Here is a 288358-nt window from a genome sequence, read left to right as displayed (position 1 = left end):
TGAGGCAAACGGGGGGGCTTTCTGACTCCAAGCCGAGGAGCAGGCCCCCGAGTCGTTCCGGCTGCCAGACCTTTGCTGAGCTCCAGGGATGGAGGACAGACCCCCTTCCTACCTCAAGCTGTGGCTGAGCAGTGCAGGGGCCTTGGGAGCAGAGGGGAGGCGGGGAAGGGGGTGTGAAGAATGGGGAAGGTGTGCGTTTCAGGCTGGGTCTTAAAGGGTAAGCAGGGGCAGGCAGGTGAGAGCTGGAAGGGAGGCTCTCTGGGCGGAAGGAGAGGCCAGCAAAGGTGCAGGAGTCAGGCAGAGGCGACTCCACTCGGGCTCAGACTGGGCGTCCTTTCCTTCCTCATTGCATGAGAGGCATCTGGCTTCTGACATGACAGGTGGCAGCTGAAAACACATCCTTGTTTTGCTTAGAGCCCATGGCCGGGCGGCAGGAGGGAGTTCCACACCAAGGAACAGGCCGCTCCTCACACACACCCAGTGAGCCGGCACTCTACAGCAGCGCGGGGACATTGCTACCAACAAGGTTGCTCAGGAGGGAAGGGAGCACGGAAGATCCAACCGTGCGTGGTTCAGAGTGAACGGAGATCTTTCCTAGTTCCATCTGAGTAATGTAAAAAGTGACTAACAAGACATTAAATAGTGTGCATGTTTTAAAGCACATATGCGACAGGGGCCCTCGGAACCACAGCAGCCTGTGGTTTCTGAAACCTGGGTGGGTGGCTTCCTGCAGCTGCAAGGCATGCTGGGAGGTGAGATAGCGCCGTCCCCGCGGGGGCTCCGGGCTGCGGCAGCTGGCGTGCCGGAACTGCCTTGTCAGGAAAGCAAATAATGGACAGATCAAATGCATCGGCGGGGCCAGAAAAGCGAAAGCGAGGCAGGAATCTATCCCAGGCCAGCCCCTGTGGGAGAAACGGAAGAGATTCATTCTATTTTGCGCGTGGACAGTGATTTTAATGTTATGTAAATGCAGCCAGCGACTCCTGATGGCTCCTGAAATGCACGTGTCAGGGCTCCCTGCAACACAGGTTGCCAAGGATAGAAACAAGCTGCGTTTTTTTACAGGGAAGGCCTGTGATTACCAGCTTTTGATTTTTTCTTTTTATGATAAATTTTAAATAGGATAACCCGAGGCAGTGAACACGAGGGCGCGACCGCATTTCCTGACCAGCGTGTCCGGGAAGCATCGGCTCTGGGAGCGCCCTCGGCCTGGAGGAGGGGACGCAGGCCCGAGGGAGAGGACTTGGGAGCCAGCAAACACTCCTGATTCCAGCGTGTAAGGTGAAGTCACCCAGTCTGAAGCACTCACCCAAACCAACATGCGAGGAAATCAGGGCAAGAGGCAAAGTCTCTGAGATGCTACAGCCTGATCTTTCTCAGCAAAGAGACTGAACTCTCAAGAGGGAGGGAACGTTGCAGGATGGCAAAGGATGACAAGGAAGTCACAAGTCTGGGTCGGTGCAGATCACCACTGGGGCAGCAAGAAGAGCCAGCTGGGCCAGAAGAGAGGAGGAGTGGAATGAGCCCAGGAAGGCAGTGCCCTGCCCCTGCAGAGCTGGGTGCCCCAGGACAAGTCCAGCTCTGTGACGGTCTCAACCAAACGTCCCAACGAACGGCAGCACGTGCCTCTCCTTGGGGCAGCAGGTAGAGCACCTGTCTGCTTGGCCAGACCCACCGCCTTTGGAGATGTGGTTGGCTCCGGAAACCAGAGGCTGCAGTGACTGGCTTGTCTTCAACATTATCCAATCTTTACCCCTGGATTAAGCCAGACTGCCAGAAACATACATGCCTGGGCCCCATTCTGTGTCCCACAGGGACCCCATAAAACCTTTAAGGCTCAGATTTAGCCGGATGATTTATGTCTTCACCAACCTTTATTGAAACAAACAGCCACACAGAGTAATGTCTTTTTGGCCATTTTTTATAAATCAGGGATGTTATTAATAACTTTGCTCCTTATACAAATATACCTTTTTAAAGCACAGGCCCAAGGCAGGTCATTTTACCTGAGAAGCAGTGAGATCCACTATGACCAGACAATGCGGACTGTGCATCCCGGAGTTTTCCGTCTTTGTCCTGACTTGCACAAGACAAGGGAGCTTGGGGCTGGAGGCCTTAGTCAGCTTCTAGGTTCTGTGCATGTTATCTTTCATCCAACAGTTCCAAGCAGAGTTTTCCCTTCACGCCCTCCACTGTCTTCATTGCTTGATAGTTCATGCTCACTGATTTCATTCTAAATGTACCTGTTTCTTCTATGAAATTGCAAACCAATTTTAAAACAATTTTGAAATTAGGAGAGCTATTCAAAACCAAATTTAAAAACCAGCGAAGTGTCTTTTCATACGAAAATGCTGGGAGTCCTGCCCCTTTGGCATTTACACATTGTAGGTAGAGGTGGGTGTGACTACATTTTCCAAGACACACAGAGATTCTCAGCCAGGCAAATGTGTTCTGTGGTGTAGTCAGCAATTCCAACTTTGGAAATTCCACAATGGTATGAAAGAAAATAGCTTTGCTCTCAAAAGAACGATGTTTCAAGCCACAAATGAGTCATGGGCTACCTCTATCTCCTACTAATTTTCTTCATAAAAACTAAAACTTCCTTTTGCCCCCAGACTGAAGCACTCACCTCTCCTTTTTGTCACCTCTCAGTCCCAGAGACTCACAAACCTGAAATCACCCTGAACCTCTTCCTATCCCCCATATTCAGAGACACACAGAACCTACAACAGAACCTACCTTTAGTGGATCTCTCTAATTCACGTTTTTCTTCCCCTCATTCAATCTGAATCCTGCATGATCTGACCTCTGTCCTCTTCCCAGACTCTCTGGTCTGGGGTGTTGGCCCTGCTGTGCCTGGAGTCCTGCTCTGCCTCTACCGACAGGCCCTCCCCAAGGCCTTCCCTGTCCACCCAGCCCACGCCTGTCATCAGCTCCTCCGCCTGACCCTCTCTTCCCAGCGTCCTGATGATTCTTCATGATGCTTGGCTCTCTCTGACATTATTTCTTTCTTTCCAGTTAGTTGTCTGTGTCCCCCACTAGAATGTAGGTGCCATTACAGGACCATCACGTCTCTCTTGTTCCTTTGCTGTACTTTTTAAGAGATACATAAGAATACTTAAGTAATTGAATGAATGAATGAATGAATGAATGACTTACTGCAGCAGAGGCTGTCAGCGTCGTTCCTCTGGGCCCTCGCAACATCTCTCACTCTCTGCTTCTGGATTCTCCCCCAATAATTTATCTTTTATAAGAGCCTGGCTAATTTTCCTAGAATACTAATTCCCTTAACATTTTTTAAAAATTCACCATTCTAAGCCCAGAACAAAGTTCAAGCTGCAAAGCCTGCTTTGGAAGGCTGCCTTCATCATGCTTTTACCTGTTTCCAGCATTCCTTCCCTGGAAACAAACTTCATTCCATGTTAACACTTTCACTGCTATTTCAACCAGCCATGCACCCTAACTCTAGGCTTTCTCATGCCATCTCCTGTCATTTCATTTCTTCTTCCTATTTTTGGGTGGGAGGCATTCCCATGTAGAATAAAAATATTCTTTGGGGAGTTAGATAAGATTTGGATTCAAATCCTCTTTCCACTCTTTACTATAGATAGCCTCTTATTTTTTATCCTCTTTGATGATATGTTACTGAAGAATATGAAATAAGAAAACAAGCATCAAACATATGGCAACAAGTTAATTTACTTACCTACATCTTCCATTTCTACACCCCTTCTTGTGAGGACTATTTTCAGTCTTTGCACTCCAAAAAGTCTTCCCTACCTGATGTGATAATTTCTTTAGTGAATTTTCTTCCATATTCCATGTCTGCATACATTATATGCAACTTAAACTTACCTGACACTGATACCTAACTCTCTGTACATATATCATCCCTTTTCAATGACATTTCATCCTTAGAAAGGACAGGAAACTTGCCTTCTATCTCTTGTCTTTTCTGCTTGCCCTCCAGAAGGTCCTCAACAAATGTCTGATACTTTCATCAATTCACTCATTCATTGGGTATTTATTGAACACCTGCTATGTGGAAGGCAAGATGCTAAGCCCTGTGTGTGGGGGTGGTGGTGCATACACAACAAAAGGTAGAGGTTTGTTCTTCGGGTACTTACCGTCCTTGGGGCTTTAATCCACAGTAACACACTAAACAAAAAAACACATTATATAATGATTTTGTTTCTCTGCTATGCCAGTACCAACGATGCAATGCTGAATGAAGATATGCATGACCCATGGCTTATATCCTTACAGGCTAGGTTGTAGGAGGGAAACTGTACCAAGTGAGAGACATATTCAAATTTTAAAGGCGTTTAGGATAAGGAGAGGTGAAAAGAATGAAGATGATATAGAATGTTAGAATAAGAAATCATTTCTTATTCTATTTTCAGATTGAAGAAACATCAGGTTTGCTATTCTGAAATATCCTGGCTTGGCAATTACCTGCTGAACTTTCACAGTTTAACATACAATTCATGGGACGGGAGAGCACACTGCCATTTCATATTGGCCTCTGTAGACCTTCCTTTTCTCTCAGTTTGTTTCCTGTTTGTCCAACTTTGGGTGGGTTTGAAGCTATTGAATAAGAATTGAATCCAGTGATGACTCATTGGCTCACTCAATCTAGGAAAGGCAAGAGACAGGAAGGACCTCTTCTCCCCATCCTTCCACTCTGTTTTTGAATCAGTGCATTGTGGCCAGGGATAATCACAATTATTCTTGGAAATGTCCAGAAGAAAAATTTAGTTAATTTTCTGAAAAGCGAAGTTGATGAAGCAGGCTGTAGTGCCCTCTTTGGAGCCTGAAGACCTATTCCACAGAGAAGTGACGTGGTGTGGTGCACTCTGTCTTCTCCTGCACGCCCACCCCTCAACCCTCAACACCATTCTCGGTGCAGGCTCTGAACCATGGCCCAGAGCAGAAATTCACAGATGGTCCATTCAGTTCTTCACCATGTGGTGCACTAATGCACATGGTAGGTTACATAACCAATCTTCTTTTTGGCAATCCCATCACCAGAACAAGTCTCCCAGTGGAAAGTGGAAGAGAGAGGGGAAGGAGAAGCCATTTTCAGGGCTCAGGGTGTGCCAGGAACTGTGCACTGCCTGATTAACTTCCATGAGAGCCTTGTGAAAGGGCTGTGTCTGTTCCCATTTTCAGATGAGGAATTTGAGACTCAGAGTGGAAGGTCTGGGCTGCCTGCCTTACTGTCCAGCCTCCAAAGACAAAACTGCCAGGTACAATGGAAAGCAGAGCTCCCCCAGCTGCATGTCATGGAACATGGAACAACTGCTGCTTGTTCAGAATCTAGAAGTGTGGGGTTATCTGTGAGCAGCCTCTGGCAGTGTGTGGGAAGACTAGGTGGTTCTTGAAGACTTCTGTCTGGTTCTCTCTCCTTGTCCTCAGAAGCAGCTGGACTCCACAGTGGCTTTTCTTTTTCCTTTTTTCAAAGAATTTCTGGCCCCTTCAAGATCAGGAAGTTCTGGAAATCAGGCAACAAAACTTAATCATGATAATTTCCTACCCAAATAGGCACTGAAAGTTCAAAGTTTCCAGATAAGCATGCAACTTCTTGATACTTATCTGACCTGAAAGTTTAAGCTTTCTGAGGTTCATTAGATTCCAAATGACAGATAGTCAAATAGCTCTTTTTAAAGGATTTGTTTTATTTTGTTTTGCTTTTTACCGCCTATGCTGCTATGATTTAGGAGAGTGGTGAGTTCTACAACTTTATACTTAGTCGTTCCAGGAACAAATATTGCCCATCTGCAGTGAACTACTTAGGGAAAAAAAAGTTAAAAAAAAAAAAAAAAAAAAAAAAAAGTCAAAATCCCATCAGTAAAAGACTAACTTCTAAATAGAACACAGTGTCCTAGTTATCCGCATACCCACAGATACAGATCTCTCCCCACTGGGGCCTGCCCATAAACAGGGCCTCATCCAGGCACGCATTGCGTGTAGAAAAAGGTTACGCATGCACAGTGATTGATTCACACAGGTGTGTCCATTCTGGAAAAGAAAAATAAGGCCCAAGACCGTTAAGAATGAACAAAAAACTCTACCATCAATTTGTGTAATGTTTGGACTTTTCAAAACACTCTCACTCATATTATCCTACTTGATTTTCCTAATCACCCAGGAAAATGGGTAGAGGCATTATCATTGCCATTACATGGCCAGCGAATTTTGAGGCTCTAACACATTGAGTGACAGCTACAATGACCTGCAGGAAGTGACCCAGAGCCGTTGCTAGAATCCAGGCTCATGCTTCCCTAACAGGAGGTTGTGCTGTCTGTGTGCTAATTCTGAAAGAGCAGTTCTAAGAACAACAGAGTGAAAACAGAAGAGGATGGGCTCAGGACCATCAAGATAGTCAGCAGCCTGACTCCTTGATAAAAAGTTGAGCTTTGAGCTACAAACCTCTTCCATTCTTGTTTTGGCCACTTAATACTGATGGGATCTTTGGGCAGGGTACTTAATTTCTCCGAAGCACAGCTTTGGTATTGGCAAATTGGATGGTTGTGTGAGTATAAAATAAAATAAAATATATTAGGTACTTACTCTGAATGAAATCTTACTATGTTAGATTCCATCTTTAGTTCTTTTCCTCTAGAATTTACTGAAACTAAGTAATGCCATTTCTTATAAACTCTTACTACTAGTAAGCCAGCGGCTTCTCCTCTTCCACCTGAGAGGTTCTATGGGATATCCACAATTCTACTGAACTCTGTTATCTCATGTATTAATTAGTTAAGGATACAGAACTAGAAAGATATAGTCCCTTCCTCAATGAGGCTCGATGCTTACAGTTTATTTCTTTTTATGACTCTATCAACCATAAAGGGATGTGCAAACCATGGCCCATAGACCAGATTTGGCCCACTGCCTGTTAATATTCAATCTGTGAACTTAAGAATGGTTTTTACATTTTTAAATGGCTGGAAAAAACTCAAAAAAAAGAATAATATTTTGTGACACATAGAAGTTATAGGAAATTCAAATATCAGTATCCATAAATAAAATGTCTTGGGCACACATTCACACCCATTTATTTATTACTGTCTACATGTTTTTTCGTGCTACAACTGCAGAGTTGAGTAGTTGCTACAAAGATTCTATGGTACAAGGAGCCTGAACTATTTACTATCTGATCCTTTGAAGGAAATATTTTTGTTTCCTGATCTATATTCCATTCTAGATTGTAGTATGAGAGTGCTCTATGCCCTGTACAGTGTTGGCATGCAACATGTGCTCTTCATTCTGCTTGCTTTAGGTTTAGTGCGCTTTTCTTGTTCTAGTTTCTTAAGCTGGAAGCCTGGGTTATTGATCTGAGACATTCTTCTTTTCTGATACAGACGTTATAGATGTAAATTTTCCTGTAAGCACTGTTTGAACTGCATTCCACAAATTTTGATATGTTGTGTTTTCATTTTCATTCAATTTAAAATATTTTTAAATTTCTCATGTGATTTTTTCCTTTGACCCACCGGTTATTTAGATGTGTATTGTTTAATTTCCAAAGATTTGGGATTTTCTCAGATTTCTTTCTGTTGTAGATCTCTCATTCAATTCCATTGTGATCAGAGAATATATTTTATATGATTTCAATCTTTTAAATTTATTGAGAATATTTTGGGGCACAGCACATGGTTTATTTTATGAAGACTGTTCTATGTGTAATTGAAAGGAATATGTCAGTGGGTGGAGTGTTCTACAAATGTCAGTTAGGTTGAGTCGGGAGAGGTTGTTGTTCAGGCTTCCATATTTTTGCTAATTCCTGACTAGTTGTTCTATCAATTATTGAGGGGGATTAAAATTTCCAACTAGTATTGATGAATTATATATTTTTCCTTTCAATTCTGTTGGTTTTTTCTTCATGTGTTTTTTGACTGTGCTTTCAAGTGACACACATTTAAATTATATATCTTCCTAATGTGTTGACCCTTTTATCATTATGAAGTGTCTTTCCTTGTCTAATAATATAATTTCTGCCTTAAAGTCTATTTCATTTGTTATTAGTATAGCTATTCCAGTTTTATCATGGTTATTGTTTGCATGGTATATCATTTTTGTCCTTTGTTTTCAACTATTTTGTCTTTAAGTTGTATTTCCTATAGATAGCACATAGAGTCACCCCTTGGTATCTGTGGGGAACAGGTTCTAGGACCTCCCATGAATACCAAAATCTGCAGATGCGTAAGTCCCTGATATAAAATAGCATAGTATTTTCACATAACCTGTGAACATCTTACTGTACACTTTAAAATCATCTCTAGATTACTTTTAATATCTAATACCAAGTAAATGCTATGTAAATAGTTATTATACTGTATTGTTTAGAGAATAATAGGAAAAAAGTCCACATGTTCAATACAGGCACAATTTTATTTTAAATATTTTCTATCTAAAGTTGGTTTAAATCCATAATTAACAAGGACTGACTGTGGTTGGATCTTGCCTTTTTATCCAGTCTGACAATCAATACCTTTTGAATAGGGCATTTAGTTTATATTTAATGTAATTATTGATATGGATGAAGTTATGATTGCCAGTTTTCAAAACCTGTTTTCTATGTGCCTCATCTCTTTTTTCCCTTCTGTTCCTCCTTTACTGTTTTCTTTTGTGTTAGGTAAATATTTTTATTGCACTGTTTTAATTCATCTGAGTTTTTTGCTATATTTAAAATTTTTTAATAGTTATGCAGAGAACTTAATATACATCTTAACTTATTACCATCTACTTCAGAGAGAAACTTTGCTCCAATACATCTCCTTTTCTTCACCCCTCCTTTGAGCTATAATTATCATAGAATTATCTCTACATATAATGGGTTATTAATCTAAGACTATGGCATTAGAATTATTGCATTACACAATCCTTTTTTAAAAAATTAAGAAAAGAAATGAGAAAAATTTGTTTTTAAAATGTTTTATATTTGCCTACATATTTACCATTTCCAATGCTCATTATTTAATCCTGTGGATTTCAGTTACCTTCTAGAGCTACCTCCTTTTAGCCTGAAGTATTTCTTGTAAGGCAGATATGTTACCAATATATTCTCTCAGTCTTTGTTCACCTAGCAATGTTTTTATTTCTCCTTCATTTATGAAGGACAGCTTTGCTGGATGTAAAATTTTTGTTTGACAATTTTTCATGTAGCCCTATGAATATATCATTCCATAGCTTTCTGGCCTCTATTGTTTCTGATGAGAAGATGACATTAATTGTATTGTTTGTACATGATGGGTCCTTTTCTCTTGATGCTTTCAAGATTTTCTCTTTGTTTTTTAAAAATTTAACTAAGATTTCTCTTAGTGTTTGTCCAGCTTGGGGTCATTACTCTTCTTGGATCACATAGATTATTATTTTTTCATCAAATTTGGAAAGTTTTCAGCCTCTATTTCTTCAAATAATTTTTTGCCTACTTTTCTATCCCTTATTCTTTCGGATCTCCCATTACTCGTGTATTAATACACTTGATATTGTAACACAGGTCTCTTTGAGGCTTTGTTCATTTTTATTCAAGCTTTTCTCTTTGTTCTTCACATTAAATAATTTCTATTTATGTATTTTTAATGTTACTGAATCTTTCTTCGGCCATCTTAAATATGTAGGTGAGCCCTTTGGGGAATTTTTCATTTCAGTTATTATTCTTTTCAACTCCAGAATTTCTATTTGGTTCCTTTAAAAAATAATTTAAATCTTTTATTGAAATTCTCTGTTTGTAAATCAATTGGTCAATTTGCACTTATATTTCTAATAATAGCTTGACGGCAGGGTTTAGGCCTAATTATATTTTGTGCTTAATTAAATTCCCATGTTCTAAAAATGATTATATCGGTAAAGAACAGGTGTTATGCAGTTGAAAATTACATCAATAATGTAGAGTGAAAACCAGGAGAAACTGGAGTATTTTTCTAAGGACAGGGACAAAGAGATTAAAAAAATGAAAGAGAAGATGCTAATTACGGAGGGCAAAGACAAAAGATTAACCAAGCATTATAGGTGTTCTAAAGGAGAAAACAAATAAATTAAAATGCAAGCAATAAAGTCAAAATTGATTAAAACATTCTTGAGCTAACAATGGAATGTACTGAAATACACATAGAATTAATAAAAAAGAATGCATCATAGATATGTTGGCAACATTTTTTAAAATACAAAGATAATTGTAACAATGAAAATTCTTAAAAGCATCAAGAAAAAAACAAAAAAGGTAAAGAAATTGGTTACCCACAAACGTATAATAAGTGTCATTGCCACACAGCTTTCTTGTGATACCACTTATGAGAAGAAAAGATTGAAGCAGCATCTACAGAAATGTTAGTGCAAAAGATATGACTTCAGTATGTGATATACCACCAAATTTTGATTCTAATATGAGGGCTATAAAAAGACATTTTCAAATATTCAAAGAAAATACACCACTTATATAACCTTTATTTAATAATAGCATACAAACTTGTTTCAGGAAACCTAGAAATAAATCAAAACTTAATCAATCAAGAGTAGGAAAAAAACAAGAGGTGAAAATTAAATTTAATTATTTCAAGAATTGGATAAAAAGTGAATGCAAATGTTAATTTTATTTCTGAAACAGGAAATAAAATAATAATTTAACAACAGTCACTCATTAATAAATGAGTATTATCACAGAGAGAGCATAATTCTTATTTTGTATGTGAATTCTTACCCATTTCTATAGCTGCCTAGAAAACAGTATTGTGAAGGATTCTACATCTGACCCAAAGGGAAGGGCCCTGCGACTGATGAGTGGTGTAGTGTGAGCCACCTGTGATGCCCGCCTCAGGTGGACAGTGCGCTTGAGGCTCATATGCCACTTTCATGCCACCCTTCTGCTCCCACAGCCTAGAAACAATTAAAGTCAACATAATTCATAATCTAGACTAAATCTAATATTAAAAGTTTATGAAAAGATAAAATATGAGATAACATAATGAATATGCAAAAATATATCTAATAAAATATATATGACATCAGAACAATGGGTTTTCAGGATGAGGATTTTATTTGCTCCTGGTTAAAACCAGGACTATACATGCTCTTAAAGAAAAAGTACATTGGGCATTTTCTAAATGGTGTCTATAGAATTTAAGTTCCATGAGATATCAATTGGTGTGTTAAAAATAAATGTTTACCAGAACAAATAACCTTATGAAATGCTACATATTAAGTCAACATCAAGGATATTGATAGTACATATCAGAATATTAATGTCTCCAAGAAATTCCACGCTGAAAACAAGCAAGAACAGGTAACTATAACCCCTAACCAAAGTTACTGAATATAAAACTGATAATAGGCTTGGATGCCAGTAGACTGTGATAAGTCACTTGTGCATATTGTAATCCCCAGAGCCACCACTAAGAAAACCATATGAAGAAATATACTCTAAAATGCTACAAATAAATCAGGATGACAAAATTTAAAATGGAGGACAGATTAGTGTGGCCGGGGTTAGGAATGGGGGTGTTGGGCAGCAGTTCAGGGTGGAAGCTGTTATAAAAATCCTTGTGATAAAGGGACTCTCCTGTAGATTCACTACTGTAGTGGATACGTGAACCTACACATGTGATAAAATTGATAGAACTAAATACACATGCACACACACAACTATAAGTAAAACTGGGGAAACTGGAAAAAGATCAGTGGGTTACATCAATGTGAATACCATGGTTGCGATACTGTACCACTGTTTTGCCAGAGGGGAAACTAGGTACCAGGTGCATGGGATCACCATATTCCTTGCAACTGCAAGTGAAGCTATAATTATCTCAAAATTTAAAAGTTTAGTTAAAAAACCACCTCCTCCCTAAACATCAAATCAATAGGCCAAAAGCCATGATGGGAACTCTAACATGTTCAGGAAGTGACTTATTAATAAGTTCAGAAAGCATGTTGAACATATAGAATAATTGCTAAAAGAACAATAAGAAACTATATAACTATCAAGTGAATAAAAGGAGAAATAGAATAATTTAAATTTTTTAATTAGGCCAAAATAAAAAAAGAAAGGAGAAAAATGAAGCCAGAACAGATGTAACAAATAGAAAATAAGTTGCAAGATGGTAGATTTAAATCTAAATATAAAAGTAGTTATGATGAAAACTGACAATATTCCAAATAAAAAGATTTAGATTGTCAGACTGAATTTAAAAATGGTTTTATAAAAAGGATTTATACCTTAGATATAAGGACACAGAGAGCCTGGAAGTTATTTCTTTGAAAAAGCCAATCAAATTGATAATTCCTTGGCCAGGCAGATAAAAGAAAAGTGAGAAAGGACACACGTTACCAACAGTGGGGATAAAAAAGGGGGCATTACTATAGAAACTATGGACATTGCAAAGCTAATATTAGGATAATATTAAAAGCTTTATGCCAGTAAATTTGACAATTCAGATAAAATGGTAAAATCCCTAGAAAAATACAACTTTCCAAAACTGACACAATAAGAAATAGAATATTTGAATAATCCTCTAATGAAGAAATTGAATCTGTCATAAAATCCTTCCAGTAGAAAGAACTCTTACCTAATTGGCTTCATCTGTGAATTCTTCCAAACACTTTCAGACAATAGAAAAATAAGAACCTTTCAGCTCATCTTTACAACACGAGTATAACCTGGATATATAATAAAACATCCAAAGAGCATCACAATAAAAGAAAATTAGCAGTCAAATCTTTCTCCTGAAATACAGATGCAAAACTCCTAATCAAAATATTAACTAACTAAATCCAGTAATATAAGAAAGAACCTACCTCACAACTAAATTGGGTTTACTCCAGGAAGTCAAGTTTTATTTCACATTTGAACATTAATCAATGTAATTTGCCACGTTTACAGATTAAGGAGGAACATCTTATGATTATCTCTTTGAATGAGGAAAAAGCATGTGATAAAACTGAATATCCATTCATGATAAAAATGCTTAGGAAATGAGGAATCTTTTCCTAATCTTATAAAGGGTATCCACAAATATAAAACAGAACAAAACAAAACAAACAAAAACCTCTAGCAGCTTCCACTATGGCTGAGTTAGCTCCTACTGAACCACATCTCCCAGAGATCAACTAAAAACTCTGGACATAACACAAAAATGTGACCTGAAGGCCCTGCAGAGTGACTGAACGTAGGGAGATCCTGCAGTGGGGGTGATGTTTGGAGAAGACAACACGATATGAGCAAGCTTTCTTTTCCAGTTGTCTTTTAGCTTGCTGTAGCATCCCGTTTGTGCCATGTAGCCCGCTGTGGGGTGTCCGAGCCACTGGGTTTTGAAACGACATTCTCCACCAAAGAAAACCAGGGCTCCTTAGAGTAACAGTTGATTCTAGGGTTAGAACAGAGAAAAATATGACATGAGCCTGTAATATTTTGTGTCAGAACGTTGTTAAAGTTTGAAGGGGAACATATTAAAAGGACACAGAAGAAAATTTGAAGAGGTTCTCCTGTCCAAATAAGGAAGAATTTAAACCATAAAATAAATAAGGATTGTAATGGATTATAATCCATTGAATTAAGAAATTGTGAGTTCATACTGATATAAATAATAAATTAATTAATAAATTGTAACCTCAATGAGACATAGAATATTTGCATAGTTTCAAAGTAGCTACCCATAAAATTTTTGTTAATTACAAAGGGAAAAAGAATAATTTTACAGTAAAGAAACCTGGCACCCACTCCCTTTCATCAAGCAATCAAAGGCAGCATCGCCAGTAACGAAACAAATCAAAATTGTGTTCTACTTGCTAGGACCTGCTAAGGACATAGCAAGACAAATCATGAGAAGACACCAGGCAATCCGAATTGGGGAGAAATTCCTAAAATCACTGACCTGTACTCTTCTAATCTATCAAGAACATAAAAATCAAGGAAATACTGAATACCTTTTTCAGTTTGAAAAAGACTAAAGAGAAATTATAACTAAAAGCAATGTGTGATTCTAAACCTGATTGCTTTGCTATAAAGAATATTTTTGGGGTCAACTGGCAATACTTGAATAGGGGTTGGGGAGTGAAAGGTAGTATTATAATAGAGCAATGTTAATTTTTCATTTTGATTGGCCTATGGAATATTTTAGGGTGATTTCTTTGTAGAAGAGATGCTCTAATTTGAGATTGGTGGGGCATCATGTCCACAGCCTCCTATCCATTGACCCTGGGGGAAAAAACCTTCTTAGTGGTGTTTTTGAAACTTATCTCTAGATTTTAGATTGTGTCCAAGAAGCATTATTGTAAAAAAGAAAGAACATGGCCAATTTGGAAAACTGCATATGAATCAATATGTTCGAAATACAAGGTACAAGAAGAAAGAAATATAAGGTACATACGAAGTATTTGAAGAAATAGTGGTAAGTGAAGCTGCAGTCGTGTTACAAAGAGCCAAACGGTTCATATACCTGATGTTTTAGAACATTACAGAAAGGTGAGACTTGATCCTTTCCATAAAGGACAGCATTTTAGAAAACAGCATTCCTGCAGCTCAAGAGAAGCTATAAGGAAGAGGGTGTAGAGATTTTAAAGAGAAACAGTAACTGCTTATAACGCAAGTTAGAGGTTGTCAAACCAGAGCCCAGGGGGAGAGGCTCCGGGTCACGTGTGCACTAACTAGTGCAACCGCAGCTCGGCAGGGACGCAGGGACAGCTGGAGGCGAGGGTTGACTGGAAACCAGACTGTAACTGAATGAGGGGCAACCCTGAGATGAAAAGCGGCCGCTGTGGCTGTCGGGGGTCATGGCAGACATCTCGGGCTGTTCACACTTCAATATACCCAGGTCATTTCCAAATCATTCAGATACAAAGCTGTCCTGTTGTCTCAGCCAGCCTGTGGCCTGTTGCCGGTGGAGCTAGCAGCCTGGGTGGGGACGTTCTGGCAGCAGATAATTGGGGAAAGAATGTTTTTGATGTCTGGCTGTGCTGATGACATTTGCAGGAGATCTTGGGACCACACTAGCAAGGGCTCAGGATGACAGGTGTCTTCTAATGGCATTCCATGGAGGCAGACTCCTGAGGGCAGAGGTGTGCATGGGAGTCCAGGGAGCAGAGCTGAGGTTGGATGACAATAGCCAGCCAGCTGGCAGGAGAAAGAAGGGAGAGCCGGTGAGGGCCAGTTGCAGAGTGGCCGGCGGTGGGACAATGTGCCAGCTGGTCCAATGGACACTCCTCCAGCCTGTTAAGTGGGTGCCTCTCTTGTCCTCCGTGTCCTGTCCTGAGCTTATGGGACAGGAACACACGAAGGGCTTCTCTGTTCCAAGAATGGCTTGGGCACTCCAGAGATGTATGGTGCTTAATCCTTGCAACTTGCCTACCAGGTAGACATTATTAATATTTAGATTTGGTTTATAGACAGTAAACCTGAGGCCAAGAGAAGCACCGTACTTGCTTCAGTGGGACATCCGGTGCGTCTGACTCCAAAGCCCTAGAACTTGTTTCTGTACTCTTAGCACTCAGCTCAAATCTATAATACTTGAAGGCAAGAAAATTTGTAGCGTGATGCCAGAAGAAAAGTGGCAGAATATGTTCCTTCCACAATGCAGTCAGAATTATAAAATTCAAGGTGACTGAGAAACCTTGTATTCTTACCACTAATCAATGGTGTATCCTAGAATTTTAGAATTTCGGGACAGGCCGAACTTAGTTGCCAATTTATCTCTTTTGTCTTTAACAGGTTCAGAAATTGTAACCCACCCAACTGAGGGAAATTTGCAACAAGGATATTGGATATTAAAGCTCATGAAGGGCCCCTAGAATTTTGTTGAACAAAATAACAAAGCTTTAGTTACTTCTATCAGTGCTGTTCTCTCTCCTTCATGAACCCATTGCTTCACAGAAAATGTTTTAAAAGGCTCAAAACAAAACAAAACAACAACAACAAAAAAAACCCGACAAAAATGCTTGGTCTCTGTTTGAAAATAGTCTTCCTAATAATGATATGTTACTAATTCCTGTGACTTGCAGATCATAATAAAGCATTTAATAAGTACGGGCTGTGCTTGTAGTCGTTGGTTTAATGATTTAAAAATCATTTTAGTGACAATATTTATTTTACATTCATCTAAAATATAATCACTTACTATGGCTGCAAAATTAAATGGTAGCTAGTTTGTGTGTTACTGTGATTTTGTGATATTATTATTTGAATTAATTTGGTCATCATGAGTTCAGACAACAAATGAATTTCAGGTTGACTGAATAAATAAATTGAAAATACAGTAAGTGTGACTGGTTTTGCTTTAACTTGAGGGACTTTGACTTGAGCTGAGAGCCACCTGCTTCTGCACTCCATTGCTGTGCGAGCTCCCACGGCCCAGACATGCCCTCCGTGACACTGGCTAGTTACACAGCTGCCCCTCCGTGTTTTAGGCACAGAAAGCACTCCCTACCCTCATCCCACAGTCCCCTGACACCTGATGTTGTCGGCCTTCACCATTGTTGCCACTCCTGTGGTGAAACTGTAGTACTCTTGTGGTTTTGATTGGAATTCCCCTGATTACTGAGATTGAGCATATTTTCATATTTTATTTTCTCTTGTAGAAAATGCCCATTGAAATAATTTGCCCAATTTTCTAATGGAATGTCATTTTTTTATTTATATATTGGGAGTATTTTACATGTCTTAGGAAAAATATTTGCTCAGTAATATGGGTTGCAAATATCTTATTCCGATGTGTATTGTCTTTTCACATCTTCATTGTACCTTAAATTTAAGACCGATTGATCAATCATTTCCTGGATGAAGTGTATTTTTTGAATCTTTAGGAATATCTTCTCCACCCTATGTAACAGACTACTACATTGTCTTCCAAAAATTTTATAGTTTTACTTTTAATATTTATGTCATAAAGTTACCTTGAAGTGATCCCCCACGTAAGATAGGGATCCTAGTTCATTTTCTCCTCTGTATAAAAGCAACTGTTTCTGTACTATTTCCCCATGATCTCTAAGGCCAGCCTCATCACAACTGGGTTCCTACCTTTGTGTAAGTCTTTCTCTCGTTCCTCTCTTCTGTTCTTTAAGACCATTTATTTGTCTCTACACCAATGAAATGTGTCCCAATGATCATATTTTTGTAATATGTTTTGATACATCATAAGGCACATCCTTCCAACTGACCCTTCCCTTCAACAATGCTTTTTTTGACTTTTACTACTATGTGTAAATTTTAGAGCCAGCTTGGGCCAGAAAATTACCTGTTGGGGTTTTGTTTGGATTTGCATTGAATAGAAAGATCAGTATGAGGATAATTAACATGTTAATGTATTAAGTCTTCCTATAGAGGTATAGAGGTATCTCATTTTCTTTGTTTAGGTTTTCTAAATTTGTTCATCTTCTATTATATTTATTCCTAGGTGTTTACAGTTTTTGCTTCTATTATGTGTCATATTATTTAACATTATATTTCTACATAAAAGTACACAAATTCTTTTGGCTGAGGTATACAAATGCAATTGACTTTCCTCAATTTATTTTAAAATTCTGTTATTAATCCCAGTAATACTTTGGTGGATTCCTTTGCATTTTTTACAGAAAATTATATTATCTGCAAATAATCAAGGTTTTATTCTATCCATTCAAAGTCTCTTGTTTCCTTTTTTGTCTTTTTTGGCTAACTACAGCCTCAGATATAATGTTGAAAGGAAGTATAATATTAGGAATCATTGTCTTGTTACTCATTTTTAAGGAAAGGCTTTAACAATCCACATCAAATATGATGTTTTCTGTGAGTTTTTAATATCCACCATCACTTTAAGTTTTCTTAATTTCCTACTATTCAAAGCAATATTTTTATGAATAGTGAATTCCATTAAATCCTTTTTTCTCATTTTCCACATTTATTTATAAATGCTTTTACCCATCAATGGGTTTTCAGATGCTAAGCCATATATTTATAAGATTAAACCCTATTTAGCCATAACATGACAACATTTTATACACTGTTAGATTTGATGTGTGCCCTCTCTCTTTTTCCATATTGATGAACGAGATTGGCCTATACTTTTGCTCTTTCATTCTTATCTCATCTTGGTATTTGGGAAAAGTTAGCTTCATAGACTGACTTGAGTAGTATTCTTTTTTCTATACTCTAAAAGAGTTTGTGTAAGATTAGAATTATTTTTTTCTTGGAAGAAATTGCATAAGAATTCACTTGTATAATTAATTATTAGGCATATTTTCTTTTTGAAAAGATTTTAAGCTACTGATCCAATTGATTTAATAGATGTTGGACTGTTTATGTTTTAAAAACTCTTCTTGAGTCATTTTGCTAAGTTATACTTCTCTAGCTATTTGTCCGCTGTATTTTGGGTTACATACTGAACTTTCATCAAGTTGTACTCTACATCCTCTTCTTATTGCTTGAAGTATCTATGGTTTGAATTTCTTTTCCTTTTCAAAAGTTGCTTCTGTGCATTCTCTCTTTTTAATCTAAAAAATTTCACTAGAGATTTCTTAATTTCATGAGACTTAGAATATACCTGTTGCTTATTGTTCTTACCTATCATGTTTTAGTTTTCTATTTAATTAACTTCTGTTTTTATCTTCATCATTATGTTCTCTCTACTGTCTTTGGGTTTATTCTCTGCAACAAAAATAGGATGATTCTTTATCCCCTGATCCCAGGTTTTAAGTCTATAAATTTCCTATTAAGTACTATTTTAGATACATCCTATGTGTTCTTTTCCCTCAATTTTTTATTACAGTAAAATATACACAACATGAAATTTACCATCTTAACCTTTTTTAAGTGTACAGTAGTTCAGTGCCATTAATTACATTAACATCGTTGTGCAGCCGTCACCACCAGCCATCTCCAGAACTCTTTTCAACTTGTAAAACTGAAACTCTGTACCTGTTAAACAGTAATTCTCTATTCTCCCCTACCCCCAGCCATTGGAACCCACCATTGTATTTTCTGTCTCTATGATTTTGACTACTCCATGTACCTTATTTAAGTGGAGTCATATAGCATATGATTTTTTGTGACTGGCCTATTTCACTTAGCATAATGTCCTTAAGGTTCATCCATGTTGTAGTGTATGTCAGAATTTCCTTCCTTTTTAGGGCTAAATAATATTCCATTGAATGTAAGGACCATATGTTGTTTTCCCTTCACCTAGCGATGGACATTTGGGTTACTTCCATGCTTTAGCTTTGTGAATGATGCTGCTGTGAATATGGGTATGCAGAGATCTCTTTGTGATCCTGCTTTCAGTGCTTTTGAGTATATGCCCAGCAGGAGGAATTGCTGGATCATATGGTAATTCTATTTTTAGTTTTTTGAGGAACTGCCATGCCATTTTCCACAGTGGCTGTATCATTTTACATTCCCACCACAACTACACAAGGGTACCAAGTTCTTCACCACCTCATCAATATTTTTATTTATTTTCTTTAGTAGCCATTTTAATGGGTGAAATGTACCTATGTGTTTTGATATGTAGTATTTGAAATGTTTAGTTAAAAATTTTAATAATGTTACAAAAAGTATTTATTCTTCCATAAGAGGAATTATTTGGAATTGTGATTTAAATGTCACAGGCTATATATATTTTAGTTGTCTTTTTGTTATAAATTGCACTGACATCAGCACTTAAGATTTTCTTTATGCCCTTAATATTTAAGCACTTAAAAAATTTTTTTTTCTTTTTTTTCTTTTTTTTTCCTCCTCCTCTTCTCCCTCTTTTTAGGACTTTTTGTAATGTTTTACTGTGCAGATGAATAGAATATGTATTCTTTAATTATTGGGCACAATACTTCACATGTTTAGATCAAGTTATTAATTATGTTATTCAAATCTTCTAAATTTTTATGAATATTTGATCCATCAAAAAATAGAGTTGTTTTTAAAATCTCCCACTATAAAAAACATAACACCATGAAAAATCTCACGTTATTATGGTGATTGATTTTTTATTTTCTCTTTTTATGTCAGGTTTAACTTTGTATACTTGGAGTATATAACATTAGATTCATACAGATTCAGAGCTGTTATATCTTCCTAGTGAACTGATCTGTTATCATTTTGTATTGAGTCTCCTCGTTCTCGTTAATCTTTTTAAAACTTAATCTCTATTTTATCTATTATTACTGTAGCTATACAAATTTTCTTTTTTTCCCCTTTCCTTTTAATATAGTTTGAACCATTGTAGTATTGTCCCACATTTCCTCTCCAATTCTTTTATTTTTGATGTCCTTATGTTTTAGATAAGTCTCTTATAAATAACATAGATCTGGATTTTTTTAATATATCCTGATAATTTTTCACATTTTGATCAAATACATAGTTGTGGCAGATGCCTGGTGCACAGGAAATATTTCTTCTTTGGCATGGAAGCCCTTCTTCCCAAAGCTACTTGGTATGTTGGTCACTTCCCCCATTCATTTCTGTTCTTGTTCAAGATTTGCTCCCAGTGGCTGAGAAACACCTCACACATTCCTCAGGTAACCCGCATCCAATGCCTGATCAATACAGGGCTATAAAAGTCCATTATCCTTGCCCTAATAGTGAAACCTAGCTCCGGAGGTTACTGTGGGTTTTGCTGAGGCCTTTGCCGTTACTGTCTTGCCACTTAATATTTCCTTCTGCCCAATTCTGCTTTTTTCATTCCCCCACAGGAGTTGATTAAGAGATCACTTCTTAGCAAACTGTCTGCATGCAAATCTCCATCTTGGATCTACTAATACTTTCTTGGGAACCTGTAACATTAGTCTATTTACATTTCTTGTTATTTTGATGTAGTTGGACATATTTCTACTATCTTATTTTGTGCTTTTAATATCCCTTTCTTCTTTGCCGTCCTTTCTTGTTTTTGTTAAGATTGAATTTTTAAATTTCTAATTCCTTTTTTTCCTCCCCAAATTATGTTGGAAATTATATACTCTATTTCTAATTTTTAGTGATTATCTTGGATATATTTAAAAGAATAATGAGCATATGTAAAATTCACCAATATACCTATCCTGTTCTTAATCAATGCAAAGATCTAAGTTTAATGTACATTTTTGTTTTGGTTCAGTACTTTAGATTAATTCTCCTTTTTTTAACACCTAAAATTAAATGTTATTATTATTATTACTCTCATTTTGTCATATGGTCAATGATCATTTAGACTTATTTATCAGATTTACCAATATATTTTGGGGGGGCTCATATTCCTTGCTTTTAAAAACTAATCTTTAGAATTTTCTTTAGTGTGTATTTATAGATCCAGTTTTGTTTACCTAAGAAAAATCTCTCTTTTGCTTTTGTTCTTTAGCTTTCCACTAGCTGTACAACTCTAGACTGACAGTTCTTTTCCCCAACACCTCTGTGACATTATTCCACTGTCTTCTGGTTTCCATTGTTGCTTCACAAAGTCAGCTGTTAGTAAGATTGCCATTTATATTCAGGCTTTTGTCTTTTCTCTGACTAATTTTCAGATTTTTACTTTGCTTTTGGTGTTCTGAAACATCAACATTTTATAAAAGTATCTAGGTATGATTTTTATTTTATTTATTTTGTTTGAGATTCTTTGGGCTATCTGAATAGCAGGAGAGTTGTCTTATAATCAGTTCTTAAATATGTTCAACCATTGCTATATAAGATATTACTCTGCTTCTCTCCTAGACTGAACAAATGTTAGATCATCATAATCTATCCTTCATGTCTCTTAACCTATCTTTATATTCAGCATCTCATTTTGTTTCTGTGTACAGTCTCAATAATTTCTTCAGATTTAATTATCAGATAATTCTTCAGCTGTATCTAATCTTTTGTCTATTGCATTTCAACTTTTGATACTTTCTTTTTTTTCTTTCTTTTTTTTAATTTCAGGATATTATTAGGATACAAATGTTTTGATTACATTTTATGTATTTTAAACAACTTTTCAGAAGTTTGATATACTTTTTCCCAATATGCCTGGTCATACTTTTTTGTCACTAGTTTTAACTCATGATACCCTACTTCTTTTTGTTTTATGATGCTTCTTTAACATTTATCTGTGGAAATTCTTTGAGAAGTGAGTTGAAATTGGGTTTCCTGAAAAGGATTTATGTTTCCTTCTAGGAAATTATGAATATTACTAACTTGGGACCACTTGAATTTCTGGCTTGAGATTTTTCAAACAGTAGAGATAGCTGGGATTTGAGTTTGAAAATGCATGTGAAAGCCATCTAGGGACAATTAAATCTCAATGGAGAAATGTTCTACTTTTACGTAGTGTCAATGCCAAGGCAGGCAAGTTGTATCTTTAAGTCCTTATATGAGGTAATTTTGTTTCTAAATTACCCTATCCTTCTGTCATTCGACTTTAAGTAGGGATCCCTTTGTTGTCCTAACTTGAGAGAGTACCAGGTTTATCCTTTGTTCCTTGTGCTCCATGTGTAGACATTAAGCCAGAAAGTCAATTTCAATAGGATTCAGGTGATGCTTCTGGGAAAAAGAGAGCTTAAGTATTTGTTTACCTCTTTGGATTCCTTTTCCACTTTATCATTTGCTTCTGAGCAATACATTAAATACATTTTTAAAGATATTTTATACTGTATTTTATTTATTATCTGTGGGAGTGTATCTCAGGACATCCTGCCATACTGCCAGAAATGAAATTTAGTTTATTAATAAATAATTTTATCAGACCTCAAAAATGGAGGATTTAATTAGTCATGCTTTCAAGTTTATAACACATTATAACCATTAGTCCACGTCATTGTCATTGTTCTCTCCCTATAGACAATCAACTTGATATGTGAAATTCTGACTCGGGGAGATGGGCGGGACATGGGAAATTTATATAACCTGAACTTTTGTGCCCCCATAATAAGCTGAAATAAAAAAAATGCATACTGCTATCTGTGTGCATGTATTTCTAATTTATACACATACTATTATAATATAATCTTATTCAGTTTGTTATTTTTTTTCTACTAAGCACTATTTTTAAAGACTTTTTTATGTATTATTGTGTACATCCAATTTTTTTCTTCTGTTAAATAATCCTCCATAGGAGACATCCACCATATTTTACCAAGCTACACTTCTAGAATAAATTCTTTTGTGACTTTCAACTGTGGATTTTCTTGTGCCACCACAGTGAATGCTATTGGGAGTATCTTCAATACTTGTACCATTGAAAATTTCTGGGTTATAACTGAGGTATGGCTATACTTAAACTAATAGTGCTACATTGCTCTCTACAATGGCTAAACTCAATGTATACTTCTACCCAACAGTGCAGAGGAGAATGTATATCCCACATTCTATGACTTCTTCACTCTATCTTGCTTTCTAATTTTGTTATCTATAAATGCTATCCGTAGTTCCTGTATTGATCAGAAATGCTTAGTTTTGATATGATCTAATTACATTTCTTACTTAAGTTTTATGCTTTTGTTACTCTTCTAGATCACTCAGTTATTCCCCTACATTTTTATGAATCAACTTTTATTTTCTCTTTCACATTTAAATCTTTAATTCAGTTACAGCTGTGCTATTCACTGAGCTGTATGAAGCTATAGAACACTTTAAAGGTAACTAGTGCATCTGAGGAACTGAATTTTAATTTTACTTGATTTTAATTAATATAAATTAAAAACTGAATCAGTATAAAATTATACATAACTTATTATTTTGATAGGTATACATTTCACTTTAACTTTTGCATCATGTAAGACATTTATTGTGGTATGTGTGTTGAGTAAATGCATCGTTTCTACTGTACACATAGACATTGCCAACCTAATTGACTTCAATCGATTTAATTCAAATAATTTTTTCTATGCACTTATATCACATTTTAGTGTATTTATTTGAATATATCATGAAAATATCAATAGCTAGAGTGATGCTTGGATAAATTTTAGCTAGTAATTAAATAGAAAATTTTATCAATATTTAATTGATATATTAACTTATTTTGCTAGTGTAAAATAAAAGCAAGTATTACCAAAATTTTACATTTAAAATAAAACTATACTATTCCTGCAGAATAAAATGCAGATATAGAAGTGTGTAATATGATTGGAACCACTGGAAAAAAGATGGAGATTGGAAAAAAGTATGGCACCAAGTTCGTGATAAATGACAATTACAAATTGCTCTAGCAGAGCCAAAAAAGTAAATTTTAAAGATAATAAAGTGGAAAATATTAAGAGATATTCTCAGCAAATGCATAATGAATTTATAAGATGTTTCCCTCAGTAGTAAAAAAAAGTACTGACAAAAATTAATCAACTTAAATCAGAATTAAATGGCCAATACAAAAATTTTCAAAGATTTTTAACAGAAACTGGGCTTCTAAGTTTGGCCAGCTATAAAATTACTTAAATTCTTACACTGAATACAAAAGCATTTTTAGTTAGAAAGATGGCAAAAGAAATTATTAAATTATGGAAATTTTATTGGAAAGTTATAATGAAAAGACTAAAAATGACACTTTACAATAAGTGAAAGAACAGCAATTAAGCCACCAAATATTTGTCCATAATGTACAATACCTTTCTAACAGTATCAAAGATCAATTGAATGTTAAAAAAATTGCCAGTATTTTACATTAGCTTTAGATAAGTCATGTGATATGATATGCTATTCAACTAATACTTTGGGTATGTTTTGTCTCAAAGAACTTCCAAATTTATGTAGAAAGACTATCAATTTACAATCTAAAAACTTAAAGTAGCATAAATATTTTTGAACCTCTTATATTTTTAAAAGAAGAATTACAGATAGACATGAAAAAGTTAGTTCATATCACAACAGACAGTACTCCAGTTATTTTAGGTTAAAAATATAGATTAGAATTTTGAAACGAGATACTGCTATTTCCCTTATTACTTCTTTCCACAATATGACAAATATTGAAAGTATTTTTATTCAGTTTTCTGAAGCTTTTATGCTTTTACTAAAGGTATCATGAATATATTTGTCAATATTCTTCAAACAATATGAATCATCAATATTAGGGAAATATTGAAAGAAATAGAACAAAATGAATTTAATAATCTTCTGTTATTTGCCAGTGCTAGTTAGGTGAGTGGTAGAAATGCTTTACAAAGATTTTTTTTACTGTTAACTTCAGTTTAAGAAATAAAATTCAATTCAATTCTTGAAATGAAAAGTAATGTTTGCCAAATACTCAATAATCAAAGAGAAACATTTGCAAAGTAATATATATTTTCTCACAGATATCACAGTACATAAGATTAAGCTAAATGTGAAGCTCTGAGTAAAAGAAAGGCTTGTGACTTAGTTAGACAGGAATGGAATTTATGTTACAATCAAAACTTTCCATAATATATACTAATAGCTATAATTTTATGTATTTTACAAGATGAATCTATATATAATATTTTAATTGCAAATTGACTGCAAAAACTATAAGAAGTTTGATACGCTTTATTGGTATTTATAATCATGGAGTTGTTTTTACAATTATGCAATAGCTCCTTTGATTTTATTTTAATGATGCTGAATTGGTACGAGTTAGTGAACTTAACTTGAACATACATAGTATTGGTACCAATATACTTTTTCTTCAAAGTAAAATCAATTTTTCTAAAATAGGTGGACCAATTTTACCAATGTGGATTCAAATATTAAATAAAAGTGATTTTTTATGCATAATTTAGTTACTGAAAAATTAGTATGTTTAGATTAGAACAACTTGGATATATGAATTTACTTTTCAACTGTAAATTTTCTAAAACTTAAGTATAGATAAATTATTTTCAATGAAATTTAGAGACTGAATTGAAGTAGGTTCTAAGTATAAAATATACACATCATATTTTAGAGACTCAGACTAGGGTGGTGCGAAGGAATTTGTGTAACCAAAGTGTTTGTACCCTTGTAATATTCTAAATTAAAAAATAAAAAAATAAAAAATAAAGTATATATAATTCAAAAAAATAAAGACAGGAAAAAAGAGATAAAATGTCAATAATTTTTAAAATATTGATTACATGTTGAAATTATAATATTTTGCACATAAAATATAAATAAAATATATTTAAGGTAATTATACATGTTCCTTTTTACTTTTTTAATATGGTAATTAAAAAGTTTAAAATTGCATCTATACTTTATAATTTTACATCTATACTTTACATTTTTATGGGGTGCACTGATCTAAAGCTCACATTTTAGAGAGCAAGTTTATTTTTCTCCATGTCATGAATTAGTTTTTCCAAAACTATTTTTTAAAAATTCCCCATTTATTTTGTGTGCCACCTTTATTCACTACACACCTGGGTCTCTGAGCTCTATTCTGTTCCATTGGTCTAATCTTCTATTATTTTGCTCCCCAACCACACACATACACACAGCTTTGTAGTATGAGTCGTGCATAGAATATTTCTGTATTTACTTAGATCATTTTTCTATGTCTTTTGTTAGAGTTTTAGTGTTTTTCTGTAGATATCTTATTTTCTACACACTTTAATGTTTTTGTTACTATCCTAAGTAGTAATTACTTTTTCTTTTACACACACACACACACACACACACACACACACACACGCACACAGTCACTCTTTATTGTTCATGGATTTCCTACTTGTTAATTTGCCTACTTGCTAAAATTTATTTGTAACTCCAAAACCAGTACTCACAGCACTCTTGCAGTCACTTGCAGATATGTGCAGAGTGGCAAAAAATGTGAGTCACCCATGCACATCTTTCAACTCAGGTCAAACAAGGTGAAACTACCTTTTTGTTTCAGCTCTCATATTTTAAACAAGTGTTCTTTGTGCAATCTATTTAGTGTCATTTAAAAAAAATCTTTGTTGGTAATTTTTCTGTTTAGAATGCCCCCAAAGCAGCATGCTGAAGTGCTATCCAGGATTCCTGAGCAAAAGAAAGTTGTGATGTGCCCATGGAGAAAATATTGTTAAATAAGCTCTGTTCAGGTATAAGTTATTGAATTATAGTGCTGTTGGCCATGAGTTTGGTGTTAATGAGTCAATAATATACATTATAAACAATATATCTTAAACAAAAACCACACATAAAACAAGGTTATATGTTAATGAGTTGATATAAAAGTTGTAACCAGAGGCTAGGAAGAACCCAGTCCCATATTTCTGCTAGGAGCAATGCTTCGGTATTTGCTAATTCACTAGGTATGGTGACTTTATAGAACATACAACTGATGGTATAGGTAACTGGTTTTTCCAAGTGCAGAAATGTTATTGAATTTTGCAGATTAAGCTTGTATACACCAAAGTTGATGAGCACTATTTTTAGTTTTAATAGTTTATTTGATGATTCTGTTGCCTTTTTTTTCAAGTCTGGAACTACGATTTCTTCAAAGTTTAGTAAATCTGATTTAAAGCCAACTTTATAAGCTACTCATATGAAATTATAGTATGAGACTGTGTAGGTAGAAGCAGTTTCTGAAATTTTACTAATGTCAATATTGCCGATATTTGTTTAGTTTCTAAGCATTCTAAAATGGTCATCTTACACCACAATGACTTGGTTTCCTACAGAACATTTTAAAATATGATCTTACTGGTTTGTTAAAAATAAAATTGCATAAAACATTTTTTAAATGTGTATTTTGTGGTTAATACATCTGAAACTATTGATGCCTTTAATTTTCTCTATAAAACTTATTTTTAATTGACAAAATCTCTCCTGTGTTGCTGAGATATCTGCAAGCTCAGAGAAAATTCTGCTAAATGAATATTATTCTAACATTTTGGGGTTAAAATGGGTACAAAACTTATCTCAAATATTTTATAGGCATTATCTTTTGCCTTTATTTATTGTACTATTCTTTGACATACAAGACAAAAATCATAAATCCCTTTATGATTCTTTTGAATGTTTTGAGATGGTACCAAATTATAGTAATTCTCACTTTCATTCCATTTTGGTATAGAATATAAATTTATCCAAATTTAAAAAAAGATCTCTATAAACATTTTCTGCATATCTAGATAATCCAAAACACAAGTATAAATGTTTAAAATTAAATCTAGTCTATTGATTGAACTGTTAAGTTGTTCAGTTCTTTTCTTGCTTTCAACTTGGAACTGGATGCAGTAACCAGAAAGTCTTTTAGGTTGTTTCAATTTTATTTTCAATAATTTTATTTGTTAAAATCTAGAAACGGAAAACCAGCAGCATTCCACTTGTTGAATATTTTGATTACATATTTACAGCTTATTTTGAGCAAAATATACCCCAAATTTACAGAACTTGCTTACAAACTATTTTACTCTATTGTAGAACTCATAGGTAGATTTACAAAATGATTCTTAAACTTTCAAACATTTCCAAAATCTGGATAAAAGTGGGCAAAAAAAAGAAAAAGCTCTGTCCTGTGAAAATTTTTTTCACTTTTGTATTTAATATCAGATTTATCACAAAATTTTGTAATTCAGTAACAGTAACAATGAATATATTAAATACATATTTCACAACCACCACAGTTTCTCTTTTGGTTGGCAAAATATAACTTGTTAGGGTTATATTTATTATTTATGCTCCAAAACAAATTCCAAAGACACTTCTGCTTCATAAACTTCATAATTTGAATAGAACCTTGTTTTCCTTAGCATTTCACTTCATTGAAATTTCTATTCCCAATATTGCTGCAAAAACAGTTTTTTCTTCAATATCGAATATTTAAACACGATTTATGTAAAATTCACAATAATAACAGGTATTTCACTTTTGATGGAATGAGCTTCAGAAACCTTTATTTTGATTCTACAGACTGGTTGAAAACTTGAATCATATTTGAATCTAATTTTTTCTATTCAAATTATATGATGACCTTGATATAAGACTCCTATTAGTTAATGATTTGCAAAGTTCTTCTACTGGTGAAGACAACTAATACTTTACTTTTGATATACACACAAGAAATTTGTAATTCAAATGGGTAGAATAAATTTCGAATGAATCACTTAATCTAAATGAAAAGTTATGTTTCACTGAGTGATGTGTAACTGCATTTACACATCTTAACTTTTCTTCTTCTTTGAATAATTCCTACCTTTTGAAGTTGGTGCTGGTGCTTCATTAGATTTCCGTCTTCTAGTTTTCTGATGGTCTCTTGTAACACAGCGGCTCACATGGTGGTTAGCAAATGTTAACAGATATTGTGCAACATACGGTCATCATTAAGTTTATTGAGAAACAAAAATTACTTAATTTTTCATTAAGTGTTTATATTTCTTAAAAAATAATTTCCATCAAAATGATTTATTGCAAAATAAAATATCATTTCAAAAATGCATTACATTCATGAAATAACTACAGAAATGTAGAACAGAGATGAAGAACAGATTAGTGGTTGTCAGAGGTAAAGAACAAGGGAGGGTGAGGTGAGGCTACGAAGGGGTAGCCCAGGAAATCCCTGTGGTGATGATACAGCTCTGTATCTTGATTATGGTGGTGGTTACATGAAGCTACACATGTGATAAAATTGCATAGATTTATATGCACATATACACACATAAAGCTCAAGGAAAAAAATTTTCTTTCAAATTTAAACTCACTGTAATCATTGTCTTACACACTCAGACAAGATATGGTGGAAGGTGAAATAAAATATAGGCCTACTAATTCCTTCCAGGATTATTGTGATGCACCTATTAATAATGGTAGTCCTTCATTATAAAATGAAAAATCTAAATTGATTTACAAAACAGAAGGCAAGGACACAGTCACTAACTGGGACCTTTTTTGGGGGCCAACTGGAGCCTCCAGTCATCATATTTTAGTTTTGCAGGCATGAAGAAACTAAGGGGAAAAATCGCACATTGCCCACGGATCCTGACTTGGAGTTAGATGTAGTAACTGGATAGGTCTTCAGGTTGCTTCACTTAGGCGGCACGTGAGAGTGCTGTGTGGAGGGGGGAAGAAGTGAGTTGCTGGGTTTTAGATGGTCATGATCATGGCAGAACTTGTCAGGAATTTACTGAGACTTCAAGTATGGCTTAAAGCATGGTCTGTTTTTAAAATGTTCTACATGTGCTTGAAAAAAATGTGTTTTATATGCTTCTTTGGTGTAAAATTCTCTATAATGGTAGTTGGAGAATATTAATTATATTGTTTAGGATTTTGATAGCTCTGCTTATTTTTTCACTGCTTAATCTATCAGCTTTGGAGAGTAAAATTATCCAGTTTGTTAAATTGAGAAGATTCAAATAAAGAGCAAAAACAGAAAACATTTTAAAATAAAAGCAATATAAAGCAGTATATTGATAAGTTCAATAACCTATTTTTTTGAAAAATGAAAAAATGAACATTTTAGGCAGGTTAGATAAATGAAAAAACAAACACAAAATAAAAATATAAATGAGGAACTAGACATAAAATATATAGAGAGAAAATTAGAAATTACAAGAATACTGTTTTATACATGCCTTTTCTAATACATTCAGAAATGTAGTAGTGAGGATAACATTCCAAGAAAGTATGTCTGTAAGTTTGCCTGAACAAGTAGTGAAAATCCCCAATTAGTCAGTAGTCAAGGTAGAAACGGAAAATTTTGTCAAATATTTTCCACCAAAAACCTGGCTATAAATTTATAAGACATTATAGATAATTTTAAAAAAATGTTTAAGGAATTTTTCATTGTAATATCACATGATCTGTTTTAGAGCAAAGAAGAAGCTGTGAACTGTAGTCATATCATAAAACCAGGGCAAGGATAATGAAATATGAAAAAGCACAAAGAACCACATATCACTTTGAATATAAGTGCAAAAACTTCAATTAGTTCAATCAGCTACTATTAAACTGCTTACTATAATAAATACCAAATGAGTGGGACCCCCACAGAAATATAAGAATGGCTTAACATCCAGGAATCCTCTAAAATAATGTAATATATCAACAGGTCAAATAAGAATTTAATAAGTGATGCTGGAATATATGGTAAAAAAATTCATATACAATATAGCTTTAATATCTAATTTTTAAAAATCTAGGTATATTATGAGTAGAAGGATTTTTAACATGAAAAATTATACATGTAGTTTATATAATTATATATAATATAAAATATAACATATATCACATATATTATATGCACAATATATAAATATAATATTTAATTATATATAAAATATAAAGGGTAATGTGCAGTTTTCTCCTTTTGGTTCTTCGTATATAAATGTAAATACAGCAGCCAATATCACAGTTAAAATGATCCATTAGAAATGGCTTCATTAACAAAGTAAGAAGATGAATGTACCCATTATATAACATCATTCCAGACCTCATAGCTAATAAAGCAAGGAATAAATCAGAAACAAAGAACTCAAATATTGGAAAGTAGACAAAATTCTTATTATTTGCAGATGATACACTGTATATATATAAAATACGAAAAACTTAAGTGCATAAACTACTAGAACCAATAAGAGAGTTTGGTAAATTGGGTGGACACAAAGAACTTTCTTTAATACTAGCAATAAATAGCTGGGAAAATATTTTTAGAAGATTCAATGGACAGGGACAACATAAGCCAAAAAATGAAAACTGTTTTAATAAATATATGTGAACAAAACAAGAACATTTCAGACCTTTCCTACCAGACAGAAGGGAAATGCTTAAGTAATTGGACACATCTGATTGGGGCAGTGCAACTCAAGCAGCAGAGGGAGTATGGTGGGGAAAAGTAATGGGGTGTCTGTTCCCCAGAAATTGATTTGTCTCTAAGGAGAGGTTGAATGTCTCAGCCTTGACCCTCCACCTCCTTTTCTGCTGGAAAATACAGTCTGGACTTTGGAAGCTTAGACCTCAAAGGCCTGAACTCCAACCCCTAAGAGGTTTCTCAACTGCCTAAGTCTTCCTGAGTTCATGGAAGAGGGAAGAGGAAGCCCAGTTTAGGACTCGTGTTCTAAGCCTCATTCTCTAATCTAGTTGTTATTTCTGCAGTGTAGTAATCTTGCCTTTCTGTTCAATAAAGTGAGCATTTATTTTTCATGCAGGAAAGATGCAGTAATCAATCCGTAGGTTCCAAAACCTATAACCACCTTCCCAAGATTTTTCTTTGAGCTCATTTCTCCTTACGAGGTATAATGAAAGTAAAAGACCTATAGGAAAATATCCCAGGTCTGATGCCAAAGAGGGCAAAAAGAGCTTGTTGTTTATTTTTTACCCTTGAGCAGATTTCTCTCTCTCTCTCTTTAACTCTGTGGATTTTATCTACAATGCTTTCAGTTATTAATTTTAAAGTAATGTTTGTATTGACCTAATAGTGCTAAGTACTATGTTAAGTGTGAGAGTAAAATGATGAATACATATATGTGTATGTATATATGTATGTATGTGTGCATACATACATACCAATTGGACACACATGTATATCCTAACTAAGAAAATACATACATAAAGAAAAAAGACTATAGGGAAATATTTAATATGACAATTTTCTGAGAGGTGGTATTACAGGTGGTTTTAAGATATTTTATTTTTTTCCAAATATAAAGAGCATGGATTAGTATTTTTACCTTGAAAAATATCCTGAAGAACTTTTCAAAAATATAAAAATTTGAATTACTGAATTGCGATCTCTATTGTTTGTTTTATGCATGAACTCCATAGTAAATGTGATCTAGATTTCTGCTTAAGTTTCACTACCAAACAATGATTTAACACTACTGCCCGCTGGTGGTGGGTTACCATAATTGCAGGTTTAGTCTTTTATGAGATGACTTCTAGGTAAATTTTGTTCTCGAATTTTTCCTGTTGGTGATATGTCGTGGTCAGAGGCACATATCGCCCTAATGAATATCTTATTTCTTTAATGGAGAAGAACTGTGTTTGACCTCTGGTGAGCAGTGTGGCCTCTAAAATCATCCATTTGCAATAGGATCTCCCTAAAAAGATCATTAAGGAGGGTTTAGAGAAAAGAAGTATGTTAGAAAATTATTAGAATTGCCCAGGCAAGAAATAACAAGTCCTTGCAAGAATAGAATCTTGCTCAGAGTAACCCAATGATCTTATTTTCAGTTGACTCTGGAGAAGCCTCCAAAGCAAGGTAACTTGTTTCTCTCTGTTCTGGGTCCTTTATTGCTAGGGTCCAAACAGTGACCTCTTGGTTTTCAGGACAAATTACCCTCTTTGCCACCAGGTGATCTCTGGATGATTAAACTTTTCCCAGAGTCACTTTATTAACCATTTCCATCTCAAGAGATTTACTTCCCTTAAGAATCTCCTTAAATAGGTTGATCTTTCCTACATCCCTACTCACTGCCATGCTCTCCCCAGTTTCCAGCTCATGGATGCCTCATCCATAGTTCAGAATTTTAATTTATCTTTGAAAATTTCACCAGTGGGAGAGGATATGGTGTTCACAATTTAATTAATAACATAGACTGGAGATGGGGATGGGGGAACACTGGATAAACAAGTGAGGAGATGGTAAACAGATTCAAAGCTAGATGCATGTTTTCTCATGTGCTCACACACCTAGTACTAGAATGTATTGCATGGTCTGTATGTGATTAATATGTATGTTTTGATGATATAATGCATTGCAATATCAGAAAGATTAACATGTAGGAAATTAGTCTATAATATTTCTCCACCCCGAATGTTTACAAATGTTATTAAGTCTATGGTAGTTTTACAATCAGTGGCATCCTGGACCTTTCTCTCATGATAAACCTGGTCTTGATTATAAACATGAATGACTGAACGTTTAATCAAGTAATTTGAGCACTTGAGTAATGCAGAATGACCACTCTGTTTTGATTGTTTACAAAATTCAGCCACAAAGCAAAGCCATGTCTGGAGCCAATGGGAGATCTATATTTACATTTCAGGACAAGACTTGCTTCCTTTACGCCCTAAAATACTGCTGAGGATCTAGAGAAAAGAGGAACACTTCTAACTGGAAGGGGTTGTTTTGCTTTTCTCATTTAATAAGAACAATGCTTTCAGTGGAGATTTAAAATAAACTATTTAACAAGATAAACAAAAATAAAGTTTCCTATAACTACAAACACAAATAAAATCCTGGGTCCTACCTGGAGATGAGATTGGGTGAGCAAGAGTTGGGATTTTAAGGAGGCTTTTGTGTGTGATTGACCACGATGTTCTTTTCTGGAATAAAGACATTGAAGAAGTTGTCAACGATTAGCTATTGCCAAAGAGAACGGCTGCGTTGGCTCTTGGGCGGGCTGGCATGCTTCTCAAGCACCAAAGTGCGTACATGATGGAGGACTCTATGCCCTCCATAAAAGTTGAAGGTGTTTGGAAAGTTACTCCTAAACACCAGGAGCCTTTGCAACAGTCACATTCATTAGCAGAACAAGGACATAATTTGCTGTGCTCCAAGACAGACAATCTTCTGGATTTGAATTGTAATAGGATCATTTCAGACAAGCAGCAAGACAGGAAATACATGTTGATTTTGATGCTAACCGTGGCAACTAAACCACATTTATCCCTGCACTATAGTGTTCTGTGTCACATACATACTTAAATACATGGATTTTTTTGTGTTTTTAGATACATGAATTCCCTTTCCATTTTTAAAATGAGCAAATCAGGAAATGTTACAATCTATGATGGAAAGAACAAATTGGGGAAGGTGACTTTTAACTGAAAATAGGAAATTAATTCTAAGAACTGCCAGCTTGAAACTCAAATCCTGGTTCCCTCCACTAGGTAATGACGCAAGGAGTTCCTCTGTATTAATAGAAGCTCAGATAAGTTAGCAGTTTTATAAGAATCCCCAGGAGCTGGAAACCTTAGTTCTAAACAGAAAATATTTGGTACTTACCACCCACTTAAGCAAGGCCTGGGAATCCCGGCACCTCCCATCAGTTTCCAAGTAACCCAGAGCTGCTTCTACCGAGCACATGAGGGATGTGGAGTCCAGTGGCCAAGTGCTTGCTTTGCTTTAGACATGAAGACTCATTTCTGGGAATTTTCACTGTAAACGTAGAAGGCAGTATGGTGCAGTGGAAAGAGGTCCGATTTTGGAATCATAAGCCTTTGCTGGGAGTTTTGTCTCTACACTGACGTACCGTCCTGAGACTAATCAATCCTTCGCTTTCCGGGAATCTGGTGAGGAGACTGTTATAGCATACAGCTCAGAAGATTGTTAAAAGAATCAAAATAAGACAATGGTAGAAAAATTGCTATGGGCATTATGATATGCAGGGCATTGTTACTAGGAAAGTTGAGTGATTTAGGGTACTCCAATTTTTAAAATATTAATATTCTATTTGTATAAAATAATGACATTTCTGGTATTTTCCAATTTCTAACTTCCTGTCAAGTCTTCCAATGTTGCTGAATGAGAGAGAGCATATATTTTGAGCTAACTGGGATTAATCTATAATTTCTTTCTAATATCGCTATTATTAACATATATGCAAATTAGCAATTAAGTTAAACCATATTAAATTCCCAATTTTGGAGGTAAAAATAGCCCAGTGCTGCCTATTATATAAGTTTCAGCCTAATACTATCATTCTCATTATTTATTAATAGGTGAACAAAATAAGACCTAGAGAGATATAAAAATCAGCTGAAAGCAAAACAGAGTGGCAGAACAGGAATTTGATCTTGGGGTCCCCCTGATTCTAAAGCCTTCACATCATTATTGACAGAGATTGAATTGGCTTCTTTGTAAGTTTTCTCTGTCACCTGGGATGTAATTTTATTGGGCTTGAAATGATTCAGCACATCCTGGCTCTCATCTTCCCACTCACTCTGGGCTTCATTTTCCTTTTATCAGGTATTCCCCACGCTTTCCGCCACCAGCACGGGGCCGCTCTGATCCGCACATTTCTTCTCTGAACTCGGCTTGAGGAGGTGTCCTGGTTGTATTCAGTTTCCACAAGCCTCATCTTACTCTCACAGTCAAGCATCAGTGCATATTTTTGTCCATGATTATATGTCCTTTTCATCCTTTACACGTTTTTTGAGAATTCAAACCCCAGCTAGATTTTTGAGCATCACCCAAGTCTCTTGGAGCACACTTGCTTTTGAGACTCTTGCACCTTGGAATGCAACCTCTTCTTTTATTTGTTTGTTTTGACACTGATGAGACTGTGTCAAGAAGTCTGTGTTTTAGAGATAAATTCTTTGTTGTAAATTGGTGCATTTGAGGCCCCAAAACATTGTTTCTGTAACTGTTTTCAACTAGTTTGTAGATGCAACTTAATGACTAACATACACCAGCGCCAGCAGGGATTTTTATGATAGCTTACATTTTCAAGTGATTACTCTCTGCAAGCACTGTGCTAAGTGCTTTACATGTGCTCTGTATTTTAATTCTCATACTAACATTCTGGGATAGGTATTGTTATTAACTCACTTGACAGATATAGAAAATGAAGCACATGGAGGTGAAGTGTCTTGCTCAAGATTATGCAGTTAGGAAGTGCGGGTGCTGGGATTCCTGTCCAGGCTGCTGGACTTCAGACCCTGAGCTCTGGCCACAATACTCTATTGCCTCCTTAGTGTTGGATCCTGAATTATTTCTTTACTTATCTAAATATTTAATGCCAAGTCTTTGTATGTAAATATGCACATCTGTGATTCAATATCCAGATTAAACAAATTTTCAAATCCAAGTAGTCATAAATATATTCATATTTTGTGTCAAGTAAACAGATATTTTGACAATTAGATAACATCTTTTTACTTTTAAGCGGATGTCTGGGTCCTTGAGGAAGTAGTCTCTAGCTAACATGAAACATATGATGCATGAGCCAAAGTGACAAGCAAATGAGCCCTTATTAGAGCTTTTTCTGCTGTATTATGTGGAATTACAGGAAGACAGAAAAGACTACTTGTGCCCTGGAGCACTAACACTGAGCCTAGGATGTCACAGAACCCTGACAATAACAGGCAGGGGATGTAGGATTGTGCACATGGTTAGGTTTTAAGGAAATTCTCTACTTGTTAGTTTATCAAAACTCCATTTAGAAAAACCTTGCCTTTCAGCCTTGGGAAAACCCTGGCCTTTTTTCTAGATTTTCTTTTGTCTTACTTTATGTTGCCTAAACTAATGGGGAATGATGAATGTGCGTCACTTATTTTTCTAAATTATTAACAATTCCTTGAAGTACAGAAAGAATAATGCAGGAATATATTTCTGGCAGACAGCATGATATAGTAGAACGGATGTGAGAGGCAGAAACTGAAGATACTAGCTTAATTTCCACCAGGTATGTAGATGTGGGAAAATCAGTTAAGATTTCAGAATCTCAGTTCATTCATTCATCTTTTAATTTGTTATCAAGTTTCAGGTGCATACCTAGGTCCTGCCTAAGATGCTGCACTTGTATCTTTTTTCCTTCTATAAAATGACAAGACACTACTTTGAGTTCCAAAATGTTTGTTATAAAACACAGTTTTCAGGCATGTGCAAATATCTTATGAAGTTTAATTAAAGCATGATACAAATGTTGGTTATTACACTTTTTAAATAATTGTGGTAAAATGCACATAGCATAAAACTTACCATTTCAAGTAAAGTATACAGTTCAGTGGCATTAAGTACATTCACAATATTTTGCATCCACCAACCCTATCTGGTTTCAGAACTTTTTTATCACCCCATGTGGAAACCTGTGCCCACTAGGCAGTCACTGCCCATTAATCCCATCCCCAACCCTGGCAACCACAAATCTGCTTTCTGTTTCTATGGCTTTGCCTATTCTTGCTATTTAATACAAATGAAACCATACAATATGTGACCTTTTGTGTCTGGCTTCATATACTTAGCAAAATGATTTTGTATTATGTTGTAATTATGTATCATATATTTTATAGCTGGATAATATTCCATGGAATGGTTATACTACATTTTGTTTATCTGTTGATGGGCATTTGGGCTGTTGCCACTGAGAATATTCATATATTCATAATTTTCATTGCCCATCTATTTTGAATTCTTATGGGTCTATACCTAGGGGTGGAATTACTTGGTCATATGGTAATTCTATGTTTAAATTGTTGAAGAACAGCCATACCATTTTCCATGGCAGCTACACCATTTGATATTCTCACCAATAGCAATGAGGTTTCCAATTCCTCCACATCTTTGCCAATGCTTGTTGCTTTCTTCTTATTTTCCCTGTTCTAGTGGATATGAAATGGTATCTCAATGTAGTTTTGATTTTAATTTACTTAATGACTAATGATGTTGAGCATGTTCTAATGTTCTTGTTGGCCATTTGTATATTTTCTTTGGAAAAACTGTCCATTCAAGTCCTTTGCACATTTTTAATTGCATTGTTTGTCTTCATGTTGTTATGTTGTAAGAGTTCTTTATATATCCTGGGTACTAGATCCTAATCAGGTATATGATTTGTAAATATTGTCTTCCATTCTCTGAGTTTTTTCTCACTCTCTTGATTATATCCTTTGATGAACAAAAGTTTTTAATTTTGATGAAGTCCAATGTATCTATTTGTTTCATGTCATTTGTACTTTTGGTGTCCTAAAAAACCTTTGCCAAATCCAAGACCCTGAAGATTCACTCATGTGTTTTTTTCTAAGAGTTTTATTGTTTCAGCTCTTATATTTAGGTTATTTATCCAATTTTAGTTACTACTGTATATTTTTTGAAGTAATGGTCAAATTTCATCCTTTTGTGTGTGAATATCCAGTGGTCCCAGCACAATTTGTTGAAGAGACTGTTTCTTTACCAAATGAATGGTCTTAGAATTGCATCAAAAAATCAATTGACCATAGACGTATGGGTTTATTTCTGGGATCTCAGTTCTATTTCATTGATCTATCTGTCTATCCTTATGCCAGTATCACAATGTAGCTTTGTGGTAAAGTTTGAAAATGGGAAGTGTGACTATTTCACCTTTGTTCTTACTCTTCAGATTGTTTTGGCTACTCGAGGTCCCTTGCAATTCCATATGGGTTTTAGGATTGACTTTTTATTTTCTGCAAAAATGGCTCTTGAAATTTTGCTAGCTATTGCATTGAATTTACACATTGCCTTGGGAAGTATTGCTATTTTAATAACATTAAATCTTCCAATACATGAACACAGTATGTTTTTCCACTTATTTATGTCTCTGTAATTTCTTTCAGCAATGTTTTGTAGTTTTCAGTGTACAAATCTGGGATCTCCTTGGTTTGATGAATTTCTAAGCATTTTATTCTTTTGGATGCTACTGTAAATGGAATTGTTTTCCAATTTTATTTTGAGACTGTTCATTGCTAGTGTATGGACTTACAACTTATTTTTGCATATATAAGCCAAAAATGATGATGTATCCTGCAACATTGCTGAACACATTTTTTAATTCTAATTTTTAAGTGTATTCTTTAGAGTATTCTATATACAAGATCATATCATTTGCAAATAAAGATAGTTTTATTCTTCCTGTCCAATCTAAAGGCCTTTTATTTCCTCTTGACTAATTGCTCTGGCAAATAGAGGTGGTGAGAGTGGAAATCTTTGTCTTGCTCCTGATCTTAGGGGAAAAGCATTTGACCTTTTCCTATTAAATTAGTGGTGGGCTGTTTTTCATAGATGTCTTCTGTCAGGCTCAGGAAGTTCCCATTTATTAACAATTTTTTTTAGTATTTATCATGAAGGGGGTTGGAATTTTGTCAAATGTTTTTCTGCACCAATTTAGATGATCACATTTGTTATCCTCTTCATATGGTGTACTATATTCACTGATTTTCAGGTGTTAAGCCAACCTTGAATTCCTGAGATAAGTCCCACTTGGCATGCATACACATGGTGTGTAGTTTGTGTTATCTATTGCTGGACTTGGCTTGTAGTATTTTGTTGGAGACTTTCAGATTTATGTGCATCAGAGATATCAATCTGTTTTCTTGTGATGTCTTTATCTGGTGTTAATAGGGACATTAGGATTTTTAAGAGACAAGAAGCAGGTGCAGGTTGGAAGTATTCAAGACTACTGATCAACTAGGGACATGTCTTCAAATTACAAGACAGTGAAGAAAGAGCAGGTGAGGGAATGTTATGTTTTATGGTTATTTTTGACACATTTAAGGCTTCCTTGATCCATTTTATCCCATTTGTAAGCTTAATTATTAAATTGGCTAAAGAGACAAGAACTAAGCTTCATAGCTGTGCAAGACATGCTGTAATCCTGGTATCAAGGGTGGAATGTGCCTTTGAATGGACTTGACTTTTTCCTATCTCTTTGTTCCTCTATATTTAAAGGATGATCTATAAAAAGCCTATCAAAAATAACATGAGCCTGTCTCATTAGGTTTGGCTAAAGTCAGATTCCAGTAAATGTTAGGATTCCTTTTTTAAACACTACATTAACTGGAATTAATAACTGAAGCAAAATGCTAATACTCGCAACATTTTTTGAGGTTATGACCACTTGGCATTTAATTTTTCTCCAGAAAATTGTGTATATTCATATATATGCACACACATGTATAGATATGTGTGTATATGCATCTGTGTGTGTATATGATTAAACGTAACTTTTAAACATTTAGTGAGAATTCTGAGATGATTCATAGAGATGATCTGGAATAGTTTAAAAATCTGCAGTCAAAATTGTTGTACTGGGTTAAAAAAGTGCAATAGCACATGCAAATCAATGTCTCATATTAGGTTGCCTATTTCTAATCTTCACAGTAGCTGTGACATAGGTCTGAGGACTGACATCTCAACCTTGGCTATTTAATTTCCTTCAGACAAGCTACACATGACTGTCCATTGCTAAGACTCCAGGGCAGAACTAGAGGAAGGGGGTCCCCACTGCTTTCTCCCACTGAGGGAGAGGCTGGGAGCACCAGACAGCTGCACCCCTCCCAACTTGCCACTGGGGTGCATCCACACATGCAAACCTCCTTTCCCTTCCCTGCTGAGCTTGGGGATTGCCCAGACCCTACAACATCACCTCACTTCCTCTATTTGGAGGTCCCCCTCTACCTCTTTCCCAACTCATCTTCATGACGTGTGTCAAGCTTTTCTGCCTGCAGTTGTCACTCACTCACTGCACTCACTCTATCTTGAGACAGGGCAGATGCCATTTACAGAAAGAATTGCATCTCCAGTTATGTAAGGAGGTAAAGAGGCAGGACTAGGTGGTGCTTAGTCTGCCACCAGGGTAAAAAGCCAGGGGTTGGAGGAGCCCACAGGGCTGAGGATGCTGTAGGAGATGGGGCGGCTGGACAAGAGTGTCCAAGAACATAGCAGTGTCAGTCAAGGTTCAGGAAAAGCTGTCAGCTCTGGGCATGGGTGTGGAATAGGCAGGAGGTGACAGGATTCCAGTGGTAAATGATTCATAGACCATGAGCATATCAGGTAAATGATGCCAGGTGGGATAGAACCTCCTTGAAAATTGGTTGAAACTGGGTCCAAGTCTCCTGGTGAGGTGTTCAGAAGCTGGACTTCAAAATCCAGAGACATGAGTTCTGACCTGAGTTAGCTGTTTGGAGGACTGGATGGATACTAAGAGGAACACTCAAAGTTGTTGTCCACAGACTGGGGCAAGCACAGGACAGGGATAGTCAGTGATTGGGGACCAGAACAGGATCTCCTCATTTAACCTAGGGAGGAGAGTGATGATATTAAATTCTACCTGCTAAATGGGGACAAGGAGATGGTTGCAGAACTTTAAGTACCTGCAACCTCAATTAAAATTGATTCAGGAACTAAGTGTGGGATAGGCAGTGAGCATTTGAGTACAGGTTATCATTTACTTGAATTGTAAGAAAGTACTGGGAAAAATACAGGCGGGGATGAGGTGGGGATTGGGTTACAGCCTCATGTCAGGAGAGGAGATCAGCTCATTGCCACATTGGACCACACAGGATTTTGGTGAAGATTCTGGGTCAAGGGCTTCAGATTTTTCAGGTTGGAGAGGACCAATTTTATTTGTGCATCTTGAAGTGACCACATTCTCAGAAACAAACTCAACGATATTCAAACTCACAAGATGCTACATTATAATCTCAAAATAATCCTTTTGTTAATTTACAGTAAGAACTATTTCTTTCTAGTAATATTCATGCATATTACCCAGGATATGCTTCCAAATCAGTAACCATTAGGATCTGATTAGAGCACAGGATGGTGAATGATATTTGAGGACCCTGTGAAAACGGCCAGAACAACTCCTGGTATTATTCGGGTCTCTGGAATACTAATGTTGGCCCAATTAAGCATCCCACTTTTAGGGCACTGTCGACAAACACATCTTCCTTCTACCGGTATCCTCTCTTCAGCTGTGTTTCCACCATTGGTTGGACCACTGTCCCTTCATGTGATTTCTGCATGGTCTTGCTTTCTCTTTCTTTGACTTATGAGATGCTGCCTCTCTTAAAGACCACTGCTGAGTGGTCATCTTCTCCACTACTTTAGAATTCTGGTAACTTAACCTTAGAAGCTCATCTGAGGTCTAAGAACATGCTGTTTTAACTTCTCTGTAGCGGCCAAGCAGGCAAAATGAGACAATAGTCTGATAACCTGTGTCCTTCCAAGACTTTAGCTCTTTAAGAATTCTGATGAATGATTGAATGAAAAGCTCGTAAACACTCAACTATTAGAGACACAACATCCACTAGTCTGTCTTTCATGAAATCTCACCTTATTATTTTTTTTTCTGTTTTATCATCACAGCAGAGCAGTAATTCCTCTGGGCAACATAGCCTATCATGCCTTCCAGGGCTTCCACTCCAGAGATTCCCAGCTCTTCCTGACCTGGGAACATGCCACCACCTGACTCACACAGAGCCTTGACCCCAAAGTGCTCAAGAAGCATCCACAGGAAGGCAGAATGAATGCTTATCACCTTGGAATCTTGATAAAATGCAGATTCTGATTCTGTAGGTCTGAGGTGGAGTCCAAGGATCTGCATTTCTAACAAGCTCCCAGGAGGTAGAGGTGCCGCTTGTCTGTGGACCTTGAGTGACGAGGCTGCAGTGGTAGGATCACAGGTTAGATTAGAGCCTAATTCTCCGGAGCTGGAATTTCAGTTTCCTCCACTATCAGCTTCATGACCTTGGGCAAATCCCTAAACTGCTCTGAGCCTCAGTTTTGCGTGTGTAGGGTGGGGGCACTACTTACTTCCCAGGTTCTTGTGAGGATGGAGGTCAGGTATGTTCTGTGCCCTGGACAGCTTGTGCTGCACATGCCTCTCACCGGCCCTTCCCTTCAAGCCAGATCTCGGTCCTCTTCCAGCCAATATCTGGCTTCTCTACCTCGAGGATCCTGCAAGGAAGACATGGTACAGCTGTCCTGGGACCATTCTAAAAGCATTCAGTCTGCTCTTGTGCCAAGTGGCCCCGTGGTTTTGTTGCAGCTCCTATCCCCAGCAGGAGCCATCCTTTCTCGGCTCTCTGGATCACAGCTCCCACCTGTGGGTTTTTCCTGAGCCTTGGCATTCTGAGCACACCTGGCATGGACCCTTACCACCTGCTGGCACTGTGGAAAGGTGCCTCATCTTTGTGACATCATCCAGGGACAGTCAGTAGTCAATACCTCCCCCCACCTCAGCAAGGCTACTATCTGGAGAGAATGAACCAAGTCCTGCCTCTAAATAGGATGGAGTTTTCATTTATATGGGGAGCACATTTCTTTCTTGTGATGATCTATCCTCAGAAATTGGTTACTGGCCTGCATTTTCCCAAAGGCCTGGTAGCCTGATGGCAACCTGAGAAGTGGTTCCTCCCTGGCATTTAAAGGCCACTTCAGTTTCCGTTGCCACGTGAGATGTGCAATCCCAGATTGTTGAGCAGGGCTTTGGCCACAGGCTTCCTGCCTGCAAAGGAGAAGAGAGTCTGGCATTTTTACTTAAAAAAGAGCAGGAGGCTTTTGTGTAGAGAACAAGGGGAAATCATTAAGTTGTCCATGATTACCAAAGGATCTGTAAGAAATATGTTCTCTAAAGTGGAAATTGCTACCCTTGGGTAACAGGAAAAGGCTGGCCATTACATTGTAAGTAGGAAATGGGAGATAATGAAATCGATGCCAAGCGCGCAATGCAACCTCGATAAGGGAGTTTGCATCACAGCGCTCCCAATTCATTTCCACAGACGGGTCTTCTCTCCGGCATTTAAACTTTGTCTCTAATGTTAATAGGTGAAATGAGAAAAGAGATTTGCCCGGTTGTGGTTATTGTTATTGGAGACTAGAACCAATAAAGTGGTAGTAAAATATCCCCATGATATCTTCTAAGATTGGAAAGAAGCTTCAGGGATCAGAGCTGAATCCTCCCTGCCCACATCTGAAATGCTGCAGGTTCTAGCGGCTTGTGGAAGTCAGGGGGAGTCGTTTCATTTAAGCCGTAATGGACTTGGGCTTCAAACAGTGGGTGTACACAGCCTCAGCGTGTAAGGGGAGCTCGCTGTCAAAGTTGGTAGAAAACTTGGCCCACTGAACGATTTACCCAATATATCAGGCCACTTTAGTACAAGGCTCATTAGAATGCACACTGTCATCACACAAGGTCTTGATTCTCAGTAATCGTCGTTATGGAATCATGGTGCCAGCTAGTGTCACAGAGACCACTGCCTCATCTCACAGCTGCAGAGCACATGGCTCAGCAACGGGAAAGCCGGCAAGCTGGGGACCAGCTGGGACAAGGATCCTGACTGCCAGCCCAGGGGAGAGCCACATGGGCCCAGACAGCCAACCCCTAACCAAGCCATCCTCTGCTCTCCTGGATGTTATAGCGCGAGGCCACCAGGGTGCCCAATTCTGGGGGCATCATTCATGGTGTGGCCTGTGGGACTGACAGCTTCTGGAATCTTGCACATGGGGCCCGACACGCTGTCTGTGCTTGGAAACAGCTTTGACCTGCCCCGATACACACACACAGGCATGATAAAAGAAGTAGGTGTCATGAAGCCCCCAGTCAGCAACAAAACCCAAAGGGGCAGAGCTCAGGCTTGGGCTCTGCAGAGGAGACAGCCTGAGTGCTAGACTGGGCAGAGGGGTCACCGATCCTGCTCTCCTGTCGGAGAAGGGGAAGTGTGGGCCTAGTGGGAAATGGCTTGTGCAGTGTCACTGAGAGCATTGCTGGCTGAGCCTGGGAGAGGACCAGGGTTTCCGGGTGCATGGCCCCCACCCTCTCCCTGTGACACACTGAGTGGTAAAGAGCACCCTGCCTGGGCCAGGGACGGGCTCCACCGGGGCTGCTGAGCTATGTTAGAGCACTGCGATGCCGGGGTCAGAAATCACCTGCAGCAAGCTAGCAAACCCGGGAATTTCACCATGGGGACATGCAGGGTCTCTCTCTGAACCCGTGGGAAGCTTTCAGCTTGTTTGCACACACTTTCTCCTTCTCGCACCCTCTCCCTCTCTCTCTCACACACACTCACTTCTGTTGTTCTCCAACTCTTCTTTCTCTATAGACAGTATTCTTTGCTCCTCACTGCTTATGGCGAATATTTCATAAATCCAGCCAGCTGAAGACTCTCTTGGTCCCAGCTGCAAAGCAATGCCCAATTTGGATGTGCCGATCATGGCTTCTCACCTGTGCTTGCAGGTGGGGGCTGGCAGAGACATCTTGTAGAAAATGGGACAATGGCGGGTTGCTCCAGAGGCTCCAGGAGCCTGAGCAGAGAGTTACAAATGAACTGTGCACATGTGTCCACTGGAGTAGCTACGTCTGGGGACCTGTGCTCTTGTCTCACACCCAACGCAGCCTCACGGAATCCGAGCACTTACCCACCCTGGGTTTCTGTCCTTTTACTCAAATGACAGGCACCAGGGCTGCAGGAGGAGCATGGAGACATGGCCAATTACTCATGTAGTGCTGACCTTCTAGGCTCATTCCTCTCTCCGGGCTCAGGTGCGGCCCCATCAGGAGAGGTCAGGACTGTCCCTCTTGCCAGTCCCCATCATGCACTCACAGCCACTGCTCCGTCTTTACAGCTGGGAAGCTCAGCAGGGCAGTGTGGACATGTGGCTACTGGGGAGGAGGATGCAAGTCTTCTTTCCTTACATACTATGTTCTTCAAAATAAGCTCAAACTCCCTCCAGAACATGGCTTTGAAGTTCATGAAATCCCCCGACGCCAAAAGGAGTAACACCCCTATAACCTGGCAGCTCATCTCTTTTGTATATGGGAGACCAATTCCCAAGCGCTCCTGCCCACCCCGCCGTGCTGCACCGCCTCTCTCCTCTGCATTTTTGAACTGCCCCTGCCTGCTCTCCTGGTCTACTCCTGCTCTACCCAGTCTCTGCCCCAGCCGCAGTGAGCTTCCTAAAGTACAAATCAGACTTCGTCCTCTCGCGCTGCAACCCTGCCGTGGCTCCCCAGAACCAAAGGGATCAAGTCAACGTCCTGAAGTGGATCTGCAGAGCCCTGCAAGGCCTGAGGCTTCCCCGCCAGCCCTCTGCAGTGCTGCCAGGAGAGCTCCAGCCCGCGCAGAGCAAACAGCACAAGCAGGGTGCTCAGCCCACCCTAGAGACAGACGAGTTCCTGGAAGGGCCACCATGCCTTTGCCTCAGTAGTCCCAGCATCTGGACCAAGACGGGTATATTATGAGCCCTCAATCCTGTCTTGATAACTGAGTCCATCAATTAATGCCATGACCCTGAGCAGTGAGGGGACATTGGTCCATCAGTCTTGTCCTGCAGTGCTAATTCCAATGGGTGAAGTTTTGAGTTTTGGTCACATAGAACTTGTTTGTAGTTTTAGAAATTAAACAGTGTATACCTGTATCTCTTCATCATAGCTGTTGGTACTCAGGCCCAGGTCTGAGGACCGTAAGGTCATGGAGGGACCAAGGGGCTCATAGAACTGGCATTGACTGAATGGCTGTCGGTGCCAGGGTCTTGCTAGGGCACCCACAGATCAGCTCAGAGGGCAGAAGGGAAACCTGGGGAACCACAGGGAAAGAGCAGGGGAATTTCACGAGTCCTCATATCCAGAAAGGACAGGCCTCAAGCGAAAAAGACATAGGGGTAGGAGGCCCATTCAGAGGACCCAGCAGAACTCTGCGGATGCTTCTCTTGTCAACGCCGCAGTCTTTGCTCACGAGTCTTATGTGGAAACCACCCAGCCACAGCCAGTGCGATCACCGTGTCAGAATTTGTCACAAGTGGAGTTCCTGTGCTCTCTGGGAGGCACAGCCATGTGACTCTGGGGACCCCTGTATCTTCCAGCCTCTCACCCAGGAGTGAAGTCACTGATATCTCCAAGTCATGCGACGGAACAGTTCCCCAGAGTAATTCTCAGCCACACACCCCCCACTGCCATCTCCCAAGCTCCCTTTGTGCTAAGAAGGTCTTGGGGGACCCCAGAGGACACAGCTGCTGCTGCTACTCAGCCCCCTCGGGGCAGGCGGTCGACCAGAGCTTCCTTCCAGGGCGAGGAGGCACCTGAGCCTGGAGGGTCCCAGGAAAAGCACTCAGCAAGCGCCTCCACCACTCACCAAACACTTTCTAGAAATAAGTTTATCCTTTTCCACTTGTTTTCAGTAGCTGAGCACCTGCCAGTCTGTGCCTTGCATTTGTCCTTCTCTCCTTCCCTCCATCCCCAATGTGATCTCTTTCCCGGGTGTCCATCGGGCCCTACTGAACTGAAAGTGAAGGCCTGGTCTGGCCTCAGTTTCCGCAGAGGCCAGGAGCTGAGCACTTTTCATGCTGCCCGGCTGGCGAGGCCGGACCGCGCTAACTAAAGTAACGGAACTTTATTCAGCAGCAGCTATGAGCCGGGCAGTGTGACAATTCCATAATTTCTTCTGCTAAACCGGTGCTGCCCCCTGCTCTGCAGATGGGGAAACTGAGGCCACATATGGGAAGAGGTCTGCTGGGATTCTGTCCCAGGCTGCTCAGATTCCAGATTGTACTCTAAACCTAAACTCTTTAAATGTCCTTTCTGGGCTCGATGCTGGCAAACCAAAGTCCAAACCTTGTGTGAGAAGATGCACAGAGGGCATCGCTGGAGGGAGCTGGAGGGCACAGTAAAGTGACCCGAGACAGAAGTGTCCCCCGAGAGCCCACACAAGGAGGCCAGCCCCTCCTGCCCCCCCTGGGGTCAGTGCAAGGCCTGGCTTGTTCCAGGTGCACACTGTAGACACAAGGCCTGGGAGGGTGCAGTGCTGCCGAGTCTGTGGCGGTGGGTTACTGCTAAATTTGTCCCGACTCTGCAGCACAGAGGAGTGGGGAGTGAGCAGGGACACAGCGCGCACACGTGGAAAAGCCAGAAGAGCGAGGGGCCTGTGCTGCCAGCCAGGGCGGAGGAACCAGATCCCACTGCGTTAAGCGGAGGCTGTTGGGAGGAAGCGGAGGCAGCTGGTGAGGACCAGGCACTCTCCAGCTCTGGGCAGTTCCTCTCGTGTAGAAGCCAAGGTACGGATGTGGTTTCCAACTCTCTGGAGGCCCCAAAAGATACATATCCTGGTCTCATGCATGCTTGATTTAGAGATAAGTGCTGGCCTGGAGCAGATCCCCACGGCTCCCCACTGCCCAGACCACTGCCCCGAGGGTCCCCAGCCTCGCACTCCTCCCCTGCCCTCCCCTCCACCCCACGCCCCACATCCGCTGCTGCCTCAGCCCAGCTGGGACCCCTCTCACAGGCTAAGCGCGGGTGGCCTGTGTCTGTCCAACGACCACAGACAGCGTCCCTGTCGCTCACTCCTGCCTTGAGCACACTTGCTCTCTGTGTATAGAGAACAGTCAGCCCCCATGTTAGCAGCGGAAGCGTTTGGCAGGATGCACGTGCTGGTGTGCACCTCCTTGCCTCCTCCCCTGGCCTGCCCTCACCCTATTTCTCCCGCATCCTTGTGTTACTTGCCCTTGGTTCTCATTCCTGTGCCTTGGGTTGGGCCATCTGCTCCCCAGTGCAGGGTACAGGGCTGCCACCTGCCTTGCCCCCTCTCCCAGCTGGGCTCCACCTTAAGCCTCAACCCCAGCCTGGTCTCATGGGCCTCCCAGGTCCAGCCTCACTCTGTCCCTCTGGGCACTCTATCACACACTTCCTCATTTATTGGTACCATCTCTTTATGCATCTGTTGTTCCTCACCCAATATGTTGTAACCTCAAATGCAGAAGCCATCTCCCCTTCATCTTCTCGTCTCCAGCACATCTCACAAGAGCACTTGTAAAACAGAAATAATAACATGCCCCTGCCCAGCCTCTGGGGCCGGGCATACAGCACGCTCAGGGGCTAGCAGCCCTGCCTCCTCCCAGGATCTGGGAAGTGAGCGTGAGCTGGTGAGTGCATCTCTGGGTGGTCTCTGGATTGTCTACCACCATCTGTGATGCATCCTAACCAGGACCAAGGACCTGTGAATACGCTCTGTGAACTCTCACATGAATTGCAGCCCGGAGGGGATGCTATCAATGCAGGAGCACTGGCTGGATGGCACGCAGGCAGACCGAGGACAGGGGACAGGGAAGGAAATTAGGAAGGTGTGGGGCAGGCTCTTTCTGGGTGGCTAGGGCACAAGAATCTCCCCTGCTGTCAAAAAGTTGCTTCGCTGGCCCTGGTCGCAGCTTCCTGCAGGCTAGGAAGCAACCCCTGTCCACCGAGGGTGCTAGAAACAGACAGGCCCAGAGCCCAGAGCACCGGTGCCGGAGGGGCCCCGCCCGATGCTGCTGTCTTTCACGCCATGCTGCAGGCGGCCCCTGTTTGCACCTCGTTCCCTCTGTGGAAGGGCCTCTCTGGCAGGTGAACATCTCAAACAAACCTTGCTGATTTCAGGTTCTTCCTTAAATTTGGCTGAATTCAGTGGACTGTGCCCTGGAATGAAGTCCTCCTGCCAACCAGAGGACTGGAAAGGGATGTGGCACGTACAACCCAGCCTCTAGAAGGCTTCTCTCGCCACTTGTGGATGCGTTGGCATTTGTCCTCCTCTATCCCGGAAGCTGTCACGTGCATTAAAATTGTTTTTATGATCGTGTACAGACCCCTCCTCTCCATACCAGACATGCTTTGATTTTTTAAAACTCTTTGGCATCAAGTACAGTATTATTGGCCACATGGTGGGAACTCAGTGACGTCCATTATGTGAATGAATGAAAGAACGAATGGTATCTTGGGCCGACTCTCGCACTCGCGCTGACTGCATCAGCTAGGAGCACATACCGATCAACGAAGGGCACAAGCACTTTCAGGTTGTCCCTCACCGCGGAGAGTCAGCTCTTCTTTCTTTGAAATACCTGGTTGGCCTTTCAGAGGTGCAATTTATTGTCACACACAGAAACTTCATAATAAACCACTATTAATTTCATTCATTCTAATTATCCTTCATCAGATATCATTATTTATTTTGTGATCTTCTTTTATAAATATTAACACAAGTCACCCTTTTAACATTGTGAAATAGAGATTTTAGTATTAAAAATACTAAACTATCTCAATGCTAAAAGTCACTAAAAGTACATAATAAATATCAGATAGGTAAATTTTTGAAAATTACCTTTTCTGATTAAACACAATTCATAATATTTGTCTCATACTGTACAATGTGATGTTTTCAAATCCACAAGCTGACTTAATCTTCACAGCAGCCGTGTGACGGGGCCACTGTCCTTCCCACTCTGTGAAAGGGACACTGCAGGTAACAAGTCTGGCCCGAAGTTATAAGTAGACCTTTCTTATACTGTATAAAAACTCTTCCTAATGACGCAAAATATGAGATTGCAAGTGGCCTCAAGGAAAAATAAATAAATACATGGTCCACAGACTAAACTTAGAAGAAGTAGAGACAGTACACGACAATGGTTACCGCTGAACAGCAAGGATCTAATACCAACTCCAGGACTATGATGTCCCAAGATTTTATAGTTGTGACCAAGGAAGGAGATAAACAGAAACAATGATATTATTACAAATAAAATTCTATCACTTTTCCTTTATTGAGTGACTTCAGTTCATTTGATAGTAGCTTATGAAGAGGGACAGTCTGGTATTTATTATGACATTTTAAAGAGGGCTAAAACGACTTGCTCACAGCTAGGGTGTGGAAGACAGAAAAGTTAGAACTTCTGTCTCTAGTTCATGTGCTTTTCCTGCCCTGGCGAGTTGAGACTACATGGTCCCACCCTGGCCATGCTGTCTTCCAGTATTCAAGAACAGCAAGGTTGAGAGTGATGTTGGGTAAGAGATTTCTGGATATGGCAGGCCATTGCACAAGGCTGCTCGGTCAAGCCATTGAATGTTCTCTCTGGCTTATGCTGGGGACACAGTTATTGCAAAGGTGACGCCCGCGCAGATAAGGAGAGCTTTGCGTAGTTCCTCGGTCAGTTTGCACACATTCCCGTTTGACCCGACTTGCAGACCATGAAACCACTCACTGATGGGAGAATTCAGTGAAAAGCAGCTGTTCTCCCACCACCTTTGAATTCCATGACTGCCAGTCACTGAGTGGTTGAGTACCACTCCTAGCAGGCAGAGAATGTTCCCCTTTGATCAGCAGAATGGACCACAGTTGGGAATACGTGTTCTGGAGGCACAGAGCCCCAAACCCTAGTTCCATCATATTCTGTGTGACTTTAGGTAGATAATTTCACTTCTCCTGAGTGCTGGTTTCCACATCTGGAAAATTCTGATCCTGATAGTACTTATTCCAAAGGCTGCTGTGAAAACGAACTAAAGTCACATGCACCAAATGCGAGAGCCCTTGGAGTGCCAGCCATTTAAGCGCGAGCAGTGGATGTTCTTCCTGTCACAGCTGCTGTAACGCAGGGTGCTGTGTGGGAACACATTTCATGAGACAAGGTCTCCAGACCAACCCTCTCTTCCATTCTCTTAAGAATCATTTTATTTGCTACTTCAAAGTAAAGTGTGACCATGGTAATTATTTGTGGATGGTTGCTAATAAGAGGATGGCAGGAACAAATCCAGGCAGCACCTCTCTTACTTCCCTGGCCTCAAGTCTTCGTCTGAAGAAGGGCGGGGTTGGGCTGGTTGTGTTCTCAGTCCCTTCCACCTCTGACCTTTCAAAAGTGTCAGCCAGCAGTCAGCGTGTGTGGGAGAAGAAAGAGTGGAAAGCTGTGTGCTTTGCTCAGAGAACCACAGCAGGAAAATGTCTAGCCAGCAGGCCCCAGTGGGGAGAGCAGAGTCGATGGAAGTGACAAGACTCCGTGGCGTCGCCAGGAGGGGAGGTTCCGTCGAGCTGTGAACACCTGCACCAGGCTGGAGCACTCCACACGTGATGGTGACTCCCCTGGCAAAGCACATGAAAGTCAGGGTGAGCCATCCATTCTGTGTGAGTCATCAGGTTACCCTGCCCACGTGTCCGGCCATTTCCATGAAACATATGCTAAATTACAGCAGTCAGCTCTTCGTAATAAATATTTTCAAGATCAAAGTCCCCTGAGGGGGAAAAACCACCAAAGGTCTTTCTGGCAGGCATTTATGATTATGAATATTCTCCTTTGAGCCTGCCACGAAGATTCAGGGATTCCACGCTGGCTGGTAAACACACCAGATTAGCAACGATCCTGGCTTTAGCCCCAAATCTACCATTCGAAAGCCTTGTATTCTTGGACAAATGTCTTCATTTGTACAATATCTGCCAATTATTTTATAATGATAGAATTAGGGCCAATATCTATCTATGAAGATTTTTAAAAAGATGTTAATGTGACCAAAATAAAGATTTGGCTTTATGTATTTGAAATCACCTTAAATTTTTGTCTTAGGCCTAAGATTCTTTTCAAATGTTTGAAAATATCTTGTTCCTGAAATAGATGCTGGCACCTTTAGAGGACAGTTTTTTGAGAAATGCAAAATCAATCAAGTTATGAAAGTCACTCGTGGGTGAGGGACACCTTAGCTCGGGTTATACCGCTACGATTCAAGTTTAGAACCTCTGAACAGAATAAGAGCTGCTGACGTTCATGCTGTGTTTTTCTCCTGGAAGAGAGAAAAGAAAACTACTTCTGATCAAACACGGTGGTCCTACCGTCTCAGTTCTGGCCTCATTCCCTGCGCTGTTGTCAGGACTCGAGACACCGCGATGCCCGTCTCAGTGAATAAGCAGGGGCCTCCCTTCCATTAGCGCTAAGACAGAGAGGAAAAGGCCCGTGGGCCAAGACGAAGGGCTGATGACGGCTTGGAAAGGGGAAGCGCTTCTCTGGCAGAATGACTGGGACCAAGAGACCCAGAGCAATGAAAGTGCTCAACTGTGATGAGACTGAGGGTGAGTTAGGGCACACCCAGGCCGTGAGGGCTGACTGCCTGAACCTCAAGGGAGGGACCATTTTGTCCCACAGTGGACATGGATTGTTCCGCTGAAACCTGGCTTTGGCCAAAACCTCAGACTGAGCTGCCAGAGGTCCCCGATGGCTTCGCCATTCCCATCGCCAGTTGATCTTCCGATCCCCGTTCTACGCTCCAACACAGCTAACCCATCCCTTAGTTCTGATGGCTTTACCTTCCCTTCAAATGACACCCAGACCTGCCTGCGCCTCCCTCGCCCACCAGCTGTCCCTTCCACCCGTCCTTTGTTGCGTTTCTGCCCCACCTTCTCTTTTCCACGGCGTCAGCCTTCAGTGCTCTCCGTGAAGTCGGCCCCCCGTGAAGCCTCCTGACACCCCCACTCTTAATCCGAGCAAGTCCCTGGTGGTCCCGGAGACCCCGGTACGGCCGCAGCGTCCACATCCCGCACCTTCCCCGCCCGCTCTCTGCTCCCTGCGACTCCGGGTCCTGGAAGGGCCGCTCCTGCGGGTCCCCCCAGACACCGCTTCCTCCAGGGGCGTCCGGACCGCACCCACCGCCCCGCGCTCCGCTCCAGTCTCTCGCCACGTCCCGCGTCGGAGGGGAGGAAAACGTCTGCGTTCGCGTCTTTCCGTCTGGACTGTTCCTTCCGTTCCCGGTCCGCCTCCTCTCAGGGACTCAAGTGCCCCCAGGGCGGGTCTCCTCTCCCAGCTTTACCCCTGGACAGTGTGGGGCCGGCAGGGCCCCAGCCTTGGATAGGTGCGTCGCCCTCTCTCCCTCCTTGAGCCCCTGAGGATCCCCGACCCTCGCTCCGACGCCCGCGTCTACTCCCGCAGCCCTTCCCACCCGGCGCCCCGTGTCCCGCGTCCGCTCCCGCACAGGCTGGCTGCTGCGGCCCCCACATGTGGGAAACTGAGGCAGATCTTTATGATACCAAGAAACAAAGGCAGCCTCTGGGAGTTCATCTCTCAATCCAGGGTTCAGACAGGCTAGCCAGGGACACAAGTGTGAGGAGAGAGGTGGCGCGGGGAGCCAGTGCCGGGCCCTGCGGGGTGCCCGGGGGTGGCGTCCAGGGGGTTCCACCCCAGCCACATCCAGGTCAGCTCGAGGGAGGGACGGCCCAGGCTTCCTTCTGATTCACCACCCCGAATGCCGCCAGCCCGAGAGGGTCCCTGCGCGACGCGGGGGTGGGCTAGTGCCGTCGCGGGTCCTCCAGTCTACGCAGCCGGCTCCGCGCCCTGCGCCACGCGTCCTGTCACCCCCGCCCCCGCCCTTGGCTCGCAGCCGGGACGCTGCACCGCGTCTAGTTGGCCAGGCTGCCCCGCTGCCTGGAATAACCTCACCTTCCTCCCTGGCAGGCAAGTGTGAGTCACACAGGGCTTCAAAACACGACTCAAATGTCACCCCCTCTTTGAACTTACCTGCCCCTCTTCCTGACTCACCCTGCCCCCATAGCCGAGGCAGCCTGCCTTTGAACTCGCGTCAACCGGCTAAGGCCTGGGTGTTGGCAGCGCTGGTACATTGTAATAAACAAGTGCTCCGTGAGTCCCTGGAGGGCAGGGCCGACTTCGTTCCCTGCGGAACCCCAGGCGGCTCGGGGGCCCGCGCACAGGCCCAGGGGAAGAACGGAACGTACTTCCATCACTCTGGGAGCAGGAACTCCTTTACGATAGCAGTGTGATAGCCCTGCCCGCTCTAGAAAGGAGGGAGACGCTGAAGAGTCAGCCGAGCTATCTGTAAAACATCTGGCGAGTCATTTAACAGTGTCTGGCCTCAGTTTCCTCCTCGAGCGTGGCGGTGCCGGGTTCTGCCCGTGAGCTCCTTGTTGGTTGGTGCAAGGACCTAGTCACTACTGCCACCTGGTGGCCGTGTACCCCATTTGCAGGTCGGGCTCTTAGATAAAAACTCTGGCACAGTCATTCTTGCAATTGTTTATTTATTTAGGTGAAATGTCCAATTTTTCCCTGCTCACTGGGGAATAAGAAGTGATTTTCTCTCCCAGGCTCCCACCTCGACTCAGACTTGCACCGTCCACATGATAGCTCATGGCTGAGGAATAGCCTGGTTTTGGGGGCATCCACAGCACCCACCTGTTTGTCTGCACTTGGGGATCTCAGAGGAGAGCAGAGGAACACCTTGTCAGACCCCCTACCACTACCCAAGCCCCAACTGCAAGGTCAGAAGCCTCTCGGGTGGGGAATGGGCCAGAGTGACCCAGCCTGTGCTCAGCTCTAGCCTCTGACATAGCACTTGATTTCACTGAGACCCAAATGGAGACACATCGAAATTGCATATTAAAAATGTGAGTCCAACAAACTGGTGATGTTCCTATTGTTTCATCTCTCCTTGTAACTCGATAATAGCTAATGAAAAGATAAAACGAGGGCCACCAATTTTTCCTTTCTGGGACTTCTGGTCAGCATCTCTTCATTATGGTCATTATTCCAGAAAATAACGACTATGTCTTCTTGTTCTTTGGTCCTTGCCACAACGATCTAGACCCTTAAATGCAGAGATTAAGTTTGCCTCAAAAGCTGGGGCTCTGTGGGCAGCCTGGCCAGACTGTCTGGAAGAGTGGCCAACAGGAAGTCTATCTTGTCTGCTGCTTCTGGGCTCGGACATGTCTTTATCAGAAAGCCGTCCTGCCTCCGACAGCAGCTCCTCACTCCTGATTCTCCCTCTTGTTCTTCTCTGCAACCACAACCAAGTGGCATTTGAAGATGTCCAATAATCCCAACATAGAATGGCTGCACTATGCAAAGCACTCTATGTTTCCTCTGTCCCGAAGGCATGGGTGGGGACTGAATCTTGGATTTGGGGAAGCTGAGACAACCAGCAGAGTCTGTTCACATGAGTATTTCTTAGTCTTCCTGAGAGAAACAGCAGGAGGATTCTTGGAACAGGGGGCAAAGTCCCCAGGGCTCTAGGCTGAGGACTTGAAGGAAGAAGGGAGAAGAAGATGGGTCTGAGCTTCCAGGAAGGGACCTTACTCCACGGTGAGGTCTTGTCTTGGGACCCTACTTTCCCATCAGCAGGCTCAGGGGATATCTCTGTGGACCACACAGGGAGATCCATTCATTCATTCATTCATTCATTCACTTATGCAGGAGATAATCATTAAGAGTCTACTGTCAAGGATGATGCTGGATGCTGGAATAGGATATCACAAGGAAACCACCATGGTTCTTGTTCTGAAAGAGTATAGAGCTTCATGGAAGGAGACAGAGATTAATCAAAATACCACATACATGATTTTATAATTATAAAACAACCAAGAATGAAGGAGAATAACATATCACACAAGAGCATATAGCAGAAGAGCTTTACCTGGCCCAGGGGTGAGCTGACTTCCCTGGGAAGGAAATGTATGGAGTACTGATGAGTGGTGGAAAGAGGGGAGAACAGAAGGAACAGAGGCACAAAAAGAGAAAGAAAGGGATCTGAAGGAGGCCGTGTGCAGAATGGAGCACAGCAGATGCTAGGCCATGTGTCCTGGGCCCTTGGGGAGAACACATAGGTAGCACTGGGTGGTCGCCCTCCTGGGGGAGCCGGGCAGACAGCAGCATGCACTTCGAGGCAGGCCATGCAAAGCTCAGAGAATTGTAGGAGGAGAGTGGAGGCACCCCCAACACTCAGGAATGCTGTTCTAGAGCAGCGCCCGGCCAGGATGTAGCAGGTGCTCAATAACTAGTTGTTGAATGAGGGGATGGAAGAGTCCTTGGCTTCTGCCTGGGGAAGTGGCTTCTAGCCAAGGGAAACCCCAAGATTCCCCTGAGCTTTCCTTCCCCTTCCTGTAGCCCCAAGGGAGAGGAACACTTTTGTCCTGGTCAAGTCCAGGCCTGTTGATTGGGTCGTGTAGTTCTGGTGAGCTCTAGAAAGAGGGACACACAGCAGGCATTGGGGTGGATGCTCCCTGTGCCTCTGCTCTGGTTTCCTGTGTTTGTACTTGCTTCTCCTTGCTGGATGTTTCCCCCTGACCAGCAAGGGCATAGGAATAATAATTTAGGGCTAGGCTGGGGAAAACAAAGTGCTTTATTCCTCCTGCCCCCTTCAGTCTAGGCAAGTGGTGTCACCGGAGTGAATCTGCATGGCTTCGAGGCCACAGTGACACACAGCATCTTTCTCCTGAGGCTTAGCTTCCTTGGGGAAGCTTGTAGGGGTAAGTTGCCCACTCAAGCCTTTTCAAAGTTCAGGAATCTTAGGTATCAGTCACCGGTCTCTATCTCTTCTGTTTTCATTCTTGAGGACTGTGTGACCTTAGACAGCATCAGAGGTGAGAACACAAGAGCTGAAGAAAGTGGCCCTCTACCATGTGGAGGCATGTAAAAAATTGCCAGATAAAGTAAAACTTAGAGAGGCTAAATAACTCTCCTAAGATCACATGGATGATGGTATTTCCAAGCTGGGACTGAAACTCAATCTTGCGGACTCCAGCTTATGGTGGATTGCAAAATACAGACACAGACTCCTGCTAAAGTGCTTTGTGCATCCCCTTGCAATGTGACTTTGTGGCTCTTTCATCAAGAAGTAGAATCTATTTCCTTAACCCTGGAATCTGGAATCTGGAACAGTCTGTCACTTGCCTGATAATAATTGACAATAAAATGGATGGATGTGGCATAGAGTTGTGCAAGTTCCAGAAGCTAAGTCTTGGGGGGTCTTGCAATTTTTGCTTTTGACCTCTGGAAACTCTGCCCTGCGACCACCAAGGAGGAACGCCTGTCCAGTCATGTGGAGGAGAACTGAGGCCAACACCAACTGTCAGACATGTGACCGCCCAGCTCTGCTGACCCTGCAGCTGCACAGAGCTGCCTGGATGAGCTGAGGCCACACAGCCCAGGGAATAAGACACATAACACTGAGGGACAGTAACTCCTTGCTGTTCTAAGCCACTAGGTTTTAGGGTGGCCTCTTTCTCATCACATACTCTAACTGCATCATCTTTTTCAAAGCTCGCAATAACCCTGCAAGGCTCTTGCTAATTTCTCACTTTACAGATAAGGAAACTGGGCCTCACAGAGGCGGATGAAGCCCCACTGAGTGTCAGGGGCATCTGCACTCATGTCTACGTGGTTCCACAGGCCACTGTTCCTCCATTTCCCTGGCTTGTCAAAAACCACAGGGAAAGCGTAACAAGAGCATGTCACGGTCCTGGCAGCAGAGTTGGGGTCCCAAACTGCAGCGTGTTCTTAATTCTTCTAGTCGCAGAGCAAAAGACATCAGAGGAGCTCAAGAGAAGACTCAGGGGCCTCCAGGATGGCCAAGGGAAAGGATGGGCTTTACTAAGTGGGAGCACAGGAGTCAAAGCTGTTGTGATTGGGACCCGCACCCTGGCTGCTCTTGTTGATCTTTGGTCAGAGCATTGCAGAAAGCACAGTCACTCAAATAATGTCAAGAACAGCAGGAAAAAGAAGGGGGAAAGAAGACCAGCATAAAAGAAAATAGGGGAGGAAAGCTGGCATCACGTTCTGCCAGACTGTGCGCTCACAGCAAGGCACAGCAAGGCACTGGGCTCACTTGGAGGAGGGGCTGGGGGTCATGCCTGGGTATCACTCACAGAGAAGCCAGAAAACTCCTTGCACTCACATTTCCAGAGGCAGGAACGACCCTCTGGGCCCGGGACCCCTGCAGCTGGACACCTGCCACAGAGCTGCGCTGCCCTAAAGCCAAGGCCAGAGTCTTCTACACACCACAACCTGCCGGACCAGCCAGGTGACATGTCCTGTGAACACCTAGTATGATTATTCGCTTTTCCTGGAATCAAAGATTGAATTATAATAGAATTTCTGATCTAGAAGAACTATAACGGTGAAACACTGTTTTTGAAAACAAGGAGCTTCTTCATTTTTTAAAAAATACTTAGTTATGGGGAAATACACATAAAATATACCATTTTAGCCAATTTTTAAGTGTACAGTTCTGTGGCATTCAGTACATTCTCATTGTTGTGCAACCATCACCACCAGCCATCTCCAGAAATTTTTCATCTTCCTAAACTGAAACCCCACAGTCATGAAACACTCACTCCCATCCCACCTCCCAGAGCCCAGTAAGCACCATTCTACTCTCCCACTCTATGAATGTGACTACCGTAGGTACCTTACGTAAGTGGAATCATACAGTATTTGTCCTTTGCTGACTGGCTTATTTCACTTGGTCTAATGTCCTCAGGTAATTCATGTTAGCAGGTGTCAGAAGTTCCTTCCTTTTTAAGGCTGAATAATATTTCCACACTGTGTATGTATTTGCCACGTTTTGTTTATCCATCCATCTACTGATGGACACTTGGGAGCTTTCTACCATTTGGCTAACGTGACTAATGCTGCTATAAATATGGGTGTACAATATCTCTTCAAGACCCTGCTTTCCATTCCTTTGGGTATATATCCAGCAGGGGAGTTGCCAGATCATATGTTAATTGTATATTTAATTTTTTTGAGGAAACCCCATACCGTTTTCCTCAGTGGCTGTAGCAGTTTACATTCCCATCAGCGATGCAAGAGGGTTCCAATTTCTCTACCTTCTCTCCAACATTTCTTATTTTCTGGGGTTTTTGGTAGTAGCCATTCTAATGGGTGTGGAACTTCTTCATTTTATAGACTGGGAAACCAAGACTTAGCAAATTTCAGAAGTTTCTCAAGCTCACACAGCTAATGAGTGGCAGAGCTGAGAATTATATCCAGGTGGTCTGAATCCAAGGAGCAGGAGTTTTAAAATTTTCTTTGCAGGTGAGTGGTGGACAAGCTCGGGATTACGATGAATCTGCCCATCACAGGGAGGCATGCTCAGATGTTATGGGGTGAGGAGCAAGACATAAAATGTCTTCAGCAGCTAGCAGTGAGTCTGCAATTGGTTCAGTCAAAAACAAGTCGCTAACCTGGAGCAGATGAAATCAGAGTAACTCCTGACCTTTGGTACAAACGCCAAGGGACCTGCACGTGGATAATTTTGGAAGCCAACTGAAGACTTGAGTTATGACTGGTCTCAATGCTTCCTGCTTTCAGTTGGGACTGGAAATGGAAGTGCCAAGCGCTGCCAGGAAGTTTTCTCTCGTGGTTTTACTGGTCAGGGCTAATTTAGGAAGTACTGGAAATCTCGTAGAAACCCCTTGGGAAATTTTTACCTTGTTTTCCTACATAAAAAGTTCTACTCAGTTACAAAACCTCAGAAACGACATTTGGCCTCTTGCCTGGCTTATCAGGGCTAAACCTGGCGCCTTTTCCCGGCGTGATTCAGTATCAGGCAGCACGATCCAGGAGACGTGGGCCAGTCCCGGATGGAAGAGACAGAGTTTGCCAGCCGTTCACGGGCTGGCACTGCGTGCACACACTGCCCTGCAGGGGTGGGTGGTGAGATTTCCATCTCACCTCGGAAGACCTTAAAGCTCAGAGAAGATGGATTAATGTATCCAGCAACCACCCAGCTAATAAATGAGCAAGTCAGCACATAAATCCAAACATATCTAGTTCTCCAAACTACGCTTTTCTCACTACCCCTGTTTCAGACGTATCAGAAATAATCCCTTTCTTGAAGGAGATCTGAGCTCTTACTATAAGATGTGAAAGCTTAAATTCCTCCACCAAACAGAAAACACACATGTGGCAGGAAGTCCACACTCAGGCCGCCATGTGTGCCGGCAGCCTCCCGAGATTCCCGCCCCGTTTCACAGCACCCCTGCAGCCCACATGCCCCTCCTGCTGCAGGACACACCTGCACTGCCCCCACTCCCCACCTGTCCTCGTGCGCTGTCCCTCCATTTGGAGTGCTCTTGCTGTTCCCCTCACATGGCCAGGTCCTATCGACCATTCCAGGCCCCGTCCAAAGGACCCCCAAGGACAGCATTCTCCCTCCCTCTGCTCAGGGCTCGTAGCATGTGACCTGTTTCCTAGGCCTGACTGCCTTCCTGCCAGTTCCCTACATATCTTACTTCACCCCTAAGAAGTCACGTATGTGAAATGCCTACAAGATGAGGACACGCTTGGGAGTTGAGTAGAGGATGACATGAGCGAAGGTCCAAACAATGAATGGAAAAGTTCTATGCACATCGAAGGAAAGAGAAATGTGACCTTGCATCAGAAAATCAGTAAGATTTCGAAAGTCAGATTTGGAAGGTGAGATCTGAGGCGATGGCAATGGGGTAGGGAAACATGATGGAACAGAGAAAATGTGGGCAGTTGGGAGGCGAGGAGCAGGTCCCTGCGAGGACTCACGCAGAGGAAAGCGGAGCAGGTACCGCGGACCAGACGAGAGACCCTTTCTGTCCTCAAGACATAAAGTTTTAAGTTTATAAAACAGAGAAAAAATAAGAAAGTATATGTCATTATGTATGCCAGTTGAAAATCAACCATTATTCATTCATTTATTTAATAAATATTATGGTGGTGTTTACCAAGTTTAGTAAGACAGACCATCTTCCTGCCCTCATAGAGCACATGGTTGCACAAGAAGATCAGTCCACTGTCTTTTCACTTAATATCTATTTTGAAAAGAAGCCTAGCAATTAACATACTTGAGAAAATGCATTATCACTGCATCCTGGAAAACTGAATTTACCTGGTGGCAAAATTTTAATAACATTTGCTCAAGGGTACCCTTTCAGGGTAGAAGATGAAGAGATAAAACTCTGGTTCATTTTTCCCTTCATAAAATCGATTTTAATAACTAAAACCTGGGTGTCCCATGAAAGATCAATCCAATTCTATTCCTTTAAAACTTTAAGGAAAAATCCTTTAGTTACTCGTGTGGTTTTCTTTATCATAAAGAGATAGGAAAAACCTAGCATCCTGTTTTCTTATTCTGTGATTCAGATATGTTCTCAACAATTTGGAAATTATATGTAAAGGTTTTCAAAGTCAATTTACATATCCAGCAGTATTTTGACCTGAGAAAAGAAGTTAGAATCAAAACATCACTTTTCTCTGGAAAACTAAGTACCGGGGCTGGAGGCAAGTCCTAGCATTAGTCACGCGATCGCTTTGAAGGCCATTTTCATACTCCCACCCAGAAGAGCTGACAGCGCCAGGTGCCGGCGCAGGGCAGGCGGCTGAGTCAGAGCGGGGGCCTGATCCGGTCACCCACCTGTGCTCGGCTTGGCGACGTGACTCATGCCCAGGGCCTGGCCCCTGTGAGCCTCTGGGATCCTCCGCTGCCAGGGTGAGCTTCCCGTCACCCTGTGCCCAGGCTGGAAGCACAACGTTCAGGACTCTTCATCTCACTGGCTCAGGAACAAATGAGATATTTTTAAATGGGGATCAGTTTCTGGAGGTCGAAGCCTTTGGGGGCACGTTCTTCCTCTTTTCTTTGGAACAAAACGATGTGATGAGTTTTTAGTCAGGTAGCAGCTTCAGACTAAGATAACCCACAGCTGGTGTTAGAGGGAGGACTCCACTTTCCTTGAGGCAGCGTGCGTGTGTGCCAAGGTGACGGTGATGGTGTCCCCCCACCTGCGGCTGTGGATGGCAGGTGGAGGTGAGGAGGGGGGTGGGCGCGTCCTAAGGAGGTGGGCTTGGCCCTGGCACGCCGCGCCTGTGCGGGGAAGCAGCGGGTGGGGTGACGCTGAGCCACCTCCGGAGCGGGGGGAGCTCACACCAGCTTCCAGCCTCCCCTCGGCATCGTCATCCTCTTACACCAGAGGACAGTCTGTTAGAAGTGACAGTCGTGAGTTCAGCCGCACTTTGGGACTAAAAGGGAGGAGCTTTGACAGTGATCTCATTAAAAGCAGCCTGAAGACTTCCAGAAACCTGGAGGGGTGACAGAGCTGACGGTCCTCTGTCGGGGTGGGGGGAGGGGATCTGAGAGAAGTAAACCTCCTCAGGGGGCTGCTGGGTCAGGACGGCGCTGACCCCGGAGGACGTGGAAGACGCGGGATGTTGGAGACAGTCGGGTCACCCTCACATTCTCATCACCCTGGTGCATTTCTAGAGGAAACGTATTGTAGACCAGATGTCCACATGTCCTGAGACTCAGGTCTGTGTGTGTACAACACTAGCTTACGGTGTGTCCAGGAGAGTGGAGACTCCCGGGACCTGGGAGCAGAGAGGCAGGGCTGGTGTGGCCCCGGGAAAGCGAGAAGGGCCAGCCCAGAAAGCAAGAGACAGTCAGGGTGGGAATTTGCCATGTATTTAAACATTACCAGGACAGCCCCAGCAAACTGACATTCCCACCTAAATTAATCATGCAGGCCTGCTGCAGAAAGAATCACATGGCCACAGCTCTCCTCAGTGTGATGGTTAATTTAATGTGTCAACTTGGCTACCCTGCAGTGGCCGGATTTTAATCTAACATCAGTCTAGATGTTGCTGTGAAGTTATTTTTTAGTTGAGGTCAGCATTTAAAACTGCAGACTTTGAAGAAAGCATAACGACCTCCATAATGTGGGTGGGCTGCATCCAATCAGTTGAAGGTCTGAATAGGAAGGGCTGAGACCCCAAGGAGGAGGGAATTCTGCTTCCAGGCTGCCCTCGAGCTCCAGCTGCACTGATGCCTCTTCCCTGGGCCTCCAGCCTGCTGGCCTTCCCCGGAGATTTCAAACCTGCCAGATCCCACATTCTCATGAGCCAATTCCTTACAACAAGCCCTTCTGTATACACACATCATCCCATCAGCTCTGCTCCCTGGGGAGCCTGACAATGCACCCAGCATTGTTACTTTCCTCTGGTCTGTTCCGCATGACTTGATTGCATTGTCCTTAATTTTTATCTTGTGCTCCTCCGGTACTTCTCCCATATAGCCCTCCAGTGTCCCCTTCTCGCCTTTGTGTGTCTACCTTGTTAGGACACAAAGCCCAGGTCAAGAGTTGGGGCCTTGGGGCTCTAAAATTGAATCTGCTGTGGATCGGCATGCGGCTCCAGCAGTGCCAGCACTCTGAGACTCACTTTACCTGTACAATGGGAACACTGGACTCCGTCAGAGGTGGTCAACCTGGAATCATGAGTCTTGGAAACCGTGCAGAAAATTTTGCATTGTGTCCAGACTTTCCTAGAGACGATATCCAGTGTTTTCGTCACATTAATGTCATTGGAATAATTAATCTGAAGAAGTAGGAACAATAATTTCTCACAATTATAGGATCCATGATACTCATCAACCCCCAGGGAAATTAAATTTTCAGCTAATGTGTGTGTGTGTGAGTGTATGTGTGTGTGTGTATACGAGTAGAGTTGATTTAGCTATTCTGAAAATTTCATGTTGAAAATGATGAAAGAATAAGAATTTAAACTGATTCCAATAGTAGCATTAGGAGCTGCTAGTATTAATATAAAAGCCATGAGTGTAATTCTGTCATTCTAAGGAATGTGTAAGAACACACATACACTCTTCCCTTTCATGGATAGAACAGCTCCCCAAAGATGTTTGTTTATACCCTAATTCCTTGGGACCTATGACTATGATTTGTGATATGGACAAACAGAATTTTGAAGCTGTAATCATGGTTACTAATCAGTGACTTCAAATAGAGAGATTAGCCTGGAATATCTAGGTGGGCTGATCTAATCAAGCAAACCCTTAGAAACAGAGGAGTTCCTCTGGCTGGAGGCAGGAGACCTGAGGCAGAGGGACATGGAGGGAAGTGAAGTATGGGTGGGGGTTGGGCCCTATTGCTGGAAGGGCCGGGAGGATAGGGACTGGGGGCATCTGGGAGCCAAGGTGGCCCTGGCTGGCAGCAGGCAAGGAAAGGGGGACCTGAGTCCTACAACCACAGGAACTAGATTCTGCCAACAACCTGAAGGAGTTGAAAGCCAATTCCCCCCAGACTTTTCATTTGTCTCTAAACATGGCCCCTTCCTAGGGGTGCAGAGTCCTGGAGAGAAGGCACAGGAAGATCCAGGTGAGGACTCCAAGGCATGCAGGTGGGAGGGAGGAGTACCTCAAGCCTCTCCAACTGGGGTTTTAGCTCTGGTGTCAGCAAAGGAGCCAACTGAGCAGGAGGCTGAGGACCTGAGACCTGGCAACAAAAGCCAGCTGCTGGCCAGCTGTCCCATGACTGGAGCTGAAGGCAGGCCACCCTGGGAGTGCCACGAGAGCCCTGACCATAGGGTCCAGGTGTGAGCACCACTGTGGCCCAGGTAGGTGCCTGGACCAGCGCAGAGTGGATGGACATCCCTTAGACCGGGCAGAATCCACGTCCAGCAGCACCACCGCCCAGCAGCAGGTGAGCGGAAGGAATGGTGGACCCACCAGGTATCCCATTCCCTGCTCTCCACCTGCCGTGTGGAGGCCAGCCTCACCACTGGAACCAGGGGAGCCTTAGCAGGGAAATGCAGACCTTGCTAATGAAGAAAGTTGGGGGGTCATGCAATTAATGAAGAAAACACTGTGCTTTTACTTGTACTCCAAGCTGATACAACAGGTCACATACAGATATCAAAAAAAATTGTTTTCTACTCCAATATGTAAAAATAGCTTTGTTTCTTCAAACACAGCTAACAGACCCTTGTCACAATCTGTAGAAGGGCTGATGGAAAGCCAGTAGTATTCTTTAGTTTTCCACGTGTGGAGGAATTACCTGTGCGTGTTCTGAAGGTGTTGAGCGAGTGTTAAGTAACGTGCCCACTCTCCGCCTGCGTCTCTCTCCTGCAGGAGGCTCCCCTCCCCCACTCAGTGTGGTCCCCTGGGAATGAGAAATCAAGTTTCTGCTCCTCTTTGAGCCTCCTGGTCCACGATAACCCTGCACAAAGCTGTATGCATTACGGCGGGTTCCAGGGCTCCTTGTCCTGTGCCCACACCGTTCTTCTCCTAGTGGCTGCGACCTTTCTGTCTATCAGCAAAGGGAAAGGGCAAATCTGAAAATGGGTCCCCAGGTTGACGATGGCAGTTTTTCCTGTCTGAGATCTAGCAACGTAACACAGCCGTTTCACTCCCCACACGCTCGCCGAGGAGGCGCGGGAGGCTGGGTGAGGAGAGCACAGGCTCGCCCGCCCCACGTTCCTGACTGCTTGGAAATAGTTTGTCAAATTGTATTCACAGTGAGACAGGTCCCACAGCAGCGTCAGGGTTACCCGCCTGGAACTGTACTGGAAATGGGAAATGACGGGAGCAGGAGGATGAATAAGGGTCAATTAAGGCTTGGGGGAAGATAGGAGAAAAGATAAAATCGGAAAGAATGTTAAAATGAATCAGAATTTTTTTATTACTATTTTAAAATACCAAGGAAACAGGAGTGCAGAGAGGAAGTAGCTCTATCAGTATACGAAGAAAGCAAACTCAGAATGCATAAAGCAACAAATTAATAACATTAATCATCATCATCACAGCCGCCATTTGTCCAGTGACGACAAGTTAATATTAAGCATCATCATCTTTGGCACCATTTGCCAAGTGACTCTTCTTTGTCAGTGATGAAGCTGATGTTTCAGCCTATGTTTTCTAACCCCTAAGCTCTGCTGTTTCCACTACCCACTGCCTCAACATGCAGAGACAAGACTGGAGACCCTTTGGACAAATTCTGGTTCTTCCTGAGCCCAAGTTGGCAACTCATTTGTGAACTCCAGTGTGCCCTGGCCCTGTTGAGCTCACAGGAAACCAGGAGCACCAAGCACAGGACCACCAGCTGTTTCCGAGAGCCAGCCTGGCTTCCTGGCAGCAAGCCGTGGGCACTGCTGTGGGGTGTAGAAGTGCCCACTGAGCTACAGAAAAGGGGGCACTTGTCCCCTGACTCCAGTCTGCTGTTGCTGCTCAGTGGGCACCTCCTGATGCTCCAACTCCCTTGCACTTCCAAGTTGGCTCAGATAAGTGCCGTCTGCATCTGGGCAGAACTGGGGCAGGAAGAAAGGGACCCTCCATGCCACGGAGGCAAGTGCTGTCAGCAGCCTCTGCAGGAAGCTGGCTGCTGGGCAGTGGCTGGAGCCGAAGGCAGGTGGAGGGGTGGGAGCACGGACACAACAGGTGACTCCAGGTGGGACTCCCGCTGCTAGGTGAGGGGGAGTCAAAGCCTGTTCAGTCTCCATCATGCACAGGGTAGAGGAGGGAAGACTTTCCCTCTACCCTCTAAGGTTCAATAACTGACTGTGTGAAGTAAGCTGACAGCAGGCAGGTTAGCAGGAAGAAAGGTATACGGATTTACCTGCGCAGAGGCATCCCAGGAAAGAACAGTGAATACACAAGGCACCAGTGAGATTCACAGCTTATATTCTCTCTTCATGGGGGGGAGGGAGCTGTGGGCAACCTGGGGGAGACAATGCTTCTTTGGGAAAGATCCACGAGCCCTTAGGAGGATACATGATGGTTTGTGACAAAGTTTATCTGGGTGTGGTGTCAACTTCTGTGATGAGAGTTACTCTCCCCTGGTTGATGAAACTCCAGGGAGGGGATTGAGGACAATTAAGCTCCTTTTGGAGGATCTGTCTTTGGGCTGTCACGGGAAGTTCAGAGAAAGCCTCTGCCTGCAGTTGCTGTTTTTCAAGTGTCTTCAGCTCGAAGTAATCAATATACCAAAGTGACAGATTTGGGGGTGCCATTTCCTAAACCCCTTCATTAGGAACATACTTTTCTAATAGGGTAACTTCCTCCTAGCTGTAGGTAGATGAAGGGCAATGGACCTTGCTCAGGAAATCCTTGAGTCTCTTCCTGGTCAGACCAGTAGCGGCTCTGCACGGGGCTTTCCCGTCCAGAGCACCTTCTCAGACACTGTGTCATTCGTCCGCGCGGCCCCCTGTGGGTGAGTCCTCACTACAAGCCCCGCGTTGCCACGGAGAAAAATGAGCCCCCTCCCCCCCAAAAAAAATTACACAACTTTTAATGAGGGAGGACAAGCCCAGAGCTCTTATTTACTAATTTCTTCAACTTCTCCATTTTACATAATGATAAAATGTGGATGCTTATGTATGTATATTCCAAGATATTAGTGAGAATACCTTGCAAATAAAATCCACCCTAAATCCTCAACACATGGTCTATTTCGTTAGCAGTGTGCTTTAAAACGGAGGCGGTAGGGGACCAGAAGAGGAGATGACAGTGGCTGCAGGTCCTCTCCATGAAGAGGCACTCACGGTTTTTCTTTTTTTCATTTTGCATCTTAACCAAATGATACTAATTTATGCCCTCACAAAACAAATAGAGCTGTGAAGATGTTTCACACACTTCATGGATCAAGTTTCATGTATCAAATTTGGTCTCTTACCTGAGTGCCTGCTACATGCCAGACATGTGTGTCAGATAGTGTATTTACCCCCACAGCAGCCCTGCTGGTGTGACAGTCATTAGCCCTGCTTTATGAACGAGCCTGAGACTTCAGAGGTCTAGCATCCCACCCGGAGGCGTGCGGCTAACAGCCAGTCTGCCCAGCATTACAGCAAGAGCTGGTTCTGCCTTACCTGTGGAGAGGGAGGGGAACGGAAGGCATTAACCCTCATTTTCAAGGGGAAGTTATTTGTTCAAGTCACATAACTGCTATCGCTGTGTTGGGACAGGATTCTCTGGTTATAAAGCCGTCTAAAACCCTGGCGAGGGCCCTCTTCCAGGTTGCAGACTGACGGCTTCTGGCTGTATCCTCACTTGGCAGAAAGCAGAACAGAGAGAAAGCAAGTTCTCTTGTGTCTTTTTAACAGGACACTAATCCTATTCATGAAGGCTCCACCCTCATGGCCTAATCACCTCCCCCAAACCCCTCCACCAAATACCATCACACTGGGATTAGGGTTTCAACATACGAATTTTGGGGGTACATAGACCCTCAGTCCACCAGATTACACATGTGTCTATTTGGAAACTGCAATGAGTGAAGCATCCTCTGAAAGGATCGAGTATTTATTTTAATAGGCGTATATCATATATTGTTAGTACAAACAGCTTGCTAGGTAATGGGAGGTGGAGGGGGCCGGAGAGATGAGTGAGCTCGGGCGGCGGCCTTCGCCGGTGCTCACTCAGACAGGAGGTGCGCTCATGCATACGCAATAGGGAAGTAAGGTGGGGCAGGATGTGCCAAGCAGGAACTGAGAACGGGAATTCCACCCCGTGCACAGGCTGTGGCCCTGTCACCCGATGTCTGCGGGTGGAGGACCCACCCATGATGGCAGCCAAAGAGCCTTGGTAGTGTTTGGTCATTACAGACCCAATAAACAGCCATACCCTTCCTTTCAGGGATTTAAAAATTACCTTCCTTCACAGCAGTCTGAGGGACCTTGTTCCTCTGTGTTTGTTTCCCCCTTTGGGAAATAATCATTCTCGTAATTGCTACACACTCCCAATCAGACTGCGCTGATTTAGCACTGATGGCCCCTGTACTCTGTTCTCTTAAGACAAGAGTTTATAGAAGCAGATATGATTATTATTAGTATGAATCTTTAGAACAGAATTCAAAAAAAAAAAAACTTTTTTTAAACCTCTTATTCAAAATCATGGCATTTGAATAATTTTGAAGCTACCAAACGGAATTTATTTAGGCTAGTTTAAAGGCTAATTGATACAATTTCAATTTCAAATTGAAACACTACTTATAATGCATTGTCATTCATCTTAATGGGTGTTAATGTTGAAACATAATTGCGACTCTTTGAATAAGAGCATCATTAACCCCGTTACTGCTGATCAATGAACAGGGAGGTTCAAATAAAATGCTTGTCCGGTAGGATTGGATGTGCAATCTGGTACCTCTAGTCACGAAAATTTCTGGAAGGAAAAGGGACGATTCAAACACTTTGGTTTGTGACCTTTGGATGTTGAGGATATAAGTGCGACAGCACACACAGTGCCTAGCGCACGCCTGGAACACAATAAATACTTAGTCAACAGCTCCATAGATCATAGATAGTGATTTTTGCAGCTGTTCTCAGAAAGGTATCTTTATTTTCTTTTCCCGAGCCTCGCATAGATTCCCAGTGGATCTAAATATGTATGTTAACCTACAGAAAGTGTCTTAGAATACATCGTATGATAGTCGCTAGCTATTGCACTTTCTGTATGTGGCAGGCACTCTACAAAATCTTTGTTATACAGTAAATACTGCAGGGTCGGCATTATTATGCTATGTTACATGTGAGGACACCAAGGTTCAAAGATGTTAAGGAAGAAGGTTCCCAAATTCACACGTGAAGTGCCCATTAAGTGGCAGAGCTGAATGTCACCTGACATTATGGCCCAGGCTCTTAATGACTGTGCTACCAGCCACACGGAAGGTTGTCCAGGGACAGTGTGTCATTTTTGCCTCTGGTTAAAGTTCATGGAACTCCTCAGATTTCCCGAAAAGAAAAGTGTATGGGGCCGATTTCCTCCGTCGTACAACCACTGCCCTTTTCAGTTCCCTTTGCCTGGGGAATCCAGCGCCCGAGGAGCCTGAAGCCCACCGCTGTGACCGTTTCCCCGAACCTCCTCTCCCCAAGTGCTTCCTGTCGGCGTCAAGAACACGATCCACGCCCCTTCTGAGGACAGCTCTCACGGGCAGCAGTTCTAAAGTATTACTGAGAGCTAAATGCTAGGCTTTCTTTTTCCCAGATAGTGTTTTTTGAAGGTCTGTAATGGTGCAGGGAACACAGTGAGTGGGCACCTAACGCGCTCCCTTTTGAGGTTGTCGCATTTTGGCTCATCAAGGTGGAACTTGCATTCAAAGCCTCCCGGCATCAGCCAGCCAAGCCTAGCTCCACTGGCCGTTCAACCAACATTCACTGAGAACACGTATGTGCCAGGGCTCTGCGCTCTGGGCAGACATGTGTGGAAAGCTACAGCCTCGCTTACCAAGGTGTTGCCTGTAGTTTAGTGCAGAAATGCAGATGTAAGCAATCCAGTAGTACAAGATTATTACTATAACTATTTTTATTGGACACTATGTGCTAGATATTGTGCTAAGTGCTTAACATGTAGGATCTCAGTCAATCTTCACAGTGGCTGGGTATGGTGGCTCGCCTGTAATCTTAGCAATTTGGGAGGCTGAGGTGGGAGGATCACTTGAGGCCAGGAGTTTGAGACCAGCCTGGACAACATAGCAAGACCTCATCTATGAAACAATAAAAAATAAAAAAATTATCTGGGCCTGGTGATGCATGCCTGTAGTCCCAGCTACTCGGGAAGCTGAGGTGGGAGGGTCACTTGAGCCTAGGAGTTCAAGGTTGCAGTGAACTATAATCGCACCACTGCATTCCAGCCTAGGTGAGACCCTGTCTCAAATAAAAAAAAAATCTGTACAGTGAACCCTAAGGATTTAGTGCTATTTCTATTCCATATTACATGTGGGGAAACTGAGGCCTGGAGACGTAAAATACCTCCCTCTAGGTGACTTGGCCATGCAGAGATAGGGTCAGAGTGTACATCTCATTAGTCTGACTGCAGAGCACGGCATGCACAGGGCTCTGTGGTGGACTGATGACAGACAGAAAGTCCCACGTCTGGCTGGGAAAGCCAGAGCAGGCCGCACACACAGAGGAGGCAGCATTTGACTGGAACCCAGAAGCCATGAAAATGCCACCCAAAGAACTAGTATGCACCAAAGCCTGGAGGAGGTCAAGGTCGTTTTACCTGGTGGGAACCACTCGTGGTGTTGCTCAAGTGAAGTTCCCAGTGCAGGCGGGGCAGTGGGCTCCAGAGGAGGGAAGTGGCGGCACTGAGGCCATGTCAGAGAGGGCCTGGGGCCCTGTGAAGGCCGAGGGCCGGGCCCGTCAGGCCGGGAGCCCCGGAGGAAGGCAGGGATCCTGGGTTGGGACGCGCACAGGGGCTGTGTTGCCTGGAGGAATGTGGTGGGCTGTAGAGAGGATACCTGGGAGTGGGACCAACTCCACGGCCACTGCAAAGGCCCAGGTGGGGCACGGTGAGGACGCGAAGGCAGTGGCAGCGGGAATGGGACTTATCATGACTCAGTGAACACAGGGATGTGCAGGCGTGGCAGGACTGGTGGATGGTTAAGGCTCTCTGCGTGGTCAGCAGCAGAAACTGACTAACTCAAGTGACGAAGGGACTGTGTCTGAAGGGTGCTGGTCAGCAGGACTCACAGATATGGAGAGTTGACATCCCAGCCTCAGAGGGGGCGAGGCCCAGGGCAGCCCAAAGGCCTCCAGTGTCATAAGGTTGAGGCTCGACTTTCTAGGCTTGCTAATAGTGGGACTCGGTTCTGAGGCCCTGTTTTGTCTTGTCTCTCTTTGACTCTAAATGTGGCTAAACCCTTGCAATACCATCTGCTGTTAGAACAGACATATATCCATATCTACAGGAAGCACGGGGGAGAGGGGTTTGAAAGGCAGGCATTAAATCTGACATCCTAGAGAATTCGGTGGGGCTAGGCCAGGGTTGCTCCACGAATGAAATCCAGCCTTCCCCTCTAGAAAAGATGGAGGTGAACTTTTCTTTTTGTTTTTCTTTTTTTGAGACAGAGTCTCACTCTGTCACCTGGGCTAGAGTGCCGTGGTGTCAGCCTAGCTCACAGCAACCTCAAACTCCTGGCTCAAGCGATCCTCCTGCCTCAGCCTCCCGAGTAGCTGGGACTACAGGCATGAGCCACCATGTCCAGATAATTTTTTCTATATATTTTTTAGCTGTCTGGCTAATTTATTTCTATTTTTAGTAGAGATGGGGTCTCACTGTTGTTCAAGCTGGTCTCGAACTCCTGACCTTGAGCGATCCTCCCGCCTCGGCCTCCCAGAGTGCTAGGATTACAGGCGTGAGCCACTGCTCCTGGCTGAACTTTCCATTTTCAAAGTAAAATAATTTGTTTTTTCATGAGTGAAAAATATTAGGATTTACAGCACATATTATATGTGATCATAAAATCCAAACTGATTTCAAGATGAACTCCCCACAGTTTATGAGGAAGCTCCTTGACAGCAGTAGTTGTCCCTGGGGCACCAGGGACTGGTCAGCTCACCGTGGACTGTGCCCACCGTGATGTCAGAACCTGAGGACTGAAGGAGGAGGGAACGGATTGGTCAGAGCACGGCAGATGCTGGGCCTCAAGTGGAATAAGCATACGTTTAGGAGGCAACGCACCTGGGACAGGTCCTACTATGTGCTTTGGGGCAAAACCACTTACCTCTATGAATCTCCATTTCCTCAGAAATTTCAGCAGATATCTGTTCCAGATCCCACCACCTTAGATTCTGATTCAGTAAGTCTGAGTTCTTACAAAAGGGCCTTGGGCCATGTGATGAGCAACTTGGGTAGAAACTGATCTACAGGAACACCCCAACATTTTCCACAATCACTGCTTCAATCGTTCATTCACCCACTCATTCAACTCCTGGTTTCTGAGCACCCACTATGTGCCAGAGTCTGTGCCTGGTGCCGGGGCCAGAGCAATGGACAAGAGAGATGGGACTCACTGTCTTGTGGAACTGATACTCTTAGAAGCATTTGCCAATAAATTAATCTGATCAGAGAAAAAGTGTCATCTCGTCAATTGTACAAATGGATGTTGGCTGGTTATCTCCTGCTGGGAGCTTCCTGGAATTGCCTTAGCTCCTGAGTCCTAAACATTTTTTATTGACAATTCTAGAATTAGAGAAGGATTCAAATTGCTGTACCCCAAGGCACTTCAGTTGCAAATCACCATTCAGCAAGCTCACTTCACATTTCCCTGTGGCACATTTCAACAGGCACCTCGTAGGGAGAGGGAGGCCAGCTTGGGCCTTAAATGATATTCTTTCTCCAGCCCACCATTTCTTCTGGTGTAGCTATTAAATCACAGTGATAACCTGTGATTTGATAACTTGCACTACTTTGTGGCATCTAAGCATAAATTCACGTCTTTGGTGTTGAGTTCCTGCCATGGGAGGTCTCTGATGCCTGCCCCACCACCCCCAGGTCTCAGCTCTCCATGCAGAGCAGAGCACAGCAGAGTGTGTGTTGGTGGTCACGTATCAGCTCCCCTGGACAATTTGGGGGAATGAGAACTAGTTGTCTGTATATGTTAGAAACTGCAGTCTGCCCCTCTCTGAATATTGTGCAGATATAAAACATAAAATAGCTTTTCAGACAGTTAGAGAATTTAATAGTAGCAGATTAGACTCAGAACTAAATCAAGCAATGAGACGGTTAACTTGGGTTGCCTGGGTGATATGCACTTCCTTGGAAGCAGAAGTGTGGAGCCCACACTGGGAAGATCCTGCCAGGGTGGAAAGAGGAAGCTCCAGCTCGTGCATGTGTGGTCAGGGCTGGGGAGGCTCACAGCATGGAGGGGTGGGACAGGAGCAGCCAGGACCTGTGGGGTTCAACAATGTTGTATTCACAATGGAAATAAACTAACTTGGGAGGTTGCATGTTTTAATGCAGGCTCAAGGGATATGTGCATCTCTTGGCAGATATGAATGAGTGAATATTTTCTTAGACAACTATTTTTATCTGGCATCCCTAATGGCTTGAGCATCCTCAGAGCCTGGCGTAGCCTCTGCAAGTGACAGGTGTCAGTAAATGTTGGTGAATAAACAACTGAGTGACTGATAGAATGATTGAATAAATCCTAGAATCTTGGTTATGTTAGTAACTAAACAAAGCAATACCAATTGCTAACATTGGCTTTGGTACAGTGTAGATGGATCTAGGCTTGGAGGAGGGCTTAGCTCTCACTTCAGCACAAACCAGTAGATAAGAACAAGGATGTCATTGGCATCAACTGTCTTGGGTTCAAATCCCAGCTCAGTCACTTGCTAACTATGAGGCCCTGGGCATGTTACTCAACCTCTCTGTACTTTGGTTTCTCCAAATGTAAAATGGGGTAGTATAGTAATAGTACTGCCTGTGTGTGTGTGTGTGTGTGTGTGTGTGTGTGTGTGTGTGTGTGTGTGTGTGTGTGTGAGAAGGGAGTTATATATGTGAGATGCTTAGAACCAGGCCTGGCACATAGCAAAGTCTCTGAAATTGTTAACTATTAATATTATTGTTAGTTGTAATGGTAGCTATATCCACGTGGACACTTATGTAACCTAAGTCTCAATTTCCTCCTCTGTGAAATAAGAACAGGAATATGGTTTTCACAGAATGACTGTAAAAGACAAGTGGATAATGTGGATAACTGTATCGGGCACAAAATCTCTGTTCAAGCCTTTTCACTTGACTTTTTCAGATCTAGACCACCTGGTTACAATTTTATATTGCCTGCGTCTTCATTTCCTCTTTTTCCCCTTACAACCTAATACATACACACAACTGCAAGTACATTCCCATATTAAATTATATTTGAGGTTTCAAATAATTGAGCAATTACCAAAGAGAGGTGATTGTTCAGTGAGAACAGAATGCACCACACCCATATCTAATAATTATAGTCTTTTAAAACATTGGCACTTATTTTCCCAGTGTATGGAATGGCCCTCAGTCTCAGAGGCTTCACCTGTCCTGACAAATGTCACAGTTCTGCCGGGGTTTGATGCATCTGACATTGCAATGACCAGCCGCACACTCGGAGGGGCAGCTTATGAGCCCCGCCATGTGATGCTTCAGAAGCCCCTTCAGACCAGGACCACCACAGAGTCCCCAGCTTCCTCACTGAGGGGAGTGGGGGAATTTTAAAGCGCGACCCTTGGGCAATCCCCCAGCTCTTCCCCAAACGGTCACAGGGTCTGCAGCAGACGCAGGACACAGGCAACAGCTCCTGAGGGGAAATGTGACTGGGCAGAAGTGCTGGATAAAGGGAACTTCTGGGCTGGCTTCGTCCAGAAATTTCCTGTTGAGTGTTTCACTTCACATTTAGGAAAGGATTGAGGAACTCTTGGGAATCAAGTTAACAAAGGTTTAGAACGCAAAGAAAAGAAATTCTACACCCATGTCTGGCTCTCAGGGCCTCCTGGGGTCACTGCCGCACGCGAAGGCCGAGGAGACCTGGCCTCTCTTCTAAGACCTTGAACCGATGTTACCTCTTGTTTTTGTTTCTCAGTTTGCTGGTGGTTCTGAGCATGCACTTGGCATTGGCTATTTTTTTTTCCTTCCAGGTCTTAAAAAAAAAAAAAAAAAAAAACAGGAAACGCTGGAAGTGGTTCATCTCTTCATGCGCACCCAAGCCCCAAGCCTTTGCAAAGTGCTCCAGAACCACCACCTATCCTCCCAAAATGTTTTTGCATTTCTTCTCTTTTTACCAATAACCTTGCCCCAGGCCAGACCAATTGGAATTTTTTTTTTTAAAAAACCTGAAATGAAAAACAAAATACAGGCCAGACCAGTGAATATGATATTTAAAGTATGCACTAAAACATCATGCAGACAAGAATATATATCTTTCAAAGAGGGCATCTTCCTAGTACTTCTCCGTGGATTTTAAAGAGCAATTTTTGGAAGGCTGGAGAGGAAAAAAAAGAGTGCAGGTTTTTCTTTTCATTTCATGGATCCTTAACCCATATTTAATGCAGATTCTGGATTTTAGACACAGCAAGTGTGCTTGTAATTATTTCAAACAGTTAAAAAAGCTAGTTAATGATGTTCAACATAAGTAATCATGTTAAATAGTAAAATTTAATTTCTTAAAAACTTAAATCCTCATATCTTCTGGAATGCATTGTACTGTAGGATGTCTGAGTAAATTAAATTCTCTCCCGCACACTAAAGCATCAATTTCCTTATGGTAATTATCTGCTAGATTGGATCTGTCAGAGGCAGGGAAGCAAGCCTGACATTATACCCTCTTTACAAAAAATGATTACAAAAAATTAAGACGAATGAGTAAAATTAAGGCTGTGGCTGTAAGCCTCTATAAAGCTCTCATGGATCACTCTACAGAAGATACCATTGTACTGGGGACTAAGCTTTTAATGACTAGCCGTATAATCAGGTGAAGTCCATTAAAGAACGGCAGAAGTAACCGATCACAGAGATAACAGTGAGAAATGATTTTCCGCCAAGTAGAAGCAATTTATTATACACAAAAACGCATTTCTAACAGAAGTGTCTGGATGGATAAGGAACTTGGTGAAGGTGACAGGATTTCTTTCCTGGAAAGTTTGAAAAAATGCTAAGGCACAGTGGTGGGTGTGTGCCTTTTTGTGCCTTTTGAGTCTCTGAGAGGGGTTCCAGGGAGAACTACCCAGGGCTCTGCCAGAGCAGCCTGCACTGCTGGGCACCTCCCAGGGTCACGTTGCCACCCATATCTGGGTTCTCGGGTCTGGATTCCTCAGAAGCTAATTTGAACAGAGATATCCTCCAGTTCTGTGCTGGACTGTTGCTGATTGCCCCATGGATAACGGAATTGTTAATCTGCTGTTGTTAAACCCAGCCGTGTGTGAAAGCACTTAGGGAATATAATTGCATGGCTATCAGGGCCAGCACATTAGTTTAATTAACTCTAAGGCAAAGAAAAAGCAAAATCCCCATGGAATAGTGAGGAAAGCTGCCCGATCTTTGGATGTGAATTAGTAATGAAAAATGCATGGCTTGGCGGTCAAGACCGAGCACAGCTACCATCCCGTCATCTCCTGAGTCCCTCCCCCAACACCCCAGAAGTACTGTCTCTGCTAGTCCTGGTCATGCCTTTTGTCTGGGATATTCATTTCCAAGGGCTCCCTCTCCTCTTTGTAACGTCTGAGGCTGAGGGTCAATTCCCACTCTGCCATGGTCCTCCCCTTCTCCAGGCTTCAGTTTCCTGATCTGTAAAATGGGATTGTGAATGACAACACGACCTCTCAGGTCACCGGAGCCTCACAGGAGCCCCGGACTTGGCGAGCTGCTGGCATGTACACGCTAACTGTGACTGCACCATCTGCTGTGTGTCCCTCTCGCCCTTTCTCTGTGAGCTCCGTGAGGGCTGGGGATGTGTTTTGTTTTCATTGTCTTCCCAGCACCTAACACCACACTGGCAGATAGTAGGTGCTTTAAAATGATTGTGGAACGAAAAGCGTGAAGGAAGAACTGGGATTTTTCTAGTCTTGAGTGGAAACTAGCGGCAGTGAATTCTCATTTTTAAGCCACAGTTCACCTCCGTTCGAGTGCCACAGGTAATCTGGTTTATGGCTTCTTGCCTGTGTGGCACTAACTATGGCAAATGGGTTGCAGGTGACTACACACACTCAGCCCCTGGCTTGGAGACGTGAAAGCTGTCAGCTTAACGCAAGCCTCATCGTGAAGTACATTTGCTCTAGAACAAGCAAAGGTAACATTGTGTGAGGTAGTTTTCCAATGACAATTTTGGGAACCCAATTACTTCATTTGTCACAGACTTGCATGGCATTTCCTGAGGTGATCCCAAGGGGCAGAGGCAGCCTTCCCTGGGTGGCCCTTGGCAGTAGCAGTGCCAGGCAGAGGCTGCTCAGTTACCGGAGCCAACCCCTGGTCTCAGCCCTCGTCTTGGTGTTCAGAGTCCTTCAGGTCTCATCTGCAGGTTCTGCTTGAATGCCACCTGCCCCTGCCTGCTCTGGCCACACGGCCTGGTGCGCCGTCTCTCAGCACCGCACCGGCTCAGCATATCTGTGTCGTTGCTCACACCCCGCGTGCAGTCGGCCCTCTCGCTCCCTGTCTTCATCAGAAAGACCCCTGAGCGTTCTTAAGGCAAAGTTCTCTACGATGGCTTCTCTGATGTGCCCAGGGAAAATGAACTTCCTTCAGTAAACTTTGTTTATATTTCCATAAAACACTGATGAAATTATGCTGCCAGCTAATTGGACATGTGCCTGTCGCCCCCGGAACTTAGTTATTTAAAGGCACAGAGCATATTTTCTGTTCCTGATGTATGCCTGCAACAGTCTGGAAGCCTGTCCTGATGCAAACGGTAGCTAAGAGGAAATGATCTTACTCCTAAGTGATCATGAATATAAAATATGTCCAAAAAATGGTGCAAAATATTCATTTACCTATTGCAGTGAACAAACCTCCTTTTCCTCTCAACCCCAGAACCTCCAGTGGTCTGCTGATCCTTCCTGGTCTTCCTCCTTTCTTCCTGCTGCCAATACCGATCATCCCTCATAGCATCAGTTTTGTTTATAATTATGGTAAATACATGTAACATAAAATGTATCATCTTAACCATTCTTAAGTGTACGGTTCGGTGGTGTTACATACATTCAAGATATTGTGCTGCCATCCCCACCATCCGTCTCCAGAACCTTCTCATCCTCCTGAACTGATGCTCATTAGACACTAATCCCCCGTTCTGCTCTCCCACCCGGCCCTGGGAAACGACCGTTCTCCTTTCTGTCTCTATGAATTTGACTTCTCCCGATACCTCATATTAGGGGAATCACCCAGTATTTGTCCTTTCGTGACTGGCTTATTTTACTTAGCACCATGTCTCCATGTTTCATCCACTGAAACTTAGCGTGTGCCAAACTTTCCTTCATTTTTAAGGCTGAATAATATTCCACATCACATTTTGTTTTATCCATTCATCTATCAATAAGCAAACAAGTTGCTTCTACCTTTTGGCTATTGTGAATAAAGCTGCTATGAATACGGGTGTACAAATATTTCTTCAAGACGTTGCTTTCAATTCTTCTGGCTATATACTTAGAAGTGGAATTACTGGATCATATGTTTAATTTTTTGAGGAATTGCTGTATTGTTTCCTGTGGGGTCTGAACAATTTTACATTCCCACCATCAATGCACAGGGGTTCCAGTTTCTCCACATCATCACCAATGCTTGTTTTTGTTTTGTTTTGTTTTGTTTTTAATAGAAGTCATCTTAACAGGTGTGTAGTAACATCTCATTGTGGTTTTGATTTATATTTCCCTAATGATTAGTTGATCATGTTTTGATATGCTTTTTGGCCATCTGTATATATTCTTTGGAGAAATGTGTTTATTTAAGTCATTTGCCTATTTTTAAAATTGAGTTATTTTTTGTTGTTGTTGAGTTATAAGAGGAATTTATATACTCTGGATATTATCCACTTATCAGATATGTGATTTGCAAGTATTTTCCCCCATCTTATAGATTGCCTTTTCATTCTGTTGATTGTGCCCCTTCATGCATGGAAGTTTTTAATGTTGACATAATCTAACTTAACTATTTTTATTTTTGTTACCTGTGCTTTAAGTGTCATATCCTAGAAGTCATTGCCAAATTCAATGTCATAAAAATTTCCCCCTATGTTTTCTTTTAAGAGTTTTCTAGTTTTAGGTCTAACATTTAGGTTTTTGATCCATTTCAAGGTAATTTTTGCATATGGTATAAGATAAGGGTCCAAATTCTCTCATAGTATAGGTTTTATGCTGACAAGTTTTGGTCTTTAATTTTTTTTGTTGTTGTTGTTTATGAAATACATCTTCCCCTTAAAGGGTCAAGGAAGGGGAAAGATGAGATTATGAGAGACAAGTACAATATCATCCTGCCATATTTGTATTCATCAATATCTAACTCAACAAACGTTTGTACATTGAACACAAATCTATATAAAGACAAAGAGGAATGCACACCTTCGGTTTGTATCGCAGGCCACTCTGTTTGCATGCTTCACATTTAGACTGGAACCTTGCTCCTTAACTGCATCTCTCCAGATTCAAGAGAGAGGAGCAAGCGATGATGGTGACAGAGGGCTTGTGTGACCCTGTCATTGCAGTGAAGACGCTGGGGGAGCCGCATGCTTTCTGTGTTGAACATTCCTAACACCATTGTTGGGGTGGGACACGCCTGTCTCCAGGAAGGTCTGAAATTGGTGACCAGACCCAGTAAATGCACATTAAGGTCCTTGAAATTGGATAGAATTAGTGCAAACTGATAACCCAAAGTACAGGATGGGACCATAGATACGAAGGGGGCTGAACTTTGAGAACTAGAAAGAAGGAGCACATCAGAACAGGGGAAGTGGTTATTTAATAACTTTCAAAAACCTTATGCTCTCCATGGGCAGGTCTCTAGAAGGCCCTGGGTTCCCGAGAAAGATGATGAAGGACACGCTAGGGATTAGAGATCTGGTTCCTGCATCAAGGGAAGGTGAACCTGGAGTACCAGGGTGCAGTGAAATCTATCAGCTGACCAAAGTCTGACTGGACGGTCTTGACCTCCCTGGGCTCCAGGTCTGGGCCATCGATTCTTGAGAATAACTTGAGTATGATATTGGCTGAAGCTGACCAAATGCCCTTGGGTCCCCTCCCCTACCCCTGTGATGCTTTTGGGTGAGACTTAGGCATCTAAGGCTCTTAAGATTGTGACCTACACCCTGAGTACCTGTAAACTGAAGTCCAAGGTGAGAGAAGCTCATGGTCCAGCTTTGTACCCAGTGCTCTGTAGATGAGCTCCCTGTCTGTGGCTCCTGTAATGAATGACCAGAAAGGCGACATATACATGGAAGTAATTATGATCATGTTTATCTATTGCCATGGACTGAAGGCTTAGAGCCCCCTAAAATTTATATGTTGAAACCTAACACCCAAGGTGGTGTATTAGGAGGTGGGGGATTTGGGGAGTTATTAGGTCATGGGGGCTGAGCCCTCACAAATGGGATTAGTGCCCTTATAAAAGAGACCCCAGAGAGCTCCCTCACCCCTCTGCCATGTGAGCACACAGCTAGATGGCTACCTATGAACCAGGAAGCCAGCCCTCACCAGACAGCAGATCTGTGGGCACCTTGACTTTGGACTTCCCAGTCTCCAGAACTGTGAGAGATAAATTTCTGTTGTTTATAAGCCACTCAGTCTATAGTAGTTTGTTATCGCAGCCCAAACAGACTAAGATTCTTATAATCCCAGCAAGCACCTGCAGTTGGCTGCACAATCCTCAGAGTTGTTTCACGGTTGGCTGATATGGCCAGGGATATTCTCATTCTCCTTATTCACAGTATCCTAAAAACAGAGAGAGAAAAGAACTTACAGATCCTTGATGCCAACAACTTCAATGCACATGGGGGCACCTGAGGCCCAGAGATGCCACATGAGTGGTAGAGACCACACAAATGGCTGAAGGCAGAACTTGCCGTCCTGGGTCATCTTTTTATGTCATTTCTACTCCTACAATTCCTTCAGGCCAATTGAAAAGATTTATTGATTTCTGAGACCATAGTAAAATGTATCTATCATATCAAATGTTTTAGCCTAAATAATTATAGACTATTGGCCTAAGTTTTAATTATTCACTTGGCTGAAAAAATGTTTGGACAGAGTGGCAGTCTACACAAAGTACTTAATTATTCTGTAAGCAAAGTTAATAGCAGAAAAACACAAACTGTGCTTCAAAATAAACTCAGAAATGATCTGGGGATGCTAAGAGGAGACTTTGTCTGTGATTGAAATCAAGGCAGCAGGTTTGTAGCTAAAGAACAGATGGGAACATTTCTTTTGAGTTAAAATAGAAAACCAGCTTGGTATCAAAGGAATATGAGGAGGTTCCATGGTGTATTTTCCTTTCTGAATGAACCAATGACATGGATATGAGAAAGGGACCCTTGGTGATAATGGACATTTCATGGCATCAGAGGCCAAAGGCACTGTATCTTGATCAGCTTGCTCTGCTACCCACCCAGCTCCCTGTCAGATTCAGCAAGGGGAATTCCTTTATTTTGTTCTAAAACAAACCACAGCAGCAGCCTACTGCCTGATGGGGTTCACCACCCCCTCACTGTGACCCTACTGGCAGGCAGCCCAACCAACATGCAAACATATCTCATAAATCGACACACAAGTTTTGCCCCTTCCATGCACAAAATCACCTCCAAACGTCTGCACACATGAGCACTGTGCAAAATTCTTTTTAGTCATGCTATATAAGGTCTCACTTCTATCTGGAGGCAGAATACAGTGTAGAACGTATGTCCTGGGACATAGGAGACATTTAATACATGTTTGTTGAAGTAATGAAAGATTAAAGTCAGTGAGTTTGCAGTTTTTTCAACTCAACCTCAAATGTGAGGAATCATATGAGCTAAGTGGCAGAGGATAAATGGATACCACTTTCTACTTCTCATGTATGTGGACTTCAATTTCCTTCTTCCAGCACCTGTCAAGTTCTGATATATGCTGGACAATTTTTCCACACTTAAAGGACATAATCTCCAGGTTTATAGGGCACATGGCATATAGATAAAAAATTATGAAACAATTTATTAAATAGAGTTCAGAGTGCAATAAAATGATGAGGAAGGAGTCATTAATTCCCCCAGGGGGTTAGAGGGCTTCACCAAGCAAGAGATATTATCATCGGGTCTCCACGTTTAGGGTGAGGAAGTTGGTGGGGAAAGGCAGACATTCTAGGCAAAGGTGAGAGAACATATAAAGTGTCAGCAGCAAGCACCGGTGGCCTGCCGTGGCAGCGGTGGGAAGGGGTGGTGGGCAGAAAATGGGCCTGGGAGGCCAGGAGGTAGGACCACGAGATCATGTTCTGAAGGACTGGTGTCCTTGCTAAGGGGTTGGGACTTGCTGTGAAGGTAAATGGGAGCCACTGAAGTATTTTCAGCAAACAGTTAAATGGACATATTCATGTTTTAGAGCCATCGCATGGCAGCATTGAGCATGTTTTAGAGCCATCGCATGGCAGCATTGGGAAGATCGGTTTGAATGAGACAGTAAGAGAAAAGGGAAAGAAGAGAGAGAGGGAGGGAGGGAGGGGGGAGGAAAGAGAGAGACCAGTGAAAGGCTGTTACAAAATATCAGGCATAATACATTGAGGACCTAAACTAGAGGCAAATGAGAGATAGGCATGGCAGGAAGGTAAATTTTTAAAAATGAGAAGACATATTCTGCAGAACTTAGTGACTCATTGCACATGATGGGGTATAGATGCCCATTGGCACAGAGGGAAGAATTAAGAATTTAGGATTGCTCTCCGGTAACCAGCTTAGGTGATGCAGTGCATGGGGCAGCAACTAAGAGTACACAGACAGGAAAAGGAGTAAGTTTGGAGTGAGGAGAAGAATGGGAAATAAAGAATGCAGATTTGAATAAGCAGAGCTGAGCTGTGTGAGTGACGGCCAATGGAGTTGTCCATTTAAGCCTAGGATGAGAGGCAGGGTCCCCACTACAGGACTGGATGCCCGGGCTGGCTGTGGAGGTTTGTTGTGGATCACCGGCAGATGGAAGGCAACTGAAGGCACCTCGGTAGGGAAGTCGCACCTGAATGTCATTTCTCGGTGTTCAGTCTCTTTCCTGTTGAAAACTTCCTGTACTCAATTCAAAGTCGTCTTAAGACTCATAAATCTTTTAAATCTTCATTGAATCCTTCTTTGTAGGGAAGAGTCCAAAGTCCATATGCTGGCCTTTAAGGATCCTTTAGCATCTGGCCCTAGCCGGCCTCCTATCTTCCCTTACAAATACCTGTACCAGCAGCTCTCGAAGAGTTACCTGTGGAAACCTGGGGGTGCCCCACACTCTTTCAGATATCTGTGAGGTCAAATCATGAATGTCCATTTGAAGTGTGTATTTGGTTGAAGGATTTGACTAGAGAAGCAGAACCAGTAATGTACACATGTGTGTGTGTATGTATATGTGTATATATGTACATATACATGCACATACACACTCATACGTAATTCATGAAATGACCTTAGTATAGAGTGGGCTGACTAAGCAGCCTGTAACAGGCTGTGCCCATTCCGAGTCTGAACCCCCAACAGGCTGCCGGCAAGGAAGGTCAGAAGCAGCTGGAACCCGCAGGCTGGAACGAGGGCAGATTCAAACCTGTGTCTGCGCTGGTCACCTCCGATCTTGTTGACAAGGGTGTCCTGCGGAAACTGGGGCCCTTCCTCAGTGGGCCCAGGAGTCAGAGGAACTGACGAGGAGCAGGGTCCTCCATTCCTAGTGTTTGTCCCAGCAGCTGGGGGAAAAGGTGTGTGTGCTACAAAATGGCTGTTGTCTCCCTTCTGCCTTTGCCCTCCTTTCCTTGAGAAAATTTCCCTTTCGGCCCAGCCTTCCTGGAAATATATCAGAACAGGAATTGCGGAGCACGGAGTTCAGCCTGGTCAAAGTGATGCACCACAAAACCATCACAAAGTAATGGACCAATTGATTTTCAACAGAACATGGTTTCCAATTGCACATTGCAACTAATTTTGCAGAATCTACCACTCGGCAATTTTTGGTATAGAATCAAAGAACAATATCCACTATTATGCAACAAAGCTGCTAATGTACTCCTCTGCTTATCAATTATCTGTGTGAGGCTTGGCTTCCTTCATATTCTTAAACTGAAAATACCTATTGCCACAGATTGGGAAAGCAGAAGCAAGTACAAGAACCCAGCTCTCTTCTGTCAAGCCAGACATTAAATAGATTTGCAAAAATGTAAAATCATGACACTCTTCTTATTACTTTTCTTGTCGTTTTAGAAAATATGGTTATTTTTCATAAAAACTAATGTGTTAACAGGTAATGGCTTTATCATTGTGATTACAAAATGACTTAATACAGATTTTTAAATTTCTCAGTTTTAATTTCTAATGCAGTAAATATGGATAATATAACCCACATGAACAAAAGGCCTCAGGAACTTTAATAATTTTTAATGGTTTCAAGAAGTCCTGAGACCAAAATGTCTGAGAACTGCCACCCTGTGTGACAGAGGAAGGTGTCAGTTCTAATCTCTTAAGTCAAGCCAGACAGGTTCCTCCCTTGGTCTTGCTCCCTAGCTGCCCGGAATGTTCTCCTCTCCCTTCCATCACTGAACTCCTTGGAATTCTCCAGGGTTCAGCTTACGTCATTAACCCCAGGAAGCCTTGTTTATTCTCCCCTGAAGAATCCTCCATTCCCTCCTTAGGGCCTTCGTTCCTCCTAGTGACACCTTCTTCACCTTGGACCTTGCCTCACCTTATGGAATTTATCCCTGCAGCTGGAACGTGTTAGAACCCCTCAGAGAACTCAGCTTTGCTGCCTTGGTGGAGTGAGTCCCCAGGAGTGTGTTAACTGAGTAACTGGTCCAGTCACCACCAGGCACTCAAATTTGTCCTAAAGGCTGAAATGTACAGGAGATCTTAATTAAAAAAACAAAACAAAAAAAAAAAAAAAAGGAAGAGAATGCTGTTCATAATCCAGGCTGATTTACCTAACCTGACTCCCAGAGAAGCAGCCCCAGAACATTCACTTATTCTGAAATGAAGCACACACTTAAAGTAAGATGTTCTTTTGAAAAAATTTAGCAGTTCCATCTGACTTTGGGTCACAAAATTTGAATTTGGGTATTTTCAAAGAAATAGTTTCTCTCGTTCAGTAATATTTAGAGTGAGTGATACTTGACTAAATATAGTTCACAGTCATTTGCAGTCAGAATGTAAATCATCTAACACTGGTTGGGGGCAGAAGATCTATTAAGAGCAGAAAGGTTAGGTTAGGCTTCCTTTCAGGAAGCTGTATCTGGGCTAGATTCCTCATCCCACCATGAACCAGTGTGTAAGCTTGGACACACTGTCTGAATTCCGGCTTCCTCATCTGTAAGACGTGAGAAATATATACCCACCTCGCACGGCAGTGGGAATGACTAAGTGAAGTGTTGTCTGGGCCTGGCACGTGGGCGGTGCTGCAAGCGAGCTTGTGGGCTGGTTTCCCCCTCTTCTGTCTGCCCCCCAATCTTCATGCTTAAAGCAAGGTCTCTGTGTGGGTTCAGCACTGTAATTTTGTTTAGATCACCACCTGACAACCCCAAAAAAGGCATAATAAAATTATTTAAGAATCTGGATAATTAGTCCAAAACAGTGAGATTGTACTAGATTAAAAAAAAACCTTTAAAAATTGACTTTGGATCTCCTTTTATATTATTAATAATATATGTGTGTATACATATATACATACATACATATATATATATTTTTTTTTGAGACAGGGTTTCACTCTTGTCACCCAGCCTAGAGTATCACAATCATAGCCCACTACAACCTCAAACTCCTGAACTCAAGCGATCCTTCTACCTCAGCCTCCCAAGTAGCTGGGACTACAGGTGTGAGCCACTGTGCCTGGCTTATATTTTTATTTAAGGTTTAACTATTTCCACATATTACATAAAGTCTTTTCCAATTGCCCTGACCTAAATGTTATTTTTTCCCCCTGTGGCTCTAAAACATGTATAATCTTCATCATATAATTTAGTCCTTAGTGATATATGGTCATATTGTTAATCAAGATTCCTCACCTAAAGCATCAGAACTTAACATCTGTGTGTCCCACATGCTTTCTCCAGTAAAATGTGTGTGCGTCTGCATGCAAAAGCATGCACACGTGCCCACACACACACACACACACACACACATACACCCATGCAAGAGTTAGCATGTAATTACAGAGGGATCCAGGCCCCCAGTGTGAGAGGGAGAAATACAGACACCCCTTGCTGGTGCCGGGCGCAGTCTGGCGCTGGCGATGGGTATGCCTCACTGCAGACCCAGGTCGTAGGAGGAGACAGGAATGGAAGGGAGGTCGGCCAGAGCTTAGCTGAGGGAAAGTGGTCTGAAGGAGGAATCACAGAGCAAAAAGAAGGAGTGAGTGGGAATGCCGATATGGAAGGAAAAGTATTGGAAATTCCTGATTTTCAGTCTTGGAGTTTGAGGTTTAAACAGCTCGCTGAGGGGAATGCTGGGAGTCCTGGGTGCACCAACAACCATCCGCCCATCCTGATTGCAGATATTTGTAAGTGCCTAATACGTTCCCGGCTAGGTACAGCACCCTGGTTGATAGCATGAGGAACAAAACATGACTTTAAACAAGATGAATAAAGCCAGACTTCGAGGAACAGAAAAGGAAAATACATAAACTGAACCTTTCATTACAATGAGATCATTGCTATATGATATACAAAATCTAAGTGAGGCAGTATCAGATATAACAGACATAGAAGGATTTATGTGAGAGCTCTGGGATCTAGGATGGCTCTGAGCACCCCGCCTGGGTGTCTGTGTGAGTTGTGGTGTGACCGGCTTCTTGGAGGCTGGAGGCCAGGAGCACACGTTTAGTGGTGATTGACACCAGGGCCGGGGCAGGATGGGGAAGGGCAGTTTGTTATATGCATGGTCCATACAGACCAAGAAGGGGGGCCAGGGTGTGTTTCAGAGGAACATTATTGTTAATAATAATAACTGGGCCGGGCGCGGTGGCTCACGCCTGTAATCCCAGCACTCTGGGAGGCCGAGGCGGGTGGATCGCTCGAGGTCAGGAGTTCGAGCAAGAGTGAGACCCCGTCTCTACTAAAATTAGAAAGAAATTATCTGGACAACTAAAAGTATATATAGAAAAAATTAGCCAGGCATGGTGGCGCATGCCTGTAGTCCCAGCTACTGGGGAGGCTGAGGCAGCAGGATTGCTTAAGCCCAGGAGTTTGAGGTTGCTGTGAGCTAGGCTGACGCCATGGCACTCACTCTAGTGGGGCAACAGAGCGAGACTCTGTCTCAAAAAAAAAAAATAATAATAATAATAATTAATATTACTGAATGTTTCTAATGAGACAGGTACTTATGTATGTTTTCTTTAACACCCACAATAACCCTACATCTTCCTAGTGATAAATGTGAGGCTTTGAGGACATAAATTCCTTGCCACAAGTCAGGGTCATGCTGGAGCCTGTGTCCCAAGCCCAGGCTCGCTCGGATGGAAAGGCAACTTTGACAGGGGCTGGGTGTGTTGGCTTCTAGGGCCGAGCTTCGTGGAGCACACAGCCACTTTCCAAGGGAATACATCACAGCACTCATGGTATTTCCAAGTGAACTTTGAAAGTTTTAGAAAGTTAGAAATTTAGAAAAATAAAAATCAAGTATTAAAAGAAAATTTCAACCAAAGGGTAAGCCAACGTTCTTGTCCCACACTCAGAGGCAGGGCTGTAGGAGTGCCCATCTCAGCCAAGTTAGAAATTCAGGGCCCCTCCACGCACAGAATGGTTTCTCCCTTTTTTACCCCAGCTAATCCCCCTCCTGCCTCCCCCTGCCCCTCACTTCAGAGTGGGCTGCCTTCCGCCCGGGCAGGAAGTGAACATGAGCAATTCACTCATGAGAGGGGCTTCTGGTGGAAAGGGTTACCTCTCTGCAGGGCCTGCAAGAAAGGAAAGGATGCTGTCACCATGACCGAAGAGGGCTGAAACTTTCTGAAGAACACCACCCTTCTATCAGGAGCCTGAGACCCCAAGCACCTTGAAGGACAAACCATAAAGAATTCAAAGGAACTATGGTCAAACCACAACCAATATAAACAACATCACTCTCCCACATTAGCTAAACTAACCTTTAAGCAGAAGGGAGTAAAGGTTTTGCAAAGGTCCTAGTGGTTGGAGAAATACCAAATGCTCTCGCCTCCACGGTACCGTGGGGTCCACGCCTGCACTCTCGGGAGCCATCCCTGGGGCAGCCTAGCATCCAACATGAGGGCATGGCTGTCCAGCTGCTGTGGGAGGATGGGCCATATCACTCTCCCTCCCGGTGTCAGCCTTCACAGATCTTGGACTCCAATCTGGGGCTCACCTTTGCTCCCATCTGCTGTTCTTTAGGGCCAAGAACTGACTTCACTGCACTAATGGTCAGAGTCCCCCAGAAGAGCAGCATCTTGACCTCATTGGGTTGTCATGAAGCCCCATCTGTGCAGATGAAAGGAATCTGCATGTGCTTATTTGGGTTATTTTACTCGCCTAGGGACATAGAGAGGAGGGCGCTGGCCTCCTGGGCCTGGTAGCGACCCCAGCCCACCGTCTGCTGTGAACCAGCTTTGCTGGGGCTCCTTCTGCACGTGCTCCCTCAGCTCCTGGGCTGAGGTCCCCTGAATGTCAGAAGTGTCCACATCATTTCAGGGCCCTCCAGGTATGTGAACACTGCATGGCTGTCCCTGTGTCATTCTCGGAGTCTCTTTGAAAACCCAGGCTCTTACTTTCCCTGTGTGTATTTCAGTTGTTTATATGTAAGGCTTACTCAAGAGAGATCCTTTTATTTTTCTACTGGTAAAAGTCATTACTAAATAATTCTTGGAGAGATACAGGCCACTGATTTTCTTCTATTTGCATCATCACATTTCAACTTATGTTGAAAGCTGAGCCTGTGGTCCTCTTGTTTTAGAAGTATATTAATATTTCTGTGACCTTTACTGGATGGCAGTTGAGACATACTCTTTTAAATAGCAAAACCAAGAAAACAATAACCTAAAATGTGCATTTCTGACCCTAGTTTGACAAGCAAATTAGGGGAGATAAGTCTTTTCCTAAAGGAAAAATAAATTCAAAAGGACTTGTAAATTTCAAGTAAAATGAGGAATATATATATTGCAACATTTTGTAGACATGGCTTCAGATGCACCCTTTGATATGCTGTAACACTTTATACACCTTCAAATTCCATATTATGTCCCCTGTAATTTTCTTGCATTTTTAAGGGATTACATATTTAGTCAGTATTTGGATGTTAAAATTGAAGGCAAGAAAACAAAGCTCTCTGTTCAGTGAGCACAGCGGCTGTATCTCCACAGAGCAGCAGCAAGCACTGGGCCCCTTCTCTGTCTTCAGGCTGAATGTTTCTGTGTTTCCATGAACATTGGTCCAAACTTTGTAGGGCCAAACTTGCCAACAGATCTGGATTCGATTTTGCAGCCATGAGCCTACACCCCAGGGGGTCCAGACGATCAAGGGCGCAGAGTCCTGGTGGACTCTCCCACCACTGTCCACCGTGCCAGGCGCAGGCAACATAAGGTGGACATCACGCCCTGGAAGCCGAGCTTCTTACCAAGGCCTGGGTTGAATGGAGGCCATACCGTCCTGAGGCATGGTGAGCTGGGGAAGCAACCGGAGGGCCAAGGTATTTTTTAGAAACCAGTCCAGGTGCCCCGCACAGCATGTAAAATGGTTGGTATCATTGTAGTCTATTTCAGCCAGCTGTAGTTTTGGGGCTAGGAGTCTGCAATTGCTCACCTTGGTCTTGGAACATCACAGTAAAGAACCCACAGGACATTTACCTCGAAACACTATGTCTTTTCAGTGAACCTCTCAGGGAAGGCTGGTTGCATTTGTCCTCTTAGGTAACTGACTGAGTATAGACAGCGTATGATAAACCATTAACTGTTGGGGAATATTTACCTGACATACTGACTTATATTTGGGATTGCTGGTCTGCAGTCATTCTCTCTAGCAGGAACTGGCCCACCCAGCAGTGTTAGGCTACCACCCCCTCCACCTATCCGACTGTGTTTCTCCTTGATTTCTGCTTTGCCTAGTTTGCTTCCCACCCAGCCCACAGCCCTGTCCTGAAGCTCAGCAAGCCCGCCTGGGATTTAGGCTTAGCCCTAGGGGCCAGTGCTTGGGCCCTGTCCACAAGCACTCCTGAGCAGACAACCTCAATCCTGTAACAGGAACCTTCCACTGCAGATCTCCCCGGTCCCTCCCCACAGTGCACCCTATAGCCTCTGGGCACCAAACCCTCACCTTCCTCATTCTTCCTTTGCCCAGACCCCTCTTCCTGCCTTTCCTCACCGGGTGCATTGCTGAGTCTCAATTTATTTTCTATCTTGTGGCTCTGCCCACAGAAGACACAATAAAAGCGGTCTACCAACACTGGAAAATAGATTTATGCCAAACACTGTTTAGGGTTTTATTTCCAAAGTGTGAATGTAAGGAAGTAAAGCTGTCTATATGTACACTTTACAAACTAGATCCAGTGGATTTGCCTTGGAAGCCCACACTGGGTAGCCAGCAATGTCTGGGCTGGCAGAGAGGAAACCAGCCTTCTTCCCGTACTGCCTGTAGTCAGCAGGTAAGGTGAACAGGGCTGACGCAACTCTTCAATGGCAATTTTCACCAGTGTGTGAGGAACCCACATTTGTGGAGGGTAAAATGGGAATTGCTTTGACAACAGTAATTGTGAGTATATTCAAAACCAACCATAATGAAAAAAAAAAATACAAGTGCATCAAATAAAACCACAGTATTGTTTCTGAACACCATTTGGATAAAATGCATGAGGATTTATGATACAAAGTCAGAAAAAAAGCACTGAAAACCAAAGCACCCAACCCAAAATATTTGCATTTCCCTGCAGGCTTATAAAAAACTTATTGGGCACCTACTGAATGCCCATACCTTATGGATTAGCAGTTGCCCCCCTGAATGCAGTTCAAGAATTCTCATTTTCACGGTGTATTAATGTGGGTAAACCAAGGTCTTTTAGGGTAAAGATTTATAACTACTTTCAATTAAGTTATACCTTAAGTATATTTGTGTATATGTGTACATAGAAGTACACTTATCTTACAGTAAGACATAATATTTTTATTTTTTAAAATTCAATGTAGTTTAAGAAAAATCTACATGGTGAGTGCCAGGCGCACTGTCTGGTGAATGGACACGCTTGAGGCTCTGACTCGGGGAGATGGGCGAGACATGGACAATGTATATAACCTGAACTTATGTACCCCCATGATGAGCTGAAATAAAAAAAAAAAAAGAAAATCACCCAACTTACTACACTAAAGATTTAATTTTGTACTTGTCTGAGTTGAGATTATGCACGTTGATATTCTCTGTAGCCTCCTTAGCACATATATTGTTCCATGACTCTTTATTGAGTGCTCCATTTGCTTGTTGACTTGAATACTTTGTGTGGAGCCCACAGGCTTCTCTGTCCCAGGATTTTTGTTGCACTGGACAAGTGTAGATCACTATCCCATACTATGTCAGGTAATGACATTCTTGTAATTATGGTCATTGCATTATTTATATATTTTTATGAAGTGACTGTTAATTCACTCTCAGGAAGTTGTGGCTCCCAGGGGTGAGTCAGCTGGCTTGGAGAGTGTGGGAGGCAGAACTTGGACCCTTTTCAGGCTGATTCTGAAACCCAGGTTCATAACCTGAATGCCTCCTTTCCTTCCCAGGGTTATAGGAGAGTGGTGATGAAAAAACACCACTTTGAAGTAGATATTTTAATGTATCAATCCTCAAAATCTATTTTGCCGAGAAATATACCTGTTCCTTATTTAATTATAGCTCCTTTATTTGCATTTCCTTCTTTGCCTTTTATGTTTAGCAATTTATGGATCAGTGCAAAACTCTGTGCTTCCCAGAGATTAAAATAATCTGGTCTACACTGGGTTAAATGGAGCAAGCAGATTTAATTTAGGATATTCTCACTTATTAGAAAATAATTGTGGGTTTTTAGGTCATTGGTACTGCTGGATAATTGCTTTCTCTGACCATGAAGACAATTTGGATAATTTTTAGGAGAGGGGTCTGATTTTTTTTTCCATCCTCAAGACAGTGCTTCATTTTGGGCATGAAAGACTCATGGAAAGCAAATTAAATATTTTTAATGTAATCTGTATCTCATTACTTTCCTCAAGGATCTAAGGCATCTCCTAATACTATAAGGATAGTAACGTAGACACAGAGAAATCTAAAACCATGTGGAAAAGGGAGGAAAGAAAGCACACCAGTCACCAGAATCAGTGGCTCTCACACTTGAATGTGGATCACAATGACTTAAAAGACTTAATAAAATACCAGTTTTAAATGTGGAAGCCTGGCTCTAGTTTGTTCAAGTCTGTAAGTTACTATATTTATTCACTTCAGTTTGGGGCTTCCTGGCAGGCAAGGGGAAATGGAAGCACTTTACCCTATGTAATTTCACTCCTGTGTATATTACAAACCACAAAATTTTAGAAACGATCGAAGTAGATGACTTAAATGGTTCTCATACTCAGAAACCAGTTCTTCAGGAGGGGTAAAGTTTTTTCTGGTACTAAATTCTTAAAAGGAATCTTTTTTGCATAGCTTCATATATAAGGGACTTTGAAGAATTTTAAGGATATTGTCCTTTTTATAACTTCAAATATTCCAATTTTAAAGAAATTCATGCCTACTATAGTTTAACAGTATAAAAGTGTAATCGCCTGTAATCCCAGAACTAATAACTATGACCCTTTTTTACACCTCCCAGCGTTGTTCTACGCATACACATATTTAAAATTTAAGTAGGATAATTAAATATATACTGTTGTAATATCTGCTTTTTCACTTATCAATACTGCCTGAATATCTTTCCATGAAAACAAATATTGAGCTCTACTATCATTTTAATGCATATATTATATTTCAATATATCCATATATAAATAACAATTTATCAGATTTTCTCTGGAGGGGCATTAAGTTGTTTCTATTTTCTCTCAGTTAAGTAAATGCTGAAGCTTTAATTCTTTTTTTTTATTTCAGCATATTATGTGGGTACAAATGCATAGGTTACATATATTGCCACTGCCCTGAAGCTTTAATTCTCTATGCACACATATTTGCTCACTAGTATAATTATTTGCTTAACAATGTCCTAAAAGTGAAATTGCTAAATTTAAAACTATGCCATTTATAAAGGCTCTCAAAACATTTTGCCAAATGTCCTCCAGAAAGGTGTTACCAATGTCAACTCCTACTGGTGGTATATAAAGACATCTATCTCTTCTCATCAGCACCAATTTGTGGGCGAAAAGTGAAATACTACAGTCATTTTCAGAAGTATAAAAATTTTAACCATTCATATTTCTTATTTTTTGAATTTTTCTGTTAACATCATTTGCCTTGTTTTTATTGGTATAATCACTTTTTAAATCATGAGCTGTTTTTATAATGAGAATATGAATCATTTGTCTGACATATTTTCCTGACAGGTTTGTCCTAAAATTTTGGTGGTATTTTTGTGTTAAAAGTAGAGTTTTTTTCTTTCCTTCATGATTTTTAGCTCAGTGTCATCTTTGGAAAAATTTTCCACACTGCTCACCTTATAAACAAATTCTCCTGAATTTCTAAGTAATCTGTAAATTATCTATTTAAGCCTGTATTCCAGGAGCAATTTGTTGAATAGACTAATTTATTTTTTGCTTCCAAATAGTTGTCCCAATATCATCGATTGACAAAAATCTACCCTGTACTCATGGATTTAAAATAATTTGCTCTGATCATTTCTGTTTTCTATTCTACTCTGTCATAAGTACCATATTTTTTCATATTATTGTACTTTCATAATATTCTCACAATGTTGCATTGTAACATCCTCATTTGCTAGAATAAAGCTATTAGCATGCATTTTTTCCTTTAGGCGAACTCTACAATTACTAACATCTTCTACCTAAGAGCTATGAAAATGCAGAGGTTCTCTATGTTTGTGCTATCCCTAGGGATAAATAAACCTGAGAGGGTAAAATTGTAAGGGAGACTATGCCTGGGGGCAGGGAGTGAGGGACAAGTTGTTACTTGGGGGCAGGGAGGAGGCACAACTGTGCTGGTTTTTGGTCTATCAAAATAATCTGAGACTAGAATTCAAAATTTGAAGAGCAGATACACATCCCTGAGACTATCTTCCTTGACTGTGACGATCTGCAGTTGGACTGCTGACCACAGAAGCCCAAAGACTACAACTTTCACTTGCAGGTCAGAGCCAGGAACACTGGTATTTTTCCGTGGTTGTGGCTGGCCTTAGATTCTAGGCCTGTGGTGAGCAGAATTTGCATTTTATCAAGTTATGGTGCAAATGGAAAGTGCTCATCTCTCTTTTCCTAGATGGGGATATGGGATGCTATAGACAAACCAATATCCTTCTAGAAGTAGCTCTGGAAGTGCTTAAGTGCTCTGATAGGTATCCAGTCATCTGCACTGTAGAGAATGGAGAAATTATTTCGGTGTGCAAAATGTTAAGATCAGGTGTTACTGGTGCCCTGCCTTAGAAAGCCCCAGAATGAAAAACAGGTGCCTCAGATTTTGAGCAGCAACACGTCCTGACACAGTGGCCTGCCAGGGAAGTTTACTGCAAAATGTAATCTCAGATGCCTACATCGATCTACTTCCTGGACAGCGCTAATATTGCCCCATTTGTGTTTTGCTGAAAACCTTCCAGAGTTGAAGATTTTTGTTTCGATCTGATTTTTTTCAGACATACTCTTTCTGAAAATAATTAGACTACAAGATTGGGTTCAGGTGAAGTCATTCCTTTTCCAGGAAGGCAAGTCCATCCTCCAGAGGGATGGCTGTTGGTCTTCGTGTTGTCCTGGTAGAAGAGTCAACATAAAGTCTGTGTAGTTGTCCACCGAGGCAATACATGATTCAATAACAAAAATAGCCAATTTTCCTGTTTCTGCAGTGAAAACAAAGCCAAACTACCCCCAAAAGCATTTACATATTTACTTGGAGTTCTGAGGGATAATTATCTTGACCTGCATTTCTTGGCAGAAGGAGTTAGGTAGAAACCCTGAGAAACACTTCGGAAAAGTCTAGAAACACAGGGAGGGTTTTATTTTTTCCTGTTTCTAGTTTTGTTTTTTTAATAAGTCAGTGAAGATTTTCCAATCTGTGGAAAAATGAAGGGGGGAGGTATGATACCTAAATTCAGGAAACCTGGCTTCTAGTTATAACCCTAGTAATTTTTAGTTGTGTGATCTTAGATAACTTCATGTCTCCCAGCCTCAATCTATTTGATTCATAAAATAACAAGATATTTGTAAAATACCTGCTACAAGAATTGATTATGGGAGTGCAGGATCAAACGAGCTATGGTTTATGAAAGCACTTTGTAAACCCTAGCAGGCTCTACAGGGGTGGGTACACAAATACTGGATCCGTATACCCCATGCGTATACATCTAGAACTCTACCTGGAAGGCCGGAGGGATCCAGCACAGCCCACACGCACACTTGAGTGATCCCGTGAGCTGAGAGTATCTGTGTTCAAGGTCAGGCCAGGCCACACTCTAACCCCAGGGTGATCATCCCTGCTGATGGCCCTCAGGAAGCCTGGGGAATGCTTCTCTCTGCAGGAGACAAATACCGGAGCCAGGGGAGGGAGGGTTTGCCTTTCTGCATCTTTGATGTCGTCCCCTGAGCGAAAAGCAAACGCGCTTTCTCTCCCAGTCGCTTAGCTTTCCCATTGACAACATGCGGGTTTGGGGCCAGATCGCCCTCGTGACCCTAAAAATCTATGGTCTGCGCTCTGCGGTTTCCATCCCCGCGCTCCCGCGGCCGGGGCGTGAGGCCTCTGTCCCGCACGTCCAGTATTCCTGTCCTAAATAGGCAAGTTCTGCCGCCAAACCCTGTCGCCGGGGGCTTCCCGATTCCACGGTGGCATCCCGGGCTAGGCGGAGAGGCCGCCACCCGGGTGCGGAGAGCGACGCCCCGGGCCGCGGAGACACGCACCACCCACGTGGGACGACGGCTTTATTGCCCGCGCATGCGCAGCGCCCTCCGGCGGGGCTGGGCGCGGGGCCGGCCTAGGAGCCCAGCGCCGGCTTCTCCTTCCTGTTGAAGGGGTTGTAGGGCTTCACGGTTGTGACCACTCGCGACAGCGGAGCCTGGTGACGGAAGAGGTCAACAGCCATTTCTTTCCGTAAGGCGCTACGACAGAATGGAGGAAGAAAAAAAGTAATACAAATGATACATCAAATAAACATGAAAACACGCAACCTCAGCAATTCTCCAGCACGACGCACACGTGTGCGGGAGAGGAGAGCTACGGCGGACAGGGAGGCCGAGGGCGCCGCAGCCTGCGCGGTTTCCGGGCCGCATCACGCGCGCCACGGCGCCTTCGGTTTCGCGGACTCGGTCTGCTCCGCGCGGAGCTGCGGTGGGTGCCGAGGAAGGACGTGAGTCGGAGGGAGGCAGCAGGTGGCCGGCAGCCACGACACGGGTCTGCGGTGCGGGGTCACCTGCCCCTGCGGACGGCCGCCGCGTTCCGGCTGTGCGCCCCGCACCGGGCTCCTGGGACCCAGGAGGAGCACATTTGCCCATTTGCCCTACCCGATTTGCTGTGAGAATTAAACGAGAGAAAAGACCTTTGAAAATGTGGAATGCTATGTCGATGATGTTTATGCCCTGGGGTTACCGGCATTTTCGCAGTCCTTATGCACAGAGGTGGTCAGTCCCAGCTGACAGGAGCCCCCCAAGTATTACCAGCAGCCCCGCAGGCCCATGGCCTCAGGTAATTTTGTTGTGAAATTGCTATTTGAAACACACACCCACACGCACACCCACCCACACCCACCCACACACACACACACACACACACGATGTGATGCTTGAATGTAGCAGCAAGTTGCAAAGCTAATGAGGAAATTAACCCCCACATCCAACTAACCCTAGACTGGCTTTGTTTTTATGCTCTGGGCATCATGCAGTAAAGCATTTTGTTGTTTTGCTTTTTTATTATTGTTACATTGTGAGAAATGGCTGTCGAAGCAAGAAAAAACCTGCTGTGAAGGTCCCATCAGGCGTGAGGGAATGAAACAGAGAAGGGGACTGAAATGGGCGTGGGAGCCGGGAGCAGCGCTTGTGCGGCGTCCCTTGCTCAGGAATGTGGAGATCCCCAACACCCCCTTACCACCTCCGTCTGACACTTGCCTCCCTCACCTCAGATCTCTTCCAACCGCCGCTTCCTTCCTCTCCTGCTCCCATCCCAGATTTATCCTACGGCGCTGCGCGGGGCTGTCCACCTCACTCAAGATGTGGGGACCCTGTGGCCTTCGACCCCTGTGCGTTGACACTGGAGGTCAGACCCCACTGCAGCCTTATTAACAACAGCAGTACATGGGTACATGGTGGATGCCCCGTTGGTGCCCTCTGCACGAAGAGGTTTCTTCATCCCCTCTCTTGTGCCCTTATCAGTCTACAATCTGGCAGGCCACAGTGTCACTTGACTGGTGGTGGCAGAATCCAGAAGCAAGAGGCTCAGGAGAGTGGGCTGGGAGGAAGTGGAGGCAGGGGGTGAGGGAGACTTTGCTTTTTAGAGAAGTTCAGAAGTGAAAGGGGGAGTGGAGAGAAACAGCGTGGCGGGTCAAAGGGCAACAGTGGGGAGACTCCACTGGGTGTCTTCGTAAGCACCGGGCCACCTGGGAGAGGCCAGACACCAGACACCACGGGTGGGCAGGGAGGAAGCAGGAGTGTGCAGGATTGAGGGCGTGGAGGGGAGGATAGACCTAGAAAAGTGAGAGCATGTCTTCTGGGGAAAAATGGGAAAGGCAGCAATGGGAGTAGAGATGTGGACGTGGGGTGCAGGGGGCACAGTAACGGGGCGAAGGAGGGCTTGCTTTGGTGGCTAGCAGGAGGTGAGCCCGGCTGCTGAGAGGGACGTGCGGAGTGACCCAGAGCTCACGCAGCACAGCGAGCTTTGAAGACGGCCACCGGGGAGTGGACCGCGTCACGGAGGAGCAGTGGGAGGACAGAAGAGACTAACGCTCTGGAGGAGCTCCCAGGGGATGCCCGTGTGCCGATGACTTCTTAGAAGTAACAGGAAAAACTGCATCAGCTCAAGGAGACACAATCGGGAGGAAGTGAGCTCACTAAGTTCTCATGGTACTCATCAGAGAGAGAACTGGGCTCACACTTTCACTGGAAATTTTTAGCAAAAAAATATCAAATATAGTGTCACAAAAAGTCAGAGGTAATACTCCATGATGGAGAGCCTCGAAGGCACAACTTAGAGGGCCAGGCCAAGTGCAGGTGGGTGGCCTTCCTGCTAGAGGGCCCCATCCTTATGTCAGCAGAGGGATTTTTCTTTTTAATTTAAACTCCCCTCCCCCCTCCCCACTGTGCCATCTCACGTCAGAGCACCACCACCTGCCAGGAGCTGCTGTTGGGGGTGAATGCAGAGGTACAGACCTGGACCCTGGACGTCTGGGCCCAACACAAGCCATCACTTAGTTGTGGGTGACACTTTGGTGGGTGTCACTGCCTCCAGAGTCTTATCTTCACCTTGAGAATAAGAGCCCCAGAGAAGCTACCTCAGATGGTTTGGGTCCCCATTTTGGGAGTGGATGACAGCTGTGTGTGTAGTATGCACTATGTGTAGGGAAGGCGGTTGTGGGGCCCCCCGGAGTCAGCCGTGGGCCTGAATCTAGATGTGAGTGTCTGGCTGAAAGACACACGTTCTTTTCTCTAGTAGTAACAGGAGGGGAGAGTTTTTCACTTAGAGATTTATCTGAAAGATAATAGGAAGCTTTTACCACACGTTGGATAGCTTGATTATGTGGCTGTGGAAACGTGTCAGAGCAACAGGATGTTGGGGTGGGGTTGAGATATTTGGACTGAGAAGATGGATCCTAAACAAAAAAAGGTGATGGAAGTGTTTGCATTTGCACTGACAAAGAATCTTTGAGTCAGATCCTTCCCAAATTGTGAATCAACCAACCACAGGATTTCACCCTAGCTATTTTTGGACAGCAAGTCTAAATGATAGATATAAGGATGCATTTAATTTTGGCATTGTCTCTTTATGTTCCTCACATGAAGTAAAACATGTTAATTGTCTAAATGTCTACTAATCCTGCCTTTGGAAATGGATTTGCAACATTTCAAAATATGTCTTGACATTGGCCTTGGCAATGATTTCTTGGCTATCACACCAAAAGCTCAGGCTATAAAAGTAAAAATAAACAAATGAGACTACATCAAACTAAAAAGCTTCTGCCTCAAAAGACAAACAATCAGCAAAATGAAAAGGAAGCCTACAGATTGGGAGAAAATATTTAAGAACCATATATCTGATAATGGGTGAATATCCAAAATTTATAAAGATCTCATACAACTCGATAGCAAGAAAATATATGACCCAATTAAAAATGTGAGCAAAGAAATTGAATAGCATTTCTCCAAAGATGGCATAAAAATGGCAAGCAGATATGTAAAAAGGTGCTTAACATTGCTAACCATCAGGGAAATACAAATCAAAACCACAATGAGATATCACTTCATACCAGTTAGAATGGCTGCTATCAAAAAGACAAGAGATAATAAGTGTTGGCGAGGGTGTGGAGAATTTGGAACCCTTGAAGACTGTTGATGGGAATATAGATTGGTACAGCCATTGTGGAAACTAGTATGGAGGTTCCTAAAGAAATTAAAAATTGAAATACCGTATGATCCAGTAATCCCTCTTTTGGGCACATACTCAAAGGAAATGAAATTATTATCTCACTACAGCATTATTCATAGTAGCCAAGATATGGAAACAACCTAGGTGTTTGTTGATGGGGCAATGGATAAAGAAACTGCAGTCTATATATACAGTGGAGTATTATTCAGCCTTAATATAGGAGATCCTGCCATTTGCCACAACATGGATGGAGCTGGAGGTCATTTTGCTAAGTGAAATAAGCCAGGAACAGAAAGAAAAATATTGCATAATCTCACTTATATGTGGAATCTGAAAAAGAAAAAAAGGTAAAATATACAGAGATGGAGAATAAAATGTGGTTCCCAGGGGCAAGGTAGGAGTGAGGACATGGAGAGATGCAGGTCAGAGGATACAAAGTAGCAGATATGTAGGAAGAACAAATCTAAAGATGTACAACATGAGGATTATAGATAATAATATTGTGTTGTATTCAGGATTTTTGCTAAATGAGTAGATTATAGCTAAGTTTACCAGACGGGGAAGGGGAAATGGGTAACTATGGAGATGATGGACATGTTAATTTGACTCATTACTGTAACCATTTTTCCATATACATGTATCTATCCTAACATCACAGTTGTTAGGATGATATACACAATAGAATTTAATTTTTTAAAAAACATGTAAATATTGAGGCTGAGAAAAAAATGTCTTGAGAGAAAACTGAATGTAAAATATTAGCCTAGATAGCCAATGAACTGCTTTAAAAATGTTTCTCATCAGATGGCCTAGAAATTCTACCTAATCATCAATGAATGAAGCCCTCTGTGAGCAGACGCCTTAGAAAAGGCCACGCACACAGGGCTTGTGGGTTGTGTAGGGTTCTCTATGCATGAGGGCACACCGACATCAGTCGTGGCCCTGAGAGCCGCCCTCCTAAATCCCTTTACTGTGCCACGAGGGGCTGCTTGCTGCAGGCTTCCTGCAGCATGCCAAGCCCTGTCCGCATGCAGTGTGGCCCTCAAAGACCTGTGAGACCAAGTCCTGATCCTGCAAGAGTCACTGTATGAAACCACTTCCTCTGCGAAGACTTCTTACTGCCCCCTGCCTGCCCCCTTGCAGCTTGTGCGTGTCCCAGTTTCTTCATCTGTAAAATGGGGATAGTAACAGTCCTTTCCTCACAGGGTTCCTGGGACAGTGACGTGAGTTAGCACCCACAAAGTGGGAGAGGAAGCCCTCCATCAGTGGGCGTGATTATTAGTGTTATGATGCTTGCCACTATCCTCTGCCATGGTTGTTTATTTACTGCTCACTGTGAGATGCTGAGCTCCTTGCCAACAGCTCTTGTGAATTTACTATAAGCATTTGTTGATTCAGTGAAAGACCACACAAATCAACCAACAAATAAACGAGTGAATGAGAGAATGAGCACCTGGGTGAACTGGGAACCTGCAGCCCAAGAAGCCAGTTCCTGTCAGCTGCTCCCATTCCCCATCGCTGCCTTCCGGAAGGTTTACGAAGCCTGTCGGGGCAGGAGTGCCTGACTCGGTGCGCACCACCTGACGGTCACCTCACAAAGCCCCCCCCCAGGCAGGCTCTCCTGCGTCAGCCTGGCTTGCTTCCTCGCAGCACCTTTCAACATGCGCAGTTAGTTCATCTCTTCAGCTATTCTTGCGTCCTTACTGTCTGTCTTTCATACCAGAGCATAAGTTGCTGAAAGCTGGGATCTTCTCTGTTCATTCCCGTATCTTCAGTGCCTTCAGCAGTGCCTGACCCAGAGTGGATGCTCAGTCAGTGTTTGACGAGTGAGTATTCCACCAAAAGAATGTGATCCAAGAGAAAAACGTACCCTCCTGGGGCAGAGCTGCCCTGCCCTCTCCTGCACCCTTGCCTTCTCCTCCACCTCTGCCTTGCCACCATGAGAGTGTATTCGTTTGCACTGGGCTGGCTCTGGACCTGGCTCAGACTGCATTTGCATTTTCAAAACTGTGTCACATCTTTTGCAAGGCCAGGGCTCCCATTAGATGCTTTCACATTTGAGTTATAATGAGCAATAATGTGCTGCTTCTCACCAATGCCTTCAAAGACAGGAGTCTTCAATAACCTCACACCTGATGTCTCCTGTTTTCAATTTACAAAAAAATGGGGTTTAAAAATATATGTGACTTTCAACAGAATTTTGTCTTTCATAAAAAATAAGGTGAATTCACAAGAAGAAAATGTGTGTCTGATGTAAGTATGTCCCGTGCATCTTCTGAGGATAATGCAACAGGATGGTGTGTAAGCAAAGCTGTGCGTCTAAGAGGCAAAGATGCTGTCCCCCTAATACACCTTAAATATCCTAATATAGTCCTTTCAGCAGCATCAATATTAACATTAATCTACACCTGGTTTTTAATGTAATTTGGGGCAAGATTCAAAAAGGAAGCGTGCATAAAACCTAATAAAGTTCCCCTCGGTAGGAAAATTAACTCTTCTCTCTTTTTTGTACTTAATGCTCTGTTTTTTAAAGCAATGTAAATTTACTCTTAATATTTAATTGTTCTTTAATGGAATAACCATAATTAGGATTTCCCCTCCTAATGCATCTGAGCAAGTTGAGTAATAAGATTCATACTCACCAGTACAGTTCTGAATCTGGTGATGGTGTTGTTGATGGAATATTAGAATTTGCTGGGTGAGTGGCTGTGAAATGAACCTTGCCAGTATATCCTGGAATATTTGCAGCACTAGAGTAAGAGTTAAAAGGGGAATAGAGAAGAAATTAAAATAACGGTTTATGAAATGGTCATGGTAACTAGCACCTGAATATGAAAAATATAAAGGACGATGCTGCCTAATTTTTTTTTTCCTGTATAAGGTGTGGAACTTGGGCTGTCCAAACAGGAAAGACGGCAGGCATGAGACATACGGAAGCACAGGTATTCAGATGACAACTCTACTCCAGGATTGACAAAACTTATTTCAAGTGCATGTTTTGCTCTTATTTTAAATTTCCATGTCTTTTACAGACATGACTCACTGCTGAGCTCTGTTTCATAATGAAGGAAGACACCCGTTCTTGACAAAACAGTAGACCCATATTCTACACATAGCTCTGTAGTGCAGATGCCAATATTAATGCACATACGCTCTTTACAGCAGTTTTTTAATCAAATGTCTTTCTTATCACCATTAATGTACTATATTACAGATTTCAGATGATTTCCTAAAACTACACTTTGGAATCAAATGTATACCACCACGTTAATTCCACATCAGCTTGTCGGGCTTGAAGTCAGCAACTCTTCTGCCTCCCTGCTCTTCTCCCCACCAGGGAGAGAGGGAGAAAAAGAGAAAGCTCAAGAATGTAGGGGAAAGTTCTTCAGTGTATATATTAAAGCCTTCTCTAGAAAAGGCAAACAAGCATCCAAAAGAAAGATTTAAATAAGTAACTCAGACAGGAATATGAAGAATAAATTTGTGCCCTCACAGCACACACAGGCGACTTCCTACCAGGCGGGTAAGGCCCTGCGCAAGGCTCAGCCCCGTGTGCTGCTTTACCACGTGTTGCCTTCTCTGCCAGGAGTTAAGGAAAGTATGGTTTAAATTGTACTTGAAGGGGCAAGAGCACGCTACCTGCAGACCACGAGGCTCAGGCAAATTTGTGGGATCGTGTCAGTGGTACAGCCTCAGGGTGCTGTGCTGGCTTCAGAGGGGGAAATGGCAAGGTCACTGCCGTGAGCATGTCCCCGGTGAGGGCAGGGCCGGCCTGCAGGCTGCAACTTCCACTCAGCTCCGTGGTGTGTGCTTCCCATCCCTGGGGCCTTTCTTTGAGAGCAGGACATCTCTGTGGTGGGGTTCCTTATTCAAAATTCACTGGCAGACGACATGCAACACAGTAGAAACAACTAAACCTTTGCCAAACAAAGGTGGAGGAATGGTTTCTCTGTGGAGATCCTGGTTATATCAATGTCTTTCCCACAGCCCCAAACCGAACCTTCTCTAGGAGCCATTTATCTTAGGAGTAATATTTGAAATATGGAGCTTAAAGGAGGTCGCTCCTTAAAGCATCAGGTGACGAGGCAGACAGAAGAGAGAAGTTAGTGAAATGGGTGTGCACTCAAGGGTTAGGATGAAGACTCAGGCTTTCAGCTCTACTGGTGCATCTGGACATAGTCTTTGGAGGCCCTTTGGCCTCAGCCACACCAGTGGGTAATGATGCCAACTGAAAGGACTTGGGTGAGTGTGAAGTGGAAAAAACAATAATGATTCATGTGGCAATTTTTTGTACTTCCCACATTGATTATGTGTTAGTATTGGATGTTAGGGGAAAAATATGTATCAGACAGGGAATTGCACTAAAAAATCTTGAAATTCTTCTCCAAGTGTGTAATTCTATGACTCTATTGGTGATGGCTTATTGGCTTGCAGGAGCTGAAATGGGGGACACTCTCACACTAACAAAGTGAAGGGAAGTTACATCAAGGGCAACACGAGAATAAGCAGTACAAAATAATGGATTTCATGAAACTAGGAAAATAAGTGGGGAAGCTCACTGCACTGAGAAGCAGGCTTCCGTTCCGAGCCTGTCTCTGCCCTCAACCAACTGTGAGATTTCACTCAGTGAAGCAAGCTCTCTGGGCCTGAGCTCAGTCAACTGCAGAATAGAGATAGCATCGCTCACTTCTTAGGGGCACTTTGGGGATTAAAGGAATGAAATGAATGTGAAAGCAGCTAACAAATGGTTAGCGCTTAACAGATGCTCAACTAATTTTAGCTGATCTACAGGACTTTAAAGAAATAAAATATTTACAAAATGAGGGCCTTCTTGGTGGAGAATTCAAATCTTACCCAGTACAGACAGCTGCAAAGGTATTAAGACAGAAGTTTCCAGTGGTGCTGCACACTGGAATCTCATGGGCATCTAAAAAGGTACCAGTGCCTGGTTCCCGCCCTTGACATTCTGGTTTAATTAGTAAAAGGCATGGCTGGGGCGTCGGGGCTTTCAACAGCTCTCCAGATCCTTCTCCTGTGCTGTGACACCCGGGAGCCTCTGTGTTAGAGCAGCGTCGTCAGGGACACTGGGGACCTGGGCGGGCGAACTAAAGCTGCCAAATTCTAGGCCGTGGCCTTTAGGACTTCTTGGAATTTTCTTGAAAAAGCATAGCTGTAAGTTACAGAGGTAACCCAAAATCAGGCAAAGTTATTTATGTGTGTGTCTCTCCCCCAAACATTCATTAAAGCTTCCATGCATGTTATAAAGGAAATCCCCTCCATCTGTGTGAGAGGTTTTTTCCACTTCATCTGAAACACCTGCAGAATTACCATGTGGCTAAAGTCATAGCCTTCTATGAGAGCAGTTAAGAAGTCAGAGGGATGGAAGCAAGTGATATGTCAGTGACATGAAGGGCTTGATACAAAACATTATACAGCTACGTGTGCCTCCGTGCCTCTGTGGCATGCAGGTTGTTGATGCTAAATGGTATCATATGCTACATTATATTAAATGACATCATATCTCACAATAACGTACTATGAAATAGTAGACTGATTAGCTACTTAGGCTTGAGAATGAATTCAGTTGCATAATAAACTGCCAAATATTTGAAAACGAAAGTTCTCACCCACACTGCTTCTAAATCTATTCCATTTAACCCTTGTATGGAGGGACATCACAAGGGGAATTTCTGCCATCTTAACTGCAACACATTGACCTCGCTCATATCAAGAGGAGAATATTCTCTGGGGCACACTTAGACTGCTGCTGGTAGGAGATATTATTTTTCAGCTGGAGGAAACAAAGCTATTAAAGACACTGAAATGTACAGGCTGTGAAATGGATTTCCAGATTAGTTGGATATTCAAAGAATTCCACCCCCCATTTGAGGAAAGCAGAGAAAAGCAGAAACTGATTTAAAATGAGGAGTCTTCATTTTTATCTTTGCTCCATAGCTTCTAGTCCTTTGAACACCTTCTTTTGTGCCTCCTATTCCCAAATAAGAGGGGATTTTGTTCACTAATGGATAAATTTGAATATATTATTCCCTAAGTTTCCAACTAATTGGTTTTCAACAAAGTATGATGAACTAGAAATTAAATAATTTCAGAAAATAAGGAAGTTTAGTAAATCAGTTAGAAAAAGGGAGCACAGATGGTATATAATTAAAAGCTAAACAGAAGATAAGGAAAAAGTGGGAAAAGCCACATTTATATGTAGAATATATGTGGATAAAAATTTAGGCCTGCATACAACATCTCTCTCTACACCACAGACATAGCTAACACTCACTGAGTGTACTATATTCAGGAACCCTTTTAAATGCTTTACATGCATTGACTACTTAATTCTCACAACAACTCTGTGTCACAGGTCCTATTATCATGCCCATTTTATAGATGAAGGGATTGAGCCAGAGAAAGTCTAAGTAATGTACCCAGAGCCAACGAAGCTGCCAAATGGCAGAATTGGACCCCAACCCAGAAGGCCTGGGATCTAGAGACGCTGCCATTAGGCCGGGTGGGGAAGATCACTGGAGCGGCTCCCAGCCTGGCCGGGAGAGCCTTGTTGGCTCACGTAGGCTGCATTTATTCAGGGGGTGGGGTGTGAGTGCAAGTTCAAACCAATGTGACAATCTTGTATTTAGAGCTATTCTCTATCAGGTACAGTTCTAGGCAGAAATCAAGCAAGCCTGGCTCCTGACAGCTTTCACATGAGTAAATAAATTTAAAAAATGTGCATCTAGAGGTTTAAAGAACCCAGGCGGGCAAAGACCAAACATACTAAGAGGGGTGCATTTACTCCAGGGCTGCCCTGACCAGCCCTGTGACTTTAGACCTGAATCGAAGCTTTCTGAGCCATCCTCGCCCACAGTCTGCCAACGGTCGGGGTACTGTGCCTCCCTCGAAAGGGTGCTGGGGCGATGTGATGCAGGTGAAGTGCTGGCAGTGCCCGGAGCACAGCGGGCGCAGACTCAATGCGAGAGGAGCCACAGGTGTCGGAGAGAGGAGGCAGGATGGAAAGGAGAGAGGAAAGTGGGAGAGGGAGGAAGAGCAGAGAGGTCCCCCCTTGCACTCCAGGTAGCAGTGTCCGCCCAGAGGGCGGAGAGGGGGAGGCTGCAGAGAAGTCTGAGTGGGACCCAGCTAGAGAGGAAAAGGCAGGAGGTCCTTGTGAGTTGGGATTTGTCTGATTTTACTGTGCAATGAGAAATGCAAATTAAACTAGAATTGTTTTGCAATGAGTTTTGGTCTGGACTGTATTTGTCTGAACATCACAAGATGTTGTGGCCCCAAGATACTCTTCAGGAATTATAGCTTTATTGCTATTATCATCATCTAGTGAATATATGATTTTTTCCTCCTCTGTTCTTAAAATGTTCACTTCTTCCCTTTAGAAGAGGATGTAAAAATATTATAGCCCAAAGCTTTTATTGTATAGGTGAGGCTGAAGCCCCAGGAGCCAGTTAGTTGCCAGAGGCAAAGGCATATCTGATGTGGATTAAGGGCAAGAGTTTGCCCGGGGATTACGAGGCCCATCCTCTGGACTTCTCCTCACCACTCATGAGATGAGTGATCTTGGGCGCCTTGGGTCATTTCCTCTGGCCTCAGCCTCTTCATCTGCAAAATGGGGCTAGAACTGGTTCCTGCACCTCTGGCCTCATTGCACTATTTGAAAAACAAATGAGAGAGTAGATGTGAAAGTTCTCTGAAAAGGCAGAAATGCAGGGCTAATGTAAGGAACTACTATTCATAGTTATTCTTTAACCGGGTTTGTGGTAAGACTTTTTTTTTTTTTTTTTTTTGCTGCAACACAGTCCAGTGACCCACAGGGAAGCCTCCCTTTCTCCATCTCAGACCTTTGCCAGGGGCTACCTGGGGGTCCATTTTGGACAATTCCTCTTTATTTGCAAATGCTTCTTCACGGAAATCATCAAGGTCAAAAAAAGCACAGTAAAGATGAAGCAGTCTGATGTCCTGAGATGAAAGATTACACCTCGGTGGACAGCACAGTGGAGGCAGCTAACCAGTTTGGCAAAACAAGCAAATGGTGACTGCAAGTACCAGTTTGGGATCGGATGGCGGGATCTCGTGCCAGCTCGCGGCATCTGCTCTGTTACCTGGGCCTCACCTGCGCCGAGCCTGATTTCTTCTTTGGAAAACCAAGGGTGAGATGCATGTATGTAAGATCCCAATGTCCTCTCCCATATTTATATCCAAGATCCCAGAGTCCTCTCCCATATTTATGAGATGCCAGTGTGTAGCTCCAACATTTAGAGTCCACTAAAACGGAAAAAGCACTTCCGGCAGCTCTCTCCTTCGGCTTAGGAAAGGACAGTGATTAAGTGCCTTTGGATCATGACTTTGCACAGCTCTGCCCTTACACATCACTCAGTTATTATGTGTCTTGTATGGTGACTCAGGACTGCAAAGCATCGAAACTACATGGGACTATAAAATAACTACTAAAAGGCACTGAACTTCTCTTCAATCTTCATTGAGGCTTGCTAAAAAAATATAGATCTTGTATTAAAGAAAAGGACAAAAAAATAGATTTGAAAAAAGGGGGGAGCAATACTTATGTCCATCTTACCTTATTTTTTCTATTTGACACACGTTATAAGTGGGGTTGAATTTATATCATTTTTTTAAAAAACTTCCTGAACAGTACACAGATATAGTCAATAGTACATGTATGTTGAAGAAACAAAAAAGCTGCTTAGCTATCCTGAACTTCAATAATTTCTATCGACCACAGTGGATATTTTAGATTCGCCCAGGCTCAAGTCACAGTGAGGAAGTGCAGTGGAAACCACAGTAATATTGTGAGTTCCTTCACTCTAAATGCCATTTAACAACGAGGCATGCTTACCAAATTAAAACATGTTTTAATTTTAACAAGAACACTCATGTAACAATTCCATTTTTTAGGAATGTGTTCTACTGGAATGCATGCCTAAATGTGAAAACAATATATGTACAGGTTGTTTTTATTATATTGTTTACAATAAGAAAAATACTTTGGTCAGGACGTGGCCTATATAACCTTGATATAACTTTGGGGTAGAACACTATGAGGCCATCAAAAAGATTTTAATATGGGAAAAATGACCAGTGCACATTTCAATCTTACATACGCATGCATGTACCACATATACAATGCACATACAGTACACATGTGCATATACACTGCAGACATTCATAGATACATGGTGGGGGGAATGTAAAAATAAATCAAACTTTTAATATTGGGATTGAAATGGAAACAATATTGTCCTTTTTATACTTTAAAAATCCTTGAATTATTTTTGTAATGAACACACTTGGAAGAAAAAAGAAGATGATGTTTGATGAGCTTGACTGCTAACGTTGAAGGCAAGCACACATATTGAGCATCTACACTGGTTCCTCTGTAAATTTACATAATACCACCAGAAAATGATTTAGCAATAAGTTTGAGAATGTTTATATATTTTGACCCAGAATGCATTTCAAGGAGTATCCCTTAAATAAATAACTCCAGATCATGAAAGATTCCTGTAAAAAGTGTTTGAGAGCATTGTTTACCATGATAAAAAAAATGGAAGCAATTTATGTATGTTACTTAAATGAACTAGTCAATTACAGTACATCTACACAAATAGAAATGATGATGAGTTCATAAAAACATGTACCCACCTTTATGTTGTAATGTTAAGGCAGTAAAGATGTTATGTTTAGTATGATCATAGCTATATAAATATACAAAAGCAATACTTTAAAAGTGCATATGACAGATGCAACTATGCCAAAATATTAATAACAGTTAAGGTTTTGTGTGAGAGTTGGGTTATATTTTTATTATTATTAATTTTTCTGTACTTTTTCTATAATGATCATATTCAGTTCTACAATAAAAATAACAAGCTATTTTTTAAACTGTTAATACAATCACCACCAATATAAAAAACACAGGACACATCAGATGACTCAATGACCAGAAAACAAAATCAACTAGTGAGGAAAGTTTGAAAAACGTTCACCCTCTAGGGAAATCAGTGATTCCAACAATGGAACTATTTGACCTCAAGAGTCAGTGGCCTTGACCCTTGCCTGGAATATGGCTTCCATTGGATGGGCGGGAGCTGGCATGGCTTTCCAGCCATGATTAAGTGCCACCAATCACAAGGAAAACCCTAAAGATAATAACATAAAGGTATTTCTTTTTAAGAAAATTAAGATTAGAAAATCCAGGAAGAGCCACATACATGTTTGAATAAGATGGTGTCTATTCCCTGCATGGCACAAAGTAGCATTATGTGTTTCTGGGTTTGGGACTATATGCAAATGACATAGTATATGTATTCTTCTTTACTTTGCTTTTTAGCTCAATGCAGTATTGTGCAAACTACATATGACACTATATCTTTTTGAATCTATAAATATTTCATAATAAAAATGGAAAACACTTCTTTGTGTTAAAAGGTTAAGATTCTGTTAAAAATGGGAAATTTATCCAAAAAAATCTTTGCAACCTTGGAGGCCCTCTAGTGCCCAAATCTGGTAAGTATTGTTAATATCTTCAATTGTTTTACACAATCCACTCATCATTTCATTTCCTTAAAAACAGAAATTAACAGCAAGATGAGGTAGAATGCTATACTCCCAAATTTATTTGTGTTAAATGGCATGTTTTCACATCAAATTTTTAAAATTCTTCCAGACTGCTCTTCACTCTCTTTGAAATATGACCCAAAAGAATATCTTTTGATTTTTAGTGGGAATGTTTCTCATAAAAATTTCAAAATTCAAATATACATTTCATAGGAGAAATAGTATTAAATTTCTCTGCCTGAAAAATATTTTAAAATTAGTTTTATACCCTTACCCTTCCTTTAAAATTTTTAGAATTATTAAGGTGTTTAATAGCAATGATTTCCTTGTGGAATTTATGGAAGAATCTCACCACCTGACTCCTTCTCCTCACGACCCAGCACAACATGACAACTGTGCTTCAAAAACAAACACTGAGCTGAGTTTTACATGAGACTTATTTCATCTTTCTTTATATTATAATTATTTGTGTGTAGAGCTTATCTATCCTCCAAGATTTTCAGCTACTTGAAGGCAAAGCCTTTGCCTTTTTTATCTTTATATTACTGTAGTTCTTAGCACAGTACCTGAAACATTTTAGGAACTCATTTTTGTGGTTGCTATTTTTATTGAATTAGGTAGACTCATTAAATTGTTCAATGAGATAGTTTACAAAGCTGTATTTTAAAACCAAAATGAGTTTTGAAACATATTTTATAGTTTGTCCAAGCAGTAAAAAAATAGAATAGATAACATAGAAAAACTCAAAATTATTGTATAAAATAGTATTGCATTTAACAAGCAGCAGAGTATGTCTGAAGGACAGCTAATGTGAAATTTAACTAGTTTGCCTCATGGGCACAGCTTCTGTTTTAAAAAGAACACAATTAATTAACCTTTAAAATACTGTGGTGATTCATGCCATGGCCTGGCATGAAAACTTCTGCAGGGTTTGTCAATCATTATAAAACTGATGGAGTAACGGATCTGACATTTGGCAGCTCTGTGGCATAATGAAAAGAGAACAGGAATTCAGCTTCCAGCCGTCTTATGAATCCTAGAGAAGTAATTTAATCTTTCTGAGCCTCAGCATTCCTACTAATAAAAGTATATACCTGTGTGTGTGTATGTATACTATGTATCGATTGTAGACATAAAACAATAAATATATATTTTATTACATATATATACACTTGTCTATTATATATATAAAGATTGTGGTGACAAATCCCAAATATCAGAGCATATTACTTGTGGCATCCTGTCCTTCCTCAGCCCAGGGCTACTCGTGCACATCCATCTCACTGTTACCTTCTTGCCTCTGACCAGGGTCACTGGACTGTACCTGCCATTTACCCAGCCCAGTGTCCCGGAAAGTGATACCCTAGCTCTGGAAAGCCACATATCTTGCTTTGAAAAACAGCCCGGTTTTACCACCTTTAATAATGACCTGTTGCTGATCAGCTGTGTCTCAGACACTTTACAAACATTATTGATCCCCATAATCACCTTGCTTGGTGGCATTTTCCCTCACAGGTTTCAGATGAAGAAACTGAGGTCACAGAGATGAAATGACTTGCTTATGGGCCCCAGGCGAGTCGGTCCCCAATCCTGTAATCTCCTGTGTGACAAACTACAGTTCTTTCAGGAAACAGGTCTACTTAAGCTATGTTCAATAATAGGCTATTCTGTATTCCTTCATATATGGTAAAGCCCATCGTCACGTTCCATCCTTAATAATAAAATAAGTGAGATAATTATGAGTGAGACTCACCAACTTGTGCTTGTATAAAGAGGCTTAGAGCGCCGAGGCTCGGCTAGAGATGTGATGTCTCCAAAGGGGTTGTCAACGTCATCCGCGTTTGTAGACTGCACATGACCACTGTGAGGGTGAAAAGAGCCATAGATTTCTTTATAGGAAACATAGAAGAAGTGGTTGAACGGTGTTTTAACATCCAAAGAAAAGTTCATGTGCCAAAAGAGAGCCAAAGCTCAAAACACAAAACACTAAAGCATTGATGATGGAACAATTTTCTACAGAAACATAAAGAGAATTTGCTGTTGCTCCTTGATCTTAAATTCAAGCCAAAGTGAGAGTAACGGCTGTTTTATGTTTCTGAGCAAAGCATCAGGCTGCTTCTGCAGCCCGGGACAGCACCTTCCCTGGGCGTGGTGCAGGCCGGGGCAAGGCCGAGGCGGGTATCGCCAGGGGTGACAAGTAGGGTTCCTGCGGGGTGCAAACCTGCACAGGTGCCCGGAAACCTGGGCAACGAGTGGCATGCCTGCCAGGGCCTGAGAGAAGGTGGAGAGGCTGAGACAATGCCAGTCAGAGTGTCCCAAGGATTTCAGGGGCTCCTAGTAGGAACATTAGTCCACTCTGTTGTAGAGCAGAGCAGGCAACAGTAATGGGGAGGGAGGACAAGGACTAAAGGTCTAGACCTCTCCTCCACATTTTGGGATCTACTTTGTTCCAAGGTTATTTTTCCATCTGAAAAAGAGAAGACCCAAATGGCAGACAAAGCACTTCTTTGCCATCCATGGAAAGCCAGATTTAAACATAGAAAAATACGAGGTGCCATTTCCTGCACTTCAGTGTTAATGAGCACATCATACCATCCACATCGGTTATTACAGTCTTCCTGATTGGTGAAATAGTAACAGCATCCAAGATATTTTATTTCATAAAATAACCCATTTGAGAAATATCCCTCCTCTTTCCTTTTTTTTTAAAATCACAATCAAACTTTTAATGGAAATTCTGACATGAAACAAGCGCTATGTCAGATTAGAAATCTGTTATATAAGTGATATAAGTTGTCTTAAAAAGTGAATCGAAAACATAAGTGAGCTGAAAGGAAGTACAAATTGGGTGTAGATCTGGTATTTTTTAAAACATTGAGAAATATTACTTACGTATAGAGAGGAATGTATTTACTTCTAGAACTTGGACTCACACTTAGAAAAAGAGAAAGGATAGGCAATTGGATTATTAGTATTAAGTTAATAAACATCAAATTAGTACACTATTTCTCTAACTAAAGTAAAAAACCTTCAGAGCTATTTCATAGGAATTGGACACTCAAAGTTTGCAAATTTAAACAGAAGTTATAGTTCTGCCTTTTATGGAATGTTATATAAAGGGAACCATACAATACATAACATTTGGGATCTGGCAGCTACTACTGAGTAGTAACATGCATTTGAGACCCATCCTATTGCTGTGTGTTGCATCTGTCCTTTTTCATTGCTGAATAATATTCCATGGCATGGGCAGACTCTGGTGTGCTTATTCATTAACCTGCGGAAGGGCATTTTGTTGTTGGTAGGTTTTGGAGATTACAAATAATTCTGTTAGGAGCACCACACAGAGGTTTTTGTGCAGCTCCTGCAAGCAACATTCACATAGAGGAAGTTTCCGGGGTGAACAGTGCCCTCAAGAATTCTGAGGGGTGGCAGCACTGACTACAATATGTAGCTTTTCATTTGCCAGCTGGTTTGTCACCAAAAAAAAAATCCATTACATTTATATAAACTGGAATAAAAAGTTTATTATCTGAGTGAGCTATTTGCTATTTTACCACCATATATAAGTTTAAAATGCTAATAAGGTTTTTGAAATTAACATTCATGTATTAAAAATTAGTACTAAAAATTTCCATCTTTTATAAAAGATATTTAAATGGGATTATGAACAATTTCAGCATGCTGTCTATACTAGGATCTTACGCTTTTTGACTATTTCAATCTTTTATTGAAATTATTACCATTCAATGTACATTGGAGTGTAAATTAGGGTGTTTTATACATTTGGCAAAACCAAATGTATATCTTTCAATATCTTTATCAAAAAATCTTATACATTATTTTTAGATATAGCTCAATAAAATGTTTTTGGACAAAACTCAATATTCTTCTCAGTATTGTCACTATTTGCATTTCCAGATCCAGCAACCAAACTTGATTATGGTTTATATATTTCACTTCATTATTTTTTTTCCTTCTAATAATTAAAAAAAAATCTCTTTTAAAGGGTACTTTATAATGGTTTCATTGAAGTGGTGCCATTATCAAAGATGTGAAAAATGTCATCCTTGATATTGTGTTTTCATAACTAAAATTTAGCAAAAACTCATTAATTTTGATGACTGTAGACAAACATCTCCTGCATTTTGCTTTGCAATCATGATTAGGTAAATATGAAATTAAATGTACAATATTAACCAAACCAGAAAATGAGATGAAAGTCCAGGGAGCAAAAGATTGAATATTTTTTTTTTCCTGGACAGCCTGTATTATTCTTGTGCAATGTTTGTTTGTCTCATACTATTCTTAATAATTGGCCACAGAATTTGTTGAACACTACATTTCTATTTTAAAATTCCATGTGATTCACTCTTATATTTTCTATTCTATTTGACTTTTGCAAAATGCTGGTTGTGACTCACCACTGATAGGTTGCAGCCAACAGGATACAAACCCCTTGCTAAACTATTTAGTAAAGTCTCCTCATTCATCTGAACTAGCGTAACTGCCTATTCATGCTGAGAAAATGGGTCCCTAACTCTTATCATAAGTAAAAGTGAATATCAAGTGGGCTAAAAAGATAAATGTGAAAACCAGAACTTTAAATACTTTAGAAAAAATGTAAGAAAAGAAGGACAATATCTTTATTATTTAAAGGTAGGGAAAAGTTTATTAAAATGCCACAAAAATAACAAGGTTTGAAAGAAAATACTGATGAATTCAGTTACACTAAAATTCAAAACTTTAGTTCAGCAAAGTGTGCCTTAAAATAGAGACTTCATTGACTAGAAGGAGATACTTTGATGCATATTACCGGTAAAGGGTTTTTATCCAGAATAGTAAACATAAAAGTTTCTACAATCAATGAGTAAAAGACAACCCAATAGCAAAAGGGACAAAATGTATGAGCAGGAAAGTGACAGATGTGTAAATCTAAGTAAGTCATAAACTTACCAAAAATTATTAGCAATCAGGTAGATGTAAACTAAAATTACAATGAAGTGTGATTTTATAATTATAAGACTAGAGTTTTTTTTTTTTTAAATCTGAAAATTCCCAACACTGGACACAATGTTCAGTAATAGGAACTTAAGCATTGCTGGTGGAAGAGCCCACTGGTAAACTCATTTGGAGAAGAACTTGGCAATATCAAAAAAGTTGAGAGGTACATACCTCTTAACCCAGCAATTCTAGACATAGTATGTGTATATAAAACCTAGAAGTATTTTTACATTTGGGTATGTGGACATTGTACCCACTGCCAAAAAAAAAATCAGAAAAAATTAAATTATGAGAGTGGATGAATAAATTTTGGTGTATCCATTCAATGGAATACTACACAGCAGAGAACTTGAATACCTAGAGATACATATATCAAGAGATATGAATCTTACAAACACAATACTGAGCAAAAATGTTAAGTTACATAAATATATGTATGATACCACTTACACTGAGTTTTTAAACAAGGAATGCAATACCACATATGTTTTAAAGGCTGAAAAGAGTGCATGAAAATGTGAGGCATCCAATCCAGTGTACTATTGGTGATCCCTGAGGAAGAGAGATGTTCTTAGGGAGAAGTATCAAGGGGGCTTCCATCATGTTAGTAACATTTTATTTCTAAAGCCGGGGAGCAGATGCATAGGACTATATCATACTCTTATTTATACATTTTGTGTATATAAAATAATCAAAAATGAATTTGAAAAATACAAACAGAGGTGATAACCTGGCTTGTGGGCTAAGGTAAGAACAAAAGAAAAGAGACAAAATAGTGACATTTTCAAAGGCAGAAATACCAAGTTTTTTTTAGACTAAATGCACAAAATTACAGAAGGGGAAGTATTAGTAATAAAGGCATAGTTTCTGACATTAATATAACACAAAATAACTATACAATAAAAAATTTTATAGAAAATAATTTATAATCTTTTATATGAAGTTTATGGACTTTTGCAACATTGTAATAGTTTTATATAAAATTGTTTGTAAAGCATTCCCTATTTTAAAATGGTTGTGGTACATGTAGCACCCTAAATTTTAAGGAGGGTAAAGAGAAAATGAAAGAAAGCAGGCAACACCAAGCAAGTGCCCTGGGATTTGGGTCATATTCCCAGTTCCAGTCTCTGGGGAAGTGCCCCTCACCCGTTCCTCTAACCCATGAGTGAAAGTGTCAGATTCTTAATGTAAATACATGAGAGCGAAAAATCTAGTGATGAAAACCTTAGGAGATAAAACTTACAAATTAACTGGTTTGACTGGTGCCAGGAAAGATCTTGTTTGAAATCTGTCCCAGAGTCCACCAACCATCTAAAATCATCATCAAAGTGAATGACAGATATTTAATGAACACGTTATTATAATTTCTGGTATAAAACTCCAGTGCCCTTTACAATTCTCTCCACATCATAGCCAAGCCCCCGGCTCTCTAGCAAAAGCACAGTCCAAACTTCCTTAGCCCCTCCTGGGTTTTCTCTGCAGTCACTCCTGGTCCCCGACTCCCAATTTCAATTTGTTTCCTCATGGCTGGAATCGGCCTCGTTATTCCCCTCCTTTGGATGAAGCATTTGGGAAAGGTCTGATTTTCGTTGTCGTCCTAGATGCTGTTCCCACTTGGATCTCTGCGGCCCCAGGCCAATCTTTCCTTTCCTGCCCGTATACTGTATTGTAGTATAATTTAACACCAAGGAAGGCCTTGGAACACTCCTTGCAAACCATGGAACCTGAGAAGGAGCATGGCAGCCTGAGGACCTGAGAGGACAGCACAATGTGGGGTGATGTTTAGGTGATAGAGCAGAAAGCAGAATGGGGAAGGGATGAAGCAAAAGAGGGGGCTGTGGGCAAATAATGGAGAATTGGGTATATGTAATCTCAAGGAATATCAATTTGATTTCATAAATAGGATGGGTTCAATGAGTGAAGTACCATGAACAGACTCACACTTTAGGAAAAGTATTCCAGTTGTGGTATGGATACAATAACTCATGTGATGAATTCTTCTTGATATTCAGAAATGTAAAGAGTGGACGTCACTACTGATCAGTTGGTATGCTTTGTTTTGTCACATAGTAAGAGATAATATCAGGTAGCAATATATGACTCAAGGATTTTTTTATTTTGCCATAGAAAGTACAGATCTAAGTTCTAGATCCTATTTCAAGAACTATCCTCAGCATTGGTGATCTGGTGAAATTATTTTTCCCTGTCTTTTTCCTTATTTACTCATTCTTTTGCAATTTCAGAAATAAACACAATCATTGCAAATGGCTTTAGAGAAAGAGGTAGTCTTTAAATAGTAAAGAAAAGTTTTCGATATTGATAATGTTAAACTATTTGCAGTCATCAATGACTTGTATAATTATGGAACTTTCAGTTTCATAAAGATATATATTTACTTAGTTATTTATGTAACAATAAAAGAAGTGTTATTTTGACTTAAAGCTGTGGAGTTCATTTCCTAACAGTAGGAAATACACTATTGCTCGGGGTTGTTTGCTAACCTGAGTTATTGCCGGCACCCCTTCATATCTTTTCAGTGTGAAACACTGTGAGACGAGATCTGCAGCTTTTTCCAAAGTTGTTTCTTCTGGATCAAGTTTTGGTGGTAGCATCTTATCCCAAGGGACACATTCATAAGCTCTATGGAATTATGACAGTTATAATAACTGGTATAGTTTGTAACAGTATCCACTGTGAAAGGCTGAATTCTAAGATGACCCACACTATCTGTTTCTGAAGAGTCAGGAACAAACATTCCTCCTATTCCACACTAATGCAGCCAAATTGCACAAGTCTTGAGCATGGTACAAGGACTCTGGCTATCCTGTTAAATGCAATCATCATTGTATATAGAAGGATGTGGAGCTAAAGGTACCATTTCATATTTAGAATTTTGAAAGTTGCTATGCTTTTTGACAGACATACATCATAGACCCATCAAAACCAATTCTAATTTGATCCTGAAGGAAAAACAAACAACTCTCGTTCCAAAGACTGTATTCTGACAAGACAGATGGATCCCTGCACTCTGCTCCTGCCATATCCAAAGTTGCTGCTGAAGCTGATCTTTCCATTCTGTGGGAAAGGCATATCCTTCCAAAAAACCCCACTGTTAGTCAAAGTCAGTTTGCAAAGAATTACCAGTGATCCTCATTCTGTCAACAAATATTTATTCATCCCTGTGCCAAGTGCTTACGATAAGAGTGAATAAGGACAAAAACAAAAATTTTATTGACCACATAAGAATGTTGTAAAGATTAAAGGACATAATACTGGCAAAGCTAAATATTGGAAACGCTAAATAGCTCAGTGAGGTGTCCCTAGTGTTTTCACAGTATGTGAATACACTTTCAATTCATTCATTTTGAAATTAGTATTTCATAAAAATGTTAAACCTAATAAAATATTTTTAATTGTATCAGACGTAAGTGTTGTATTTTATGACATAATATCTGACTAGCATCGTACTTAAAAAGTTAATCTGTGAATTGAATTGAAGCTCGAAAAATACTCACTGTTTGAGCTTCTGATAGATTTCATTAATATTTTACGGAATAGTCCACGGATGTTTTAATAGTTTTTCCCTAAGAAAACTTCTATATTTTTTAAGAGAAGCTACTAAATACTATGTATGATACTATGTTTTATAAAAAAAATACTTTTATATTCTGAGTAAAGTTTCATGAATTTCATCATGATACTTAACTATTACTTTGCTAAATAAACTATTTCTGAAATGACTACTAGAAGGTTTTTAAATAAAAACCAAGATAAGAATACAGTAGGAAACAAACCCAAAAGCCAGAGAGGAATTTAGGGACTGTTTAGTTATAATCCTTTATTTTTAAGATAAAAAAAAATGAGACCAAAAAGATCGGAGGAGGCCAAAGTCTCCCATTCAGCCAGTGGACATGTCTGGAGCCTTCTCTTTTCTCCTATTGTCTAAGACTCTGAAATCCAATTTCATATCATATTTTTTGTATTTTCATCAAACTTTGGGATAATAGTTATTCATACATGTATTTCATGAAACTGTATTTGGTAACGGGTATACCTTCAATTTGATAGAAAAAAATGAAGTTGCCAAGGGAAGCCTGCTGGCAGTGTTCAGAGCGTGAGAGGAAGGGGAGTGAGCAGAACGAAGTGTTTTATGGGCCACACGCATTGCTATTTCTTTTTGCTTTCTGCTGCTTCTCTCTTCCTCTCCGTGCATTTCTACATGTCGTGCCATGCGTTTTGGCTTCCACTCTGTCTCTGTGCTGAATACTAAATCCACTGGTCAATGCAACCACCCATGCTCAGGCCTCATCTTACTTGACCTATTGGCATGATGTGAAACAGTTCATCACTCCCCTTGTCCTGGAACACTTTCTTAATTTTCCTTCCAGGCACTAGACTCTCTTCCTTTTCCTCCTCCTTTAGTGGTTGCTCCTTCTCAGTCTCTGTTTTTAATTTTTGAACATACGGATGTCAGGACCCGGTGCTTTCTGTACTCTCTGACTGCACTCCTCCCTCGATGCCGTGGCTTTACATACTTTGCTAGAGGCCACAACACACAGATTTATTTCTCTAGCCCAGACCTCTGTCCCAAACTCCAAATCCATATATCCCCCATTGCCTGTCTGACATATTCATATCCACTTAAATGTCTAATGAATATCTTTATCTTCCTCGTATCCACAAGTGACTTCTCCCCCGCCTTCATCTTGTTAAGTAATGGCAGCTTCAGTCCATCTAGCTGCACAGGCCAATGCCTTAGAATCATTGTTGACACCTCTTTCTTTCAGATTCATTATCTCCAACCAGGAAATTGTGTTGGCTCTACATTCAACATGTGTCCAGAAGTCAACCATTGCTTACACTTCCTCTCCTGCAGCCTTCGTCCAAGCTACCATCAGTCTCTGTCCTAGACGACAGCAACAGCCTCCTAACTGGTCCCCTGGCTTCTCTCCACACACAATCTACTCTGAACACAGCAGCCATCATGATCACTTCCACACATACATGAGTCTGGTCTCACTGCTTCTCTGCCAAAGCTTCATGTCACTTGGAGTGGCAGTCCTGGTAGCTACAATTGCTTAAAGTGCCCTGCAAGATCTGTTTCCTAGCACTTCTCTAACTTCTGCTACTCCTTCCTCCTTTTACCCTGCTCCAGGCACCCAGCATCCTGCTCTTCCTCAACACTTGAGCACACTTTCTGACACGGGACCTTTGCTCTATATTCCTTCTGCCTGGAATATAGTCACTCTAAATATTTGCGTGGCTGCTCCCTCCCGTCCTCCAGTGTCTGCTCACATCTCATCACTCAAGGAGGGCTCCCACCCTCCCATTTATTACTGAAGTCTACTACCTCACGCACGTGGTCTCCTGATCTTGTCCTGTTCTACCTTTTCTTTTTTTCACGGACTTCTCTATCATCTTCAAGATACGATCTCTATATATACTTTCTTATTATATTTCTTGCTTTTGTCTGTTTCCCTTTAGAATGAGAGATCTGAAGAGCAGAGATCTTTGTCACCCTTATTCACTGGTGGATCTCACAGCCTAGGACATGGACTCATAACAGGTGCTCAATACATTTGCTAACTGAGTCAGTGAACTCTCTTCTTTTAAGCTTTCTCTGCCATTGCTTTCCAGAACACTGTACTCTTATGTCCTGTCACTCTCTGACCATTTCTTTTCTGTTTTGGTTTTATTCTATTAAGCATAGGTGTTCTTTAATATTCTTCCTTGACATGTTTATTTTGGCAATCAAATTTGACTAGGTAAGTTGTCTGTGTTTGATGTCCTCTGAATTATTCATAGGATCCAGGATATATTTTAAAGTCAAGATTCTACTGGGAAAATGCTTACTTTTGTGTAGAGGACTTGTAAAATGACTTCTTTGTATTGTATGTCTTGTTTGGCTGAACAAGTGGTTCACCATCATCCTAGAAGGCATGAATAGTAAGTTAAAAGAGACCAAGTATAAATGGGAATTGCTATTGTTTTCTATTCACCATGTTTTCTTTTTTGCTCTTCATTTTTCTGCTTTCAAGCACCTCTTGGTTTTACTGATTTAATGCTTCCCTACTTTTCTTCTTTTGTTTTAGAAGTTTACCTTGTTTATATTGTCATAATCATTAAACTAAAATTTATAAAATGTATGTTAAAGTTAATGGAAAGTAATATTTTTATGAGAAAGCTCTTGAATTTTAAACATTGACAAATAATTAGTTTTAGGATGATATAATTAAAACATCTTGTTTGTCTTATCTTATAATGACACAAGGAGATTAGTTCTGAAATGCTTCCCTCTCCCTATCTTCCATCTTATTTCATCAAAATTAGTTATTATTATTGTAATCATTATTACTATCTTTAATGGTAACAATTCATTTAGATTGTCCATGATATTTTATGAATCTTTTCCTACTTTTGCTTCTTTTATTGTGCTTGTTTTTTGCCTCCTGGGTTCTTGGTTTCATTTTCTTTTTGTGCAATTTCAGTTTTCAGTAATTCTTTCAAGAGTGTGAATTTTTCTAGTTCTAGCTTTTAACTAACCGTCACTTTTGAATACAGTTCTAAATGGGGTTAGCATTCCAATTCAATAGTTGTGTTTCTTTAGTAACAAACACATCTCATTGACTTCTAGACTGTATTATTGCTTTTTAAAGCTCAAGTTTAATTGTTTGCAGGTATTCTGGTTTTCCCCCACTCTCTGGATTGTATTTAGAATATTAACTTTGTTTTTTTCTATAGTTTCAGCATAATTTAAGGGAGGATATATTTTTGTTCATCTGGTTTAGGACTTCTTATGCTTCTTCAATCTGAGAATTCATGACTTTCATCAAATGGATATTTCTCCATATTTATCTCTTAATTGTCAATGAATTCTCTTTGTTCTGTTTTCTTCTTTGAATTCCTATCAGATAAATAATGGACTTTCTCTTTCCATCCTCCATGTCTCTTAATTTATGCATTGCTTCATCTCTAACATTCATATATATCTTCCATTCTACAATTATCAACGTTCCTATTTTTAAAATTTTTATTGATACATAATAGATGTACATATTTTGGAAGTACATGTGATAATTTAATAAGTTCAAATAATGTGATAATGTGTAAAGATCAAATCAGGGTAAATGTATATCCATCACCTTAAATATGTATCTTTTTCCTGATGGTAGGAACATTTGAATTATTCTCTTCTAGCTATTTTGAAATGTACAATAGAGAACAATTAACTATAGCCACTTTACTGATCTATTGAATATTAGGTCTTCTTTCTTCTACCTAACTGTATATTTGTACCCATTAATTAACCTCTTCCCAGCCCCCACCCCCAGCCCAACCTTCCTGGCCTCCAGTAACCACAATCTATTCTTTACCTTCATGAGATCCGCTTTTTTAGCTCCCACATATGAGTGAGAGCATACAATATTTGTCTTTCTGTGCTTGGCTTATTTCACTTAACCTAATGATCTCCAGTTCCATCCATGTTTCTGCAAATGACAGAATTTCATTCTCTTTTACAGCTGAATAATATTCCATTGTGTATACATATCACATTTTCTTTAGTCATTCATCCATTGATGAGCACTTAGGTTGATTCCATACCTTGGCTATTGCAAATACTGCTGCAATAAACATGGGAGTGCACATATCTCTTCAATATATTGGTTTCCTTTCATTTAAATATATACCCAGTAGTGGAATTGATGGAACATATGGTAGTTCTATTTTCGGTGTTTTGGAGAACCTCCACACTGTTTTCCATAGTGCCTATACTGATTTACATTCCCACCAACAGTGTTCCCCTTTCTCTACATCCTCTCCAGCATTCGTTACTCCCCATCTTTTTTTTTTTTTAAGACAGAGTCTCACTGTGTTGCCCGGGCTAGAGTGCTGTGGCATCAGCCTAGCTCACAGCAACCTCAAACTCCTGGGATCAAGCAATCATTCTGCCTCAGCCTCCCAAGGAGCTGAGACTACAGGCATGCACCACCGTGCCTGGCTAATTTTTTCTATATATATTTTTAGTTGTCCAGCTAATTCATTTCTATTTTTTTAGTAGAGATGGGGTCTCACTCCTGCTCAGGCTGGTCTTGAACTCCTGAGCTCAACCAATCCTCCTGCCTCAGCCTCCCAGAGTGCTAGGATTACAGGCGTGAGCCACCACACTTGGCCACCCCCCATCTTTTTAATAAAAGCCATTTTAACTGGGGTGAGATGATATTTCATTGTGGCTTTGATTTGCATTTCTCTGATGATTAGTGATGTTGAGCATTTTTTTACATAACTGTCGGCCGGCCTTCTGTATGTCTTCTTTTGAGAAATGTCTTTTTAGATCTTTTGCCCATTTTGTAATCAGATTATTTGTTTTTTTGCTGTTTAGTTGTTTGAGCTCCTTACATATTCTGGTTATTAACCCCTTGTCAGATGGATAGTTTGCAAATATTTTCTTTCATTTTGTGTGTTGTCTCTTTGCTTTGTTGATTTTTTTCCTTTGTTGTACAGGAGCTTTTTAGCTTGATATAACCCTATTTGTCTATTTTTGCTTTTGAGGTTTTACACAAAAAAATCTTTGCCCAGACAAAAGACATGGAGCATTTTCCCAATGTTTACTTCTAGCAATTTAATAGTTCCATGTCTTAGACTTAAGTCTTTAATCATTTTTTATTTGATTTTTTTAATATGGCAAGAAATAGGGGGTCTAGTTTCATTTTTCTGCATACTGTTACCCAGTTTTCCCATCACCATTTATTAAGGAGATTGTCCTTTCCCCATTGTATGTTCTTGGTGCCTTTGTCAAAAATGAGTTGACTGTAAATATGTGGATTTATGTTTGGTTTCCCTAATCTATTGGTCTATGTATTTATTTTTATCTTAGTTCCATGATGATTGTAGTACATTTTGAAGTCAAGTAGTATGATGCCTCTAGCTTTGTTTTTTTTTTCCTCAGGATTGTTTTGGATATTTGGGGTCTTTTATCGTTCAATATAAATTTCAGGATTGTTTTTTCTATTTCTGAAGAATCAACTTTTCTATTCATTACGTCCATTTTTTACTTGTTTCTAATCTGTATTTAAACTTGTTAATTATATTTTGTAAAATTTCATCAAAGCTACATTTAGTAAAATAATTAAAGTTTTCTTCTTTATTATGCTAGAATGTTGAATTGCATTGATTGATTTTTGAATATTAAGTGAATGTTTGCGTTATTGAGTTAATCTTCACTTGATTATTATATATTATCTTTTATAAATTATTGATTTTGATTTGCTAATACTTTGTAAAGATTTTTGTGTCTCTCTACATGAGAAACATTAGTCTGTAATTTTCTTTCTTTTTTGTAATATCTTTGTCTGGTCTTGTTTTATCAGGTAACGTTAGGCTCCTGAAATTATTTGAGAAGTGTTCCTTCTTTTATTTTCTGAAATGATGTGTATAAAATTGTGTGATGTCTTCCTAGAATGTTTGATAAAATTCATCAGTGAAACCATCTCGGTGTGGAGTTTTCCTTGTGGAAAGGTTTTTGATTTAAAAAAATTAATTTCTTTAATATATATAAGCATTTATATATTCTATTTCATCTACTGTTAATTTTGGGAAGTTGTATTTTTAAAGGATTTTGTTCATTTCATCTAAAATGTCAAATTAATTGGCATACAGACATTTGTAATATTCCCTTATTTTTCTTTTAGGATCTGTAGTAATAATCCTTCTTTATTTTATTATATTGGTAATATGTATTCTCTCTTCTTTTCTTGATCAGACTAACAAGAGGTCTATCACTTTTGTTGATCTTTTTAAAGAAAGAACTTTTGGTTTTTTGAAAATATTTAATTGACAAGTAAAAATTATATATATTCAAGGCATACAACATGATGATTTGATATACATATACATTATGTAATGATTATCCAGTCAAGTTAACTAGCACATCCATTATCATTCGTAGTTGTGTGTGGGGGGGGTAAGGATACTTGAAATCTGCTCTCTTATCACATTTGAAGTAAATAATACAGTATCATTAACTATAGTTACCATGCTGTATATTATATCCCCAGAATTTATTCATCTTAAAACCGAAACTTTGTATCCTTTGGCCAACATCTCCCCATTTTCTCCAACTTCTAGCTGCTGGTAACCATAGTTCTGCTTTTTATTTCTATAAGTTTGACTTTTTTAGGTTGTACATATAAGTGAAATCATATAGTATTTCTGTTTCTATGCCTGGCTTATTTCACTTAGCATAACGTACTCCAGGTTCATCCATGTTGTTGAAGGTGGCAGGATCTCCATCCTCTTAATGGCTGAATAATATTCTAATATATGTGTATATACCACTTTTTAAAAATTCATCTGTCACTGGACACTTAGGTAGGAAACAACTTTTGGCTTTTAAATTTTTCTCTCTAATGTATCTATTCTCTATTTTATTGACTCGTATCCTTATCTTTTTAAATCTTTTTTTTTTTTAATTTCAGTTCATCATGGGGGTACATAAGTTCAGGTTATATACAATGTCCATGTCCTGCCCATCCCCCCGAGTCAGAGCCCCAAGCGTGTCTATTCACCAGACAGTTCGCCTGGCACTCACTATGTAGTCATACCTCCATCCCCTCCCCCCACCCCCTACCTCCCTGAGTCAGCACCCTCAAGCATGACCATTCCCCAGACGGTGTGCAACGCACTCATCATGTAGGCATACACCCAACCCCTCCCCCCACCCCCCATCTCAATCTGATATCTAATTGGTACCCTTCCCCGATGTGCATTTAGGTGATGGTCAGGGAAACCAATTTTCTGGTAAGTACATGTGATGCTTCTTTATCCATTCTTTGGATACATCACTTAATATAATGGATTCCAACTCTCTCCAGGAAAACCAAAGAGATGTCGTATCACCGTTATTTCTTATAGCTGAGTAATACTCCATGGTATACCTATACCACAGTTTACTAATCCATTCGTGGATTGATGGGCATTTGGGTTGTTTCCACATCTTTGCAATTATGAATCGTGCTGCTATAAACATTTGGGTACAGGTGTCTTTGTTGTAGAATGACTTTTGTTCTTCTGGGTAGATGCCCAATAATGGGATTGCTGGATCGAATGGTAGGTCTACTTGAATCTGTTTAAGGTATCTCCATAATGCTTTCCACAGGGGTTGCACTGGTTTGCAGTCCCACCAGCAGTGTATGAGTGTTCCTGTCTCTCCACATCCACGCCAACATGTGTTGTTTTGGGACTTTTTGATAAAGGCCATTCTCACTGGAGTTAAGTGGTATCTCATTGTGGTTTTGATTTGCATTTCCCTGATGATTAGGGACGTTGAGCATTTTTTCATATGTTTGTTGGCCATTCTTATATCTTCTTTTGAAAAATTTCTATTCATATCCTTTGCCCATTTTTTGATAGGATTGTTTGATTTTTTCTTGCTGATTTTCCTGAGTTCTAAATAGATTCTTATCTTTTTAAATCTTATGCCTTCCTAACTTTGTTTTAACTTTTTTCTATTTTCTTTAGATTGAAACTTACATCATTAATTTTAGAACCTTTCTTGTTTTCTAATGTAAGCATATAGGGCTAGTTTTTTCTTTTTAATAAGAGTTTTAACTGTATTATACAAAATTTGATATGTTGTATTTTTATTATTATTCAGTTGAAATATTTTCTTATTTCTCTTGTGATTTCTTCTTTTATCCATGGATTATTTAGAAGTGCATTTAATTTTAAAATAGTTTGTGTTTTCCTAGATATATTATGATTATTGATTTTTGATTTAACTCTGTGGTGTTTTGAGAATATATATGGAATTATTTCAATACATTTAAATGTATTAAGATGTGTTTTATGGTCCTGCATATCATCTGTGGTAGTGAACATATCATGTGCATTTGAAATTAATATGTATTCAACATTTGGTGTAGTGTTTTATTTATATCAATTACCTGAAGGTGATTGATGTGTTGCTCAGATCTATGTATTTACTAATTGCTTTATCAATTAGACAAAGGTGTTAAAACCTCCTAATACTATCAGTGGAATTGTCTATTTGGGTCTGTTAACGTTTGCTTTATGTATTTTAAACCTTTTTTTAAATTTCAGCATATTATGGGGGTACAAATGTTTAGGTTATGTATATTGCCCTTGCTCCCCTCTCCTCCTCGAGTCAGAGGTTCAAGCATGTCCATCCCACAGACGGTGTGCATCACACTCATTATGTACATATATATACATCCCCTCCTTTCCCCTCCCATCTGCCCGATGCCAGATGAATGTTATTCCTATATGTGCACTTAGGTGTTGATCAGTTAAAGCCAATTTGATAGTGAATACATGTGGTGCTTATTTTTCCATTCTTGGGATCCTTCACTTAGTAGAATGGGTCCAGCTCTATTCAGAATAATACAAGAGGTGCTATATCACCATTGTTTTTTATGGCTGAGTAGAACTCCATGGTATATATATACCACATTTTATTAATCCCACGCATATATTGATGGGCACTTGGGTGGGTTGTTTCCACATCTTTGCAATTGTGAATTGTGCTGCTATATACATTTGAGAGCAGATGTCTTTTTTATAGAATGTCTTTTGTTCTTTTGGGTAGATGCCCAATAATGGGATTGCTGGATCGAGTGGTAGGTCTACTTGTATCTGTTTAAGGTATCTCCATATTGCTTTCCACAGAGGTTGCACTAGTTTGCAGTCCCACCAGAAGTGTATGAGTGTTCCTATCTCTCTGCATCCATGCCAGCATTTATTGTTTTGGGACTTTTTGATAAAGGCCATTATCACTGGAGTTAAGTGATATCTCATTGTGGTTTTGATTTGCATTTCCCTGATGATTAGAGATGTTGAGCATTTTTTATATGTTTGTTGACCATTCTTCTGTCTTCTTTCGAAAAGTTTCTATTCATGTCTTTTGCCCACTTTTTGATAGGGTTGTTTGATTTTTTTTTCTTGCTGATTTTCCTGAGTTCTAAATAGATTCTAGTTATCAGCCCTTTATCGGATGTGTAGCATGTGAAAAATTTTTCCCATTCTGTAGTTTGTCCATTTGCTCTCCTGACAGTTTCTTTGGCTGTGCAGAAGCTGTTTAATTTAATCAGGTCCCATTTATTTATTTCTGTTGTTGCTGTGATTGCCTTTGGGGTCCTCTTCATAAATTCTTTGCCTAGGCCAATGTCTATAAGAGTTTTTCTCACATTTTCTTCTAGAATTCTAATAGTTTCACTCCTAAGGTTTAAGTCTTTTATCCACTGTGATTTGATTTTTGTTAGAGGTGAAAGGTACGGATACTGTTTCAGTCTTCTACATGTGGCTATCCAGTTTTCCCAGCACCATTTATTGAATAAGGAATCTTTTCCCCAGTGTATGTTTTTGTCTGCTTTGTCAAAGATTAGATAGCTATATGAGGCTTTGTTAAAAGGTGAATATACATTTATGATCATTAGATTGTTTGGTATGTTAATTTTTGCCTTAGGTATCTTAAGTCTTTGTTACTAGGTGTGCATACATTTATGATTATTAGATTTTCTTGGAAAATTGACCCTTTTATAACTAAGACATCTCTCTCTTTATATCTTGTAATTCCCTTTGTCTTGAAGTCTACTTAATCTGACCTTAAAATAGCCACTACAGTCTATTTATGTTTTATTTACCTTGCATATATTTTCCATTGATTTACTTTCAACATATTTATATCTTTATATTTAAAGTGTGCCTGTTGTAGATATCGTATAGTTGTGTCTTGCTTTATTATCTATTCTGACAATGTCCACCTTACATTTGGAATGTTTAGTATTAATGTATTATCATTAATGTAACTATGATATATTTGGTTTAGGTGTAGGATTTTATTATTGGCATTTTGTTTGCCTTTTATATTTCTATTTCTCTGTTCCCTTTTTTCTGCCTTTTTTGGATTATTTAAATTTGCCATTCTGTTCTTTAGAATTCCAATTTAAACCATCAATTTGTTCTTTATACTTTTTTACATTATATTTTAGTGCTTGCAGTAGAAATAACAATATGCATCCTTAACTTTCTGTAGTCCACTTACAGTTAATATTATACTATTTCACATAAAATGTGCAAACATTACAACCTTAAGTCCATTTCCCACACCCTGTCATCCTTTACCCTATACTTGTCATATGTGTTAGGTATACATTCCTAAAGAACTTCAGAGGACAATGTTATACTTTTTGTTTTAAATGGCAATATGTACCTTAAAGAAATTAAAAGGAAAAAGTAATTCTTTATTATGCAGAATTTCCTACAGTTTACATCTGTTGGCAATCGATTTCCTTCACATCTACTACTGTGAACCATTCTGAATCAGTGGGCATATTGGATGATAAAGTATTAGGTTTCAAAAATACAGGAGACCTTGGTACCACAATTTTATTAATTGCTTGTAAATATTAAGCAAATCTCCTGCCTCATCCATTTTGATTTTTAATTGGTAGAATTTAACTGGTGAAATTATAAGTCCTTGTTTAAATGAATCCCGTATAACTGGCAGAAGTCTCTGGATCGCTTCAGGCATTAGTGAATAGTAGGACAATTTTGGCAAAGGTTTAGAATGGTCTATTCGGACTTTTCGATGCTCTACACTTTCAACCCTTCCTATTTCAGCTGAGGAAGATGCCAAAAAACATCCAGGTATTTCAGAAAGGTCAGGGATGTTACAGGCCTGAGTTTTGATCTTACCGATTTCTGCCTGCAGAGAGCACAGCAGTTCTGGTTCAGAGGAGTCAGGAAACTCTTAAGATTACTTCTTCCCCTGAAGAGAATTTCATAAGCCCTTTAGCTTGGAAAGTAAGTCTCGCCCTAGCAAGTTTTCTGTCACAGTAGCACATAGTAAAAAGATATGTTTTTCTGAAAATGGCCCTAATGTCACTTGGACAGGTCACATGGAAGAACTTCTTGAACTTGATTCAAAACCCCCACCACAGAAATGACATTTTTACTTCCAGGGATTTGTTGGCTTATTAAAGTGGGCTTTATGGTAGACAAGGTGGCCTCGGTATCCACTAGAATTGTTCAGGGTTTCCCATTTATCATCCTTTTTGTTTCACCATGTTTATTGAAAGGTATTAAGGGATACAATCTACCCAGTCCCTGGGAGCCCCATCAATGGGCTCCCCCTAGTGGTGAAACAGTCCCCACTGAAAGACACAAGCTCGTTGGTGGACTGACGCGATTGGGCTTGTCTCTCTCCCGGTGCTGGCTGTTTGCGATGAAGGCAGACACCTTGGGGTAATGAATTTCTTGTTCTAGAACCTCTTTGTTGTGGTTTAATATGAGGATAAGAGGGTGCCTTTGGTCTTGGCCCCTGTAATTGTAATTGGAGAGACATAAGCTTGTGAGTCTTTTGAGTTTTTTCTTGCTCTAGGATCCTCTGAAAAGCTAAGGCCACCAATTCAACTATAGCTGCAACTTCCCTCCTAGTAAGTTTTTCAATTAGGTCACGAAGTTCAGGAGAAAGTACATTTACAAATAGAGCCGTTAATGCCATTTCAATCTCTGCAGGAAATGCTCCTTGTATTCCTAGCCCAGAATGTTTTACAAATACTGCTTCTAAATAAACTCTGTAATCTAAAACTGGTTCTTTTGTTTTTTTCTGCAAGATTGTATAAATAACCAATCTTTTTTTTTTTTTTTGTAGAAAAACCTTAGAGATTGAATTTAAAAGGTTTTCAGCAATTTTTCTAGCTCCTTTTGGCCCTTCTCGTGAGGAGGTTTTGGAGGGTCTTTGAATATCTTCCTTAGGTTCTCTCCCTTCTGCTGCTGACATCCACTTTCCAGCCTCACCAGGTCCAAACGTAACACAAATACATTGGTAAAGGCCAGCGAGTTCTGGATTGTAAACTTCTATGAAGGTTCTAAATTCCTTGGTACGTTTTTGAGGATTTTTCCTTGGATTAGGGAAGTCTTCCAAGATGACTCTAAGTTAAATTTTAGACCATGGAGTAAAAGTGGGTATGACAGGCAGGCCTAGCTGATCACTTTGTAAATCGTTTGTTTTACTCCCCCTTTTACATTATCACAGGGTTAGTAGACTCAAAATATTTGGGTAAAGACTGATAGTGAGGAGGAGAAGTCAGGGGTTAATTCAGTAAAGGTACAGTCCTTTTTGGTAATGACCTCAGTTTGTTGATTAAGATTTTACTTTGCCTATTATAAGAAATCTTTTAGGGAGGCGATTTTTGATTCATTCAATTTTTCAGATGCTTTCACATACCAATTTTAAAAAATGCATCCCTTTGCTTTTGCAGGGTCTTTGATCCCTTTTTTACTAACGTGCACAACAAGTAAACAATTTTACCTAAATTAAAACTTCTCTATTTGGCTATCTTAATTCTAAATTGTCTCGAGTAAGGCTAACCCATTTTCTGAAAATGCGCAAGTTCTGGGTCCCTAATTCCTATAAAATTAGCATGATTCTCAGAAGGTAAAGTTCCAGACTCCTTGAATTGAGATAAACCCATATCAAAAAAAACAAACCAAACCAAAATAAAACAAAACAAAAAACAAAACCTACCTAAGGCCTCTAACTGGGTCCAATCCAGTTAATTATTGGATACACTCTGACCCTGGACCTAGTCCAGTCTATGAATTGCTCACATAATCTCAGAGACCTCTCAAAACAGTGGTTCCCCATTCCTCTTTCTCTCTCTCTCTCCCTTTCTCTCTCTCTCTCTCTCTTTCCTGTTTCAATCCTCACCGTGAGAGCAGAGCTGTGCAGGCCACTTCTAGTCCACCATCTTGGCCCTCTGCTTTTCCCATTATTTCTTATAATTTTTACAGTTTTCTGGAAAAGTAACATGAGTGCCTGTTAATCCATGTTCTCTACTTTATTAATTACTTTTTAATATTTTTTATTTCTCTTTCTGTGTTTTCTTTTGGTTTACTTTGCTGCTCATTTTCTACATTTTGAGAAGAAATTTTTATTCGCCTGAGAAGGATGCTACTGGTATCTGGTGGATAGAGATCAGGGATATTGATAATCATCCTACATTACATAGGATCGTCCCCCTAAGTAAACAATTATGAGGGCCAAAATGTTGATTATAGCAAGGTTGAGGAACTATGGTTTAACACATTCTGTTGCACTATTTAGTTTTTGTTCTTCAGTGAATCCAACCATATGTATATTATTTCTTCTTATAGGGTGCAGGCTTTCAGGTATTCAGCCCAAAGTAGTGGGTGATTTTCAACTTCAGCTACTGAGTTGAAACCCTATAAGACTGACAAAAGTTCAAATCAAACTCTTGATTGCCTCTGCCAGAACAGCAAATTCCTGCAAAGCCAAAGTGGCCCTAAGTGCTAGGCTTAAATTTTAAGAGTTTCTATCCTCTTGTTGGCCCAGTAATTTCTCTGTACCTTATTAGCTCCTTGATATTTAAAGAAAAATAAATATTAATCCAGTTGTTTTGCCAAACTATTGGCTCATATTTTTAGCTTCCACTACTGGAAGTAAAACATCCAGATTTATTTCCTCTCATAAAAAGCCTAAACTTATTTTATATTTAAACAAGTACACTAATAAGCACTTGCAAGTACCTACTTCAAAATTCTAACTCTAAAGTCATTAAACCATGCAGCTTTGCCATGAATTTGTAGCTTAGTTGAAAAAAAGCAACAATGCCTTCAATGTTTTGTAGTGTTCATTTTGATTTACTCTCACAGGACTTACCTATAGGAGCAATGGATCCTTTGATAAGAGTTTGAAGACATAAGTAAAACTAATAAATACACATTTTCATTATCCTTGCCATCAAATTCTACATTTTGTCTGAATTTGGAATAGCCCCAAACAGGCCAAATTACCCCTCTAATTCCATGAGTTCCCTATGTGAGAAAAATGCATAGGACAAAGAAAAATATGAAGCCCTACCATGGTTGTGTGGCATCTTGACTAAAGGAGGCATTGATGTAATTTAAATAACCTTTTTGTTCCATATTCTTTGTTTCATGACCATGTACTGTAGTGCAACTGTTGATATGTGAGAGGTATGCCCATCCCCCTTTGTGGCAAAATTAGAAAGGGTTATTGTGAAGGGAGAGGTGGGAAAAGAAGAAATCAACATGACACTATTACTGCAGGTAAATTCTCAGGAAGATCAATTTTGGAAGGAATACACGAAGGAATTACAGAATTGGAAATAAATTCCTTAAAATGTATTCATATCTTTATTGCTAATGAATATAGTGTTTATTTTTGCGGGGATGAAAATATTCTAAAATTAGATTGTGGTGATGGTTGCACAACTCTGTGACTAACCTAAAAAACATTGAATTGCACATTTTAAATGGGTGAATTTTATGGTATGTGAAATATGTCTCAATAAGGCTGTTTTAAAAAAATCTTTGCATGTCTATGTATCTCTTAGCTGTCTTTAAGTATCCTAATTTAAATGTTGAGGGTTTACAGACTAAAACTTACACAGGAAAATGATTAAGTAAGAACATGATACTTAAATTCAGAAAACATCTAGGTTTAAATTTTGGTTTTGTATTTACTATCTGTCTGACCAAAAACCAGTTACTTAATAGCACTGGGGTTCAGTTTTCTCAAATAATATGGGAATAACAATACACTCTTGTTTGGAAGCAGAGATTGAGATAGGATTGTTCAAGCGATAGAATGTGGGAGCACCCTCAGTGCAGTGGAGTGAGGAGAGTGGCCAGGAAGAGAGGAAGAAGCTAGGAAGAATGCTGTCTCAGCTGGACAGCAGCTTTGGTCTGTTCCCTCAAGGAAGTCAGTCAGCCAGTCACTTGCCAAAATCTGAGGGGGCAGTGTGAAAGGGTGCAGTCTTCCAGGCTGGTGGCTGTTATCCTTTTAGTGATCACCACTCACTGTTCCTGGGGGTGGGCACACTTGCTAGAAAAGGGGGTCTATGTTGGGCAACAGCAGCATCCACAGCTCACTCCTCCCCCATAGTATTGCTGTAGGAATGACACAGGACAATGCATAACATACAGGGACCACAAAGGCCTGCACAGTGCCTGGCACATAGCTATTCTGCTAGGGCATAAAATACCAAATGCACAGACAGTGAAAGGAACTAATGATAACTATTGTGTAAAATCACCCAGTAAGAAAATCTTACCGTACACGTTGCTTCCTCGTCAAATGTATATGCATGATTTATTGAACATGCTTCACGGTGAGGTCTTAAAGAAGTAACTTTCAGTGGGCTTGTCCAACCTCAAAAAAGAATCCATGTGTTTTAGGTTAAAAATGCAATAAAAGTTGTTTCTTTTACCAGAAATATTTCCTATTAGAAAGGTAAATTGTGTGGTGTTAATTGATTCTTTAAAGGATCATCTAATAACTTTTCTCAACAGTGAGAACAGCATAGCTCTAGAATTTACATGTTAGCATAATTAAAACAGTGCCAAATGAATTACTTTTTATTTATTACTTATTATTGGAGGAGAACTAATTGGTACTATTAATCTGTGTGTGTGTACATAGACATGTTGGGGATGGTGGTGATACAAAGTGAGTCTGGTTATTGTGTAGATAATTCATCCAATGATAGATTAGAAGTCCTAAAAACCTAGAAAATATAAAAGCAGCCTTCAAAAATATTTTAGTCCACCATAATGGAAGCTGATGTGTATATAAAGGTGAAAAACAGGGTTCCTAAATTTGAGGTGACCATGAGCAAATGGCAAATACAGACACGAAAGTAGATAATTTCAAAGTAATGTGGCAACTGCAATAATAGTGGAGCTCAGAGAGCTGTGGGGAAGCATAGGAAGGATATCTAGTCCGACCAGATTGTTGAAACCTAGGGATGTCTTCCTGAAGATGACATCTGATCTAATCTTGACAATTGAGTAGTACTTGGATAAAAAGGGAAATGGGGAAAGGGTAGTCATTCCAGGCAGGGAAACAGTATGTGCAATGGTAGGCATGACCTGTGAGAGTATGAAAACATGTACAAAAAATTGCAAAATGTTAGGTATAGCTAGATCATAAAATAGTAGATGGGAAATGGTGAAAGATGAACAAGAGAAGTAGGCCAGGATCAGGTCATGAAAGTCTTGGATTTAACTTGCAGTTGGATTGCCATTGGGGAGTTTTAATAAGAGATATTGAATACTCTGGCTTGGATAGGTGACCAGTATAGATGAAGATAATTGTAATACTTCTGGTAGTTTCCATAGAGATCTTTTCTCCTACCCCATGAGGGCTTCTGACTTGGTCCTCTACTTCATAGCTTTGCTCCATGAATTATTCCAGCTTGGCAACATGTGAATGTAAAAGTTACAATATGAGAGCTAGGTGGACAGTACAGAGATGTTGATGCAAGGGAGAGAGGAGTTGTGAAAAATACTTAGCACAGCACGAGAATGGCCATCTGTGGACCTCACTCAGGTGGAGCTCTATAACAGACTCCAATAGATCTTGGGACTTAATTATGTGTATAGTTTCTTGCTCTTGTGCCAGAGTGACCTGCATGAGTTGTTTGACACATCTGAGCTTCATGTTTCTCACCTTTAATGACTGTTTTCAGAATTATTAAAACTATAATTAATAAATATAAAGGAATAGGCAAACTGTGGCATATAGCTTAAATACTCAACATGTTTATTACAGGTTTATTAATTACCAGTTATTAGTAATTGTAGCATTCATATAGTAATACCATTTTTATCGTGATGATGATGATAATTTAGTCAATATTTGACTAAGAAAATCAGGACAGAATCTGTAAAAGGGACTGGCAAGGGAGCGATGGGGAACAAGTAGATGCTGGATAGTCTGTGGTTTTAGAAGGTGTCAGCAGGCCTCAGTGCACCGCTGTTGACTGTAAAGACAGAGGAGACCACATGAGAAGAATGTGGGTAGCCTCTAGGAGGAGAGAGACTCTGGCTGACAGTGAATAAGGAAACAGGCATCTCAGATCCATGAAACTGGATTCTGCAACAATCTGAATAAGCTTGTAAATATATTTTTTCCCTGTACCCTTTACATGAGAACCAAGATGATGTTTTTTTTTTCTTTTTGAGATAGAGTCTTGCTCTGCCTCTAGGGCTAGAGTGCAGTGGTGTCATTGTAGGTCACTGCAACTTCAAAATCTCAAATTCCTGGGCTTAAGCCATCCTCCTGCCTCAGCCTCCTGAATAACTGGGAGTACAGGTGCATGCCACCATGCCCAGCTATTTTTTTCTATTTGTAGTACAGACAGGGTCTTGCTTTTGCTCAGGCTCATCTCAAACTTCTAAGCTCAAGTGATCCTCCCACCTCAGCCTCCCAAAGTGATAGGATTATAGGGGTGAGCCACCATGCCTGGCCCAAAATGATACCTTGATTTTGGCATTATTAGATCCTAAACAGAGGATCCAGATGAGGTCCCCACAAAACTGTGAATTAATTAATGAGTTTTGTTTTAAGCTGCTCAAGTTTGTGGTCATTTGTTATATCAGCAAAAGAAAACTAACACAGACACCTAGCTGAGAGGCCAAGGCAACAAGAGACAGGGAGTGTCAAATTCCATGATCATTTCAGTTTTAAGAACCATGAGGATAATTCTGTCTATGACACAGCTGTGCAAAGGAAGTTCTCTAGAGAGAAGTCCATCATGCCAAGAGCAACAGGCTGGCACTTTGTGTATCTATCTTACTTGGAGTCATTCAAGCAACTTCTTTAAAAATGAGGAAAGTAGGAAAACATAAATTTTGATTTTTAAGCCAGAGTAGAAGAAAGGAAACAGGACAATGAATTATAGCTATTATCTCAGGGTCAAAAAATTTAGTCTAAGAATGATGATGTCCTTTCTTCCACTCAATTTCAGTATCTACTGTTACAAAACAAACAACCCTAAACTCTAGTGGCTTAAACACCAATTTACCATCTCCCAGGATTCTGAAGATAGTTAGGGGTGGTTCTATTTCATGTGGTGTCAGTTTGGGTGGCTGGAAAGGTCCCAAATGGCCTCATTCTCATGGCTGGCAAGTTAGTATTGACTGTTAGCTGTGTGCTCAGGTGGGTCTTCTGGAAAGTCCTTAGTGTTTTTTCCATGGGCCTAAGTTGGGTCTTTCACAGGATAGTGACTGAGACCCCAGCAGAAGAAGCTCAAGAGGACCAGACCAATGTGCAAGTACTTGCCAAGTCCCCACTTGTATCATGCTCACTAACATCTCCTTGGCCAGAGCCACTCATATGTGCAGGCCTCAAATCAGCCTGGGAGGTAAACAGACCTAGTTTCTTGGTAAGAGTTGGAGACACATGCAGGGAAAGGGGAAATCATTGAGGGCCACTTTTAAGACCAGCCATCATATACCTCTTCTTCATAACTCACAGTCCCACTTCACTTCCATGCCACAAAGCAAATGGCGAATCTTTTGTCAAGAAAAGCACTGTAGCATTTTCTTACTTCTTAGGAAGTTAACACATTTAAAACTGTGACCATTCTAATTGTGAGTGGGTTTCATGTGTAACCCATGAAATTGTATGAATTTGAAAGGGTCTGACATAAATCCTATTTTCCAAAGGGCCCTGATATTTTTACTATAAAAACACTGTAATATGTTGCTTTTTAGAATTACAAAAACTGTGTAATAGGACAAAGATTCAAGGGCTAGTCTGTGTATTTTGTGTTCTTATTCATTTATTTTCTATTCTCTACTGGTTATGGAAAGGTTTTCATAATACTTAAAATCCCCATTGTTAGTGGTTTCCCCTGAGTTTTCATTATTAATACAGCTAAAGTAGATCAGTTTTGCTGATTTTTTTTTAAAATTTAGGTTTAGCTGCTTTTCTGTACTGCATTTCTAGTCTCTATTTTATTCATATGCACCAAATTATCAGAGCTTTGAAATATATGAAGCAAACATTGACAGAATTGAAGAGAAAAATAGACAATGCTATAATAATTATTGGATACTTCAATATCTCACTTTCAGTAGTGGATAGAATAACCAGACCAGGTTCAATAAGAAAATAGAGAACTAGAACAACACAATAATGCAATTTGACCTAACAGAACAATCCACCCACCAGCAGAATATACATTTTCCTCAAGTACACATAAAACATTCTCTAGAATTGACTATACATTAAACCACAAGTCTTCATAAATTTGAAAACATTGAAATCATACAAAGTGTATTTTCCAGTCAAAATCAAACTAATAATCAATAAAAGAAGGAAAACTGGAAAATTAACAAATATATGGAAATTAAACACTACACTACTAAACAATCCATGGATCAAAGAATAAATCCCAAAGAAAATTGGAAATTATCTTGAGAAAAATGAAAATGAAAACATAACATAACAAAAACTATGGAGAATGACATCAGCAAGATGATGAAGTAGGAAGCCCCAAACCTCCTCCCACTATCAAGAAACTGATTCAGCAATAATTCATGGACATATCCCCCTTGTGAGAAATTCAGAAACTAAGTGAAAGGCTCCTACATCTCAGTAGAATGCAAAACCAGACTCACTGAAACTGATGTGGAGATTCAGGTGGGACATCCTTGTGCAGAGTCCCTTCCCCTGGTGCAGTTCCATACAATCAGGAAGAGAACCCCTAACTCCCAGATTCACTTAGAGGAGGAAATGGGTAGGTTTACATGCCCAGCACCCTACCTTTTCCAAGGGGGCTCTCCAGAAGACCAGCTTTTGTCTCACCATTCCTGGAGCCCTGATGGTTCTGGCACAGTCTAGTGACCCAAGAGAGAACAGAGGTGGTATTTTGGGCTGGTAGGTGCCATAGGTTATCTCCTCTGCTCAACACAGAGTGAACAGATAACAAAATCTCAGCTGTCAGCTTCCACCTTGGAAGAGAAAGAGTTAACCCAGTGCCCCAACTTCTCTGGGATTTCCCAAAGAACTAACATCTGTCTCACCAGTCCTGGAGCTCTCTGATGGGTCCAACACAGTCTAGCCACCTGGACACATGCTTCTGGGCTTATAGATCTAGATATAGAGTGGCCACCATAAATCTAGATGCCAGAGTATAAAAAGCTGATTCAGCACCCCAGCTTCTCTGGAGCTTCCCAAAGAACTAGCATCTGTCTTGCCAGTCTTGAAACTCTGATAGGTCTAGCACAATGTAGCTGCCTGGGGAGAATGGAAATGGCATTTTGGGCTAATAGGCACCATGGCTTATTCCTGCTCGGTCTAGAGAAAGTGAACAAAAATCCCAGCTCTCAGCTTCCCTCAAGGAAGAAGAGTTGGAAGAGGCACCTAGAATCTCTGGCCAAGCTGATAGTTGAAGTCCTTCTCTGTTACAAGCCAAATTCATGATGACCAGAAGTGCCTGCTTTGTCTAACACACAAACACCTACATAGAGAGTCAAGGAAAAAGAAAAATCAGGCAAAGATTCTCGAAACAAAGGAAGAACATAAATCTTCAGAAACTGACCCTAACAAAATGGAGTCACATGACCTACCTGACAGAAAATTCAAAATAACTCTCATAACGATACTCAACAAGGTCAAGAGAATCAGAATTGAAGATAAATATAGACATCAATACAATAATAGCAGGAAATTTCAATATCTCACTTTCAATAATGGATAGAACATCCAGAGAGAAGATCAATAAGGAAATAGAGGACTTAAATAAAACATAGACCAAATGGATCTAACAAATACAGAACATTCCACCCAACAGCAGCAAAATACACATTCTTATCAAGAACACACACATAATTCTTGAGGATAGATCACATGTTAGGCCACAAAACAAATCATAAAACAATATGATAGAAATCATGCCAAGTGTCATTTCTGACCACAATGGAATAAAACTAGAAAACAATAGCAGAAGGAAAGTGGAAAACTCATAAGTATGAGGATATTACTCACTACACTATTAAACAAAAGCCTTCTTTGTATCCAAGAAGAAATAAAAAAGGAAATCAGAAAATACCTTGAGACAAACAAAAATGAAAATATAAGGTACTAAAACTTATTGTATGCAGAAAAAGCAGAGCCTTAGAGGGAAGTTCATAGTAATAAACACCTACATTAAAAAAGAAGAAAGATTTCAAAGAAACAACCTAACCTTACACCTCAAGGAACAAGAAACAGAAAAAATTAATCCCAAATTCAGCAGAAAGAAGAAAATAACAAAGATTAGAGCATATATAAACAAAATTGAAAATGGAAAATCAAAAGAGAAAATCAGTAAAACCAAGAGTTGGTTCTTTAAAAAAATTCAACAAAATTGAGAAACATTTAAATTGACTAAGAAAAAAATAGAGAAGCCCAAATAAAACAAGAAATGAAGGTTTTCTAATTTTACAGAAATAAAAAGGATTATAGGAGTGTACAATAAACAATTTTACACCAACAAATTGAATAATTGAGATGAATAGGACAAATTTCTAGAAATGCACAACCTACTAAGACTGAGTCATGAAGAAATATAAACTGTGAACAGACCTATAACTAAAAAAGAAGATTGAAGTAGTAATCAAAAACTTTCCACCAAGGAAAAGCCTAGGACCAGATGGCTTCACTGGTGAATTCTACCAAACATTTAAAGAATTTCAAGACCAATTCTCCTCACAGTTAAAAAAAATTGAGGATGGAAAATATTCCTGATTAGTGATGCAAAAATCCTGAACAAAATACTAGCACACAGAATTTAATAGCACATTAAAAGGATTATACATCATGATCAAGTCAGCTTTACCCCATGAATGCAAGGAATTGAAATTATGTACTCTTGGTGGGAATATAAAATGACGTAGCCCTATAGAAAACAGTATGGCAGTTCCTAAACATTTAAAAATAAAATGGCCATGTGATCAAGCATTTCTACTATTGGATTATATATCTCCTCAAATTGAAAGTAAGGTATTAAGGAGAAAGTTGTAAGCCCATGTTCATAGCAGTTTTATTCATTATAACCAAACTGTGAAGCTTCCTAAGTGTCCATCAACGGGTGAATTGATAAAACGTAGTATATACACAAAATGGAATATTATTCAGCCTTGAAAAAGAATGAATTTTTGAAATATACTACAACATGGATGAAACTTGAGGGGCATTATGCTAAGTAAAACAAGCCAATCACAAAAGGCAAATACTGTATGCTTTCACTTACATGATGAACCTGAAATAGTCAAATTTATAGATACAGAAAATATAATGGTGGCATCTAGGGGCTATGGAAAAGAGGGAACTAGGAATTGTTGTTTAATGAGTAGTATCAGTATTGCAAAATGAAGTGAGTCCTGGAGATGGATACTGGTGATGGTTATACAATGTGAATGCACTTAATACCAACGAACTATATGCTTAAAAAATGATTAGGATGGTTGTTACAGAGTGAATGTTTGTGTCCCTTCATATGGTGAAGCCCTAACCCCCAATGTGATGTTACTTGGAGGTGAGATCTTTGGGAGATAATTAGATTTAGATGAGGTCAAGAGGGTGACTCCCAAGATGGGATTAGTGTCCTTTTAAGAAGAAGAGAGACTAGAGTGTGTTTTCTCTCTGTCTGTCTGTCTGTCTCTCTCTCTCTCTCTCTGCTATATGAGGACACAGGGAAAAGGCAGCCTTCTATAAACCAAGATGTCCCTCACCAGGAACCAAATCTGCTTATTCCTTGATCTTTGATTTCCCAGCCTCGAGAACTGTGAGAAATAAATGGCTGTTGCTTCAGCTACCCAGTGTTTGGTATTTTGTTATAGTAGCCTGAGCTAAAACAATGGTTAAAAAAAGGAAGACACACAAAGAGTTATAAATATTGATATCAGGAGCCTAAATGGGAGAAAGATCAAGGCGGTGTCAATAGACAAACTGTATTTTCTCTGTGATAAGGAAGACTGGATCATCTGCTGCAATAAATGGCAGAATCCAGTAAAAGGTTTGAATGTAATTAGTATAAGTTTAGAGTAGTTGATTGGGAGATAATAGAGAGAGCCAGCTGGAACAACAAAGCAAGTACTGAACCCAGTTAAAGATCTAGACAAGGTTGGAATGGGGCAAGAATACATCAGAAATATAATCTTTTATAATCTTGCTATGATCTTTGTGAAAGCCCACTGAAAAGAGTGCCGGTTTGTGATGTAATTAATTCTGAGATGCCCTTCTTCATCAAAACATATATTAGAAATAATGTATTCATATATTTAGGTTTTCTAAAACCTGAAAGTACTTATAATTTATAATTAATGATTATTCCCAGGATCTACAAAGTCATTGAAAGCCCAGAACAAATTATATTGAACTCACTCTCCAAACTGCAGGTATTACTCTTTGAAACTGTTAATGGCTAATAATAACAGCCACTATTAATTGAATGTTTTATTGGGTTTAAGGGATTTTGCTAAGCACTTTACATGTCTTAGTTCATTTAATTCTTACAACTGTATAAGGGAAGTACTATTATTCCCAAATTATGTGTGAAGGAATTGAAAATTCTGGACTTTATACAATCTGACATCAGTTTCTTTCTGTATGTCAGGTATTTTTACATCAAGTGGCCCTTACTATTATTTTATAAAGTATTACTATTATGTGAATTTTATAATTGAGGATATACAGGCATGATGAGAATAGTAACTAGCCCTGGGTCATATAGCAAGTAAACTTTTGCCAATATTTGAGCCCAGGGAGTCTGACTATCCTCTGAATTCTTCTGTTGTACCGATTCAGGCATTGAAATACACAGGATGACTCTAAACTTGCTTATAAATTGTTGGTCCAAAGTCCATTAACACCATTTTAATCATGTTAGTTTTACTAGGATAAATCATTCTTCAACCTATAATTTCTAGGAATAACATTTTAAGAGTCCACTCTTAAAAGAACTTACAAGAATAAACCAACAATGTTCTCTTAAAGATTATACTAGACTGGGGTTTTCTGTTTACAAGGTATGTGGCATCCTTGCCTAAAATGGGAAGAATAACTTCCGTTCTTTTAAGGAAACATTCTTGATAATGAATGCTATTATACATTGAAATATTAGTGAAGGTTGAGCTTAAGCTAACTTTCTGGACAGACTAGAAAAATCAGAATCAGTTAAATGTACTGTGTCTGTGGGAAGGACCTAGACTTAACAGTTGTTTCCTCAATGGCAACATTTTTAGCATGTAAGATAGTATCTGTCACTTGTAGATACAAGTGGATTTGATTCTCAGTAATACCATATTTCCTAGATCATATTTCCAATGGATTATAATTTATTGTCAAGATAGGTTGTTGAATCTCATTTATACCCTTTATATGAAAATTCCATAATAAACTCAGAATTTCCCTAAACCAACTTGGTAAGGCAATAACTGGACTGTAAATTAAAAGAAAAACTCATCCTCTGCTTATATCTTTCCAAATTCCTCCTTCTGGCTCAAAAATGGATATGTGGAGGGTGAGGCAGGGGAGAGTTATGTTGTGGGTTTTTTCATTTTTATTACATTTTCCTTTACTTTTACCCTCTTTGTAACCTTCTTTCTCCATGGAAGAGTGGCAGAAACCATGAATCCCCACTGCCCCAACATATAGTGGCCTCACTGTTCCACCACACGTTTCCCTTAGTCCTCCAGTCTATGGCTGGGTGCTGAAGAGGCCCTGTGTAAGGGTGGTGCAATCTCTGATACTAGAGTAAGCCTAACACCTCTTGCTACAACATTTGTCCTTTTCCTTTTCACACACTCAAAGATGCTCATCTCTTTTCACTCCGTGCCTGCTAGACAACTTCCATACAGGAAGTAGTCCCTGCGGCTTCCCTTTGGAGGTGTTTCTTATCACTTCTGGGCCAGGCCTGTGACCATCTACGGGAGTTCTCACAGAGAAACCATCTGATACTGATGTCAGCAAGGGGTGATCAATCCTGCCTCCAGAGCTGTGGAGCTATTTATGCAGAGTTTGCTTCTTTTCAGTTCCTGTACTTTCTGAACCCAAAATATTTACTTTCCAGTACTCACCCCTTTTATTTCAGCTCCTGTAACCCAACTCTTTCATAACCACCAGCAAATTAATTTTTTGAGGGAGAGAAACAGATAAGGAGGCTCAATGTACAATTATCAAAGTGATACATAAATTCCCTGTTAGTAAAATAAATTTATCCATATGTCTGCAATAAATAATGTTATACATTTTGTGTTGGTCACTTAAACTAATCAATGTATTTCTTAAAAAACAAAATTTTGTTTTATATATAAGTTTATAAATGGTTTGTAATTCTTACTACTTTTTTCTTACAACCTGGAATTTAAGAATAAGAAAATCTTATTCGGTTCTTTATAATTTTATGTTAATTTAACCACAAACATACTGAATCCTGTATCCATATTCTCCTCCCTTGTTCGAATATTTAAAAAATATAAAGTAAATGTCACTTTATTTACCTCCAAGTCTTGCTCTGATGGAAATGTCTGGTACTTCCCTGGAATTCCATCTCCTGTCCTGTTGCAGTTCTTCTGACAGAATTGTTTGCCTTTTTATTGTTGTTTGAAAACCTGCATCTGGTCTGGGAACTCGGTGTTGAGGTTTCACATCACTGTAACTCACTAAATTTGGTATGGTTCTGCCAATGCCAGGCTTTAAATCAGCATCACCACCAGGGCTCATAAACCCTGAACAGGGATCACCTAAAGGCACATCATCCCGAAGTGGAAATAATGGGTAATGTGGCCCATATGGTGGGGGATAAGGATAGTGTACATGATAGTCTGGCAGGACGGAAGGTGGGTAAGGGTGAAATTTAAGAAAAGAAGGGTTGTATTTCTTTTCAAATCTGCCACAGGCATGTCTGTCCTCAAATCCTTTCACAAAAGGCATATTCATTTTTCTTAAGAGGTCACAGTAGTGTGGGTAATCTATATTCTCAACAGCCTTTGTTCCTGAAAGGATGGACCTTTTAGAGACACTTATCTTTCCAGGTGTGTCCTGAACCTCTGTATCCATAGCGTTTCTCTTTAGAATTTTTGATAACTATAAATTAAGTACTTCTGCTGATTCTTTTAACAATATAAACTCATATTTCCAAAAACTGAAAATGAGGGTTAATATAGTATAAAATTATTCATTCAGCTTTCTAAATGTTGGTAGAGTAGGGTTTTTTTTTTTTTTAAGGTAAATTATTTTTCTCCACCAAAGGAAGGATAGGGCAGTAAAGGAACATAGCAGCAGAAGAAAAAAAGCAGAACCCTTGTTGCTTGGTAACAGCTAGAACTCTAACACATTGAACCATTTATTATGTACTTCATAATTAAATTCTTAAGAAAATCAAAATACCCTTGATAGTGATATTTTCATGATACTCTTCTCCCCAATGCTCAGAAAAGCTGTGGTAACTTATTTATTTTTAAATTTTTCCATAAGTTGATACTTTACGTGTATAAAACATATTTAAGGAGTATAAAGAAGTTAATCCAGTGATAATATATTTTTAAAAGTACATATGTAATTACAATTATGTATTAATGCTCTAGATATAACACTTGCTATCTAAATAAACATTAAGTTTAAATGCACTGCAAAATATAGACATTTATTGCAGTAAAGTTGAATTAGTGTATCTAACTTTTAAGGAAAATAATTTTCAAATTACAGTCAAAAGTGCAGGTTCATCCTTTACATGCCCTAAATTATCTTTACATCCTTTAATGTACCATGATACCCAGAGTAATTCTGCAAACTCATTTTAGAAAACTACAATAAATAGGATATCAGTTATTAGTCTACACATAAAATGTCATTTAAATCATTAATATACCAGGTCACTTAAACATTCTTTTCCACTAAATAATTTCTTCTTGCATGAAAGAAAATTGCTACTGTAAGAATTCCAAATATTAGAATTTGGGGATAAAACATCACACCTTAGTGCAGCAAAAGTGCAAAACAGGCATGACTGTATCTTTGAAGAGCCAGGCACATAATATGTAAGTCAGACCAACTTACAACAGCAAGAGGTGGTGATATCCAATCCCTGCTAAAACCAGAATACCTATGCCCCACCTAAAATCATTAAATTTTTAAGATATACTCTTAGAGAGGTGGGAAAGCTGAATTAAGTGGATAGGGTATCAGTTTGAAATCCCTCATCCAGAACACAGTGTACCAAGTGACACTTTTTAGTCCACTCAGGATCACTCATTTCTTCATTTTAAAGGCGTCAATTCATTTACTATTAGGCATTCTGTCTTTAGTTTCTCAGAGTTCATTCAATGTATTTGCACCAACTGTGTAATATTTATTTCTACCACAGGCATGTTCCCATTGATTAAATCATTCCAGCACCAGAAAAGTAGAGGCATGATGCTCTTTCAATTTCTATAAAACAAGTTCTGGTTATAAAGTCCCTCTTAGGCTGTGTAGGGGAAAAAATAATAACCTCCACAGGTTCATAATTGGAATGGACCCTCATTACAAAAGACAGATTAACAAGAAAAAGACAAACAGAAATTTTATTATGCATATTTTATTTACATATGGGAAACACTCAGAGAATGAATAGTTCTCAAACAGGTGGCTTTGAATTCTACCTTATATAGCATCTTCAACAAAGAACAGTAAAATATGACAAAAGAAAAGGACTTTGAGTCTCTACAGGCAGCAACTTGAGAGGAAGGCAAATAAATGGCAAAGATTAGTAAAGCTTGTTAATATTAATTAATCTGGTATCACCTCAAGGCTGATGAGGGTCTGATGTTGTTTTCAGTGGTTAACTCTTGTTTTCCATGGGGGGAAAGAAGATACCTTTTGTCTTTGTAAATTTATGTCCTGCTTTTAGAAAAAAAGAGGGAGGAAAGAGAGGTCTCTTGCATCTGCTGCTTCTTGTCTTCAGCTGAACAATCTTTCATATTTTGGGGAGACATAGTCTGGTTTCCCACAGTTGACAGGTGGTTTTCTGTGTTTTTCTGAATTTAGGTGATATGAGATCATCTTCCAGGCTGCGTATTGGAAGAAAATCCATTTCATCTATGGTCATTTCTTCCGTTTTTCCATCATGCTTCTTTCTGGGACTAAAGGCCTTACCTTTAATTTCCGCTAGATGTGTGTTGCATTTATCTCCCAAGTAAGTTCCACACATCCATCAAATACTAGTTGCTGACATTACTAGATCCAGGCAATACTCTGAGGGTTGTACGTGTCTTAACTCATAAATTCTATCTGTTGTTCCGACTGGCCCTCAAATGCTGAGACTCAGGCTACGACCCGGCTTACGAAAAGGGCCTTCCATCTGTCCACAAACGCCACATGAAAATAAAGGCGCGGACATTGGGGCCCAACGTTCCCTTGCCAGCTCAAGAATCTTCGACAGGTCGCTTATGTGCCTGAGGATTCCCTGAGTGACAGCGTTGTCCCGAAGGCCCAGTGGACTCTCAGAGCAAGCGTTCCTCTCTTCAGCTTCCTGGAGAGTAAGACCTTCCACTAGCCGACTGCCCTGGCGGAAGCGCCGCGGTGTCCGTCCGGTCCTTCCTTCCGGCCCGCCGCCCGCCAACTTCCGGCGGCGGGTGGGCGCGCGCAGCGTAACGTCCTTTTGCGCGGACACTCGGCAGGCGACGGCGGCGTGTGGATGGAGGCCTCGGCCGCTGGCCGGGCGCGGCGGGGCTGGCGGCGGGCCCGGGACGCGGGCTCCCCGCTCTCCCGGGCCGCTGTCCTCCTCTTTCTCTCCGCCTTCCTTGTGCGGGCGCCCCCGTCAGGTGAGCGGTGGTACCACCTGGCGACGGGCTCGGCGGGGGCAACCTTGATCCCCCTGCCCCACTGGGAATTGCTTTTCTTGTGTCACGTGCACCCCCTTTATGTAAAGAAACACTGTACTCGCTACTTACACCTGGCAAGAAAGATTTATTTTGTATAGAAGTTGTACAAAGGCAGTCTGCATTTACATAGAAGAGCAAATGACTGGGGAATTAATAACGTACAGGTAGAAGTTTACTAAAACATCCGCAGTTGAAGTTTTAAACTGGTTTGTTAATAAATTTCTTAATTCAGTTTATGGGTCATTGTCCAGCTTTACATTTCAGTGTGTGCACTCTGTAATAATGTAAATACACTCTTTTCCTCCTGTTTCAAAAGGAGTAGGCATCCTGCCGCTTTGAAATTATCTGTGATAGTGGAGCGCCATCTTTTGGTTTTAGATGTAAAATGCGGCCAATGCTCGGACATCTAAATGTTTTCACATCTAAAGAATTGAAATGCTTTTCCATTCTGTTTTCAAAATGTATTAAAGATACTGAGGAACAAACACTGCATAAAGAAATGAGAGTTTAATTTAAATCCTATTTGACTAGGTTGTATGGTTTTGGTTGTATTATTTTGTATTCAAATTCTAGACTTTTAAAAAATAAATCTCAGAATTGATAAAAAAGACGAAAGAGATTTGTTTCAAATGCTAAAAATTGTTCAAATAAGGGAGAGTAAAAAATAAATACTCCAAGAATATAAATGTAGAAGAAATGTAGAGGTTGGCATGGGATAGGGAAGAGAAAGGAGAGAAATGGAGTGGATCGGAGATTACAAGATTTGTTGCAGTCCAGATATCAGGAATCCAAGGATCATTCATGTATGATTATGAGAATAGCCAATACCCTTTAATCACCATGCAGGAGAAAGGTGCTTCCTGAATATGGTTTATGGTCTTGTACTAGGTATGAAAGTGTGTGTTTTCATTTAAAAATTTTACCTCACTATCTTTTGATCCAGTAACACCCTTAGACCTATGAGTGTATAAGAAATAGAATAAGCAGTCAATACCTTAATATGTAAGCTATGACTAATGAAGTTTTCATATTTATGTAGCCTTTTACAGTTTATACAATATTCAGTTACTATAATAGCTCTGTAAGGCTGGAATTAGTAGTCCCATTTGCATATGAGAAAACTGAAGCTCCTAGAGTTTAAAGTGACTTTCTTAAAACCAATAAGTGGCAGAATTAGGATTTAAACTCAGGTCTTCTGGCATTGAATACCATATTTTTTTCTTTGCAGTTTACTCCATCTCTGTTAAAAGTTATTTAGATATAATGCTCTATTGTAGTTTTATACTGCCCCTTGCACTTTTTCTGTTCACACTGTTATGCCCATAACATTTACTCCTGTAAAAGTAACTGATGAATATCAGGATATATTTCACAATTATTACTTGATATTCACTATGCACAGGGTATAGTTTTTGGTATTGATTCTTGCTAAGTTGACATAAACACTGATCCCACTATCAATGGAGCTATAATCTAATAAGGAAAATGATATAAATATAATACATGTAGGATGAGTGTTATCAGAGAGTTGCTAGTGATGTACTATGGCACGTGAGAAATAATAAGGACAAACAGGAACTTTGAAGGAGAAGAAACTTGTGAATTGGGTCTTGAATGGTGGGTGATTGGAACTTTTAAAAATGGAGAGAATATTTAAGTGGATGTAGAAAAAGCCAGAGATAAGATATAATAGAGAGAAGCAGCAGGTAGATTACATTTATCAGAGCATATGAAGGGAAGTAGAGTTGGAATAGAGAAATTATCTGTTAGAGGAGATTGATTTATGGCTTTCCCCTTTAACCAAGATCAAATATACTATAGTATGATGCTATTTGAATATTTTTGAATCTTTTCTAAGGAGGCAAATTGGTGATCATTTCTTTTTGTTCTTAATAGTTGGATATTTGGTTCGATTACCAAGAGCTTTTCGCTTGACCCAAGATACAGTGAAAATAGTGGGATCATCAAATTTTCCAGGTATCCATAAATAGATTTTCTGTAATTTTAAGAAAGTTATTAGCATTTGAAAGATTTCATCAGTCTTGTTCAACAGGCTAAGGTTCCCCAGTTATCCTAATCTTCTAAGGCCCTTTTCCTTCTACAGAAGTGGATTAAAGTTTTTTCGATATACTTAGATTTATCCAGGTTTAATTATGTATGCTATGACTGCTTAAGTATACAAAGAATCATTATTTCTGAAAGTTATATAAAATTGCATAAAGTGTTGTTTACTTTTAATAATTAACTGTAATAGTAACTGTATGTAGTTTAAATATGCTAGAACGTTTTCAAATGAGATCTACAAATCATAAAGATTTTGGATTCGTAAAATTTTACAGTAGTCACATGAGGCATAACAACTACAACTTTCTTTTGCACATTTTTTTTTTATTTTGGTAAAATCACATGCCATAAAATTCTTCCTTTAAAGTGTACAGTTCAGTCATTTTTAGTATATTGACAAGGTTGGGCAACCATCACCATTATCTAATTTCACAACATTTTTATCATCCCGGAAAGAAATACCTTACCCATTAAGCAATGGAAACCAGCCCTGGAAACCACTAATCTACTTTCTGTCTCTATAGATTTGTTTATCCTGGATATTTCATGTAAGTGGAATCATATACTGTATGGTCTTTTGTGTCTGTTTTCTTTCATTTAGTATATAATGTTTTTGAGGTTCAGCCATGTTATAGAATGTCTCAGTACTTATTCCTTGGTATGGCTGAATAATATTCTATTGTATGTGAGCATATGTTTTCACTTCTCTTGGGGTATATACTTAGTACTACAATTTCTGGGAAATGTGGTAATTCTATGTTTAACATTTTGAGGAGCTGCCAAACTCAGCCTGAACTATTTTACTTTCACATCAGCAATGTATGAGGGTTCAAATTTTCCATCATCCTCACCAATACTTGTTATTGTCCATCTTTTTTGATTATAGCCATCCTACTGTGTACGTGAGGTGTTATTGTGGTTTGGATATGCATTTCCTTAATGACGAATGGTGTGTTTCTTTTTATGTGTTTTGTGGCCATGTGGATACATACTTTGCAGAAATGCCTATTGAAGTCCTTTGCCCATTTTTAAATTAGATTATTTGCCTTTTTTGTTGAATTCTAGCGTTCTTTATATATTTTAAGTACTAGACCCTTATCAGATATATGATATGCAAATGTCTTTTCCTGTTCTTTGGATTGTGTTTTCACTTTCTTAATGTGTCCTTTGAAACAAACTTCTAATTTCTGTTTTAAATTTGGTGCTGGTGCTTCAGGTGTCATATCTAAGAAATTATTGCTTAATCAGTGATCACAAAGTTTTATTACTATGTTTTCCTATGAGAGTTTCATAAATTTTGCTCTTACATTTAGGCCTTTGATCCATTTTGAGTTAATTTTTGCATATGGTACAAGAAGAGGCCATACTCATTCTTTAGCTTACAGATATACAGTTGTTTTAGCACAAATGGTGTAAAAGAGACTATTCTTTCTCTATTGAATTGTCTTGGCACCCTTATTTAAAAGCAGTTGGCCACAGATGTATGGGTTTATTTCTGGACTCTAAATTCTGTTCCATTGATTTATGTGTCTATTGTAATACCATTACATTGTTGTCTTAATTATTGGCTTTATAGTAAGTTTTAATCAGTAAGTGTGAGTCTTTCAAATTTGTTCTTTTTGAGATTGTTTTTTGGCTACTGTGGATTCCTTGCAATTCCATATTAATTCTAGAATCAGTTTGTCAATTTATGCAGAAAATCCATTGGGATTTTAGCTGGGATTGCATTGAATCTATAGATCAATTTCAGGAGTATTAGCACTCTAACAATATTAATTCTTCCATTCCATGAACTTGGAGTGTCTTTCCATTTATTTAGGTCTTCTTTAATTTTTTTCAATGATGTTTTGTAGTTTTCCAGTGTATAAGTCTTATATTTCTTTTTGAAGATTTATTCCTAAATACTTTATTATTTTTGATGCTATTGTAAAGGGAATGGTTTTATTTACTTTGTTTTTAGATTGTTCATTGCTAGTGTTTAGAAATACAGTTGATATTTTCATACTAATGTTGTATAAAACTGATGCCAGTTTTCACCATTAAGTATGATGTTAGCTGCGATTATTTATTTATTTATTTGTTTTAGATACCCTTTGTCAGGTTGAGGTTTTTCCTTTCTGTTCCTAGTTTCTTGAGTGCTTCTATTGGGAGAAAGGTTAGGTTTTTTTAAATGCTTTTTCTACATTTATGTAGATCATGTGTTTTTTGTCTTTTATTCTGTTAATATGATGCATTACATTGATTTTCATATTTTAAACTATCCTTGCATTCCTGGGCTAAATATCAGCTGATTATTATGTATAATCCTTTCTTATGTTGCTGGATTTGGTTGCTAGTATTGGCAATATTGGTCTATAATTTTCTTGTGATGTCCTTCTCTGATTTTGGTTTTAGGGTAAATCTGGCTTCACAGAACAAGTTGGTATATGTTCCCTCCTCTTCTATTTTTGGAAGAGTCTGTGAAGGATTGTTGTTAATTCCACTTTGTTTGATAAAATTTCCCAGTGAATCCATCTGGTGCTGGACTTTTCTTTGTGGGAAGTATTTTGATTACTGACTTAAGCACTACTTGTTTTTAGTTCTATTTAGACTTTCTATTTCATTATGGCTTCTGATGAGAAATCAGCTCTTAATTGAGGGTCACTTTTATGTGATGAATTGCTTCTGTCTTACTGCTTTCAATATTCTCTGTTTATGGACTTTGTTCATTTGATTATGATGTATCTGGGTATGGATCTTTTTGAGTTTATCTCAATTGGAGTTTAATCGAGCTTCTTGGATATGTAGATTCATGTTTTTCATCATATTTGGTAAGTTTTTATCATTATTTCTTTAAGTATTCTTTCTGACCTTTTCTCTCCCCTCTTCCTATGACTCTCACTATGCATGCATTGATATACTTAAGCGTTTCCTACAGGTCTTTGGATCATTTATCTCTCTCATTTGCTTTTTTTTTCTGTTTATCAGAATGGATAATCTAAAATTGAGCTGTCTTCACATTTGCTGGTTCTTCTGCCTGCTTAATCTACTGTTGACTCCTTCTAGTGAATTTTTCATTTAAGTTATTATACTTTTATTCTTTCTTTTGGTTCTTTTTTATAATTTCGGTCTCTTTGTTGCTATTTAGTCTTTTAAGAGACATTGTCTCATACTTTTCTTTAGTACATATGAAATGGTTTTCTTTGATCATACATAAAATAGCTAATTTAAAGTCTTTGTCCAGTAAGTCCAATATTTGGTTTTCCTTGAGGACAGTTTTGAATGGTTACTTTTTAAAAGTGCATATGGCCATAATTTCTTAGTTTTCTGCATTGTCTCATATCTTTAGTTGAAAACTTGACATTTAAAGAAATGTAAGGCTGGATGCAGTGGCTCATGCCTGTAGTCCCAGTGCCATGGGAGACTGAGGCAGGAGGATTGCTTGAGGTCAGAAGCTTGAGACTAGCCTGAACAACATAGTGAGTCCCTTTCTCTACAAAAAATTTTTAAAAAAATTAGCCAGGCATGGCAGGTGACTGTTGTCCCAGCTACTTGGGTGGCTGAGGTGTAGGAGGATTGCTTGAACCCAGGAGTTGGAGGCTGCAGTGAGCTATGATCAACTGATCATGCCATTGCACTCCAGCATGGGTGACAGAGTGATTTGTGATTCCCCATCTCTAAAAAGAAAAAAAGAAAAAAGTAATATTGTAACTCTGGAAATAAGATTCTTCCTCCTTTTCAGAGTATTATGTTATTGTTATTTGCTAACATTGTTTAGTGACTGCTGAATGAATTATGTATTCTTTATCATGTATAGCCACTGAAATATCTGCTCAATTATTAAATAATTTAGTTAGGCTAATGATTAGAAAGAGATTTTATTAGACATTTTGAGCCAATTAGTTTCCTAGTCTTTCCTGAGGATCTCTTTGTGGATGTTGTGGCATACCTTTAATTTTTAGCCAGGCAGTTGACAACCCTACCTTATTCACTTTATGCTTTGAAGAACCTCAGTTTTAGCCAAAGATGAGAACTTAAGTCCTCTTGGTCTTTACCGAGCATACACACAGTCCTAGGCATGCACACAACCCTATGCATGAGTGTGGCCTTCTGTTTTCCCAGAAATGTGTCAGAATGATTCAGAGCTCCTGTAGACACGTCATTCCCCAGCTTTCCCTTTTAAGGTTTTTGGTTAGCCTATTATTTTCCCCACTGTTACCCACTGTATCAGGCAGTCGCAAAGTTAAATGGTGGCTTCTAATTGTTTTTGACAAATATCCCTGGGGAAAAGCGTTTTTGCAGTAGGTGAACTCCAAATCAGGTCAAATAAAGACAGTCATTGTGAGTGAGATCAGGGACACTGCCAGACAGGCCAGATAATGGCAGTTCTCTGGGAAGGAGGCTTTCAAATCACTCTCACCTTGCCTGCCCCCTCTACTGGCTGCCTGGCGTCTGGTTCTTACTATGATTACAGACTTGGTTTTCAAGGCTATTGCAGAGCTGGGGAAGGAGAGATGGGAGCAGGGTAAGTTAAAATGCTACAAGCTCACTGTTCTTATGGAATGTATTAGTTTGTTGGGGTTGCTGTAGCAAAGAACCACAGATGGCTTAAACAACAGAAATGGATTGTCTTATAGTTTTGGAAGCCAGAAGTCCAAAATCAAGAGGTTGGCTTGGTTGGTTCCTTTTGAATGTTGTGAGGGAAGAATCTGTTCCAGGTCTTCTTCTTTGGCTTATAGATGGCCATCTTCTATGATTCTTCCCATCCTCTTTCCCTTATATGTGTCTGTGTGTCCAAATTCTCCTCCTTTATAAGGATATCAGTCATATTGGATTTGGACTGAGCCTAACGACTTCATTTTAACTTGATTTGTTGGGTAAAGACTATCTCCAAATAAGTTCATATTCTGAGGTGCTGGGGATTAAGACTTCAACATATAAATTTGTTTGTGGGAGAGGGTTTAATCAACCCATAACAGAGATTCAGTTGTTTTTCTTGAATAAATGTTTGCTGGATTACTGCAAGTCTTTGATTAATTTTTAGAGTCAAAAATGTTTATTCTAACAATTTCTTCTTTTTTCTCATTGGTTTATGAAGGAGATAATTTTTGGAGTTCCTTACTCTGATATTTTTGTTGATTTCACCAAGTTCAACTTTTAAACCTGATTTATAAAATAGTTGTCTGTAACTAATTTCCCTTTTATCTGTTTTGTTATTGGGTAATATTAAATTTTTTTTTTTTTTTTTTGAGACACAGTCTCGCTCTGTTGCCCGGGCTAGAGTGAGTGCCGTGGCGTCAGCCTAGCTCACAGCAACCTCAAACTCCTGGGCTTAAGCGATCCTTCTGCCTCAGCCTCCCGAGTAGCTGGGACTACAGGCATGCGCCATCATGCCCGGCTAATTTTTTCTCTCTATATATATTTTTAGTTGGCCAGATAATTTCTTTCTATTTTTAGTAGAGACGGGGTCTCACTCTTGCTCAGGCTGGTCTCGAACTCCTGACCTCGAGCGATCCACCCACCTCGGCCTCCCACAGTGCTAGGATTACAGGCATGAGCCACCACGCCCGGCCTAAATTTATTCTTAAAAATGGATTACCATTTCAATTCAGCAGGTAGTTCTTATGTTACAAAGTTGATCATTATATGATACTTTGTTGGTTGTGGCTACATAACATGCTGACTGCCTGATTTTTTGTGTGCCTGGAATTTCTTGAGTTTCTTGTGTCATGCAAGATATTAGCATCTGTCTAGGTTGGCTGTTTTTCTGTTCTGTCATCCTCTCTTTAACTTGTTCACCTTTTGCTTATTCTTCTCATTTCATTTCACTCATGCATTAATTCAATGAACGTTTATTTACATTTTTGTTGCACTTTTAGTTTATCCAATTTTTTGTTGAGTATTATGAATGCCATTTTGTATATCTTTTTTTTTTTCGTACCTTCTCAAAAGTTTTCTGAGTCTTATTACATCCTGAAGTAGAAGTTCAGCATTGTAGGACCTGAGCATTCTGAATCTCACTAAAATTGCTTTTCGAAATGGCTATGTGAGTTCACACCTCCTCCAGCAGTGCTTAAGGAATTCCATTTTCTCACATCCTCATCAGCATGAAATTTTACCTAACTTTTCTGTTTTTGCTAAGCTGAGGGTTAAGTTGCCTTTGCCTATTATTTTCCTTGCTGTTTTCAAAGGAGTTACTTTCACATTGTTTATAATCCATTTATAAATACATTATTATCTTTGTTGCAAATATCTTCTCTGTGGAGTTGATATCTGAACTTTGTCCAAGTTATATAGGGTTGGACAGAAATTGTTAATATTTAAGGAATTGAGTTCAGTATTTTTATTTTTGTGCTTTTTGTATTAACATAATTTTTCTATAACCCAAGACATAAAAGTATTATTTTATGTGTTTTTAGACAGTGATTTGCCATGAGATCTTTAATCTACCTGGTATTTATTTTTGTTTATGGTACCAGGTGTGAATCTAAGCTCACCTTTGCATACATATTGAGATAATTTTTAATGATAATTTAATAATTATGTTTTCCTTGGTGACTTTAGGTGCCAATTTTGTCATATATCAGTTATTTATACCTGTCTTTTTTACTGAGACCTACTATTTTTTTGTTCCGACAACAGACTGCACTGTCTTATTTAGTGCAATATATCTCAATAACCCTTTCTCTTGTTACTCTTCTTTGCTTTTCTATGATAGAATTGTTTCAGCTACTTATGAAGCTTTAATCTTTCAGATGTATTTTAGAATCATTATTCAAGAGTTTCTTTAAAAAAATTCTTCTGGGATTTTGCTTATAATTATGTTGATTCTATACATAAATATGGGGATACATCAACATCTTTAAAGTTATAAGTGTACACTTTTATGATTATGGCATTGTGGTCTAATTTTGTATCCTCTGATAGAGTCTGAAAATGTTCCCAGAGATCTTGGATTATAGAGTAACTTCTGTTTACTGTTCTCCAAATGTTATTTTCTTTGCTATAACCAGGTTCAGTGCGTTATTGTTAATGTAGGAGAATATTATTTGTTTTTGTATTTTCATCTTGCATTGGGAAATTCTTCTGGATTCATTACTATTTACTGTGATTGAAATATGCACAGGGATTAGTGGGGGCTAGAGGCAGGGCATGGTAATGGCATGAGGTACTATCAAGCCAAAGCAAAAGGTTATACTTGTGCTGAGTTTCCAAAGATGAGAAGGCATTTAGGTACTTAAATAAGTAAAGTCACAAAAAGTGATGCCAAGTGCTACTTTGGCATGATTAGGGCAGAGGGTGTGAAAATAGTAGGATCAGGAAATCATAATGAGGACTAAAAATTTATGGGGGGAGCATTTATTAAAGAAGTCAGAAAAGAGAAGGCAAATTTAAACTGAGGAAAGTAGGATAGAAATAAGAAAAAGGAGAGCAGAAATTAATGAAAGAAATGACAAAAGAATAATAGACCTGTTGAATGGAACCAAAAGTAATTAATAGACAATTTTTGGCAAATATTTTTATAAGAGAATAAGTGAAAGTACAAAAAAGTGTTATGATATGTGGTAAAATTTAAAAAATCATAACTTTATTCTGAACAATTTTATACTAATAAACCTGAAATGAGTAACTCTCTAGTAAAATATAAATTTCTAAAATACACTTGATGAAATTATGTGGTAGACTAGTAACCAATTAAATTCACTTCATCAGTGGTCAAAAATTTGTTTTCCTATTCCCTCTCTTGCCAAGAAAAAAAAAGGTACCAAACCATACAGTTTTCCAAAAAAAAAAAAAAAAAACCCTACATATTCTTGCAGAAAAAAATCTGTAGAAGAAATCTACCTGGTTCATTTCATGTGTTCACTATAACCTTAGGCGTCTACCTTAATAATAATAAATGCTAACTAATAATGAATACTAAATAAATGTTTATAATGATAAATGCTTGATACTGAAATGGGAAAAGGACAAATGATAATATAAGTAAGTTATACATAGTCATGTATGAACATATTTGCAACAATGATTAGAAAATATTTGCAAATTAAATTTAACAATTTTTAAGTTAAAAAGCATGACCAATTAGATTTATTCCAGAAAGGCAGTCTCTTATAATAATTCAAGCATTTCATTAAAATATTCAATGAGAAAGAAACAAATGACCTCCTCAATCAACATAGAGAAAACATTTCTTAAAATTCAATACCAATTTATGATCAAAACAAATAACCAAGAATATAGGGGATCTTTCTTAATCTGTGTAAGGATATATGCCTAATAGTACATTCAGTAAACATCATGCTTTGTAGTGAAACCTTAGAAGTAATGTCTTTAAAATTAAGGAGAATTTTGATTCTCAAACAATTTTTATTTTACTAGATCATAAAAATCTTTGCATATAGTGAATAAGGAAGAGTTGGCATGCAGTTCTCGAAGGGTTGTTAGAACCTTTTCTGAAAGTTTACTTAAGTAAACTCAAAACAGTGGAATCTTTACTGGGTTCCTTTTGTAATTCGTAAAGAATACTATTTTCTGCTTAATTATCAGGATTCTTTACATTTTAAAGCAAAATGGGACAAAATGCTTAATATTTAAAATCAATCAAAGGAATGTATTCCTCTAAACAATTTATTTATAAATTCTGTTCATGTTTGGTGTCTTTGAAAAACAGATAAGGTATAGATATAGAATTAGCTGAATACTTTATAATCTAATATTCTAAGAATAAAATATTCTTTTAGTGTACATGAGTTATGAATACATTATGCTCAGGTTGATGATACACACACATACATGAACATACTCACATATGCACACACATGCACACACAAATAAATAACATCATGCATTTTTAATATTAGTTACACAGAATGCGATGAAATTTGGTTCTTATCAGCAAGTAATAAGAGCAATAATCCAAAGAAATCCTGTGAAAGCACCTAACCCAAACTACAAAAATGTAAGTCATTATAGAGAAATAAGCAACATAAAATATTATTGAAACATTTTAATATCATATTTTCAGTGAAAGTATATGTCATGCTCCATCAAAGGAGCCCACATGTGTTATGTGTAACTCAACGACTGCGAAATGCCGAACTGATAGACCCATCGTTCCAATGGCATGGGCCAAAAGGAAAAATTGTTTCAGGTAGGATTTTGTTTCAATTATTGCAATTAAGTAGATATATTGGAAATGTACCCAGAATAAATAGAGTGTTTGCATCTCATGTACATTTATCCATTTCTTTAATATTTTTCTTGTGTTTTCCCTTTGGAATTTGATCTAACAATGCAGATGGTGTTACCATTATTCATATATCTTAATTTGATATAAAGACATATTAGAAGATTGAACTGTTTGGAGAATTCTGTAATCATGTATATTCCAAAAGAATTTTCCTTTTTTTTCCCACATAGAAATTACTGTTTGTTTGATTGATTTGAGCAACAATTTTCTCTATTCAACTTCTTATTTTGTTGTTTTGAAATGGATATTTTCCTTTTTTTCTACTGGCTTAGCTCTTTTAGTTTATAGCCTTGCTAAAAAGGCAGACTAATGAGTTTTCATCCTAATGATCTGTTTGATGAAGTACCTGATCATTTTTTCATACTCTCAGATAAAGTTTTTCTTTATTGCTCTATTTACCATGTTTTCTTTTCTTTTCTTTTTTTAAACCTTATTGGTGTTTTGAGATAGTGCCTGTGGATAAAACCTATAGGTTTAATTTTATTATTTTGAATAAAGAAATATTTATACAAAGACTTGCTAAAGAAACATTTATAGGAAATAGTTATTTTGTAATATTTTTTAATTCACATTTTTATGTAGTTGAGGGATCTCAGTAATACATTTCTATAATAGTTATATTGATTCTAAAATATTAATTGCTTAAAAGCTTTAAAGAATTAATCTCTTTAGGTCAGGTTGTGGTTCTTTAAATTATTCAGTATTCATTTAGTGAGTGACTACTTGGTAGATGACATTGTGCTAGGGTTTGTGGGAGATAAAAAGATGAGACATAATCTTTGCTTCACTACAGTAACATAGTAGGAGTGATTGTGCCCATGTGTTCATGAAATCAGCAGGACTCAGTTACAGAAATCCTAAGAGGTTTTTGCAAATACAAATCAGTGAAGTGGTCTAGCTAAAAAAGCACCCAGTACTAGAACTATAATCAAATTCTATTTTTATTGCTCTCTATTATTAGCACATAATATAATACAAACACATATTTTAAATATATTTTACATTTGATATTGAAATTCTCTACATTGAAACGCAGAAACATTTAAGTATTGAATTTTTCTATTGTCACTTGTTGCTTCTTTGATTTGGAAATTGAAATTTGAAACCTTGTCTTCTCTAAGATGCCATGCCAGGTCTTGCTGTTGATATTGCAAAGTATAGTATATAATTCACTTAATTCTTTTAAGTAGGAACAATATGTTATTTTACTTGCTTTCACAATGGAAAAGTAGGTGTTCAGAGTTATAGCTATTTCCAGGTAAGAGTGAAATTGTATTAATACACTGTTTTTAGCTTTATAAAATCTATTCCCAAGGAGTTCTGGTATTCTAACTTCATAATTATATTTTATTTTTCAATGTGATATCACATCGTAGTTACTGCCTACCATAAAGCTTATTAATCACTCTTGTCATTTTTTATGGTAAAGTCCTCATTTTCTTAAAGTTCAAAAAACAGGGCCGAACGCGGTGGCTCACGCCTGTAATCCTAGCCCTCTGGGAGGCCGAGGGGGGTGGATCGCTCGAGGTCAGGAGTTCGAGAACAGCCTGAGCAAGACCCCGTCTCTACTAAAAATAGAAATAAAAAAATTATCTGGCCAACTAAAAATATATATAGAAAAAATTAGCCGGGCATGGTGGCGCATGCCTGTAGTCCCAGCTACTCGGAAGGCTGAGGCGGTAGGATTGCTTCAGCCCGGGAGTTTGAGGTTGCTGTGAGCTAGGCTGACGCCATGGCACTCACTCTAGCCCGGGCAACAAAGTGAGTCTCAAAAAGAAAAAGAAAAAGAAAAAACAGAGAAGCCTTTTTGGACTCTGGCTTAAACTACTTTGCACTTTAGTTATCATTTTATGAATATTCTTAGATTGTTTCCCTGAAATTGAGCCAAAGAAATCATGTAATTATGTAACTACTTGCACATGCTTTTGGAAAAAATATTCACGTTGTTTAGATGTATTGTGAAGCGTAGGGTAGAAGTCTTAGAATTGGTATGTCTCTCTTTTTCTCTGTCTTTTGTTCATTATTTTTTATTTGCAAAGGTAATACATTTATTACAATAAGTTCTGTACCTCCCACCCTAACCCTATTACTATTCTGATGAATTAACTTGTTATATACAAATGTATATAAGATATATACAAGTTATGAAGCACAGTAAAACAAACATCCTTGAACCTAGTATACAAGTTAAGATATACTATTACCAGGACTATTGGACCTCCCAATAAGCTGTCTTAAAATCCCATTCATTTCTCCCAAACACCCCTGTGTTAAACACTGCCCTGAACTTTTACAATATTTATTTCTTTGCTTTTCTTCATGTAATTACCCCCCCCAATTGTGTATGTATTCTTAAAGTGTATATTTTAATTTTTTTTACATTTTTCTTCCTCTTCCCCCAGTTTTATTGAGATATGATTGACAAATAAAAATTGTATATATTTAAAGTGTACAATGTAGTATTGTGATATAGCTATACAATGTGAAATGATTACTACATTAAGCTATTAATATATCAATTACCTCACATAATAACCATTTTTTTGGTGTGATGAGAATTCCTGAGATCTACTCAAGTATATATGATTCATTATTGTTACCTACATTCACCATGCTGTACATTAGGTCTCCAGAACTTATTTATCTTACAACTGAAAGTTTGTATCCTTGTACCAACAACTCCCCATTTCTTCCAACCCCCCAGCCCCTTGTAACTACCATTCTACACTCTATTTGTATGAATTTGACTGTTTTAGATTCCACATATAAGTGAGATTATGCATATGTCTTTCTATCTTTCAGTGTCTGGCTTATTTCACTTAGCACAATTAATCTTATACAAATAATAAACACATGTAATATTTTCCATGCATCAGATACTGTTCTAAACAGTTCACACATATTAGTCATTTAATTTTCACAATGCTTTACAGTAAATATATCCATTTTCTTCATTTTACATATGGGAAAACAAAGGCATCAAGAGAATAAGGTACTTTCCTAAAGTCATATGTCTTTGAAGTCTGACTTCAGAGTGCATAGATATAATTTCATTGAGGTAGGAACACATTATTTTGTGAGTTTTGGTAGTTTGTGTTTTTCAAGGAATTTGTCCAACTTGTTGGATTTTTCATCTTGTTGAATTTGTGTGTGTAAAGTAGTTTGTAATATTTTCTTATTGTCTTTTTTAATGTATTCAGGGTCTATAGTGATGTGCCCCCATTCACTCTTGATGTTGGCTATGTCTTCTTTCTTTTTTTTTTCCTCTCTGGCTATGTGTTCAACGGTTTTATCAGTCTTTTCAAAGAAACAGCTTTGGCTTCATTGATTTTTTTTTTCAGTTATGTTTCTGTTTTCAAAATATTGATTTTTGCTTTTAACTTTATTATTTCCTTTCTTTTGATTGCTTTGGGTTTAATTTGCTTGGGTTTTTCTTTTGCTGTCTATAGAATTCTGGGTTGAAAGTTTCTTTAACATTTTAAAGATAGAATTGTGTGTATATATATATATATATATATTTTTTTTTTTTTTTTTTTTGCTTGCATGATTTCTAATGAAAAGTCTTCTGAAATTCTTATCTTTGCCCCTTTCTGGGCAATAGGCCATTTTTTCAAGATAATTTCCCTTTGCTTTTCATTTTCAGGGATTTGAATATTATGTGTATCTCTTTTATTTGGTTTTTGTATTCATTCTGCTTGGTGTTCTCTAAGCTTCTTGGATTGATCTACAGCTTGGTGTCTGTCATTATTTTTTTTTTGGAAATTCTCAGCTATTATGTCTTCAAATATTTTTTCTGCCCATTTTCTCTCTCATCTTCTGCCGAGATTCCTGTAACACTTACATAACACTGTTTGATATTGTTCCACAGCTCTTGGAATCCTTTCACTCCCCTTCCTTTTTTGTCTCCATCCCTTCCCTCTCTTCTTCCCCTCTCCTTTCTCTTCCTTCTTCTCTATTTTTTCTTCCTCCTTGTGTTTCAGGTTAGGCAGTTTCTTTTGACCTATTTTCAATTGTATTTATTCTTTTCTTGGTTATGTCAAGCCTGTTTATGAACCCATTGAAGGAATACTGTGTTATTATAATTTTTTCTTGTTGTTTTTATTTTGTTTTTAATTCTAGTATTTTATTTGATTATTTCTGTAGTTTCAATCTCTCTGCTGAAACCACCTATCAGATCTTGCACGTTGTCTATGTTTTCCAGTAAATCCTTTATCATATTAATCATAGTTATTTTAAATGAACTGTCTGATATTTCTTATATCTGTGTCTTATAGGAGTCTGGTCCTGAGCATTTCTTGGTATCTTTGGAATGTGCCATTTCTTGCCTTTTTGTATGCCTTCTAATTTTTGTTGAAGTCAGACATCTTGAATAAGTAGATATTGAGGTAAATATTTTAATGCTTTGAGATGAACACTCTTCTTGTTAAACCTTTAGTGTCATGGGTTTGTGTTAATGTAGTCAGGACTTTTCTGGCTTTGATATTGCTTGTTGATGTGGTTACACTCAATGCACTGAATGCTTCAAATACCCTTAAAAATGTTTCAGAAGTTATTTTTTTCCAGTGTGTAATCTTTCCTGAACTGTGGTTTCTTATTTTATGCTATTTCCCAGAGAGAACCTCTTGCAGCTCTGTCAGCTTTATTCCGTTGCTAATTTTACTAAACTCTTATTTGTGGTGGGTAATTTGGAGAGAGGGACATTCTCTGATGTTCTAATTAATCTTTATTTTTTGGCAAGCATAGGGTTCCTAGGTCTTGGGGTGTGGCATTCACAATTGCTCCAACTCCTTCAGCTTTAGTTTTGGCCTAACACTTCTTCCTCAAAGATGAAGCACCTTTTTTTTTCAGGTTTCCTTTCTGAGCTGCAACAGGTTTCTACAGTGCACTAGGTGACAGTTTTTGTTTTCTCTTCCTGTATATTAAAGCTTTGTTCCTTATTGGGGAGCATAAGGGAAACAGGAATGGGTAGAGTTTCGGCAGGGCTGCTAAATCCCTCCTCTAGCCAGCACCCTGTGGGAAGTTTGCTCAGGGATCCCCTGATCTTTCTTGTGAGCCCCTAGAGCTATTTGTGTATGAAAAACCTGTAAGAGGGTTCCCCCTTGTATGTCATCCCCAGTGGCTTCACATGCTCACACTGATCTACACTTAACTTTTTAGGAATTCATTAAAAACATTTAGCTGAGCATCTTACTGCCTTATGTGGCAGCTGAAGCAAATGCTTAGGTCCTGATCTACAAGCCCCTGTGTACCCTCAGATTTCAGGTTACTAGTTGCCCTGCCACCTCAATTCCTTGATAGGATCAACAAAAATTGTTAATTGGCAGTTTTATAGCTTTTTCCTTATTATAATGGTGGGATTGATGCTCTTATATCCACTTTTCACATCTGAGCTGAAACCAGATAAGATTTTTAAAATATTAAGCTATTTTCTTTTAAAAATAATAAGCTGTAATGAAATTGTGCTTAAATTTTGTCACTTAATTTTAGAACTCTTAAGACATGGGCTTCTAGAGACCTAGTCTAACTCTGACTTTTTAGATAATCAAGCTAAGATCTAGAGAGGGGAGAAATACCAGCTTTAATTAAACAATTATTTATTCAGTATCTGCTGTTACATTAATTCCTGTATTACATAGCCGTTGGCATCATGAAGTTTCCATTTTGACTTAGTCACTTAAGGATCTAAAAAAAAAAAGTGATATGTGTTCTTACATTGGGTTCTTACATTGGGTGTGTGTTCTTACATTGGGTATGAAGTAATCTGGATATCTTTTCAAAGTGTGGCACTTTTTATTTTTTTCAGTAAGAAGGTAAGCCACAGGGCATTTTATTATAGATTGTATGCTACTTGATTTTCTGGCTTTCATATCTAACATTGTAGTAGGCATTCAAATATATATTTTGATACACTTATTAAATGATACTTCTGGCATGGGAAACTTTCATTTTAGGTTATTGCCAAATTCTAAAATTTCTTTAAAATTCATAGGTATCTTTTATTGTATTCCTGTGAGGTGTTTGTTTCTCCTGAAATATATAGCAAACACATTCGTGTTCCCCACCCCTGTCCTAGAAACTCAATCAATATTTGTTAAACAAATTAATAATGAAAATTTCATCACTAAGAACACTTATCTTTTGGCTTATTTTGGAGAAATATTTGAACTTAAAATTTATAAGCAATAAATTATTTATTTAAAATAGAAAAAGGTAGACAATTATTTCCTGAGATAGTACTTTCAGTTTCGGTGAATGAAATACTAAATTATTGAACTAAGCAAATTTTAATATCTAAAAAATTTTGTAATGAAAACCTTTGGTTATGAACTTTCAGAGTAATAGCTTTTTCAAGTATTTTAATGTTCATTGTATTGTTTATACTGAATAATCCTGTGAGATAGGCTATCATGTATTATGATTCTTCATTGTACAAATGAAGGAGCTAGATTTCAGAAAGATTAAGTGGCTACTCAAGGCTACATAGTTTGCAAGAGAGAAAGGTAGTCCTCAAACCTAGGTCTTAATGCCTCTAAAGGCTGATTTACTTTCCATTCACAGCATAGCTTTCTGCCAATGTGACACTTAGAAGTGTGGCTTGTTGAAATAAAAAGGGAGCTTCAATCCTATTCTAACTCCCAACACTGCAACTTTGTGATTGTGACCTTGGACAAGTTAGGTGATCTAATCTCCTATTTTTTTTCTTCTGCAACTCTTAAGGTTACAACCTAAATTTTGCTTTATATCATGTATAGTGATAAGAAATGTCTAGTTGTTAGGGTTATATTCTGTTAGCGTTTGCTATAGGTATACTATTTTATCTGTTTCATACGCGGTTTGTAAGCTTATGGAGGCCATAGCTCATTGTTAAAAGATATGATTATTTTATAGTATATATAAACATATACTATATAATATACATGTATATTTTATATATGTAATATGTTTGTATTTGTATACATGTACTATATTTGTGATAGTGTCCAGTTCAACGCAAGGAGGAGATTAGGAACACATTATATTCATGACCTTGTTAGTCTGTTATCACTTAGGTAGCCACAAAATTATTGAACTCTGGTTAATGAAAGTGTGATGCTAAGAAAGTGATCCTGGCACCCACTGTGAACAGCCACCAGATGCTATGACTAGCTATGCCCCCAACTCCATTAAGTGATGGTATAGATAAATTTTGATTGTTTTCTGCTTAGAAAATGTTTTGGTATTTTATCTATCATATGTAATTCAAGCAACTAATAACTGTGTCTTTATTCCTTTATTAGAAAACAGCACTGCACAGATAACATCCACAGGAAGCCTTATATTCCAGAACTTTGAGGAGAGTATGAGTGGCGTTTACACATGTTTCCTCGAGTATAAACCTACTGTGGAAGAAATTGCTAAAAATCTTGAACTAAAATATATTATATATGGTAAGAAGTGAAGATAGTTGTGTTTTAACATTTCTTAATGTTTTAAAATATTTAATGTTTTAACAAGTTTGTTTTAAAAGGATTTTGCTATTTTTAGTCTTATTTAATTTAAAAAATTACTGCCTGCCTATATTTTACAAACTACTTTGTGAAGGGTTAGTGGTGAGGGCACAGGGTGGTTAACAGAGCATAGTCTATTTTTCTTCAGAGGAATGTCAACATGTACACAGATAAACTTAAGTGTATGAATGAAGCAGGGAGTGTAGACATCATGTTTTAAAATTATAGTGGTAATATAGTTTATACTGTATTGAATTCTAGATATTTAAAATTCCAAGTCTCATGATTGTTTTTAAATTTTGACTATTAAAGAGTATAGCAGTTTATAATCCTGGCATAGTAGATAAGAACCTCAGTTTCTAAAACTCCGATAATACTGTATTTTGAATTTTTGCCAATCTGACAAGTTAATAATGTCATTTCATGGTTTTAATATGAAATTTTTGTCTTTGGTGGGTTATTTGAATTTTGCTGTTATATTTGTGTGAGCTCTTTGTGCATGTATTTGTGTAAATAGCTACTGTGAGATATGTAGACATACAGATATTCAGCTACATAGATATTAATTTTGTGTCAAATGCATTGTATTCTATGTTTTGTTTTTCTTTAGCTTATTGGCCTTTTTTATCCTAAATAAAGGATAATTTAAAGTTTTTAAATTTTATATAATCCAAAAATGGTATTTTCTTTTTGGCTCATGTTTCTTATTGTGTTGAGCAGAGTATTCATTATTCCTTGGATTATAAGAAGAGCTGATTTTACTTATAATTACATTATATTTTTATATTTATAATCTTTAAAAATTTTAGAACATTGTAAAAATAAGCTAACACTGAAAATTATCAACTTTGAATTTATCAAGCCAATAAGTATAAAATGGTGACTCATTGCTTTACTATACACTTCCTTAATTATTAGTAGGTTTGAGCATCTTCTTATATTTTTATTATGCAATAGATTACATTGCCTTTTAAATTTCATTGTCATTTTACTTTTGGATAGTTTGCCTTTTTCTTACTAGTATGTAGGTATTCACTATTCTGGATACTAATTCTTTCTTATTCATATTTCAAATAATTTTTGCCTGTCTCTCATTTGTCTTATGGTGTTTATACTAACAGAAGTTTCAAATTTTGTTGTAATGAGTTTTATCAGTTTATTTCTTTGAATTGCATTTTTGTTTTGTTTTGTTTTGCCTAAGAGATTATTTCCCACACCTAGAAAATAAAAATAATTTCCTATATTTTCTTTTCTAGGCCTATTTTTTTGTGTTAAACTTTTGTTTTGAGATTATTGTAGATTCACATATTGTTGCAAGAAATAATTCAGAGAGATCCTATGTATCTATTACCCAGCTTCCCCCAATAGTAACATCTTGTAAACCTATAGTATATTAACAAACCGAGATACTGACTTTGTTGCAGTCTACTCATCTTGTTCATATTCTCATTTATGTGTGTGTGTAATTCTGTAATTATTATCACATGGCTCATATATCCACCACTATAGACAAAATGTGTTGGAGTCCCATCAACAGAAGGATGCCTTTTATTGTCCTTTTATAATTGAACTCACTTTCCTTCTACCCCTACCCTGGCAATCATTAATTTTCTACAATTCTATAATTTCAAAAATATTATATAAATACAGTGATATATAATCTTATGGGATTGGCTTTTTTCATTTGGCCTAATTCCCTAGAGAGTCATATAAGTTGTTGTATGCATTTAGTGTTGCTATAAAGGAATATCTGAGGCTGGGCAATTTATAAAGAAAAGAAATTTATTTGGCTCATGGTTCTGCAGGCTGTATAAGAAGCATGGCACCAGCATCTGCTTCTGGTGACGGACTCAGGTTGCTTACACCTGTGGCAGGAGAGAAGGGGAGCTGGCATGTGCAGAGATCACATGGGGAGAAAGGAAGCAAGGAGGGAGTTCCAGGCTCTTTTTAACAACCAGCTCTCCTGGAAACTAACAGAGCGAGAACTCACTACCACGAGGACAGCACCAAGTCATTCATGAGGGATCTGCCCCCATGACCCAAACACCTACCATTAGGCCCCATCTCCAACATTGGGGATCAAATTTCAACATGAGATTTGGAGGGTATAAACATCCAAACTATAGCAGTCACTCATTGCATTCTATTATTGAATTGTCTTCAATAGTATGCCTGTACCATGGTTTGTTTAAGCACCCACACATTGAAGTGCATCTGGGTTGCTTCAAGTTTTTGACTATTAAATATAAAGCTGCTATGAATATTTGTGTATAATTTTTGTATTGACATAAGTATTAATTTTCATGGAATAACTGCCCAAAGTGCACTTGATGGATCATATGGTAGTTGCATATTTAGTTTTATAAGAAACTGCCAAATTGTTTTCCAGAGTGGCTGTAACATTTTACATTCCTACTAGCAATATAGAATAATCCAGTTGCTCCACATCTTCACAAGCATTTGGTGCTGTAATTATTTTTTATTTAAGTCATTCTTATAGGTGAAGCAGTATGTCATTGTGGTTTTAATTTGATTTTCCCTAATTTCTAATGATGTGTTGAACATGTTTATATGAGTTTATTTGCCATCTGTACATCCTGTTTGATAAAATGTCTGCTGATAGCATTTGATTATTTTCTCATTGGATTGTATTTATTACTCTTGAGTTTTTTGCTAGTTTTAAATGTGTGCGTGTATATATATATACATATATATACTTCTAGATACTATTCCTTTTCTGAGTTTGTTATTTGCAAATATTTTCATCTAGCCTATATCTTGTCTTTTCATTCTCTTGACAGGATCTTTGCAGATCCACAGTTTTAATGAGGTCTGGTTTATCACATTTGCTTTCATGAATCATGCTTTTGGTATCAATGTGAAGAATTTTTTGCCTACTGCTAGATCCCATATTTATTTGCCAACTTTTTTAAAGTTTCATAATTTTCCTTTTAACATTTATGTATGGGATGTATTTTCAGTTAATTTTTGTGTAAGGTTTGTTGAAGCTTGGTTTGAGGTTGAATTTTTTTTACATATGGATGTTCAATTGCTCCAGCAGTATTTCTTGAAAAGGTTATCTTTCTTTCACTGAATTGTTTTTGCACCTTTTTAAGAAATCGATTGAGCGTATTTACATGGACCTTTTTCTAGGTTTTTTAATTTCTTTCATTGATATGTGGGTTTACACCTCCTTTGCCAATACCAGTAATCAATGTTGATTACTAAGTATTTGGAAAACCTCAATACCAGGTATAGTGATTTCTCCCACTACTATTCTTTTTTGAGATAGTTTTCAGGAATAGTTTTTGATATTTTAATGTCTGTCCCTTTCCATATAAATTTTAGAATAATCTTGTATGTATCTACAAAATATCTTGGTGTGATTTTATAGGAATTACATTAAATCTATAAATAAATTTGGGGGATAATTGCCATCTTTATTACATTGGGTCTTTCAATCCATGGACATGGTATGTTTTCCTATTGAATTAAGTCATCTTTGATTTCTTTTATCCGCATATTCATGTTTTGTTAAGTACCTAAGTATTTAAAAGTGTGTAACTTTATTTTTTTGAAGTGATTGTAAATGGTATTATGTTTTAAATTTTGAATTCCACATGTTTATTAGTTGAAGTCACGTAACAATTCTAGACTTTTTCATTTTTTTAGATTCTTCATGGGACAATCATGTCATCTGCAAATAGAGACGGTTTTATTTCTTTCTGATCTTTATCCTTCTTTTTTATTTTTATGGCTTTATTAAGGATCTTAGGGCTTCTGTTACTATGTTGAATAAGCATGGTGAGAATGGGAACCCTTATCTTGCTGTTAATATTTGGGGAAAATCATTTAGTATTTCACCATTAAGTATGATATTAGGTGTGTGTTTTTTGTAGGTGCCTGTTATTAGGTTGAGGAAGTTCTCTTTCATTCCACATTTGCTGATTGTTTTTATTGTGAAAGGTTGTTGGATTTTACCAAATGTTTTTTTCTGCATCAATTGATATAAATGTGGCTTTTATTTTGTATTTTATTAATATGGCATATTACATTAATAGATTTTCAAATGTTAAACCATTCTTGAACTCTTGGGATATATCCCATTTGGTCATGGTATATAATACTTTCAATATGCTGCTAGTTTTGTTTGCTGGTATTTTGTTCAGAATATTTATATCTATGTTCTTAAGAAATATTGGTTTATAGTTTTCTTTTCTTGCAATATGTTTGTCTGTATTGGGGTAATACCAACTTCATAGGATGAGTTGGGCATATTCCCTTCTATTCTAATTTTGAAAGAGTTTGTGAAGAATTTTTAATACATCTTTAAATGTTTAGTAGAATTCATCAGTGAAGACATCTGGGATTGCGTTGTTTTCCATGGCTAGTTTTTTGACTACTAATTTGAACTCTTTGTTATGGATTTATTAAGATTATTTTTTTCTCCTTGATTGAGTTTTGTAGTTTGTGTTTTTTCTTTTGGAATGTCTGTTTTATCTAAATTATCTCATTTATTGGCATAGAGTTGTTCATAGTATTCCTTTATAATTCTTTTTATTTCTTTAAGGTCAGTAGTAATATCTTCTCTTTCACTTCTGATTATGGTAATTACAGTCTCTCCTCCCTTTCTCTTTTTTCTTCTTCTTTCTTCTTTTTCTCCTCCTCCTCCTCCTCCCTTCTCCTCTCCCTCTTCCTCCCCTTCCTCCATCCTCCTCCTCCTTCCTTCTCCTCCTCCTCCTTTTTCCTCCCCACTTCTTCTTTTTTTTGTAAATCTAATTAAAGGCTTATCACTTCTGTTTATCTCTTCAAAAAACTAGATTTTGGTTTCATTGATTTTCCCTTTGTAAAATTCTTTTTATCATTTATCTCTGCTCTAGTCTTTATTATTTCCTTACTTTTACTTACTTTATATTAAATTTTCTATTTCTTTTGCATTATCCTAGGGTAAAAGGTTAAGTTATTGACTTGAGAGCTTTTTTTAATTAAAAAGGTGTATTTTATAGCTATATATTTTATATGCATATGTATATAAATGGCATATTAATTTCCTGCTAAGTACTGCTTTAGCCTCATTCCGTAGGTATTGACATGTTTTGTTTCATTTTTATTTGCATCAAGATATTTTCTAATTTCTCTTTTGATTTCTTCTTTGACCTATTGATTATTTAGGAGTATGTTGTTAATTGTCATACGTTTATGAGTCTCTCAAATTTCTTTCTGTTATTGATTTTTAATTTCATTTTATCAAAAAAATACCTTATGTTATTTCAGTTTTATCAAGGTTGTGGCTTAGCATATGCTCCATTCTTGAGAATGTTCCATGTGTACTTGAGACAAATGTGTATTCTGCTGTTGTTTCATGGAGTATTTACTATAAATGTCTGTCAAGTCTATTTGGTTTATAATATTATTAAAGTCTTCTATTTCCTTATTGATCTTCTGCCTAGTTCTTTTATCTACTATTGTATTAATAAATAAGATATTGAAGTCTTCAGTATGTCTTATTTCATTTTTGCCTGTTTTTGCTTCATGTATTTTGGTGCTTTATTGTTAGGTATGTGTATATTTATAATTCTGTATTTCTGATGTATGACCTTTTTATCATAATAAGTTTCTCTTTTTCCTTTAGTAATATTTTTTGTTAGTTTTAAAGGCTATTTTGTATGATAATTGTATATCCAGTACTGCTTTCCTGTGATTGATTTATGCATGGTATATCTTTTTCCATCCTGTTACTTTCCACCTATTTGTATCTTTTAATCTAAAGTGCATTTCATATAGACAACATATACTGTAGTTGGATATCACTTTTTTAATCCAGTCTGACCATCTCTGCCTTTGGATTTGATTGTTTAATCCATTCACATTTAATGTTATTATTGTTATTATGTTATTATAGTTTATTTACTGTATATATTTTGAGTTATTTGTTTATTAATTGCGCTATGGCTTGCCACATATATTAACTTATCAGAATCAGCATCAGATTTACAATAACGTAATTCTAGTGAGCAATAGAAATGTTACTCTTATGTAATTTTGTTCCCTTTCCCTGCTTTTTGTGGTATTAATATTGTACATATTATATCTGTAAATGTTATAAAGCAAACAATACTTCATTAGTATTTTATATAATTTTATGTCTTTCAAATAAGCTGAGTGTAGAAAGGGGAGCAAGTATATATTATATTTATAGGTTTTCTTATATTAGCATCTTATTGATCATTTGTGGTTCTCTTCATTTGTTCCCATGGATTCAAGTTACCGTATGGAGTCATTTCCGTATCCCAGTGCAGCTTTGGTCCCACCCATCTCTTTTGTGCTCCTATTGGCAAATATGTATTTATATGTTATAGGCCCAATGATATGTTACACATAAATTCTTTTATACAATTGCTTTTTAATCAGTAAAGAGGTTAGAAAAAGGTAGAAGAAATATAAACTTACATTGTCTTTATAATTACATAACTACCTCTATTGATGCAGTTTGGTTTTTGTGTAGATTCAAATTATTGCCTGGCATCACATTCTTTCAGTCTGAAGAACTTCTTTTAGTATTACTTGTAAGGTAGGTGTATGTGACACATATTGTTCATTCTTTCTTTTGTTAGTTCACATCTACTCTTGAGCCCCTTAATACATATTTCCTTTCAGTCTTTTTACTTTTCAACTGTTCAATTTCCATTTGTTTCTTTTTTATAATTTTAGTATTTATTGATATTCTCTATTTGCTGTAACATTATCATCATACCTTTCTTCTTTAATCTTGATTTCCTTTAGTTCTTTTAATATATTTATCATGGTTACTTTGAAGTCTTTATTTTTTAAATCCTACATCTGGTCACTCTCACAGGTAGTTTCTGTTGCTGACCTTTTTCCAGTATGTGGGTCATACTGTCCTGTTTCCTTACATGTCTTATGAATTATTGTCCGAAACTGGACATTTTAGATAATACAGTCATGTGTTGCTTATTTATGGAGACACCTTCTGAGAAGTGTGTCATTAGGCAATTTTGTTGTTGTGTGAACACCATATAGTGTACTTACACAAACCTAGATGATATAGCCTACTGCACAACTGGGCTATATGGTATATCCTATTACTACTAGGCTATAAAACTGTACAGCACGTTACTGTACTGAATACTGTAGGCAGTTGTAACACAATGGTATTTGTGTATCTAAACATAGAAAAGGTACAGTACAAATGTGGTATTTTAATCTTATGAGACCAGTGTTATATATGCAGCCCATCACTGACCAAAATGGCATTATGCAGCGCATTACTGTATATTGTTTTAATAGCAACTCTGGGTATAGGTCACCCCCACTTCCAACCAGCCTTGTTATAATTGTTTTTTGTTTATTTGTTTAGCAACTGACTGGATTATTTCATTGAAGTTCACTCCCTAGTGTGAAGCCTCTGATGTTTGCCTTTGGAAGGTGCAGCTTCAGTGTACCCCCAGCAATTTTGGCAGGGCTTTCTCTGACTGTTTCTTTCCCTCACCACACTTACTGAGCTGATCGATCTATTGCTTTCAGCAGTGCCCTGGGAAATAAATTTCTCTACTCACTGATCCAGTTAAGGTTCTTGAAGAGCTAGTTCTTCAGGTCAGTGTTTGAGATTTGTTTTGACCTCAGGATTGCTCTTCCCAGGTGACTCTTTCAGTGTGGCTTTTTGGCTAGCCTTTAACCTGTCACTCCAATAACTCTACGAATCTCTTCCCAATTGAGCTTGTCCACATAGTCTTAAAAGTGAAGTCAGCTCCTTTGAGAAGAGATTCTGTTCTGCAGCCTGGTCCTCCTCCCTGGGTAAATTCTCTTGAGTCACAGCTCTGGAGCTGAGGGTGAGGATAGTGATGTCCTTCTTTCTGAGCAACACACTGCTTTAGGAGCTGAGCACCTGATGGAGGGGGTAGCAGGAGCCTCAGATATCCTCAGCTGGCAGCTCCTGATGTGGAACCCTCACATCATGAACCTGAGGTAAGGCTGATGACGTCCCCAGTATTCTGACTGTTCTTATACCTGATTTAGAGCCTCTTGTCTCAGGAGGTGGGGCTAGGTGAAAGAAGGGAGCCAAAACCTTTCTACCAAATGCAGCTGCAACTTAACTTCAGCAATAGGTAGCTGTGAGAGAACCCTCTGTTCTTGACCCACACATCTGGAATGGGGTCTCTTTCTCTCTGAGCAGGCTGTGGAATGGGGCAGGAAGAAGCAGGTCTTGGTTCAAATACTGCTTTTACTTTTAGTAGACTTTCTTGAATAAATGTTTCTTCATTTTTTCTATGCCCTTAGGAAAATTTCCAAAGACTTTTTGAACAATGATTTTTAAAAAATAATTTATATCAGTTTTATTGGAGAGTGAGTTTGCAGAGCTCCTCCAGCTGTCATATCAGAAGTCTGTTTCCTACAGTTATTAATATTTTTAATAGTCCTTATTTTATTGGATTTAGCATTTCTTCTTGTATACATTGTACTAATTCATACCTTATTGAAATAATTTTAATCTACCTCTCCAAATATGTTGACATGAAAATGTTTATAGTTTTATGTAGTTATATCTTTTTATTTTGATTGATTAGTACATTGTTTTATTTTTCTTTGTTTCATCGATTTTACTAATTTAATTTTTTTGTATTTCACTAATTCATTGCTTTTCTCATCATTCCTATTCTCTTTCCTTATCTTCCTTCCTTGTGTTAACTTTGTTGTTCTATATATAGACTCTTGAGTTGAACAGTTTGCTTATTTTCATGGTCTTTTTTTTGGCAAATATATTTAAGGCTAAATTTACTTCTTATTACTACTTTAATTGTATCCCACAATTACTGATATGCTTATTATTATCATGTCTAAATATTTAGTCATATCTACTGTGATTTCATTTCCAGCTCACTTGTTATTTAATAGTGTTTTATATGTTTAAAAATGTTTGTGGGATTTTAATTGTTGATTTTTATTTTGATTTCTTGTGTCAGAGAATGTGGTTTACATATATTGAATTTTGGGATTTTTTCATTCTTCCTTTATGGCCTCTAAAAAATTTGCCTCTTGACTATTCTGTTTATTTTTATTTCTGAAACACTAACTAAACATATTCATTAGGGTTTCTTAATTTGTCATTCATATCTTTTAACTTGTCTTTCATATATCAAAATCTTTAAATGTGGTGTGTTTTGGTATTCTTATAGAGTTTAACAAATCTTTCTTCTGGTATGTTTTGTCTGCCATTTTGCTTGTCTATTCACTTAAATTACTTAAATTTTAATTTTGAAGACTTTTTCTTTCTATTTTGGTAACTATATTTTCCATCTCCAATATTTAAATCTTACTTTTTACAATCTTCACTTGTTCTTGGGTCGTACCCACCTGTTGTTATAATTTCCTAAACTTAATTTATTCCTTTCTTCAACATTTTGAAGATTTATATTTTTAAATTTTATTTATATTAAATTGTAATAATGTACATACACTTCTGTTTGTCCTTGCCATCAACAAAATAGGTTTCATTGCTCTTTTAGCTGTATAGTGGGTGTAAAATGCTGTAGTATTTTTAATTTGCACTTTCCTTTATATTATCTTTGAGCACTTAAGTATATTTATTTTCCCCTATGAAATTTTCTATTCATATATTTCGCCTGTTTTTCTAAATTCTTGTTAATTTCTAATAGCATTTTGAATATTATAGATGAGTGGTTCTCAAATTATGGCCTTTGAAGCCCTGGGAGTCCATGAGACCCTTTTAAGCAATCAGTGCTTAAGGTGAAAACTAATTTTATTATTATACTAAGATATTAGTTTTCATTTTTACTGTGTTGATATTTACACTTACGGTGGGTGGTAAACTACGAGGCCTTAGCAGAAAGCAAGGCAGTGGCATCACACTGTACTAGTAATTGAAGGGAAGAAAATACAATATATTTTAAGTTTATAAAGTTTTTAGTTGAGATACTATGCTGAAAACAAAAGTTAAAAAGATTCAAAGCAGCAGAAGTTTATTGATGTGTGCTGTACCCATCATATGGGGAAGGCCTCAGTTCAAAAGTATCTCTCTCAAGGCAATAGGTTAGGGGCCGTGCTTAGACAGCATTTTAAAACGAGCAATAAATCTTAGCAGAGTGACAAGACAAAGGAGAGAGCAGTTCTAGTCTTTTAAAAGGGGAGAAAATGTGAGAAGATAGTAAAATCTGTTTCCAGCTTCCTCTAAGTGTCTGCTGGTGTCTTCTTAGGGTTACTGAACAAGTGCTGTCTTCAGTAAGGAATGATTTATGTCCTGCCATCAGGCAAATAAAGGCTGAGGCAGAGTGTTTCCCTGAATTTCAGTGTCTTAACAATCTTCGATATTTTGGAAAGAAATGTGTTGGTTTCCTTCAGTCCCCTTTTTGAAACTCAGAAATGTTTACATATTAAAAGCCAGGTTTGTAGTTTTGAAGAGATTTGGGTTAGAAGTTTTAAGATAAGATATTTGGCAAAGGGGGAAGAAAAACATAGATGGGACTAAGTAGAAAGGAATGAATTTGAGTATATTGTCCCATGCATTATTGAACCAAGTCTCTTATTCCTGAGAATAATCAGTTTAGTGGAATAGTTGTATTGCATTTCAGGAGGGGGTGGTGTAGGTGAGTTTTTATGAAAGTTAGGTCTTTGTATGTTGTAGGCAAACAGGTACTTAATAAGAGGCATTTCTGTGAGAACAAAAGAAAAACAAAAGTTAATATCTGGAGAAGTCTGCAAACTAGACTCTGAATTTGGAGGGAAGTCAGTTAAGAACATTTTAGATTTGGGCTCAAAGCCTTTTCAGTTGGAGTGGGCAGGAAGTGGCAATCTGACAGGTTTTCCTGGATTGCAGTTTGAATCAGGTGTTCCAGTGAAGTTTCTGTCCATGAATAAGTTGTGGTGATTTCTCCAAAGTTTATTTCAAGTTGTCTAGCTTTAGCTTGCAGGGATTTAGGAAAAGCGGTTTTAATTTCTAGTGATTTTAAGTCAGAAGGGTGGGAGAAAAATTGGAAATGTTAGCCTGGAAGAGTTGTAGCCAGATATTAGAAGAAGCTAAAAATTCAAGATTCAGTCCAGATAATAATAAAAAAAAAAAACAAATGGACAGGGCTGGGATCTAATAATAGATGCAGTATAGTTTTATTTTGTTTTTTCTGAAATATATTTTTTCTCTTTCTGGTCTCCCATTTCTACCAGAGATAATCACGGTAAATCCAATGTATTTATAAAGTAAGTTTTAGTCTCATTATATTTGGCCTGATTATTTGTATATATTTGTCAACAGAAAAAAAAGGCCAAACTCTATAAAATAATTTTTTTTTTTTTTTTTTTTGAGACAGAGTCTCGCTGTGTTGCCGGGGCTAGAGTGAGTGCCGTGGCATCAGCCTAGCTCACAGCAACCTCAAACTCCTGGGCTTAAGTGATCCTACTGCCTCAGCCTCCCGAGTAGCTGGGACTACAGGCATGCGCCATCATGCCCGGCTAATTTTTTTTTTTCTATATGTATATTTTAGTTGGCCAGATAATTTCTTTCTATTTTTAGGAGAGACGGGGTCTCGCTCTTGCTCAGGCTGGTCTCGAACTCCTGACCTCGAGCAATCCACCCACCTCGGCCTCCCAGAGGGCTAGGATTATAGGCGTGAGCCCCCGCGCCCGGCCTCAAACTCTGTAAAATAATTTTAAAGAGATTTACTCTGAGGCAAATTTGAAGACCATGACCCGGAGCCACTCCCAAGAAACCTTGAGCAAGTGGACTTGGTGTGGCCAGGTTACAGTTTGGTTTTATACATTTCAGAGAGACTGGGGTTACAGGTAAAGTCATAAATCAATGTGTGGGAGGCATACATTGGTTTGGCCCAAAAAGGTGGGCCATCTCCAAGGTGGGGGGGTGGCCGTTACAGGTTATAGGTGGGTTTAAAGATTCTTTGACTTATAATTGGTTAAAGACATGAAGCTTTGTCTAAAGGCTTGGAATGTTTTAACATAAGGAGCTGTTTATCTGAGTTAAGCCACCAGACACATATTTGTTGTGTAAATTGAGGACCTGCAAGTTTGTCTTGCATAGGCTTAGGCCTGTTAATGGGTTACAAAGGATGTCTTCAAGAAGAGAGGAGGGCATGATGAGGCATGTCTGACCTCCCTTCTCCTGGCAGGCAATTTAGTTTTGGGATATCCCTTTGGCCAGGAGGAGGTCCATTCAGTCAGCAGGTGGGGGGTGAGTCTTAAAATTTTATTTTAGTTCACAAATTGTAGCAAGAGTAATGATTGACTATATAGGCTTTTTTAAAATTGGCTTTGCTGTAACTTTTCATAAGGGATTTCAGATTACATTTTTATTTATATATTTATTTGTTTTATTTCAGCTTATTATGGGGGTACAAAAGTTCAGGTTATATATATTGCCCATGTCCCGCCCATCCCCCCCCAGTCAGAACTTCAAGCGTGTCCATTCCCCATACAGTGCTCATTGCACTCATCATGTAGTTATACCCACATCCCCTCCCCCCACCCCCCATCCCCCTGAGTCAGAACATTCAAGCGTGACCATTCCCCAGACGGTGTGCAATGCACTCATTATGTAGGTATACACCCATCCCCTCTCCCCACCCCCCACCTCAGTCCGATACCCAATTGGTGTTATTCCCAAATGTGCACTTAGGTGATGATCAGGAAAACCAATTTGCTGGTGAGTAAAAGTCATTCTATAAAAGAGACACCTGTACCCGAATGTTTATAGCAGCACAATTCACAATTGCAAAGATGTGGAAACAAGCCAAATGCCCATCAAATCATGAGTGGATTAGTAAACTGTGGTACATGTACACCATGGAGTATTACTCAGCTATAAGAAAGAACGGTGATATAGAGTCCCTTTTGTTCTCCTGGAGAGAGTTGGAACCCATTCTATTAAGTGAAGTATCCCAAGAATGGAAAAACAGATTACATTTTTTAAACAGTTTCTCCAGGCTAAGAAACCAAGCCACAGACTCACCATCTGATTTTACTTGTAGTCCCTGGGTGAATTCTTCTTTTCTTGAGGTCTCTAAAATATTTTGAAGCTCCTGGGTCTATCAGAAAGTGACATTGTTTTACCTACTGCAAGCCTAGACACCCTGCAAGGGAACCTTGTAGACAAGGTACCAGACCAGTTTTTGCAAGGACTTTATTGGATCCTTAAAGTTAACCCTTAGTTTTTTAAAGCATTCTGGTTATATCTGAAAATATGACATCCCAGTCAAACCCTTGGTAATATAACCTGCATTTCCAATTGTGTCCTCTTACAAAAGAAAACAGATTATTATTTAATTTATGGCCATGTAAGGCCATAAAATATATTTACAAATAGTTTCCAAATTATGGAGAAGTCAGGTAGAGAGAAAGGTAAATGTTTCAATTTTGCCCGCAAAAGTATACTTTACCCAATCCCTATAAGCTATAAATAACTTAAAAGAAAAAAGTTTTCTTGACACTGGAAAATAAAACATGAAAAGAATCAGCAATATTTCAAACAAAAAAGTCATAAAAATTTTCTTTAGTACTGCATCAGTTCTTCCCATGTAATTAATTCTTATTTTGTTTGGTGGACTCAATTTTATGAGCGGTTTTTTTTCATTGGAGTTTTTGGGTTTCTTACTCAGTATAATTGTATGATCTCAAAGTTGTCAGAAACCTGCATTTAAGAGTACTTGTAGTCTATTTCATGAACCTCTTTGAAGACACAACACTTTAGGATTTGCAAAGAGCTTTTAGGAGAAAAGCAACAGAATAAATCAAAAAAATCCGCAGAGGGTTTCTTAGGAGCTAGACCATAGGCACCCTCTGCCTAGCAACTACAAAAATTCCACACTCCCAGAGGGCACACAGGTTTTCAGTGTCTCAGGTGGGTAGAGCAGTTTTATCAAGAAGGGGAAGATTCCTATCTCTGTAGGGAAGTGTTTACCAGCCCAGGGCCAATCCTGCAAGCAGCCTTCAGCCTGCTATGTTAACTCTTTAAAGCACATAAGCTGATCCTAAATTGTTGTGGGTGTCTGTGTAGTTCTCCTGGAGATTCAGAAGAGGATGTGGTTCACACTGTGTTTGAGAGCATTTTGGGGATATTTTAGCATATATTTACACTTTTTTAAATCTCAGGTAATAGCTTAATATAGGCCAGTGAAAGGGTGGGTACATGTACCTTGGGCTGAGAAGAATTCTCAATTCAAAGATTAAGATAGGTTTTTGAAGTGAGTTTTATTTTACTTTCCAAGGGAGGGAAGGGCACGGCATAAAAGGGAGAAGAAATGTTAGGCCCCAAGAATGAGTGGCTGGGGCTTTTATTGAAATTTTTAAAGAGCAGAAAAGTTGTTATTGGGAAATGATAGCAGAAAGCAGTTTGTTTCCAGAGTAGTTGTTGTAAAATGGAAAGCAGTTGTTTTCCAGAGCAGTTGTTTTTTGTTAAGCTGATCTTCTCCAACTTCTTGTGGTCTGGTGGATGTTGAGGGTCTCCATGCCCTCTTCTGTTTGTTCAGTATTTTTCCATTTCTTCAAAACAAGCTCATAAAACAAGTTAACCATCCTCCCCACCAGGTCATCAAGAAAGAAGCAAACACTGGGACCAGCATACCATACCGTTGTGTGCAGGGATGTTGTGTTAGATTATTTATAATACTAGCAATGCTGTCCTTTCAGCCAGATTTCTGAAGAGAAAAAGTTGCTCTATTTTAGTCCACAGGTGAGACATGCTTGTTCTGTCCCCAGTTAGACTTTGAGACTCAAGTTTCCAGCTTTGACCCCTCAGGTTCAGTTATTCTATGTGATATTTGTGTATATTACATATCTTTGGTATTATAAATCATATGTGCATGTATATATATGATAAATATTTATACTTATACATGTATTTATTACATACGGTGATGAACCGGTGAAAGCATGATAGATTTATAAGATTTGTATCTACATGTGATACTTATTTTCAGTATTCTTATTCACTATTTGATAGACTTTTTGGTATGGTAACTCAAATCTTTCTTCAGCGTATAGAATGTTTTTCCTGTTTGTCCTTTGATTAACTTCTTTTCTGTCCACTCTGTTCTCTCCTTCTGGAACTCTTTCATTTTGATATTAGATATCTGGGATTTTTCTTCCTTATCTTATTTTGCTCTCATAGTTTTAATTGGTTTCTAATTTTGTTCTGTGCTATGTGAGAATTCTGTTTTTTGCTCTACATGATTAGATTTTAGATTGTTTTTATTTATTACTTATTTTTTACTTTTAATTTAGTTTTACATTTTTTAATTTTCCAAGAATACTTTTCATATTTACCAATCATTCCTCTTCTGCAGCAGCTTTATAATAGTTTTATGTATATCAGTTTTATCTTTACCCTAGAATTTTTAAAACTTATTCAATGATTTCTACATTAAATTTCTTTTAGGTCCTTTTCCCTTGATTTTTAATTTTCTTTCTTCTCTTTAATAACCTTGAATTTCCTCAGAGTTGGGGTGTGGGAGTCTGTGGTTTACACTCCTGTTCATAAATGAAACTGGTAGAGGTTTCCTCAGTGATTAGAAGCTGTCTGGTCTCTACCCTGAGTGCAAAGATTGACAGTAACTAAGTATGTGCACTTAATGTTAGTTTAAATGAGCAGGTAGGAAAGTGAAAAATGGCAGGGTTCACTTCAGTGTGAGTGGGGAGCTCTTCCTCAGAGTGTAAGCCAGGAACAGGCAAAGTGCCCCCCACCCCCGCACCCCTGGTTAACAGAAGTAGCAGTAAAGCTCCCTGTTTTGGAAGGTAAACTTTGCTGATTTTTGGTACTGTTATGGATTTCTATTCCTTTTTATATTTCTTATGTCATTTCAGTGAGATTTTAGGATAGGCAAAAAAAAAAAAAATACATGTTCTTGGTTCCAGATTTTGTACTGAAACTCAATAAAACTATTGCAGTTTTATTAGAAGCATTCCTTTTTGACTGTCGTAATTATATGACTAATTTATTTGAAGATGAATATTTAAACTTAGAAAGTGGCATAATTGAGTTTGAGCAACATAGTGTAGTGCTTAAGAGCACAGGCTGTGGGGCCCAGGCTCCTTAGGTTAGAATCTTAGTTTTGATAGCTTAGGCATTGGGCATGTGACATAATCCCTGTCTCCCTCAATTTCTTCACGATGGATATAAAAGTCATACCAATCTTAAATGATGTTTAGAGATTTAATTGAGTTACTATTTGTGAAGTGCTTATCATAATATTTGGTACTTAGTAACTACTAGGTAAGTGTTAAATAAAAATAAATATAGCTGTATGTAAAAACATGTATCAAGAATTCATTCCAAATAATGATTTCTCTTGAATAGTTGCAATATATATTTGAATTACTTAAATAATCATGTTTGTGTCTTTCTCTGCTTAATTTTTTACAGCTTATCGTGAGCCTCATTATTATTACCAGTTCACAGCTCGATATCATGCAGCTCCCTGCAATAGTATCTATAATATTTCTTTCGAGAAGAAACTTCTTCAGATTTTAAGCAAATTGGTTCTTGACCTTTCATGTGAAATTTCCTTACTTAAGTCTGAATGTCATCATGTTAAGATGCAAAGAGCTGGTTTACAAAATGAATTGTTCTTTACATTTTCAGGTAAGTATAAATAATTCCTTAAAGGAAAACAAATTGAAGACACATAGCTCATTTTAAAGATACGTTGTGAATTACCAGCAGCATTTTTATAATATAAACACTATAAATCTGAATATATTTTATGATCTCTACTTTGATTTAGTACTAATAGCCCCCAAAATAAAATTCTCCTGATTCATGCACTTAATGACAAAAGTTTGCTCTCTCAAATAACTTATTCCTTGGTATGATAATTTACTATAAAGTGGAATTTAGTATAAATAATGTCTATCATGATATTTATAGATACTAAGATTTAATTTGTACTAATTGTAAGATGGGTTAATATCATAGAGCAGAGGAATCATTCAGCTTAGTGTGCTTTTTTTAATAATGAAGAGTGGAAAACAAAGAATTGGACTTGATATCTAAGGAATTAAGATTTATAAAGGGTCTGTTTATGAATGAGCACTTAGGAATAGCTATCCATGTGTTTTTAAGCAGTCCCAGTGGCAATAGGATGCTCCTCTCTTGTCATGTCAAATGCTATTGCTTGATATTTTCCTTTCTTTCTTCCTCCTCTTTTCCCTTGATTCCTCTTCTATCAGTGTTTGATTATACTTACTACTTACCCACTTCCTGACTTTCCCTTTCTTTTTTTTTGGCCTTCTAGGCTTGAAATTTTAGAAACACAATTGAGAGGCATGAAGCTTTAAAGGACAACCAGAGAAGTTTAACCTTATTTTCCCTGTCTTTTCTATTCTCTTCTCCAGAAAAACATTGAGAGTTTTTCTTTAGTCCCTGAGACACTGTTACCAGAGATAGACTTTAGCTCTTCAAGGACCCATTACTAGCATTCACAGGAGTTACTCGATCTTCCTTCCCTGATCTGTTTAATAGATGGATGAGTCCCTAGAAAACCTGAAAGTATACTTGAACCAGTAAGAGAAAATAGGTGATATTGAACAGAAAAATGAACCATTGTGTGCTTTATTTGCATTTCCCTAATTGCTAATATTGCCAAGCATCTTTTTATGTGCTTATTGCCCATTTGTATATCTTCTTTGGAGAAATGTTTTTTCAAATCCCTTCTTACTTTCAAATTGGGTTGTGTGTCTTCTGGTTGTTGAGTTGTAAGAATTTTTTATAAATTCTGGGTACTAGATCTTTATTAATATATGATATGCAAATATATTCTTCCATTTTGTAGGTTACCTTCTCACTTTCTTAATAATGTCCTTTGATGCACAATTGATTTCAATTTTGATGAAGTCCAATTTATCTTTTTTTTAATTTTGTTTCTTATGCTTTTGGTGTTGTTTATAAGAATTTATTGCCAAGTCTGAGGTAATAAAAATTTACCCTTTTTGTAGTTTTAGCTCTTTCATTTAGGTCCAAGGTCTATTTTGAGCTAATTTTTGTATATAGTGTGAGGTGTGGCTCCATCCTTACATTTTTGCATGTATCCAGTTGCCCAAGGACCATTTCTTGAAGAGACTGTTCTTTTCACTGTGAATGGTATTAGCACCCTTGTTAAAAGTCAATAAGCCGTAAATGTATGGGTTTATCTGAACTCTCAGTTTCATTCCATTTTTCTGCATTTCTATACTCATGTTGGTACCACATGATTTTGATTACTGTAGCTTTGTAGTACAGTTTGAAATCAGGAAGTGAGAGTCCTCCAAATTTGTTCTTCCTGTTCAACATTGTTTTAGTAATTTGAGGTTTGAAGTTAAGTCATTAATTTGAGATTGTACTTCTCTTTTAATATAGGTGTTTGCACCTATAAATTTCTCCCTAAGTACTGCTTTAACTGCAATCTATAATTTCTTCATTTCATTTTATTTTCATTCATCTGTAAGTATTTCCTATGGATTATTTTTTGGCCTGTTGGTTGTTTAAGAGTATGTTCTTTAGTTTCCACATATTTGTAAACATACTAGTTTTCCTTCTGTTATTGATTTCTAGTTTCATTCTTTTGTGGTCATAGAAGATACTTTGCATGATTTTAACCTTTTTGGAATTTTTGTGGCTATATATATGATCTACCCTGAGGAACGTTCTATGTGCACTTCAGAAGTATGTGTATTCTCTTCTTCTTTGGTGGAGTACTCTGTGTACATCTTATAGATCTAGTATTGTTCAAGTGTTATATTTTCTTACTGATTTTTTGTCTAGTTTTTGTATTCATTATTAAAAGTGAGATATTGATGTCTTCAACTATTGTTAGAAAGCTGTTTTTCCATCAGTTCTGTTAATTTTTGCTTTGTATATTTTGAGCCTCTGTTGTTAGAGGCATATATGCTTATAAATGTTATATCTTATGAATTGGCACTTTTATCAAAATATAATGCACTTATTTGTTTCTCATAACAATGTTCAATTTAAAGTCTATTTTGTCTGATATTTCTATAGATCTGCTCACATTTTCTGTTTCTTCTTGAGACAGTTTTAGTAGTTTGTGTGTTTCCAGCAATTTGTCCATTTCGTCTAGGTCTGATGACTGTTTACATGAAATATATTTTTCCATCCTTTTACTTTTAACCTATTTTTGGCATTTAAAGTGAATCTGTTGTAGATAACAAATAGATCCTTTATTTTTACCCATTATGCTTACTTCTGCCATTTAATTGGAGCCTTTCAATTAAGCCATTTATAATTAAAATTATTACTGATAAGGAAGGACTTACTTTTGTCTTTTTGCCATTTGTTTTCTATATATTGTATGTCTTTAATTAATAGACTTTCTTATTAGAGCAGTTTTGGCTTTACAGAAAAATTGAGCTTCTGGTTCTCTTACATTGATCTCTTTATTTTTTCTTTCACCAGTACCACATTGACTTGACATCTGTAGTTTTATAGTAAGCCCTGAGGTTGGGTAATGTCAGTCCTCAGTTTTTGTTGCCTTTCATATTGTGTTGGCTCTTCTAGGTCCTTTGCTTTTCCATATAAATTTTAGAATCAAGTTTTAGATAAACACAAAATATCTGACTTGGATTTTGTTTGGGATTCAGTTGAAACTATGCATTAAGTTAACAGTAGTTGGTCTATCTATCTGTGAATGTGGATTATCTTTCCATTTACTTAAATCTTTGATTTTTTTATCAGAATTTTACATTTTTCCTCATAGCTATTTTACATATTTTATTTTGCATTTCATTTTTTGTTAATGTAATGGTATTGCATTTTTTATTTCAGATTACAATTGTTCATTGATAATACATCGAAAAGCAATTGACTTAGTTTTTCTAAATTTTTCTGTTGTATAAATTTAAGGTATACAACATGATGTTTTGATACACATATTAAAATAATTACTACAGTCAAGCAAACTAACATACCCATCATCTCACATAGTTCCCTTTCTTTTTGTATGTTTGTGTATGTTAAGAGTACCTAAAATTATTCTCTAACCAAATTTCCAGTGTATAATACAGTTTTTTTAACTATAGTCCTCATGTGGTACATAGATCTGTAGACTTATTCATCCCACTCAGCTACAATTCTGTACACTTAGACCAACATTTCCTCATTCTCCCCACCCCTCCCTTGCCCTGATAACCACCATTCTGCTCCTTTTCTATGTATTTGAGATATATATATATATACATATATATATATATATATATTTATATTCCACATGTAAGTGAGATCATGTACTATTTTTCTTTCTGTGTATGAATTATTTCACTTAGCATAATGTCTTCTGGGTTCATCCATGTTGTTGTAAATAACAGGATCTCTTTTTATAAGGGTAAATATTAGTCCATTTTTTGTGTATGTTTATATGTGTGTATATATTTATCCATTCATCATCAGTGGACACTTTGGATATTTCCATATCTTGGCTATTTTGAATAATAGTGTGATGAACATGTGAGTGCAGATATGTTTACAAGGTTATTATTTCATTTACTTCGGGTGTATATCCAGGATTGCTTGGTCATACGGTAGTTCTATTTTTAATTTCTTTGGTAATCTTGATACTGTTTTCCACATTGGCTGCACCAGTCCATATTCCTACTAACAGTGTATGTGAATTCCAATTTCTCCACACTCTCTGCAATATTTGATATCTCTCATATTTTTGTAATAGCCATTCCTAACAGATATGAGATGATATTTCATTGTGGTTTTGATTTTCATTTCCCTGATAATTACTGGTGTTGAGCACCTTTTCATATGACTATTGGCTAGTTTTATGTCTTCTTTGGAGAAATGTCCATTCAGATAATTTCCAGCTTTTTTACTTGGGTTATTAATTTTTTTGCTTCTGAGTTGTGTGAGCTCCTTGCATATTTTGGATATTAGCCCCTTATCAGATATATGGTTCCAGAATATTTTCCCCCAGTCTGTAGGCTGCCTTTTCATTTTGTTGATTGCTTTCTTTGCTGTGCAGAGGTTTCTTAGTTTTATATAGTTTACACTTAATTATTTTTGCTTTTGTTGCCTGTGCTTTTGGTATTCTGTCCAAAAAATCATTGCCAAGACCATTGTCAAGGAGTTTTTCCCCTGTTTTCTTCTAGGAGTTTTATAGTTTCAGGTCTTATGTCTTTAATCCATTTTGAGTTGACTTTTGCGTATGGCATAAAATAAAGGTCAAATTTCATTCTTTTGCTTGTGGATATCAAGTTTTCCTGTTACAATTTATTGAAGAAATCTTTTCCCCATTAGGGCTTCTTGGTGCCCTCATTGAAAATTAGTTGGCTGTATATGCATGGGTTTATTTCTAGGTTCTCTATTCTGTTCCAATGGTCGGTGTTTCTATTTTGATGCCAGCAAATTACTGTTTTGATTACTATACCTTTGTAGTATAATTTGAAATCAGAGAGTGTGATGCTTCTAACTTTGTGTTTCTCAGAACTTCTTTGGCCATTTGGGGTGTTTGTGGCTCCATACAAATTTTAGACTTTGTATATTAATCTTATATCGTGCAACCTTATTATAATTGCTTATTCATTCTAGTTTTTTTGTTGATTACTTGGGATTTTCTACAAAAATAATGACATCTGTGAACAAAGACAGTTTTACCTTTTCCTTTCCTATTTATATACCTTTTATTTCCTTTTCTTATTACATTAGCTAAGACTTCCAGTATGTTGTTGAATAGTACTGGTGACAGGGTGTATCCTTGCTGTGTTTCTAATCATAGGCAGAAAGCATATAGATTTTCACCATTAAGTACAATGGTAGCTGTAGGTTTTTTATAGATGTTCTTTATCAAGTTAACTTGATATCAAGTCCTTTAACTCTATTCCTAGTTTGCTGAGAGTTTTTATCAAGAATGGGTATTAGATTTTGTTCAATGCTTTTTCTGCATCCTTTGATAAGAGCATATGATCTTCTTTATTCTGTCAATGTGTTTTGGTATTTACATGTTGAATCAGCTTTACATATTTGGTATTAGTCCCACTTGGTCAAGGCATGTAATTCTTTTACTACATTGTTCGATTTGATTTGCCACTATTTTGTTGAGGATTTTTATATGTTTATTAGAGATATTGGTCTATAGTTTGATGACCTTGTTTTTGTCTTCTCTGTTGTCCTTTGGGTGTCCTTAGATACTTTTTCCTGAATGAGACTTGCAACGCTTTCCATTGTAATTCCATTGCATTATGAGGAATACTGCAAAAGTGATAGTAATATGTGCCTATGTGTATGTGTGTGGGGGGGTAAGCATTCTATAATCCTATGTTTAGCTCTCAGTTTTTTAGAGAAAACTGTGTCCTTTGAGACCTTCTCAGGTGTTTTTCTCTCCCCCAGTTTACCCTGAGAAGAGTAGAGGTGGTTAGAGTTGGATATTTCCCTTCCCCTGGGTCATTTAGGCTCTGGTAAAATATTTCTCTTGAGGGGAGGCTTTTGTTAAAAATGCCCTTGGTATACTTCACATGTTCTTTGCAGACTTTGTTCTTAGTGTACTTCACAGTGGTTGTTTTTTTTTCTCCTTTTGCCAGAAGGGGATTTTTCTCTAATCTTCACCATGAGAATGTGTTAGGATTCCTGGCAGTAAAACTCATGAAAGTTTGGAGGCCCCCCCTAATGGGCCTTCTTGGAATTTTTAACTCTGGAGCTTGCCCACACTGAGCCTCCAGCAATCCCTCAATTATAGTTTAAGACAGTCTTAAACTATAGGTTCCCCACCCCTGCTTAAGTTTTTGTACTGTTAATGTCCCCATTGGTAGGCTCCTGCCACTAGTAAGCTGTGATTCTCTGTACACACCTATCTGCCTCTACAATTTTATAGGCACCGGTTTGCCTTGTGTCCTCAATTTTCTGATGGGTCTAAGAAGTGTTGATTTTCTGTTTGTTCAGCCTTTTTTTGTTTGTTTTTGGTATAGAAGTGACAGCTAACAAGCTTCTTTGATGTCAGAATGGAAACTGGAAGTCTTCTCATGCCTTTTTGGTTCCCCAGTCCCTCTGTTACTACCTTCATTTGTGTTTAACTAGTTATTTATAGAGTACCATTTTAATTTCCTCCTCATTTTATTTTCTAGGTATGTTTTAGTTATTTTCTTGGTGACTACCCTGAAGAATACAATTAACATTTCAAACTTGGAACAATCTAGCTTGAATTGATTTCAACTTAGTTACATTAGTATTCCAAAATTCTCCTATACAGTTTTTTTATTCCCTCTTTATGCTGTTGTAATGATAACATTATGATACATTGTGTGTCTACTAACATAAATTTTATTATTATTATTTGATTCATTTTAATCATATAGGGAAAAAGAAGAGTGAAAAAAAATACCAGATTTTATATTTACCTATGTACCTATATTTACCTCTTATATTTACCTATATATACTTATGTGGTTAAATTTACCACTGTTATTTATTTTTTGTATCATATCAAGTTACTATTTATTGTTCATAAACTCTTATTTTTGGAATGTCTTAGTTTCTCCTTCATTTTTGAAGGCTTGTTTTGCCAGATATATGGTACTAGGTTGAAAGTGTTTTTGTTTCATCCCACTGCCTTCGAGCCTCCATGGTTTTTGATGAGAAATTTGATGTTCATCTTATTGGTGACCCCCTGTATGTGACAAATTACTTTTCTTGCTGCTTTAAAAATTGTATCTTTATTTTTTGTTTTTGACAGTTTGATTATAACGTGTCTCAATTTGGAATTTCTTGCATTTACCCTGTGTGGATTCTGTTAATTTTGTATATGCAGATTCATGTCTTTTATCAAATTTGGGGAATTCTGGCCATTATTTCTTCAAATATCCTTTCTTCCCTTTTCTCGTTTATCTCTCTTTCTGTGCATTATGCATTTGTTGTTACACTTAATGTTGTCCCAGAGGTCTCTTAAGTTCTCTTCATTTTTTCTTATTTTTTTTTCCTTTTCTTCTCTGACTGGAAAATTTCAGTGAACTATATTCAAGTTCACTAATTCTTTCTGAAGCCTACTCAAATCTGTTGTTGAAAAACCTTTAGTGAAGTCCTCATTTCAGTTACAGTTTTCTGCCCCATAGTATTTATTAGATTCCTTTTATAAATGTTTTTTTTTTGCTTTGTTGATGTTCTCTGTTAAGACATCATTTTCTGATTTTATTTAGTTCTATTAATATATTATGATTTCCTTTAGCTCTTTGAGCGTATTTAAGGCAGTTGATTTAGATTTTTTGTCTAGTAAGTCCAATATCTGTGCTTCCTCAGGGACAATTTCTGTTATTTTTAGTTGTCTGTGAATGGGCCGTAGATTCTTGTTTCTTTGCATGTCTCCTAATTATTTTGGTAAAATCCTTACATTTTTAAATATTTTAATGAATACTCTTGAAATCAGATTTCTCTGCCTCTTTAGTTGTTGCTTGTATGGGTTGTAGTTCTTTATTTGTTTATTAACTTTTCTACTACATCTTTCATCAGTTGTGATGACCCAAAGTTTGTTTTACATTAATTTTAACTTTTGTTACCCTTTTAACCTTTGAAGTCTCTTTAACTGTAAACTTTGTGATTAGCTAGTGATTTGATAGAGATTTCCCTAAATACTGTATGTAAGTCATTTTCTATTGATTTAGCATTCATTTGGTTGTAACCATCTGATCATTTTCCAGAGTTCTGACAAAGGTTGATTCTGACCATTTTTGTCCATTTTTCTATGTTACTGTGGAAAGGTATGGCCTGACATTTTCCTCTCCACCTTTTTGCTGTGTCATTTCTATCTTCTTCGTTTTTTAATCTTGTAGAAAGCTTATCTTACAAAAAGGCTAGGTAATTTTATATAGGATGAAGTTAGTCAGCTAACCTAAATAAAGAGGGCATATACTAGGAAACAGAAGCTCAGGAAGAGATAGCTGATGCAGAGAGCATGAGTGTCATATGGTTTGTCTAACATGGTGGGGAAGAATAAAATTGGAAGTTGCCAGTATTAGTACTGGATTTCACTCTAAACAGTGTCTTTGATGTTTTTCACTTGAGTAATCTTTATCTAGTTAAGAAACACCCTGTATTTCTTTTAATTCTGCATTGTGGTTTCTGAGAGTTTTGCTTTAGTTTCATGATTAGTAGATTTTAATGAATTCTTTAATTTTCCTTAAACTTTTATAAGGGTTCAAAAGTAAAAAACAATGTGCTTCATCATGATGATTCAATTTCATAATCATGTTATGATGCATGAGTTCCCTCACATCTGCCATCTTCTGAATTACTTTATGGATGGTACTATCAAAAGCTGCAGCTTAGGTAAATAATATTTGAAAGGCTAGGCTACATTTTTTAGTGCTTTTCATAACTCCACATATATTTCTGATACATAAATTTAGAGGTTTGACTTTTCCTGGGCCTAGAATTATATAGCTTCATTTTAAAAGTACTTAAGGTAAAAATAGGCCATATATAAAACTTTTTTGCCCCCAATCAATGGACTACTTCAAAGTCTGCCTCAAATTAAGTGTTCTGTCTGAGTTTACAAAAATCACTAGGATGGATTGTGTTGTCTTTCTGTGATATTTTATAATACCTTATAATATCAGTTCAGATGGCAACAGGGAAGTTTTACAGCATGTATGGGTTTGGGAAGGTATGAAAAAAGTATATTGAAATAACAAAATAAAGGTTTCCCAGTATTCTGGTAGGATACTTTGCTTATTAATACTTTTACGGTCAATATTATGATCTTCATATCAACACATATCCATCAAACATATTTTACGTAAGACATTAGGCAGGTGTTGGCAATGTAGAGTAAGGATCTTTGAAGGTGGTCATTTCTAGTAAAAAGAAAATATTCATGTAATAATAGGGAAGGTTATATAAATATTATAGAGAAATTACCAGTTGCTCTTTTGGTTCTAAGGAAGGTAAGATGTTATTAAGGTGATAAACAATAATGGAGGTCTATAGAAAATAAGTGGTGTTTTGAAGGAATTCTATGGAAAATGAACAACTTAAACTCATGTGCACAGCCAGAATAAGGCATATTTGGTCTAGGATGGCTAATAGGTAGCATATGGGTTGAGTTATGGGGAAAATAAAATTTTCAAGATTGTTAGTGGTTAAATTATAGACAATTTTGATTGTTAGGCTGAAGTATTTATGTTTTTGACCATATTCTTATAGCTGGAAAAAATGACAAAAGTTGCATTATTTAGCCCCTTGTTTTACAGATCAGGGAGTGAAAATCTCCAGAAGAGATTGTACAATATGTTTCTGTTTCTTAGTGATATACCTAGGGCTGAAAATCATATTTTTTCCATGCATTTTGTTGAATAGTGGGGAATAACTGAAGGTTTTTGAGCTAATGGTAATGAGATTGATGCTATAATTTAGAAAGATTAATTAATGGAAATCCTTGAAGTCATTGTTTTTTGTTATTCCTTCTTTGATTTTTAAGCTTTGGTAGTACAATAGGAACTTTTCTCAGATGATCTTGCCAAAGACATTATTCATTTACACATTGCTAAATCCAGTGATATTTTGTTGGTTTTGTTCACTTATCTATCCCAAACACCTGGGTTAATACCTGGCACATAGAAGGCTCCTGGTAATTATTTGTTAAATGAATGAATGTGTGCGTGCATGAATATGTTTATCATTTCAGTTATTATGGCCACTACCATAGTTCAACCTCAACTCCATGCTGGTGTTGTATCATAGTTTATGTTACCTCTATCACTTTGTAGCTAGAGATTAAGAATTTAGTTAGTCAAATGACACACACTATATTATATGGGTAAAGTTAAATAGGGTATTGAATGAATACACACACATTTATATATATTACATACATATATAAGTTATAAAAGTTGTAGTAATTCTATTCAAATTTTATGAAATTAATAGCCAAATATTAATTATCAGGAAAGTTGATTAATTCTTGCGTTCACTGTATAAGTGAGATTTTCCTGATTTATGTAAAGCAAATATTTGGCTTAGGTTTTTTGCTGAAAAAGAGTGATTTAGCATTAGAAAAGCTGTTAATTTTTTAATGGAAGAGAAATATTATAGAAATTATCTGTTACATTTTTCAAAAGTCAGCTTAAATATTGTGATATAGGACATTAGACCCATGATAAAATGTAATGTATTTTCTCAGTTTCATCTCTAGACATTGAAAAAGGACCCAAGCCATGTGCAGAACATAATTGTGAGTCTTCCAACAGACTATCTAAGGTATGTTTGGGGAGGCTGGAAAAAAGAAAAAAAAAATTGAAAGAACATGCCCTATGTATGTATAAGTAAGCATCTTAGCTATTTATAAAATACATTGAATTCTCATAGTTAGGGATTTCAACAATAAGAATAAAATTTCACCCAATAATAATTATAAAATTGAATAGGATTTATATCTTTATAAAATACTTTCAAATTTGGCATTTTATAATTGATTATATGAATAAGAATAATTTTCCATTTATTTGGCATTATTTGCTATTACTAATTAATTTATAATTATTATTTAGGTTAAAATTCTGTACATGTTACTCTTATCCATCCTAAGTAATAAGCATATTGGAATTATATAACATATTAACTATTTTCATATTGTTTTATACCCAGTATCTTGTGTATATGCTTAGGACAAAAATTATGCTATAACTTCTAAAAGCAATTTAATTTAGTTTTCTTTTTTTACATTATTCTTTTATTTAATTTCAAAATATTAAGGGGTCACAAATGTTTTTGTTACATGGATAGCTTTTATAATGCTTAAATCAGGGCTACTAGTGTGCCTATCACATGAATACTGTTCATTGTACCTGATAGGTAGGTTTTTACCCCTCCCCTCATCCCCCATCCCACATTCTTGATTTCCAATGACTTTTACATCTTTCTGTGCCCATGTGTGCCCATCGATTAGTTCTAAATTATTAGAGGTACATATGGTGTTTCTTTTCCATTCCAGAGATAGTTGACTTAGGATAATGGGCTCCAATTCTATCCAATTTACTGTAAAAGACATTAACTCATTCCTCCTTAGGGCTGAGTAGTACTCCAGGGTATATGTATACCAAATTTTGTTAATCCACTCATGAATTGATGGGCACTTAGGTTGATTCCACACCTTTGGAACTCTGGATTGTATTGCAATAAATATTAGAGTGCCAGGTGTCTTTTTGATTTCTTTTCCTTTGGGTAAATACCCAGTAGTGCGATTGCTGGGTCAAATGGTAAGTCTCTATTTATTTCTTTGAAGAATCTCCATACTGTTTTCCATAGAGGTTGTACTAATTTGTACTAATTTGTTGTCTTGCCAACAGTGTATAAGTGTTCCATTCTCTATGCATCCATGCCAGCATCTATTGTTTTCTGATTTTTTAATAATGGCCATTCTAACAGGTATAAGGTGATATCACATTGTGGTTTTAATTTGCATTTCCCCGATGATGATTAGTGATGTAGAGCATTTTTTTTCATGTTTGTTGAACATTTGTCTATATTCTTTTGAAAAGCTTGTGTTTATATCTTTTGCTCACTTTTTAATGGGGTTGTTTTTTTTCTTGCTGATTTGTTTGAGTTCTTTGTAGATTCTGGGTATTAGCCCTTTATCGGATGTGTAGTTTGCAAATATTGTCTCCCATTCTGCAAATTGTCTCTTTACTCTGTTGGTTATTTCCTTTGCTGTGCATACCTTTTTAATTTAATCAAGTCCCATTTATTTATTTTTGTTGTTGCTGTAATTGCCTTTGGGATCTTAGTCATAAATTCTTTGCATAGGCTGATGTCTACAGGAATTTTTTCTACGTTTTCTTCTAGAATTTTTACGGTTTCATGCCTTACTCTTAAATACTTTACACATCTTGAATTAATTTTTGTATCTGGCAAGAGATAGGGGTGCTGTTTCATTCTTCTGGCTACCCAGTTTTCCAGGCACCATTTATTGAATAAGCCTTCCTTTCCCCAATGTATGTTGTTTGCTCCATCAAGATCAGTTGGTTATAGGTAGATGGTTTTATATCTGGGTTCTCTTTTATTTTCCACTGGTTCATGTCTCTACTTTATATAAGTACTGTGCTGTTTGGTTACTATAACCTTATAGTGTAATTTGAAGTCTCGTAATGTGATGCCTACAGATGGTTCTTTTGCTTAAGATTGCTTTGGTTCTTTGGACTCTTTTTTTGGTTCCAAATGAAGCATAGAATTATTTTTTCTAGCTCTGAGAAATATGACATTAGTATTTTGATGGGAGTTATATTGCATCTGTAAATCACTTTGGGCAGTATGATTTTAAGAATGTTGATTCTATCAATTCATGATCATGAATTGGTTTTCCATTTGTTTGTGTCATCTGTGATTTCTTTCATCAGTGTTTCATAGTCCTTGTAGAGATCTTTCACCTCCTTGGTTAAGTATAATATATTCCTAGGTATTTTATTTCCTTTGTAGCTTTTGTAAATGGTATTCAGTCTTTGATTTGACTGTTGACTTCACTGTTATTTTTCTTCTCTTATTTCTTAATCCATGAGTAATGAGTACTATGTTTATCATTAGTGACATGATTAACATGTCTTTTACCTTCTACAAATCTTTAAAATTTTTATACAGTCACAAAATATGAACTAGGATAATTTCTTTAGTAATAGGGTGGGAATATGTGTTCAAGCCTAGGGATTAGGAGTAGGAAAAGGAATCTGACCCATTTTCTTCTTGTTCCTGAAGATGATCTCTTGATGATATCCATTTGTGGCATTCCTATGCCAGTTTTGATACTGAGAGTCAACTTTATGCTTTAAGTAGAAACACAGAAATAATTAAAATATCTCCAAACCATGAATCTTTGAGTAAGACAGGTCTATAATTTCATTAAGTTTATTTGTTCCTTTGGACTATTACCTGATTATTTTAGTTCCTCCACATTCTGCCCTGTGACTTTTCCTATCTCTTGTAAACTTGTTTTTTAACCAATATATTTATATTTTTTTCTTTTTTAACGTAAAATAGTCTCTTATTTGGCTTGTTATAGCAAAGTAAAGATTGACAGCTGGTGCTTTTCTGGCTTGATGATAGTATAAGAACAGTATACTGGCATATACCTGGTATGATAATAAAATGAATTCAGAAATTCCAGGCAGCAGTGTTTTCACATAGGTACTCTGGTATCTTTATGTACAAATCTGAACAATTATTTACTATATCTGCCTCTTTGTTTGTCTCATTCACCTTTCACCTTTAGGATCTTTTCATTTTGTATTAGTTTCCTATATATTACTAAGCAGAGTACTTTGATTTTAGGAAGATTTAAGTAACTGAAATTGTCCCCAAACTACAATAAGGCCAAATTTACTTTCACATGTTTGGATGAGTGATGGTATATCTAGTCTTTCTAAGATTTGATCCAAATATGTTATATTTCTTCTTGGATGCACCATTTTCTTTCCATTGTTCTTTTACTGATCTCTTTGTCACTCTTTATTCCTGTGTCACACTTTTTCCATTACTGTATCTGTATAGCACATCTAACGTCTGTAGTGTAAGTACTTTATCTTGTTTCTTTGTCAAGATTGTTCTGGATATTCTAGGTCCTTTTCATTTCCAAAAAGTTTTAGAATCAGCATGTCAATTTTCTTAAAAAGGCCTGCTTGGGTTAGGATTGAATCTATCAGTCAATTTTGTGAGAAGTGACATTTTAAGAGTATTAATCTTCGATTTTTTTCCCCATTTTTTCAGTGTAAAAATCTTATATGTCATTTACTAAATTCATTCCTAAGTTTTTTGTGGGGTTTTTGGTGATATTTTAAATGGAATATTAAAACATTCACTTGCTAGTTGTTTCAATTTTCAATTGATGTTTGTATATTAACCTTATATCAAGCCACCTTGCTAAATTCACTTGTTAATTATAGTGGTTTTTTTAGAATATTTAGGATGTTTTATGTAAACCATCATGTTATCTGCAAATAGAGATTGATTTTTATGCCTTTTATTTCTTTATATGATCTGTTTAATTAGCTATAATCTGCAGTACAACATTGAATAGATTTGGTAAGAGTGGACATCCATTTCTTGTTCCTGATCTTAGAGGGAAAGCATTTAGTTTTTCACCATCAAGTATGAGTTACCTTTAGATTGTCATAGATACTTTTTATCAAAATGAGGAAGTTCCTTTCTATTCCTAGTTGACTGGGAGATTATATTATGAATAGCTGTTAAATATTGTCAAATCCTTTTTTCTGATTGTTTTTGAAAAAAATCTGTTATACTTGTTAATGTTTTATTAAAGATTTTTGTAATATGTTAATATATCCTATTTGAAGTTCTGTCTTCTGCTGAAAAAATAATGTTAAAATCTCCATTTTTTAATTTTTTTTTCAGTCTTACTGTGCTGTCCCCAACCTGCTGGGGCTGCGGCCCAGTACTGGTCTTTGGCCTGTTAGGAAATGGGCCACATATCACCACCTGAGCTCCGCATCACCCACCCCTTACCTACCATCCCCCATCCCCTCACCCTTGGTCCATGGAAAAATTGTCTTCCATGAAACCAGTCCCTGGTGCCAAAAACGTTGGGAACTGCTGGTCTTACTCATGTTTTGATATTTAGGTTATACTGGCCTTATGAAATGAGTTGGTAAAAGTTTCCCTGTCTTAACATTTTCTGAAAATGTTTTTAACAATTAGTTTCTTTTCCTTTAAATGTTTGGTATACTTCACCGGTGTAAGCACCTGTAGTATTGTTTGTGGGTAGGTTTTCAGTAACATATTTCTTTAATAGATGTAGGAATATTTGGATTTTCATTTTGTTCAATATTGGTAAGTTGTACTTCTCAAAAAACTCATACATCATATCTAAATTGTCAAATTTTTCTGCCATACAATTATTTGTAATATTATTATCCTTCTGATAGCTGCAAGATTTGTAGTGGTAATCTCTCTTTTCTGATATGTTGAATGGTGTGTGTTTTCTCTCTTTTTCAAAATGTTTTGTAATTTTCTTCTTTGTTTTTTTATTCATGAATTATTTAGTAGTGGGTTGTTTAATTTTCCAATATTTGGGATTTTTCTTGATATCTTATTGATTTCTAGTTTAATTCCTTTTTGTACAAAGACATAGTCTGTGTATTTTCTTTCCTTCTAAATTTATTCATCATGATATCTATTAAGAATTTTGTGAAATATATTATGTATATTTAAAAAATAAATGTTTTGTAGATGATTGGGTATAATGTTTTTAATTAAGTAAAAGTGTACGATAGTGTTATTCAGCTCATCTCTGTCAGGGGTTGGCAAATTTTCCTTGTAAGGGACAAAATAGTAAATATTTTAGACTTTGTGGGGCACATTATATCTGTCACAATCATGCAGCTTTGGTATTGTAGTGTAGTAGCAGCTATAGATGATATGTAAATGATTGAGTGGAATTGTGTTCTGATAAAACTTTATTTATAAAAACAGGTGTCTGGCTAATTGGCTGTAGTTTTTCAATCCCTGTTCTAATATGTTTCTACTGTTTTAGTGTTATTTTTGTATAGTTTTTATCATCTGCTAAAAAAGTGATGTTCAAATTTCCAGCAATGATTGTGGAATTATTTCTTCCTTTAATTTTTTTTCAAATTTTACTACATCCATTTTGAAGCTTTATAGCTAGGGACATATCCATTCATAACTGTCATGTCTTCCTATAATTGATTCTTTTATCTTTAGGTAATAAATATCACCTGTATCTCATTTTCTCAACATTCGCTTTATCTAAAATTAGTATTGTTTCTTCAGTCTTCTTAGGCTTCCCATATTCTGTTTGCAGGGGACATACATTTCTATCTACTTAGTTTCAATTTGTCTATGTCTTTGTATTTAAAATGCATGTTTCTTGTGGGCAGCATATAGTTGGGATTTTTTTCCTGAATAAAAAAATTTTAATTGGAATAGTGTACTAACATTTAATGTAATTATTGATATGCTTGATTTTGTGCCTACCATTTTGCAGTTTTTTTTAACTTTTCCCCTCTGTTTATTATTGTTCTCTTCCTTTTTTTATTCCTTTTTTACATTCTTTGAATGTATTTTTAGAATTTCATTTTAAATTAGCTTTTATCATTATACCTATATATTCTGTGCATTATTTTTAGTGGTTCCTCTAGGTAGTATGATATACATCCTTAATTTTTCACAATTCACTTAAAATTAATATTATACCCCTTCCCATGAAATATAGAAACATTGCAGTATTACAGCTTCATGTAAACACTTCTCATCTTTTTTACACTAGGTGTCATATGCATTATATGTATATATATTATAAGCTACAAAATATAACATTAAGGCTTTGCTTTAAAGAGTCATATATTTTAAAGGCATTAAAAGACTAAATAATCTTTTACATTTAGTAGTATATTTACCTTTTTCTATGCTCTTTATTCCTTCCAAAGGTCAGAGCTTCTGTCTGGTATTATTTCCCTTAAGCCTGAAAAAAATCTTGTGTAGCATTTCTTGTAGTTGTGATCTCTAGACAAAGGATTCTTTTAGTTTCCTCTTATCTAGAAATTGCATTTGTTCTCCTTTATTTATGAAAAATACTATATTGGTTAGAGAATTCTCATTTGACAGTTTTTTTTTAATTCCAACAGTTTAAATATTTTGTTTCATTATCTTCTGGCCTCTATTACTTTTGATAAGAAGTCCATTATTACCGAATTGTTGTTTCTCTGTATTTTATGTGTTTTTTTCAAACTCTGTCTGCTTTCAAGAATTTTTCTTTCCTTTTTTTATTTTCAGCAATATACCTTGCTGTACTTCATTTTGGTCTTCTTTGTGTGTATTCTGCTTGAGATTGTCTTGTAGATATTGAATCTGTCATTTCATGTTTTTCATTATCTTAGGGAAAATTGAAGCTATAATTTTTTCTGTTTTTAGTTCACTTCTACACCCTCTCTTCTGTATCCTCTCCTTCTTGGTTTTCAAACATGTAGCTTTAACTTCTCACAGCATGATGGCTAATTTCTGAGATGGAGCATTACATTCAGTGAGAGAGCCTGAGCTGAGAGTGAACATCCCGAGAAGCTAAAGCATAATCCACAGGGCTTTTTCTGACATATCTTTAGGATAGGAGTCATTTAATATCACATCTGTTGTGATATTCTATTGGTCAAAGCAGCCAGAGAACTGCCTGATTCAAAGAGATGGGATATAAACCCCATTACTCTGTGGTATGTGCCACAGAATTTGTGGCCATGTTTTAAGACTTCCACGATTATAAAGGACTTATACATAAGCCATTTCAAAATTTTAAATTGGAAATTATGGATATAATTTTAGATTAACATGCAGTTATAACAATAATACAGAGATTCCTTGTACATTTTGCAAATGTATACTACAATATCACAACTAGGGATGTTGATATTGACACGATTCACTGCTCCTATTTAGCTTTGCCCAGTTTACTTGTATTAATTGTATGTGTCAAGTTCTATGTAATTTCATCACCTATTTAGGGTCATGTATCCACTATCATAGTCAAGACACAGAAGAGTTCCAATACCATAAACCTTCCTTGTGTTGTACTTTTATAAGCACACGTGCCTCCCTCCTGACTCTCTCCTACCCTCTTCCCTAATACCTGATATTCAATATTTCATCCTGCATTTCTAAAGTTGAATCATTTAAAAAATGTTTATAAACAGAATCATAGAGTATATAACCTTTTGGCATTGGCTTCTTTTAATCAGCATAATTTTTTAGAGATTCATCCAAGATGGTGCATGTATCAATAATTTATTCCTTATATTACTAAGTAGTATTCCACAGTGGTGCATACGTAACAGTTTGTTGAACCATTACCCTGTTGAAGGATACCTGGACTAATCCCAATTTTTGACTGTTACAATTAAAACTTCAGTAAACTTTCATGCAGTAAATTTTCATGTTAAAATTAACATTTGGGGGAATTAATTCTGGGTCATATTATAATTTATTTTACATCCCCATCAGCAATACATGAGTGATGCAGTTTCCCCACATCTTTGTTGCCATTTGGTGTTGTCACCATTATTTATGTGTGCCATTCTAATAATTGTGTAGCATTTTCCCATTATGGTTTTAATTTGCATTTCTGTAGTGGTTAATGATGTTAATCATCTTTTCATATGCATATTTACCACCTGTACATCTTCTGTAGTGAGATGTCTTTTGCTCATTTTCTAATTATATTGTTTTATTTATATTTTCTAATTATATATTGATCTTAGAGAGTTATTTATATATTCTAGATAACAGTCCTTTTTCAAATATGTTATTTGTAAATACTTTCTCTTAGACCGTAGCTATCTTTTCCTTATCTTCACGTGGGTTTTCACAGAGAAAAAAGTTTTAATTTTTATAAGGTGAAGTGTATTAGTTGTCCTTTTCTTACTGATTGTGCTTTTGGTGTCAAATCTAAGAACTTTTTTCATAGTACTACATCTTGAAGATTTGTCCCTATTTTTTATGTTTTACATTTCCCATCAAAGACTATGTTAATTTTTGAGTTTTTTTTTATACAATATGAGATTTAACTAAAGTTTATTTTGTTGTTGTTTTGTCTGTGGATATCCAGCGGTTCCAAAATCATTTGTTGAAAACACTGTTTTTTGTCCATTGCATAGCTTTTGCACCTTTGTGAAAATACAGTTGAGCTTATTTGTGTAGGTCTATTTTGAGGTTCCTTATTCTGTTCCATTGGTCTGTATATTTAAGCTTCTCCCAATTTCATGCCACCTTGACTACTGTAGTTATATATATCCCACTGTATTCTTGTTTTGTCAAGATTTTTTTTAACAAAATAGTTAAAAGAGGGTCCTACCTCTTTCTGTATATTTTGAATAAGCTCCTATATGTCTACAAAAAACTTTCTGGGATTTTGATAGGGATTACATTAAACCTATATACAAATTTGAGGAAAACTCACATGTTTACTATATTGATTCTCCCAATCCATCAACATGATGATATATTTCTACATCTTTTTAGGTCTTCTGAGATTTCTTTGATCAACATTTTGTAATTTTCAGCAATAAGATCCTGTACATCTTAGTAAGTTAGTACCTAAATATTTTCTTTTCTTTGGAGGTATTTTAGAGAATATTGTGTTTTAATTTTGATTTTTGAATGTTTATTTTTAGTGTATTTAAATGCAATTCATTTTAATGTGTTGATACTTTTCCTTGTGAACTTGCTGAACTCTATTATTCTAGAAATTTTTTAATTTTGTGAGGTTTTTTTAGACATTCTTTGAGATTTTCCATGTTGTCAATTATTTCAGCTACAAATTGAGACAGATTTAGTTTTTCCTTTCTCTATTATAAATAGGGGAATAAATCTCCCTTGTGGAATCTTTAGGGATCATTTCAACATAGCCACAGAACTTACATTCAGAGAGGCATATGCAATTAAAGGATTTATGGTACTCACAGGCCCTAGAAACAGGAGGCACAGCATGGCAGGTAGGAGGCTATGTGGTAGGAGCCTCCAGAGAGTGAGCTCAACCAAGCAGATGGGGAGCCCAGAGAAGTGGGGCAGGAGGATAGCAAGCGAGAGAACTAGAGAACCTGTGGACAAATGCCTTAGTTAGGGGATGGCAAGAAGGTGAACTTGTGGCAGAGATCACACTGATGGACCAGGTCACCTGAGTAGGGTTCTCAAAGCCTGTTAGGGGAGATGTTGAAGTGTCAAGAAAATGTGAAGTTTAAAAATTTACAATATACTTTCCAATTTTGTGTCTTCATTTACTCTTTTGGCTTATTGCAGTGGCTAGAATATCTAATACTACGTTTAATAGGAGTGGTGAGGGCAGACATCTTTTCCTTTATCTCTAGCTCATGGGGAAGCATTCATCTTTTCATTTTGACCATTACATGAGCATTTATTTCTGGGTTCTATATTCTATTCTATCTGTCTTTATGCCAGTACCACACTGTTAGGTTTACTGCAGCTTTGTGATGAGATTTGAAATCAAACTGTGAGTATTCCAACTTTATTTTTCTTGGTCAAGATTGTTTTGGCTATTAAGAGTCCCATGAGATTGCATATGAATTTTAGAATGAGATTTTCTATTTCTTCAAAAAATGCCATTGGGATTTTGATAGGGATTGCATTAAATCTATACATAGTTTTGGATTGTATTGGCATCTTAAGTATTATAGTCCATGAATGTGTAATGTCTTTTCATTTATTTGTATGTTCTAAAATATCTTTCAGTACCATTTTGTAATGTTAAGCATAATTTTCACCACCTTGGTTAAATTTATTCCTAAGTATTTTATTCTTTTTGATGCTATTGTAAGTGGAATGTTTTTTTTTTTAATTTTCTTTTAAGTTAGTTCATTTTTAGTGTATAGAAAAACAACTGATATTTTCATGCTGATTTTATATCCTGCAACTCTCCTAAATTCATTTATGCTACCTTTTTGTCTGTGAAATCTTATGTATATTCTATATATAATATAATATCATCTGCAAATATAGATAATTTTAAATTTTCCTTTTCAGATTATATTCCTTTTATATATTTTTCTTTCCTAATTGCTGTGCCCAGGACTCTTAGTACTATTTTGAATAGAAGAGGCAAAAGCAGGGATCCTTGTCTTATTCCTGATCTTTAGAGGAAAAGCTTTTAAGTTTTTCAATATGGAGTCTGATGCTCCCTGTGGACTTTTGTTATATGGCCTTTATTATGTCTAGGTTGTTTAATTTCTAAAGTTTTGAATGCTTTCTGATGAAAGTGCCTTAATTTTCTTAATGCCTTTTCTTGATCAGTTGAGGATATCATCTTTTTTCCCCTTCATTCTGTTAATGTGATGTATTATACTGATTTTTGTATGTTGAAACATCCTCACATTTCAGGAATAAATCACACTTGGTCATGGTATATAATAATCCTTTTAATATGCTATTGAATTCTGTTTTGTTGAGAATTTTTTACATCAGAATTCCTCTGGGGTATTCATTTTCTTTTCATGTAGTCTTTGTTTTGCTTTAGTATCAGGATAATATTGGCCTCATGAGATGACTCTAGAAGCTTCCCTCCTCTTCAGTTTTTGGAAGAGTTTGAAGAAGATTGGTGTTAATTCTCAGTGATCAGTGATATTATTACTAGTGAAGCCTTCTGGGCTTTGTTGGGAGATTTTTGGTTACGGGCTCAATTTCCTTACTAGTTACAGATCTTCTCGGGTGTTCTATTTCTTCATGATTCAATTTCTGTAGGTTGTATGTTTCTATGAATTTGTCTTTATATATATGTATTTTATTTATTTTTCTCCTGATCAGAACATATTTATTTCTCAAGCAGTTTTAAAAGAATTTTAAACTTTCCTTTTTATTTCAGCATATTATGGGGGTACAAATGTTTAGGTTACATATATTTCCCTTGCTCCTCCCTCCCCCTCGAGTCAGAGCTTCAAGCATCTCCATCCCACATATGGTGCACATTGCACTCATTATATACATATATATACATCCCCTCCTTTCCCCTTCCATCTGCCCGATGCCAGATGAATGTTATTCCTATATGTGCACTTAGGTGTTGATCAGTGACCCCACTTTGATGGTGAGTACATGTGGTGCTTATTTTTCCATTCTTGGGATACTTCACTTAGTAGAATGGGTCCAGCTCTATCCAGGATAATACAAGATGTGCTATATCACCATTGTTTTTTGTGGCTGAGTAGAACTCCATGTATACATATACCACATTTTATTAATCTACTCATGTATTGATGGGCACTTGGATTGTTTCCACATCTTTGCAATTGTGAATTGTGCTGCTATAAACATTGGAGTGCAGATGTCTTTTTTATAGAATGTCTTTTGTTCTATTGGGTAGATGCTCAATAATGGGATTGCTGGATCAAATGGTAGGTCTACTTGTATGTCTTTAAGTTATCTCCATATTGCTTTCCACAGAGGTTGCACTAGTTTGCAGTCCCACCAGCAGTGTATGAATGTTCTTGTCTGTCCGCATCCATGCCAGCATTTGTTGTTTTGGGACTTTTTGATAAAGGCCATTCTCACTGGAGATAAGTGATATCTCATTGTGGTTTTGATTTGCATTTCCCTGATGATTACAGATGTAGAGCATTTTTTCATATGTTGGCCATTGTTCTGTCTTCTTTTGAAAAGTTTCTGTTCATTTCCTTTGCCCACTTTTTGATAGGGTTGTTTGCTTTTTTCTTGGTGACTTTCATAAGTTCTAAATAGATTCTGGTTATCAGCCCTTTATCGGATGTGTAGCATGAGAATATTTTCTCCCATTCTTTAGGTTGTTTGCTGTCCTGATAGTTTCCTTGGCTGTGCAGAAGCTTTTTAATTTGATCAGGTCCCATTTATTCATGTTTGTTGTTGCTATGATTGCCTTTGGCATCTTCTTCATAAATTCTTTGCCTAGGCCAATGTCTAGAAGAATATTTCCAGTGTTTTCCTCTAGGATTCTTGTAGTTTCACGCCTTAGGTTTCAGTCTGTTATCCATTGTGAGTTGATTTTTGTTAGAGGTGAAAGGTGTGGATCCTGTTTCAGTCTTCTACATGTGGCTATCCAGTTTTCACAGCACCATTTATTCAATAAGGATTCTTTTCCCCAGTGTATGTTTTTGTCTGCTTTGTCAAAGATTAAATGGCTATATGAGGATGGTTTTATATCTGGGTTCTCAGTTCTGTTCCATTAGTCTATGTCGCTGTTCTTGTGCCAGTACCATGCTGTTTTAATTACTATAGCCTTGTAGTATAGTTTGAAGCCTGGTAAATTGATGACACCTATTTTGTTCTTTTTTCATAGGATTGCTTTTGCTATAAGGGGGTCTTCTCTGGTTCCATACAGAGTGTAAAATTATTTTTTCTATGTCTGTAAAAAATGATGTTGGCATTTTAATAGGGATTGCATTGAATATGTAGATGATTGGGGTAGTATAGACCTTTTATCCATGTTGATTCTGCCAACCCACAAGTGTGATATGGTTTTCCACCTGTTTACGACCTCTGCTATTTCCTTCTCAGTGTTTCATAGTTCTCCCTGTAGCGGTCTTTTACCTCCTTAGTTAAATATATTCCTAGGTATTGTATTTTCTTTGTTGCTATTGTGAAGGGTATTAAATCTTTGATTTTGTTCTCAGTTTTACTGTTATTGGTGTATATGAATGTCTCTGATTTGTGTATATTGATTTTTATATCTGGAGACTTTACTGAATTCATTTATCAATTCCAAGAGGAACTCGGTTGGATCCTTGGGCTTTTCTACATACAATATCATATCATAAGCAAAGAGTGAGAGTTTGATCTCTTCTTCCCCCATTTGGACGCCCTTAATTCCCCTCTCTTGTCTAATTGCTCTAGTAAGGACTTCCAGCACTGTGTTGAGTAGAAGTGGAGATAGTGGGCAACCTTGTCTGGTTCCAGTTCTAAGTGGAAATGCTTTCAATTTTTCCCCATTCAGTATGATGTTGGCTATGGGTTTGTCATATATGGCTTGCATCATTTTTAGGTAATCCCATCTATGCCTATTTTGCTAAGTGTTCCTGTCATAAAAGGGTGTTGAATTTTGTCAAATGTTTTTCTGCGTCTATTGAGAGGATCATATGGTCTTTGTTTTTCCTTCTATTTGTGTGGTAAATTACATTTATAAATTTGCATATGTTGAACCATCCCCGCATCTCAGGGATGAAGCCTACTTGGTCGTGATGTATTATTTTTTTGATAATCACCTAAATTCAGTTTGCTAGGATTTTGTGGATAGTTTTTGCATCTATATTCATAAGGGATATTGGTCTGTAATTTTCTTTTTTTGTTGTGTCCTTTCCTGGTTTTGGTATCAGGGTTATGTTGGCTTCATAAAATGTGTTGGGGAAGATTCTATCCTTCTCAATGTTGTGGAATAGTTTCTGTAGGATAGGCATCAGTTCTTTGTAGGTGTGGTAAAATTTGGTTGTGAAACCATCTGGTCTGGGACTTTTCTTTTTAGTAAGGCTTTTTATTGCTGTTCCAATTTCATGCTTGATATTGTTCTGTTCAGGAATTCTTTTTCTTCCTGGTTGATCCTAGGAAGGCTGTGTATTTCTAAAATTTGTCCATTTCCTCCACATTTTCCAGTTTGTGTGCATAAAGGTTTTTGTAGTATTCATAGATGATATCTTATATCTCCCTGGCATCAGTTGTAATTTCTCCTTTTTCATTCCTGATGGAGCTTATTAGAGTTCTCTCTTTTCTGCTTTTCATTAGTCTAGCCAAAGGCATGTCAATTTTGTTTATTTTTTCCAAGAACCAACTTTTTGTCTTATTAATCTTCTGGATAATTTTTTTATTGTGAATTTCATTTAGTTATGATTTGATCTTATTAATTTCACTTCTTCTTCTGGGTTTGGGGTTGGTCTGTTCATCTTTTTCCAGCTCTTTGAGATGATTCATTTGATTGTCTATTTGTAATCTTTCTGTCTTTTGGATGTAGGCATTTATGGAAATAAACTTTCCTCACAGGACTGCTTTAGCTGTGTCCCACAGATTTTGATAACTTCTGTCTCCTGTGTCATTTAGTTGAAAGAATCTTTTGATTTCCATGTTGATTTCCTCATGTATGAAATAATCGTTCAGCAGAAGGTTGTTTAGTTTCCATGAATTTGTATAGAGATGAGAGTTTCTGTTGGAGTTGATTTCTGATTCTATTCCACTGTGATCTGAGAAGATACATGGCATAATTTCTATGTTTTTTAATTTTTTGAGACATGCTTTGTGACCTAGGATATGGTCAACCTTAGAGAATGAGCTGATGAAAAGAACGTATATTCAGTGTTTTGGGGGTAGAATGTTCTGTAAATGTCAGTCAGGCCCATTTGTTCTAGAGTTCTGTTTAAGTCCATTATTTCTTTGTTAGTTTTCTGTTTGGAGGATCTGTCCTGTTCTGTCAGAGGGGTCTTGAAGTCTCCAGCTATTATGGTGTTGCTGTGTATTATTTTGTTTAGATCAAGTAGAGTTTGCTTTATGAATCTGGGTGCACCTAAGTTTGTTGCATACATATTTAGAATTGTTATGTCTTCTCGTTGAACTGTACCCTTTACCATTGTATAGTGACCATCTTTGTCTTTTGTTACTTTTGTTGATTTAAAGACTAAGTTATCTGAAATCAAAACCACCACGCCAGCCTTCATTTGGCTTCCATTTGCTTGAAATATTGTTTTCCACCCCTTCACCTTGAGTGTGAATGCATCCTTGCAGGATAGATGTGTTTCCTGAAGACAGGAGATACTTGGCTTGTGTGTATTTGTCCATTCAGCCATTCTATGTTTCTTTAGTGGGCAGTTCAAGCCATTCACATTTATTGAGAGAACTGATAGGTGTGGCAAATTTCTGTTCGTCCTGTTGGGTTGAACTTTGTTGCTTTGTTTTTTCTCTTGAGCCATTGTGGTATCTGGCCTTTGATCTTTAGCTTTTGAGTGATTTTACATTTGTGAGTGTTTACTGTGCTGATCTGTATGTAACACTGTTCTGAGTACTTCTTGGAGGGCTAGTCTTGTCTTGGTGAATTCCCTCAGTCTTTGCTTATCTGAGAATGTCTTTATATCTCCTTTGTATACAAAACTTAGTTTTGCAGGGTACAGGATTCTAGGCTGGGCATTATTCTGTTTGAGAAGCGTGAGAATGTGGCCCCAGTCTCTTCTTGCTTGTAAAGTTTCGGTTGAGAAGTCTGGCATTATTCAGATGGGCTTTCCTTTGTATGTTACTTGTTTCTTTCACCTTACAGTCCTTAGAAGGGCCTCTTTAGTGGATATTTTGGTCAGTCTGATGACTGCATGTCATAGTGTCTTCCTGTTTGCGATGAATCTCCCAGGAGTCCTTTGAGCTTCTTGTACCTGGATATCCAGATTTTTAGCAAGGCCTGGGAAATTTTCCTGTATTATATCTTCACATAGCCTATCCAACTCTTGTGTATTTTCTTCTTCACCCTCAGGGATGCCCATAACTCTTATGGTAGGGTTCTTCACATAATCCCACATTTCTTGTAGGCTTTGATCTTTTCTCTTTTTTCTGTGCTCTATCTCTGTGACTGACTTATTTAATTGGAAGGTGTTATCTTCAATCTGTGAGATTCTTTCTCCTGTTTGATCTACCCTGTTCTTGAAGCTTTCCACTGTGTTTTGTAGTTCCTTGAATAAATTCTTCATTTCTAGGAGTTCAGTTTGATTTTTCTTTAATATTTCAATTTCTTTAGTGAATTTTTCTTCCAAGTCCTGGGTTTTGTGTGTGTGTGTGTGGTTTCTTTGTGTTGGTTATCCATTTTTTCTTGCATACCATTGAGTTTTCTTACAGTCCAGGTTCGAAATTCTTCTTCTGTCATTTTAGTTTTCTGAATTTGGTTAATGTCCATTGCTAGAGAGCTGGTGTTCCTCTTTGGGGGTGTGCTTTCCGTTTGATTCTTCATAATTCCAGAGTTCTTTCACTGAGTCCTTCCCATCTAGATCAGCCATTGCTTCTCACCTTTCAGTTTTCGTTTGGAAAGTAAAATGCCCTGTTTAGGCTCTGTTCCAGTAGATGCTGTTTAGGAGCAAGGCAGATGGCAGCTGTTGCCTAACAGCCTGGATGTGTGTGCTTCTATGGTTTGCTTGGTCTTCCTCTAGGGGGAGCCACTAATATGTTGTTCATGGTTCTTCTATCACAGTTGGGAGGCTGCTCCTGATGGGAGGGGATACTTGGGGAGCCTATTTTGGCCTCTTACGAGGATTTTTGTTCCCTGACCATGGACCCCACTTTTGGCAGCTGACTGGACACGGAAATCCATCCCCAGAGTTATGATCCTTCTGGATGACGTAAACTGTTCTGACAAGCAAAGTCACTGGGCTGTCAAATATTGATCTGCACCAAGGCCCTGCGGATTCACGGGGAGGGAAAGTGGCTTTTCTTGTCTCTCCCTACATCCAGCAGTGGAGCCTAATGCTTGTCATGAAAGTTGCTGGCTAGGGGTAGGGGGTGGTAGCCCAGTCCACCCAGCGCCCCAGAGCCTGTAAGTCCCACAGGTCTTAGCCTCCCATGACTGGGGAAGTATTCAGAATTTACCCATCAAAACAGGCCTGGCTAGTTGACGATAGGTAGTGTAAGGGCAGAGCTTGTCATAGGGGTCCCTTGGCTGGGGGAAGGGAGCTGCCTGACACTGTAGCGCACTGCAGCGTCTGGGTTGTGAACCCCCAAAATTGTGCTGACGCTCTGCAGGTGACTCTTCAGGAGTTGGCAGGTGCCGGATCGGGAGCTGAGTCATCAGGATGCCCCATTGTCTCTTTTATGTCGCCCTCCCACAGTCTCACACCTGCCCAGCAGGAGCTCTCGCTCTTTCTGACCCACCCTGAGCTGGCCTATTCACCCGCAGCAGTTTCCAGGTTAGAGTCCCCAACTTAGTGTTCACCTCCGTTGATCTGGACTTGCTGAGTTCCAGAGGCAAGTTACCTGTCTCCTAACTCCCTCCAGCAGTAGCTCAGACCAGTCCCTCCCCCGCCCAGTGCAGTCCTGGCACAGAGCTCTGTGGGGTTCAAGATGCTTCCCACTATCGTTTTTTCCACAAAACCCCACATCTCCTGCTGCGATTTTTCACTGACTTCAGGCAGGTCCCTGTCTGAGTGGGTGTGGAGGTCAGTGGGGAGGCAGGACGTTCTCCTGTGGGTCTGATTCCACTGCACTTGTTGGCCAGGTGGGCACAGCCGTCCCACGCTCTATTCTCTATTGTTTGTTTCGCACTTTTCAGATTTCGCAATCCTATCTCCCGTTCACTGTTTTGTCCCGTTCTATTACATAATAGAAATTTACTTCTCACAGTTCTTGAGGCTGACAAGTCCAAGCTCAAGGAGCCAGAATATTTGGTGTCTTGTGAAGGCTTACTCTCTGTTTTATAGGTAATACCCCCTCTTCATGGGTTCTTATATGTCAGAAGCCAAGGAAGCTCCCTTCAATTCCTTTTATAAGGGCACTAATCCTATTCGAGGGCTCTGCCCTCATGACTTAATCACCTTCCAAAGGCTCCTCCTTATAATACTATGACATTGGCAATTAAGTTTCAGCATATGAATTTTGGGGAAATACATTCAGATCATTGTACAGTTGTGTATAATATTCTCTTATATTTTTTTTATTTCTGTAAAATAAGTTGTAATGTGTTGTTTTCCTTCCATTCTGATTTTAGTTGCATCTTATTTTTTTTCCTTAATCTAGGTAAGTGCTTATCAATTTTGTTGATTTTTTTTCAAAGAACCAATTCTTGTTTTGGTTGGTTTTCTGTATTAATATGTTCTCTGTTTTGTTTATCTCTGCTGCAATTTTTTTATTTTCTTCCTTTGCTATATTTAAACTGTTCTTTTTCTAGTTCCTTAAGTCATAAGATAGGTTTGATTTGAGATTGTTCTTCTTTTTTAATGTTGGTATTTATAGCTGTAAGTTTCCTTCCTAACATTGCTTTACTTCATCCCATAAGTTTCTCTTGTGATTTCTTCTCTGACTCATTGGTTGTTTAGGGATATGCTGTCTAATCAATATATGTGGATCCAGTTTTCCTTGGACCATTAATTTCTAGTTAAATTCAATTGTGGTTGGAAAAGATATTTTGTATGATCTCAACCTTTTGTATTTATAAATACTCGTTTCTTGGTTTTACATACAGTCTATTCTAGAGAGTATTCCATGTACACGTGAGAAAAAAGTGTATTTTTCTATTGTTGGGTGGCATGTTGTATATGTCTTTTAGGTCCAGTTGATATATAGTGTTGTTCAGGTCCACTATTTTTTGGAGCATTTCAGATTTTGGATGTTTTGATTACAGATGCTCAACCTCTAATTAATCGTAAGCACTAATTAATTAATTAATTCTTAAGCACTTCCTTAACCAAAGTATGTGTTTGGCCAAGTAACAAGCGACAAATTCAGCAGAGTTTATCCAAAAGTACAAAAATACATTTAAACTGTGAAAAGCTAGTAATTGAGTAATACAATAAGATTAGCATATTTATGATAAGTGTAGTATATTGGAAAACATTTTTATAGTTATTTATAGAAATTGTATGGAAGGAATATAATTTATAAAATATTTGAAGAACTCTAAATCCATATGCATCTATATTACATTTATTTGTGGCTAACAGTTTTTTCAAATTATATTTATATTTTAGGCTAAAAATCTCATAGAGAGATTTTTTAATCAACAAGTAGATGTTCTTGGCAGACGTGCGGAGCCATTGCCTGAAATATACTATATTGAAGGTACTCTCCAAATGGTTTGGATTAATCGCTGCTTTCCAGGTTATGGAATGAATATCCTGCAACATCCAAAATGTCCTGAGTGCTGTGGTATGTAATGAACTATGATTTCTTGAGTTTTTTGTTTTGTTTTGTTTTTTAGACAGAGTCTTGTTCTGTCACCTGGACTAGAGTACTGTGGTGTCAGCCTAGCTCACAGCAACAACCTCAAACTCCTGGGCTCAAGAGATCCTCCTGTCTCAGCCTCCCGAGTAGCTGGGACTATAGGCATATACCACCACACCTGGCTAATTTTTTTCTATTTTTAGTTATAGATGGGGTCTTGCTCTTGCTCAGGGTGGTCTTGAACTTCTGACTTCAAGCAGTCCTCCCACCTTGGCTTCCCAGAGTGCTGGGATTACAGGTGTGAGCCACTGTGCCTGGCTGATTGGTGGTTTTATATTGATTAAAATTCGCTTATTTAAGCCTAAGTGAATGTCTGTCATTTATTTTTACTATCATTTAGGAATTTCTTTAGTTTATTTGAAGTAGTGTATTTGAAAAGCCTGAATATGAAGATGTAAAAGGCAAAAATCTCACTTAATAATGGCCTTGGTATTAATATTATAGCATTGAGAAGTTGTCTGGGAGGAAACACCAATAATAGTTATGAGTAACTTAGAGTTACTTACCCTAAAAAGAGCCCAATGTATCTTTTAGAATCGATTACTGATGAGTTTAGGTTTGTATTGTCTAGAGTAGGTATCTTTGTGACTTTTGTTTTCTTTCTGAAATAAGTATAGGAATTGTTTTTTTACCAGTTGTTTTTTATGACTTTTGATCCTAGCTCTACAGGATCTGAGCTGCTCTCTGGCATTCATTCTTCTTCATCCATATCACAGAAGAGAGATCTGTAGAAGCTTTTGACTTAGGTTGAGTGGTTGAGTAGTTGAGTGCAAGGATTCAGTCTTTGCATTTGCATTTCTCTTATCAAGTTGAGTGGACCAATTAATTTTCAGTCTTAAAATACTGTTTTAAAAATTTATATTAATAAGTATCACTAAATTAGTACTTGTCTTAGTCTGTTGTGTGTTGCTGTACAGAAATACCTAAGACTAGTTAATTTATAAAAAAAAGTGTTATTTGGCTCATGATTCTGATGGCTGAAAAATTAAAGGTTGGACATCTGTTCAAAGGCCTCAGGCTACTTCCCCTCATGGTGAAGGTTAAGGTGAGCCAGCATGGGCAGGAATCACGTTGTGAGAGAGGACGCATGAGAAAGAGGAGAGGGTGTCATACTCTTGTAAACAACCAGCTCTCATAGGAGCTAATAGAGTGAGAACTCACTCCCAAGGGAGGGCATTGATCTATTCCTGAAGGATCTGCCCCCATGACTCAAACAGCTCCCACCAGACCCCACGTCCCAACACCACCACACTGTGGTGAGTTAAATTTCAACATGATTTTTGGTAGGGACAGTCAATTCACATCCATGCCATAGCAGTATTGTTTTCATTCAGTCTTCTGCGATTGTTCTTTCCTTTCTTCTTTCCACAGTGTAAGTTAGATTAAAAGCCTTTTCATATAATAGAGTAGTAAATATTCTTTTCCTTTTGCTTTATTTGATTTGGCTAGAGTTTGCTTTATAACTTTTATTTATTTTCTTTTTGTTTAAATACTATACATGAAATTTGATAAAATGTACTAAAGATATATCTTAGGAAATACAATATAAATTTAGTAAATAAAGCACTTCCAAATGCCAACTTTGTAACTATTCTGAAAATCAGTGATTATGTATATCACTCTAGAGCACAGATAAGGATGAAGAAAAGCCAGGGAATACTGAGTAAGAAACTAGAACCTAGCATTTTAGCTGTCTATATGCATTTATATTTTTATTCCATAAAGACTTAAGATAAACTTAAATTGTTAAAATATTTGCATCTCATTAATTATAATAATTTTGAAATTGTTAAACATAGCTCTTTCAAGTGAAAATGTAGTTTGGAATCTATGAGAATTTCAAATAATTTTACCATTAAAATCTTTTTTTTGCATTTGTAAAAGTTTGGGTAATAACACAATTGTGAGGTTTTCTAATTTCTCCATAATTTAATTATAACTTTCAGGTTTGATTGAGTTCATTAAATATTTTATTCCTGTCAATAGAACTCATGAGAAGTATAAAAGAAAACTTATACATAAATCTCAAAAATATTTTCTACCTCTGAAATGCTGTTTTGTTTCCCCAAATATATAGTCTCTGCCCACAGAGTTTAGATACATAGGAGATACATCCATGAAACAGTTAGGAAACAAGAGACTGCTAAACTGCAGTGAACAGAAGGAAAAGAAGATTATATAAATAAAATTGAGTTAGAGATAGGATAGGTCATAAAAGTTTAATGTAAGTGAGATAAAGCTTTGAAGGACACCAGGATAGCAAGTATTAATACTATCTAAGAAAGAACATTGGATGAATATCAATTTCCTGGGGGCAATTTTGGTTAAATAAAATTTATATTTTTGATTCCATAGGCTCATTATCATTGCTCAATAGACTTACTAACTAGTGATTTGCCAAATTTCATTTTGTGCCATCCTGTGGTAAATAAATATTTTAATTTTTTATTTTTTGATATATTTGTACATATTTATGGAGTGCATATGAAATTTTGTTACATCCATAGAATGTTTAATAACCAAGTCAGGGTGTTTAGGGTATCTATCACTGGAGTATGATTTCTATGTGCATATTTTAATTTGGAATTACTTGTGTGCTGTTATCATCTTTGTAAGCCATTAAGCAAGTCTGAGTTCCCTTTTGTGAACAGAACGCTTTAAATATAATGTGACATTTAGGCCCCAATTACATATGTTAAGTTTTGTCTATATTACAGAAGGCCATCAGTCTAAAATTTTAAAAGAGCACATACTACTCAAAAAAAAAAGACATTTAAATCATTCTTCAAATTGAAAAACAATATAAAATATTGTTTTAAGTTAATCCTACATTTTAATACTAGTTATAAGACAAAATTAACATACTAAATGATCTTAAAGTCCATTCAAGTGTGAAACAGAATGCTAGATAGAAGCTCATAAAATATACGAGGTATTTTGTAAAATGACTTATTTCCAAAATGTAGATGCACCATGTTTATGTACTACAAAGAAGATTAGGCATGTTTATTACATGAGGGAAGTTTATTTACATTCTCAGTAGTAGGTTAGGTAAACACTGGATTTGTTCTTATTCTTTGGATATCTTCCTTTATTCATTTAATTTTTACTACTAGGTGGCAGACAAAGATTACTTTCTTATAAACTAGTGGAGACTTAACATTTCTATCTATATTAATTTTCTTTTTCCTAACTTATTTATCATTTTTAAATTAATTTTTCACTATAAAAAGCTCAGTAACTTCATGGTTATCTTTGTTTATTATGTACATCACTTTGTCAATCATTTTGACACTAGGAAAAGCAAAAGTTTTAGTTTTATTTGTGAATTATAGATGTCTCATAATTTCATAAATTATAAAGATACTGTAACCAAAGGCCAGCTAAATATTACATTGTTTCTGATAGAATTTTGTAAAAATTCTGAAATGTTTTATTTTACAAGTTCTATAATTTCTACTATTTCTGTGAAACTTTGTATATCTTGTATATTCATTTTTACCCATTTTATTCCCATTATTTTTTTTTAAATAACACTTGTAGATCAAATAACATTCTTTGGCACAATACTCCACTCTCCCTTCTTTTTTCCCCCTTTAAACTATGGCAGTGGTTTTAAAACTCTTATGTGTATCAAAATTCCCTGGAGATTTTCTCAAAATTATGTCTAATGTGTATGAACCAGACCCCAACATTTATAAGAAGCTGCCTAGGTGGTTCTGATGCACATTAAATTTTTAGACTCCTGAATGTTAGTGTTGATAAGGTCATACTTATATAGAATGTCTGAATATTAGTATTGATAAGGCAGTACCTAGACAGGATCCCTGTTATTCTACTGAGGCAACAGGATATTTGCCATTGATTATTGTGGACTGAAAATATAGCTCAATAATAGTTAACACAACATTGTTTTTTTCTATAGCTTTATTTATGAAAAAGATTAGCTATTACTCTTTCAAGCCTTTTGGGAATCACATGACAAATTCAGCAGGGATCCCTTTTATTGTGACACAGTATCCGTGTCAGTGGTCAGAAATGATTAGGTTACAAGTTCAAGTATTTAATCATCCTGAGATGGTATTATTAATAAAGTATACTTTAGATTAATTGTGCAGTGAAAGTGAATTGTTTAGTAGGTACAGTTGTTTTTAATAAGGTCTTTTAGACCCTATAAATGTATCCTACTCAGGCATGCAACATTGAACCCTTGTTTTAATTTCACATCAAAGGATGAGAAACACAAAAATGTTTCCCTGGCATTCTTTTCACTACATGTATTTAAATAATTATATTATAAGTATAAAATATGACTCATCTCCTCTTTAGACCCACAAAAACATCATTCTTATTTTGGACCATTACATTTCTGGGAATACTATAAATAATTGAAAAATTGTGGCCAATAGGTAGGTCATCCTATGGATTAGCAGTATGGGTTGCCCAGATTTTATTTAAAAATATAAATTTAGTTCCAGTAAAAGCAGGCCATGTAATTATGACAGCTCATCTGACTGAAACTGAATGAAGCTGTCTTAAATATGTTGAAGAATTAACAATATCATGAAGACTTACTGGGTCAAAATCTAAAAAATGTAGTCTGCTGCTTCTGGCTATGGTGAAGTAGCTTAGAGCAGACAAAAGCTCTGAGAAAATTAGAAGAATCAATAAAATGTAAAAATTATGCATTCTATTAAGACATCAGTGAACTGTCAGGGCATAAAATTCAAGGGGCAGCAATCCTGAATAGAAGGAAACTATCAAAATGAGTGATGGGTGCCAAAAGGCAACATGTTTATGTGCTGAAATGAAACAACTGCCAAGTTAGAATGCTATACCCAATGTAAATGTTCATCATACATGACAGCAAAATAACACTTCTAGACAAACAATATATGAGAGTATTGTCATAGGCAGATCTACACCCCAAGAAGTGATAAAGGGAACTAAATTTATAGTTTTAAAGAAAATCTGGGCAACCCATACTGCTATTCCATAGGATGACCTATCTGTTGGCCATAATTTTTCAGTTATTTATAGTATTTTTCAGGTAGTTGTAAATGATCCCAGACAGAAACATGCTCACACAGGAAGGCATAAAAAATGATAGAAAGGAAAAACATACAGATAAATATAAATGAATATTGACTATACAAAAATGCATAATGCTTTATGGGGCTTAAAAAATATGTAGAACTAGAACTTATGACATGGTTTCACCAAAAGCAAGAGAAAGTAAGTAGAATTAAAGTATTCTGAGGTTCAACCATTGTCTAGAACTGGGATAAGTAGTGATTTGTATTAGATTATAATAAGAGACTAGGGTGTATGATGTATTCTTTAGGACAACCACTAAAAGATAGTAAAATAATATGTACATAATAAGTAGATGGAAAAATTTTAACTTACCAAAAAAGCCTACTTGATTTATCCAAAAGAAGCCAAGTCTGAAAGGGGAGAAGAAAGTACAACTGGGACAAAAAATAAACCACTAAGATGATAAATTTAAATTCAGTTATATTAGCAATTGCATTTAATATAAATGGATTACCATTAAAGAGCAAAATTTTAAGTTTGGATTATAAATACCCAATATTATGTCACTTACAAGAGACACATCTTTAAATATAAGAACACTAATAGTTCAAACTAAAAGGCTACAAAAATACAAGTTAAGCAAAGGATAAAACCTGCATTAGATATGCAAATAATATCAAAATAACAACAATAAGGATAATAGAGCGTACAAAAATAATAATAAAAAAGCTAATGTTGACAAAACAGACTTTAAGGCAAGTATTACTACTGGATATAAGGAAGGCCATTACATAATAATAAAAGGATAAGTTACTAAGGATGATGTCATATTAATTCTACATTTGTCAGTACTTAATTACATAGGTTGAAAATACATAAAACAAAAATTGTCAGAGGGGACCAAAAAAAATCTCCTCCAGATATATTATAAACCTAAATGCATAAGGAAAAACTGTAAATATGTTAGAACATAATATAGAAAAATATCATTGTCTTTACAATTAGAAAAGGATTTATCAAAAAAGACACAAAAATTGCTACCTTTAATTTTTTTTAAAGATTTATAATTTTTGCTAAATTAAAATTAAGTACTTTTGTTTATCTGAAGACACTGCAAAGAGGGAACAGATAATCCCACAGAATGGAAAAAATATTCATAATGCATGTAACCAAAAGAAGACTAGTGCCCAGAACATGTAAAGAACTTGTATATAACATTAAAATCAAATAAAAATGAGAAAAACATTTGAACAAATACTTCACAAAGAATAATTCCAAATGGCCAATGAATATGTGAAAATATAAATTTATGTTCAACATTATTGTGAGCAGGGAAATGTAAATTAAACACATAATGAAATTCTACTGCACAATTACCAGATTGGCAAAAATTAAACAGTCTTTTAAATATCAAGTATTGAAGAGAATATGGAGCTCCAGGAGCAGGTGCACTGTGCCCAAGTGTCAGTTTAGACACTTTGGAAAACAGTTTGACATCATAGTAAATGTACAGGTGCACATACTCTGTGATGTAGCATTTAACTCTTATGTGATTGTCATTGAAGCCTTTTTCTAGTACTCCTAAATGAGAGACAACCCAAATGTCCATAAATACTGAAATGTATGAGTAAATAGTGATATATTCATACAGTGGAATGCTGTACAGGACTTACAATGAATGAATGCGTTCATTTTATGAAGATAGCTTGTGGAAAAGAAGCTTAACAATTTATGCTTAGCTAAGCTCTGTTTTATAGGGATTTAGTCATGAGTGATAAGCTACAATGCAATAAAGGAAATGATTACTGTAAAACCAATAAGGACAGTGTTCAATTCTAGAGAGAAAGGAGTGTGATTTAATTGGGATATAGGAGGGGTTCTGAGGTAATGACACATTGTGGCCTAAATTGTTTTTATTTATTTATTTTATTTTTTAGTTTCATAAAAAGGCCTTTTTTTAAATTTCAGAATATTATGGGGTTGCAAACATTTTGGGTACATGTAATGCCTTTGCCTCACCCAAGCCAGGGCTAGAAGTATGCCCTTCCTCCATACAGTGTGCTCCATCTCCATTAGTTGTGAGTTTACCCCATCCTCACTCCCTCCCCCCAGCACCTGACCAACACCCAATGAATATTGCTACCATGTGAGCATCTTAGTATTGATCAGTTAGTACCAATTTGATGGTGAGTACATGTGGTGCTTGTTTTTCTATTCTTATGATACCTCACTTTGAAGGATGGGCTCAAGCTCTACCCAGGATAATATAAGAGGTGCTAGATCACCATTGTTTTTTGTCATTGAGTAGTATTCCATGGTATTCATATACCACATTTTATTAATCCACTCATGTATTGATGGACACTTGGGTTGTTTCCACATCTTTGCAATTGTGAATTGTGCTGCCATAAACATTCGAGTGCAGATGTCTTTATTACATAATATATTTTTTACCTTTGGGTAGATGCCTAGTAGTGGGATTGCTGGCTCAAATGGTAGATCTACTTGTAGCTATTTGAGGTATCTCCAAATTATTTTCCACGGGGGTTGTACTAACTTGCAGTCCTACCAGCAGTGTAAGGAGTGTTCCTATCTCTCCACATCCTTGCCAGGATTTGTTGTTTTGGGATTTTTTGATAAAGGCCATTCTCACTGGAGTTAGGTGATATCTCATTGTGGTCTTGATTTTCATTTTCCTAATGATCAGAGATGTTGAGCACTTTTTTATATGTTTACTGGCCATTATTCTGTCTTCTTTTGAAAAGTTTGTATTAATGTCCTTTGCCCATTTATTGATGGGGTTTGATTTTTTTTTCTTGTTGATTTTCGTAAGTTGTATATAGATTCTTCTTATCAGCCCTTTATTGGATGTGTAGAAAGCAAATATTTTCTCCCATTCTGTAGGTGGTCTATTCGCTCTAATGATAGTTTCCTTGGCTGTGCAGAAGCTTTTTAATTTGATCAGATCCCATTTATTTATTTTTGTTGCTGCTGTGATTGCTTCAGGGGTCTTCTTCATAAATTCTTTGCCTAGGCCAATGTCTATAGAGTTTCCCAACATTTTCTTCTAGAATTCTTAAGGTTTCGTACCTTAGGTTTAAGTCTGTTATCCATTGTGAGTTGATTTTTTTGAGAAGTGTGAGGTGGGGATCCAGTTTCAATCTTCTGCATGTAGTTATCCAGTTTTCCCAGCACCATTTATTGAATAGAGATTCTTTTTCCCAATGTATATTTCTGTCTGCTTTGTCAAAGATTAGATGACATTTTGAGGATGGTTTTATATCTAGGTTCTCAGTCCTGTTCCAAAGGTCTATATCTGTGTTTTTAGACAGGTTGTATATGTAAATATTTATTGTGCTCTACATTTATGTCTTATTTTTTCCCTATGTGTTGCATTTTATCATAAAGAGGTTAAAAAAGTTTAATTTTCTCTTAGAGCTTGAACACTTTTGTTGTAACAATAAAAACACTCTAAAGAAAAATAAACATTTACAAGCATTTTATTTCTCTAATAAATTGAACTTTGTCTCTTATATAATCACCTGATCTTTGTCTTCATACATTTGTCATTTAACAGAGCTATCAGTAATGGTTCAGTGGGAATAATAAAATTAACATGAATTATTTTCTGTTCAATATCAAGTTGTAAACAGTTTCATATTACCCTACTGACTTCATATTAGTTTAATTTATTAAAAATGGCTAACACTACTAATTATAGTTAAACACTTTGCTTCTGTTTAAACTTTAGATTAGTTCCTGTTTTTACTACTAAATGTAATGTGATTTAAATTTATATATACTTACTTTTTTGAGTTACTTCCTCGTAGAAATTTACAGAAATGTGAGTACTAATTTTTAAAAAGGAACATTTTGACTTTTGATGTTTTTTTATTACATTTCAAAATATTCATACTATTTTAACTTCTTTCACAATGTATGTGCAACTACAGACATTTTAGAATTTATTTTAACAAATTTTGAGGATCACTTTTCAAAAATAAAAAGCTAAATTTTACAGTCACATAAAGTGAGAACTGTATCTCTCATTTCACTGCATTCTGTTTAAACTAATATCCTTTATCTATAAAAATCTACAGGTTTACTTCTGAAGAATTGTTAACTAGACAACATTCTATAGCATTTCCCAACTGTTTGTTCTGTTCGTTCTCCTTCATTACCAACCTACAGTTATATTCTTCCATTGTTAGATATTTCTGTCAAATATATCTCCTCTTCTCCATTCCCACTATAATTACCTAATTTGGATTTAATTTTATATGTAGAATGATCACAGTTTCTTTCTGGTAGTTGTAGGCTGTTTGGGTTGTTGTAATAAAATAGCATAGACTGGGTAGTTGATAAACAAAAGAAACTTATTTTTTACAGTTCTGGAGGCTGGGAAGTCAGAGGCATTGGTAAATTTGATATTTAGTGATGTTGATAGACCATGATGATCTCCCTTACAACCTTACACAGTGGAAGGGGTGAGGCAGCTTTCTGGGATATCTTTTCTAAGGGCACTAATCCCATTCATGAGGGCTCTAGTTTCATGACCTAATCACCTCCAGTACTGTCACCTTAGGGGTGAGATTTCCATATAATAATTTTCAGGGGACACAGTTGTTCAGTGTATTGCACCAGTGTCCGTTTAGTTCTTCCCCTCTTCAGTCCATATTCCACATTTCTTCCAATTATACTTCTAAATTTAAAATGTAACCATTTTATTTCTTTGCTTGAAACCTTCAATAATGAAACCCTGGCTCCATAGCATAACTTAAAACTCTTTATGAGCCAATTCCTCCTTATCTTTTAGCAACTCATAAATATTTTTATGATAACACTGATGTCATTATTTTATATTTTACTCAATCAGAAATGTGTTAGAATTCAGAAATATATAGAGTACTTATTGTGTGTCAGGCCCTGGGGACACAATGAGTCCAATGAAAAAGTTGCTGTTCTGGTCTTTAAATTTTAGCTGGTCAAACTGCTTATAAAAAAACAGATAAGTGAACAAAATAATTGCACATGGTTATATGCACAATAAAGAACATTAAACAGTGTATAAGATATACTCTAGTCTAGTGTATCAGTCAGGGTTTAAACAGAAAAGAAGAGCCCCAGTCACTGATATTTTGAATAGAGTTTAATGAAAGTGCTATTGTCAGAGGTCTAGGCAGGGTTAAGGGGATCAACAAAGGATGTTAAGCCACCTGTGACTACAACATTATGAAGCAGTCACCATCCCTAGTTTTGAAAGGAGCAAGATGAAGAAAGAATAACACAGTGGCCTTGTGAAAGCTGGAGCTGGAGCAAATGGGGCTGCCTGCCAGGAGCTGTAGGCATACAGCGAGGCAGCCACTGCCAGGAAATTGGCAAGGAAGGAGAGGCAAGGAAATGCCCTGCCCTGCAGTTTTTGTTTGCTTTTTTTTTTTTTTTTTTTTTTTTTAAAGAGGTCTCCATATGTTACTCAGCCTGGTGTTGAACTTCTGAGCTCAAGCCATCTTCCTGCTTCACCTGCTTCCGCCCCACAAACTACTTGGTCTACAAATGTGTGCCACCACCCTCATCTTGCCCTGCAGTCTCCTGATGGAGCCTCCCTTTGGCCAAACTCAGAGGAAAGGAATGTGGGTAATGGAGTCTATAGAAGTTAGCTTCAAGAGACATAGGGCAGGGCAGAAAGAGAAGGGTGGAAAACTGAACATGTGGGTTCCAATGGAGAGTAACTTGGGTGAGGTTGGGGCTACATTGAGTGGATTGTCAAGGAAGGCTTCACTCAAAAAGTGAAGAAGTAGCAATCATATAGACTGAGTTTTCTTGGGAGAGAAAACATATAAAGGCAGGACTAAGAAAAGCATGTTTAAGTATTGATTACTGGCTGTGCCAATGGAGAAGGTTTAGTGTATTTCAGAGGCGCAATTAAGAAAAAATGGTCATGGATTATAAAAGCAGGTGGAGGAAAGGAAGGAATCAAGTGTCAGTCTTATGTATAGGCATGAGTAGGTGGTATATATTGAGATACTTATTTTTGTATGATGTAAAGTTATAGTCTAATTTTATTTCATATATTTTAGAATGCTCAATACCAGTTGTCTAAGTACCATTTATTGAAAAGATTATCCTTCATCCGATGTTCAATTTAATTATCTAAACAGGTAGATGTTTTTATGGTCACTCTCCTGTTTTGTTCATATATTGATCCATCCTTGTACCAATTATATAGTGCTTTTTGATGAATGTCACTCTCTGATAAGACATATCTTTATTCATTATGAGGACCTTTGCCTCTCCATTCAGATTTTTAAATCAGTTTGTCAAGTTCTATAAGAATGACTATTGGATTTTGATTTTGATTTCACTGAATCTGTAAATCTGTTTGGGAAAATTGACATCTTACCAATATTAGGTCTTCCAATTCATGAACATGATATGTGTGTATGTATTTGTGTGTGCTACATATCTACATTTCTTCATCTTCATTTAAATTTATCCCAATGAAAATATTGTAATTGTCCTTATAGAGGCATTAAAGATATTTTACTTAAATTTATATATAGGTGCTTAATATTCTTAAAATTTTTATTTTGAATTAATTTTCTAGACTACAGAAAATTTGAAAAGTAGTATAGAGAATTCTTGTATACCCTTCACCAAGCTTATCCTAACGTTAACACATTAATAACCTTAGTATTGTTTATTTCCAAGCTGGAATATTAATATTAATGCAGTGCCACTAATTAATCTATAAAACTTATTCAAAGTTTGCCAATATTATCAGTAATATTCTTTTTTGGGGGGACCAAGAACCAATACAAGATATTACATTCATTTTTACATTGCCTTTCTCTCCTCCAATCTATGACAGTTTATTAGTTTGTCTTTCATGACCTTGACAGTTTTGAAGAGACCTGTTTAGTAGGATGTTTCCCAATTTGAGTTGTATCTGATGTTCATATGTTTTTGGCAAGAATACCTCAAAAGTGAGGATGTGTCCTTCTCATTGAATCAGATCAGGAGGTATATGTTGTCTAAATGTCTTATTATTTATGATGTTAACTTTGGTCTCTTAGTTAAGGTTTATTTGCCAGGTTTCTCCAATGTCTGGTTACTATTTTATCTCTTTGTCTTAATTAGTATCTTGTTGGGAAATACTTTAAATCTATAGGAAAATGTTCATATTCATCACATTTTGTCCAATGTGTGGACAAAGGTTAGCATCCAGTGATGAAGCAATTTTAGATCCAGCAGTGATTCCTGCTGTGACAATTGTTATTTGTGTTGTTTGCCTAATGGCAGTTTTCTATATCCATCTTTCTGCATTTATCGATTGTGATTCTGCCCACTAGATAGAGAGCTATCTTCTCTCTAATTTATTTATTTATTTTTCATTGTAGAAGTGTGAATATGTATTATATTTAGTTGTAATCCATTCTGTCATTATTTATTATGTTTCTCAAATTATCCCAGATTTTACCATTGTAATTTCTTTAAAAGAGAATACTGTATTCATTCAATGTGCCTTACTATTTTTTGAACACTTCCTCATTTTTTGACACCATAAAATGTTCTAGGCCTGACTTCTAATTATTCTGCTCAAACCCTGTCATCAGCCATGTCACCAAGGGACTCTGCCTCTTTTTTTATATTGGTAAAATATGCATTACATAAAATATACAGTTTTAACCATTTTTAAGTATAAAATTTAATGGTGGTAAGTACATTCACAATATGGTGCAACCATTACCACTATCCATTTAACAAATTTTTTGTGTCCCAAACAAAATCTCTTTATCAGTTAACCATTAGTTTTCCATTCCCCCTTCCTCTCAGCTCCTGGTAATGTATATGGTACTTTCTATCTCTGTGAATTTGTCTACTCTAGGTAGCTTACATAAGTGGAATCATTCAGTATTTATCTTTTTTTTCCCTGAACAGGTGACACTTAATGCAGGAAATTGGTTACATGGGGGATGGAAAATTCAGAAGCCAAGAGGGGATGGCAAGACCACTCTGCGATTAGCTATGGCCAAAAGTCTCAATTGTCCCTATGTCTGGATAGACAGAGGGAGGAGGAGGTATTACCACATCCCAGACACAAAGGTCACAGGAAAAAGCTAGAACTATAGAGATATGGCCATTGCAAATGAAGACTCTCAGGTAGAGAGAGGTAGAGAAGATAGAGAGAAGTAGGGAACCTGGAAAAGCCCCAGGTTCTCCCTTTTTTGCCCTCAAATATACTGCCAAGTTCATCTGTTGGTTCTCTCAGGCAGAAGTTAGGGAGCCTGGGAAATGTTACCTAGAGGGCTTAACCCCCTCCCCTCCCCATGATAACAGGACAGGGAAGGGAGAACAATGGATCTGAGGGAAAACAGGTCCAGGGCCACCAAACTCTGGATTCACTGGTTCATTCATTCATTCATTAATTTAATGAACATTTATTTAATGTTAGGTGCCCAGAGCCTACAACATTAATACACAGCCCCTCCCTTGAGGGAGAGTCCTTTACAATTATATGGACTGTAGGCAAATAGTGGAGACAGCTTATGACTCAACCAGGGGGTAGGATGTAGGTTTATTTATTTATTTTATTTCAGAATATTATGGGGGTACAAATGTTTAGGTTACATATATTACCTTTGCCCCAGCCAAGTCAGAGCTACAAGCTTGTAGATCCCCCAGATGGTGCATACCACACCCATTAGTTGTGAATATACCCATACCCTCCTCCCCCCTCGCACCTGCCCGACACCCGATTTATGTTACTACCATATGTACACAAGTGTTGATCAGTTAGTACAAATTTGATAGTGAGTACACGTGGTGCTTTTTTTTTCCATTCTTGTGATACTTCACTTAGTAGAATGGGTTCCAGCTCCATCCAGGGTAATACAAGAGGTGCTATTTCACCATTGTTTTTTGTGGCTGAGTAGTACACCATGGTATACATATACCACATTCTATTAATCCACTCATGTATTGTTGGGCACTTGGGTTGTTTCCACATCTTTGCAATTGTGAATTGTGCTGCTATAAACATTCTAGTGCAGATGTCTTTTTCATAGAATGGCTTTTTTTCCTTTGGGTAGATGCCCAGTAATGGGATTGCTGGATCAAATAGTAGTTCTACTTTTAACTCTTTGAGGTATTTCCATATTACTTTCCTTAGAGGTTGTACTAGTTTGCAATCCCACCAGCAATGTATGAGTGTTCCTATCTATCTGCATCCACACCAGTGTTTGTTGTTTGGGGACTTTTTGACAAAAGCCATCTTCCCTGGAATTAAATGATATCTCATTGTGGTTTTGATTTGTATTTCCTGATGGTTAGACATGTTGAGGATTTTTTCATATGTTTGTTGGCCATTATTCTGTCTTCTTTTGAACAGTTTCTGTTCATGTCCCTTGCCCATGTTTTAATGGGGTTGTTTGATTTTTTTCTTGTTGATTTTCCTGAGTTCTATACAGATTCTGGTTATCAGCCCTTTATTGGATGTGTAGCATGAGAATATTTTCTCCCGTTCTACAGGTTGTCTGTTTGCTCTCATGATAGTTTCCTTGGCTGTGCAGAAGCTTTTTAATTTGATCAGGTCCCATTTATTTATTTTTGTTGTTGCTGTGATTGCCTTTGAGGTCTTTTTCATAAGTTCTTTGCCTAGACCAATGTCTATAAGAGTTTTTCCAACATTTTCTTCAGAATTATTATAGTTTCATGCCTTAGGTTTAAGACTGTTATCTATCACGAGTTGATTTTTGTGAGAGGTGAAAGGTGCGGATCCTGTTTCAGTCTTCTACATGTGGCTATCCATTCCCCCCCCACCATTTATTGAATAACGATTCTTTTCCCCAGTGTATGTTTCTGTCTGTTTTGTCAAATATTCAATGGGTATATAAGGATGGTTTTATATCTGGGTTCTCAGTTCTGTTTCATTGGTCTGTGTCTCTGTTCTCGTGCCAGTACCATGCTGTTTGGTTACTGTAGCCTTATAGTACAGCTTGATGTCTGGTAAATTGATGCCTCCCAATTTGTTCTTTTTGCTTAAGATTGCTTTTACTATATGGGGTCTTTGCTGGTTCCATACGAAGCATAGAATTGTGTTTTTAGATCTGTGAAAAATGATGTTGGCATTTTAATAGGGATTGAATTGTGTAGTATAGGCATTTTAATAATGTTGATTCTGCTAATCCATGAGCATGGTATGGTTTTCCACCTGTTTACATCCTCTGTTATTTCCTTCCTCAGTGTTTTATAGTTCTTCCTGTGTAGGTCTTTCACCTCCTTAGTTAAATATATTCCTACATATTTTATTTTCCTTTTTGCTATTGTGAAGGGTATTGAGTCTGATTTGGTTCTCAGTTTGACTGTTGTTGGCATATAGGAGTGATACTGATTTGTGTATATTGATTTTGTAACCTGAGACTTTGCTAAATATATTTACCAATTCCAGTAGTCTCATGACAGAATCCTTGGAGTTTTCTAGATACAAGATCATATCGTCAGCAAAGAGTGATAGTTTGACCTCTTCTGCCCCCATTTGGATACCCTTAATTTCTTTCTGTTGTCTTATTGCTCTGGGTAGGACTGCTAGCACTATGTTGAATGGAAATGGTGATAGAGGGCAATCTTCTCTGGTTCCAGTTCTAAATGGGAATGCTTTCAGTTTTTCCCTGTTCAGTATGATGTTGGCTGTGGCTTTGTAGTATATGACTTTTATCATTTTAGGTAAGTCCCATCTATGCCTATTTTGTTAAACATTCTTATCATAAAAGGGTTCTGAATTTTGTAGAATGGTGTATTTTATTTTATTTTATTTTATTTTATTTATTTTAGAATGCTTTTTCTACATCTATTCCTCTTTTTTCCCTGATGATTCTTTTAAGATTTCCTCTTTATCATTGCTTTTGAGGAATATGAGTGTGATGCACCTTGGTGTAGTTTCCTTCGTGATTTTTCCTTTGTACTGGCACACACAGATAAGTTGTTTCAAAGCAGTTTAATAATTTCTGGTCTTGCTTTATTATTTATTAGCTGGACCAATGTTCAGTCTAGATTAATTATCCCTCACTATTAAAGCAAGACTTTTCAGCTCACTCTGGCTGTGTTGGCCTGTCATTCTTGGGATTTTGAAGATTGACTCATGGGGACATGCACTATTCTTAGCCTTATGTGAGCACTGGGCATTGTTACCTTATAGTATGGTAGGTGAGATCCAAACAGTTGGAAGCCATATCATGTTTATGACCTAGCTTCTGAAGTCACTTGGTTTCAATTCTGTCATACTCACAAAGGTCTGCTTATGTTCAAGAAACAAAGGAAACAAAGACCCTGCTGCTCAGTGAGGTTACATTGTAAGAATGCATAAGGATGGACTGTATTGTATTTGCCATGTTTGGAAAATACAATCTGCCAAAAAGTCCTTTACTTTTCCATGTGAATTTTAAAATCACCTGGTCAGTTTTCATTTTCAATAAGCCTGCTAGAATTAATGATTTTGAAAGAATATGATGTCATATCCGTAAGTGGTGTGTGTGTGTGTGTGTATGTGTGTATATATATATATATATATGTACATATATATATATATTTCTTTAGGGCTTCTTTGGTTTCTCTCATTTAATATTTAACAGTTTTTAGTGAGGATGTCTTACACATTTTTAACTGTAATTTAAATTGAATTTTTGTTTCATTTTAATTATTGGTTGCTAATAGGCACATGCAAAATTTATTTTGTATTTGGACTTTGTTTCCTATGCCTACTAAACTGACATATAGGGGACAATTTCTAGATACTTTAGGATTTGATACATAAATAGTCCTATGGTTATCAAATACAGTATTGCTTACTCTTTCGGGAAAATCTCAGGACAGTATAGAAAAACCACCTCCCAAACAGAGAGGGTGTCGAGAGACTAAAGAATGACTCAGACAAATCCAGCTTCATGGGTTAGATGAATCTATTAGAGGTTTCTTACACAGGGCTCCCACTCCTGTGCAGTGGCAGGAGTTCTCTGGAGAGTAAAATCTGCACTTTCGGCATGTTTGTGCAGCTTTAAATTTCTTTCTGGCAAGCGACACAGACCTCTCTCCATGTCATTTTATGTTTACAGGTAAAATGACTATGCATAGGAGCTACTCAAGAATCCCCTTAATTTTCTATATTTCTTTTTGCTACCTTGTTTTAATCTATAGCTACCTTGTTTTGGTCTATATCTATAGAGGAAACTACATGAGTTCTGTTAAATATTAAAAACCAGTGGTGGGGAACTTGTGTTCTTCCCTCAATCCACCCTATTCCCTAGCTCTTAGAATCTTTCTGCCCATCTTCACCACTGATTCCTGAGTGGGAAATGAAGAGGTACAACAGCTATGCTTCTTAAATTGGCTTGAATCTCATAGCAGTAGCCTGTGCATATAACAGACACCCACAATATACACAGCAACAACAAAAGCAAATGCAAATTACAACTACTATGCTAATTAATAAAATGTAACTCCAATGCATCGGCAAAGAATTCAGCCATTCATAAAATGAATTAGAGACTCCTGATTTTTCTATATTATTGATTTGGACATTTAAAGGACTTAATGCATCAGTAACATTATCTCCATCTGGAATGTATATGCAACATGTGGCTCCTCTTAAAGCACAAGTTCCACCCTGAGCTGCAGTGAGCATGTCCAAGTCCATTCTGTTTTATGAGACTACTTTCCTCATCTGTAACACTTTTTGACTTAGTAAAGACCCATCTTCCTTTGTATAATTTAATGCTTTGCCTGTGAACTGAGCAAGAATTGTGATTTGGGTAAGAGCATCTAATGCTCCTGCCCCAGGAACTAAAATGCTTAAGGGCCATTTCCACTGGGCTAAATACCTGGGAAACAAAGCTCTCGTGGCTTTTATATTTTGAGGCACTGTTAGCAGGGTTTTATGTATACTCCCTGGCAGGAAAGGCCACCCCACTTACACCTCCCAGTCCAATTATAGGGGAGATGTAACCAGAAGTGTGCACCAAACAATAGCCGGCCCCTAAAGGTACGAGATAAGCTCCAGTTCTGAGGCAGTGATTTTGTTCCCCATCCACTAGGATTCCCATACTTGGGTCAGTGTAGGCCATTGTTCAGTGTAGGCCCATGCTCCACGGACCCCTGCTAGGTCAGATGGGCCCCTGCTACCAGCCTACCAGCCAGAGGTCAGTGGAGGAATTTGTGGCGTGATTGTCTTTCTATGCACAAAGGGGCTTTCTAGTATAATATCCAGCTCATCAGCCAGAGGTCAGTGGAGGAATTTATGATGTTATTATGTCTTTCTATGCATAAAGGGGCTTTCTACTGTAATATCCCATGTTCAGCTCTCATCCATGTTAAGGCATCCCAAACTGATATATGTTACCTATGAGTAATGTTTATGTGTTGCCTTACAAATGCAAAGGCATGTCTTTTAGAAGAATTCTGAGATGTAGGTAGATACAAATGGCATCTGGTAGAGTTGTCCTCCCGGAGTGTTTCTATCCAATGACTCCAATCTTGTGATGTTAGGGGCAGCACGTTTCATGGCATCCCACTCTCACTGGACAAGGGAAAGAATCCACATAACCCAACAATTAGACTGGTTGGTGACCACTGCCATTGTTGCAGCCCAATCTAAAAAGACATTGCCATTTGCCACAGATAGCAGGAACAACAGCCTATGGGCATAAACACAGATGTTTAGAAGGGACTTTCAGAGGCAAATCCATTCTTTGTAACATTATTACTGATGTAGTTTCTCCCATAAGCCCTATTAGGGAGCCTGCTATAGGCTTCGAGCCTGGTTTACAACACTACACATGGCTTCCTTCCCTAGGAACAGGCATAATGTACAATTGATAGGTTTCTGGCTTTGCCTGTGCCACTCACACTATAATGGCTGCAGCCGGTATCGATGTCTTTGCATGGTGGTATTATAAGGCTTTTGAACCTCCACTAAGGTGCACAGTTGAGGTCACCATAAAACTGGTCCAGTGTGGAGGCACCTTTCTTCTCAATTTTAGGTCCATGTAGCCATCACTGGTTTTCAGGTCCATTGGTGTTCTCAGGAGCACAATTTGGCCATCTGCTTCAGGGGCATGGCTCAGTGTCTCAGAAATAACTCTGAGTTTGCAGGGCCTGCTTTACAGGCCTTGCCAACCTTTCACAGGGAGTGATGTCATGCATGGCAGTGGGTGACCCATTTAAAATTTGTGTTGCCTTTGGGAGACTCTTAGTCCAGGACCTTAGGGAGCCATTCTTGGACAATGAATGCACTTGAGTTTTTAACATACCATTTTTCCTTTCCATGAGACCTGCTCCTGTTGCATTATATGGTAGGTGAAATCTCCATCTATGTTTTGTTCTGTTGCCCATTGCTGAATGTCATGTCCTGTGAAATGGGAACCTTGGTCACTATCAATCTTCCTGGGTATGCCACGTATCACACTAAGAGTGGTAAGACACTGAATGGTTTCTAACTGGGTGACATGCTTTATGGGGAAGGCCTGTAATAGCCGCATCATAGTATCCACACAGGTTAGGACACTTTTTTTCCCCTTCACTCTGGGGTAGGGGGCCAAGATAGTCATCTTTCCAGTCCAATAAAAGTTGTATGGCTCAATGTCCATGACCTGGTGTGGAGGGGACCCTTCAAGGTCATAGCTGGGAACAAGCCTCACAGTTTTGAACAGGTGCTAGAATATCTATATAGTGGATGGGGATGCCTGCTGCCTTTGCTATAGCCCACCCCATGGCTGCCTCCTCAGATGGGCTTGGGCAGATTGTCCTAACATGAGTAAAGGTGTCAGCCTCCTGATTTCTGGGAGGTGACTTGAGGCTGTGAGCATCCACATGGTATACCGTAAGGTGGGCATCTTTTTCTCACAATCTTGTATGGATGTCTTGCCACATGGACATTCCCCAAAGGGTCCTGCCTAAAACCTGCCAACCATCAGTTGCCCATTGATTAATCCATGTGGTAATTCCCCTGTATACTGCCCAACTGTCCATGCAAATAACCATTGGCTAGGGCTCATGGATAATTAGTATCCAAACTGCTTGTATAATAGGTCAGCCCATTAGCTACTTTGTCACAATCCCCATTCTCTCCTTAGAGTATCAGTATCCATTTGTACAATTACTGCTGACCATTTGTGTGGAGTGCCCGTACTAGACCCATCTGTGTACCAGGTCCTAGTGGATATTGCCAGGGTTCCCTCATGCACTGTAGTTGGCCTTGTTGGTGGTTCCACTGCCATGTCAGTCCCCTCTGCTTCTTTAAAGTGAATGGGTCTGAGCACCTCCTACAGCGCCTGACTTAAAGGGCTAGTGGACTAAACACCCCTTTGTTGTAGATAGGAATGGCATTCCTGCAAGGTGTGTGATTGCATCACCCCAGAGGAGGGTTTGGCTAGAAGTCCTTCCACCCATCCCTTTATGGGGTAAGCAGTGTTTACTGTAACTATTTGTTTTCTGTTTATGGCCTCCACGTATTGCAATGCCCTATACACTGCCAGCAGCTGTTGCTCCAATACAGTATAATGGGATTCTGTTCCCTTCTATAATTGAGACCAGAACCCCATAGGCACCAATCCAGCTGCCTGTTTTTGTCATAGATCCCGACTCATTCCCATACCATCCCTGGCAACTTCTAGTACAAGGGGGTATTGTGGCTATGGGGCCCCTAGTTCCTGGGTTTGCTTTACCAATATTTTTGCTTTGTCAAATGTCTCTTGTTCTATTTGTGTCCAGTCCCATCTTTTACCTTTCTTTACCAGGGTATATGATGGTTGGAAGGTTTGTGCCAAATGAGGAATAAATATTCTCCAATAACCTAATAAACCTAAGAAAACCTGGAGTTACTGTACCGTTTGGGAAACAGGCTGCTGTGCTATGTTGTCAGTGACAGCTCCACATATGTTGTATGTCTTACCCAACCAGGTAACTCCCAGGAATTTGACAGCCACACCAGGCCCCTGCATTTTTGGGGAGTTGCCTTCCCATCTCCTTTCCTTTAAGCCATCCAAGACAGTCTGTAGAGCTGTCTCCAGATCTGCAGGAGACTCTGAAGTAAGCATATCATCAATATAATGAAGCAGGGAGACCAAGGAAGGCCAAGAGCCTAGACAGGTCCTGTGTAACCATACTGTGACCCATGGTGGGGCTGTGCAGATAACCATTTTGGTGGTACCTAGGAAGTCCACTGTTGGTTTTCCCAAGTGAAGACAAACTGGTCCTGTGAATCTTCTGCTAAAGGAATACTAAAAAAGGCATTAGCCAAATCGATTACAGTATGGACACTTCCTAGCTTGAGGATTATTTGTTCTAACAGTTGAGCAATATTGGGTATAGCTGCATGTGTGGGGTACTACATTGTTTAGCACATGGTAATCTACTGTGATTCTCCATGTGCTGTCAGGCTTCTTTACTGGCCTGTCAGGGACATTATAGGGGCTCTGAGCTGGCTGGACTGTGTGTATCTTATGTAATTCCTGGATGGTTTGAGTCATTTCAGAATGCCCTGGCAAGCTGTATTGTGTTATATTCACTGCCCGCCTGGGTCGGGGCAAGTGTAAAGGGCCCATTTAGCCCACCCCCTTAAGACTGCTTTCACCACTCTAATACGTAGATGAAATTCCCTGATTGTAGTATACAAGGTGTGACCCATTAACTCGTCAGCTCCCAAAATGTTCTCTTGCAAGAGGGAGATAGTGTACTTCGTACAGCTTAGGGGGATAGTTTGCGATTCCCAGTAGCAGAGAGGTGCGCGTAGCCTGTACCGTCCTGTCTCCACACTTGTCCACAGCATTCCAAGCACCCTGATGCTTCTCTGGCTTACCGTGTATGAGAGTGCATTCTGCTCCTGTGTCCACTAAAGCCCAGGTTCTGCATACATTTTTTGAATTCCAGTAAATAGTGAGCTCCACATGGGGGTCTCAGGTTACCCTGCAGAGCTCTTACATATAGGTCACCTTGGCCTTTCCTTCACAAGGAACGTTCTGGCAGGGACCACCCCAGCAAATCAGCTTCCGCCGGTGTGCTGGGCACCACTGCGACCTCTGCAGTATCTAGTTCTGAACCACTGATCAGGTTTCAGTTCCTTCCAAAGTCCCCCTAGAACTGCATTATCTTGTTTGTCAGTTTTATCTTTAGGAGTTCCAGCTTTTAATAAATCTTCCCATATTTGTTTACCGGTTACCTGAATCAGTCCTCTCTGTGTTCCTTTATGATTTGGTTTGGTAGAGTGACCACTTGACATTTCTCCTCTTTTCCCCTTCATTATTTTCTTGACTTGGTCTTTATTTCTGTCTAATTTTCCCAAGCTGCCAGTGCCTCCCCCACATGGAAGATGTCATTTCCTATGAGGGGACCTAGCAACACTACCAAAGTCCCGTACTATTCTCTTGGACTGAGTTGAATTACTCTTTTCCTAATTTCTCCTTTAAACAGGGTCCTATCTGGTCTGTTAAAAATTTGATCATATGTTAATTCCCTCACCCCTAACTCTCTTAACGTAGCTTGGCCTTCTTCTATAGTGTGCCATCTGTGGGAGGGTTAGGAATGTCTCTACATGTCATCCAGGTGTTGAGGGTTGCTAAGATTAGCCAGTCCATTAGGGAAGGATTTCCTTCTGTGCTCTGTAAATTATGCAGCCTCTGGTGCAATGAGAATGGGTAGTGATTTTACTTAGTTTTTCTGCCTCAGCGCCACTCAGGTTAACTCCATCAGCTCCTGTATCCCCTGGATAAGCCATGTTGCCACTATCTTCTTAGGCAATTGTTTAAAAGTCTTGCCTAAATCAATTAACTCAGAAGTGGTATAGTCTCTTACTGTCAATGTTTCATTTACAGGAACCCCACTCATGACACCTTGCTGTGCAGCATGTTCCACTTGTGATTTAGCCTTTCTTTGAACCAAGGGTCTGATGTGGGGTACCCCTGGTTCTTCTGTGACTTCTGTGTCATTTTCAGTACCTTCTTCCTCCTGAAGGTTCCATGTCTTAGGGTCCCACCCTGCTCGGGTTAAAATATCTCACACTCACAGCCAGGACTTCTTTCCACCAACCCTAGCTTCTCAGGTGGATCTCCCACTAGAGCTGACATGGAGACTCTCGTGCCCCTTTCTAGTTGTAATTCCTTCTTTAACTCTATTTCTCTGTCCCGTTCCAACATTCTCTCTGTGGCCAGCCTCATTGACCAAAGCAATGGCCAGCCAACTGCGGCTATTGCCCATTTGCTATCATTACCATATTTAAGCACTTTTGCTTATTGTAGTAAACATTCAGTACCGGCCAGCATTTTTGGTGTGTCCCCCTGCTCACGCAGGGGTCCACACTGGTCAAGTATAACCGAGCACCTCCATGCCACATGGAAGTCTCCAGCCACCCCAGGGTTACCCCAGCAGATGCACCCTCTTGACTCACTGTTTGGTTTTCCATAGCCTATTGACTATGCCAGTTGTTTTGGGAATATCCCAGGACAGTATAGGAAAACCATCCCCCAAACTGAGAGGGTGTTGAGAGACCAAAGAATGACCCAGACAAATCCAGCTTGATGAGTTACGTGAGTTAATTAGAGGTTAACTTACACAGGGCTCCCACTCCTGGGCCGTGGCAGTAGTTGTCTGGAGAGTAAAATCTGCACTGCCTGCTTGTTTGTGCAGCCTTAAATTTCTTTCCGCCAAGCAGCACAGAGTTCTCTTCACGTCATTGTATGCTTACAGATGAGATGACTATCTATGCACAAGGAGCATAGAATACTTAAGAATACCGTTTATTTTCTGTATTTCTTTTAGCTACCTTGTTTTGATCTATAGCTACCTTGTTTTGATCTATGTCTCTAGAGAAATCTACACAAGTTCTGTTAAACATCAAAAGGCAGTGGTGAGGAACTTGTTTTCTTCCCTCACCTCTGTTTCTTCTTTATTACTGTTGCAGGGCAAAGAGCCAAAAGTAAATATTTAATATAAATTGTGAGAATAGCCATGCTTAACTTGTTCCAAATTTTAGAAAGAAATCATTCAATTTTTATCTTTAGGTATGATATTAGCCATAGATTTTTTTAGATATTCTTTATCAGATTAAGAAATTTCTATTTATTCTTAATTTATGGAGATACTTTATTGTGGACAAGAGATGGATTTCGTTAGTTTTCTCTATTGAAATAAAGTAGTGAGTTATATTTAATCTTTAAAAATATTTGTTGAACCTTACATTCCTTTGACAAACCTCACTTATCTTTATATTTTGCTGAATTTAATTTATTAATATGCTAAGGATTTGTATTATTTATATCATACACTTTAGCATCATTCTGTTTTAACTTTTGGTGTCATGATTATGCTGGCCTTAAAAAAACAAGTTGGACAGTTTTCTCTCCTCTTTGTGTTCTGAAAAAAATGTAATAATAGTATTTTTTTTCCTTAAATGTTTCATAGAATTCACCAATGAAATAATCTGTCCTGGAGCTTTATTTGTGGGAAAGTATTTTTAATCACCTTTACCAATGTGTAGTGTGTTTATTTTATATATGCACCCATTTAATTTCAAACATACTTATTTTAATTGTATATTTCAATGAGTTTTGACCAGTATATTCATCCATTTAACCAACATTACTGTGAAGCTATAAAAATTTCCATCATCCCAAGTGGTTCCCTTATGCCACTTCACAACCACTTCCCACTACTTATTAAATATACCACTAGTTACTTACCCATTGAACTCTTGGGCATTTGGGTTGTTTCCAGTTTTGTCTAGTGTGAATAAAGTTTTATGAATATTTCTGTATACGTTTTTGCATGGACATATGTTTTCATTTCTCTTAGGTAAACACGTAAGAGTTAAATTGTGGAATGATATGATAAATATACATTTAAATTGTTAAGAAACTCTGAACTTTTGCAAAGAAATTGTATGATTTTACACATCCCCCAGCAATGTATGAGATTTCTATCTTTTTCACATTCTCACAAACACTTGGTATTGTCCATCTCCTAAAAATTTAACCATCCTAATCAGAGTGTAGCACTATTTAATTTGCATAAGTAATGATATAAAATATCTTTTCATGTGCTCTTTGTTCATTTGTATATGTTCTTTTTTGAACTGTGTCTTCAAATCTTTTTCTCTACTTTTTTATCAGGTTGTTTTTTTCTTAGTTTTGCCTTATGAGTTCTGTTTATATATTCAGGAAACTAACAGGTCCATCTGTATTCTCTTTTCATTTTCTTAGTGATATCTTTCATATATCAGAAATTTTAATTTTGACAAAACCAAGTTTCTCAATATTTTTCTTCATGGTCCAAGGTTATTGCGTCCATCTGAGAAATCTTTGCTTGCCAAATTTCATGAAGACTTTTTCTTATGTTTTCTTTTAGAAATTTTAACCCTGTACCTTGTGGCCTCAGTTATAGTTCTAATGGTTTATTTTTTATTTTTAGGATTTTTCTTTATACCTGGTCATGTCCCATAAGAATAAAGACAGTTTCACTTTTTTACTTAAAATCTCTATGCTCATTATTTCTTTTTATTGCCGCATTAGTCTGGCTAGAATGTTCAGAAAACTGTGAACAGAAGTGTTGAGAGTGGATATCTGTATCTTGTTTCCACTGTCAAAGCCCTCAGGCTTCACAATTAGGTATGATGCTAGCGGTAGGCTTTTCATAAATGCCATTAATAAGGTTGATAAATCCTCTTCTATTCCCTATTTATTTTTATTTTTAATCATAAATGAGGTTGAATTTTATCTAACATCTATTATGCACCAATTGAGATGATCATATGGTTTTTATCTTTATCATGTTTTTACAATGCATTGATTTATAGGCAAATGTTAAGCCAATTTTACATAAACTGACCTAATATAAACTATCCAATATCATTGTTTATCCTTTTTATGTATTGCTGACTTTGCTATGTTAACATTTTATTAAGGATTTTTATGTCTGTGTTCACGAGGGACTCTGGTCTATAGTTTTCTTTCCTTGTAAATATTTTGTAAAATTTTAGTACTGTATTATGCCACTGCTGTTTCACAGATGAGTTGCAATTCTTCCCTCTTCTTGCTTTTTCTTAAGTGGTTTGTTTAAAAGTTACATAATAATCCCCTCAAATGTTTCATTCTTCCTAAAGTATCTGTTCCTAGAGGCTTATTTTTGTTCTGGTTTTCATGGGAAAGTTTGTATGTGTTTGTGTATGTGTGTTTGATTTAGTATGGCTCTTTGGAAGCAAATCTTTAATTATATTTCAAACATCTAGAAATACAGAAATGGGCCGGGCGCGATGGCTCACGCCTGTAATCCTAGCACTGTGGGAGGCCGAGGCGGGTGGATCGCTTGAGGTCAGGAGTTCGAGACCAGCCTGAGCAAGAGCGAGACCTCATCTCTACTAAAAATAGAAAGAAATTATCTGGCCAACTAAAAATATATATAGAAAAAATTAGCCAGGAATGGTGGCGCATGCCTGTAGTCGCAGCTACTCGGGAGGCTGAGGCAGTAGGATTGCTTAAGCCCAGGAGTTTGAGGTTGCTGTGAGCTAGGCTGACGCCACAGCGCTCACTCTAGCCTGGGCAACAGAGCAAGACTCTGTCTCAAAAAAAAAAAGTAGAAATACAGAAATGATATCAAAAGCAACTATACACATATTGACCATTCAAAACAAATATGTTCTGTTACATGCTCATATCTTCTCTAAGATTCAAAGCAATTTTAACAGGAGACAACTGAAGCCTTCTATGAAGCTCTCAACAACCCCGTGTTCTTTCCCCTGTCCTCCTTTGTATCCATTATCATAATAATGGTATTTTTTGGTATTTTTATCCTAATTCAAGATTTTATACTTTTAATACTTATTGAGGTAATCAATAATGACAAATAGTATTATTCGACGTGATAATCACTAAATAAATTATATTTTGCCATAAGTAACTCTGCACCTTGCTTTATTTTGGCTCAATACTGACATACAATTAACTACACATGTTGAAATTATACAATTTAATGACTTTTACATGTATATACCCATGAAACCATCACAATACTCAAGAAAAGTTCCATACCCTGCATTTTCCTTATGCCCTTTTGTAATTCATCCTACCTCAACATCCACTCCCAGGCAAACACTGATGTGCTTTATGTCACTATAGATTTGCATACTTTTCTATAAATGGAGTCATGCAATATATACACTCTTTGCCTGAATTCTTTCACTCATCATAATGATTTTGAGAATCATCTGTATCATTGCATATATTAATAGCTCCTTCCTCTTTATTGCTGAGTAATATTCCACTGTGTGGATATACGACTTTTGTTTATCCATTCACCTGATGATGGACATTTGGGTTGTTTCCAGTTTTAGGCCATTACAAATAAAGCTACTATGAACATTCGTGTACAAATCTGTGTGTGGACATGTTTTCAGTTCTCCCTGGAATATACTTATGACTGCGAATTGCTGGGTCATATGGTAAGTGTATATTTAAATTGACTTAAAAACAAAGCCAAATTGTTTTCTAAAGTAGCTATATAATTTCATGTTCTACCAGCAATGCTTGGGAGTTCTAGTTGCTCCAGATTCTTTCCAAAGCATGGTATGGCCAATCTTTTTAATTTTAGCCATTCCGGTTTGTGTGTGTGTGTGTGTGTGTGTGTGTGTGTGTGTGTGTTGTGGTATCTCATTGTGGTTTTAACTTTCATTTTCCTGATTAAATGATATTTCAAGCATCTTTTCAAGTTCCAAAAGGCTATTGGTATGTCTTTTGAACTTTGTTCAAATATCTTCTCCATTTTTAAGTTGGTTATTTGTCTTATAATTATTGACTTGTAAGAGTCCATATTATAGTATGGGACAAAAGTCCTTTTCTGATATATGTGTTATGAATATTTTCTCCAACATTGTTGCCTGCTCTTTTGTTTTCAAAGAAAAAACTTTGAGAAGTCCATTTTATTAATTTTTGATTATATAGTTCATATGTTTGTGTTCTAATAAACCTCATCCAACTCTAAGGTAACAAAGATTTTCTCCTATGTTTTTGAATAGTAGTATTTTGGATTGTACATTTAGGTCTATGAGCCATTTTTAGTTAATTTTTTTGTTTGGTGTGGGGTAAACCTTGATGATCAGTTTTTACCATAAAGATATCATATCCTGATGATCCAACACCATTTGTTAAAGAAACTTTTCTTCCTCCATTAAAATGGTTTGTTACCTCTGTCAGAAATTCAACTGACCATATTTGTGTGGGCTTAATTCTGCTCCATTCATCTATATGTCTATTGTCTCACCAGTACTGAAATGTTTTAATTACTGTTGCTTTATAGTGACTATGGAAATCACATAGAGTAATCCTCCAAATTTGGTCTTTATTTTAAACATTGCTTTGGTGTTTTTCTGTCCTTTGAATTACTTTAAACATTTTAGAATTAGCATGGTAGTTTCTATAAACAAATCTACTGTAATTTGAATTGATTTCATTGAATCTAGAGAAAAAAATAATCTGGCATCTCAAACAGTCTTCTAAAGAGTAAACATGTTAAAACTACATTTGTGTAAATCCTTTTAAAATTTTTCTTTGGGATGTTTTGTAGTTTTCATTTTAGAGTTCTAGCAAATTTCTTATTTAGATTTATTCATAAGGATATTATGTTTTATTTGCTCTCTTGTAAATGGAATTATTCTGATGATTTTTTAGTTAACAGGTAAGAACAGTAATGATTTTTAATACTAATCTGAATCCTGTGACTCTGCTTAATTCACTTAATAGATCTCATAATTATTTTATAGACTCTTTTATGTAAATATATCATCTGGAAATAACACCAGTTTTACTTCTTCATTTCTCATCTTTATTCTCCACTGTCTTCTGACCACCATGGATTCTGAAAAGAAATTCCCAGTGCTTTTAATTGTTCTTTCCTTATACATAGATTGTAATTTTTCTCTAGCTTCTTTTCAGATTTTTATCTTTTCTCAAACTTTTGATTATGTTTTTAGGCATAGTTTTCTTTGACTTTATCTTTTTGGGGATTCTTTGTGATCCTTGAATCTATAACTTTATATTTTTCAACCAAATTACGTATCATTTTTATATATTGCTAGAGTTCTATAGCTCCCCTCTTCTTTTTGTACTCTCCTTGTTTAATGACAATTATAACCATATGTTATCTATGGATATTGTAATACAGGTGCTTGAGGCTTTCTGCCTTATCTCCTCCTCTTGTTTTTCAAAATTTTTTTCTTTCTTTGTTTCTTTTTTGATTAATTTACTGATCTGTCTTAAAGTGTTCTGGCTTTTTATGTTGTCATCTCCATTCTCTTGTTGAGTCTACTCAGTGTGTTTTTTATTTCAGATATCCTATATTTAAAGTTTGAGTTTTTCATTTTTTCATAATTGTTTCTATTTATCAGCCAAGATTTACTATCTTGCCATTCATTTCAAGTATGCTTTCATCTATCTCTTGGAACATAGGTATCATAGCTCTTTTAAAGTCACTGTTTGATAATTAAAACATCTGTCATTTTGAGGTTTTCATTTGTCTTTCCCCTTTATAATGGATCACATTTTCCCTTATTTTTCTGTGTGGACTTAGTTTGCATTTTATATTATGTCTATTAATGTTAAAGTGTGTATCCTCTGGCTTCTGTTATAATCATAAGGTCGATGTTTTCATTTTAGTAGGAACTCTATCCAGTTAGATTTAGATAATGGATTCTATCTTTCCTTCTGGTGGCAGTAATTCAAGTCTACCTCAGTTCTCACATATGTTGTTATGCTGGTTTTGGATCTATCCAATGCATATATGCTGGGGGGATAAGCAGAGACTTGTATGGTTTCAAATATCAGGTCAATTCTCTAAGCCTTTGTATGCTGGTTTGGATTTATCTGGTGTAGTGTATGTGTAGTTCAGGAGTTTGGCTAAGCCTATGCAGGCTCACAAACAGAATTAGGGGGACCATTTCTTAACTTCTTCCACCTCCAAGATATCTCTTTCACACTACAGTATCCCTGGACTTCATTTCTTGGTTCCATTGGCCTTACTATAAAAATTTTACCTACATGAACAATGCTATTTTGCAACTCAAAATACCCTTGTGGTAAAGCTGGGAAAGAGAGAAAGAGAATTTAAAGACAAACAGAATGAAGACTCATCTTGTGAATTGTTTCTGTCAACTACCCTTCTAAATTCACTTGATTTTCTTTGTGTTTTAGAGTACTCAGGTAGTTATTGTAGTCAGAGTTTATATAATTGTAATCAGTGGGATGGATGGATATCAGCAGATTAGACCATAACAACAGAATTGTAACTGCCCGTGGGAAGGATTTTAATGAAAATTCAGTGATTAATTAATTATAAGGCTTTTCAGATGTTCTGAGTCTATTTTGATAATTTGTATCCTCAAGGTGTTTGTTCATGTTATCTAAATGGTCAAATTTATTTCACAAATTGTTCAGTGTTCTCTTATTTTCCCTCCAGTGTCATAGGATCTGTAGTGATGTTTTCTCATTCATGCCTCATATTACTCATTTGACTTCAGTCTTTTGTTTTTAGTTTACTTGCTTTTGGAGGCTTATCAAATTTATTTGTCTTTTCAAAGAGCCAGTATTTAATTTATTGAATTTCTCTCATTTATATGATTTTTGCTTCATTACTTTTGGCTAATACCCTTAATATGTTCTTATGTGTTTTTTTCTCATCTGAAAATTGTGTTCTTTTTTCTTTAGTTTAAGAGAGCAGCATAGAACATTGATTTCATACCTTTCTCTTTTCCTTTTATAAGTTTTCTTTTAATTTCAAAGTATTAAGGGGATACAAATGTTTTTGGTTGCACGAATCACTTTTGTAATGCTTGAGTCACAGCTATAAGTGTGCCCATCACCCAAATAGTGTTCATTGTATCCGTGATGTAGGCTTTTGCATCTTCCTTCCTTCCCTCTCCCCTCTGCTTCATTTCCACTGAGTTTTACATTTCTCAGTGCACATGAGTGCTCATTGGTTAATTCCAATTTAATAGTGAGTATGTGTGGTGTTTGTTTTTCCATTCTTTGGATACTTCACTTAGGATAATGGTCTCCAGTTTCATCAAAATTGTTTCAAAAGGCATTATTTCATACTTTTTTATGGTTGAGTAGTACTCCATGGTATTCATATACCACATTTTGTTAATCCACCCATGAATTGATGGCACTTGGGTTGACTCTACATCTTTGCAATTGTGAATTGTGCTGCAGTAAACATTTGAGTGCAGATGTCTTTTTGATAAAATCACTTCTTTTCCTTTGGGTGGATACCCACTAGTGGGATTGCTGGATTGAATGCTAAGTCTACATTTCGTTCTTTGAGGAATCTCAATGCTGTTTTTCATAGAGGTTGTACTAGTTTGCAGTCCCACCAACAGTGTTTAAACATCCCTTTCTCTCTTCATCCATACAAACATTCATTGTTTTTTGACTTTTTAATAAAAGCCATTCTAACCAGGGGTAAGGTGATATCTCATTGTAGTTTTAATTTGCATTTCGTTGATGATTAGTAATGTTGAGAAGTTTTTTCATATGTTTATTGGTCATTTGTCTATCTTCTTTTGAAAAACTTTTGTTCATTTCTTTTGCCTACTTTTTTAATTGTTTTTTTTTTTTTTGTGTGTGTGTGTGTATTTTTCCTTGCTGATTTGTTTGAGTCCTTTGTAGATTTTGGATATTAGCCCTTTATTGAATGTATAGCTTGTGAATATTTTTTCCTTCTCTGTACGTTGTCTATTTGCTCTGTTGATTATTTCCTTAGCTGTGCAGAAGCTTTTTAGTTTAATAAAATCCCATGTATTTATTTGTTGTTGTTATGGTTGCCATAAGGGTCCTAGTCATAAATTCTTTGCCTAGGCCAATATCTAGAAGAATTTTTCTTAATTTTCCTCTAGAATTCTTACGGCTTCATGCCTTATATTTCAGTCTTTTAAATATCTCAAACTAATTTTTATGGGTGGTGAGAGATACGGGTGTTGTTCCATTCTTCTGTATGTGGCTATTTAGTTTTCCCAGCACCATTTATTGAACAGGGACTCATTTCCCCTGTGTGCATTGTTTTCTTCTTTGTCAAAGATTAGTTGGCTATAGGTATCTGGTTTTATATCTGGGTTCTCTATTCTGTTTGTTCCATTGGTCTCTATTTTTATAGCAGTACCATGCTGTTTTAGTTACTATAGCCTTGTATTATAGTTTGAAGTCTGGTAATGCCTCCAGATTTGTTCTTTTTGCTTAAGAGAGCTTTGACTATTTGGGCTCTTTTCTAGTTCCAAACGAAGAGTAGAATTATTTTTTCTAGATATGTGAAATATGACATTGGTATTTTGATGGAGATTGCATTGAATTTGTAAATCACTTTGGGTAGTATGGACATTTTAACAACGTTGATTTTATCAATCTATGAGCAATATGTTTTTCCATTTGTGATTTCTTTCCTCAATATTTTTTAGTTCTCCTTATGGAGATCTTTCACCTCCTTAGTTAAATATATTCCTAGGTATTTTATTTTATTTGTAGCTATTGTAAATGGTATTGAGTCTATGATTTGATGCCCACCTTGACTATTACTGCTATATAGAAATGCTACTGATTTATGTACATTGATTTTGTAACCTGAGACTTTGCTGAATTTGTTTATCAATTCTAGGAGTCTCTTGGTAGAGTCTTTGGCTTTTTCTATATAAAAGATCACATTGTCTGGGAAAAGTGATAGCTTGACCTCCTCTTTCCTAATTTGGGTACCCTTTTATTTATCTTCTACTCCTGGTTAATCTAGCAAGAGGTCTGTTGGTTTTGTTTATCTTTTCAAAGAATCAACTTTTGGTTTTGTAGATGTGTATTTTGTTGTTGTTGTTGCTATTTTCCATTTCATTTAGTTCTGCTCTGACTTTTGTTATTTATTTTCTTCTTCTGGATTTGGGTTTGATTTGCTTTTCCTTTTCTAGTTCTTTGAGATGTGACATTAGATTTTTAATTTGTGATCTTTCTGTCTTTTTAATGTAGGCATTTAAGGCAATGAGTTTTCCCCTGAGGAATGCTTTTGCTGAGTCCCATAGATTTTGATAGCTTATATCGCCTTTGTCATTTAGTTCAAGGAATGTTTTGATTTCCATTTTTATTTCATTCTTGACCCAGTACTCATTCAGCAGTAGGTTGTTCAATTTCCATGAATTTGTGTAGGTTTGAGTGCTTCTCTTGCGATTGATTGCTAGTTTCATTCCACTGTGGTCTGATAAGATACATGGTGTGATTTTGATTTTTTTTAATTTGCTGATACTGGTTTGGTGGCTGAAGATAGGATCAAATCTTGGACAGTGTCTCATGTGCTGCTGAGAATGTACATTCAGTAGTTTTGGGGTAGAATGTTCTGTAATTGTCTATTAGGTGTATATGATTTAGAGTCCAGTTAAGGTCCAGTGTTTATTTATTTTTTGGTTTGATAATTTGTTCAGCTCTAATAGTGGGTTGTTGAAGTCCCCAGAAATTACGATGCTGCTGTTTATTTGCTTAAGTTTTCCACTGAGGACTCTGCGTTAGCTTGATGTGTTTTCCTTTGTAGGTCAGTTGTTGTTTACACCTAGCTGCTTGTAGAATTTTCTCCTTCATTTTTACCTTGGCCAGGTTGATTACTATTTGTCTTGGAGATGTCCTATTTGCTATGAATCTTCCAGGTGTTTGATGACCATCTTGTATCTGTATATTTGGATCTCTGGCCATACCAGAGAAGTTTTCCTCGATAATTCCCTCTAATACATTTTCCATGCTTTTAGCTCTTTCTCCTTCTTCCGCAGGGATACCTATAATTTATATGTTAATTTACTTCGTATAGGCCCGTATCTCTCTGAGTGATTGCTCCACCTTGTTTGTTCTCTTCTTTTCTCTTTCTGCCTCTTTAAATGACTGAATTAGCTCAAGAGCCTTGTCTTCATGCTCTGGCATTCTTTCTTCTACTTGGTTTTGTCTGTTGCTGATGCTTTCTGCTGTGTTTTGAAATTCCCTTGATGACTCTTTCATTTCTTTAAGCTCTATTATATCCTTTCTTATGTTATCTAGCTCTTTAGTGACTTTTTCATTAATTTCTCGAAACATTTTTTGGTTTGTTTTTGGTGGTTTTCAACTTTTTCTTCAAATCAATTCATCTTATTTGCCATCCATATTCTGAATTGCATTTTTGTACATTTCAGCAATCTCCTTATGGATGGAGTCCACTACTGTAGCTGTATTGTGATCCCTGGTGGGTGTCAAACTATTTTGTTTTTTTATGTTGCCAGGGTTCTTTTGCTTGTTTCTTCTCATCTGACTTTTCTTCTCTCAGCTCTATGTTAATAGGATTGCAGGGTACTTGTTCTCCTTTTCTGGGTACTCTACTGTTTAGTTAGGGGAAGGGAAAGACTCTAGATGGAGGTTTTGTGACCTACTCTGGAATGTTGACCCATCAGCAGAGGGGTGGGTGCACTGAGAACCTGTAGAACAGCTGTTCTGTTTTGAACCATTCCCCTGTGTTGGCCTCAGTTCAAGCCAGTTCTAGATGATCTTCCTGTGGGATGGAGGGTTGTTTCCAAGCTCTTTGTTGGGAGTTCAAGTTGGGGGCTGGATGTGACCCTCTCTACTGCTTCTATTGTTGTGGGGGATTGCTATGACCAGGGTCACTCAGTGGAGGTGACAGTGGCAGCTGGGTGAGTCTATTTAGGCAGTGGTCTTGGATCATTGGGCTGTGGGTATTTTCATCAACCAGGTCCACAAGTAATGTCTGATTAGGGCTGGGAGTCCCATGTGAAACGTTAGACGTTGAGGAGGCTCTGCCAGCCCATTGGCAGTGTTGGAGACTCAGAGGTAGTGTCTTGGGGCCTAGGCTCAACTCTTTAGTGTCAGGGGTGGTATCCCAAGCCTGTTGGGGGCCCTGGATCTAAAAGGGGCACAGCCTTGGTATCAGGCGCAACAAGGCTTCAGAGCTGGATCTGGGGATTGTGAGGGCAGAGCCACACAAAGAAGGGCTGTTTCTCCAGTGTGGAGACTGCTCTTGCCCAGTTGCACAGACAGAGATTTGTCTCAGTGGCCCAGGGACTGCGGAGGCAAGCCAGAGCTGCTGGTCAGCTGAGGTTCTCCCCCACCTGCCTAGGTCCCACTGAGGCAGTCTCCCAAGTCTTGTCGGGTGGTGCCTGTGGCATCTGAGACGTCTCTTCTGCTCAGATCTCATGCAGGGGGAGAGGGGTACTCAGCCCGCAGTCTCAGAGCACAGCACAGGGGAGCATCTGTTCTGTCTGCTCCCTGCCTGGCGTGGCAGGGATGAGGCAAAGGCTACCACTAGAATGCTAAGTTCCGAGCAGAGCTGCTGCCATGCACCAAAGCTATCAGGATGGCTTTGGCTGCAGAAAGCAGGGATTGGCAGCCCCCTAGATCTCTGCTGTGCCTGCTCTCTGGTGCAGTGTCTCTGCGCAGACTCTAAACAGCTCCGTATCAGCCCAGATATTTACAGTGGAGGAGGGAGGCCCCTCACAGCTCAATCCTCCTGCAACTTTTATTCCTCTCCTACAAATCGTTGCCCCCTTGGGCTGCTTCTGTTCTGTGGTCTGTACAGTTATCCTCCCTGTCTGATATTTGTCCTTGCAGGAAAGAGCTGACTGCAGAATTGGTTTTTAGGGTCTGTAATCGGCTCTAGCCCCTAGAAGAAGCACTTGGATGCCCCAGGCAGGGGGTGGGGCCCTGGAGCTTCCAGGGGATTGCTTTTTCTCCATCATGGCAGAGGTGGGTGGAGGAGCAAGGATGGGTATGTCTAGGTCAGGGGAGCCTGCCTTTAGGCTCCACAGAAGTAGGCCCTGGAACTGTCCCGGGAAGGATCAAAGGTCTGCTCCCAAGCTGCTGGGGAAGGGATCTGAGAAGGGGGCCAAAGCAGCCCCACCAAACCAGAAAATCTGCTCTCGTGGGGAAGGAGCTATGTACAGTTCATTGACTGGCTATCAGGAGTGACTTTTGCCCCCTTGCTCTTCCTGTTCCTGAGAGACTCCTTCCAGCGTCTGGCTGCAACTGGGTGCCCGAATTTGCCAAGCTCACCAGCAGTGGTGCTACTGGCTGAGAACTGCCCTGCCCATGGACCTGCCCCAGTCTGAAGGCATGGTTTCCCTGCAGGGGGGTGGGTGCTCCATTAGTTCTCTGCGGCTCAGACCCACAGTGAACTCTCCTTTCTAGTCTGCCCATGTGGGCCTCTCTGCCCCTTCAGTTTAGCTCTCAATTCTCCCCTCTGTCCCCTCAAGCACCTGATAAAGTCCCAGAGGTATGGGATCTGGCCCAGGCACGTGTCTTGCTAGCAGGCATCTTCAGAGAGTGCTGGTGGGCAGGGAACTCCCAGACTAAGTGCCCCTAGGTCCACTGCAGGGAAAGGTGTGAGCCCCTGTTTGTGGAAACCTCAGGCTGGAGGGCACACCAGCAGAGTGCAGGTGCTGCTTTTGAAAGTCTGGGCTCAATGACCCCTCTCAGCTGCAGGGGACAGGGGAGGAAAAGAGTCTGAAGGGAAGAGAGCTGGCATTCCAGTTCTTCCAGTCTCTCTCCCTGGAAGGAAGCCTACATGGAATGTCCAAGATCTGGGATCACACAAGTTCTCTGAGGCCCACTGAAAGCTGAGCAGGAGCTTAGAACTGTGTTTGAGGAAACAGGTGATGTGAAAACTGAAGGGCTAGAGCTGCCCGAGGCAGAGAAGGGGAGGTATGGGTGGAGAAGTAGTATGGCTCCCAGCTATGGCCCAGGGGTTGCCACCTGAAGGGGCTGGAAGCCTGATGCTTTATTTTCAAGAAGTTCCCAGTTCAGTGGTTGCAACAGCACTTGGGCTCGTGACAGTGGAAAAGCTCCTGAGCAGCTCTGCAGCCCGCTGACCACCAGTGTGTGGGAAGTAGAAACGAAACCCCACCTACCACCTTCACTGGGCTGTGAGCTCCTCCAGGGGGGATCTTTGTCAAGATCCAGTATCTTTCTCTCCTTCCTTTTCTACTTCGCAGTTTCTGTGAAGTCCCTGGCAGGCTCCAGCACCTTTCTCCCAAAACTACACCTGAGCTGTTCCCATTCCTCCGTCTATCTGCACAGGTGCACTTTCAAATCACCCTTATGTAAGTATTTAAGGCTATAATTTCTCCCTAACATTACTTTACCTTTATCCCACTGGTTTTGTTCTTGTTGATTTTTAAGTTTTTGATTAGTCTAAAAGATTTTCTGATTTTCCTCATATTTTCATTTGGCCTAGGTATTATTCAGTAGTATTATGTTTAATTTCATATATCTGATAATTTCTAATATTTTTTTGTTTATTTACAACTAAATTTCTTTGTTGAGAAACATACTCTATATTACTTCAGTCCTTTGAGTTGTTTTGAGAATTGTTTCATGGCTCAGGATATGGCTCAGGATCTGGCTCATCTTGATGAATGTTCCATGCTCTCTTGAATAAACAGTTTATTCTGATATTGTTGATTATAGAAGTTAAATCTCCTATGTCCTCACTGTTTCATTTCAACTTTTATATCAGTTTGTGAGAGTGGAATGTTTGAAACTCCCAGCTGTCATTGTAGATTTGTCTATTTCTCCTTTTAGTTCTACCATGTATTTTGTAACTCAGTAATTAGGTAAACAGACATTTGGGATTGCTGTTTTTGTGTTGTTTTTTTTTTTTGATGACTTGACACTCTATCATCATTTAATACACTTCTATATTCGTGATAATAGTCCTTGTGTTGAAGTCTACCTTTTTAGATATTATTATAACCACTCCAACTTTCTCATTTTGTCCTTATATATTGTGGCAGAGATAGACCCTGCAAACATTTCTACTTTGCCAAGCAACAAAGTTCTTGGTAATATACTTCAATGGATGAAATTTTCTTAATTTTAATAAAGTCCAACTTATTTTTCTTTTGTTGCCCATGTGTTTAGTGTCTGTCTAAGCATTTATTGGCCATGTTCAAAGTTGTGAAGATTCAGCACTATGTTTTCTTCCGGAAATTTTATTCTTTTAGTTCTTATATTCACTCTATAGATCCATTTTGAGTTAATAAGTGTATATGGTGTGAAGTAGGGGTCCAGCTTCATTTCTTTTGCATGTGGAAATTCAGTGGCCCTCTACCATTTGTTGAAGAAACTATTATTTCTGTACTTAATGGACTTGGCTTCCTTATCAGTAATTGATTGGTCACATGGGTTTATTTCTGTTCCATTGGCCTATATAGCTTTTGTAGTAAGTTTTGAAATTGGAAGGTATGAATCTGCTGACTCTGTTCTTACTTTTTGGATTGTTTTGGCTATTCAGGGCCCTTAAAATTCCATATGAATTTGAGGATTGGCTTTTACATTCCTTCAGTGAAGGCTGTTGATAGGGATTGCATTGAATCTGTGGATCCCTTTGGGTAATATTGATGTCTTAAGAATATTAAGTCTTCCTATTCATGAGAACACAGACTGTCTTATTATTTCTTTAGGTCATCTTTAGTTTCTTTCAGTAGTGTTTTATAGTTTTTATTGACCAAATAATATACCTCCTTCGTTCTGTTTTGGTTTTGATTGTTTGATTATTCTCCTCATTATGGGTTGTGTTTTCTTGCCTCTTTACATGCCTGGTAATCTCTGTTTAGATTCCAAACATTGTGAATTTTACCTTATTTATTGCTGGGTATTTTTGTATTCCTACAAATTTCTTTCTTCTTGATCTTAGTTTTCAGATACAATTCATGCGTTTCTTGGAAACAGTTTGATCATTTTATGTCTTGCTTTGTAATTTGATAGGTGTTTCTGGTTCAGTGTTCAATCTAGGCTAATTATTTCCTACTCCTCTCCTCAATGCTCTACCCAGTGCCCTGTGAATTATGAGTTTTCCATTCTGGCGTTTGGGACCAGACAATGTTCATTATCCTGAGTGACTGCCACGCCATGTTCTCTCTAATACTATCAAAATAGATGGTCCTTTTTCCAAACTGAGGTAGCTTCGTCACACACACCTGCTAGTTTCTGTTACATGTTCAGGAGAGATGTTCCATTCATCTCCAGGGTTCTCTCTGTGAGCAGCTATCTCCTCTCCAGTACAGTCTTAAGAACTCCAGCTGTGTTGGTCTTCTCTGACTTTTGGCTTAGTCTCCTCACTCAGACACTTTGCTGGGCTCTACCTCAGTGCCCTCTACCATATAGTCTCAGAAACTCACTCAAGACAATAAGCTATGACAATTAGCTTACCAATTGTACCCTCACAATTGTTTGGCTCACATCTTTTGTTACCTATTTATAAAGAATCAGAGTCACTTGTGGTTTGATATTCAGTATCTTGAAAGTGATTTTTTCCATATATTTTGTATGGTTATTCTAATACTATGTTTTTGGTTGTTTGAGGCAAGACGGTAAATCGATTTTCTATTATTCTGTCCAGAAACAGTTGTCTTCAGGCTAAGGAACTTTTTTTAGCCTTCCTTATGGTGCAGTGTTACCATCCACAATGTCTATTTTTTTTTTATTACAAATTATGTTTTTTTGCCTTTAGTTTCGAAAGATAGTTCATTAGTTGTAAAATTTACTTTTGTCTCTAGAAAACCATTGTTCCATACTCTTCTAGCATCTATTGTTTCTGATGAGACATGAGCTTCCGTGTATATAGATTCCCCCCAAATCCTGTAATGTGCTGGGATTTGGGGGGGGTTCTGTATAGCTTGGAGATTTTCTCTTTATTTTGGGTTTATGGCAGTTTACCTAGGGGTGTATTTCTTTGTATATATTGTGAGAAATGTTTGCTGATTTCTTTGATTCATGTCTTTCATTAATTCAGGGATTTTGGCCATTTATTTCATTTGTTGTTTCCTGCATGATTGACTCTGTTGTCTCCTTCTAGTTATCAGTTCACTCATTTATACTGGCTCACAGATCAAATGAAGCCCTATTCATTTTTTTTAGTTGAAGTTCATATAAATTAAAATTAATCATTTTAATGTGAACAATTTAGCAGTACTTAATACAATCACAAAGTTGTGCAACCACCACCTCTATTCCAAACATTTTAGTCACCTCAAAAAGAAACCTGGTACATATTAAGTAGTTACTCTTTATTCTCATCTACCCTTATCCCCTGGCAACTACTAGCCTGCTTTCTGTTTCTATGCATTTACCTATTCTGGATATTTCATATAAATGAAGACACAAAATATGTATTTTTATCTGACTTCTTTCACTTAGCATAATATTTTTGAGATTCATCCATGATGTAGCATGTATTAGCATTACATTTGTTTTCATGGTTGAATTGTATGTTTATTCCATTGTATGTTTATTCATTCATCTATTAATGGACATTTGGATTGTTTCCACATTTTGGCTATTGTTAATACTGCTGCTGTGAACATTCATGAAAAGTATCTGCTTAAGTACTCACTTTCAGTTCTTTTGGGTTTGTACTAAGAGTGGAATTACTAGATCATATTCTGTGTTTAACTTTTTGAGTATATGCAAAACTGTTTTCCACAGTGGCAGCACCATTTTACAATCTTCTTAGTAATGTATAAGATTAGCTGTTTCTTCATATCCTGTCTAACATTTGTTATTTTCTTTTTTTGAAAAAAATTTATTTTAGCTATTCTAGTGTGTGTGAAATAGTGTCTCATTCAGTATTAATTTGCATTTCCCAAGTGACTAATGCTGTGAGCATCTTTTTCTGTGCTTCGTTACCATTTGTGTATCTTCTTTGAAGAAATGTCTATGTAAGTCCTCTGTCCATGTTTTTGGCTGAGTTTTTGTCTTTTTGTTTTTGAGTTGTAAGGGCTCTTTATATATTCTGTATCTTAGACCCTTAAAAGATATATACTTCGCAAATATTTTTACCCATCTTCTAGTTGTCTTTTCACATTCTTAATAATGTTCATTTGTGCACAGTTTTAAATTTTTATTAAGTCCAGTTTATTTATTAGGTTTTTTGTTATTACTCCTGCTTTTGGTGTCATATCTAAGAAACCGTGGCAAAATCCAAAATTATGAAGATTTTCCCCTATGTTTTTTTCAAAGATGTCATCCATGCATTTTGAGCTAACTTTTGTAAATGATGTGTGGTAGAGGTCCAACGGTGCATTCTCTGACCTGTGGCTATCTAGTTCTCACAGAACTACTTGCTGAAGAAGCTATTCTTTCAGCATTTCATTGTCTTGGCTTCCTTGTTGAAAATCAGTTGGCTTACATGTATGAGGTTACTTCTGGACTATCAATTCTGTTCCATTAGTGTGTGTGTGTGTGTGTGTGTGTGTGTGTGTATGCGTGTGTGTGTGTGTATGCTAGTAGTATTATGCTGCTTTGATTATTATAGCTTTGTAATAAGTTTTGAAATTTAGAAGTTTAAGTCTACCAGATTTGTTCATTTTTTTCAAGATTGTTTTAGGTATTTTGGCCCCCTTGCAATTCTATTTGTTTTTTTCTTAGGAAAATGTTACCTGTCTCACAAGCATGAAAAAAATCTCTAATATTTTATTTCAGTAATTGCAAATTTTTGTTTCAGTTCTGTGAAGAGTACATACCATACATATCTCCTCATTTATATTTATATATATAAATATACACATACATATATAAACATACATATTAGATACATGTATAGAGTATATATATATATGATACACATATGTCTTTTAAAGGATTCTGTTTTTTCTTTTACCTTTCTGTGGTTATTACTAAAACTTTATTAAATGTCTTATACATAGAAACCATCTTCTTTTCTTTAAAGCTGTCAATTGTATTTATTTATTTATTTATTTTAGCCAGTAGCATAGTCTTTTATTGTCATTATCATGCATTATGCACTGTATATATTAATAATTATATGTGCTATAATCTTATGCAACTGGCAGCACAGCAGGTTTGTTTACACCAGCATCACTGCAAACAAGTAAGTAATACATCGTGCTATGACATTATGTTGGTTACAATGTCACGAGGTCATAATCTTATGGAACCACCTTCATATATTCACTTTGTCATTGTCCTAAATGTTGTTATGCTGTGCATGACTGTACTCGCCGCATGAAGTCATTGTGTACCGGCATCAGGTGCTACTTCTCTCCTGAAAACTGTTTGCCTTCCCAGCTACCAGAAGCCATTTAATTGCCTTTCTCTCTGACAGCCTTCCCTCATGCTTGATGCTTCTCCATTTTGCATTGCTGTTTAACAGTGTTTGTTTACCTGCTTCATCTTGAAAGGCTCCGCCTCACTTTTGAAACAGAGCAGTACCTCATTCTCTTCCCAACTTTCTTGTCTTTCTCTGATTGCCTGGAAGATTCTTTCTCCTTCCCTCACCCCAAAATGTAGGTGGCCCCTAAGTTTCATCATTGCTCCATTTCTATTCCTGTAACACTCTCTCCTTGGATGAGTTCCTCCTCTGCTGCAGCTTCAGTTATCATATTCTGGGCAGATAACTTCTTGCCTCTAGATGCACATTTCCATCTGGCAACTAAACATTTCCATCTATCATTTTCTAAGTAATGATATCACTCCAAGCCAAAAGTGTTTTCCTGATTTTATAATTTCTTTTAATGGTATCACTATGCTTCCATTCATCCAGAGTTAATTTATGTCATCTCACAATTCTAAACCCTTAAGATCCAAGAGATCAAGTTCTACAGATTGAATCTCTTGAACACTTTTCACCTTCTCCCCCTTCTTTTGATTCCTGCTACCACCACAATAGGTCAAATCCGTGGTGGACCTTTAATCTGTTCCCTCTTTTCCTCCCTCTGCCATCGTCTCAATAATCTGCCCCTGTCTTCCTTTCTCCATTTCTTCCCACCTCCCATCCCTCCAAAGTCCCTTTGCCAGATAAATCTTCCAGAGACAGAGTTCTTGCCACATTGTTCACTAAAATTCCCAGATCCTAATTGCCCAAATAATGAAGTTCAAACTCCTTATCCTGTTGTTTAATATTCTCCTCACAATGGCCTTAACTTACTTTCCAAGCCTTAAATTCCACATCTACTTAATTTATACTTTGTAATCTGGCCATCAAACTAGACTTCTCCTTATTCCGTGACATCCACCATGCCTATCCTCTTCGGAGTTTCTACTCATGGTTCCTCTGTCTGAAGTGCCCTTCCCAGCATCAAACTCAGTGCCCTGCTTTTCCACACTAACCTCAATCTCAGCAAAGTTGTTCCTGAAACACACGCACATATGGTGCAACCTCTCTCTCCCAAAAGCTGTCGATTTTAAATTGGATTGTGTAATTACATAAAGTAAAATCATGGTTGATATTTTATTTGTGATTGCATTGTACATATGCAAATTAATTTGTTTTAAATATACATTTTTATGTTAATAGTATGTAGCTGGATTTTTAAAAATCCAGTCTGAGAACCTATCTTATTATAGGTTATTTTAACTTATTCACATTATTATAGCCCAGATGTGTGAGATTTCTTCATACTTTTGTAGTTATAACACTATTCTTAAAATTTTCATTTCTGTATAATTTTCTGTTATATGAATGTATCAACATGTGTTATCTGTTTTATTGTTGGTTGAAATTGATTGTTACTCAACTTTTTTGCTACAGAAACAATGCCATTATGAGTATTTTTGCTTTTATGTCCCTAATATTCATGATTTTTCAAGGTCTTTATCTAATATTAGATCATAAGATAAGCAATTAATTAAAATATGTCACAATGTTTTCCACAGTTGTATTAATACTTTTGCAAGAACAGTATAGGAGAAATTATGTCATTCCATATTTATGTCAATCCATAGCATAATCAAATTTTAGCTATATAATGATCTGATGAGCATGTAATGTATTACATTTTTATTATGGTAAAATATACATAATGTAAAATTTAACATTTTAAGTATATTTAAATGGACAATTCAGTGGTGTTAATTACAGTCACACTGTTGTGAAATCATCATCACCATCCATCATCACCATCCATCATCATCAACAGAACTTTTTTCAGCTTCCAAGACTGAAATTCTGTACCCATTAAACAGTAACTACCCATTGCTCTCCCCACAAAAAAACTACCATTCTACATTCTGTCTCTATAAATTTAACTATTCTAGATATCATATCTATATTTTCATATAAATGGAGTCATATTAATCATTATTTGTTATTTGCTTAGTTCACTTAGTATCCATGTTGTAGCATGTGTCAGAATTCCCTTCCTTTTTAAGGAAGAATAATACTACATTTCACATATATACCACATTTTGTTTTCCATTCATCCATTGATGAACATTGAGCTGCATCTACCTCTTGGATATTGGGAATAATGCTACAGTGAACATTAGTGAGCAGAATGTAAATATCTCTTCAAGATCTTACTCTCAGTTCTTTTGGATATATATTCTGTTAGTCAAGTTGGACCGCCATAATAAAATTCCATATGCTAGGTGGCTTAAACAACAGAAATTTATTTTCTTACAATTCTGGAAGCTAGAAGTCCAAGGTCAAAGTTCCAATTTGGTTTCTAGTGAGGGCTCACTTCTTAGTTGTGTACAGCCATTTTGGGGTATGTCCTCACATGTATCTGTGTGGAGAGAGAGAGAGCGAGCGTGGGCATGTGCAGTCTCCCTGGTGTCTCTTCTTATAAGGATACTAATCCTATCAGATGAGGGATCTGACCTTATGACCTCATTTAAATTTCCTTCCTTTAGAGGCCCCACCTTGAAATTGGAGTTTAGAGTGTCAACATATTAATTTTAGGGGTGCACAAACATTAAGTCCATAATGTGTATAAATATCTCTTTGAGATCTTGCTTTCAATTCTTTTGAGTATATACCCAGAAGTAGAATTGCTTGTTCATGGTAATTTTACAAATTTTTAATTTTTTGAGGAGCCACCATACTATTTTTCATAGTTGCTACACTATTTTACATTCCCATCAGCAAAGCAAAAGGCTCACAATTTCTCCACATCCTCACCAACACTTGTTATTTTCCATTTTTTTGGTACTTGCTGTACAAATATGTTTGAAAGAAATGGTAACTCATTATGGTTTTGATTTTCATTTCCCTAATGGTTAGTACCATTAAGCATCTTTTCATGTACTTACTTAACATTTGTATATCATCTTTGGAGAAGTGTCTATTCAAGTCCTTTGCCCATGTTTTAATTGGGCTGTTTGTTTTGTTGTTGTTGTTTAGTTATAGGAGTTTTTAAATGTATTTTAGATATTTAGCACTTATCAGATATATGATTTGCAGATATTTCCTGCTGTTTTGTAGGTTGCCTTTTCATTATATTCATAGGATCCTTTGATACACAAAAGTTTTTAATTCTGATAGAGTCCAGTGTATCTATTTTTCTTTTATTACTTGTGCTTTTGGTGTCACATAAAAGAAATAATTGCAAAATCCTATGTCATGAAGCTTTTACCCAATGTTTTCTTTTAAATGTTTTACAAGTTTTAGCTCTTAAGTTTATATCTTTGATCCATTTTGAGTTAAATCTGGTATATGAAAAAAATTATCCTTTCCTCATTGAAAGATCTTGGTACCCTTGTTGAAAATCATCTGACACTATATGCAAGGGTTTATTACTGGGGTATCTATTTTGTACTATTGATCTGCATATTTATCTTTATGCCAGCGCCACATTGTTTTGATTACTGTAGGTTTGTAGTAAGTTTTAAAATAAGGAAATGTGAGACTTTGAACTTTATTTTTCTTTTTCAAGATCATTTTGCCTATTTGGAATCCCTTGAGGTTTCAAATGAATTTTAGTATAGAGTTTTCGATTTTTGAAAAAAGAAATCATTGGTATTTTGATAGGGATTGCATCAAATCTATAGATAAGCTTTAATTTGACATCTTAACAATATTAAGTGTTTCAACCCAGGAACACGGAATGTCTTTCCATTTCTTTGTGACTTTAATTTTAATTTCAGAAATTTTTGGTAATTTTCAGTGTTCATATATTTACCACTCTGATTAAGCTTCTCCCTAAATATTATTTTTGATGCTATTTACGATGGAACTGTTTTCTTAATCTTCCTTTTAGATTGTTCATAATGTACAGAAACAGAACTGATTTTTATATATCAATTTTCTATCTTGCTACTTTGGTGAATTTATTTATTAGTTCTAACAGATTTTTTTAATCTATAGGGTTTTCTACCTATAAGATCATGCATTCTTTGAAAAAAATAATTTTACACCTCTTTTCTAATTTGAATTCACTTTATTTCTTTTCCTTGCCTAATAGCTCTGGATAAGACTTCCAGTACTGTGTTGAATAGAAGCAGGTAACAGACATCCTTGACTTGTTCCTGATCTTAGAAGAAAATCTTACACTCTTTCACCATTGAATGTAATATTGACTGTGGATTTTCAAGAAGCCCCTTTATCAGATTGATGATGTTCCATTCTCTTCATAGTTTTTGGAGTGTTTTTATCATGAAATGGTATGAGTTTTGTCAGATGCTTTTATTGCATTAATTGAAATGATCATGTGATTTTTTTCCCTTCATTCTATTAATGTGGTACATTACATTGATTGATTTTTGTATATTGAGTCATTCCTTGCATGCCAGTAATTAATCCTACTTGATCTGGAAAATGTCATCTTTATAATATCCTGTTAAATTCAGTTTAGTATTTTGTTATTGATTTTTCCATCAGTATTCATATGGATATTGGTCTGTAGTCTGTTTGTCTTCTAGTATCTGTCAACAGAAAAGAACACAAACTCCATAAAATAATTTAAAGAGATTTATTCTAAGTTGCATATGTGTGACCATTGCCAAGAGAGCATACACAAGAAACCTTGAGCAAGTGGTCTCACCATGATTGGGTTACAGTTTGGTTTTAAACATTCTAGGGAGACAGGAATTACTCATAAAGTCATAAATTAATACATGGAAGGCATACATTGGTTTGGCCCCGAAAGGTAGGACATACCAAAGTGAAGTGGGCATTACAGATTATAGCTGGGTTTAAAGATTCTTTGATTTTTTATTGGTAAGGAAATGAAACTTTGTCTGAAGGCCTAGACTGTTTAAGTTAAGATAAGGAAGTCCATTAATCAGAGACAAGCCACCAGACATATACTGGATATATACCCAGACTCAAGTTATCTGTTAAGTAAATTGATGACCTGCAGGTATGGTTCAGACTTTGTCTTGTATAGTCTTAGGCCTGATAATGAATTACAAAGGATATCTCCAAGAAGGGAGGTGGACATGACAAGACATGTCTGACCTCCCTTCTCATGGCTAGCACCCCAGCTGTAAGGTATTTCTGGGGCCCCATTGGCCAAGAGAGGAGGGCTGAAGATTTTATTTTAGTTCACATATCTTTCCCTGGCTTTGTAAAAATTCTGGCCTCATAGAATGAGTCTGACAGTTTTCCCCCTTTTGAATTTTTAGGAAGAATTTAAGAAGAATTGGTGTTAATTCTTCTTAATTTATTTTTTAACTTTTTTTTATGCTTTCCTCCAATTATCCTTCTTTTTTTTAAATGTTTTAATTTTCTTTTATTTTGGCATATTACCAGGGTACAAATGTTTAGGTTACATACATTGCCTTTGCCCCGCCCAAATCAGAGCTTCAAGCATGTCCATCCCCCAGATGGTGCACACCACACTCATTAGGTGTGAACATACCCATCCCCCCACATGCCTGACACCTGATGAATGTTACTACTATATGTGAACATAAATGTTGATCCGTTAATACCAATTTGATGGTGAATACATGTGGTGCTCATTTTTCCATTTTTGTGATACTTCACTTAGTACAATGGGCTCCAGCTCTAACCAGGATAATACAAGAGGTGTTAGATCACCATTGTTTTTTGTGCCCGAGTAGAACTCTGTGATATACATATACCACATTTTATTAATCCACTCATGTATTGATGGGCACTTGGGTTGTTTCCACATCTTTGCAATTGTGAATTGTGCTGCTATAAACATTCTAGTACAGATGTCTTTTTTGTAGAATGTCTTTTTTTTCTTTTGGGTAGATGCCCAGTAATGGGATTGCTGGATCAAAATGGTAGTTCTACTTTTAGCTCTTTGAAGTATCTCCATAGTACTTTCCACAGAGATTGTACTAGTTTGTATACACCAGCAGTGTATAAATGTTCCTATCTCTCCATATCCACACCAACATTTATTGTTTTGGGACTTTGATAAAAGCAATTGTCACTGGAATTAAGTGATATCTCATTGTGGTTTTGATTTGCATTTCCCTGATGATTTGAGATGTTGAGCATTTTTTCATATTTCTTGGCCATTATTCTGTCTTCTTTTGAAAAGTTTCTGTTCATGTCCTTTGCCTACTTTTTGATAGGGTTGTTTGATTTTTTTCTTGCTGGTTTTCCTGAGTTCCATATAGATTCTAGTTATCTCTTTATCATTTGTGTAGTATGAAAATATTTTCTCCCATTATTTAGGTTGTCTGTTTGCTCTCGTGATAATTTCCTTGGCTGTGCAGAAGCTTTTTAAATTGCTCAGGTCCCATTGATTTATTATTGTTGTTGCTGTGATTGCCTTTGGCGTCTTCTTCATAAATTCTTTACCTACACTAATGTCCAGAAGAGTATTTCCAATGTTTTCCTCTAGAATTCTTATAGTTTCACACCTTAGGTTTAAGTCTGTTATCCACCGTGAGTTGATTTTTGTTAGAGGTGAAAGGTGTGGATCCTGTTTCAGTCTTCTGCATGTGGCTATCCAATTTTCCCAGCACCATTTATTGAATAAGGATTCTTTTCCCCAGTGTATGTTTTTGTCTGCTTTGTCAAAGATTAAATGGCTATATAAGGATGGTTTTATATCTGGGTTCTCAGTTCTGTTCCATTGGTCTGTGTCTCTGTTTTTGTGACAGTACCATACTGTTTGAGTTACCACAGCCTTGTAGTATAGCTTGAAGTCTGGTAAATTGATGCCTCCCAGTGTGTTCTTTTTGCTTAAGATTGCTTTTGCTATACAGGGGTCTTCACTGGGTCCATATGAAGCATAGAATTATTTTTTCTAGATCTGTGAAATATGATATTGGTATTTTAATAGGAATTGCATTGAATCTATAGATCACTTTGGGCAATATAGACATTTTAATAATGTTCATTTGGCTGACCCATGCACATGGTATGGTTTTCCACCTGTTTACATCCTCTGCTATTTCTTTCCTCAGTGTTTCGTAGTTCTCCTTGTAGAGATCTTTCACCTCCTTAGTTAAATATATTCCTAGGTATTTTATTTTCTTTGTTGCTATTGTGAAGTTTATGGAGTCTTTAATTTGGTTCTCAGTTTGACTGTTGTTGGCATATAGGAATGATACTGATTTGTATACATTGATTTTGTGACCTGGGACTTTGCTTAATTTGTTTATCAATTCCAGTAGTCTCATAGCAGAATCTTTGAGGTTTTCTAGATATAAGATCATGTTGTCAGCAAAGAGCGATAGTTTGACCTCTTCTGCCCCCATTTGGATGCCTTTGATTTCCTTCTCTTGTCTGATTGCTCTGGCTAGGACTTCCAGCACTATGTTAAATGGAAGTGGTGATAAAGGGCAACGTTGTCTGGTTCCAGTTCTAAGTGAGAATGCTTTCGATTTTTCCCCATTCAGTATGATGTTGGTTGTGGGTTTGTCATATATGACTTTTATCATTTTGAGGTGAGACCCATCTATGCCTATTTTGTTAAGGGTTCTTATCATAAAAGGTTGCTGAATTTTGTAGAATGCCTTTTGTGGGTCTATTGAGAGGATCATATCATCTTTGTTTTTACTTTTTTTTATGTGGTGAGTTACATTTATAAATTTGAGTATGTTGAACCATATTTGTATCTCTGGGATGAAGCTCGCTTGGTCATGATAGATTATTTTTCTGATAAGCACTCAAGGTAGCTGGGATCCTGGTGCCCTGTCTGCAAGAGGTTCTCCACTCACTGGTGGCAGCAGTCTCTGGGCTGGTGTCAGCAGGTCTCTCCAACAGCTCAAGAGTCCACCTGCAGTCCAAGATGCAAGGGAGGGGAAATTTAACTGCTCCACCTACCCCTGTCACTGGTCTGCAAGCCTCTCGGCACTTAGACACTGCTGATGGCTTTGTCCTTCCAGTTCTACTCTTCAACTTCCTCCCGTGGAGTCTCCTGTAGGTTCAGGCACCCTTCCTTCTGACCCTCATCTAATCTATGTCTGTCTGCCTATTTGTTTTTTTCACTTTCATCTAAAATCTTTCCTTCTTGCAGAGATACTCTGGCTGGAGGTGTTTCTCATTGGCCATCTTTCCCTGAGTCAGTTCTTTAAATGTTTGGTAGAATTCACTAGTCAAAATGCCTGCTCCTGGCTTTTTATTTGTTGGAAATAAATAAACGTTTTTGTTTTGGTGTTTTCTTTTTAATTGTAGTAAAAAAACACATAAAATTGACGTCTTGACCACCATTAAATATACTACCATTTTGATCCAGCAATCCCATTACTGGGCATCTACCCAAAAGAACAAAAGACATTTTATAAAAAAGACATCCGCACTCAAATGTTTATAGCAGCACAATTCACAATAGCAAGGATGTGGAAACAACCCAAGTGCTCATCAATACATGTGTGGATTAATAAAATGTGATATACGTATACCATGGAATACTACTCAGCATAAGAAACAATGATGATATAGCACCTCTTGTATTATCCTGGATAGAGCTGGAGCCCATTGTACTAAGTGAAGTATCCCAAGAATGGAAAAATAAGCACCACATGTACTCACCATCAAATTGGTTTTAACTGATCAACACCTAAGTGCATATATAGGAATAACATTCATCAGGTGTCGGGCAGATTGGGGGGATGGGTATATACATACATAATGAGTGCAATGCACACCATCTGGGGGATGGACATGCTTGAAGCTCTGACTCGGTGGAGAGGGGAGGGCAAGGGCAATATATGTAACCTAAACATTTGTACCCCTGTGATATGCTGAAATAAAAAAAAGAACAGAAAAAAATTTAATAAAATTAAATAGAAAAATTAATCTAACCTGATGACAACTTTTCTCAGAATACCAATCAATATATGTAATTCATATATATAAGGATTTTTTTAATGCTGTAGTTAGGATATTGTGGTAAATGTAAGGATCTTTATAGGGGTTGGCTGAGGGAAATTGAGGCAGTAGTTTTGTAGACTAACATATATACCTAGAGAGGTGGTGAGTGTCCCTTGTTGAAAAACCCAGTGAATTTTACTGTACTATTTAGGGAAATGGTCCAAATTTAGTATGGCTTTGACCTATATTTTTAAAACAGTCAATATTGAAATATGTTCATATTTTAGTTTTGATGAATTAATTTAAAATAAGTTAGAGATGCTGATATTGCCTTGGTTCTTCTAAGAATTATATTCTTCGTGTTTATGAATCAGTTACTTAAAAAAAAAAAGCAATGGATTTAAAAATCAGTACTAATAAGTGGCACTGGAGTCATGCTGACTGGCAAAAATAAAAAAGAGCAATGTTTTGGAAACTGAAAAAAATATATACAGTTCAGTTATATTAACTCTATTCACATTGTTGTGCAGATCTGTAGAAATTTTTCATCTTGCGAAATGGAAATACTGCACCCGTTGAAGAACTTCCCATTTCCTCCCCACTCCCTACCAACCACAATTCTACTTGCTGTTTCTATGAGTTTGACTACTGTAGATATATCTTATAAGTGGAATCATACAGTATTTTTCTTTTTGGTGTCTGGCTTACTTCACTTAATACAACATCTTCAAGCTTCATCCATGTTGAAAGACATGACAAGAATTCCTTCTTTTTAAGGCTGAATATTTCATTTATGTATGTACTGCATTGTGTTTATTCTCCCATCTGTCAATGGGTGTATGGGTTGCTTCCACCTCTTGGCCATTGTCAATAATTCCGTGATGAACATGGGTGTATGAATATTTCTTAGAAATCCTGCTTTCAATATTTTTGGATATATACCCAGAAGTGGGATTGCTGGATCATATGGTAAATCTGTCTTTAGGTTTTTGCAGAACTTCAATACTGTTTTCTCAAAGCAGCATCACCATTTTACATTCCCATCAACAGGATTTCCTATTTCTCCACATCCTCACCAACACGTATTTTCTGTTTTTTTTAATAGTGTCTATCCTAATGGATGTTAGTCGATGTCTTGTTGTAGCTTTGATTTGCTTTTCTCTTACGATTAGTGATATTGAGCATCTTTTCTTATGCTTGTTGCTACATGTACTTTTTTTCCTTGATTCCTCTGTATATGTGGCTGCTTTTAAATGCTTAATTTCTCTGAGAGGCCGGCTCCTGCTTCTTCTGTGGGCCTGAAGTGCTCTATTGTATTCCTCAGTAATCTCTTGCCCCAGGCATGTTCCCCTTTGCACTCCTTTTGTGGTTTTCAGGAACTCTGCCTGTGACAAACCAATCCTGCAGATAAGTGGCTCTCAGACAAGTTAGAAGGTTGCCAATTTAGTCTGCTCTGTCCTCTCAGGTATGTGGAATGGAACCTCACAGATCTGGATTGGGAAGGGGATGGGGCAAAGATGAATAAAAATGCCACGGCTGGGCACGGTGGCTCACGCCTGTAATCCTAGCACTCTAGGAGGCCGAGGCAGGTGGATCGCTCGAGGTCAGGAGTTCGAGACCAGCCTGAGCAAGAGCGAGACCCCGTCTCTACTAAAAATAGAAAGAAATTAAATGGCCAACTAAAATATATGTAGAAAAAATTAGCCGGGCATGGTAGCGCATGCCTGTAGTCCCAGCTACTCGGGAGGCTGAGGCAGTAGGTTTGCTTAAGCCCAGAAGTTTGAGGTTGCTGTGAGCTAGGCTGACTGATGCCACGGTGCTCACTGTAGCCAGGGCAACAAAGCAAGACTCTGTCTCAAAAAAAAAAAAAAAAAATGCCACAAATTTTCCTGCCATTTTGAACATGGCTTTTTTCAGATTTGGCATTCATTTGATTGCTGCAGATATATGACTGATTTTCAGAGCTCCTGTCAAGTTATTTTAGCCAATCCCTGTTGATTATTTAATGGTTCCATGGGCGAATGAGGGCCTGGAGCTTTCTAGTTCACCATCATTGTTGACCTCACTCTCAAACATTTTGATGTCTGTTTGTACTTCCTAAATCTAATTTGTTGTAATACTTTTTTGTTGGCTCAGCAAAAAAGCCATTAGTTGACCATTTGTATTTTCTCTTTTGTACCTATTTTTAAATTAGATTTTCTATCACTTTCTCATTGATTCATATAAGTTAATGTTCTGTATATATCTGAATAATATTCCATTGTTAGTTATATAACTATAACTGTTTTCCCAATTTTATTCCTTGACTATTGTTACATTTATGATTTTTGATTAAGTTCTTAATTTTAACACCAAATAGATATGTTCCATTATGGTTAGTGCATTTCTCTTTTTAAGAAATTATTCCCTATCCAAATTCATAAGGATTTTTTCCATACTTTCTTATCACTTCTTCATATGTCAGTACTGATTAGTCACCAGTGCTTTCATCTCTCTTTATTTAAATAGTCTGTTAATTTTGTACTTTAAATTTAAATAACATTTTAACATTTTTCTTCAGTTCCACTTAACAGAGAAAAAATATTTTAGTGTATATACTAGGAAAGAGTGCTACAGAAAAGGACTCTCTGGTCTTATACATATTGTGTTATGAAGGTTTATTAATTCTAAGAATAATTATTAGGAGACCATGTTTATTTAAGCTTGGATTTAGATGATTTTATGCCAGTAGCAGTTCTATTTGTGGCAATCAATATAAAGTAGGTGTGTAATTAACACTTTGAATACCTTTGCTCAGCATTTCCATATTTATGTTTTAAGAAATATTAATGTGTGTTTTGAGAAAAAGTGAACTATGATCACACACCTTTGAGAAACACATTACATCATTGGAAGTTTACTGTGTACATTACCAGTTTAAACACTCCTGTTATTACTGAAGCAAATAAATATATTTGACTTTAAGTAATATTTTTTTCCAACTGAAACATTATTTCACAAATAAAACATCTATTAAAATTTGAGGAACTCTGTGGAACACAGAATAGAAAATATAAACTCTGAATAACAGTTAAAATAGTTCCAATTTGTAAAAATACATTTTAAAGTAAATGATGTGAAATTAAATAATATAGTATGAACCAGATCCAAACATTAACTTATATTATTGAATCATGGTGCTAGAAAAATAATTTTCTTTGATGGCCCATAATAACCATGCCCTAGATGTTCTGTTAACATATTCTGGGATCCTTATACAACCACATTTGCAATAGGAAAAGGAGGAACAGGATAATCAGAGACTCCAGTCCAATTAGAAGGCTTGATGACACCACCTGACATTCATGCCTTTACCCTGCAATAGAAGAGATGGGTGGGGGCAGTGGTCCCAGTGCACAGGGTTGAGCATTTATTTATTGAATGCCTCTGATGCGCTTGGTGCTTTTTCATGTAAGTCATCTGGTATTAATCCTCTAGCTACTATTATGAAGTTAGTTATTATTGTACCTGTTTTACAAATGAAGAGAGTGGCACTAAAAGAGTTGACTGCTTTACCTAGGATCCCAAAGTTAATCAATGACAGAGATGGTATTTGACATTGTGTGGTAATATGTTCATGGTATATATTATCTTATAATAGGGATAATCAAACTTAATTAAGTTAGGCTAAGTAATTTTTTCCAAAATAGCACATTTAGCAAGTAGTAGAAATAGGACTTGAAATCAGGAGATTATTAGAAATAAAATGTTCTATGCCACTGTACGATGACTGTAGTTAACAATAACATATAGTTTCAAATAACTAGGAGGAGGACATTGAAGATTCCCAACATAAAAAAATTATAAGTGTTTGAGATGATGGCTATGCTAATTACCCTGAACGGATCATTATGCATTATATGTATCGAAACATCACTATGTACCTCATGAATATGTACAATTATTGTCAATCAAAATAATTAAATCAAATGAAACAAGATGCAATCCCTTCCTAGATTTTGAGCCGTCTTTACACATCTAAGGTATAGTTATTATGGGCACCTGATAAGCACGTTTGGTTCCACCTGAAGTGTTGACCTCTTGTAGCTTCCGCTATATAACTTAAAGGATGGCCCAGTCAGTCTTCTAAACTCAACACTGTGTGATCAGTAAAGTTATTTTAGGTCATAGTGTTGGTATGAGCCAGGCTCAGAGTGAAAAGTTCAAACTTTTATTGTATGATTCCACTTGTATGAGGTATATGTAGAGTAGTCAAACTGATAGAAACTGAAAGTAGAATGATGGTTGCCAGCAGCTTGGGGGAGGAGGAAGTGGGGAGTTGTTTAATGAATATAGAGTTGCAGTTGTGCAAAATGGAAAATTCCTGGAGATTGGTTGCACAATAGTGTGAATATACATAAAACTACGGTACTATACACTTAAAAAGGTTATGATATTAAATTTTATGTGTATTTTATGACAATTAAATTTTTTTTACAAACTTAAAAAGAATGTTCTTTGAAAATTTATCCTGCATGTAAAGTTAACTTATGTGACACTATAGGAAAATGTGACTTAGTAACTTATTCTTTTTTCACAGTGATCTGCAGCCCTGGATCCTATAACCCCCGTGATGGAATTCACTGCCTTCAGTGCAATAGCAGCCTGGTGTATGGAGCAAAAGCATGCTTATAGGCTAATATCTGAAATTATTCAGTGGTTTATTAAACAAAAAAGTATATTTTTAAAATATTAGTATATAATAAATCACTATTATGTATTATGCCAAAATTAAATATATCAGATTTTACAAGAAGTGGTGTCATCATTTTAATCAAATACTGTATTTCCAAATGCTTTATGAGGGTGAACATCCTGTAATCCTTATACATTAATCAAAAAGAATAAAACGTCATCACAACTTCTATTTCATTTCCTTCACTACTATTATGTGACAGATGTTACTTTCACCACCACTAATACTTACGCTCTCTCATATTGAGATGTTATATTTGAATATGAGAAATTACCAAAAATTTAAAGATTTAAATACCAAGAAAATACATGAGTAATTTACAAAATGAGTAGCTTCTCAATTTTTTTAATTATTGTTTTATTTATATTTCTGTCAACTTTAGTCTTAGACATTCCCTGTTTTGCTCTTCGTATTTCCTCTCTTAAGACATAAACATTTGTATATAGCAAACACACTGCAAATTGGATCTTGGCACAAATGTGGGACACATTGACAGGAGAATATTTTACTCTTACCTAGGATCTATTAGACTTTTGAAAATGGACTAGTTAGTTAATAAATTATCTTATGTTATCATCCTGTGGACAAATATAACTCCAGAATTCTCACACAAATTCAAAGGGAAGAGAAATGACATGTGGCTGTATTTTATTGTTAGTCCTGGTGGTGGTTTTAAAAAAAATTCCTTTGGGCTTTCATCATTATGATGTAATTATTTTTATGTGTTTTATGGAGGTTCCTCAAGTGTCTCCTTTCCTCTAGTAAGAAACATATGGAACATCACTCTGTTTGGCTGAGTTGTTATTCTTCCCTAAGTAACTAACACATTAGGAGACCTAAGTCTCCATCTGTAACGCGGTTCAACCTCCTAAAGCTTCCAAGTTTCTTAATTGTATAATATAATGAATTGAAATACGTATTATTTCCTTTTTATTCCTACATTGGGCACTTTTTTCCTATATTTAAAATTTTTAGTAATTTTAAGTATGATACATTTCTCTGAGGCATGAACAATATCACATCACTAGCCAGTCAGCCCAGGAAAGCAGACGTGGAGTTGTGAGGCCATGATAAGCACCTTCATGGGCTGGAGATCAGACTCCAGTCACAGAGACAGGTGATCTAAGAGCAGGGGAACGATAGGAGGGTTATTAGAGCAAGTCAAGGATTTTTAGCTTATAAAGGCAGACAGAAATGAGACCACACAGACATCTGAGGGCAGAACAAGGCGAGATTTTAAAAGTCCAGGCAAAGAAAACAAGCTGTAGAAACTGAAGCAGAGGACAAAATAGGAGAAGAAAGGGAATCATTAATTACTTCTTTTTCTTGGTTCCCACAGTGAAATGTTTTTTGCTCTATGGCATCACTTATTACATTTATTTTAGTTGATTGTTTTTGTCCTCCACATTCAATTATACTAGGCTATTTCTAGTTTCATAGTTTTATTCATAGCACATAGTTACATGCTTAATGATTTTTTAAATTAATGAATAGATTATTAAAATCCTATGAATACTAAATGCTGCAGTCACGAAGACAAAAGTTGCTTCTATTATATTAACAGGTAGGATGTAAAATGTTAAAAGTTGTTTAAAGTGATGACAATGTGTATGATAAAAATGATAAAACTAATCTCTAAGAGAGATTATTGTCCTAAAGCAGTTTCTAGTGGTTTTTTTTTTGTTTTCATCAAAATAATATCATACTTTTATATAATGCCTTAATTTTCACAAAACACTTTTTAAACATTACATGATCTGATGTTTACATCAACCTATGAAGTTAGCAGGACAAATATGATTCCCATTTTGTATTTTATTAATTAGATTTTTTTCTCATTAAAAATATGTAATATGTGTTCATTTAGCGATATGATAAAAGAATCTTTCCAAGTTTGGTCCAGTAATCTCAGTGGAAACTATCCTAAGGTGAAATATTACATCCAATGTTGTTAAGTGCCACATTATATATAAATAATGAAAAGGGAATTAACACAAATGACCTATAAGAGAGAATTGGTTGAATAAATTATGCTATTTCTGTGTAATGGAAAGTTATTGAGAAATTAAAATCCCATTTATAGATTAAATGAATTAAGATTCTATATCTATCTATATATTCAAATGTGAGTTCATCTGTATTGTTATCAGTATTGTTTAGATTTTTAAAACAAATGTGCCAAAAGGTTAACAATGGTTGTTTCATGTAATGGGATCATGTGTGAGGTGTTTTTTTTGTTTGTTTGTTTGTTTTTTGATGCCCACTGTTTTCCAAATTTTCATCAATGAAATGAATTACATTCAAAATCTTGGAAGCAATAAACGTACTTTGAAAAATTAAAACAGTAGCAAAGTAGAGAAGAAATTATTGCTTATCTCTCCAATATCAATTTACTTCTCCTCTTCTTCCTAACAGACTCCAGAGAATGATCTTTTTAGCCAGTCAGCACATGACTTTTTCTGGCCACTGCTTTGTTGCAACCATGCGATGAGCCAACTTGTGGCTGAAGCCCACACTGAGAACACAGAGTGAAGATATCAAAAGAACTGGGGCATTTATGGTGTTGAGGCACTGCCCTTACTGCATCCAAACCCACCCTGCCCTGGATGTCCCAGTTCTGTCAGATAGGAAAGTTCCTTTGTTTAAACATGTTATGCTTTCTGTTACTTGCAACTAAAAGCATAATAATTGATACAGTATTAATTATAGGAAAATTAGAAATGAGGGAAAATATCACTTATAGTTTCATAATCCAGGTATCAGCAATGTTAACAGTTTGGTAAACTTCCTACTTTTGTATGGAGTTTTTATTCATGCCGTATGTACCATTATGTAGCCAGTATTTCTCTTAATATAATGATATATATATTCCGTACTATTTTATTCACTTAACCAATATATTTTAATGGCTGTCATATTTCATACATTTCAACAAAAATGCTACAATTATGGTTAAGTGTTTATAATTGTTGCACATTTCTATTGCTTCCAAAATTTCACTGTTATAGATAGCATTACAGTTGACATCTTCTTCCCTAAAATTCTGTAGTATTTTTAAGTCTTCTTTGTGCTAAATACCCAGAAATAGAATCACTAGGTTTGGATATTTCTAATCCTCTGCACCACTTGCTAAATTTATTTCCCAAAGAATTGTACCAATCTATAGTACCGCCAGTGATATATCAGTGTACCTATTTCATGGCACCATCTCCAGTAACATTTTTTAATTATTTGATAGATGGACATAGTTTCCTGTATTATGTTTTCATTTTTTTAATACTAGTGAGGTTGAACTTTCCTCATATAATAATGCTGCTACTGTTGATGATAGTTATTTATTGAGTTTATTATGTGAAAGGTTTTCTTTGAAACCCTTCACATAGATTTTCAGATTTAATTTGCCCAACTCTGTGATTTATTGTTGTTATTTTAATTTCATATATGAGGAAAATGAGTCACAATAATTAAATAGCTCCGCAAGGTTACATAGCCGGTAAGTGGGTTACAATTTGGTTCTGCTGCAAGTTCCCCGGGGCCCTGATCCTGGGGTTTCTTTAGGCTGGTGCAGTGGCTTCACAGTGTCATCCTGACCTCAGATCACTTACACTTCTGCTCCACCCTCCCTTAGTGCAGTTTTTTCATGGTTGCAGGTGCTGTTATGCCTACAGGTACCTAATTAGCCTTCCATTCAGAACAAAAAGGTGAAAATGAAAAACCCTCTACAGGACTTTTACATTATGTTGAACAGAATAGTTTTACAAGGTCACCTGGTACTATAAGGGAGGTTGGAAATTGATTCTCATTAACAGAGAAAAGGAGTTACAAAAGGGAGGGAACCTGAACTTTGAACGGGTGTTGAGTAATCCAGTGTCTTCTTTTGTTATACAGATCACCCATTTAACTAGTCTGCATCTATACATACCCTTCTCCATTACATGGATACATGTAATGTGCCCATTCTCTCCCTCACGTCATAACAACTTCAAACTCTCATCCAGTTACTGCATCCAGGTTGAATTTCAGAATCATGGATGATGTGTAGAAACTTATACCAGGTACAGGGTCTGTATGGTCTAGACAGTTTATCTCCAACCTAACTAATACAAAATGGATGAGAAGAGAGAGAGTAACTAATTTAAAATTCCCATGCTGAAAAGGGAGGAAAGAGAAACACATCTCAGTCACCCATCCAAGTGGATAAGATACAGTGAGATCCATCTGCTGTGGAGTTGGTACAAGTTCTTTAGTTGGTCCCTGGCTCTAACCTGTATGATTGCCTTCCTTATACGTTATATTCCACTTTCTGGAAGTTGCACTGTAGTTTCCAGTTCACTCTCTGTTAGAAGTCAGAGGCCCAGGACCCTCACAGGCTGTCTTTGGCCAGATTTGGATTTCTAAGGTGCAGCACAGTTCTCTTTTTCAGGGTCGTGGTGTAACCTGGACAACATGGTTACAAAAGATGCAGAGGTGCGTCTGGAGTCCCAGCCTGTGCCCCCTCTCCCCTGCTCTACATCCAGCGCATCTTCATGTGATCTAGGGCATGTTGATATCCTTCCCTGATTATGGACAAATTTCTTCATCTGGCTTCTTCCTTCAAGAAAGATCCATAATGCCTGGGGGTGGGGGGCTCTCTTGATTTTGAAGTCAACATTTATTTCTCTTGGGCTTGCTATCCTACTCATTTACTAAGTAACCTGGAAGGCAGCCAGTTTTGGTTGAAGCTCAGAGCCAAAAATGGCTCTGCAACCATTCCAGGCCACTGTTCAAGCTGGTCTCTGCATAGGCAATATGACTTAGTGGTACAAGCCTGCTGGGAGTGTCATAACAGATAAAGGTATTGTATGGATTCTTGGGCAGGTTCTTAGCGATGAGGTGAATCACAGTGTGAACGTTTGTTGGAGAAAGCCATGTTGTCCTTTAGATAACTATTCTGTTTTTGAGAAACAGCTTTTGTTTTGGTGCTGGTTCCAGTGTTGGCCAACAAGTTACCATGTCATCTGAGCTGCATTGTGAAGTGGGTGTTGTCCAGCCTACTGAGCTGTGAAGCTGTACATGTACAGCAGCACTCTGTCATCTAGTGGGGATGGTGTACAGGTGTGTACAAGACTGGGCTCAAGCAGGTCCTGGGAGTGTGGGGTAAGCTGCATAAACAAGTGGCTCAGACTTTCATGGTTTCTGCTCCTGCGCCCGCCCCACCTTCAGCCTGCAACTGTGACCTCATGAGGATTTCCCTAAGATGTCCGAGCCCGATTTATAAACGGTGTACACAGCATTTTGGCAGCATCCACAAGTGGATACCCCTACCCACATGTGGTCCTGAAGGAAACTGGGGAAAGGAAATCTCAATAGGTGAAACTTTCTGTCTGTCCACTTTGTCAGGAATGAGAGATGACTGGAAGTATGGATCTGTACAGATTTTTTAAGCAACAAGTCAAAAGTTTGGCTCACTTATCAGAGATGTAGAAGGAAAAGATTGGAAATCTGGTGTCAAGGTGTTGTGAGAAAACATATATAACTACATCTCTCTAAACAAGTACAGAGGGTGTAGGAATTCACACTAAAGAAAAATTCAGTAAAGAACCTTACTGATCCAGTGGACAAGGTTGACCCATCCTGTGGATACTGGTCAGCCTCTTTCTTCCTTGCCAATGGGCTCATGAACAAAGTGGTCATAATGATGAAGTCAGAGGGTCTACATGGTTACCAAGGCATATCCTAGCCACAGGACTTCTGAGTGCCCCATCTTCCAACAGCAGAGTCTAATAAGGGGACCCCAATATGGCAGCATTGGGCAGAGAGACAGCCAACCACCTGGTAGCAGGTTGATTACACTGGATCAAGTTCATTATGAGACAGGCAGTGCTTTGTTCATACTGGAATTGGATATAGATTTGCATTCCCTGCCTCTACAATATTTCTGCCAAAACCACCATCTGTGGATTTACTAAATGCTTTTATTGCTGTTACATTCCTCGTAGCCCTGCTGCTGACTAGGGTACTCATTTCATAGTCAATGAAGTGTGGCAGTGGGCCCATACTCATGTAATTTACCGGTTGCATCATGTTCCCCATTACCTGGAAGTCTCTGGACTAATGGAATGGTGGAATGGTCTGTTGAGGACTCTTATGGTACCATCTGAGTGGCGTCACTAAGTAGAGCTAGGGTGGTGTCCTCCCCTGGGTGTGATTTTCACTCTCAATAAGAAACTAGTTGCAACTGGCCAAATTCTCCTCATTGGTTCTGTGGCCTATGGAATTTAAGTGAATATTGTAAGGAAGACACAGTGGAGGCCCCTTGAACCATTCCTTCCAATATGACCCTAGTATATGGTGCCATTGCTTCTGTAGCTGATTCATGGGGCTCAGAATTGTGTGCGTGTTGGGCAGTAGATGATGGAAATGGATTCTCACTATTACATCTTATATCCACTAGCAAAATGTTTGCTTCCTTTCTGGAATTTTGAACTCTGCTAGTTTAGAAGCAGTGTTTCCCAAGGGAGGACTGCTATAAAATTGTAAGCTGGGACTGCCGCCTCATGCTTTTGAGCCAGCTGGCAAAAAGAAAATTACTATGCTAGTTGAGATGATTGATCTGAACCATCACGGGGAAATTGGGTTGCCATAAAACAGTGGGAACAGGGAGGTCCTCTATGGAATATCTAAGTAATCCCTTGCCCTGTAGTAAAAGTTAATCGATGTCTACAACACCCAAGATAGGTTGGGCTGGTAATGGCGCCAAATGAAGGTCTAGCAGCCATGAAAATGTGCCTTTCTGACCTTTCACTGTGAGGTCACTAACTGATGGCCTTGCTGCTGCCTGCCAGTGACTGAGCACAGCAGAGACCTGCTACAGGCTCTTACCAGCTCTCTGGGAGTTCCCTGGTGGTAGCTATGCCTGGAGGAGTGCTCATCAGCCAGCCACTTCCTTCTCTGCACTACCTAGAGTCTAAGGCCTTCCCTCCCTCCTGCTCTCATCACGAGGGGCAGCATGCACTGTTATCTGGAGGATCTCCCAGCCTCTTCTTTCTTCCTGCCCTCTTTCTCTCACAGATACTTCCAACTAAATCTCTTACACATCTAATCCTATTTTTGTGATTATTTCTTAGGGGATCCAAACTTACCCAAGTAATGCCAGGAGGCAGGAGTGGTTTGAGAACACAGGCAGTAGGATGGAGCTGTGGGACATGTTCACTGACTATTCAGGCTGCTCTCCTGAGTGGCGTGTCCATGAAGGTGGGCTGACTTAGGTCTAAGAAAGATAAGGGGACAGGGATGCCAGCAAGGGCAAAAGAGTTGGTTGACGACTATTAAATGAAATTGATGCTTTGAAAAGGAATAAGAACTGAAGGCCTTTAATAAGCAATTGAAGACTACATGTGAGAGCCAGAGGGCCTTTGGGGTAGCTTACAGGGGACCCTGACTACTTGTACTTGCAGTACCCAGGGGATTGGAGTTTGATGGTGTTTGATCAAAGGAACTGGACTGTAAGACTGGCTATGCACGTATTCGTTTTTTTTTTTGAGACAGAGTCTCACTCATTCTGTTGCTCAGGCTAGAGTGCCATGGCGTCAGCCTAGCTCACAGCAACCTCAAACTCCTGGGCTCAAGCAATCCTCCTGCCTCAGCCTCCTAAGTAGCTGGGACTACAAGCATGTGCCACCATACCTGGCTAATATTTTACATATATACATATTTCTTTTTTTTTTAGTTGTCAATATAATTTCTTTCTATTTTTAGTAGAGATAGGGTCTCACTCTTGCTCAGGCTGGTCTCAAACTCCTGAGCTCAAACAATCCACCAGCCTTGGCCTCCCAGAGTGCTAGGATTACAGGTGTGAGCCACCGCGCCCAGCCGCACGTATTCATTGATTAGAACACTTTGTGTGGGACGCAATATTTAACCCTAGGTACAGGCAAACTTACTGCTAGGAGGTTCTTAGAGGCCTAGAAAAAGTTGTGGGCAACACCGAGCAAATTAGAAATGCCCAAGTTGCAAGTGGTAGAAGAAGGAATAGAGACACTGAAGGAAGTGGGAATGCTGGTGTTGATAAATTACGTGAGGTTAAAAAATGCCAATCAAAACCACAGGAAGATATCACTTAACTCCAGTGAGTACAGCTTTTTTCAAAATATCCCAAAACAAATGTTGGCATGGATGTGGAGAGATAGAAACACTCATTTACTGCTGGTGGGACTGCAAACTAGTACAACCTCTGTGGAAAGCAATATGGAGATACCTAAAAGAACTAAAAGTAGACTACCATTTGATCCAGCAATCTACCCAAAGGAAAAAAAGACATGCTATAAAAAAAGCATCTGCACTCGAATATTTATTAGCAGCACAATCCACAATTCCAAAGATGTGGAAACAACCCAAGTGCCCATCAATACATGAGTAGATTAATAAAATGTGGTATATGTACACCATGGAGTACTACTCAGCCATAAAAACTGATGAACTACTATTGTATTATCCTGGATGGAGCTGGAGCCCTTTCTTCTAAGTGAAGTATGACCAGAATGGAAAAACAAGCACCACATGTACTCACCATTACATTGGTACTAATTGATCAACACTAATGCGCACATGTGGGAAGTAACATTCATAGGGTGTCAGGCAGGTGGGGAAGAGGGGATGGGTGAATTTACACCTAAGGGATGCAGCGTGTGCTGTCTGGGGGATGGGCATGCTTGTAGCTCTGACTCTGGTGGTGCAAAGACAATTTATGTAAACAAAGTGTTTGTAAAAAGCGTTTTTTCTTTCTTTTTTTTAAAGAGCATTATGTTCCATAAGAGGGTTCAAGGACACACCATTCACAGGGCCATCAGGGCTGTGCTTGTCTGAGAAGCACTGGCATCACTAAACACTTCATTGGCGGGTTTTCTCTAGAGGCCAAGATTGGTGGAAGGAGAGGTAGACATAGTAATGCAAGTACTACAGCCATATGGGATGCATAACTATGGGCACCAAGTTACCACACACCCAGAACTTCCTATTAGCATTGGGTCTGGGCTGACCCAGCAGCGATCCATCGTTAGATGAAAATAGTACACTCAGAACTGAGTCCAGGCAAGACCAGAGAACCCAAGTAAGCTGCATGAGCTGGTACCCCAAACCCTCAACTCACCTGCAACAATCATACCTTGGCCATTCCCCAAAATGACATCAGTTCAACAAGCTGAAGGATGAGGAAGAATCGCAAGCTTGATTTATGGGTGGATTGACTCTGTCATAGATGCAAGCCAAAATTTGACAGTGTCTGCTCTATTTCTCAGAAGTGCACTTATCAGACAGTAGGGAGGGGAGAATGTATACTGATTCCTAGGCAGTGGGCAATGAATGGCCTGGCTGCAGCCAGGGGCCTGAAAGGAAAAATGACTGATAGACTGGAGACAAGGAGGCCTGGAGCAGAGGCCTGTGGATGGACACATGGGCCTGGGCAGAAATTGTGAGGACTTTTCAGTCCCATTAGTGAATACCCAGCAGAAAACACATACTTTAAGAGAGGCACTGAACACTGAACAATGAAGTAGGCAAGTTACCTGGGCTAGGTAACATTGGCCAGCTTTCATCATCAGCTATCCCAGAACCCACATAGACATATGAAGGGAGTGGCCAGGATACAGATGTGGAGTTACTTATGGCTACCAATAGCCCAGACAGCTGCTTTCCCAGGTTCATCCAGCTACTGCCACCTTTGAATGTCAAACCCAGCAGGAACAGAGACCAACACTGAGTCCCCAGTATGGCACGATTCCTCAGGGACACCAGCAATCCACTTGGTACACCATTGGGTCCCTTCCAGTGGTTCATCTTTAGCAGGATATATATTCACTGTGTATATGTGTGTTTGTCTTTGTACATATAGATCACCACCACCCAGAGGCTGATAGAAGGCCTGACCCCCAGGCATGGAATCTTGCACAGAAGAACATCTGACCCAGGGTTGGGACCACTTCTCAGCATAGGAGGTGCAGGAATGGGCCAGACACCAGCAAACAGGGAAGGGAGTGCTGTCTGCTTCTGCGGAGTGGAGGGTGGGCAAGAGGCTAGGCCCACTAAAACCAGGGGTACTTGTTTGCCTGGAATAGGGTGTGTATAGCCAGAAAAGTTTTCTGCTGTTAGGTCATTCTTCTCCCATCCTTTTGCTTTTCTTGGAGCTTTTTCGGTCTGTGCTGTTGGCAAATCTGGGATTTGTAGAAGGCAATAAGGAAACCAGGGAACTCACTGTAGTGTCATTCCTCAAACATCAGAGTCCTCAGGCAGCTGCCATCTTCTTTCCACCTTACAGAGTCTTCCTACGTTTGTTTGTTGTGTTATGTCCAGGGTTTTTAGTAGTAAGAGTGAGAACTTGGGGGAATGGGCTACTTTATCTTGGCAGAACCAGAAGTCTCCCATAGTATAATTTTGTCTTCTTATGTGCAAAGTCTCTAGTGACAGCCCCTTTTCCATTCTATTGTAACTTCTTTGACCTATGGGATATTTAGAATTCTATTTCTCCTTTCTTTCTTCTTTTTTTTTTTCTTGTATTTTTTTTTTTTATAGATGAGATCTTGCTATGTTTCCCAGGCTGGGCTCAAACTCCTGGGCTCAAATGATCCTCCTGCCTCAGCTTCCTGAGTAGCTGGGACTACAGGAACACACCACTGCACCAGGTTTGACACTCTATTTCTTGATTTGCAACATATGGAGACTTTTTATTTTAGTTTTTCTTACAGAGTTATAGCTTGAATTGTTATCAGGATTTATAATCTGTATGAGGTCAATCCTTTATAATGAGACTTCCTTTATGGCTTAAAGTCATTATTTATAAATTTTCCACATGCTTGTAAAATATGTATTCTGTAATTTTTTTCATGAAGAATTATATACCTGTCCACTAGGTCAGCTTTGTTAATTATGTTTTTCAGGTCTTTATACCTTTTGTGATCATTTTATCTCCTGTTTATTCCACCAGTTACATGTAAAAAATTACCATATAAATTATAGTATTCATCCTTGCCCTATCAAGATCCAGTACTTACTTGTGCTTTTAGCACTTTATATCCTTATCCTTTGAGAATGAAATTAAAATAAACATATTTCAATGAGATGAAAACTGAAAAAAAATTACCACCACTAGAAATTCATTAAAAGAAATACGAAAGAGTCTTTTTAGGCAGAAGAAAAACGATTTGCAATGAAAGATGAAGGAAGCAATTAAAACCAAGAAAATGGGAAGTATAGGGATATAGCTAAATGAATAGTGACTACTAAAAGAATAATAGCAATGACTTTTCAGATTTAAAATACACAAAATTAAAATACATCAAAACAATAGACATAACTAAGGAAGAGGTAAATGGATTTGAATGCATTGTCTATAAAAGTGATAAATGCATCAATAAATATTAGATCTAGACAAGTCACAAATGTCTTCTTTAATCTAGAGGATATTAATCTGTATACAGAATTCTAAGTCAGTTCTTTTTCTTCAGCATATTAAAGATGTTTAATTGCCTTGAGAATTCATAGTTTCTTTTGATACATTAGCTGTTGGGATAATTGTTTCTTTTTTGAATGGAGTCCGTCTTTTTCCTCTGGCTGCCTTGAGGATTTTCACTTTTTTCTTAGCTTCATTATAGTGATGCTACTTGGGAATTCATCATGGGGTTGTTGTCCTCCATCAGCTTTAGATCATCAGCCATGATCTTTTCAACTATTGTTTTCCTGCTTTATCTTCTCCCTTCTCACCTTCTGGAGCTTCAACTTTAACATTCCCTCCATTCTTTACTCTCTTATGCATTTTCTATCTGTGCTTCTTTTCTTTTGACCTGCCTTCAAATTCACTCTTCTATCTTAAGCTGTGTCTAATATGCTGTTAAACCTATACAACTGAGTCTCTAATTTCAGTTATTATATTTTTCAAAATTTTTATTTGGTTCTATTCAGTTTCTCTAGGTCATTTTAGGTTTCTAATCCTCTGCTGAAATTTCTGATTTTTTCCTGTAGTCCTGGAATATAGCACATTTGTTTTACATTCTGGGTCTGATTATTCCATCATTAGGAGAACCTGTGATTCTGTACCTATTGTTCTTGTTTCTGCCTTTGTGTTCGTGTAGTCTCATAGCTCTGTGTGCCTCTTTAGCTTTGATAATATGTTAGATGTATTTTTTAAAATGCTTGTAATCATAAATTTAGAATGTTCTCTCCTTCCAGAAAGGAGTCTGAAGGCACCAACAACTTGGGGTCACTTTAGGCCAGTTTCAACAGTTGATATTTTCTGGGGTAACGAGAGGATTTAGAGATGGCGTCAAGTTCAGAGGATGCCTGGTTGCTCGCAGGCTGCTTGTGCACCTCACATGCAGTCCACTGGGGCTACAAACTGAAATACTGGGAGGTTACCCATCTCTGGTGTACCCAGTCTCTAAATTCTGCCCCATTTATTCCATGAAATGTTAAAAAATGCTAGTCAGTTTCCCAGCATACAATTCCAAATAAGAAATATACTCAGAGTTTATCCAGAATGCCAGGCTAAACTCTAATTTGGATTTTTCCAGGCTCTTTGGTAGTTTTTCCCTAAGTCTTTAGTTTTCCAGTGGCTTTAAGAAAAAGTATATAGTCTGGCCAGCTTTTCTAGTCCTTGGCAAGAGGATTGTTCTAAATTACCTAATCTTCCAATTCAGGAATGTGAAGTTCATATCTTTAAGAGCGAAAGGTTTTTTGTTTTTCTTTATTTTCTCCAAGCCATAGCAGAGAAGTCACTAGTATGGTTCCATAAGAAAAATCAGAATTTAAGATATTTACTTACTGTTAGTCCGTATTTCTAGATATGTGGTTTAATAATCATTACAGTTACATTTAGAGATGACAAAGTAAAAATGTATTATCACAGTCAATACTGTGGGATATAATTAAATTATAGATATTACTTCAGTAAAGTAGTGTGCATCTTTCATTTAAATAACATAAGTAAAAGTGATACATTTGAATGTGCCTTGAGGATTATATTTTAATTCAAAAATATTTGAAGCATTTTGAGTACTTTAAGGACATACATTTTATTGATCTTGTTTAATTCTACTTTAAAAAGGCTAAAATATTTCAAAGTATTCTCTTAAATGTGACTCTACCTAGAAGTGCAAAACCCAGTTTAATAAATACTTTATTTTATAAATCAGTTCAACACACATACCCATTCGATAATACATACAAATTGGGCCTAATTATAGAAATTCAGCTCCACATAAAATTAAGGTATTACAAAACATTTTTCTGGCAGACATTATATATAAATGGGATAAAAACTAAGATATTATATAGAAGTTATATATCTTAAATTTAAACATGTGAGAAGGGTAGAATATGAAAAAAATAAGCCCTGAATTAAATTATTCATTTATTAAAATCTTCAAAATATTTTAATTTCAATATTCTCATATTTCCAATACATTTGCAATAAACACTTACATAGACCTTGTCCTTTATAAATATTTATTCTAGTCTATGTGTTTTACAAGTATTCATTTAATCCTCTTTGGGTTTGGTACTACTATCCCCATGTTACTGATGAACAATCTATGTTACAAAGAGGTAGGTAACGTGTACCTGATAAACAACCAGGAAGCGGCAGAACTGGGATTCGAACCAAACCTCCAAAGTCCAAAGTTGTTACTGCTAAGTTACATTAAAACAAAGGAACTGCAACCATTTCTTGAGGATACTTATGATATAAATGTTAAAAGGATGCTCTGGCATTTGTTTCTAGAGATTGTGATTCCACAGATGTGGCATAAAGCTCGGGCCAGGGATGGGAACAGTTTACCTGTGCCTGTTCCTTTTAACTCCTGTCATCTCAACTGGGAACTAGACCCATGCCTCCAACAAGCAGCTCTCACCCTTGTTTCCTGGAAACATCAAAGTCATTCTCTTTGGATCAATTTCCTCTCGTCTTTTTCCCTAACTAGAATTCCCTTTGGTATTTCCAACAATGTTCTCCATCTTTCAGATAAGCAGAAAGAGTGGTGATTGATGATTTATTAATTGTTAGAGTTGGTATATAAAATTGATACTATCTGATAAACTTGTACAGGACATGAACTCTTACTGGAAAACTCACTTTCACCAAAGAACTTATAGATATATATGACTGTTCTCACTCTATAGAAAACTGTCTGTAATTCATAAATGTAACAAATACAGTATTTTAGTATATTTTCCCTACAACAGTCTGTTTAAAATGAAGACCAAAAGCTGTGGTTTTATATTTATCTTATACCCTGTAAAAACATCACACGTATTTGGCAAATGGTGCTTTTTAAAATGAGCTGATTTTTAATTTTCAAATACTGGGTCTATAGAATAATTACTTTAAATTCTTTAAAAAAATCAATTCAAATTATAAATAGTAAATACAATTAAATACCTGTGTGTGTATGTATTACACATGCTTATACTTATAGCTATGTGCAAATAGTTACGGACATTACATAGCTGTATTTACACAGACAAACCAGAATGGCTAAGTCTGCACAGCAGATTCTCCCTCTGCCCCCATGCACCTTCAATGCTGATGTCCAGCTTTCTTTGATGTCCAACTTGAAAGGAATTTGTAGCCAATGATGCATTGCTTCTTTTGTTTTGTTTTAATCGGATCCTGCTTATGTTTATGTTTACCTCTATGATCTCAATGAATTCACAGGGTAACTGTTTATTTGTAGAGATGTATGGATGTATAGAAAGAAGGGCTTCCAGCTGGAAAATTTAGGTAATTCTGAGGAATAAATTTGAAGGAAAAATGTCTCATCCAAAGGCTAATTTTATTATTTTACTTTTTTTGTTATTGTTAAGAAAGCCACCTTATATTTTAAAGTGTTTGAGCTTTTAAGCCATATCTTTCAATATTTTAAAGGTCTCCAATTTACCTCTTAAAATCTGTATTGCTCTCAATTTCAGCCTTCCATTTGGTTCCACATCCAAATTAATCTCTCCCTTTACTTTCCCTACTGATCATTATAATTAATTTACATTAAATTAAACTGAAGTTTGTGAAGATTAAATGAAAAAATAATATGTGTGTAGGGTGTATTGCAGAGTATAACTAGCCCAAGTAGGCACTTAATTTTTTTAAGTCACTGGTATCATACAATATTAACTTCATACTTTTATCACTAACTACTGTGTATTAGGAAGTAGCAAAATTTTGCTTACTGATACTAATGTGAGTTAATGACTTTACTGCAAAAATTCGAAAAAACCTGTGATGCCATCACATTTTTTATTGGTTTAAGGACGTCTGTCAGTATACTAGACTAAGAGCTCCATGGGCCCAAAGACCATGTATTACTCAGTCACCCAGGCTTAAACTGTATTTGACACATAGAATGAAATAAGTGATTGAATAAGGTTAGCAGCTGCTCTCCTGGAAGAATATTTGAGTGGAGTGTCCATTTCAGCTCTGACTATGCTCCATGCAGGGTAGCAAAATTTTCTGGGCTTTGCCCCAGACAGACTTGATCTCCATTCCATTACTAAAACTTGGGCAAGTTATCTACCATGTGTTGATTTCCTCATCAATACAGCAGAGTTGATAAAATGAAGAAATCATATAAAAGAATTTGAAAATTTAAAATTGCAGTGTTTTTCAAATAATTGTCACCTAATAAATGGCAGTTTACTTCACCTGGCTCCAGGAAGATTGGGTCATAATATTTGGTCATATTTTGTAAATTTCAGTGCAAGGATCATACTAAACAAACTGATACATCAATACTGTTTTTTTGTGTTTTTTTTTGTTTTTTTTTTTGAGACAGAGTCTCACTCTGTTGCCCGGGCTAGAGTGAGTGCCGTGGTGTCAGCCTAGCTCACAGCAACCTCAAACTCATGGGTTCAAGCAATCCTTCTGCCTCAGTCTCCTCAGTAGCTGGGACTACAGGCATGCGTCACCATGCCCAGCTAATTTTTCCATATATTTTTTAGTTGTCTGGCTAATTTCTTTCTATTTTTAGTAGAGACAGAGTCTCTCTCTTCCTCAGGCTGGTCTCGAACTCCTGACCTCGAGCGATCGTCCTGCCTCGACCTCCCAGAGTGCTAGGATTACAAGCGTGAGCCACCATGCCCAACCCATCAATACCATTTTAACAGGAGATCTAGATATAGTTTCATTAGGAATCAAAATATGCGACAATCATTTAGTAAGGATTGTGACAACATTTTGGTGAGGAGCTACTTTTTACTTTGACAAGTATCAAGATTGTCATAGTTGGATAAGGGATATATGTTGCTGTTTATTCCCTGTATTTGCGGAGCATGGGGAAGAAGAGCATTTTGGAAATGTCTGTCTAATTTCTCGAGGTCCCTGATCTACTAATAAAAGCAAGTGATAAGACTTCAAATCATGGGCTCCAGTTTGAAGCAGGTTTGGGTTCTTAACTCAATCCCTCATTCAATAGACTGAACATTAAGGCAATTTCTGACATCCCTGAGCCTACAGTTACTTTTCTGCAAAACGGGGGATAGCATTACCTGCTGTTTAGGGGAATTGTGAGGTTAAATAACAAGTGAAGGAATTTAGCATAGTTCTAGGTTGATGATATATTTATTGACTCCTTGAGAGTAGCTTTTTCAAACTATGAAACTACTTGCTAATATATAGAACATTAATAATTTCATAGATAGACATTACTTGTTGGATACTTTTCATTTTTTTCTATTTTAATTCTAAGAATTACATGCTCAAAATGGGAATAATCTCTGAAATCAAATAGAAATGTATTTATTTGATAATGTAAATAAATAAAATAAAGTGAATGGGAAAATGAATATTCCCATAAAATGTATTTTGAAATAGTCCTGCCTAAAGTTTAAACTCCAGAAATTTTAAAAATAGAAAATATTAATCACCAAATAAAATATTAAGTAAAATTGAGGAATGTTTCTATTTCCTTAAAATTGAATTTAAAACTAAGGTGGCAATATTTTGTAATTGTTTTTGGTCATCAGGCTGTATCAATAATGCACTAAAATTATTTCAGGTATATTCTTTGGTTACTCTTGTTAATCCTATACCTATTTGTGTACTTCTCTGACCTTAAGAGGAAGGAGTTAAACAGTGTGCATTTGTTGGATCAGAAACTGCACGTGGGACAAGCACTTAAAGTGCATTTTCATTTAAGTTTTAGTACTGTTACTAAAACTTTGGCTGAGTACTCTTTAGCCTGTTTGTCGGCGTCACTTAATATGCAATGGGATTTATTCATTTTAAAATTAGGCATTTGGGCTTGGTTTCTAGATTTTTGTGTTAAAGCTAAAACAGCAGGTGCTTTGCAAAATTCAGAGGGAAATTTGACACTGGTGAAATTTAGATGACTATCACTTTTAAACACTTTTCAAACAGGCAATGGAACCTAGTGTGTATTACTGCACAGACAATTCAGTTCATTGATTTATCAGTTCACTAGATACCTACTGAGGTGTTTAATTATGTTATGTAGAAAGATTAGAATATGCAGAAATACTCAAAACAACAAAAGAAAGTCCAAGATAAGAAATCTGTATTCCAAAAGTTGTAAATAAGCAAGTAAATAAATACCAAATCTGTAAACTTGACCTTTTTTATCTTTGGCAAATACCACTGTCTCCAATACAAGAAATTTTCTTCAGCATCAGAAATTTCACACCAATAGCAATTTTTTCCTGATTTGCATAACAAATGACCAATGACTGTCACAGAACTAAAACTACTGCAACAGTGGGGTATTTGGTGTGTCCCAGGTTGCTATACCCTGGATATTTGAGATTTGCAAATTAACCAAGAAATCAAAAGACTACAAGGCAGGCAAACGGTAATGAAAACTTTCAGTTGCCCTTTAATATATACATTAGCCTTAACCAAGGGTAGTAATTAACTCTGAATTAATAGATTGAATACAATTTAACAAGTCTTTAACACAAAAATACTGGGTAATGTTTGGGGATTGAATGTCTCATAGCCTGAATTAATGGGGATTTGTAAGTAATAGAGCACACAACAGATACAAAATTAACTATAACACAAAGTATGATTTCTAAATCATGTGCTAAAAATGAGATACCAGATTTGTACTATGACTGGGACACCGAGTGACGATCAATCCAATTAGGACTATAGAAGCGTTCTCACAAGGCAAGCAATGATACCTGAATTGGACATAGAAAAATGGCTGATAATCTCAACATGTTGAAAGGTCATGCAGGGGCAGGAGCTTGGAAAGTAGAGGCTGTGTTCAGAGTCATGCCTGCAGTAGCCAGAGCCTGCAGGTCTAACCAGCCAGCAGGGGACTGGGTCACCGTGTGACCGTGATCTAATTGTGAAGACACCAGTATGCCATGCTGAGGAGTTTGGATGTTATTTTGTGTGCATTTGGTATTCTCAAAATAAAGAATTCAGTTGAAAACCAGATCTATATTTAGAAAACTAAAATAGTAGGCTGAAGAGGTTGGTTTAGAGTAAGAAGGTGGTGTAAGTAGGCT

The 288358-nt window shown here is 38.1% G+C and overlaps 2 protein-coding genes across 3 annotated transcripts; one reads left to right on the top strand and one right to left on the bottom strand.

Moving 5' to 3' along the window:
- Positions 1 to 97029: 97029 nt before the first annotated feature.
- On the bottom strand, positions 97030 to 146320 carry SPATA48 (spermatogenesis associated 48). Its single transcript, XM_045564210.1, has 9 exons — positions 145557 to 146320; positions 135338 to 135435; positions 122073 to 122149; positions 118721 to 118859; positions 117463 to 117530; positions 114108 to 114149; positions 112969 to 113076; positions 103268 to 103375; positions 97030 to 97153 (listed from the first exon to the last, which is right to left on the bottom strand). Exons 1-9 carry the CDS (start codon positions 146113 to 146115, stop codon positions 97030 to 97032), a joined length of 1323 nt encoding a protein of 440 aa, XP_045420166.1. The 5' UTR covers positions 146116 to 146320.
- A 2363-nt stretch (positions 146321 to 148683) lies between these two features.
- LOC123647347 (zona pellucida binding protein) lies at positions 148684 to 270036 on the top strand. 2 transcript variants are annotated; one of them, XM_045564721.1, is made up of 8 exons: positions 148684 to 148859; positions 150816 to 150896; positions 159991 to 160116; positions 167493 to 167642; positions 184102 to 184320; positions 194840 to 194916; positions 213840 to 214017; positions 269714 to 270036. In XM_045564721.1, exons 1-8 carry the CDS (start codon positions 148733 to 148735, stop codon positions 269806 to 269808), a joined length of 1053 nt encoding a protein of 350 aa, XP_045420677.1. In that variant the 5' UTR covers positions 148684 to 148732; the 3' UTR covers positions 269809 to 270036. The 2 variants fall into 2 exon arrangements, with proteins under 2 accessions (XP_045420677.1, XP_045420678.1); XM_045564722.1 differs by lacking the exon at positions 159991 to 160116 and having other exon boundaries at positions 148709 to 148859.
- Positions 270037 to 288358: the final 18322 nt, after the last annotated feature.

This window comes from Lemur catta, chromosome 11, assembly GCF_020740605.2.
Source record: "Lemur catta isolate mLemCat1 chromosome 11, mLemCat1.pri, whole genome shotgun sequence".
NCBI lineage: Eukaryota > Metazoa > Chordata > Mammalia > Primates > Lemuridae > Lemur > Lemur catta.
Note: the sequence above shows the minus strand (reverse complement) of the source record. Positions and strands in the feature narration are given on the sequence as shown.

Bases quoted from the DNA above. Each gene is read 5' to 3' on its own strand.
- SPATA48 (XM_045564210.1), bottom strand. From the start codon at position 146,115: ATGGATACAGAGGTTCAGGACACACCTGGAAAGATAAGTGTCTCTAAA. The intron at 114,150-117,462 runs GTAAGTTTTATC...TCTTTTTCTAAG, and splicing joins CCAGTCAAACCAGTTAATTT to TGTGAGTCCAAGTTCTAGAA. The intron at 103,376-112,968 runs GTGAGTCTCACT...CTCTTACTCTAG, and splicing joins CTTTATACAAGCACAAGTTG to TGCTGCAAATATTCCAGGAT.
- LOC123647347 (XM_045564721.1), top strand. From the start codon at position 148,733: ATGGAGGCCTCGGCCGCTGGCCGGGCGCGGCGGGGCTGGCGGCGGGCC. The intron at 150,897-159,990 runs GTATCCATAAAT...TCATATTTTCAG, and splicing joins GGGATCATCAAATTTTCCAG to TGAAAGTATATGTCATGCTC. The intron at 194,917-213,839 runs GTATGTTTGGGG...TTTATATTTTAG, and splicing joins CTTCCAACAGACTATCTAAG to GCTAAAAATCTCATAGAGAG.